General features: G+C 42.5%; 14 protein-coding genes across 20 annotated transcripts in view; 10 read left to right on the forward strand and 4 right to left on the reverse strand.

Annotated features, from left to right (window-relative positions):
• Positions 1 to 3546: 3546 nt before the first annotated feature.
• cog4 (component of oligomeric golgi complex 4) lies at positions 3547 to 17242 on the reverse strand. The gene is made up of 19 exons (XM_061814141.1): positions 16467 to 17242; positions 14992 to 15074; positions 14756 to 14870; positions 14366 to 14540; positions 13467 to 13660; positions 13280 to 13385; positions 11754 to 11911; positions 11625 to 11683; positions 11355 to 11479; positions 11147 to 11265; positions 9474 to 9640; positions 9217 to 9385; positions 7900 to 7962; positions 7716 to 7829; positions 7522 to 7614; positions 7351 to 7434; positions 6086 to 6187; positions 5659 to 5787; positions 3547 to 3832 (listed from the first exon to the last, which is right to left on the reverse strand). The coding sequence occupies exons 1-19, from the start codon at positions 16599 to 16601 to the stop codon at positions 3698 to 3700; spliced, it is 2325 nt and encodes a 774-aa protein (XP_061670125.1). The 5' UTR covers positions 16602 to 17242; the 3' UTR covers positions 3547 to 3697.
• Positions 17243 to 17774: 532 nt separating this feature from the next.
• On the reverse strand, positions 17775 to 27471 carry LOC133497891 (uncharacterized). Its single transcript, XM_061814142.1, has 3 exons — positions 27112 to 27471; positions 23995 to 24720; positions 17775 to 21188 (listed from the first exon to the last, which is right to left on the reverse strand). The coding sequence occupies exons 1-3, from the start codon at positions 27353 to 27355 to the stop codon at positions 20827 to 20829; spliced, it is 1332 nt and encodes a 443-aa protein (XP_061670126.1). The 5' UTR covers positions 27356 to 27471; the 3' UTR covers positions 17775 to 20826.
• gfod2 (glucose-fructose oxidoreductase domain containing 2) lies at positions 27150 to 36886 on the reverse strand. Of its 2 annotated transcripts, XM_061814143.1 has the most exons (4): positions 36787 to 36886; positions 34541 to 34911; positions 30384 to 32212; positions 27150 to 27278 (listed from the first exon to the last, which is right to left on the reverse strand). In XM_061814143.1, the coding sequence occupies exons 2-3, from the start codon at positions 34791 to 34793 to the stop codon at positions 31320 to 31322; spliced, it is 1146 nt and encodes a 381-aa protein (XP_061670127.1). In that variant the 5' UTR covers positions 34794 to 34911; positions 36787 to 36886; the 3' UTR covers positions 27150 to 27278; positions 30384 to 31319. The 2 variants fall into 2 exon arrangements, with proteins under 2 accessions (XP_061670127.1, XP_061670128.1); XM_061814144.1 differs by lacking the exon at positions 36787 to 36886 and having other exon boundaries at positions 30384 to 32156; positions 34541 to 34663.
• Positions 36887 to 39028: 2142 nt separating this feature from the next.
• On the forward strand, positions 39029 to 42143 carry thap11 (THAP domain containing 11). Its single transcript, XM_061815222.1, has one exon. It carries the CDS (start codon positions 39366 to 39368, stop codon positions 40197 to 40199), a length of 834 nt encoding a protein of 277 aa, XP_061671206.1. The 5' UTR covers positions 39029 to 39365; the 3' UTR covers positions 40200 to 42143.
• A 5402-nt stretch (positions 42144 to 47545) lies between these two features.
• Positions 47546 to 52694, forward strand: nrn1lb (neuritin 1-like b). The gene is made up of 3 exons (XM_061813388.1): positions 47546 to 47600; positions 51161 to 51308; positions 52391 to 52694. Exons 1-3 carry the CDS (start codon positions 47546 to 47548, stop codon positions 52692 to 52694), a joined length of 507 nt encoding a protein of 168 aa, XP_061669372.1.
• A 5083-nt stretch (positions 52695 to 57777) lies between these two features.
• Positions 57778 to 66612, forward strand: slc38a8b (solute carrier family 38 member 8b). The gene is made up of 10 exons (XM_061814452.1): positions 57778 to 57966; positions 60301 to 60499; positions 61852 to 62008; positions 62076 to 62180; positions 64209 to 64266; positions 64341 to 64455; positions 64540 to 64687; positions 64813 to 65015; positions 66021 to 66072; positions 66510 to 66612. Exons 1-10 carry the CDS (start codon positions 57778 to 57780, stop codon positions 66610 to 66612), a joined length of 1329 nt encoding a protein of 442 aa, XP_061670436.1.
• Positions 66613 to 73225: 6613 nt separating this feature from the next.
• Positions 73226 to 81562, forward strand: cmtr2 (cap methyltransferase 2). Of its 2 annotated transcripts, none has more exons than XM_061814554.1 (3): positions 73226 to 73321; positions 75248 to 76522; positions 77967 to 81562. In XM_061814554.1, exons 2-3 carry the CDS (start codon positions 75257 to 75259, stop codon positions 79002 to 79004), a joined length of 2304 nt encoding a protein of 767 aa, XP_061670538.1. In that variant the 5' UTR covers positions 73226 to 73321; positions 75248 to 75256; the 3' UTR covers positions 79005 to 81562. The 2 variants fall into 2 exon arrangements, with proteins under 2 accessions (XP_061670538.1, XP_061670539.1); XM_061814555.1 differs by lacking the exon at positions 73226 to 73321 and adding an exon at positions 73348 to 73974.
• On the forward strand, positions 81473 to 120559 carry LOC133498108 (calretinin-like). Its single transcript, XM_061814556.1, has 13 exons — positions 81473 to 81538; positions 98129 to 98301; positions 98474 to 98725; positions 110986 to 111062; positions 111844 to 111933; positions 112035 to 112115; positions 113523 to 113579; positions 114757 to 114834; positions 116884 to 116939; positions 117018 to 117057; positions 117858 to 117911; positions 119949 to 120020; positions 120105 to 120559. The coding sequence occupies exons 3-13, from the start codon at positions 98635 to 98637 to the stop codon at positions 120219 to 120221; spliced, it is 813 nt and encodes a 270-aa protein (XP_061670540.1). The 5' UTR covers positions 81473 to 81538; positions 98129 to 98301; positions 98474 to 98634; the 3' UTR covers positions 120222 to 120559.
• A 5197-nt stretch (positions 120560 to 125756) lies between these two features.
• On the forward strand, positions 125757 to 135706 carry LOC133498274 (aspartate aminotransferase, mitochondrial). The gene is made up of 10 exons (XM_061814902.1): positions 125757 to 125959; positions 128608 to 128764; positions 128877 to 129005; positions 129079 to 129138; positions 129236 to 129397; positions 131320 to 131424; positions 131545 to 131695; positions 132914 to 133079; positions 133162 to 133312; positions 134661 to 135706. The coding sequence occupies exons 1-10, from the start codon at positions 125877 to 125879 to the stop codon at positions 134781 to 134783; spliced, it is 1287 nt and encodes a 428-aa protein (XP_061670886.1). The 5' UTR covers positions 125757 to 125876; the 3' UTR covers positions 134784 to 135706.
• Positions 135707 to 136321: 615 nt separating this feature from the next.
• On the forward strand, positions 136322 to 150025 carry slc38a7 (solute carrier family 38 member 7). 3 transcript variants are annotated; one of them, XM_061814150.1, is made up of 13 exons: positions 136322 to 136435; positions 136686 to 136868; positions 137837 to 138283; positions 138379 to 138432; positions 141176 to 141320; positions 142804 to 142942; positions 144115 to 144213; positions 144805 to 144859; positions 144973 to 145087; positions 145170 to 145317; positions 147929 to 148128; positions 148222 to 148273; positions 149889 to 150025. In XM_061814150.1, exons 3-13 carry the CDS (start codon positions 138029 to 138031, stop codon positions 149989 to 149991), a joined length of 1365 nt encoding a protein of 454 aa, XP_061670134.1. In that variant the 5' UTR covers positions 136322 to 136435; positions 136686 to 136868; positions 137837 to 138028; the 3' UTR covers positions 149992 to 150025. The 3 variants fall into 3 exon arrangements, with proteins under 3 accessions (XP_061670134.1, XP_061670136.1, XP_061670135.1); XM_061814151.1 differs by having other exon boundaries at positions 136408 to 136531; XM_061814152.1 differs by lacking the exon at positions 136686 to 136868.
• A 1585-nt stretch (positions 150026 to 151610) lies between these two features.
• si:ch211-122f10.4 (cathepsin A-like) lies at positions 151611 to 164488 on the reverse strand. Its single transcript, XM_061814149.1, has 12 exons — positions 164396 to 164488; positions 157555 to 157761; positions 156163 to 156274; positions 155948 to 156085; positions 155716 to 155874; positions 155089 to 155180; positions 154643 to 154727; positions 154410 to 154556; positions 154193 to 154338; positions 152720 to 152882; positions 151821 to 151910; positions 151611 to 151750 (listed from the first exon to the last, which is right to left on the reverse strand). The coding sequence occupies exons 2-12, from the start codon at positions 157734 to 157736 to the stop codon at positions 151667 to 151669; spliced, it is 1398 nt and encodes a 465-aa protein (XP_061670133.1). The 5' UTR covers positions 157737 to 157761; positions 164396 to 164488; the 3' UTR covers positions 151611 to 151666.
• gas8 (growth arrest-specific 8) lies at positions 158468 to 167565 on the forward strand. Of its 3 annotated transcripts, none has more exons than XM_061814146.1 (11): positions 158468 to 160560; positions 160692 to 160790; positions 162134 to 162331; positions 162579 to 162779; positions 162902 to 162956; positions 165072 to 165277; positions 165654 to 165809; positions 165909 to 165989; positions 166057 to 166254; positions 166587 to 166652; positions 166725 to 167565. In XM_061814146.1, the coding sequence occupies exons 1-11, from the start codon at positions 160558 to 160560 to the stop codon at positions 166845 to 166847; spliced, it is 1386 nt and encodes a 461-aa protein (XP_061670130.1). In that variant the 5' UTR covers positions 158468 to 160557; the 3' UTR covers positions 166848 to 167565. The 3 variants fall into 3 exon arrangements, with proteins under 3 accessions (XP_061670130.1, XP_061670129.1, XP_061670132.1); XM_061814145.1 differs by having other exon boundaries at positions 158468 to 159084; XM_061814148.1 differs by lacking the exon at positions 160692 to 160790 and having other exon boundaries at positions 158468 to 159084.
• Positions 167566 to 171057: 3492 nt separating this feature from the next.
• LOC133497812 (stereocilin-like) lies at positions 171058 to 198350 on the forward strand. Its single transcript, XM_061813988.1, has 29 exons — positions 171058 to 171175; positions 171270 to 172388; positions 174152 to 174176; positions 174278 to 174818; positions 176453 to 177328; positions 177402 to 177464; positions 179409 to 179534; positions 179795 to 179961; positions 180043 to 180229; positions 181827 to 181942; positions 182230 to 182362; positions 182468 to 182650; positions 184422 to 184460; positions 184542 to 184718; positions 184902 to 185051; positions 186355 to 186413; positions 187266 to 187389; positions 187497 to 187579; positions 187676 to 187811; positions 188856 to 189061; positions 190821 to 190911; positions 191015 to 191186; positions 192159 to 192326; positions 194899 to 195053; positions 195132 to 195274; positions 195590 to 195738; positions 195958 to 196055; positions 197876 to 198023; positions 198200 to 198350. Exons 1-29 carry the CDS (start codon positions 171103 to 171105, stop codon positions 198286 to 198288), a joined length of 5796 nt encoding a protein of 1931 aa, XP_061669972.1. The 5' UTR covers positions 171058 to 171102; the 3' UTR covers positions 198289 to 198350.
• A 5248-nt stretch (positions 198351 to 203598) lies between these two features.
• The window catches only part of furina (furin (paired basic amino acid cleaving enzyme) a), a 63845-nt gene continuing 46340 nt past the window's right edge, over positions 203599 to 221103 (forward strand). The window contains exons 1-2 of the mRNA XM_061814153.1: positions 203599 to 203877; positions 210857 to 211183. Of these exons, the coding sequence (XP_061670137.1) occupies positions 210890 to 211183 (294 nt within the window). The 5' untranslated portion in view covers positions 203599 to 203877; positions 210857 to 210889. The remainder of the gene's footprint in view (positions 203878 to 210856; positions 211184 to 221103) is intronic.

Genomic DNA, 221103 nt, shown 5'->3' on the forward strand with positions numbered 1-221103 from the left:
CATCGCAGGCAGCTTCTGTCTGGGGAGGGAGAAACTTATCTTATTCCGAGCCTCCATCTTGAAACATTTCGCCCCCCCCCCCCCCATCTATCGTCATTCCAATTTCACACACGCGGAAGTACAGCTCTCCATTTTCACCTTGCGCACCTCATTCCTGTATCCACGCCTCCCCTCATATCACCACCTTAAAAGCACCGTATTGTATATAAATATATTACAATTATACCAGAATTTTTCTTTTTTTTACTGTGAATGTTTTTGTGCTGCACCCCCGCCCATCTTATTCTCTAGTTCATTGGTTGCTCTCATGTGGAATGTTTGTGCTGAGCCAATCGAATGTTGTGTTTACATTAAAGCTACACTTTTCCTAACTATTCCCCGTGTGTGTGTGTGTGTGTGTGTGTGATCATGCTCTTAAAGGGGAAATCCCGTCGTTTGCAATAAGAATGTATCCAATAGGTCATGTCATATGTACGCTATTTTGACAATGTCATGTTAAATCCTCTCTCATTTTGTAGTGTTTTGAGAAGATTTTCATCGACAATTACGAATTTTCAGGCGCGCTGGTATTTTCGCGAGTCACATGACCTACGTGGGCGTATGTGACGTGTTACGTGCCGCAACAAAGGCTCGATTACGTTGTGCCCAGCGCCGATTCCTCGGATTTATCCTCATGTGATGAAGAAATAGGAGTATCGGTTGATCAGGGAGACGGAGGAATACTTCCATACAGATTTCAACCTGTGGCTGTAATTAATATTGACTCATCGGATGGTTCTTCGGGCGGAATGACGCAGAGTCTGACTACTCGGAGGCCTACGCGCGACATAAGTGCGTAAACAAAGGCCCCGAGAGCTCCGGGGCGGCAGCCGCAAATGCTTTTTTGGACGCGGAGTCTTGACGAGCGAGCTCCGGCTGCGAGGCAAGTTTCCGTAAGCCCCGCGCGCTGAAGCTAGGCTAAAGGCCTCCGCCGCTGCCGAAGCTCGGCTTGCGGCCCGCCTTTGGTGGCGGCGGAGGCCTTTAGCCTAGCGTTGCCATCTGGGGCTAACTGCCTCTGGCACCACTGAAGCTCGGGTAAAGGGCCGTGCCGCTGCCAAAACTCAGCTAGCTAACGGCCTTCCCGGACGTCGAAGCTCTGCTTGCGGCCCGCCTTCGGTGGGGGCAGAGCCCTTTAGCCTAGCTTCGGCGTCCGGGGCTAAGGGCCTCCGCCGCGGCCGAAGCTCAGCTGACGGCCTCCCTGGACGTCGAAGCTCGGTTAGCGGCCCACCTTCGGCAGCGGTGGAGGCCTTTAGCCTAGCTTCTGCATCCAGGGCTAACGGCATCAGCCACCTGGAAGCTCGACTCGCCTTTGTTGCGGCACGGTACACGTCACATCCGGACACGTAGGTCATGTGATTCGTGAAAATTTTTGTCGATAAAAATCTTCTCAAAACGCTATTAAATGAGAGAGGAGTTAACATCACATTGTCAAAATCGCGTACGTGTTACATGACCTATTGGATACAGTGTTCCTGCAAAGAACTGGATTTCCCCCCTAAAATTGAAAGCGCGGGTCAATTTAGGTTAGGTCGCGAAATGAGGATGGACCGCCACGAATGTGGAGATTCGGAGCGCTCGCTCTTGCATGGCCGCGCTCGCTGGAACGTATTATCCAATCAGGATAAACGTGAAAAATGCGGCGCGGGCGAGCGCCTCCCGATTTATTAGGTTAAAAGTGTTCCGTCCTCACAGACGAGCGGGCCATTCATTTATTGAACGACTCCGCCGGATCAGCCGTCTGACCCACTTCTGTCACTTTAATGGCTGCGATGTTCATTACCGCGTTCGCCCGTGCGGCCTCCTTTCGCGCAATTACAGGTTAGCGGGTTGCCAATCCCACTGCGACGCCATTAATATACCTTTTAATTACACATTTAGGACTCTCCTCATATTTAACGACGGCGCTTAGTCACATTTAGGTCACAACCTGCACCAGACTGATATCCGCTTTTCAAATTATAGCGCCCAAGAGCACAAATACTTTTGTTACTGTTCTGACAACTTTCACTCCCGTTAATTTTCAAAATAAAATTTTACTTCTACTGTGCTTTATTTTCACAAAAGATCTTCATGAATTGTTACTGCAAAGTTAAATCACAATAAAGATATATATAATATATAGTACTGTAGGCTCCAGCACTCCTGCGACCCTTGTGAGGATAAGCGGCTAAGAAAATGGATGGATGGAGAGAAGGCCCCCGACTGACCCACATGTCGCTGATTGGCACTCACGCCACACACCCAGCAGCAGGTGACGACCAAAACGACTACAATGTTTGCGGTGTGAGGTCAAGCCCTTGCGGTGCGCCTTTGTCAACAGAGATGAGCTTTCATTTTAAAATGACAGGAAGTCGATCGCTCCGTAAGAGGAAATGGTAAACAAGGGAAGGAAATGAAGCAGACAAGCTGCTGTGCGAGTTCCTGGTTTATAAGGTAACTACTACTACTGGTAGTACAGTATTTGCTTTGACTAAATGTGCACATATTAATGTTCGCAGTATTCTAGTTATCTACTGAACAAGTAGCTGAACATGAAGATATGCTAACTTGTCAATGCTAAGTACCATGCGGCCTCTTTACAAACTAGTACTGTAATTTCCAGCCTATAAGCCGCAACTTTTTTTTCCCCGCACACGCTTTAAACCCTGCAGTTTATGCGGCAAATTTGTGCATTTTTTCTAACGGCCGCAAGGGGGAGCACAAGCGAGAGTGAGATCGGTGGAATACACGTGCCGGGGAAGTGACTTTTACCGGTCCAGCCCTGTTAGCGCTGCACTAGCATGTTACTGTCGTGTCGCAGTGTTTTTTACCGGTATTCCCTGTTACCGCGGCGTTAGCGTTAAACACTGTACCGTCTTTCTTTCTGTGTTTCAATGTGGGCGCTTGCGGCTTTTACACAGCTGCGGCGTAAGTATGTACCAAATGGTATTTCCTTTACAAATGTACTGCTCGAGGCTTATAACCAAGTGCGCTCTGTAGGCCGGGAATTACGGTAACCTATAGCTTAGCTTGTGCTGTTTACTTTCTTTTTTGCTTATGACATTGATACACAACATGCTGTGTGTGTGTGTGTGGAGGAATTTATTTGAACAACCCGAGTGTGTTTTGTGTATCAATTGCAAAACTTTCTTTAAATGTTTAACCTAATTTCAACGCTAGTGTGGAACAGTTAAAATAAACGTTTTCTGACTAACACAAATACAGTCCTGGCATACCAAAGGTTCCCATCCTACCTAAAGAAGCATACAAAACGTTTGTTAAATGAATTTATCTTAAACCAGCGAAGTCAAAATGTTGCCATTTTGTTTCGTTATCATGGCCTTGTGTAGGCATGTGGTCGACATGATGGCCGAGCAACGAGTGCGAAAGTTGCTCATTAGCCATGCAAAACTTCACTGAAATAGCAAAAACAAAACAAAAAAAAAAAAAACAAAAAAACACTTGCTTAAAAAAAATTAAACAATTCCAATAATTACATTTAATAGATTACTTTTGATACTTACCAATCATAGTTTTATTCAAGTAATATTCTATAGGGTGACTTGCAGGTGAGAGTCCTTCATTCTATAACACCCGAAAGTGCAACAAATGTCGAACAACAACAAGTTTGATCAGTAAACTTGTTTTTTTTTTTTTTGGACTGTCTTTGTAAAATTCATCACAGCCGCAGCCTCTTGATATCCTCGCTTCGAAAGTCAATGCGCAGAGCGAGAACCTGGCGCACCTCTGCCGGCGTCAAACGCCACGTCAGGGGGCCCGAGTTGGGGCCCCAGTAGTCCAAGATCTCCGTTACCTGCGGGACACAGGAAACAAGTAACGTTAGCGTTCTGGACCTACAGTGAAGAAAAGAAGTATTTGAACACCCTGCTATATTGCAAGTTCTCCCACTTAGATTTCATGGAGGGGTCTGAAATTTTCATCGTTTCAGGAGCAGAGATCATCTAAAAAGAAAAATCCAGAAATCACAATGTATGATTTTACTAATGACTTATTTGTGTGATACAACTGCAAATAAGTATTTGAACACCTGTTTATCATCTAGAATTCTGACCCTCAAAGACCTGTTAGTCCACCTTTAAAAGTCCACCTCCGCACCGTGTATGATCCTGAATCAGATGCACCTGTGTGAGGTCGTTAGCTGCATAAAGACACCTGTCCACCCTATACAATCGGTAAGACTCAAACTTGTAACATGGCCAAGACACCAGAGACAAAATTGTACAACTCCACACGGCTGGAAAGGGATACAGAGAAATTGCCAATAGAGGAGTCATGGGAGAAAGGTTTGTGGTCTGATGAGACCCAAATGGAACTTTTTTGGTCATAATTCCTCTAACCGTGTTTGGAGGTAGACGAATGATAAGTTCCATCCCTGGAACACCATCCCTACTGTGAAGCATGTGGGTGGTAGCATCATGTTTTGGGGGTGTTTTTCTGCACATGGGACAGGACGACTGCACTGTATTAAGGAGAGGATGAGAGCGGCCATGTATTGTGAGATTTTGGGGAACAACCTCTTTCCCTCAGTCAGAGCATTGAAGATGGGTGGTAGCTGTCGTCTTTCAACATGACAATGACCCGAAGCACACAGCCAGGAAAGCCAAGGAGTGGCTCCGTAAGAAGCATATCAAGGTTCTGGCGTGGCCTAGCCAGTCTCCAGACCCAAACCCAATAGAAAATCTTTGGAGGGAGCTGAAACTCCGTGTTTCTTAGTGACAGCCCAGAAACCTGTCTGATCTAGAGAAGATCTGCGTGGAGGAGTGGGCCAAAATCCCTCCTGCAGTGTGTGCAAACCTGGTGAACAACTACAGGAAACGTTTGACCTCTGTAATTGCAAACAAAGGCTACTGTACCAAATATTAATATTGCTTTTTTTCCCCGGGTGTTCAAATACTTATTTGCGACTCTTATCACACAAATAAATCAGACATTGTGATTTCTGGATTTTTCCTTTTTCGATTTTCTCTGCACCTACGATGAAAATTACAGACCCCTCCATGAGTTCTAAGTGACTTGCAATATAGCAGGGTGTTCAAATACTTATTTTCTTCACTGTACCTGCTATCCCTATCAAAGGAAGTATTTTAATCTCTCTTTGGATTATTTGAATTATTTAGTGGGGAATCACATTGAGAATGAATGCTTGCTATAATCCTTTAACATGGAAGATGTAAAATATGGTTCAATATGCTGTTGTACAATAGATTCACTGGACACTTAATTTGGCACAAAAACGTGTTTCAAAAATCGTGAACCTTGCCTTTGTACACTCAGTGGCAGGGCACACGTCGACAAACAACCATTCAAACTCCCATTTGCACCTATGGACAACTTTGTCTTCGAAAGAACCCGACATGATTGTTTTTCGAAAACGTGAGCGGACGCCGCGGTACCCGGCGAAAACCCACGCAACGCGCAAAAGGGAGCATGACTGCAAACCGTGTCGAGAGACCTCAGAGTGACGCAGCAGGCGCGCTTACCGCTAGCTGACGGCTCCGTGGGGCTCAATAAAAACGTGAACATTCATGAGGTTCGATTACATCACGCGCCTAAAGGGTTCCATTTTCCCCTCGCTAATGGAGCATTGCGTGCGCGCGCGTGTTACGGAACATCAATTACCCGCTCCAGGTTGAGGATGGTGGCCATCTGCGTGAGACGGGCGAACTTGTCCCTGATGGTCCACGTGGTCACGGTGGTGAGATATGCGACCAGGGAACGCAGTTCTTTATCAAACTGCAGCCCTCCCAGCTGCAGAGAAAAAAAAAAAAAAAAAAAATCAACACCCGTGCTATTTTTAGATAACATTTCCAGTCGTGCGCACTCCTCAGATGCTTCTAATTTTACCAACAATTTGCAGTGGGTTTTCTATTTATAGAATCAACAAACATATTGCCGGAAGTGGAGAGTCTTATCGCAGCAGAGGCCTTCTCCCCCCAGAGGAACTTTGTGAATTATTGCTTAGGGCTTTTCATCCCGTCCGCGTCGTCTTTCTCGTGACGGGGCAAAGTGCTCGCCGCCACCTTGTGGCCGAGCCGGGCTCGCTCACCCTGCTGAATGAGCACTTGAGGACGGTCTTCTCCATCTCGATGGAGATCAAACTGGTCATCAGGCTGGTCAGCGTGTCGTAGATAACCGGAGAGAGCGTTGTCTGGGGGACGGGATGGAGAGGAATCAGATTTAAAAAAAACAAAAAAAACAACATACAATTCGTCCGGAAAGTGCGTGTGAACGCTAAAAAGCTGACACAATTCATTAAAGCCAAAGTATTGTCATGAAAAATACACATAGAATTATTCACTTCAATCTCTATACGAAAAAATAAATATGCGCGGAGCGCGCGACATCCATGCGCAAAGCTGCGGAAGTGTCATTCTACGACATCCAAGTGGTCGCCATATTGGCTGCGTCCTCCGTCCGTGACGTCACCCTGGACATTCGCCGATGAAAACACGCGGTGCACCCTAACTATGGGAGACAAACGCGCCCCGTCTGACACGGAAGCTCTTTTCGAAAAGGAGAACGCCACACAACCGAGTGAAGTTACCGGGGCAATATTACCTGATCATTTCGAATCATATTTAGATGATATGTGGATCACGGCCAAACCACCTCCCAGCCCGATCCACCTCCGCCTCCACGTCCGCGGCTGAGATGAGCCGCCCCGACCAAAGCCGTGTCGACAAGGCCGGTGGTAATCCACAAGGCCTGCCTGCGGAGGCCGTCTTTCAGCGGCTGCTCCACGGAAGCCTTCCGACACATTTAGTACCCCTACTTACAGATCACACCCCCCACCCCAACTATTATTATTATTTTTTTTTTTTTAGTAGCTGTATACACACCTACCTGTCATTTGGAACCCATGAAGCTCTCGTCCTCTGCACCCGTGCAATCTATTTTTCACGACGAACCGGGTCTTTTGGAACAGTATGAAGAGCGAATCCATCCTCCCGAGCGTTCGAGCAATATCCAGCAATGCAACGAGCCGGCATTTTGGCTAACACGAAGGAAGAGCGAGCTACCTTCCCGCAGGTAAAACTCGTATAAACAGACGAGACCGCTTGAGTACTGCCCTTAACGCCCCTTCTCGATAACAAATCCCTCGAGAGGATTTTCATGGCGGGAGTCACAAAAAGCCGTATACATCAAAATTATGTTTTGTGTTGAAAAAAAACGCATGGGTTCATACCGGCTGCCATTTTTTCCCCCATCAATAACATACGGAAAAAGCCTCCATTTCATGACAGTGCACTTTTAAGCATCCCAAAGCAAACCACCCAACGACGAAGAAGCCTCGATTTTGAGTGCCGTCACCTTGAACTCGGCCATCAGCTGCTCCAAATTGACGATAAGCTGCTGCACCCACGGGTCGTTTGCTTCGTAGTCATTGAACTCCTCCTGGAAGGGACAGCGGCGGTTACGGGGGATGCTTCAAAGCAGGGATTGGAAACATCGGCGGTTGGGGGGAGCCATTGATTGTGCGACCTCCTCTATATTGTGCGAGATGGACAGGAAGCCGCTGATCCAGGGTTTGACCTGAGGCTTGATGGCTGTCGTGTTCAACTCCGTTAAGCCTTCCTAAGAAAGCAGAATCTAGCTTTAGAACATCTAAATATCTATGCGAACACACAAGAATATTAGTTATCGCCTCCGCCGGTATGCGTTTTTGTGTCTCCAACCTGCAAAAGGTCTTTAAACTTTGCAGATGTGTTGACAAGGTCTGACAAGCAGCTCTCGATCTTGGCCCTGTCACCGGAACTGGACCCCTGGCTAAACAGCTTGGCGCAGTCATTCTGCGCGTGGGATACAAAAATTAAGGAATTACAACGAAAATTTTGGCCCATTGTATGAATATTCAGTTACCTCGAGGTTCCTCTTCAAAGTTGAGATGTTCTCACTGCACACCTCGGCATTGTTGAGAGTCACCTGAAATCGACGTTTGTCACAGTCAGTCGATAAAGCTCCGGTCTTATTAAACACCACCTGTGCACTCATGAAAACATACATGGTCTATATGTCATATTAGAGAGGCGTGTCCATCACTGAATAACGAGTTAATGGGGAGGTTAACCCAAAATGGCAGCCACATCATCATTTTACGCAAAGCCGTGAGGGTTCCATAAACTGTAATATAGCCAATTCCACATAGGGACAAGGTGCAGCTCACCAATGAAATACATTATGTATATCAGGGGTGCCTAGACTTTTTTTTTTTTTTTTTTTTTACCCCAAGATCTACTTTCCAAACAGCCAGCCAAACCGTTTTAAGGTTAGTGTTATGTTGCCTCCTATATTTAAAATACAGAATTATCTTTCTGTGCACTGTATTGTCTGTGCTTTTATCCTGGAATTTTAAAATGACACACCATCTCATCCTGCACTTTCCACTTTGGCTTCAGACCAGACCTTTCCCACTCAGAAAAGAGAAAATCTCGTCCGGTTTCAACACTTTTTCTTTGATTATTCACATACTCCGTCAGTCATTGGATCTTAAAACAACAGCCTCTCTTTTTTTAACTTTCTCCCTTACCATCCAAAGTAAATACAAGCAGCATGTCTAGCTCGTCTTTGCTCTACGTTGCCCAGAATGTGTAAAGCAGCGGTGGTGGACGCTCTCATTATAAAACACATTGATGGGCTGCGTAAGTACCGAGTGTACGTCTTTAAGAGTGGGGGGAGGAGGGTGTAAGGTAAACTAGGAAAAAGAAAGGGTGGAGAGCAGCGGTCGTTGTTAGAGAAAGTTCCGTGTGCTGCCTAAAAGAAACCAGCGGCTTCTTCTTTTCATTTTTTACAGTACGTATGTGAATTGTGCCATTGGATGCAACAGCCAATCATCCCTCACTCATTGAATCACATTGCAAAAGGCCACAAACTGAATAGCTGGATGTTATACTTTCAATTTGCATTGGACTTTTTTTTTTTTGCGAGCAATGCAGAATATCTGCGAAGAGACTGCATCAGCGGTCACAATTGCGCATGCGTGCAGTGTAGAGGGAAAATTGGCTGACATTTTTTTCTTTTTTTGAGACGCTGTCCTGCGATCAACCAAGACTGCCTCGCGATCGACGCATTGAGCACCCCTGAAGTATATCTACAAACGAGATTATTTTTATTTCCAGACAGGGTGGAGCCTAATCAACCTTTTCGATCCATTATATACAAGTCGTGCATTGAGCTCACCAAAAAAGCAGCCTTGGCATTTTCGGCGCTCTCGATGCTGAACTCGGTGTTGAACTTTCCCTGCTGGAGGCTGCTCTGCATCAGGCTGACCGCGCTGCTGACGCCACGCTGGATGTCCTGCAGCGTGGTGGCCGGGAAGCCCTGCCGCAGCTTGTTGTACAACACTTCCCTGGCAGGCGAGGGCCGCAAGCGTGAGACCCCCTGACGGGTAAGATGACAAGCTGCTGTATGGTCAGAGCGCTTTCAAATATGCCTACCTAAAGTCGGATTCCAGCACGGAGTTGGCGTGGTTGATCATTGCGCAAAGGCAGTCGATGCTGGAGCTGGACAGAGCGCGGCTGATGCACTTCTTTACGATGTAGAAGCAGTCATCCACCATGCTGGACGTCAGCTGACTTTTTTCAAATGTGTCCATTGTAACCGCCTAATTAAAAAAAAAAAAAAATGGATACATAAACAGTAGCTCAAGTGTGGGTAATAAATGCAACAGTAATTATTTCCTAAAATTGTTACATCACCATGACAGGAAAATTATCATCAGTGCATCCATAGAACTGTAAAAAATAAAGTATACCAATGAACGTCTCCCTGTATGTTTTTTATTCACCTGCCAAAATATTGACTACAACTGGAAAATCCATCCATCCATCCATTTTCTGAACCGCTTATCCTCACAAGGGTCGCGGGAGTGCCGCTGTCTATCCCAGCTATCATCGGGCAGGAGGCGGGGTACACCCTGAACTGGTTACCAGCCAATTACAAGGCACGAATAAACAACCATTCACACTCACAATCACACCTATGGGCAATTTAGAGTCCTCGATTAATTCATGTGTTTTTAGGATGTGGGAGGAAACCGAAGCGCCCGGAGAAAACCCACACAGGCATGGGGAGAAGATGCAAACTCCAACTAAGCAGGTCCGGGATTTGGACCCGGGTCATCAGAACTGTGAGGCCAACGGTCTAACCAGTTGCACTACCGTGCCACCTTGGACATGGCGGCATGGTGACTCAGCTGGGAAAGCATTGGCCTCACAGTTCTGAAGTCCCAGGTCCAAATCCCGGACCTGCCTAGGTGGAGTTTGCATCTTCTCCCCATGCCTGTGTGGGTTTTCTCCGGGCTCATGTTAAGATGCAATTCGTTGCACTTTGTACCGTAATTCCTGGCCTACAGACAGTGCACCTGGTTAAAAGCCTCACTGAATACATTTGGAAAGGAAATACCATTTGGTACATACATACGCCGTAGCTGTGTAAAAGCCGCAAGTGCCCACATTGAGACACAAGATATTTACGAAAGACAGTACATAGAAAGATTTTAACGCTAGCGCTAATGCTAGTACTAACGTTAGCCAGCACTAACGCTAGGTCAATCCCTATTTTCTGGGAATAGCTGGGGGTGAGCGGCACAGTGGATCAGCTGGAAAGCTTTGGCCTCACAGTTCTGAGGTCTCGGGTTCAATCCCGGACCCGCCTGTGTGGAGTATGCATGTTCTCCCCGTGCCTGCGTGGTTTTCCTCCGGGCACTCCGGTTTCCTCTCACAACAACAACATTAATTGGACATTCTAAATTGCCCCCAAGTGTGATTGGTTGTTTGTCTCTATGTGCCCTGCGATTGGCTGGGTGTACCCCGCCTCCTGCCTGTTGACAGCTGGGATAGGCTCCAGCACTCCCCCGACCCTCGTGAGGATAAGCGGCAAAGAAAATGGATGGATGGATGGATAAAGTCAACCTCTCACCTATTTCCCCCCGTTGAATTATTTGGCTGTATTTTTGTCTTTATATAACTCTTTCTGAAATGCCTTCAAAGTCCACAAGATGCTCATCGTACTTGTAAAAGTCGATTTTTGGGAATACCTCAATCTCCTTACACCGTGCACATATACAGTGTGTGTAAATTACACATAAAAAAAACAAAGAGACGTGAACCTTGTTGACAGACTCGCGCATGTAGTACTCCTCCATTGGAATGTAGTAGCCAATCAGCTCCTGCATGTTCCTGCTCAGCACGCAATGTTTCAGCAGCTTCTCCACGTTCTGGTGATGTTCTGATTGGCAAACGCACGCTCAATTATTTCAATTAACTCCATTTTAAATGACAAACACACACACACACGGCGGCTCACGTATGACGTACCCGCCGTGATGCTCTGACCGTCGCCGACTTCGAAGTCGGCCATTATGCGTCGGCGCAGAAAGCGCAGGTAGAGCTCCGCCCTCGCGTTCATCAACGTGACTTCTGCCAATACCGGGTCGAGCTCTCTGTTCAAGGCAGACGCAATTACTAGACGCGGCCATTCTAATATTTTTGGCCTGTCATATAGTGAAATATTAGAAAATACCAGCAACAAATATCTCGTTCACTGTACTCAATATGGTGGCTGGCATGTGTACAGCTAAACAATACCTGGGCTCGATCCTCTCCCCGGGTACACTTTTCATCATGCTGCTCTGGACAATCTGAAACTGCAGCAGCCATTCACAAGGTGCCGTTATTTAACCCCTTCACGACCCTTCTCGTATGTCAGATACATACTTTGCCGAGGTAGCCTCTTTGCTGCATGAACTTGTCCACGATCTTCTGGGACTGTCGGTCACATTCCTGCTGCAGGTGAGTGATGAGCGTGTAGAGGTGGCCCGGACCGTAATACGTCTCCACGATAGGCTGATGGGTCTCGACGACACGAGCGATGCCTGCAAATGACCATGTTGGTTCAAAATAATATATAGCACTGGGTAAAACGCTCAAGGGAGATTCGGTTTGGTACTTTCACAACTATACATCACAATAACCGTACATAAATTGAATCCCACTCAAACGCAAAGTGAGAATATTTGTATTTAAATTGGTTTGCTAGTTATTGAGTTACAGTACAACCTCTGTTCTCCACCACAATCCGTTCCAGAAGGCGGTTTCAGAAGTGATTTGTTCAAAAACCAAATCCATATTTCCCATTACAATTCATTGAAAAACAAGTAATGCGTTCAAAGCCTAATTTTTTTTTTTTTTTTAGCTTTTCCTGATCATAAACTGCATAGTAGAAAAACATGTATGTAGTTGGAATACTTTAAATAAATAATTTAAGAAATATATTTACTTTTTGCTTAAAATGTATGCTTTAATAGTGGAGTAGGTTAGGCTGTGAGCGCAATGCCGTATCTGTAGCGACTTGGCCCCCAGTCTTGTCAACATTTTTTTATTCACAAAAGTGCAGAATAACTTTAAACAAGCAATAATAAGGGGAAAAAAAGAAAAAAAATTGTTGACAAAAAGTAATATACAAAAACAACTCGTAACTCGAGTTAACAAAATCTTTGAAACAGATCAAAAATGCAGAAATGCTAACGGAACAAAACATTATCAAAGTTCACAAGAAAAAAGCAATGCAAAGCTATCAACTACTGTATCAAATCTCTTCGGTGGGGGTGACTTGCCCCCTGGAAGTTCTTTTCTTAGGAAGAACAAACAGTCAGTAAATGTAGCGACCGGGACACGTCGGCGTACAGAGGCTGCGTTATAGACATTAACAACGCGCGTCGTGGGTCGAAGCTGATCGGGCTGCGCGCGTTGTTGTATTTGGTTTTCTGCGATTCAAAATATTGAATCATTAGTGAACGCAGTCAATTAAAAATGCTCTAGCTTTGGGATCGATGCATAATCACGACCAGCTGCATCCAAGCTATACCGAACCATTACAGTATATATGATAAATATGCTTATATTATCCATTTTTATCTGTGGCTAGCAAGCAAAGTGTAGACAGTGCTCTCAATAATCACTGACAATAACGAAAATATCGACTTTACTCCTTATTCACGCCCATTTCCTTGTATTGTGGCAATGAAAGAGCTTCTTCCTTGAAAATGGCACCATGTTTTTGTTGATCCAGATGCATCCCATGGGAAAACATGCATCAGCCACATGATTTGAACCTCAAAACTGTGAGGCAAACTCCCTAACCACAACAGTTGGCCACTGCCGCCCAGTCATTAGAACAACAAAGCTTAAATACCTTTCTAAACTGCAACAAAATATGGACGGTATCAATTCTGTATGCTCACCTTCTAGCAATAATGTCAGCGTATCAGCAAATATGAGTGGTGCTCTTTTTTCGCTCAAGTCTCCTCCTGTTGCCAAGACCAGGTTCTCTTCAGCTTTGGAGGCAAGCTACGGGTGAGAGTACGCGTATGCCAGTCAGCCACATTAAACACCCCCGGACCACACAATTCAATTTTCCCGATTCCTTACCTGACTGCAGAGATACTGTCCAAAGCGGGCCAGGCCTTGCTCGTGCAGGCCCAGCAAGGGGAAGATCTTGAAAAACCTCTCCACCTGTGCCAGGTCCACCGCTGCCACAGCTTCATCCAACTTGTCAGCTACGATGACCTTCAGTTTCTGCTCGGCCTCCTGCAGCAGCAGCAGACTGGCATCCACGGTGCTGCCTGAACAAGAACACGAGGGTTACAAGTACCGTAATTTCCGGCCTATAAGCCTCGACTTTTTCGACGCTGCGGTTTATGCGGTGATGCAGCTAATTTGTGCAATTTTTCTCACGGTCGTGAGGCGCCGCTTGACCGGAACAGGTAAGCGTGAGACCGGCGGAATACATGTGCCGAGGAAGTGACTTTTACCGGTCTGGCCCCGTTAGCGCTGCACTAGCATGTTAGTGCCATGTCGCAGTGATTTTTACCGTTTTTTTTTTTTTTTTTTTTTAAATCGGTCCTGTTAGCGCGGTGCTAGCGTTAGCATTAAACTCTGTGTGCCGTCTTGCTTTCTAAATATCTTGTGTTCCAATGTGGGCACTTGCGGCTTTTACACAGCTGCGGCATATGTATGTACCAAATGGTATTTCCTTTACAAATGTATTGGGTGAGGCTTATAAACAGGTGCGCTCTTTAGGCCGGGAATTACGGTACAGGAAAATAAGACAGCCCTGCATATTTCCAGTTTGGAAATCATTAAATGTTTTAAAATTATTGCCATGCCACATCTTGGTGCCAAAGAACTATGCTGAAGTGATTTGATTAGCTTCATCGAGACAAAGGTTGTGATTTGCTGCCATCTTTTGGTATCGTGATGCCGAGGAACTGCATCAACTAATCAAGCAGAACTCGACACTACTTCTTTAATAGACTTCATTTGCATACTTTCTTCTCCCTGCCTGCTCAGCTCAATGACTGACTGGTCCAGAGAAAGGTATCTGTGAACGTGCGCAGCGGCCTGCTCGTAATCTTCATTATGCAGAGCCGTCTGGACGCCGTCGGTGCAGAACTTCAGATCCAGGATGTCATCAGCACGCTGGATAACGTTGTACAGTCGTGTCTATAAAACCACAAATCAAAATTAGCAACCCATACAAAATTCTCGTACAGGACTGCACATTTTAGCAATTTGACAAAATCGTGTATTTATAATCAATTATCTTCAATACACATGCAGACTAAATGTGTGCAATTGTAAAGCGTCTTTGAATGCCTTGAAAAGTGGTGTATGTTATCATTATTAATACTTTTGCCCATGTGAGCAGAAGGGTGTACCTTGGCCAGGTCTAGCTGTCGGACTTTCCGGCTGACGTTCTCTGCTAGGCTGCAGGTAAACGTGATCATGCCGGACAGCTGGCTGGCATCTCCTCCGATCAACTGTAGGTTGGGCCTGGGTAGTGCACAAGCAATGCATGTCATGTCACCCCAGACTTTATTGAAAAGAAGTCATTGGGTAGTCTTAAGGTCTGCAGTGCAGGATCCTGAGGGGACGGACGGCTGAAAATTTTTACCCCATCCTCTGGAGTGCCAACATCTTAGTGTTAATGGTTCCCTCCTGTCCCACCAGTCGGTCGAGTTCAACCTCCACAGCTTTCTAAACCAAACCAAGCACAAACTAGATGTCAGCGCAAAAGATATATAAGGAGTCCTCGGGTTAGACGGCCTCGACTCAAGACGTTTCGACTTTACAACACCCGTCCGCCATTTTGTCTGGCTAATGCTTGTCCGTGTTTGTGCGCCGGGAGTATCTTCGCATTTTTCGTCCTCCTTTTTAAACATTATGCCCCCAAAGAAGAAAGCCGTGTCTTTTAGTAATGCTTCTGCAGCCAAAAGAATATCCATTACCGTGGAAATGAAGCTCAAGATCAGAAAAAGATTGGAGAAAGGAGAGACACCAACACCGCCAAGGCTTCAGTCGGTCGATCGTAGTGACAATTATTAAAGACAAAGCCCGTTTTTAGCGCATGTGAAGGGTTCCGTTCCTATGTCGGACACAATGATCACAAAACACAGTTCTTTGAGACTTGTCGAGATGGAGAGGATTGAGGACGAGGTTCTTTCGCCTTCACCATCCACCTCTCAGCAGTAATGCTAAGTACATCATCGTGTTTATTTCAATGTATTTGTTTTTTTTTAACACAAAGTATTTTGATGTAAATTCTGACTTTAATGGTGGAATCCTACTGAAGTCGAAATTCAAATTTAGTTGCTACTGTAGTAGTCGTAGACCGAGGACTCCCTGCTGTACTGTACACAGATGTAGTGAAGACTCATAAAGATATAGTGAAGAACACGGACACAAATGTTCAGTCAGGTGCAATGTCATTTTTTTTGTTTGCAGTGAATGAACGATACATGCAATATTGTCTGGCTACATGTGCTACTGCAACAATTGTGTTTAAATATCAGTTGTTAGCGTGCGTTTTCAGTGACGGGAAAAAGAAGGGAAGCAGCGCTCCATTCCCCTGGTCCTCAAATGTGAAACAAACACCTGAAATTGGCATAATCTGCCCTGAAAACCTTATTGCTGTTACTTTTTCATAAACACTTACTTGAAAACACGAGGTTTCCTTTTTTTACAAAGCTGGACTTTTCTGTGTGATGTTACTGTATCCTTTGCAAATGTTTTTTATGCGGCCCACTACATCTTTAAACGTAATTTTACTTAATCATGCCTAACGGGACAAGCCAAAAGAAACTTACTTACTCATCAATGTAGGATTTCAACCGTTGATTGACAAGTAGCTTGCAGACCTGACATTAGACCCGAGACGCCACACAACACAGCCGGACAGCCTTTATTCTGCATTTTCTCCAAACTATTAACATTTAACAACAAAAGGAATTGCTTCTGGTTTTCTTTCGGTGATATTGTGAGTAAGAATCTGCCTTCACAAACCGACATCCGTAAATTTACCTAGCACAGGTGACACGTCAAGCGGATGTATCGCCGTTTAAATGTCCCCAATTGTTATTTTATACCGACCTCTTCAACACAGAGCTGCTGATAAACTCTCTCCAGGTCGTCCAGCTCCGTCAGCGTCGAAATTGTGTCCATACTTATAGAAGATAGACTGCCAGAATCGCATCTTTTGCCTGGGACGGACACACTGTCAGCCATCTTGAAATACACTAGGAGCTACTCCGCGGTTGTTGTCTGTCAGGCGCGACGACTTCACGTCGCCGCCTCCAAGTACACAAATACTGTAGTACTTAAATGTCGTAGTAATTACTAAAATATCACTGGCTATAGAAGATAGACATTTAAACTGGTAACGATATTTTTATCGGGCAGCTTGTGCAGTTTTGCCTGTAAGTCACTAACGAGGGAAAACATAATTCACAACAGCGCATGCGAAGTATAGCTAAACAAATTTGACAGTGAACCATGTTGACACTTCATTTTCATTCCAAATCTTTGCGGTGAGTTCCACTTTTTAAACAGTAAAAGCGATCGTACTACATAACACAGTCAGTCTATAACAACAGAAACTTAACTCCGGATTGTTAACCTGCTTCATTTGTTTTAAAGCAGTGGTTACCCCATTTTTTTTAGCGCCCCCTTTGTGGAGATGAAAATTATTTTCGGCACCACCTTGCTCGCTCACACAATTTTTCTAGAAATATGCATTGGTTTGGCCTGGAATAAATCAATAATTACTGCAGTGGTCCCCTTTTTTAATTGAAAAATACACTGCCCAATTTATCGAACCACCAAGAATAACCCCAATAAAAAAAAAAACATCTTTTTTTTCTCCGCTAAAATTTAATGTTTTGTATTCCTGCAGCCATTCCAGTCACTGGTGTCGGCTTGTGTACTTGGTCGTAAAATTAACTCCATCTGCTGTGTGTAGCGCCCCCCCCCCACTCTCCGATTCGACGATATGATGTCTATAAAATTGTGTATGATATTGTTATAAGTACAGCTCTGCATAAGATTGTATCTTTATTAAAATTGAAGAAAACGACAAATAAATTTGAAATATAGTTCAACTTAAAACAAAGAACAACTATTAACAAATAATCAACGACAATAAATAATTAAAAAAATATCCTTGTTTAAACAATTTTGACCGATTTTTCCTGACAATGAGGAGCGCCACTGCCAACTACTGGAGTGGATGTGCAATTACACTTTATTCTAATAGTGCAAATATATATATATATATTTTTTAAAAATATTATTTATTTTATTTTATTATATTTTAACACGTTCTTCCGGGTCACCCCAATGCATAACACGCCCCCCCCCTTATTTAAGAAACATTGGTCTTAAAGTAACATATGGACAGAATTTGACCCCGAAAGCATCCATTTTTATTTCAAATCTTTGTTTGTACGAAAGCAAAATCAAGTTTTTCTGTTCACGAGTCAAAATTCCAAGTTAGTGTTTCTCATCTGTCCGTCTTTATGTTCGATTGCCGCCCACGCTGAGTTGCAGTCTGCCGTTCGCCTTCTGTCAGCTGACGTTGGGTGGAGCTCCCAGAAAGCTCGGGAAGGGATAAGCGCTATGGAAAAATTGATGGATGAAAAGGGGAGGAAAAAAAACAACCACCACCAACTGATAAAAAAAAAATGAGGTATGTATATGAAAAAAATAAAAAGGCATACGAATCACATTTGATTAAAAGCCAGGTTACAAAAAAGTTGGTAATACAATATTTGGTTTTTGGGCAAACATCCACTATAACTTTGACAGGTGACTTTAATTTGATGATGCGCACGTCCAACTATACAATGTTTGTTTGGCATCCTTTTTTTTTTTTTTTTTTTTTTTACTAAGGGGATCAACTTGTACTACTTTTTGTGACATTTTCAGGGCGGAACGGTGGCTGACCGGTTAGCACATCTGCATCACAGCTCAAAGTACAGGGATCAGTCATTGATGGCGTAGTGGTACACACGCCTGCCTTCGGCGTGAGATCGATTCCCGCTCAGTGATGGTGTTGGGATCTGCCCTGCGACCAGTTCAGGGTGTAGTCCGCCTTTCGCCTGAAGCTTTCCTGCAACCCTTGTGAGGATAAGCAGTTTGGATAATGACATAATATATACTGCATATATTATAGTGCAATGTTAAGACTCGACCCATCCAGTATGGCGTACACATCTCTACCCATGTCAGCCTCTTCAAATGCTGCAAATTGGGCCTCGGTGACATTATTCATACAGTCCCCTCCAAAAGTATTGGACGCGTGAGGTCAATTCCTTTGCTTTGCTTGTATATTGAAGACATTTGGTTTTCAGATCAAAAGCTGAATATGAGCCAACTCTGAATGACAGCTTTTATTTTGCGGTGTGTAAATTTCGATGTGTTCGACGACTCGGGACAGAGCACCTTTTGTTTGAACGGCGCGTTTTACCCCTTCCGGGCGGCCGAGGCCTTGGTCTTGCTCTTCTCTGACGCCAACCTGTGAGCTACCCGCGCCAAGCGGGTCCCCCTGTTTCGCAGCGACCTTATCCTGGCCAGATGCATCCATGGGGTTCCAAACCCCCCTGTGAGCAAGATGGCCACTGCACCGTTTTACATTTCATGTTGTTTGTAACAAGAGTTCTTGTTCCGACTGCATCGTTCCTTGGCCCCGCCCGCTTATTCTCAAGACCGCCAATCGGGTGTCTGTTAACATTTCAGGTGCAACCCAATTGACCCCTCCGTCGAAATTGCATCATCCGCGTCGCTAACCAATCAGAGGCCAGAGATCTGCATAAACCACGCCCCTTGCTGGGGTCCGCCATTACCTCTGACAAAGTCGCATGGTCCAATATAGCTTTTGTTAGCGTTTTATCACGTATTTGGGTTCCTTAACAATAGATATGATTAAGAGATGTAGTCACAGACTTTGTAATAGTGACGACAGGTATCCTGATAGGCTAGTTGGTGGAGTTCAATTCGTACCCTTTCCCAAACCGAAGACCGAGTACAAAAAATGTCTTCGATGGATCAAACTTTGTGGAAGATCGCATGATCAACTGAATCCATCTAAAATCAACCGGAAGAGATATGTTTGCACGAAGGTAAGCCCGATATTTGATTTTCAATACATGTCTCATATAAATGAATTAGCAGTTCTTCACTTGCATAACATAACTACGTGTGAATGATTGACACACTTGATCTGTGTTGAGCGATACGTTGCGAGGACCTGACTGCACAAATGTGTCTCTTTGTTGGCGGCTAGCGAGCTAAGCTAACCGGACTAGCGAGTCCTAAAAGCCTTCGACGTGCAGCGAGACACCAAGACTGAAGGAAGGATGTTTGAGGACACTAAAGTAGTGATTGTCGTACTCGGTCGGGACTTACGTAGGTTCGGCACTAATTCAAGAATAATTATTGAGGGGAGCGCGTGACGTTACACAAAGAAAACGAGAGAAACAACTCGTAAATCAAGCCTCGCCTTCTTCTTTTCCTTCATACGGCGGTTCACAAACGGCTATACAGATACACATACAGATTCTGCACACAAGTGTGAGATGTAACACGAAAATAGGAAACTGTCAATGACGAATTCGTCTTTGGGTTATCATATATTATATTATGTGGCTTCTCGGTCTTCCTCTGACTCCGGAAAGATCTCGCGCTAATATCGATGGTTTCTCCGTCGATACGTATGGAAATACCAATGAAATACCCCTCGCTGAAATACTTGAAGCCCTGCTGTCTGCTCTTCAACGCTATTTCACTCATCGGTAAGAATGCGAGTGAAAAATCAGCTGGTAAATCGGACAATTTCGCTCTCGTCTTTTCTTCCTGCGACGCCATTTTTTGCTAATTGTTTGTCTGACGTTAGCGCACGTGGCGTGACGTCACTTCAGGAGGCGTGGTTAAGTGCCCTGTACGGAGGTGTCAATTGTGTTATGCCTTATTTCACTTATGTACATGACTGCATTTAAGGATAATTCTGTAAATGTAACCCAAATTCGAAATATCACAACTTTTTGCGAATAGTGTATATTAATGCCCTTGGATGGTTGCATTGGTACACAATGGCACATTCATTCATCTTCCGTTTTGTTTTCTTTCCCTCACTCGGGCTGCGGGCGTGGTGGAGCCTAACCCAGCTACCTTCGGGCGAGAGTCACGGTACACCCCTGCAGAGGCCACCAGGCAAATTGAAGGGCAGACATAACTTTTCACACCCGCATTCATACCTGCAGGCAATTTAGAGTCTTCGATCAACCTGCCCTGCAAGTTTTTGAGGTGTGGGGAGGAATCCGGAACCCAGGCAAAGGCAAATCGTGCAAACTCCATGCAAACGGGGCCGGGATTTGAACAGAGATCGGCACAACTGCGAGTCAGATGTGCTAACTAAACGTGCACAGTTCCCACAACGTTACAATTAAAACAAAGATCATTCTTGCGAAACCAAGGCTGGAGCTGCCGGTTCATTGGACAGCAAGAAAAACTGTTTCTTTTCCTGCTCCAGCTCCTCCCATCTCTTCTTCTGCTCTGCCCTTTCCGTCTCCAGCTCTTCTCTCTGTCTCATTAAATCTTTGGCTTCCTCCTGCTGTGTCCTCCTGAGGGACTCAATCTGCTTCTTCTCTGCGGCGGCCTCCCTGGCGTTGACTGCCCGCAGGCTCTCGATCAGCTCCCGCTGATGCTCCAGGGCCTTCGCCTCCTCCCTCTGTGTCCTCCTTAGAGCGTCGATCAACTCCCGCTCCCTTTTGAAAATGCGCCTCTCCGACAGGTCCGCTTTTGAAACGTTTATCACATCTGAAATAAGAGAACCATCTTGGTAAAGAAGCAGCACACAGAACCTGCCCTACAGAGCCCCGTGCACCTACGTCATCAAATCACATCCCCCCCCCGGTAGTGACGATCAAAAAAAAAAAAAAAAAATTTTTCAATGCTAAGTCGGTTGGAGACGACGCAAAAATACATCTCATGGCAGAGTTTTGTCCGATACCGCTAAACATTTCGGTGATAATAAACGAAGATACGTGGAAAAATGAGAGACACTTGGCGTAGAGGACGTATATTTAACGCCAAAGTCGATGTTTCCGCCGATAAGGAAGTGGACTGTTAACCTGATTGCGCTTGTCTTGGACAACCAGATCTACACGTGTATCTGGTGAGTAAGTCGTCGAGATTTACACGGAAGAGTTTATTTTGAAAATGCGTACACAGAAAGCTTGCCTGCTAGTGTAGCCTGGTAAGCTTGACAAGTTTTGAGAAGCTCTTAAAGGGCTAATCCAGAGGACCTATGTTATTTATATATCACACAAACGTAGCTAATTTTTTACTTAAAAAAAAAATACTGAAAATAATTCTCAACACAACAGCCAACAAATAAATTAGCCCCAAAGTGCACATTTGTTTTTGTAATCCGAATACCTCCGATGGCTGCTTCAAACCGAGACTCAGTCGAAGCCGCTCCTGTGTGACGTCACATCTAGACAACCCCAGTAAAGACAACGGCTTTCGACACGGACAATCATACACGCTTCGAGAGGAGATAGACAGCAGTGATGGAGTTTTAACGGAATGCTCTGTGGAAGAGAGAGAGGAACTGAAGAGGAGGAATTTTCTTATTCTTTCCATGTTCGAAAAAAAATCCCATGCAGGTGTAATTCAAGCAAATGTGTTCGAACTGAAGTTGACGACTGTAACTCACAAGGACGGGATTCGGCGAGACCTGACGAAATTTACGTGGAACTTCGCACCCGAAACACAGACTGGTACGTGCCTCAAGAAATCTACGTACACCCTATTGACGAAATAATCTTATTCAAACACGTTTACATTTCTGATGCTGCTTGCACACAACAGTGAGTCGTTTGTTGTTGTTGTACTAGCGACTGAGTCAGCGTATAACAAAAATCCAAACCTTCGGTGTCGTTCTGCGTTTAACGATTTAGCCCATATTTTAAATAATTCACCTAACACTTGAGAGCACACACCGCCGTAGACGAATTTCACGAAGACCTCAGCGTCAACAGCACACTAACTTTATACAGTGTCCAAATTTCATCACCTCCTAAAATGAGGTAGATACTTGGCAATACTAAACAATTGAACACGTACGTACGTACTTGCTACCGACGCCAAGTGAACGCTGTACCGGGTTTTCACAGCAGTCCTCCGTGAAATGCTTAGAACATATTACCGTCCACTTTGATTTGTAAGTCCGATGCGCCCGCTTTGTCCTCACAAACCTGGTTCACAACCTGCCTATCCGTTCATTCTTCGGCCATTCATGTAAGCTAACTCCGTCAGCGTTTGACGCAGAACAGCCGTATGCAACACACTTCCTCACCATCTTTGCTAGCTTTTTCCACTCTCTGGCTAAATGTTGTCTTGCTATGATGTCACATTTCGGAGCGTACCGGAACTTGCCGAATCTAAGTGACATTTCGAACAAAATCTCGAGACTGACTTTGACGCTAATTTATTTCATTTCTGTTGTGTTGAGAATTTTAAAAATATTTTTTAATTCATTTTTTGCTACATTTGTAAGATAGACAAATAAAATTTCCTCTTGATTAGACCTTCAAGGCTTTTTTTTTTTTTTTTAACTCCATGAAGCCACCACGCTGATGTCATCTGCGGCTTTCGCTTACATAGTTTGCCTTTGCATTTGAACGCAACCCATGTGTGCAGTTTTGAAAATATGCGATACGTTCTTCAGGTCAGAGGTGTCACGATGGTTCATATTGTCTAGGATGACACAGTGTGAGATTTCTTAAGCACATTTTGGTCATTGCCAATAGCAGTTTTTACTTTCTTTTCTGTAACAAGGGACAAAGCAACAACAATGGCTACCGCGGAAGCGCATCTGCTTGAACAAATCTGGGACGTTGACACGCTTATCTCGTACCTTTTCTAAACGAAAAAGATTTTACATCTTGCACGACTTATAAGGAATAGTTCCTATAAATAGAAATGTCTCTTCTTCTTTGGTCTTGTTGCTTAACAGACTGAAAGAGAAAAAAATCCTCGTGTGTTTTTACACACTTGGCCAAATAAAGCTGATTCTGAAAAAGAAAAAAAAAAAAGTCTACACGCAGCAAAATCTAAATGGTAAATGTAAATTATTTGGATTATCTAGGTGACATAAAAATTGACAGCAGACCTGCTTTTTGTCTTCCAGACACGTTCAAACACCATTGGGTGAAATTTTTAAATGAAAGGCAAAGAATTTAGCTGAAAATCTTACACCACTCGTCACAAAACAAAAACAAAAAAATCCTTTAATGTGATCACATTAAAATAAACACGATTCATGGCGGCTGATTGGTGGACGGTTAAAGAACACAACTTACTGGTAAAAGTCTGCCTAATTCATTTACTGAATGTCTCATCCACTAAACAATTCTTGGAATATGTGTGGTGACTTGTGACATATTATGAAGAAAACATTATTTCCAAGTTGTGTGGCACTATGGAAAACTTTTTTGGGGGAAATAAATAACTTGTGCTGTCAGAAATATATATGAATATATGCTATGCTTCATTCACAGATTTTTATTTTAATGAGGTAACACATTGGAGCAATCTGACATCCGGGACATAAGCCTACCTGCCATTTCTCCCTCATCCGTTAACTCCACCGGACACGTCTCCTGAAGAAAACTGGAACTCTGTGAGGGCGAGCTGGGTTTCGTGAGCTTGGCTGCCTTGCCAGTTCGCTGATGCACCTGCGGGTGGGTCTTTGACATGTGTCGATGCAAGTTGCTCGTCTTGCCGTCGGGGCACTTCATCTTCTTTTTGCAGAGCAAACATTGAGCAACGTTCCAACTCCCCAAGGGCTCGAAAAATTTCCAGATTGAGCTGCGGCGGTGGCATTTACTCATTGAACCCAGCAGATTTTCAATCATGACTTTTCCTTCCGGTTTTTCTCCCACACGGTCTCCTTGGTCTGCTCCAACGACACTGTTCATTTCAGAATCGGCTTCACTCGCAGCTATGCCCGCTTGCGGGTTCACCTGCGAGTGGGTCTTTGACATGTGTCGGTACAAGTTGCTCGTCTTGCCCTCGGAGCACATGATCTTCTTCTTGCAAATCAAACATTGAGCGGCATTCAAACTGCCCAGAGGTTCAAAATGTTTCCAGATCAAGCTGCGGCGGTGGCATTTACCGCTTAACGCGGGTTCCTCTTGAACCACGGCTACTAATGCCTCTTTCGGAGTTTCTTTCACGGGCTCCCCTCCTTGTACAGCTACGAGGATCCCATTTATCGCAGAATCAATGTCATCTTCATTCGCAGCGGGAAGGTCTGAATATCCCTCCTCCAGTTCCACCTCCACTTTAGAACAAGAATGAAGAAGATAGTGAGATAGTTAGCAATGTACAATGGCCCGCGAGTAGTACTTGGAACAAATCCTGGTGGTCCAATTGCTTTTAGTAATATACCGTAATTTCCGGCCTAGGAGCCGCGACTTTTTTCCACACACTTTCAACCCTGCGGTTTATGCGGTGATGTGGCTAATTTGTGCATTTTTTCTAACGGCAGGAAGGGTGCGCTCGAGCGGAAAAGGTAAGATTGGGACCGGTGGAATATATGTGCCGAGGAAGTGACTTTTACTGGTCCGGCCCCGTTAGCGCTGCGCTAGCGTGTAACTAGCGGTGCCTCAGTGATTTTTATGTTTTTTTTTTTTTTTTTTAACCGGCCCTGTTACCACGGCGGCCCTAGCGTTAAACTCTCTGTGTACCGTCTTACTTTGTAAATATCTCGTGCTCCAATGTGGGCACTTGAGGCTTTTACACAGCTGCGGCGTATGCATGTACCAAATGGCATTTCCTTTACAAATGTACCGGGTGAGGCTTATAACCATGTGCGCTCCGTAGGCCGGGAATTATGGTAGTATATATTGTAGACTATCGCACGATTTGTCACTTAAAACTGCTTGTTTTGCACATTTGTCACTGCACTAGTCTATAAAGCTGACCCGTGAACGGGTAAGGGCACTCTACCAGCTTATCTTCCTCAAAGAAAGCCCAGCAAAGGATGTACTTCTTGCGGCTTCTGAGGAAGCACGGCCTGTCACAAGAGCTGCTGAGAAAGTTCTACACAGCGGTCATCCAATCAGTACTGTGTACCTGCATCAGTCTGGTTTGGGGACCCCACAAAAAGGACAAACTCCAGCTGCGATGGACAACAGCTTGTAGCCACCACTCTACCCACTATTGAAAACTTGCACGGAACGCGAACTGGGTCCAGAGCGGACAGGATCCTTTGGGACCATCCACATCCTGGCCACCAACTCTTCCAGCTCCTTCTGTCAGGAAAGCGCTACAGATCGATGCAAGTCAAAACTAGCAGGCATTTAAACAGTTTTTCCCCCCTCTGGCAATCAAGTCATTAAATTCTTGATCAGCGAACCTACGCTTTTTTTCTGCTTGGTGCCATTGTTGGCACACTCATATCATGGTGGTCCAATCAGTTATTAGAAATACATTTTTTAGTCTATCGCACGATTCATCATTTTAAACTACTCCCTTTGCACAATTGTCACTGCACTGTCTATAACGGGTGAGGGCACTCTGTACAAGCTTAACACAATGTGGGATGTTGACACACTCACATGTCTTACCTGTTCTAAAATTAGAAGACTTTATTTACATCTTGCACAGCTGTGACTCATATCAGGAATAACTCCTATAAATAGAAAAGTATTTTCTTCTTTGTTCTTGTTACTTTGTTGTTCTTTGAATTAATGCTGAATGTTGATGATGAAATAAAATAAATGAAGAAACTGCATCTTGCATAACTATGACTCTTGTAATGAATAGTTCCTATTAACTAAATGTCAATTCTTCTTTGTTCAGCGTTGTTACATACTTGGCCTGATTCCAATATTATTTTTGACTATCAAATATGAGTTTACACTATCATCACAGTGACCAAAATGATCAATAATATCCCTATATTCCCAACTGACACAAGAACCATTTTATTGATACAGGTTCAATTTGAAACAGAAAATTTGATGGTAGTTCCTGTACAAAAGAATACCGTTAAATTTTAAAAAAATATTTTGGGTCACTTTAGGAAAAGTTATCAAATGCATGTATTTCCTGCAATTAGTTCACGTGCCTAAGGAGTCAAAATAAAATAGCACATTTGATTTGTCATTTGGTAAAAATAAATAATGATAATCTTATTCACTTATAACTACACGTATCCCGTACACTATTGCTGATTAGTTCTATTAAAATTGATATATTTAGTACAGTGTTTAAAATTTTACTTTTCAAAATTTGTGTAAAAACTAGGAATCTGCAATTAATGTTATTCAGCAATAAAAACGTTTTTCCCCTTCTACAAACCAACTATTATACAAATCAATAATTATGTATTTTGTTTGTTCACAGGCTGTTCAGTTACGCGACGTGAATCTGAGCCGATTTAAAGTGGCTTTGATATAGTTCTGCTTGTTTTTAATTTGATTGCAGCTTATGGTAACCTTCATCCGACGCAAAAACATTGTACTCTTATCTCACATTTTTAAAATGTATTTTAGTCTTTGCAACTACTCAGCAAGCGTCGTCGTACGTAAACCTGAGAGATGAGTCATGAAATGAACGACGCAGCTGTGAGAGAATCTTTCGACCGAATCATTTTAATGAACCGATTCTGTGGATTCAGGGCGGCCCTAATAACAGCCGTTCCCCTCACGAATTTAGTGTACAATACCTTGTGCTTCGCTGCTTTCCATGGGCTGCATTCCGAAACCGGAGGCAACGGTGGTTCCCCGGCCTTGTTTTTTAGCCGCCATGGCCGCCGCCTCATTTGGATGTTGAGTCCGCAGATGTCTCAACATCCGCGTGGTGCTGCCTTGCTCGTGTTTAAACAGCGAAGTCCTACACAGGACGCACACGACCGAATCGGGGCACACGTCATTAAAATAATCCCAAACGCCACTTCTTTTACGGGTCATATTTCACGCACCGCCTAAATTTTATTTTACAATCAGCTCACATTTCTCAATGGCGGCTCTTCGTTATGACTGACTTGGCAACAAACTCCATTGACTTCTTCTGTTTTACTATACGAGCTGACAAATAACAATAAACGGCCTACACTGCTCCCTAGTGCCCAAGCAAATAACCACACGTGTTGGAACAAATGTTTTTCTAAAAATGGCGATCCATCTTTCATACCTCTGTGGATATTTTGAACCGCTCTTCCTTCCAGAATTATTTAACCTCAGAAAAAAATAAATTTTTCATACAAGGCAAAGTAACCTTTTTTTTTAACCTTAATATCATTTAAAAAGAACATTTCACTTGGGTTATTTGTCTGATATTTACATTTTTTTGATGATCTTAAAGTGGAAAAACTAGAAAAAACAAGACTGGCCATGCTAAGTTTATGTATTCATAATTGAATCACAAAAGATTATGACATTTCCTGGTTTAAACCACCCCAAGTGGGGAAGGAAAACTCCTTACTACGGGGGAAGAAAACTAAGATACCTTGAGAAGGGAATAAAGATAAAAAATCCAGTTTCATTCCATTAACTAGTACACCCTGTCCTCACTAGTAAACCAATTCTGCGCACTAGTAGGCTTTTCCACTACTCTCTTATAACATTTCTGCACACTACCAGGACAACTATGTACTGCAACTAGCAAGGCAAAACTACCTTTTCAGGATTTTCCTGCAAATAGTAGGGTCCAGGAGGGTACTAGTGCAATTGACACATGGAAACTAGTTGGGGTTATTAGAGCAGCAAAGCACTTTAGTTAGGTTTGCTTACTAGTAGTTAGTTGCAGTTGCTCTAGTAGTGCATCAGCGTCATATTCCAAACGTGTTGAATTGTATCAGTCGTGAGGATAAACAGTATACTAGTACTGTACTTGGAACTTAAAATGGATGTCAACAATATTAAATGATTATATATATATATATATATATATACATATATACACACATACATATATATCCTAAATAAAAGTGTTTACATGTCATCAGCACTCTTTAGCAACAGTCATGCATTTCAAAGGGTTCAACAAGGTATTAGCTTCACTTGACAAGAGCAAGAAGGGAACATGAAAATTAATACAACTGTATTTATTAAAGGAAATATCTGTCTGATGAGCATATTCCCCTGACCTAAACACAACACACTGTTCTCAAAAAAGCATGGTCTAAAACAAATAATAAATATTACAGCTCCGACAGAAATTCAGACTGTCAAAAGTGAACAGATGAATAAACACGAAATTATTTTCCACAGCAAAACATAAATAAACAATCTTCCTTGTCCAGACAAACAGAAGAGGAAGCGCGTTGTTTTGTTAAATAATTTTACATCCTCAGTGCAAAAAAAAAAAAAAAAAAAAAAAAAGGATAATACAAGCTCAATTACAATGTTTGGAATGTTTTGGGGAAATAGGATGTATACTATGATGAACACGTGGTGTAAACTTACATTTATAGTACAGTAATGCACTGCTGGAATTGGTAGGTGAAAAAATATGTTTTTGCAAAGCCTGAGTAGGTCTAAAAGGGGGCTTCCATAAAAAAAAAAAATCCTAAAATATTAAGGATATTGGCAAGTGACTACTGCAAGACCGTGATACCATCCTAATCGGAAATTTTATCCAGAGGTTCAAATATCAATGACTTAGCACTCTAGATTTTAGGGATAACTTAATATATTTTAGCAAAAAAAAAAAAAAAACACCCCAAAATCATCTCACAAATGGCGAACAAATGTAAACAAGTGAGTTTTACCTCCTTTGCTCTAAAACCAAACAGTTGGAGTAATAAAATGTCCCTCGTCGTACTCGACAAGCCACGTTTGTGATGGTGCAAGATTCAGTTTAAAGCCAATGAAATGTACAAAATGCTTCATTCAAACCTGCTTTTGGGTAAACAATACGTAACAGATGCAAAATACAAACGAACAAAAAAAATGTCGTGCTTGCTAAATGTGTAAATTTTTATTTTGCAACCAAATAGTTTCTCGTTATACCCCAATCTGACGGAATTAGCATATTTTCACGCGTGTGGTTGTTGCAGGGAAATTGCGATTTCCCCGCTATCGCCGAAACATCGGCCGCTTTGCGAGGGAGACCGCAAATTGCTTCCATCCTCTTTCGAACACAAACACAAATCTGCCCGTGACATCACTTTTCCAAAATAGCTTATTACACAGTCATTACTATTGCAGATATACATCCTAGTCTACCAATATGGCATCAACGTGTACTACTTCATCTATGTCCTATTGTGTTTGGGGACACGGGTGAGCTTGGATGACAAAATAAGAAGAATAACCTAAAGTTTTCTTACATGCATGTTTTGGGAATGTGGGAGAAAATCCCAGCAAGAAAGGGGAAAACCTCAACTCCACATGTGCCATCCAATGTGCCGCAAAAATCTTACAATTTCCATACTTGTTCGCCGCACATTCAAAACGCTCCGCACATCTGCGTTATTATTCTGCGAGTAAATGTTCCAAAAATGAAGAGCACCGTCAACGGAACGTCAGTAGAATTTTGCCAGTGTCACAAAAATCCAATTTTGTTAGTTGAATCACATCGTCGAGGCTTTCACAATAAGGTGCCGTTGGACTTGAATGTATGATAATATTTTTTTCAAATAAACAAAGTAATGTAAAAAAATCCCAAGTACTATTAATATGTATATAAAAATAAAAATGGCTCTCAATAGAGAAAACAAAGACCCTCATGCTTCTCAGGCCGAAAACATTCAATACAACAGGTGGCGAGAAAGCTTATAGTGTAGTAGTCATGTGGTGCAAACTGCAGCTGAAGTCAGAACATTCAGGCCCAGTTCCATCAGACTTGTTTAGTAGTAGCACATCTAAAATAACACTTCTGTAGTCACAAAACGTTAGGGATATGGTTTTGGGTGAAATTTCAAAGATGACCCCCCCCCCCGCCACCAAAAAACAAAAAATCCACTATAACCTTGACACGTGAACTTAATTTTACCTTCTAAACTTTTGAGTGTCATGTCCAGTTGATCAATGTTTCAGTCTGTTGTCGTTGTTCTGTCATAAGAAGCTCTAGTTTTATCTCCTTGTTGGGAAACGTTTAGTTATACGTCCTTTAATCACAAAGGAATACGACCATCTGGGCAGGGAGGGGGAAGAAAACAAAAAGAGATGTTGACAAGGGATAAAAGATCAAGGCATTCTCCTTCCAAGATATTTTACATAATTAGCAAGTATGCTACTAGTATGTATGGGGCCCTTGAAACTAGTTTCAGGTCCATTCACGAGTTCAGTATCTGTCCTCACTACGAAGACAATTCAGCACATTAGTAGGCTTTTTCCACTACTGTGTAACATTTCTGCACACTACTAGGTCAACTATGTACTCGTACGGTACTGCGAGCCGTTTGTGAATTTTGTCCCAGTCCATTGTGATGTGAAGTTGCTAGTTTGACTGCTAGGTTTTAGTTCCATGTTGTGTAGGTTGAAGCTCAGACAAGAGGGAACTCGTCACACTTCTAGGCAATGTTAAAGCCGCTTTTGCGCAATATAATATATTTAATTTTAAGTGATGCACTGAGGTGACTGTTCATTTATTTTAACAGAGTGAAGACAGTTTAGTTTGCTGCCACCGTTGGGCACAAGCACGTTTTCACGTTTGTTGTCTTTTGTTAGTTTCTTTTTTCAGGGTCAGTGGATTGTGCCCATCAAAACTTGGAAACAAATTTTTCCAAATTTGAACAATTCCGGGAGAACCGCGTCGCTTGGTGTGTTAGAACAGTTCAAAAAAGTCCTGATACATTGAACAGTTGAACAAGAGCATACAAAAGTTTAGAGAAGCTGAAATTGCGTTCACCTGTGAAGTTTTTAGTTCAACTTGAAATTTCACCCAAAAGATGAGTAACCCGAACTTTTTCCAAGTAGTGTTTGATGATTAGTTCTTATTTCTTTGCAGCGCTTCGCACAGGTTGTGGTTGGGATCGGGTTCTTTACTCATGACCTCCACACACTCCCACTCCCCGCTACAGCTGGACCGCTTTATGGCCTCCACCACCGTCTGGATGTACAAGCCGTCCTCGAAGGTGGGCGCCGTGGCGACCGGCCCGCGGGCCCATAACCTGCGCTCCTGGTGAGCCTGGAAGGACTGTCTCAAGGCCTTGACCATGGCCCCCAGCCCTCGGAGATGGGGCAAAGGTATGTCTTTCGCATCGGGTCCAGCCCAGTCGCCATCGCCTAGCAACAGCTCCTCGCTTTTGCTGTTGTTCCGCTGACCGTACAGTTCTGTCCCCCTGGCCACTAATCTCCCCGCGGATCCGACTACCATCACCTCATGTAAAAAAGACCCCGGCATGTTGAAGTTCAGGGTCACGGTGCAGCACACGCCGCTCGAGCACGGCCCCATCAACATTTGGAAAAAACAAAAGTCGTCGCTGGTGACCCGTCGGATGCCTCTGATGGTGTCATTTTGTTGTACGAAGGTGCGCAGCAGGCCGTGAACGCGTTGGGCCCGCGTCCCGGTCAGGTAACTTAAAAGGTCGATGATGGCCGAGCCGACTGTGTGCAGGCCCCCGCCTCCCATCAGGTCCTCACAGGTCCAGCCGTACGACTGGTCCAGGAGGCTGGGGCCGTACACGCGCACGTCGCATACCTGCACCTCGCCCACGTATCCCTCGACCAGCAGCTGCCGCATCGCCGCAAAAGTGGGCAGGAAACGGAGGGTGCTACCCATAATGCTGAGCAGCTGCGGGTAATATCTGGCGGCGTTCACCATCTGGAAAGAATCCACAGCAGTCGCAGCTTTCTCAGACACAACATTCTTGCCTATGCCTGCAGAGAGAAAAATGGGGAAAAAAAATTCCCATAATAATCATCATGTATTTTTTTCCTGCCCTTTCTCCTGTGGGGCAAAAAAAAAAAAAAAACACTTACATTGTTATTTGAAAGTACGTTAAGGTATTCCCGCTGAAATCGCATGACTGTTGCAATGGTAAAAGGGGGGATTATTATTATTTTTTTCTAAATCAAGAACTGCAATACAGGTTAATTCATTTCACCATATCATATTCCATGCAATCGTAAATAAAAAAGGTTTGCAATACAGTAAAACCTCATTTACCACAAAGGTTGCATTCCACACAACTCCCTTTATATAACAAATAAGGGAAGCGCCAACCATACATTTATTTTCACTTTTTTTTTCTAAAATACAGGTGGAACAGTGTTGCAACTGGTTTGGGGGGTTGGCCTCACAGTTCTGAGCACCAGGGTTCAAATCCTGGCCCCGCCTGTGTGGAGTTTGCATGTTTTCCCCATGCTTGCGTGGGTTTTCACTAGGCGCTCCAGTTTCTTCCCACATCCCAAAAACATGCATTAATTGGAGACCCCGAGGTGTGATTGTGAGTGCGACTGTTGTCTGTCTATGTGCCCTGCGATTGGCCGGCTGACTGCCGCGGAGGAAGCAAAAGAGAGTCTGTAAATAGGACGCCTGCTAGCGAGAATGCACCTTTATGTGCGTGTGATTGACGCATCTGCCACACCTGAATCAAGCGACGAGATGGACGATAGCCTGACATCTTTTTTTTTTGGCATGCCATCAAGCAATCAACCAAAACTGCGACACATTAACCCATTCGTGGGCAGCGTCCCATTTTTGAGACATCATGATTTTCACCCATTATATCCTTCAGTTTATCAAAATATTTAATTGTTTTAATCTGATTCTGGTTTTTGACATGATCTACTAAGAAATCCCAAGTACCCTCTTGCAGGTAGCGTCCCATTTTTGGGATGAGATTATAAATTAGTAAAGTTATCATATAACTTATCCATAAAGAAAAAAGACGTATTTCCTTGATTATGTCCTGTTAGGAGACTTTTATCTCAATTAGGCAAAAAAATTGCACCCCCTGCCCATAAATGGGTTAAGCACCCCTGGTTTACATCCACCCATCCATTCATTCATTTTTTTTGCTGCTTACCCCCAAGAGGGTCGGAGGGAGTGGTGGAGCCTATCCAAGCTGTCAATGGGCAGGAGGCGGGGTACACCCTGAACTGGTTGCCAGCCAATCGCAGAGCACATCGAGACAAACAGCCGCACTCACAACCACACCTAGGGGCAATTTAGAGTGTCCAATTAGTGTTGCGTGTTTTTGGGATGTGAGAGGAAACCGGAGTGCCCGGAGAAAACCCACGCAGGCACAGGGAGAACATTCAAACTCCACACAGGCGGGGCCAGGATTGAACCTGGGTACTCAGAACTGTGAGGGCGATGCTTTACAAGCCCCCTGGTTTACGTACCACTTCTAATTGAACAAGGAAATTGAACTTGTTGTTCATTCAGAAAAAAAAAAATTCCGACCAATCATAGCCTAACTGGCTTCCCCCCCCCCACCTCTGTAAGGTGCCGATGATGGATGGGGGTTTTTGACGTGACATCAGAGGCGTAATACGAGAGGCAGCAGCAAAGTGTGAGGTTTAGCATCCGAGACTCACTGTCCATGCCACACCCGTTTGTGTTTCAAGCAATTGGTGTTGCCCTGTTGACCTTCCCACGGATCTAATTTATGTGAGAAAGAGCAAGTACCGTGTAAACGCAACTGTGATGACTCGCTTTGGCAAGTTCTGTTTGAATGGGACAGGTGAATAATTTACACGGGTATGCAGCGTGAAAGTTGAGTTTTTTCCTCCATCAAGTTTGACTCCTACTTTGTCTTCTCACCGTTAACACGGTGACAGTACAATTCATCAGGGATACAATTATTTAGCCGAATCTTCAACTTCCTGCTACATGAGCTGGAACGCAGAGATGATCAGATTAAATACACAGACAGGCAAGGCTTCACGGTCTCGGACCACCGTGGAGGGTGGGACGCACACTGCCAGGAAGTTGCAATTGTAAGAGGAAGCTGAGGTCAACACTCAGGAATTCCATCAGAAATCTGGAGAGCTCTCCCTATTGTGCAAGCCGGTCATCTGGTCGGCTAGTCTATGTTTTTCTTTACCTTGAATGTATAATGACTCAAGTGCTACTGGATAGTTGGTGGGGGAGTAGATCTCCTACCACGTAACTGGATGACGACAATTCTAATTTGAGCACCTCAACTACGTTTGCCTTGCTGCTGTTCAGTAAAGTCGCGTGTGTTTCTGACCTCTTACCTAGTGCTTTGACAGCAATCTGGCGTGTCATTGAGGGTGGAATGTAGATGCAGACGAGGTCAACGTCTTGGTGGAGGAGGACGTCATCAGATCGACTCGTATGAAACTGGATACCGAGCTCCTTTGCCAGGCTGCATGCTTCCTCTTCGCTCTTCCCCCAGAGCGCATGGACCTCAAAGCCCTCGGCTTTTAACATGGGGACCAGCACGCGGGCTGTGCTTCCTGTCCCGAACACGCCGACTCCTGGCAGCATGACGGCGCCGCTCGGTCCAGCTTTTACGTCAAAGTCATGGTGGCGCTCACGTACATCCCGACTGCTAATTCATCAATCTGCTGGTATCCTCTCTATGTTGGGAAGTCAGATCGTCACACTGAAAAAATAAAAAGGCAGCTAAAATTAAAAACATTGATGACAGATGACACAATGGATGAGTTCACATTCACCTCTACTTGAATACTGTAAAACGTGCTACAGGGAGTCCTCAGGTTAAGACGGTCTCGACCTAAGACGTTTCGACTTTACAACGCCCGTCCCCGTCCGCCATTTTGTCTGGCCAATGCTTGTCCGTGTTTGTGCGCCGGGAGTATCTTTGCATTTTTTGCCCTCCTTTTTAGACATCATCGCCCAAAGAAAAAAGCTGTCTTTTAGCAATGCTTCTGCAGCCAAAAGAAAATCCATTACCATGGAAACGAAGCTCATGATCACAAAAAGATTGGAGAAAGGAGAGACAGCAACAGCACCAAGGCTTCGGTCGGTCGATCGTGGTGACAATTATTCAAGACAAAGGCCGTATTTTAGCGCATGTGATGAAGGGTTCCGTTCCTCTGTCGGATACAATGATCACAAAACAAGGTTCTTTGATACTTGTCGAGATGGAGAGTATTGAGGACCAGGTTCCTTCGCAATAGCTGAGCACAGCCTCCCACTTCTTCTTCACCATCCACCTCTCAGCAGTAATGCTAAGTACATCATCGTGTTTATTTCAATGTATTTGTTTTTTTAACACAAAGTATTTTGATGTAAATTCTGACTTTAATGGTGGAATCCGACTTAAGTTGAAATTCGAGTTAAGTCGCTACCATAGGAACGGATTTCAGCCGTAGACCGAGGACTCCCTGTATCCCTGTACGACAGACTATCGGACGACTCGTCACTTTAAACAGCATACACTCCTTAAACTGTGACACCCTTTGTCAGGGTAACATTTGATTGTCATTGCACCGGACTATCGCTCTAACGGGCATGCTAGAAGACTGCATCCTTGCACAACTTTGCACGACTGTCAGTTCTCAAAAGGAAAAAAGTTCACTGTCGATTGACTGTTTATTGTCCTTCATTCTTTGTTTGTTCTGTTCTTTGTACTCAACATGTATGTTGTGCTAGGGCGGCACCAGCTACTGAAGACAAATTCCTTGTGTGTTGTTGCATATTTAGCCAGTAAAACTGATTCTGATACACTGCTCTCTCCAAATGATTAAATAAAGCCCCCCACGCCAAAGTATGAGCAAATAAAGCCCAGTGATTTATTTGCATGCTCCATTTACTGTATATGGAGACCGAACGTCACAGGCAAATTTTGAGCACTTGATTTGAGTCAGTCTGAAAGCAATTTACTTCCTAGCGGATTTTTAACTTGCCACACCTCTCTCATGGCAACATCATTTGAACGTAAGCGGGAAGTGCATTAAATTTACATATTTATTTGAGATCCATTTTCCATTGTGCCTTCCTCTGAACAGTTTCAGGGGTACTTTTTATGGCCTGGTTCAATCTTGTCAACTATTTAGTCAACGTAAACCGTCATGAGCCGCATTTGGAATGTGGTAGGAGCACCTGCCAACAACAATATTCTTTGTGGGAGGCTTAACTGTTACCTTTAGCATAAACTGCCCAATCTTGGTTGTGTTCGAAGGATGGGGAAACCGGTTTCATCTTAAACTTTAAAAATGAGGAACGTTAGGGTAGCTCTATTTGAGCTCAGTCTTGTATAGACGAATAACTCCAAGTGAATGTGGCAAAACAAATTTAATGATTAACCACAGATAAGACAGACATCACCCATAGAAGAGTCAGCGAGCACTCTGAAAGGTTTGCTAGCAGGTTGGCAAGCTAACAAGCTAACCGCGACAAAGCCAAAATCAAACAGCCTACGCCAAATCTTGAAACCAAACTGTTAAAATTGCACACCCCTTTGCATATGCTAATCAAAAAAATGATACATAAACACGTAACGTTTGATACCTACTGTATTTTTTGCAGTCGAGTTCCTCAATCAAAATCATTGGCAAGTACCCAGCCAACGCCGCCAGACCGGGCGCTGCCCAGTTGCTAATGGTAACTTCAGCGTTGACGGCGGAAGTGAGTCGCTAGTGGGATTCCCACTTAGGTTCCAGGCTGGACACGCCCTACTCCAATATGACTGGCTGCAGCACGTGGCACACTGCACTGTGATTGGCTGCTGTGGGCGAACAGGACGCGCCCTACTGTTTCCTAAGAAAAGATATGCCTGAAATTGAGCGGCGTTATATGTTTCTCGCTAACTCTAACCTACACTAATCCGAACCTTAACCCATCCTACACAAAATTAAAACCCAATTCTTTCCATAAACCTAACTTCAGGAAATTTATTTGGTACAAATATCAAACTTCTTTCGGGCGTTCATCATGTGTGCGTTTGCGTCTTCAGCCCCTCCCCCTACGCAGGAGCCAATCACATTGAAGCAAGGCGTATCTTGCCTGGAAACCTGTGGGAATCCAAATAACGCGGAAGTGAGTAGTGAGCACAGATCTTTAAAAAACAGGATTGGATAGCGCATACACATCGAGTTGTATGTCGATTGGTTGAAGCCATCGGCCGCCATCTTGGTACTCCCAAAATGTGTGGAGGACATAGTTTACAGGTTGGATTATGGCGGGGTTTTTCCTCAAGGTTTGCCATGTAGAATTAAAACTGGTCGTGTGAGCTTGACATTTTTTCTGGTAACATGAAGGATTTTTAATTCGATTTGGTAAGCCAAAAAAGGCTAAGTGCAAAGAAAATAACACTGTGACTACCAAGAAACCTTGCATATTACCTCGGGCCCAATTTCCGTAACATGTTGATTTTTCCAAAAGCACTATCATCATAACATAGCAAAAAAAAAAAAAAAAACTTTTTTTTGTCATAAAACATTACATTTTAAGTCAATCAGTTAGATTAATTTTTGGGAAATAAGGACTCGCAATGGGTAAATACATGCTAAACGCATTGTTCATTCGTTGTCTCTGCGACGTCCCATTTCAGACAGAAATTTTAAACTTGTTTCCTCACATTTGAAAATCTAATTAAATTTGCAGAGTTCTGTATTATGAAATTAATCAAAAAATTCACAGAAAATGTGTTTTCTTGCTTATCCACTGATGAAGTTTGGAAAATATTGACATCGCTTTTTCGCGAAAAAACCTCGGCCTATAAAGGTGAAGCAGAGACTGAACAGTAAACAGCAACCGTAACCAAAACTTTGTTCAAGTCAATTAAGCTCATCAGAAAATAAAAAAATCCTTTACAAATAAACTTTAACAGCGTTAAAATAAATATTTTTAACTTACCTGTGGAATGTTTTCTCACAGCCATGAGTCTGGCGATTAACACGGTCGGCATGGTTGTTTTGGGAGTATCAAGACGGCGGATGGCGACTTCAGTTTTGGTGGTCAATGAGCCATCCGGTCTTTTTTTTTTTTTTAATAATAAGTGTTGGTGAACCATAATCGTTAAAAAGCGGAAGATGCTCACGCCGGAGGAAATACTATTGCCCTATATTTTAAAATCTCGATTATATTGTGATGTATGCATATAGACAAACATAATTCTATCTTTTTCCACCTGACATATTAAGTATCTTGTGTTTTTGAAACATATTGTAATCTCCATATGTACACCAATGCAAGAGTAAAAAAAAAAACAAAACGATATCAACAACAACAAAAAAGTTGGATGCAGCTCACAGAGAAGTGGTACAAAAAGACAGATGTTGAGCTTTCGAATGAAAATTCAGGATTAAGCTAAAATGCTCTAAGATTTATAACTTCATTTGGCCTTCTCTAGACCTTTTGATGAACTATTCAGTACTTTTTTTTGTTTCGTACTGTTTTTTTCCCCACAACTTGCTGTTCTCTAACAAAGAGTTGATGGGCTCGATTCACAAGAGGTGTTTGATAAATGAATGGACCGATACATTTCTGTGTTCAATTGGAATTAAGTCAAGGAAACTCCTAACAATCTATAAGCCAATACCTGGCCATTGAAAGGCTAAAAACGTTATGAGAAGGTCAAATTAAAGCCACCTCATAAGGTTGTGGTGCATTTTATTTTTGTCTCGAGAAATTTTGACCCAAAATCCAAATTCACGATCCAGTTAAAATGTCTGTAATACCCAAAGATGACCAGCGGGGGCGGTACCTCTCCAGTAGTGGTGCTCAGCGAGCGCAAGGCATTCTGGTACTTTTAGTCCGAAATGGTGGTCTGTTGTGCTGACACCCGAACGAAGAAAAAGAAACGTAGCGGGTACCGCATTCAACAAAACACCAGCCTCAAATAAATTACACGCGCGGGTTTTATTTCCGCTTAGTGTAGATAAAATGGTGTGGATTTAAGCGCCGGAGGAGCAAAAGATTGGCTGAGTTCGCTGGAAAATAAACAGGAAGTTGTTAGTAGTTGTGGGACGTGTAGTTCCGGCTACAGGCCGCTCCACAAGATCGCGCACACAATAAAGAAAAAGTCCAACTAAAAAGCGTCGTAAGTGGTCGTGCGGGTCGACTTTGAGGGCTGCGGGGGTCGGCGCGAACATGCCTGGATTCACTTGCTGCGTCCCCGGCTGCTACAGCAACTCGCATCGCGACCGAGACCTGCGCTTCTACACCTTTCCGAAGGACACCACGCTCAGGGAGCAGTGGCTGAGGAACATCTCCCGGGCCGGGGTCAGCGGCTGTTTCAGCACCTTCCAGCCCACCACGGGCCACCGGGTGTGCAGCGTGCACTTCGTCGGCGGCAGGAAGACGTACAGCATCCGAGTGCCGTCGCTCTTCCCCCTGAGAGGCGTGAACGAGCGCAGGAATCGGCGGGGCAGAGGTAAGAAGCTGTCGACGACGGCGGCCGCAGCCCCCGCCGGAGCCACGACCGGCGTCGTCATCAACACGGTGCTGGGGAACACCGCCGAGGTCGCCGAGGCCAACGCCGGCGGGGAGGCCATCGACGACAGCATCACGGTGGTGCAGATCGGCCAAAACGGGGAGTACCTGGGCACGGCGCGGCTGCCCGTGGCGACTGAGGCGCCGTTCACCGCGCCCGTCGGGGCTTCCGCCGAACTCGCCGCCGCCGCCGCCACGGCCGCGAGCGGGGAGGACTCCGCCGAGCAGTCGGTCGTGCAGTACGTCAGCGTGACCAGCAGCCCGCTGGACCACTCGTACTCGCTGACCACCGGCACTACGTCGGCCGAGCTGCTGCGCAAACTCAACGAGCAGCGGGACATCATCGCCCTCATGGAGGTGAAGATGAAGGAGATGAAGGCGACCATCCGCCAGCTGCGGGTGATGGAGGCCAAGCTGCAGGAGGAGGTGCGGGAGCGGGACAGGCTGCTGGGGGGCAACCCGGTGCCGCTCAACGTCAACAAGAAAATCTGATCAGACGCGAGAGGGTTCGGACGAACTCAGCCGGATCCAGCCTTTGTACAAAAATGTATTTTCACTAACTACAAAGCTGATTTTCCTAGCCCCCGATCATGTATGAAGATGTCTAGCTGTAGTTGTGTAACTGGTAGTGTCACTTTGAAAGCCATTCGAGCATTTACTCGATATCCAATTTGAGGCTCGTGTACTAGTATACACGTGCTCGTACGTGCTTTATTCTCAAAATTGTCAATGCAGCGCGCTACTCCAAGACTGTCTTATTAATTAAAAAAAAAAGTTCTGCACCCTCGTATACAACATGGAAAACATGTTGATAGTGAGTCAAAGCTGCACTAGTTGACATTTGTATGCTACGAGTACCAGTGCTAAATGTCAACTAATAGCTTTTACAATGTCACATACTGAGGTATTGAGCATTTATTGAATATCCTTGATATCCAGATAAAAGTCAAATTACTAGACAGTTCAACACTAGTAGAACTTTATCGGGAATGTTTTTTTTTCCCCCGCTACTTTGACATTTGTCCAGATTGCTGCGACAACTGTTACTAGTGAAGCAAATTGTGCACCAGTTGACATCCGCGCACTGTTAGTCCTACTACTGCTAAAGCGCACGCTGTTAACTTCGAGAATTTTATCATTTCAATAGAAGTACTACTAGCATATAGGTTGCTAGTGTTTGGCCTGCTTTCTAGAAAGCCTTTTGAGCATTTTTCTTTCATTTTTCTTTCTTGATGTCCACAATATCAGGCTTAAGGTCCATGTACTAGTATGCTATGTGTCCTCACTGATAAGACAATTATCTGGCTAGTGGAAAGATTATGCAGTAATGGCAACACATACATGTGAGCTAGTACAGTTTTTTTTTTCCTCACTATTAACATACCAATCATGTATTTATCCTAAAACAGTGGAAAAACTCTACTAGTACATGAACTAAGTCAGTTCAGTACACAATTGGAATGTCAAGGCACACTGGTAGAGCGACTGTCTCTTACTAGTAATATTTTCCACTACTTATGACATTATTGCAAAATAGCAGGGCAGGTTCAGCATACTAGTAGTGCAACTATATGTTAATATTGATTGAAAATTACCAGTGGGCATTTTGGTGCTACAAGTAGATTTCAGGAGGCTACTTGTGCTTGTGACATTTGCTCACCAGTTGCCCTTAGTAATGTTACTAGTGCAGCAAATTAGGTTGCTAGAACGGTTTGCAAGTTAGACCAAGTTAAATATTGATGAAATTTGTATTTTTTTGTCAATGATGTTCATTTTTTTGTGAGTCGAGATGCGTCTGTCAACAAATTGGAGAGAAAGCGTATTAGCTTTACACATTTGGAGGCATTTAGCCAAACTAATATGAAATGTGTTTTCTCCTCGGGACAATTACATCGATTATTGCCATAGTGTCGATATGGACGGTATATAAAGACTGATGTTAAAAGACACACACATTTCAAAAAAAACTGTGTGCCTGATCAATAAAATATCTTACTGTTTGTAATAACTATAGTCAACTCAATAAAAAAGTTTCCCGCAAACTATTTTAGGAAACAGTGCCTCAAAGCAGCGAACACATAATTGGAGCCCCGTATCATTTAATGTGTGTGTGTGGCGAAAAGGGGGCGGGGGTTTAATCAGTTTGATATTTGAACATGGAGAAAAAAAGTGCTTGAACAGGATGCCTGTTGCTTTAACAGTTTCCATTGTGGATCTCGAGACAACAACACAGAAAAGTTGCTACATGCTGCTTTTGTGTCATACGTGCTTGTTTTTGTTCGATAGACACATTTAAAACGTGTTTATGGCGAAGTGTTTCTTCAGCACCGTTTTGCTCGCGGCTGCATCACAATAAGGACTTAATGCACAGTATGTTGCATCCAGACTTTTCTGATCTTTGGACTGAGAACTGTCATTAAATGACATTTTGAAGTAGATCCGTTGTTTGACTTGTTTCAGCTAATCCCCAAGATATTAAGACAAGAAAATTAAGAAAATGCTCATTGTTGTGCTGTTGCTGTTTGTGCTTGTGCAGCTATAGTTTTGTTACCTTTGTAAATAAGGACCTGACCTCTATCGATGATAATTTCTTCCGGAATTTTTTTTTTTTTTTTTTTGTGAACTAGAATGGTGCCTTGAGATACAAGTAACCCTTCCAATGACTTGGTGGCAATGAACTGAAATTATTTCACAACAAGCAACAGTTTGGCAGATATGGTTCTTTAAAAAAAAACAGGTTTCATGCTGTTGCACATCCAGTTGTGTTTTAGTGTCAATTTAAACAAAGAGCATCACACGTATTTAAAACAATCAAATGTTACCTTAAAAATGGGAATTGATTAGCAACCAGTTCAGGGTATACCCTGCCTCCTGCCCATTGAAAGCTGGGATAGGCTCCAGAACTCCCCGCGACTCTAGTGAGGATAAGTGGTGAAGAAAATGGATGGATGGATGGAAAATGCCATTGACATGCTAACAATTACTACAGACATTCGCTGTTTTCAAAACCTTAAGGATATTCAACAAAATGTGGAGCACAAAAGTAAAAGTTGCCTATACTGTATTCTTTATCATCTAAATCATATATTTATCATATAAAAATTGTACTACTACTGCGTCTGACTGAGGATCATCTTCATGGAAGTCGGTATGTCTGAATTTTACTGCCCCCAGGTGACCAAAGTGCATACAGTTAAAGGAGGAAGCTCAATGAATTAATCATCCATCCATCCATTTTCTTTGCCGCTTATCATCACGAGGGTCGCGGGAGTGCTGGAGCCCATCCCACCTGTCAATAGGCAGGAGGTTGGGTACACCCTGAACTGGTCGCCAGCCAATCGCAGGGGACATGGAGGAAAAACAGCCACACCCACAATCACACCTTGGGGTAATTTAGAGTGTCCAATTAATGTTGCATGTTTTTAGGATGTGGGAGGAAACCCACCCGTGTACAGGGAGAACGTGTAAAGTCCACACAGGCGGGGCCGGGACCGAACCCAGGACCTCAGAACTGTGAGGCCAACACTTTACAGCTGATCCACTGTGCCACCTCTTTATATTCCGTTGAATTATTTATTTTCATGAGCGTAATCTCAGAACAAATGACTGTGAACTTGTTGCAGGACAGATCGATACCACAAGTTGCACTATAGTTTTCTCCCCCTAGATGGCACCTATGGAGGGACCTCACATATTGCTATTTGGGGGGCCCCTTTCTTTGATAGTTCTGATTTTTAATGCAAAATTATAAACCAGTTGCCCATTGTAGTATCCATATGTACATCTCTTAATAATGACTGACAACCAAAGCAATAATATAAATGTCAGGAGTTAGGTTGGGTAAAGGGATAGTGAGTATTCCACAGAGCGAGGACCCGGACTCTAATCTCATCAGGATTTTTTTTTTTCTTCTTCTGTGTTACATAATGCTTAAATCCAGTCCTGTCAATCAAACTTACACAACTCTATTCTTTTTCAAAGGTAGCCATGATTACAACAGAAACCTTTATGTCTTATGCCAATTCCCTTCTTGTGCAAAATGTTTCATATTTTGAAGGCCAGGTATATGGTAACGAATCTACTAAATACAGTGTGTCCCGAAACTCTATACACTTCTTTTTTCTATTTCATTTAAAGTATCATTTGGAGGGACATGACGCCATCAGCATGCGAAAGATCAGTTATTGTTGACATATCATATATTGGCACTGGCTTACCAAATGATGGAGCAGTGTGACAAAATTGCCTGGCAAAACGTTTTTTTTTCCACTCCCCAACTCAGCGCCAGTTTTGAGAAGTACAATTTACACGTTCACAGGCAACTTTTTTCAAAACAAGAACTGCACGCCAAGAAGAGCAACACATTGTCCATTGAAATGGAGCAAGAAATGTGTTAAAAACTGCTATTTTCACTCCGTATGTTTTCTTTACAGTATGATCTTCTAAAGTACAATATTTATCGAGTGCTGGAACTCATTTATAGCATTTTCATTCATCTCCATGAAGAAAGTTGTTTTAAGATGTTTATGTTCTTGACATGAGTCTCACAGAATTCTATATTTGCACCAAATATTGTGGCTGCGAAGTGTACATCCTGCATACCCTTACATTGAAGTTTAGACTGTCACACTATATGCTATGCTAATGCTTGATGATTCCATCCATCCTTCTGTCCGTCCATCTGTCCATCCATCCAGCCCTTCACTTTCTTTGCCTTTTATCCTCACAAGGGTTGCGGGAGTGCTGGAGCCTATCCCAGCTGTCAACGGGCAGGAGGCGGGGTACGCCCTGAATTCGTTGCCAGCTAATCAGAGGCACATAAAGACAAACAGTCGCACTCAAAATCTCACCGAGGGGCGATTTAGAGTGTCCAATTAATCTTGCATGTTTTTTGGGATGGCGGCACGTTGGACCAGCTGGTAAAGCGTTGGCTTCACAGTTCTGAGGACACGAGTTCAATCCCGGCCCCGCCTGTGTGGAATTTACATGTTCTCCCCGTACCTGCGTGGGTTTTCTCCGGGCACTCCGTTTTCTCCCACATCCCAAAAACATGCAACATTAATTGGACACTCTAAATTGCCCATAGGTGTGATTGTGAGTGCGGCTATTGTCTGTCTCCATGTGTCCTGCGATTGGATGGCAACCAGTTCAGGGTGTCCCCCGCCTCCTGCCTGTTGACGGCTGGGATAGGCTCCAGCACTCCCCGCGACCTCGTAAGGATAAGCGGCAAAGAAAATGGATGGATGGATGTTTTTGGGATGTGGGAGGAAACCGGAGTGCCCGGAGAAAACCCACGCAAGCACAGGGAGAACGTGCAAACTCCACACTGATGATTCCATTTCATTAAAAAAAAAAAAAAAGCTCAAATCCCTCATAATATAAATTGTCCAACACGTCAGTGAACTTCATTAATGTGTCTTCAGGGTGACAGGGTGAGACGGGTCTCCCAAACAAACAAAGAGCTGTCGCCAAAGTAGCTGCCGCGATGATGTATTGATTCAGGCCAGCGGCTTCAGACACAGACAGATTAGTCTTCAGTTAATGGTTGTATTAAGCCGCAGATTAACAACGTGTCGCCATTCCTCCTCTGTCAGTATACAGATGTGAACCAGGATTTACACTAATGCACAGCGCGAGCCATCTGCAGGAGGGTGTAGCGCATGATTCGGAGGCCGAGAGGTCGAGAGGAAGACGATTTCGAGGCAAGGTAAAGGAATATGGTTGTTCATTTTAAAGGCACTGTAAAGTGAATTTCGAGATTTATAAATGGATATGTTTCAAGGTGATTGCTTTAAAAATGCAGACTGACAACAATGTAGTACTCTATTGTGGAGTTACAGTGTTAAACAGTTTTTTTTCATTTCAGCGTTTCCTGGCCTTAAAACGAGGATCAGTGACACACTTTGGTACTGGCATGAGTCACCTCAGCCCCATTGTATCGGAACTTTACTGCTTTCTTTGGCATCAATAGTTGTACGGTGCAGTTGCGAAGTGGAGTTAACTTGCCAGCTAATCCTACAACGCGGGAATGCGTTTTCCCCACGGATAGAACGCCTACCTGATTTAGATCGCCTCGTTGTTGTCCAAAACTGCATGTGCATCATGCAGAGAGAGGTGGAAGAGTGAGGAGGGAGAAACAAGTAAAAAAAAAAATAAAGTAGTGTCGCTGCTTTAGAGTGCCTCGTTGTTGCCTGCATGTGTGAGCATGTCACACAGAGAAAGAAAGAAAATCGGGAGTCAGACTTGACTGATTTCACCACTTTAGAGCGCCCTGTTGTTGTGGTGTGGACAAGTCCTGCAGATACCCGGTGGGATATATTTCAGCCACCCGAGTCTTTTAGCAGATATAATTTTGCTATTCAAATGTAGTAGTATTGTGTAGGCATAAAAAATGCTGGAGAAAGTCAGGTTATAGTAATTCTAATTGATTGACACTTGGGTAGGTTGTAATTTCAGTGCATTCAGTGGGTACAGCCACAGCGTCTGTTCTTGTCGATTTTTTTTAATGATTCAAATTTGGCAGGCTTGTTCACAACACTGCACTTTGTGGTGTGTCGAATTTAGAAGTAGAAGTATTTTTTTTCCGCTTTAAATGGAACTTTAGGCGGCACGGTGGATCAGCGGGTAAAGTTCTGAGGACCCGGATTCAATCCTGGCCCCGCCTGTGTGGAGTTTACATGTTCTCGCCGGGCCTGTGTTGGTTTCCTCCGGGCACTCCGGTTTCCTCCCACATCCCAAAAACATGCAACACTAATTGGACACTCTAAATTGCCCCTAGGTGTGATTGCGAGTGCGGCTGTTTGTCTCGATGTGCTCTGCGATTGGCTGGCAACCAGTTCAGGGTGTACCCCGCCTCCTGCCCATTGACAGCTTGGATAGGCTCCACCACTCCCTCCGACCCTCTTGGGGGTAAGCAGCAAAAAAAAAAAATGAATGGATGGGTGGATGTAAACCAGGGGTGCTTAACCCATTTATGGGCAGGGGGTGCAATTTTTTTGCCTTATTGAGATAAAAGTCTCCTAACAGGCCATAATCAAGGAAATAACACGTCTTTTTTCTTTATGGATAAGTTATATGATAACTTTACTAATTCATAATCTCATCCCAAAAATGGGACGCTACCTGCAAGAGGGTACTTGGGATTTCTTAGTAGGAGGATAAGCGGCAAAAGAAAATGGATGGAACTTTAAAGTTGAGTGTCTCTTTTGTCCTCTTCAAAGAAAACGATCCACACACTCTTTGCATGACTCCCATGTGGATCGGCTGAACTCTCAAAGGATGCCCCGACATTGAAGTCTCAGGTGCATGTCTGCATTCTCTCATCTGCACTGGGATACCATCTGTTCACATGAAGCTGGGGGCGGGGGTTTGGATAGGACCTTACTTATAATCATATTTCCATTTTAGATCTCACCTGTCACATTTGTAAAAGCAGGATTCTGTTACAGGTCAATGATTGTTGGACATACGATTACAACGTCTCTCTCGCTGGATGTGTTCACGTGTGTGTCAATAAAGGTTCTAAATACTAAAGACCGGAAATTAGAATGCTTTAATCCAGTGTGCTGCGTTGGGATGTGAACTGCTCTGGTTCAACCCCCTCATGACGCAGACCACAAATACACACTCACACACATGCACGCACAAAAAACACACACACGCGCTAATCCAGCAGGCTTGTGCCGCTGTGCGTTCTGTACTTTTGCAATTCTCGTGAATCCCCGACGGATGGTGGCAGGGACGCTTCACATTTTGTGGATTTACATCCATCAGGAGCGTCACACCGGAGCCTCGACGTTGGAGGGACTCAGCTTCGCGGGACCCTGCTGATCCCAAAGATGAAATCCCGGGCAGGCGCCACAGCTCTACTGTTGCCCATCGCCTTCTCCATCAGTAAGATTCTTTCCGTTTGGTCCGCGTGAGTGGATGTGTGCTGTCAAGTTTCCTGAACTTTGGAGCAATTTTCAGGGTTTTGTCATGTGAGTCCTGTGTTCAGACTAGACATGAATGAAACACTGATCAGAAAACAGATCAAAATATATATGTATTTTTTGTATGTAACTACAGCCGTACAATTTGACATCATGAGTGTAAAAGTAATTGGTTAAAATGAAATTCATCTCCTGTAACTTTACAACGAATCATACAAAGTATGTAGACACTGCTGATTGTTTATGGTGTAGTACGAAATCACAAATTTGGGTATGTCAGTTAGATTGGAGACAATATTTGTGTTGCAATATGAATGTGACATAGACACGTTCAGAAGGGATTTCTCTGTCTGCTGTGACTACAGGAACCGATTCATGGGCTGTATTAAAATTTGGCCAACTGGAAGATAATAATGCTCACTTTTGTTTGAAAATCAGAGGTATTACTTCGTTCAATATGGGTGCTTAAGTGATTTTACTGTAGCAACAATCCAGAGAAATGGTCAGTGTGCTAAGTAAGTGAAGAAACGGGTCCAAGCGGGGTGGAACAGTTGGCGGAGGTGTCTGCTGTACTTTGTGACAGAAGAGTTTCCGCTAGGATGAAGGGCAAAGTTTATAAAACAATGGTGAGGCCGGCCATGATGTACGGATTAGAGACGGTGGCACTGAAGAGACAACAGGAAGTAGGACTGGAGGTGGCAGAAAGGAAGATGTTGAGGTTCTCGCTCGGAGTGAGCAGGTTGGATAGGATTAGAAATGAGCTCATCAATGACTGAGTGTGAACCCTGCCACAGTTACGAATTTGCCTATTTCGGGATTTTTTTTTTCTCTCATTTGTTGCAAAACTCAATTAAGTTTGATATAAATGTATTGCTTTTGCATCATCTTGTAGCAGCTTCGGGCCAGTGAAGTATGTTGAATTGAAGAGAGGAGCTTCATTTAGTTGGATTATGGCATTGTCTAATGGAGTGCATCTTGTAGCATCAATAGAAAATCGCAAACATTTTTTGGTGGTCACTTAACTTCAGGGCTCTATCTCCAGCCCCCGCAAATAATAGGGGATTACTGAATTATTATGGGCAGCACGGTGACTCAGATGGAAAGTGTTGGCCTCACAGTGCTGAGGTCCTGGGTTCGATCCCGGACGCAGCTGTGTGGAGTTTGCATGTTTTCCCCATGCCTGCGTGGGTTTTTTCCGGGAACTATGGTTTCCTCTCCCACATCCCAAAAACATGCAACATTTAATTGGACACTCTAAATTTAAGTGTGATTGTGAGTGTGGCTGTTTGTTTCTATGTGCCCTGCAATTGGCTGGTAACCAGTTCAGGGTGTACCCATTGACAGCTGGGATAGGCTCCAGCACTCCCAAGACCCTTGTGAGGATAAGCGGCAAAAAAAATTGATTGATGGATGAATTATTAGGATCTTTGTAAGGCGAAATGGTGGATAAAGATGTAATAATAGACAGATGTACAAAGTACCTAATGAGGTACTGCCCGTTTATAATACTGTATGAGCACACTGATATTTTCATCAGCAGCATTGTTCCAGCCTAGTAGCTACAAGAGGATATCAAACACTGTCAGTGATTGAGTGGAATAGTTTTGGACATTTTCGTTAAATTAATAGGATTACTGTAGTCTATTGACTGGCTCACAGCCTCGCAACGGTCCTTTCACCAGATCAAACGGGAGGGGATCTGTTTGCTGCTGAAACCTTGAGCAGGATGCTGGGTAGAAAGTTAAAGAAATGTGCTAGAATAGAATATCGTGGACAATATAAGGACCCTGTCAACCATGCAGGGTAGTAGCTCACTGTATCAAATTGGGTTTTACAAACAGAGGGTTACCATTTGAGAGCCACTGCAGAAACACACACACAGAAAATACCCAATTTACTAGTTTTTCAAAATACGAGTTGTGGTTCGGACAATTTTTTTGCTTTAACTTGCAAACAAAAACTCGAGGTACGAGTGCTGTAATGGCAGCAGTGACTCAACTCACGTGACAGCAGTCAACAGTTTTGGAGATAGAATTAGCAAACAATGCTTGAAAAAGAGGCTGCAAGCTGTTTGTTGCTACTCCAAGTTGGAGTTTGTTGCACAAAAAAATAAATAAATTAAAAAAGCAAACCAAAACAAAGACACTTTTATATTTAAACCCACATACTGTACATTAGCCTAGGTTAACTTAATGCTAACACATCATGGGAAATGCCACAGATAGGCTAACAAACAGCACCTATGTGGTAGTGATATAATTCTTTAAGCAATGGATATTTGAACACAAGTCGTGAAGCAAAACAACCAGATAATAGAACTAGACTTTGCGTCGATTTGATCAGCCTGATGGAATCGGCTGATAATTAGCATTTTTTGCTGATCGGCCAATTGGTTTTGATGTCATAATTTGTCAGTCGAATCAATGACGTCATTGATCGGCTCCAAGAAAGACATCTACTGTGCATCACCATCCTGCAAAGTATATCTGAGAGGGGGAGAGAGAGAGCGTTATGACGTCCGTAAATACCGTCAAGACATCGACGAAGACATCCCTACCGACACGGTGTACAACGATCTTCCGAGGGCCACAAGATCCAAACTATCGCAACTCTGCTCCGGACGAAGCCGCATGCTCAATGACTATGTGGCTCGTGTCGACAATGCTATTTGCCTGAAATGCGGACGGGGCCCTCGCGACAGGCACCACATCTTCAACTGCGCAGTGGCTCCCACTACGCTGACCGTAATGGACCTGTGGAAACGCCCGAAGGAAGTGGCTGCCTTCCTAGAACTAGAAGTCGACTAAACAATGCGATTTCCTGGCAACAAAAACAACAACAAAGAGAGAGAGAGAGAGAGAGAGAGAAACAATGACATCTACAATGGACTGAAAAGAATGAAAGAAACCGGGTCATTAAATACGCACTGATTGACAAAACAACCAAGAACACCTGGACAAGCCTGGACTAGCAGGAGTGAGCTGATTGGTCGACACAAGGGAGAGGGTGAACGCGAACAGGTAGAAACAATCAACTGAGAACTGGAGACGTGAAAAACACGGAACACTGGAAAACATGAACGAAAACCAAACAAACCAAAACAGACCACGACAAACCCAGTAGATGTGGAATTCACCCTCTTCGCGGGTCCTTGTCCTATCAGACAATAGTAGTAAATAGGACCAAAACCCACTAGGCAGGTAGCAAAATCTTGTGCCACTAAATCCTTCCAGACAGACAGAGGGTTGTGTTTTGTGTCTCATCAGCGCAGTTAGGCAATGCTTATGTAAGGCCACAGTGACCTAGGCTTTCACAATGTGTAATCCTTCCAGATGAATACAACACAACATATTTTTGCATCTATTTGATCCTTACAAGCATATGGACATTGCGTTTTGCTAAACTACATGAAATCCCTGCACCATCCATGTGAAGTGATATTGTTTTGACTCCATGTGAATAATGCGCATACGTTATTCGTATCATCGTATACTTTTATGACGACTTTTACCTTTTCTCCAGGCTTGGTCCAAGTATGCAATGGCGCTGCAATTGCTGTTTCATGTGGTTCCATCTACAAGAGCTTTGCACAGTGTTTGCTGACGCTCGGGGACAGTTTGGTGGAAACACAAAAAGATCAGGACACGCAGGACATCGACACGATCTGCAGGTGAGAATCAGCCTCTCGCCATAGAAACCATTCGCTTACTCTCAATAGTCACTTTGGAAATTTCTGAACTAAAGTCAACAGGTTCCAGCTCACCAGGTACCCTAAAGGGGGACACGATCAACAAAATGTGCAGACGAAAGCTGTAAAATTGGAGTGATGGCGTACACATACGAAGTTCACAGTTAATTTTTAGCTTTTGGCTATGAAGACCACACTACAATGGCTGCTGGAGACAAACATCCCTGTAACATTTAGAGTATTGTTGGGTTGCAAACACGTGATAATCGCCACCGTTTCTACGGACAAACTAGGCGTTGCAGACGACATCCCCGTGGCGACATCCACAGACCCATGTGTAAGCGGCGAGCGGTGGATGTTTTCTGCCTGCTAGATATGCACAGAAGATCAAACTGTGAACATATCGATCCGTATACTCTCCACGACGATGTACTTTCAAAGGATCGGAAAGACTTCCCTGAAGTAGAATATCTGGACACTAGAAATACACATGCTTACCGCTTACAAAATGATCAGAACTGACTTTCAAATAACCATTTGCCTCGTGTACTCCAGCTTCGTTCAGATCTGCACGTCGTATATTTTCAAGCCACTTTTGTTCCCGTTTTTTCGATAACTCCATTGTATCTTCTCCTTCATGCAATCTAATCTTTGGAACACGGAAAAATCGCTTCCCAGTGTCTCCGTTTCCGGGATTTCCACATCCGTAGATGCAACAAAAATCTGGCACGACGACGACGGACAGCTGACTGCTTGTCTGCAAATATGGCGGTCAAGTACACGGATGAACAAGCGTGATGTCACGTGCAACCTGGCCATAGTATATGGCTCCATAACTAGGTGGTTTCAACTGATTAGAGCGTTGGCCTCACATTTCTGAGGATTAGGGTTGAAATCCTACCCCGACCTGTCTAGAGTTTGCATGTTCTCCTTGTGTCTGCGTGGATTTTCTGCAGGTACTCCGGTTGGGTGTGTGTGTGTAGACTTTTTATATCAGCTGTACATGAAAATGTCTGATGGCTTCTTTCTGCACCCAATTTAATTCTATTTCTCATTCCTTCCAGATCCTGGAATGACTTCCATGCTTGCGCCAACACAGCCATGTCTGGCTGTCCCAGAGAAGCGGCAGCAGTTTGGGAGTCCCTAAGACAAGAGTCCAAGAAGGCCCAGTTCTCTGGAAACCTCTACAACATGTGCGCCAGCCTCACCACGCTGGCTCCCAGCACCGTGCCTCCCTTACTGACCCCTCCCACCTCGGAACAAACCAACCAGGAAACACTGAAGGGGAGAACGCACCAGTGGAGCCCCTCTCCCGCCGTAATGATCCTTCCAACATGTAGCACTTTGATAGCGCTGCTCAGGATCTAGCTTTATTATTTTAAACTGGAATCAAGCAGGTGAATTTACATTTTTTTTTTGTTACTGCAAAAAGAATGTATGGGATAGTACGTACATTGCATACAAGAGTGAGGCCGCCCAGGAACATCAATTACCCATAAGGCCTCTCTGCATTTAGGTGACCAGATCAAGAGAAGAATAATGCCATCTTTATTCTTCTAAATCACAATAACAGTCAGAGTTGAGTCGATCCAAACACATGAACACGGATCACAGGTCAGGAGCGTTCGTGATTAGGTCTCAATCTGAAAATCAGGATTTCAGAGAGCGAGTCAGAAGCACTCCTTGTTACTTTTGTTCCAGATTTAAAATGTATTTTAGCACGATCAGATTAAAGGCCTCGCTCTCTGAGAGAAAAGCCAACCTAATTGAAATATTTTTGGTCAAGACTGCAAACAGATGAGAGATATTGACTGAACTGGGCAATATGGGAAAAATGGAAAAAAAAAAAAAAAAAAAAGCCAGGACAAAAAAACATATATATTATTATTGAGAGATATCTCTTCAAAAATAACGTACGCAGTTTGGATTCATTATTTCTTTCCCCCAAAACGTCCACATTTTGAGTCATTTCTACTGCAAAGGCGCTATTTGTGTGTTGTAACATTTAAAGAAAACATTTGTGGTGGTAGTTGGAGCTGCTCTACTATGTCACCAGATAATCAGTTGACAGAATAGTTTTGAGTCACCATTGTGCAAAAGGTGCAGGGGCTGAAAGAAATTGATCCAGTTTAAACTGACTCGTACTACGATAATCTGTCGAGTCAATTGTGCAAATGGTGCAGATATTTCTCAAACACACGGTAGGCCAGTATTTATCAACAACAGATGTGGAGGCAGTGCAGAGTGGCGAGACTGCTAAAGCCAGTGCACGAATAATAATGCAAAAATTGGCAGCGTGTTAAAATGGAGTTGTAAGCTAACTGTTTAAGACGTTAATAGCAAAAGTGAAGAAGCTGAAGCTGAATGTCTGCTAGTTTTAGTTTGCATGGATCCGTAGCACCTAACTGAGGGAAGGTGCTGGAAGAGGAGCGAACAGAATGTGGAGAGTTCCAAAGGATTTTGCACGCTCTTGTCTTGATTTTTGTCATAAGCAAGGCTTGGCCACTGCCAAGAGGGGCGTGGCCAGGCCACTGCTCTGGGCGGTGACACCTGTCACCGGTCACAGCTGTTTCACATTCAGACTGTAATTAGGCAGGCATTTAAGTTGGAGTTTTTGTCACTGGCATTTGCCAGTGCGTTGCCTTGCTTTAGTGAGTTGCATTCACTGCCTGTGGGACTTTCCGCTTCTGCGCGTAAGTTAGAGTAACCCCAGTCAAGGTGATTCCCTTTTGTTTGATCCTGTCCTGGTGAGTTAGTTAGTTTGCTTCATAGTCATCGAACCCTTGCTGTATGTCTTTTGGATCCCACCTAGCCTAGCATTTCTGTGCCTCTGCCTTCTCGGACTGCTACACCGTGTATGACCCAGTTTCCGGAATAAACCACATTGAACATTATGCCTCCGCCTCGAAGTCCTGCATCTGGGTCCGCCGCCGCACCGGAGGTTTGTGACAGTTCTGGCAGCGTCCAAGTCCTCAAGGCTAGATTGGAGGGCATCGACAGTTTTTTTTTAGCAGTTTTGATAGGCCGTTGGCGTCGCAGTTTGCCCTTTATTGCGGCAGCACCAAACCATACTTTGATTGATGAACACAGGATTGTTCGATTCAGTGGAATGGCCCAAATACGGTAACTCTCAAACTCAAGAGACAAAATAATGAAAAAATAATCACATTAAATATATTTTTGATTGACCTGATTTTTAAACATGTTTCCTTTTAGGTTCAATGTTTTGCCAATTTACCAAGGTATTTTTCAACACCATTAATAAATATTTTCATGTTTCACAGATATGAAATGTAAAATTACAGTTCATTTTTATTTTTTATTGAGATTTTTTTTAATTGTTGCTTTTTCAGTTAGTGAATGGGAGAATATCTCTGGATGTGTGTGTGCGTGCGTGTGAGTGATCTTAATACTCTTAAACGGTTTCATAACAATCGTGGCGTGAGTATATTAATCTCGTCTGTCTTTATTCATTCGCTGTTTCGTTGCATCTACCGTGCACCTCCAACCAGCTTTCTAACAGTCTTAGAGGCCTGGGGCGCTGATATCATGTGATATAAAAAAAAAAAATAAACAAAGTCAGAGGTCAGATATGAATGCAGTATCGCTGCAGCACAATGAATATTAAGAAGCGGCAGCTAAGCCAACCATTGTGTTCTGTTATATAAAAGCTTAATGTATTAAGCTTATATTCAATTCAATTATTCTAATCATGTAATTTTATATACAATACTTTGAAACAGTTTATCAGCATAATTAAATGATTGAAGTGGACGTGAAACAAGCCTGACTCCATTTAAAAAAAAAAAAAAAAAAAAGTTTGTCTTTTGTTGAAAATAATGGGAACATGCATATGATGGTAGCCTATTTTCGGCATGCGTCTCCTGGATGTGAATATGTTCATCAATCTACGGGCCATTATTGTGGAACATTATCAGATGCAGTGATAAGAAAATATTCTTGTATTTCTTATTAAAACACAATTGATGAGTCTCCCAGAAAACTCTGCCTGTTATTTACTTTTTCCAATCATCATTTAACAGCATAACAAAAACTGTTATTGCATTATCTTTGCCAAGATTTGGTGCATTTGAAACCAGATGTTTATGTATTTATATATAAAGACACATCCTCTCTTTTTGTGCCACAGTCTGACATGAAACCAGACTACACTTTTCCAGTTTTGGATAAATTACAATTACCAAAATTATTTTCATTTGATAAATGCCCGAACATTGAGAGGATTATTTTTAAAAACAAGTTGCCATTACTTTCTTCAATATCAGAAGTTTGCTTCCAGTAAAATGTTTAAACAATTTGGTAAAACCCAGATGGTGATGATTTAATGTGTTTGGAAGCCTCTGATATATTTATTTCCAGTATTTGAGTTAATTAGAAGAGACACACCTGGAGATCTATTTGAAGGCACAGTTGAAATTCACTAATTCCTCGTGTAACACAAACGGGGAAATCTAAAGAAAGCAGTCAAGACATCAAGAAGTCAGTTGTAGACTTGCAGAAGTCCGGTTCGTCCTTGGGTGCAATTTCCAGATGCCTGAAGGGGTCATGTCCATCTGTTCAATTATACTCAACTATAAATCCATCATATTGCTGATGAAATGAAAAATTGAATTAGCGTATTTTCCGGACTATAAGGCGCACCACATTATAAGGCGCAGAGAATAGACCCTACACTTGAGGCTGGGGTTACATTATGTGTCCATTAGATGGAGCTGCCCTAAAGGCTCAATATTGATTCATATATAAGGCGCACCGGATTATAAAGCGCACTGTCGGCTTTTGAGAAAATTAAAGGCTTTTAGTTGCTACTTATAGTGCGGAAAATACGGTATTTGGCCATAATGAGCATTGTTACATTTGGGGAGAAACGGATGAAGCTTGCAAGTCTGAGAACACCATCCCTGCTTTGAAATATAGCAGTGGTGCATCATGTTTTTAAAAAAAAAAATATTGATTGATTTATTTATTGCTCAGGTGGTAGTGATGCAGTTCACAAATTAGATGGCATCACAAGGAAAGACCCTTATTTGGTAATACTAAACCAACATCTCAACACAGCCGATGAGAAGATCACAATTGGGCGCAATTGGTTCTTTTAAATGGACAAGGATCAGAAGCATACTGCTAAACTAGTTACAAATTATCCAAAGGACAAGAATGAAAAAAAACAAAGTCAATATTTTGGAGGCGCCACCGCAAAACCCAGATCTCAATCCTATTGAAAACCTGTTGGGAAACTTCATCACCAAGCCAACCACACACAAATAAAAAATTAATAGTTTGTATACTAGTAAAAATGCAGTCGCAAAAAATTACTGAAATGTGACGGAAAAACAAAACCCAAAACAGGGAGGAAAAAGGGCACTGGACAGCAACATTGTTGGAACCCCGAAACATAAATATTGACAATGTATGACAAAGTGAAAGTTTTTGAATACACTATATATATATATATATATATATATATATATGCTGGTAAAGGGTTGGCCTTACAGTTCTGAGGTCCCGGTCAATCCCGGCCCCGCCTGTTGTCCCTGTACCTGCGTGGGTTTTCACTCTGGTTTCCTCCCACATCCCAAAAACATGCAACATTAATTGGACACTCTAAATTGCTCCTAGGTGTGATAATGAGTACGACTGTTGTCTGTCTCATTGTGCCCTCCGATTGGCTGGCAACCAGTTCAGGGTGTACCCCGCCTCCTGCCTGTTGACAGGTGGGATAGGCTCCAGGACTCCCCGCCACCCTCGTGAGGATAAGCGGCAAAGAAAATGGATGGATGGATATATAGTCATGTGTGAATACAGTGGTGCCTTGAGATATGAGTTTAATCTGTTTCGTGGCCAAGATCGTAATGCAGAAAACTTTGAAATCATCTCTGCCCATTGAAAGCAACAGAAATGCTATTAATCGGTTACACCCACCCAAAAAAATAGTGTCATGGGTTTTTATATAACAAAAATGTTGTTCTGCAATATTGTACTTGATCAAAACATGTAGTGGTGAAAGCATGAAATACAACCAAATTTTTTTGTATGTTTTTTGGGAAAAATGGTTCACGATCTAACAAACTGCTCAATGACGTGGAAAGATGTTGATGCTTACAGAAGTAGAGATTCTGCGTATCTCTAATAAAGTCTGTCAAAATTCTGCTTCAGACTAACCTGAATGACAGGAAGAAGCCAAGCAGACGCCTAAGTGCCACATTTGTCACCTCAGAGTGAAACATTTAACGGTCCAAATGTCCAATTAGATCACGTGGCTGAAGTCGGTTGCAGGAGTATATATGTGCAAGCCCCCCCAAGTCCCCCCTCCCCTCTAGGATCACTTATAAAGCAGACCAGAATCACCCAGACCAGCCCAGTGTGGTGAAATTAGTTGAGCCGAGAGGAAGCGTGATTTTGGTTAGTCAGTGAGTGAGGATAGCGCATCATGGAGGAACTGGCCCGGGAGAGCATCAGCCTGCTGGCTCGGTCCGCTTCCCATTCGGATCCCCCGCGGCTGGGATCCTTCGGCGCCGTTTTCATCATGCTGAAGTCCGCGCTTGGAGCCGGACTGCTAAACTTCCCCTGGGCCTTCCAGAAAGCGGGGGGAGTGAGTACTGCTGTTAGTGTGGAGCTGGTAGGTCAACGCTCACTTCGCAAGAAAATCATAACTCCAAATTATTATTATTATTCATATTCATCTTAAAGAGGGATTATTGTCTTCGCTCTATTTTAAAAAAGTCTGTACAAGGCCTTTTATTGTAAGTAAATTGATGAGTAATTTTGTCTGAAAAGGTTTCTATTTGTCGATATTTGCCACAAGACGGCGGCAAAGGACTAGATGACACTTCTCAACTCAAACAGCAGTGCCTGACCGCACTCGTAACTCAAATCAACGCTCCCCATTGAAATGAATTGAAATGTCATTTATTTGTTACAGCCTCCACACAAAAAGTGTATTTTTATTACCAGTTTAACACGGAAAACTAACATGGTATTGTAAAATAGAAATGTAAAAACACAACCAGGCATGGGTGAGTATGACATTCTGAAGGAATTAAAAACATTAGCATAAATATTGTGGTTTCATGCTCTCGTGGTATAAATGTAATGCCTTTTTTGCTCTAAAACATATTATTTTGAAATCTTTGGATGGGTAAACCCCCCCACCCCCCTTTGTAAGTGCTCTGTAGGTACATCTGTAAATGTAGAAAGAAAATCATATCCATCCATCTATTTTCTTAGCCGCTTATCCTCACAAGGGTCGCGGGGAGTGCTGGAGCCTATCCCAGCTGTCAACGGGTAGGAGGCGGGACCCTGAACTGCTTGAGAAAACAATATATTTTTTCCAAATGAACTCTAAATATGAGAAAAGAGTGTCTGCGTTTCTTTCGGCTTGTCCCTTTCGGGATCACCACAGCGTGTCATCTCAGAATAACGCATATATATGTTTGGCATAATTTTTACGCCGGATGCCCTTCCTGACGCAACCCTTCTCAGGGAGTGGAGGCCCCACTTGGATACAAACCCACAACCCCTGGTTTACCAAACCAGTGCTCTAACCACTGAGCTACGGGGCCTAAAAATAGTTATTTATCATAAAATATCAACTATAATAAGTTATTTCTTTGCTTTTCTCAACTTTGTGACGCAACATCAGAGCATAAACAAGCTAATGTATGCCATGCTGGCTAGTTATGTGCTTCGTTTGTGAGTCTTTGGTGTTCTTTTCACCAGTTGTAGACAATTCTCGAGCTGGTAGACCAGTTATTGGCCCATGCCTAAACATAATGATAAATAAAAGTGATGGCTTATAGCTTGAAAAAAAAAAAAAATCACAAGTTGGAGCACTTGTAGGTTGATGTACCTTTGTAATTCCGTGGAACCAAGATGCCACTGGCACTGAAGCAATATTTTTATGATAAAACGCACCTTTGGGGTGGCCTCAAAAATGTGAATAACGGAGGGCAGACTATGAGTGCCCGCAAGTTGGTGAAGCGCAACTATGCGGGTGAACACTGTACACACTTAGGTCTTTGCCTCCTTGGTGCGAAAGAGGCTCTTGGTTTTCACGGGTGAGTTCTAATTGTCTGTCCCCGCACTGCTTCCACTGACCGTCTTGACATGCGTTTTCCAGGTAGATCGGGGCCCCTTATAGGCCTGGCTTTTGAGGTAAAGGTTTTCACATTTAGCCTGGGGTGCATACTTAGAAGTATTACCTTCATATTGTCATAGATGTGAGCGGCACGGTGGCTCAGCTGGTAAACCGTTGTCCTCACAGTTCTGAGTTCTTAGTTCAATCCCGGACGCGCCTGTGTGGAGTTTGCATGTTCTCCCCGTGCCTGTGTGGATTTCCTCCGGGCACTCCGGTTTCCTCCCACATCCCAAAAACACGCAACACTAATTGGACACTCCAAATTGCCCCAAGGTGTGATTGTGAGTGCAACTGTTTGTTTCAATGTGCCCTGCAATTGACTGGAAACCAGTTCAGGGTGTACCCTGCTTCCTGCCTGTTGACAGCTGGGAGCGGCTCCAGCACTCCCCGCAATCCTCGTGAGGATGAGCGGCAAAGAAAATGGATGGATGGATCTTTGAGTTCTATAGACAGCTTGGCAAGGTTTTAACTTCACCGCAGGCGCCGGTCAGAACCGTCAGAATACCCAAAACCTTTGTTGACCCATTAACACTGTCGGAAAAACCAAGCGATTTTCAACATTTCAGATTGGTCAATAATTGCAAGAACAAGCAAACTCCACACAGGTGGGGCCGGGATCGAACCTGTGTCCTCAGAACTGTGAAGCCAATGCTTTACCAGCTGATCCACTGTACCGCCCCCCTTTTTTTCTGTCTGTTTACATTGTGACAGCAAATTATAATGACTTGAGCAATGATGCTACTAAGCTAGCAACATTTAAATGATGAGTCGGCTGAGCGAATGGAGACTACAACGGAGTCTTGGCTGCCGGCGCAGGTATCTCTGGTGTTCCTGATCAGCGGGCTGGTCATCCTCGGCTACGCCTCGTCCGTCAGCAGACGAAAGACATACCAGGATGTGGTGCGAGACGTGTGCGGACGAGCCATCGGCCAACTCTGTGAGGTCTGTTTCTGCTTCAACCTCTTCATGATATGTGTGGCCTTCCTGGTGGTGGTGCAGGACCAACTGGAGAAGCGTGAGTCCATCCTCCACGAATCACAGATTTTTCTGAACAGGTCATATAATATCATTTTGAGTATGGTAGGGGTTAATAGAAGTGTGCGAGAAAGTTATTAAATCCGGGAAGAGTCATACATCTTTAAAATATGTGTAGATAATCGAAACAGTAAGAGGTCGCTACTTCCTGGATTTCACCTATTGTGGAGGTGGTCCTAACCCCAGTGATCAAAGAAGGATGACTGTAATTTACAAAAAAAGGCATAAAAGCGCTTAATGTTGGTCCCAGTTGACGTTTATTGTCAAATCTGCATAAAACGTGTATTTAAAACACCCGCACGCTTCCTTGGCATTCTCCGGTAGTTTAATAAAAACAGTGCAAAAAAGCATAAACAGCCCAACGAGTAGAATTGATAATTGTAGTGTTATAACCCTTTGAGCAGTGAAGATGTGAACTAAAACGGTGGTGCAATACATGCAGACAAGCAATAAAACAATATTATACAATTATACAGTATCATCTCATTCGTAGTAGTTGTGCTGAATTGGGGAAAAGTGAATGATTCTTTAGTTTTTGTGATTTTAGATTTTACATTGGATTTGTTTTCATTTATTTTTTTATTAGTAGTAGTCTATACGGCGGCACGGTGGGGCAACTGGTAAAGCATTGGCTTCACAGTTCTGTTGACCTGGGTTTGATCCCGGCCCCACCAGTGTGGAGCTCGCACGTTCTTCCCGTGCCTGCGTGGGTTTTCTCCGGGCACTCCGGTTTCCTCCCACATCCCGAAAACATGCAACATTAATTGGACCCTCTAAATTGCCCCTAGGTGTGATTGTTACTGCGGCTCTTTGTCTCTGTGTGCCCTGCGATTGGCTGGCAACCAGTTCAGGGTGTACCCTGGGTGTACCCCGCCTCCTGCCCGTTGACAGCTGGGATAGCCTCCAGCACTCCCCGCGACCCTCGTGAGGATAAGCGGCAAAGAAAATGGATGGATGGATAGTAGTTTATACTGTACATATGAGCTATAGCCCATATTGCAAGACAAATCGCTTTTGAACCACAAATCATCCGCACATTCGTTTTCATTCCGGTTACCGTGAAGTTAAACACGCTTGGAAGCATGAACGCAAACTGGTTTTCATTTTCCTATTTGTCATCTTTGCAACGTGACATGATTCTATTAATCCCTTAAAAGTTTTGCTTTTAAAATGAACATTTGAATGGATTTTCACAGGATCGCCCGACATCCGTTTGGGTCAGAAATGCTGCCGAGCAGCGCACATGGGCCCAAGCGTGTAACACGATTCCAAAACATATTTTCATATTTGTTGGCCACTGGTTTATCCTTCATCTAATTTTCTGTTCTCCAGTGTGCATTTCTTTGTACGAGACGGTGACCGGGTCAGGTGAAGGGGAAATGCCGTACCACTGGTACACCGACCAGCGCTTCGCCCTCTTCGTCATGTGCCTCGTAATCATCCTGCCGCTGTCCATCCCGAAAGAAATCGGCATCCAGAAATACACGAGGTTCGCGTCCGTGTACACGGGACTGATGTCCTCCTCTCGTCGATGAACGTTTTTCTCTTCACCGCAGTGTGCTGGGGACACTGGCTGGGACCTATCTGTGCGTGGCGGTGATTGCCAAGTACTACCTGATGGAGAACCACACGGCCATTCTCACTCCAGCGCACACTCAAGGGTCAGTCACACTACTTTGTGAAGTGTTTAAAAAGCTCTGAATTTCTAGGATCATCCCACGGCAAGCTTGGAGATTCCGAGAATCGATATTTCTCTAGTAACAGGTCAGAAACATTAAACATTTCGATAACATAAAATGCTGCCTTGAAATACAATATTTTTAAAGGTCAAGTGTCACGCCTATAAACATTCTAAAATAAATATTGTCATGAAAAATACATACAACATTATTCCCTTCCATGTCTACACGAAATAATAAATATGAGCGGCGAGCGCGTCATCCGTGTGCAAAGTTGCGGAAGTCTCATTCGACATTCAAGTGGGAGCCATATTGCCTGTAACGTCTGTTCATTACGTCACACCGCGACATTCGCCATTGAAAACACGCTGTGCCGCCTACTATGGGATACGGAAGCTCTTTTCAAAGAAGAGAACATCGCAAAATCAAGTGAAGTAACTGGGGCAATATTACCCTATCGTTTCGAGCCATATTTAGATGATATGCGGGTCACTTCTAACAAACAACAGACTCCCAGATAGTATGTATGAGCCGAAGCCATCCGCCACAGACACAATCGAGTGAAGTGACCGGGGCAATATTATCCTATCGTTTCGTTTCATTCCGAGCCATATTTAAATGATATGCGGATCACTTCTAACTAACAACAGACTCCCAGACAGTATGTATGAGCCACCCGGGTGGCGTCGTGATGAGCCACCTCGGCCGAAGCCGCTCACGGCGCAGACGAGTACATCGACACATTTAGCACCCCTGATTTACGTACGCGGGTCTTTTGTTACACTCAACTATTGTTTTTTTTTTTTTTTAGTAGCTGTATACACACCTACCTGTCATATGGAACCCACACAGCTCTCGTCGTTTGCACCCTTGCAATCCATTTTTTCATGACGAACCGGATCTTTTTGAAAAGTATGAAGAATGAATCCAACCTCCCAAGTGTTCGAATAATATCCAGCAATACAACGAGGCAGAATTTTGGCTAACATGAAGGAACAAAGAGCTACCTTGCAGCAGGTAAAACTAGTAGAAGTATACGAGACCGCATGAGTGGGCATCTTACTACTAACGTCACTTCCTGCTTCTTGTCGAAAACAAATCCCTCGAGAGGATTTTCATGGCGGGAGTGGCAAAAAGCCATATATGTCAAAATCATGTAGTGTGGTGAAAAAAACGCATGGGTCCATTTCTGCTGTTTTTTTTTTTTCATTAATAACATACTAAAAATCATACATTTCATGACAGTGGAGCTTTAAGTCGGTCAATGCCCGTACAAATAATTCAAAACACTCATTTCCCAAATGATTTTTTTTTCCCTATTGAAATGAATGAAAATGATCTTTTTGCATTTCAGACTCCCGTCGCACCCCAGAAATAAGAAAACTAGCATATTAATATTGTACTTTATAAAAAAAGATGCAAATAGAATATAAAGCAGTTTTGATGCTTCTTCTTCTTTCATGTGTTAACATCATGGTAGCAGGCTTTAAACCCAAAGTTGCAGTAGTTGGTTGTTTAAAATGCACAATGTGTAATGGTTGGTTTGATGTTTAGTTTGACAGTAAATGTCAAATGTTAACGGAAATAAATAAATTTTAAGTATAGTAAAGGCGGCACGGTGGATCAGCTGGTAAAGCGTAGGCCTCCCAGTTCTGAGGACCCGGGTTTGATCCCGGCACCGCCTGTGTGGAGTTTGCATTTTCTCCCCGTGCCTGCGTGGGTTTTCTCTGGGCACTCCGTTTTCCTCCCAAATCCCAAAAACATGCAACATCAATTGGACACTCTAAATTGCCCCTAGGTGTGATTGTGAGTGCGACTGTTTGTCTCCATGTGGCCTGCGATTGGCTGGCAAACAGTTCAGGGTGTACCCCGGATGAAATACTATATGACAGGACCCCAAAAATTAAACATGAAATCTGTCAATTCCCATGAATTCGCCTTCCCCTAAATTGACCCTTGGTGTTAGTCGCCTTTCATACTGTTCTTCAAGCGATGTCCATGTCTTTGCAGCGCGGCCTCGTGGGCGTCCATGTTCAGCGTTGTGCCCACCATCTGTTTCGGTTTCCAGGTAGGACGTTCTCGTCTTGTGCTCTCTGCGCGTCGGTCCGTGTGGTGTATTTCAGCGCCGGTTTGTGTTTGCAGTGCCACGAGGCCTGCATAGCGATCTACAGCAGCATGGAGAAGCAGAAAATCACGCACTGGGTGATCATCTCCGTCATCTCCATGCTCTTCTGTTTGCTCATCTACACGCTGACCGGTGAGTCGACCTCTAAAAAGTGTCACGCTCTTTGCATTCTGAGGTTAAAAACCCGCTGAGCGTGTCCATTTTGTGTCCCACCAGGAGTGTACGGCTTCATGACGTTCGGTCGAGAAGTCGCCTCCGACATCTTGATGTCTTATCCGGGGAATGACGTCGTCATGATTATTTCCAGATTGCTTTTCGGGATATCGATCATTACGATTTATCCGATTATTCTTCTTCTGGGGAGGTATGTAAGTAACACAAAAAAAAAAAAAAATGCTCATGTGCACGTGGAGCAAAGATTTTCGATTAGGTCAGCAAATTGTTTTTTTTTTTTTTACACCTGCAAAACAAAGTCTGCGCGTCTCACAGATCCGTCATCCTGAACCTGATGGTGCGGATCCAAAGGCGTCGTCTGGGTATCGTCACGAGCTCCTTCGAGAGTCGCTGCCGGGCGCTTCTCACCGTTATCTGGATCACCGTCACTCTTCTTATCGCCATGTTTGTCCCTGACATGAGTGAAGTCATCAGTGTCATTGGAGGAATCAGCGCTTTCTTTATATTTATCTTCCCTGGTACGTTTTTTTCCCTCTCCTTCTTCAATATACTCGAAGTACTTTGCAATACCTGTATACTGGCCACCACATTAGGTACACAAACAGCTGCACTCACAATCACACCTTGGGACAATTTAAAGTGTCCAAATAATGTTGCATGTTTTGGGGATGTGGGAGGAAACCGGAGTGCCTGGCAAAAAACCCACTCAGGCACAGGGAGAACATGGAAATTCCACACAGGAAGGGGTGCGATTGAACCCGGTCCTCAGAACTGTGAGGGCGATGCTTTCCAACTGCTCCACCGTGCCGCCAAAACGGACCATAAACCATCAAATTATTTGATTTGTCTTGCTCAAACATCGTGCATTTCATTAATAACGCAATATAATGTAATCATTGTTAGATATAGGCGACACGGTGGGGCAAATGGTTAGAGTGTTAGCCTCACAGTTCTGAAGACTAGGGTTCAAATCACGGGCTTGCGTTTATGTTGATGCACACAACTTTAATTTAAAACATATCTAATGAAACAAAATATTTCATGACAAGGAAGAGATTGCAAGAAAATAGCTTCAGAACTCATGTTATCATATTTGATAAGTAGAAGTGTCAGCAAGAGTGACTGACAATGGAAAAAGCTTTTTTTTTATGGGAGTAGTAAATTAACTATTCTGTATTTTAAATCACTTTTATGGCAGCCAACAGTTATATTTCGACACTATTACAATTACATTTTAGACAAGTGAATGATTCTATGCTTATAAACTGCCTCAACAATTCTTTCTTTACAAAGATAATACTAATCTTCACACTAATATTTGGCCCCTTATGGTTACTTAAAGTTACAGTTCAGTTAATCCAACACAATCATCAAAAAATGAATAACATCAACCAAAGCTGATCAGTATTGTCTACATCAGAATTTTTGTTACTTTTCTTTGTTCAAATTATGCATCATTGTTGAAATAATTGCAAAGGACTTTGAGAAGTGACACAGGGAGTCGTGTCCGTCTTGTGCTGCAGGTCTTTGCTTGGTGTTCATCATGCAAAATGAACCCGTGAACCCAAGACTCAGGTGCGTATGCCCCCACGTCAGTATTTGGACAATCATTTCTACATTGAAAAAGAAATACAAATAATGGAATGCAAACATTTCAGGCCATTTCCATGTATACAAAAGGCCCATTTATATCTAATATTGTTCACAAATTTGTCTAAATGTGCATTCATGAGTACTTTGGCAGGGGGGGTCAAACACATTTTTGTCATGGGCCAGATTGTAGCAAGCCGAAAAGCAATTTAAAACAATCAAATTACATCTTTTTCCAAGTATCCCTCCCAACCTCGGAGGCGGATGGATTATTTCGGCAAAGGCGAGAACAGATTCAGTCAGATATGTGAGCAATATTTGAGAGAAAGAGTTTATGTTTTTTTTCCCCAGTATATGTTGGGACACTGCACCAATAGCATAATGTCTATCAATTTTAATAGCAAACTCATCACATTTTGCAGAATCCTTCTGACAATTTGGGGTATAATAACCATTGTTGTTGGAGCCTTCATCTTCGGACAGAGCACGACGATTGCTGTCATGGAACTTCTCGACAAATTTTAAATGTCTGAACGATCATCGTCATCATCATCATCATGGTGCTTTACTGTGATTCCTGACCAATTTGGGGCACTTTTTAAAATGTTTTGCTCAAGTAAAAAAAAAAAAAAAAAAAAATATATATATATATATATATATTTTAAACTTGTGTCCATGATCCACATTTAGGTCATCCACAAACTTGATGTTTTATTGGTTTATTGAGTGTGAGCGTTATTGTTGTGTAATGTGTAATTTTAATGTAATACATACTATCTAAAATGATTTTTTTGTTGTATTTGATGATAAATGTTGACAAAAAAAATAAAAATGTGGTTGGAATTCATCTGAAATTACAGTACAGCCTCTCTTTCAATGCAAAAGGGGGCAGTATTACATCTTTTATGAATTATATATTTATTTGAGCACTGTACAAATGTAGTACTGGTACTGTTTGCATTTTTCGAATCTCTTTTCATGGCAAACATGATTTTTTGGACATCACCTTAAAGCCAGTCTTTTCGCAATGAGACTGAACATTCACTTCTCTGAACTGGTGAATTACCACGATCATTTCTTTCTCCAGGACAAATTATGCATTTTTCTGCATTCATTTTTTTTCCTGCCATACTGGTGTGTTGAATCATCCTATGGCTGATTTTAATCTTCACCTGTCACAAAGCCAAGACTGATTGCTGAGGTATGCTGAATATCAATGTCGTGCAAAATAACTCCACTAAACTAGAATCAGCAGCGTCCTTGTAAATGTGCCTGGATGCTGCTGATTATGAGCATCAACCCAGCTCACGGCAAAGAAAGACAAAAGAGCCCCCCCCGACCCCCCAGGCGCATATACTGTAGTTAATGAATTTAATTAGACTATAAACCATCAGGAAACAACACTTAATTTTCTGTAATGTTTTTGTCCCACCCGTCCAGTGCAGTTTGCAGCCTCCCGAGACTGCGATGCTGCGTGTGTTGAGCCCGTGGGAGATTATACCGTATTTCTTCAACCTGCTGGCCAAATGACTTAATCTCGTAACTGTGGGGGAAATAAAACCTTGAAAGTCACGGCAAGTTGCTGAGCTGCTTTTCTGTGAACTGCATACGAGAGAAACTGAAGTTTAGTGGCCTTTCACGAGTCGATTTGAAGTAAAACAGTCCCGGTAAAGTGAAATGTCTTCCAAATTTGACACGCCACAGAGAAGAAGAGTGTTGTTAGCAAACAAATGTTAATGATGTGAAAAAGTAGAGTACGGTATTTAAGATAAGGCTTCAAAATTGTGAAAAATCAAGCTATCGTTGTCGCTCTGACGCATCGCGAAAAATGGATGCTACGCTTTCCCAGGCTGCAACAACGAGGCTCTCTGAAAACACCACGGCCACCACACAGCCTGGTTCCTGGCTGTAAAGTTAGCTTTTTATTTTTTCCCTCGGCCTTCCACCTTCTCTCCCTGCGCACACTCATAGATAACAACGAAGCGCTCTAAAGGGTCATGAGCAAGACTTGGCCACGCCACTGGTCTGGGCGGTGACACCTGTCAGCAGTTTTACATTGGGACTGTAATTAGACGGGCATTTAAATTGCCGTTTTTGTCACTGGCATTTGCCAGTTCATTGCGCCGAGTTAGTGAGTTGTATTCACTGACAGTAGGAATCTCCACCACTGTGAATAGTGTAGTGTTGAGCTATCCTCGTCACAGCGTTTCTGTGCCACCACAGTTTAGTCCTGTCTTAGTTTATGGTTCATAGTCATAGTCAAGTCCGAGTTCATGTTTCCTAGTTTGTCTCCTAGTCATCAGACCTTCCGTCACGTTTTCAGATTCTGCCTTTGATTAGCATTTTGTGCCTCTGCCTTCTCGGACTGCTTACACCGTGTATGACCCATTTCCACGAATAAACCATGCCTAACATCATGCTCGCGTCTCGGAGTCCCGCATTTGGGTCCACCCCCGTACCAGAGGTTCACGACATAAAGCGGCAACGACAGCGCACTGGACCCACACCCTGGCTGTCATGTCTGACTTTTTCCCCTCTAAATCTTCAGCCTCTCCTTGATTTCTGCACACTCAAAGCTGACAACAAGGGGCTCTTAAGCTCTTTGAGTTGTTTTGATTGGCATCAGTGGAACAATCCATCCCCGAGAATCATAATAGCATCACACGTCTAGTCATCATTCTCCATGAACCAAGAACTAGCTAAGATGCATAACAACAAACAGATGGACCAACCAACACCAGTTCAGTCTTTGCAGACGTCCGCTATATGGTCGTTGCAAAGAATCACAACCACGGTTGACTTAGTGTACGTTACTGCATGTTGTCCGGGGCCATGAATATACCAGATAAATGAACATTAATCCAAGCCATTAAGACTCAACATCTAGTGACCAATCAAACATCTGTTGAGATACTTTAATCAAAACGGACTGACGGCGGGACGGACAGACAGACAGGCCATTAGCATCTCACAGCAACCGCTCAAAACTATCCTTCATTCCCTGCATTAGATTATTTTCCTTTGCAACATTCATTACTGCGCCGTCCCCCGTAGCTACTGAGTGATCGAGAAATTACTCGTAATGTCCGCCTCTTGCGGTGCTAATTTGTGGCGCCGTGTCTCTTAAATGTTTAATTGTTCCTGATAAGAATGTCAGAAATAGGGGCCGGATCGTAATTGATGTGGCTGCAGTTCCTTTACTACGTATGTGTTAGGAGGTGAAAAGCAAGTGGGGTTGATCAACCTTTCAGGGCTAGATGGAGCCGTGACATGTATGTTGTATGTATGACATTACTGCATACATGTATCAGCATGACCTTCTTAACTATGCATCAAGGTGATGATGGCCGGCAGATAGAGAACATCATGGATGGCGATAGCGAGCATCCATCACTAGGAGGCAGGCCTTCATTCGAGTGCTGAGTGACACGCCTTGCATGGCAATGACTGTCTTGAGTGTAAACTGCCTCCTGCCTGATGACAACTGGGATTGTCTCGGGGACTCCTGCGACCCTCGTGAGGATAAGCGGCTCAGAAAACGGATGGATGGATTTTAATCAGGGGCGGAACAGTGGGCTCAGCTGGTAAAGCGTTGGCCTCACAGTTCTGAGGACCCGGGTTCAATCTTATTCTCAGTGTGTACCCCGCCTCCTGCCTGTTGACAGCTGGGATAGGCTCCAGCACTCCCCGCGACCCTCATGAGGATAAGCGGCAAAGAAAATGGATGGATTTTAAACAGTCCCCCCCAGGGGGCAAGTCAGCAAGTTCACCAAGGAGAAAAAAAACTGCTGTAAAATGCCAAAGCCAATGAATATTCCGAGTTGTGCTGTTATAAGCTATTAGGTGACGGCTATTTGAAAACAAATGGTGGAGCAATGCGAGTAGATGGGCAATACTCGCTCACAATATTCATGGGGATGTATTCATAAGTTTCTTTCACCTTGTTCAGTTAGAGGTTGCCACAGCGTAACATCTCAGATGAACGCTCATAATTGTTTGGCACAGTTTTTACACTGGATGCCCTTCCTGACGCAACCCCTCTTGATGAGTAGAGACCCCAGTAAGATACGAACTCACGACCCCTGGTTTACCAAACCGATGTCAACTAATTCTAACCACTAAGCAATGGGGGCCTCATGGGAATATATTTATACTTTGCGAAAAATTTTCATGGGCAAAGTCTGGCCACTGCCGTGGGCGGCGCTTCCTGTGAGGGGCGTGGCCAGGCCACTGCTCTGGGCGGTGCCACCTCGGACAGCTGTCACAGCTGTGTCACATTTGGGACACTAATGAACTAAGTACTTAAGTGGTAAATGTGGCTTCGGCATTTGCCAGTTCGTTGCGCATGCTTCATTGCATTCTGGGATACTCCGCTACGGTGCGTAAGTTAGTATAGAGCAATCCTTTGTCACAGCGAGTCTGTGCCCTTTTAGTTTGATCGCGTCTTGTTAAGCTTCTCAGTTTGCCTCATAGTCGTCGGACCTTGGTTCACGATTTTTGGCTCTTACCTAGCCTAGGGTTTTGGTGCCTCTACCTCGTTTTGGACTGCCTTTTGGTATTGACCTGTTTTTGGAACAAAACCACTCTGAACATTATGCCTTTGCCTGGAAGTCCTGCATTTGGGTCCGCCCTCGTGCCACTGTTATATGACAAAAATGACTAATATTACTGCCGATGACTGAGTCAGTTGTCAAACATTGTCAAGGTGCACTCACCAGAAGGAGAAGCACACGGTGCATTGAATTGAAGCAAAAAATGTGACAAAACACTCTCAACATTCTTTTAATTTATGTCATTATTATTCGTTTTGATAATGTACAATAGTATCGAGTGTTTGCCTTATGGCGAGTCTGCCCGTGATTTATAAAATAACTTATCTTCAAAATAATGCACGCATTAATATTACAGGAGGTGCCAGTGGTTGAGCTGCAAATAGAATGACAAAATGTTTACAGCCACCATTTTGGAAATCCTAATTGCACCTGTATGTCCCAGAGGTCCATTATTTATGAATAAGGCTCCCTCTGTGGGTGTCCTGCTTTTGGTTTCAGCCCGCAAGTCCCTCATCTCTTATCAAAACCCAATTTACCCACATGCGCCATGCCGTATGTATACGTATCTATCGGAAAGAGCCCCGAAGCGGCGAGAATCAATACCCATAATGCCAAATTTCTGCTACGCTATATCGCAAAAGTCAGTCTGCATTATCTCACATTCCAGAAAACTCAAACGATGATATACAGATCGGTTTGTGGTCTGTTAAGATGTAATGGATCGTATGTATAATATATTAATTTAGAAATTTTCATAAAGACATCTTAAATACCACACAACATATTTGCCTGTCTGACATGTAAATAATGTGATTTGTCAAAGTGGCGTCACATCGCAGCGCATTCACGATTGATGTTAATGAAGCTCTAAACCGGCGAAGCTCTGAAGACAAATGTCTACGAGCATATTTAAATGGCTATAAGCAAGCAGATGTCTTATGATTCATTTGGTAATTGTGTGTAAAAGTCTTTGTCCGGAGCTGCTTCAATCAGCTTGATTGTATCTTGCAACTCAAATGTAACATTGACATGACGATATCAACTTTCATTACGGTATATATTTTTCTTTAAAATACACATCAGAGGGTTATACCATCTAAACTGCAATAAAATATTGGAAAAATTACTAATTGCATGTATTGCATACTGTATACCCCATTTCATGAACAACCTTGACCTTGTATTTGACATGTCTTGTGAGGACTTAAGATTTATCAATGATGTTCGAATAGGTAAATTAATAAATTAATCCTGTGCAAATTGACCCACATTTATCTATAGGGACTTGCCCTAATTGACCCCTCCGTACAGGGCACTTAACCACGCCTCCTGAAGTTACGTCACCCCACGTGTGCTAACCTCAGACAAACAATTAGCAAAAATGGCGGCGCAGGAAGAAAAGACGAGAGCGAAATTTTCCGATTTACCAGCTGATTTCTCACTCGCATTCTTAGCGAATAGGGAAATATCGTTGAAGAGCAGACAGCAGGGCTTCAAGTATTTCAGCGAGGGGTATTTCATTGGTATTTCCATACGTATCGACGGAGAAACCATCGATATTAGCGCGAGATCTTTCCGGAGTCAGAGGAAGACCGAGAAGCCACATAATATAATATATGATAACCCAAAGACGAATTCGTCATTGACAGTTTCCTATTTTCGTGTTACATCTCACACTTGTGTGCAGAATCTGTATGTGTATCTATATAGCCGTTTGTGAACCGCCGTATGAAGGAAAAGAAGAAGGCGAGGCTTGATTTACGAGTTGTTTCTCTCGTTTTCTTTGTGTAACGTCACGCGCTCCCCGCAATAATTATTCTTGAATTAGTGCCGAACCTACATAAGTCCCGACCGAGTACGACAATCACTACTTTATAGTGTCCTCAAACATCCTTCGTTCAGTCTTGGTGTCTCGGTGCACGTCGAAGGCTTTTAGGACTCGCTAGTCCGGTTTAGCTGAGCTCACCGCCAACAAAGAGGTCTAAGATGATGGCGGATGCCAAAAGGGGCGTGGTTTATGCAGCTCTCTGGCCTCTGATTGGTCAGTGACACGGATGACGCAATTTCGACGGAGGGGTCAATTAGGGTCACAGGTGAGCTGCACCCTATTCCAGCTAACTTTGGAAGAGGAAAGAATCCACACAAGCACAGAGAGAACAAATGAACTCTCCACAGGAAGGACAGAGCCTAGATCTGAATCAATAATCAATAAATGTCACTCCCAGTTAAAGTTAACTCTCAAACTAATTAAAAAAAAAGAGAATTACATGCTTTGATTATTTCTGTGATTGCACTAAAAGGTTGTAACTCATCCATCTGTTTATTTATTCATTTAATTTAATGGCTCTTCAATAAAAACGTTTTTGGGGACTTTTTTTTCCCCAACGTTTCCTGATTGCAACTCAAATGCGCACGTGTTGGCATTACTAAATAGTACATCTCATGTAAATCGGTTCAGAAATGAGCACATTATGACTTCATTTCAATGTCCATGTATTGGCTTGAATGGAACAGACGACCTTTCCAACATGGCCGCTCCATAGTCATGTCCATTACAATCGTTAAACGCGCTGACGTAAACACACCAGACACCTACAGTGGGCACGCACGCGCAGTGAAGGTCTCTTGCTCACGTGACTGCGTGTCTTCCGGGTCTGTACTGCGGATGGCGGATTAGTCGGGTGAGTTTTGAACACTTTGTGACTGTTTACATTGCTGTATGGTATACTTGTTGGGTATCCAACATTTCTTTATCTCAGACGGTTAGAATATCCCGAATCGATTGTTTATCATCTTTAAATACTTACTTTTACAACGCTGTCTCTTTTGTTTTTCCTCAAAAGACGACTAGTGATTGGTATCACCTGTCGTGAAAGTTTTTCGGTACAAACACTCTGAAGTTTAAACTAACATTCCCGGAGTGCTTCAACTTTTGTATCTTATTTATGGTGGTCACTTAACTTGCTCGCTGTAGTTAAGTGTTAAAATGACTGAGGTTTCATTTTGCCATGCACCATTGCATCACACATTGTTTGAAGAAAATGGGCAATAAACCAGTACTAATTTTCATTCATCGAGCTGAGCTGCCAACTATACACATTTCATAAGATGTTTTATTTCTAATTGATATTTTAGAGAATTTAGACCAACCCTAATTCATACACTCGGGCAACTATGAACATCTATGTAAAAAAATAGTGACTACGTCCTTTTAAAATTATCTATTTGGAACTGGTAGTGGTAGGACATGCTGGTGCCCTTTCGGCAAACGGTGTGGGTTTGATTCCTGATCGTTGCTCTAATTCCCAGCCAAATATGATGGTTCCAAGCTTGGGTGAGTTGTGCCAGGAAGGAACGGTGTCAAAACTATGCCAAACAAATTATGTGAGTGACTTGCTGTGGCGATCCCTGACAGGGAAATGCTGAAAGTCACTTTACATGAATACTCATTTGATTTGAGTATTTCTCTGATTTCACTAACAGGGGTTGTAAATCATCCGTTTATTTTCTGCACCGTGAATGTGGTGTGGATGTGCTGTTGCCTCAGTTGATGTTCAGAGTTTTGGCATCGGAGTACATGTTGGCCGTGTAAATTTAATTTAAAAAAAACAAAAACGACATCCTTTTTTCCCCTGCTACTAATAGAAACATTTTTGTGCTGAATATGTGAGCATTTACCTCATCTACCTATGATTAGAGCAATTAGCTTGATGTCATTCCTGCTCAGCCATGACTAACGTTTTGGTGACAGGGTTGCGGGACAATTTCAGAGCGGATAGTTTTTACATTTTTTCTGTGATTAAATGAAATGTTTTAACCTACAAGGAATATTTATCAAGAAAAGCCTACTAAAAATGAGCAAATTTGATAACATATATTATCTTTTGTAATTTCATATATAATGTAAATTGGTAGGCCTCACAGTTCTGAGGTCCCGGGTTCAATCCCGGCCCCACCTGTGTGGAGTTTGCATGTTCTCCCCGTGGCTGCGTGGGTTTTTCTCCGGGCACTCCGTTTTCCTCCTACATCCCAAAAACATGCAACATTAATTGGACACTCTAAATTTCCCCTAAGTGTAATTGTAAGTGTGGCTGTTTGTCTCCATGTGCCTTGCGATTGGCTGGCAACCAATTCAGGGTGTACCCCGGCTCCTGAATGTTGACAGCTGGGATAGGCTCCAGCACTCCCACAACCCTCGTGAATATAAGCAGCGAAGAAAATGGTTGGATGGATGTTAATTGGTCACCAAGAGGTCGGGACAAGTGATAAATATTTAGGAATATTTTCTACAACCACTCCACACCTTTTGTGTTAGCATAGCTATAATTTACACAACAACCATATTTATATTTTATGCCTCATAAAACAAATACACATTCTTCATACTTTTTTTTTTTTTTTTATTGTTTAAGAATTATATTGGACCTGACCCTTTGCTGTGCCGCAGTTGTATACGTAGGGTTGTGAAGGGGCGTGTCCAATTGTAAGGAATGTAACTACGGGACTGGTCTCTGTTTCATGTCACAAAAACCTAGCATTCGAACAGGGATGTGTAGACTTTTTATATCCACTGTCTGCCACTCTAACAAACACAATGTTCTAAGCAGGTGAGCAGGATGAACTCGATCACTGACACCAGGAAGAAAGTCCACAGGCAGCAGCAGCAACAGCACCAAGTGAACAGCTTTGCAGCTTGTGATCCAGACGCACTGACCGAGATTAAAGATCTATTCAGTAAATTGAGAACCTACATCAAGCCGTCCAATGATGAGTGGTGCAGCCCTGATGCGAATGTCGCTTTTATACATCATGCGAAAGTGCAAAACTGCCACCTTCAGGGACTGAAGGTGTCCCTCAACGCCGTGAAGAACCAACTAAGTGACAAGAACATCGAAGTGTGGCATGAGCACACCAACTCCACGAACCGGGCGGGGAAGGTCATCGCCACGGTGCGCTCCGCCGCCAATGCGGAAATCTGTACTCAGGCTTGGTGCAAGTTCTATGAGATCCTGGGAACCTTCAGGCTTCTTCCCGAGGAGGCGCTCGCCTCAGGCGAGCTCAACACGGTTCACCTGTGTGAAGCGCCCGGTGCTTTCATCAGCGCTCTGAACCACTACATCAAAACCAGCGAGCACACACGCTACTGCGACTGGAGCTGGGCCGCCAACACGCTCAACCCGTACCACGAGGCCAACGCGGGAGGCGCCACCATCGCGGATGATCGCTTAATCGCAAACACTCTGCCGTGGTGGTTTTTTGGGTCTGACAACACCGGCGACATCATGCTCCAAAAGCACCTGCTGGAGCTGCAGACGTTCGTGGCCAACATGCGTCGCGTCGATCTGGTGACGGCAGACGGGAGTTTCGACTGTCAGGAGAACCCAGATGAGCAGGAGGCGCTGGTGGCGCCGCTGCATTACTGTGAGGTGACTGCCGCGCTGCTGCTCCTGAGCCCCGGCGGCTCCTTCGTGCTCAAAATGTTCACGCTGTACGAGCACTCCTCCGTCTGTTTGCTGTACCTGCTCAATTGCTGCTTCCGCTCCGTCAGCGTCTTCAAACCCGCCACCAGCAAGGCTGGCAATTCCGAGGTTTACGTCGTGTGCCTCGGCTACGACCGCAAGGAGGCTGCGAGGCCTCTGCTCGCCAAGCTCATCCGGAATTACGGCGCGCATATGGCCGAGAGAGAGGCGCTTTTCCCAGAATCCTCGATCCCGCCCTCATTCCTCACGCAGCACGAGGAGATGTGCGCGTACTTTCACGCGCTGCAGGTGGAGACCATCACGGAAAACTTGAGATTGTTTGAAGGGACGAGTGCCGAGCAGAGGCAGAGGCTCGACTACGTCAGGGATGGCACGGCTCTGGAATACCTGCAACGTTTCAAGGTAGGAAAGCATATTATTTCACTTAATATCAGACGTCCTGTGTGTAGAGTAGCCAAAAATTTTACTCAAGTAATAGTACTGTTACTTTGAATAATATGACTCAAATGAAAGTTAAAAAATAGTCCTCCCAAAAAATTATTCAGTGGAAAAAAAAAAATAAATAAATATAATTGTAATTTCTGATTTATTTAGTTTTTAAATAGCTCATGAACCAAAAATAGACAAAATATAAAAGCCATCCATTTTCTGAACCACTTATCGTCACAAGGGTCGCGGGGAGTGCTGGATCCTATCCCAACTGTCAACGTGCAGGAGGCAGGACGCACCTTGAACTGGTCGCCAGCCAATTGGCGGGCATATAGAGACAAACAGCCACATTCACAATCACACCTAGGGGCAAAGTGTCCAATGAACGCATATTTTTGGGATGTGGGAGGAAAACGGAGTGCCGGGACAAAACCCATGCGGGCACGGGGAGAACATGTAGACTCCACACAGGTGGGAGCAGGAATTGAACCTCGGTCCTCAGAACTGTGAGGCCAATGCGCTAACCAGTTGCGGCACAGTGCTGCCTCCAAATATAAAATATCAATATTCCAAAATAAAGTAACATACAATTGCAAAGTCACCCACAACAATGGGTTTAAATGAACTTTCTTTGTTTACATATGGGCGACATGGTGGGATCAGCTGGTAAAGCGTTGGCCTCACAGTTCTGAGGTACCGAGTTCATTGGAGTTTGCGTGATCTCCCCGTGCCTGCGTGGGTTTTCTCCGGGCCCTCCGGTTAACTCCCACATCCCAGAAACGTACAACATTAATTGGAGAATCTAAATTGCCCCAAGGTGTGAATGTGAGTGTGGCTGTTTGTCTCTATGTGCCCTGCGATTGGCTGGTGAGCAGTTCAGGGTGTACCCTGCCTCCTGCCCATTGACAGCTGGGATAGGCTCCGGCACTCCCGGGACCCTTGTGAGGGTAAGCGGTTCAGAAAATGGATGGATGGATGTTTACATATGTGAAACAATATGGTCACAAATCACAGAGGGTGATCAAAACTATTCATAATTTGATAATATAAAGCTTCGACAGGTTGAGTCACTCATTTATTAACATTATTGACATCTGTTTCATTACTTTCTTACTTCAATTGTTTTCTGTTACGACCCCCCAGGAGAAAGAAAAACATTTGCGCCCCCCCCACCCCCCACCTGCAGTCCATCAGTATCCCTCTATATAACATTGTATATAAAGGATGATCTAATCTCATCCTTATAAACATTGAAGAAGGTACACAAGAAATAAACATTTTACAATAAAGAATGAATGTATTAACGTTAATCATGTTCTTCAGGGACACTCCCACCCCCCCGTCAACATCTATTGTTTGCCACACAGGAGGTGTCAAGGTTCACCCTCGCTGAGTGTCCAAGCGTCTCTGTGTTCAGGTAACGTTCCTCCCTCGGGGTCGATGGATCTCCCGCAACGCCGTCAGCCCCGCCTGCTGCCGCGTCTCGGCGGGCCGACCCCTGGGGTCGAAGAAGCAAGCGGCGGGCTCCTTCAATGAGCGCAGGGAGTTGCAGACCCTGAGCTGGAAGCGGCGCGTGGAGAGGGGTTGCCATGCCGACTGGATACAGCGGCACCGCTGCGAGGCTGACGAGACGGACTGCGTGCTGCAGGGACCCCTTTCCGGTTGCGACGTGGATTCCTGGTACGTTATCGTCGGCGCGGCGCTGCCCGCGGTTAGGAACTCTCCGTTCTGCGCTGGGGTCTTGTTAAACTACTTGACTGAAGCAGAGCTGGCCTCGGACTCGAATCAGGTGCCTCGCTGTGACTCTTGCCACGTTTTTAGTGCCGCCTCCATCTTGTCAGACGTGGCAGGTCTTTGCACTGACGGTAACGGGACGAAAAAGGCAAGGCAGTGTATGGTTTTTGGCAGCCGCTCGGAGTGGGAGCCCTGTGGGAGTGGAATAGAAGAGCTACTTCTCACGTTTCCTTCAGAGGGTTCAGATCTTCAAGGAGGCCACGACCTGCTGCACGACGCGGCGCCGTCGTACCAGCACCAGCTCGTCAGCCGGGTCGCGCTGTCCCTGCGGAGTTTGAGGTCCGGGGACGCACTGTTGCTGCCCGTACCCTCCGCGCTCACCCGCGTCTCGGCCGCGCTCGTGCTCTGCCTGCACGTTTGCTTCCGCTTGATCAAGTTCAGGTGCCCGCCGCCTTCGGGCGACTTCGGAGCGTTGCTCATATGCGCCGGCTTTTGCCCCGGCGCTGCGGCACGAATCCTCCCGGCCTTGGCGGAAGTCCAGAAGTGTATTGGTGAACTGCTAAAAGCAGAAGACGCAGGTAAATGTCAGTCGCCGTGTGACAGACAGGTTCTCCAATTCGTGCCCATGGAGGAACTGCTCAACGGAGGACTGACGGACTTCCTGCGGACCGTGAACTCGGAAATTATGAGACACAAACTGCATTTGCTCATGCAGGCATAGAACAGGCGAGGCAATGCCATCTTTTATTTGTACCGAAGAAGATTTTTGAGCATTTTTATTTTTTTACATTGCTCGCTATTTTTATTTATTTATATTTTAGGGCGTGGGGGCTATCATGCTGCTCGTTTGCCAATTTTTTTAATTTTTTTTTTATTTCACAGTCCACATACAGTGGAACCTCCAAAGTCGACCGGAATCCATTATAGCAGTGGTCCCGAAGTAGTACCCTGCTATACTAAATATTTTGATGGTCCAGCGTAGAATCAAATAAAAATGGATGATTGAAAACACTACTCATCATTAAATTGATAAGTAAAAAGTGGGAGCCTTGGCCCCGTTTCTGTCAACCAGCCAATCCCATTTTGGGGTAATTTCAAAAAAACCTCAGTTATGTCTTTTGATGGCTGGTGCTTGGTCCCAATGTGCTTTTGATGGCTGCCTCGTTTGCTAGCATGTCGCCACTTATTATTGAAAATAAATCCAATTCACTTATCCCAATAAACCTCTTTCTTAAAGGGAGAGTTTTTGTTAGGGAAAAAAACATTTTATCATCCGTTAAAACCGTATAAAGCTGAAACTAGTACATTAGTAAAATGACCTGTGGGAAAAAAAAAATACTTTTAAGAAACCACTAATCCGAGAAAATGCAGGTCGCTCGTTTGCTGTACACCGGCGGGCACTTGCACATTTGGTCCTGAGCACACCCCTTGGCGCCTTTTCCCCCTCCAGCTCGCTCTCGTGTAAGTTTCGCAAACTTTTATTTTTCCCCCTGAATCAAGTGACCCTGACTAGCATTTTGACAGAGGCACGGGCAGTAGCGCCTGATATTCACAAACATTTTTAGCCTCTGATCAATGGTATCTTTTGGATCAGTCTCTCTCTGCGACCCAATGATAGCGACCATGGTCCTAAATTGAACTCTACTTATTGTGTAATAGCATTTAAACATGCTTAGTCTTTTCATGTTTGTGCTTTTACAAATGTAAAGCATATCTATGCTAATGCTGGAGGCTCACTACTTTAAGTTTACTTAACTTCCACAAAAACTAAAGGAAATAGAACGTGCAATGTTTTCGTTTTTGTGAAAGTATAGTGATATTTCATCTGGCGTCATTTGTGGGGGTTAATTTTTTTTTTTTTTTATTTCTTGTTTTGCCAGAAGCTCTGCTCAAGTTCCAAAGTGTCCAACCTCAGTGGCGTTCGACTTTAGAGGTTCTTCTGTATTGCGAAATATTGGGTGTTCCAAAAATTTTGCTGTATTCGAAAGCCGAATATCTGAGTAACTGCATGCCTTATTTTTTTTTTTACGATATCTTCAGATACCGGTCATAGTCCAGATTCTTTTTCCCTACAAAGAAAACTTCCTCTTGGAATTTTTTTTCCCCTGTTCATTTTCCAAATCTGCTTCTCAGTTGGTATATTTGGATTGGTATTGACACTGGAAATGGTTTTTTGATATATTCTCACATTCACAAAATTTGTATTCTTCACCGTCTCGTTAAATAATTGATCGTGGGAGCGAGGATTGGCTGTTATTAGAATATGAAATGGTGTCACAACATTTTGTGGACTATATTTTCATTTGTTTCGATTCATTTGGAGACAGCACGTGCACATCAGTTAAATAAAACAAATGCTAACAAATCAGTTTCACAATTGTGTAGACATGATCAATTTTCAGTCCAATTTTTTTTTAGTATTTAAAACGGATCATTTATATTTTTTGTAAAAAGCTGAAGGAAACGTAAATGATAGATCTCAGGTGAATAATAACAGACATTTCCAAAAAAGGGTAAACACAATGCACGTTATGGTCATTGTTTTTGAAAATATCTCGTGCAGGACTCAAATTGTTTGGGAAAATATGTTTCTTAAAAAAATGGGAAAACAAAGCATTCTTTTTGGAAATATTTAAAAAAAAAAAACTTACAGCTTGTTCATCTCGAACCTTAATAAACAAACGCGTTGTGGCACATTAGTTTTAGTAAAGGGGTCAATAATAAAGCCCTTTAAATCTTTCAGAGAACCTTCGTGTTTCCTGAGTTATTTTTTTTCTTGTACAGGTTTTGTTTTGTTTTGCAAGAGCTGCTTCACGTGGACAAAAAAAGATAAAAATGTGACGAGGCAATCCCTTCCCATGCATGTGTCCCAGTATTAAAGACTATGACAAACCCAGCGACCGACCGGCGCATAACTGATTAATTTACACAAGTGAATAATTGAAGTTGCTTTTAGTAGAACTCCCGCATAGCTGCATTCACTAAGGATTTTTAGGGGGCGAGTCGAACAAACAAAAAGTCCCCGATTTTGAGCGCCGAGCCTCCTGTCGGTCACAGATGGTTAGCGAGCAACTGCAGCCTGGAGTGCTGCCGTCTTCAGCAATGCATTATTTGTCCCACGACGTGCCGGAGTTTTTTGTCTTGAAGCCATCGTACTGCTAACCAATTTATTCCTTTATTTCCTGGACAGTGATGAAGAAAACTGAAGAAATTATGAAAAAAAAGAGACCAGCGTGGTTCCATTGTTGAGATCAAGTGGGTATAAAAAGTCTACACTTCCCTACTTTTATGCCATGTTTTTGTGACCCCAAAAAAATCATTCAACCATTTTCCAAGCCGCTCATCCTCACGAAAACCGCAGCAGTGCTGGAGCCTAAATCAGGACGAGATATATTTGAAAACATTTTCCACTGTTAATGTAACTTGTACAATTCAATTTGTTTTAACTAAGATAGGCTAACTACTGTTTTCCCACATACCGTAATTCCCGTCCTACAGAGCGCACCTGGTTATAAGCCTCACCCAGTACATTTGTAAGGGAAATACCATTTGGTACATACATATGCCGCAGCTGTGTAAAAGCCGCAAGTGCCCACATTAAAACATGAGATATTTACAAAGAAAGACGGTACAAAGAGAGTTTAATGTTAGCACTGCTGCGCTAATACTAACACTCACGCCATGCTATCCCTGCGCTAACAGGGCCAGTTAAAAAAAAACAAAAAAACATACCGGTAAAAATCACTGAGAGACAGCAGTAAAACGCGAGCGTAGCGTGAACAGGGCCTCTGCACATATATTCCACCGGTCTCACTCTTACCTTTTCCACTCGAGGGCCCCTTTGCGGCCTTTAGGAAAAAAAATGCACAAGTTAGCCACATCACTGCATAAACCGCAGGGTTGAAAGCGTGTGTCGTTTATCTAAACGTATTCTATAGCGTTGAGGCCAGGATTGTGCAGGCCAGTCAAGTTCATCCACATCACATACACATCAGTGTGTAACCTCACAAATGTGCTTTTGGACAAAATGATCATAAACCCACCCCTGAACCTTGTGGAAAACCTTCCCCGAAGAGTTTAAGGTGTCATTACTGCAGAAGGTGGAGCGATTTCATATTAAACCCTATGGATTAAGAATGGGATGTCACTTAAATTCATATCTGAGTCAAGCCAAGTGAGTGAATGTTCCATGAAATTGTTTTAATTTTTTCCCAACTGTCTTGTCTCATCATTTCATAGCGTTTTTCTTGGCCACTCCTGGCGTATTTTTGTTCAAACAGATTTAGCTTCTATCTCAAATTTACTGTAATTCTGGGCCTACAGAGCTCACCTGGTTACAAGCCTCATCGAGTACATTTGTAAAGGAAATACCATTTGGTACATACATATGCCACAGCTGTGTAAAAGGCGCTAGTGCCCACATTGAAACACGAGATATTTACAAAGATGGCACACAGAAAGAGTTTAACGCTAGCGCTAACGCTAACAGGGCCATTTCAAATAAAACTTACCGGTAAATATCACTGAGACACGCCAGTAACACAGCAGCAACACGCTAGCACAGTGCTAACATGGCTGGTAAAAGCCACTTCCTCGGCACATGTATTCCACCGGTCTCACTCTTACCTTTTCCGCTCGAGCGCCCCTCTGCGGCCGTTCGGAAAAAAATGCACAAGTTAGCCGCAAGTTTGTCGTTTCTGTATATCAAAGGCCCCCAACCTTACACACTTGTATCAAATTCTCCACGGAGGACTGGGTCTTTAATTAATTTGTCAGTGGAATACCGCCGGGATCTTTACTCTTTTCGACATTATGACTTAGACGTGAAAATTGGATCTCAGTGTGGCGGAGGGAGGGGAAAAAAAAAAAAAAAAAAAAAAGTGAATCAATCATCACTAAGCTGACACCCGCACCATCCACCCAAACAAACCACTCAGATTAATTCAAATGGTTTAGGAGCTTTAGCTTTATTCAAGCTAAAAAAAAAATAAATAAATCATTGTTTACGATGTGCGTACTGACAGGAGAGATTTGATTTTAGTCTGTTCCGGACAGCAGATTTAATCATTCCTCTATGTAATATTCTTCCCACTCCTGCATCATATTCATTGCACATTAGCATGTTGATGTTAGTATTTAGCTTAGCACAGCCTGACGGCTCCACAGTGACAGTGAGCTATTAGAAAATCATCATAATAAGCACAATATTGAGGTGAAACTGCTTTATATGTGTGTAGTGGTGAAGGGATTTCCCAACAATGTCATTGGCGGGGAAAAGACAAGGATTACCTTGTATGAAACGATAAGAAAATGCAATTTTGGAAGATTGCAGGAAATCCGTCTCAGTGAACCGGACATAAAATGGCAACTGGTTTTCCGCATTTAGTTGCATACCTACATTAGTACAATACTGAAAAAAATTGAAATTCTACAAAAATAAAGTACTAAAATGGATAAAAGTCTAAAATTGGGTCCCTCATAATTCTCAAAGCAATTAACCATAATTTTGTACCCATATATGCAGAAGGGATAAAAGAGCTGCTTTTTTTTTTTTTTTTTTTTTTTAGGAAAGATGACAGTTTTGATAAGAAAGTAATCTGTAATTAGCAAGAATCTTTTTCCAATACAGGGAGTCCTCTGTCTACAACTGAGATCCGTTCCAAGAGTAGCGACTTAACTCGAATTTCGACTGAAGTCGTATTCCGCCATTAAAGTCAGAATTTACATCGAAATACTTTGTATAAAAAAAAAACAAATACATTGAAATTAACAAGATGATGTACTTTGCATTACTGCTGAGAAGTGGACGGAGGAGAAGAAGAAGGGGATGTCTAAAAAGGAGGGCGAAAAATGCAAAGATACTCCCGGCGCACAAACAACGGACAGGCATTAGCCGGACAAAATGGTGGACGGGGGACGGGCGTTGTAAAGTTTTAGGTTGAGACTGTCTTAACCCGAGGACTCCCTGTACAAAGTTATATTATGATAATGGTGGAGATACAGTAGAGAATAACATCGTACTTGAAGAAGTGAATTCCTAAAATACTGAACGATATCTTTGAATGATCCTTATCCTTAAAAATGCCTTCATGTGCTCTGGACCACAAAAAGGATTAACCGGCTGGAACTGCGTTGGTGGGATAAGTAAGGGCTGAACGAGAGCAGTTTATTAGATGCATATTGATTATGAACTGCTCAAGATGATGTGCACGGCACAGTTGCGTGCCGTACTGTTGCCGGGTTTCCTTAATTGTGACGGGAATTCGAGGTGGCCTAAGTCCCCACTGAAGCCCCAAATACCGACTGCACAGCTCCTCGCTGTCTGAAACGGCAGCGAGGAGAATAATCGCGGTGAGATGCGACCAGGGAGTTGAGGGGCGGCGGTGCTGTTGGGTCAGAGACAAACAAAAGTTCAAAGTAAACTGTTTTTAATCTCGGGACGTGGCAGGGTGAATGTTTTTATGACATTTACCGTACGTATTAACGGTGACATAATGGCACGCAGTGCAGCGAGCGCTCCGCTGAGCAATCCCGAGCCACCGTCCGCTATCTGTCACGGTGACACGAAGCCCGGCGACGAGCCACCCCCCCCCCCCCCTCGCTCCTCGTGCAGATGTTGTCTGACAAAAACTCTTTGTTTCATCGACGAAAAATGGATCGTTCAACCGGAGCGACGGGGGATCAATCATATTAGGCCCGTCCCATCTGGCGTGGGAGATGCGCACAATACATTAACATTAAAAGCAGGGGTATAAATTAAATCAACGGCTATATTTTAATTTGTGTTTGCAGGCTCACAAGAGGGGCTGCTGATACAGTTTCCGTTTAAGCCGCAGCAGGGAACATTTATTTGCTCCAAGGCTTCTTTTACAGTTATCAAAAGCAGTTTTCAACAATGCGTGTGACTATTCGCATAGGATCGGTCGCAACGTAAGTGTTTTGGTTTTGCCTCCCATCTGCGCGGGCTTCATCACTTCATACTCGTAGGATACATAAAACTGCTCTATCGTGAGTGGCGGTGTGGAAACCCAACTGTTAAATCCTCCAAGTGGAAGCGAACCTCGAATACAGGAGTGTCGCTCTATTGGGATGCAAAATGGCTGTCCTTAAAGACTGCAAAGTGAATTCTGAAACTTTTCCCCCCAAAACACATTAGAAATGATTGAAGATTATTGCTGAAAAGAACTGTGGTAATAGACTGAAACTATTTTCCTGATTCTTGGCGCAAGCGCGGGTAAAACGGGGCCCAGTCATAGATTTTGGAGTCTGTCATGAGTTGCCCCCCTCCCACTGTAGAAGAATTTGAGCACCTTGGCAGCACTAGTAGTTATCCAGCATAATATTGATGTGCAATCATGCTGAAAATGCACCTTCTTTTTGGATGGGACGCTGCTTTAGAGTGCCTCGTTGTAGACCCCGGGTGTGTGCAAGGAAAGGAAAATTGGGAAGCCGATTTTGTATTTTTAAACTATTCATCTCAAAGGAAACAAAGCAAATACAAATCTCACTCTCAAACTTTCACTATCATAAAATCTTTAACCATTTAGCCACTTTTTACACAACATAAACTTTGTTTCTGTTATACAGAAGAAAACCCAAGTTTAGCGTTCCTTTTTTTTGCAAACTCAGCGCAAATTGACCATGAGAGTGTCTGGATCACATGTTTTCGGCAAGTGCGCAGACCTCGCCTAGATTCCCATGTCGTTGGAAAATATTATCAACAACGATGTAATATTATTCAAAGGTAAAATGATTTCACATTTCTACTTTAAGGTTATCTGATGAAGCTTAGCCATTTTCTGCTGTGTTGTGAGAAATGCAAAAATAGAAGACACCAAGGCCCCTTGAAAGCCATAATCCAAGGAACAGTAATATCGTGCCGCTGCATCATCTGTGCGAATACAGTTCTGCATATAAACTTGCAGGAAATGTCACACTTGACATTATCATACGAATCGCTAAGGCTAGCATAAAAAAAAAACAAGTACATGATGGTTGTTCAATGCAGTTCAACTCGTTCAAATGTCATATGTACAAAAAGAGCATAATTCCTAGAATCTTGAGCCTGTGGCTACAATTTAGTGTAGGCAGGGAATAAAAAAAAAAAACCTCACCCAAGGGGGAAATGAGAATTTAAAGTCACGAGTATATTAATATGTAGCACGTATTTTCTCATCATAAACAACAGCAAGCAATTAACCACTGACACCTAACCTGTCGATGTTAGTGTCGATTGGCAGAGACATTGCACTTAAGTTCTTGTTTTAACGACGAGCTTTATGCCTGCTGTGTGTAAATCTTTTTTGGATGATTCCAGATTTATTGCAACGGTTTCTGGGTTTGTGTTCAAATGTTTAACTCCTGTAATTTCCAGCCCACAAGCCGGGACTTTTTTCACACGCTTTCAACCATGCGGTTTATCTGGTGATGCGTCTAATTTGTGCATTTTTTTTCTAATGGCCGTGAGGGGGCACTCGAGCGGGAAAGGTAACAGTGAGACTGGAATATATGTGCCGAGGAAGGGACTTTTACCGGCCATGTTAGTGCTGCGCTAGCGTTACGGCCACGCTCGCGTTAGTGACGTGCTAGTGTAAAACTCTTTCTGTGTACCATTTATCTTTGTAAATATGTGTTTCAATGTGGGCACTTGCGGCTTTTACACAGCTGCGGCATATGCATGTACCAAATGGTAATTCCTTTACAAATGTACTGGATAAAGCTTATAACCAGGTGAGCGCTGTAGGCCGGGAATTACGTTAATCTCTCCTCAGACCTTCCTGCTTGACACGGAAAGGCATGTCATGAAACATTTTGTATGCATTGGTTTAATTTATTATACAGTTAACCTCAAAACGGATTGAGGATTGGATGACAGGGCATGAAAGAACTTGCACAGTACCCTGACTTGAACCCCATCAAAAACATTTGATAAACTTGTAACCAGGTGCGCTCTTTAGGCCGGGAATTACAGTATGTGGGAAGACAGTGGTTAGCCTATGTTAGTTAAAACAAATTGAATTGTACTAGTTCCATGAGCGGTGGAGAATGTTTTCAAATATATCGTGATTAAGGCTCCAGTACTCCTGTGACTTTCGTGAGGATAAGCGGTTTGGAAAATGGTTGGATGATTTTTTTGGGTCACGAAAACGTGGCATAAAAATAGGGACACAAGGACTTTTTCCTCAGCATTTCTCGAGTGGAAAAGGTAAGCTTGAGACCAGAAATTATGTACCGAGGAAGCGACTTTTACCGGCCATGTTAGCGCCACGCTAGCGTTAGCCCTGTTTTAGCGTTAGCATTAGCGCCACTCTTGCGTTAGCGTTGGGCTACCGTTAAACTCTTTGTGTGTACCATCTTTCTTTGTAAATATCTCGTGTTTTAATCTAGGCACTTGCGGCTATTACACAGTTGCGGCATATGTGTGTACCAAATGGTATTTCCTTTACAAATGTACTGTGTGAGGCTTATAACCAAGTGGGCTCTGTAGGCTGGGAATTATGGTAGTCTCTCCTCAGGCCTTCTTGCTTGACACGAAAAGGCGTGTCATGAAACAAACATTTTGTATGCATTGGTTTTAATTGATTATATATATATATTGTAATTTTTTTATACAGTTAACCTCAAAACGGATTGAGGATTGGATGATATGGTATGGAAGAACTTGCACAGAACCCTGACTTGAACCCGATCAAAAACATTTGATAACCCACAACCAAGATTGACCCAATTAGAAAACTCCCACTTTGATTTTACACTTGTTACCCCTGTACTGGTAGGGGAGTACTAGTATCCTAACCGTGTATTTAGTGTAATTTGCCTTTTGCCGCAGTGAGAAAATGGCTGTCAAGACTTTTCCTTTGTGTTGGGTCACATGGTAGCTCTTTAGATGGCTCCAACATTGGTTTTCTTTTCATTTGATTAACTTATGTCTCCATTTCTAACCAGAGCGACCGATTCCACTGACAGCACTTTCTTTTCGTACTCTATTGCGAAGCGGGCAGATCAATAGCTGATAGATGAACTCTTTACGTCAGTATTTTTCCCCGCGTTCTCCTCTCAGGCACGTCAGCGGAGTTGAGATCCGCCGCTGTATTGACGCGGGGCCGATTGCTTGGACGGAGGCGCACAATAGGAGACAAATCAGGCTACCGGGCCGTTTATTGTTGCCATTCAATTTGCAGACACACGTACAGATGACTACTATACACCGCAAGTACAAGTTTAGTGTATTTTATGTGTGTGCTATGCATCTGTGTGTGTGTATTCACGGTTGAACTTGTGAGATGGAGGATCATGGGACATCTTCCATTATGTAAATGTACCCACTGGCATCTTCGCATTGACTGAATGCAGTATTGTCACACGAATTATGTTTTTTTTTTTTTCTTTTTCTGTCAGTGTGTAAGAAAAGCCTTCAACGACTCTCCTGTAAAAAAGTTAATTGTACCTTCTGCTAATCTAGTGGAACAGCATATAATTTTTATGCCTGGAATTCATATACAGTGAGCTTTCCCTGGAAACATCAATGCAGAGTTCGTTTGTGTCTGTGAACCAGGAAGTGGCCCGCTAACAGTTTGGTGCACGCAGAGTACAATGATTGATTGAATTATACGAGTCAGAGACACCCATGTTTTTGGGGCAGGATGTGTTCTTTTGCAGGGGCAGAGGTCAAGGAGGGGACCATTTGTTCCACACAACGGACCTTTCCGACCTGTCAATCACTCGTACAGTAATAGCCAATCAGATAGCTGCATTGTCTTAACCCCTGGCTTGACACGCCCCTCTTGCCGTATTGTCCCACAAGTAATGCTGGTTGTTAGTAGTGTGCGCTTGGAAAAGTTAATGTTACGAAGAAAATGGTCCTCAGATGTGCAATTCTGATGAAAGATATCCTGCTAGTTTACAAGGGGCCCGCTTGATTCATTTTGCAAAGCCGAAAATACAGTTGACAAAGTGTCTACGATGGATTAAGGCTCGCGGAAGAGCGCACGTACAACTAAATGTGGACAATATCAACAAACACAAGGCTGTATGTTCGAAGGTAAGTGAGGGAGAAGTATCTTCTCTGAGTTTGATTGACTATCTAAAGACTACAATGATATTACTTGTGAACTTTCCAAGTAAAAAGTACTCACCCTGCTTTACATGCACAGTATGATTCAACTAGTTTATGCTTTTGGATTTCAATATGCAGTTTGTGATCTGTCAAACTTTTTTTGATTGATCGCCAACATTTCGCTGGAACTCTGACATTGAGTCCTGCTCTATCCAAAATCTTAATTCTGTGTACATGTCCTTGCTTGAAATAGTTGAGACCTCTCTGTAGAACTCTCTTGGGCAAGTCTGACGCATTTGGCAAAAAAACATACCCCAACATTATCTGGAATGCGCGATAGAGAATCGACTTCAAACATGTTACGCTCAATCTCCATTTGAAAGCTTGTGGGACATGGCTGGAGGGCGGAGCTCAAGGTCGCCATCGTAACGATCCATTACAGGAATTGAGGCCATCCCAGACCTATAAGTAGAAGAGTCCGACATTTTCTTCACATGCTGAAAACTGCTTGGGTGGGACTGTAACTTTTGCAATACCTTTTTATTTTTGGGAATTGTTATATTCATCAATAAATCAAGGACCTCGTATCACAGGTCTAAATGGACTCGGTGGGCGCCCGTCTGCCTTTTCTGATTTAACGAATTAGTTACCCCTGTTTCTAGCCAACGACAGTGCCTACAGTAACGTTGACCGAGCTTTTAGATTTCTCTCTGTCATATTGTTGCCTTACTGTCTGATAGAAGCCAAGGTTGCATCACGACGACAAATAATCACGAGTTGTCTCAGGTGACATTGTTACTCGGGGTGGGTTTGTTTTTGCGTGTCAGAGATGTGCACTCTGGAGGTCCAGCGTCTTAATTGTTCCCTGCAGAGGGATGGGGCGTAGGACAAGGATTGTGCCTGCAGGGAATTACATTCCGAGTGTAATGCTCAACACACGCGACGATGCATTTTTGTCTGCACACTGGCAAAAAAATCTTGTGCAGATCTTGAGGTTGAGTCAATTGTATGCCAGTTGTACGATAGTATTCAGAAAATGAAGAGTTAAATGAACTCATTTTAAATGATTGTGTTCCAGTGGGGAGGTTGAGGGGAATAGAATAATATACCGTCAAATATTATAATTGAGACTGGATCGAAAATAGTATTTCGCTTTATCAGTTTACAGCATTCCGTCTGTGTCAAACTACTTATCAGGCCGCGTTGTGCCGCTGATAAAATGGCCGATTACTGCAATGAGGCAATCTGTCACTCTCGCTTGCACAAATCGTACACTCCCACTCTGATTGCTGCTCCGGCGCATTAATGCCGGCGCAAATGTCTCTGGCAGTCAAGCCCACAAAGCCTAATTTGATCTGCGTGCACACTTCCACACAAATAAACCCACTCTGGGATTTTCTTTTCTCCCCAACAATATGCACATCGGGGGTATTTATCGGCTATCCGAGCGTGTAATTATGCACTTGTAGATGGTGTGCGCCAGACAAGAAGACCGCGGTCTGCGTTTGTTATTGTAGTGATGCTTCTCAGCTGAGTTTCCCGATATATCTGCGTGATGAGACGCGTGTGAGGAAGTGAAAGAAGGCTTTAAAGGCCTCCTGGTAATTAGCAAGCGCATTAACTTGAACTACTCTGGAGTAAAAGATGTCTGGCGGGTGAACCAAGCAAGCCCTCGGGCCACATTACGGCTTGATTGGACGTCATCCTGGCCGTCCAGAAGACGGATCGTCTGTCGGATAGAACGTGCCTTTATGGGCCCTGAACATGAATGTTTTAAATAGCAGGCAGAGGCATGTTCTAAGTACTTAGCGTCTGAACTTTGCTTCTGTTTTGTGCTGTATGCTCTCCTGCATTTTTCTTGATCAGTTCATCTAACAGTGTTGCTTATTCTGGATGAGGTCCGGTGCTTTGCGTACCATGATGAAAGCATGAAACGTTCCTTTTAGCCACGTTTGGTAAGCCTGCGCAATCTCATAAGCTCCAATGCAAGTGTAACGTAATTCCCGGCCTACAGAGCGCACCTGGTTATAAGCCTAACCCAGTACATTTGTAAAGGAAATACCATTTGGTACGTACATACGCTGCGGCTGCGTAAAAGCCGCAAGTGCCCACATTGAAACATGAGATATTTACAAAAACTGTACACGGATAATTTAACGCTCGCGCTGCCCCGCTAACGCTGTGCGAGCGCCTCCGCTCCAACGCTAAAAATATACCAGTAAAAGTCACTGAGACACGGCAGTAACACGCTAGCGCAGGGTCGGACCGGTAAAAGTCACTTCCTCGGCACATATATTCCACCGGTCTCCGCTCGAGTGCCCTCTTGCGGCCATTAGAGAAAAATGCACAAATTAGCCACATCACCTCATAAACTGCAGGGTTGAAAAAGTGTTAAAAATGTTGCGACTTATAGACCGGAAATTATGATGATTTCCCCCAAAATCTGAATTTGGAAAGATAAATGTTCCATTTCTTTTTGGCCATGTACAAATGCATATTCACTAAATAATCTTTATTTATTTACAGTGGTTTAGACATGCACTGGTTGTTATGTAATAACTGCTGAATAATTAAAGCAGACGTGAGCTTTGTGGTCTCAGAGTGTCACGATCAAGATTGCTTATTGTTTGATGAGGGGAAATGCTGACTTGTTACGGAAATAAGTCAGAGATAAACGTGGTAGTATTGTAAGTATTCATCTGAAATTAATTCCTCTCCCAGCATAAGTTTTTGGTTTTTTTTTTGTTCTGACACATCTGTTTTTAAACCCACAGTTAATTTGCAGTGCAGCATCCAAGAAAATTAATCAAACTTGTGAAAGCAGAGGCTTGTTTTTGATGCGAAATATTTATGTAGCTGTGCACTGTGTCCCAAAAGGCAAGTGCAAAATGGCTACCTGTCAACCTGTTTTGTTTTTTTTCTGTGCCCAACCCTTTTTTTGGAAGCTCTGTTTGTCACAATGCTCCAACGTGCAGTACGATTGACTTCGGGTTATTGAGCATCATAATCTTGAAGTCTATGAACAACGTGAAGTGGAAACGTATACTGTAATTCGCGGCCTGCAGAGCGCACCTGGTTATAAGCCTCAGCCAGTACATTTGTAAAGGAAATACCATTTGGTACATGGGCCTCAGCCGTGTAAAAGCCGCAAGTGCCCACATTGAAACCGACATTGAAACACGAGATATTTACCAAGACTGTACACAGAGAGTTTAACGCTAGTGCCGCCGCGCTAATGCCGCTAGGCTAATGTTAACCCTAGTGCTGCCGAGCTAACAGGGCCGGTTAATAAAAAAAAACAACACACTGGTAAAAATCACTGAGACACGGCAGTAACATGCTAGCAAAGCGCTAACAGGGCAAAAGTCACTTCCTCGACACATGTATTCAGTCTCACTCTTTTTCCGCTCGAGTGCCCCCTTGCGCGCCTTAGAAAAAATGCACAAATTAGCCGCATCGCCGTATAAACCGCAGGGTTGAAAGTGTGTGAAAAAAGTTGCGGCTTATAGGACGAAAATTACCGTACATCTGAATTGCTCTTTGAAGCTAATTTGAGTTTATCTTGAGGCTGCGTTCCTGCAGCCCTCCGGATGGACTATCCGCGGTTTTGCAAAAAGGCCTGCTCTCGGGTGTTCACCGTCTTCAGCAGTAGTGATGCTAGCAGGGCTTTTGCCGTGTGGGTTATGACGAAGATCCTGTTTTCAGAAACTTGCCATAGAAGGTGATAAAAGTAACAATTATTGGATCTTTATTTTTTCTCCAGTCTTTCAATTTCCTTTAATGCTGAAAGTGGAGTTTTTGAAATTCCTTTGGGATTTCTTAGTATTTTAATTGTTGATTGAGGATTACAGTGGATCAGATGAACAGAATTTCTAGAGGGATAAAAGAGACAAAGACAAAGCGCTAACTGTCAATACATTCAGAAAAGTAAATGTGGATTATTGTTGTACTCTTATGGTTTTCCTACATCTTGCATGATTGAGCCATCCATTGATTGCATAGTTAGCACGGTCAGCATAGGTCTGGACCTTTTAAAGCTTCAACTTTACAAAACATTCTCATATTAGTCTTTTTGTGCTCATCCACTTGTCTTTCCCGCCGGCAACGCGTGAGCGTGATTTGCGTCTTCAGGTTTTTACGCAAAGGCCAAGTGCAGCACAGCCAAGGGAATCATACGGACATCCAACTGACAGTGTGCAAATCGGGTTAGCATCGGGAGGCACTGCGCAATTAATTGCATCCATCCATCCATCCATCCATCCATTTTTTAAACGGGGTGATATGACGTTTAGCCCAACTGCTTTTGACCATTCACGCTCACACCTAAGGACAATTTAGAGACTTCATTGAAAATGATGTGCATGTTTTGGTCGTGTTTTGGAGGGAATCTGGAGTACCCAGAAAAACCCAGACAAGCACAGGGAGAATATGAAAATATCACGCAAGAAGGCCGCAACCGGGATTCTGATCACCAGTCTCAGAACTGGGAGGCGGCTGCATTACCTGACTTCAATTGAGATCAGTGAAACAGGATCAATGCCCAAATAATCTTAGAGTAGATTAGATAGCTGCGCAAAGATCAGAAAAAGCAAGCTTTGTCATCCAACTTTGTTTCCTATGTAAACTGTCCGTCTGCTAAATGAAAATTAGATTAATTAAATTGTCTTGTTTGTTTTGACAAATCATGTTTGTCTTGTGATCTGTTTAATTAGGCAATGTGTGGTTCCCAGTCTTTTATTCGACATAAAAATCTGCTGAAATCCGTTGTGTAGTGTCTTTTCAAAATCGTGAAAGATGGGGGCGGGGGATGCCTCGCGTCCCCGATGTTACATCTCAACTTTCCCGCTAGTAGTGATAATGCTTTTGTTTTGTACACACAAAAAAAGAGACCCAGGTCAGATAAATATCACACAACGTCCCAGAAACAAAATGAAAAGAAACCAGAAAACAGCCGATGGCGACGTCGGTTTTATTTTTTGGACAGTTTTAAAAAGTTGCTTGGATTTGATTACACATCAGCAAAAAAAAAAAAATTTAGGCTCATCCTCGGAGGCCCTGGTACAGGATAGCAAAATCATGTTTTTAGATGCAAAGAAAACACAGGCATTTCATAAATCATTTAAAAAAACGGATGCTCTAGGATGGTTTATATATTATTATATTATTATTATGTTAGCCGTTGGTCAGCTAATTTTTTTCTGCTTTGACTTGCAAGCGCAAACTTGAGATACAAGCACCGTATGGTGGCAGGGAACTCAACTGAACTGTGAACACACTTTACAATAAGGAGTTTTTTGACAGTTAACAATTCGTCCAAATAAAAAAAATGAGGCTTCCAGCAGTATAACCCCAATCCCAGTTGAAGTTTACTGTCAAAGTAAACATAAAAGAGGGAGTGTGTTTCTAAAACAACCGAACAACTGCCTAAAGAAAGGCCTTGCTAGCTTAACACTTACATACAACAGAACTCACCACTGACATGTTAACATTTAGCATTGATAGTGGCAGTTTTGAAGACCTTCACGCAATGGATATTTGAGCACAAAAAGTGTAGCAACTTATGTAGACAGAAAATTTCAGGATACAAGCATATATTCTTTCCTCTGTGGGGAAAAAAATTAATATCACTCTAGCTTATTGAGTCAATGAGAGAGGACCACATATATATTTATTTCCGGCAGAAAGATTAATATACCAGTTTTTGGTGAGCACACCATAAGCAAAGCAGAATAAATGAAAGGAATTGAAGTAGTGAATCATGGACTACTGCTTATTGCTTTTAATTCCTACTGAGTTATCTTATTACTGTTTTTATCAATTGAAATATTGCAGCACATTGGTTTCCTTATTAAAAACATTCCTTTTTTTTATGGGGTCGGGTGCTGTAACACATTAATGGCATTTCCATTCATTTCAATGTTTTTGAGTGTTTTGCATTATGAGTTTGGTCACGGGGCAAATTAAGATCATATCTCAAGGCACCGCTATCGTCGCATTTTATCAATATGCTTATTCCCATCAAGCTCATTAAAGCGCTCATGTACATTTATATGCATTCATTTCACATTGTACAATTAGATTCCGCCTAATTCTACGTAATCCCAACAACATTTCCTCTTTTAATTTCCGTGTTAATTCTGCGTATTCCGTCGCGTGGGCTCATCTTGATTTTAATCAAGCATTAACACGACTGGCTAGTTCGCCGCGGTCACTGACCCCCACCCTGTGGAGCGACTGCCGCACAATACTGACTGCGGGCCGCCTCGAATTTAAACTGTATCCATGCATGTGCACATAGCGTACATGCATGACGACGTCCGCCCATGTGTGCAAAGTTTCATGTATTTTTCCAGTTTTCCCATTCTGCTGTCATGGATAGAAGCTTCCAGGGCGTAGCACGGGGGCTAACGCCGCATGCGCTCGGGTAATGTTAGCGTTGATAATCACATGATCAGGCCCCCCCACCCCCACGTCCCGCACCACTCCAGGATTGATCCCGTCGCCACCCCTCCGTCATTACAATGAAAGCAATCAGGCCTCGGCAAACATTCCGTAATTATTATTCATCCTTTTTTTTTTTTAAATGCTGCTAGCGCCTATAAATATCGCCCACTTCCACTTTATTGCTGTTCTTTGGTCCCCCCCAACCCCTCACCAACCTCGCACACAAACATACACGCACATCGAGAATTATAAAGGCACGCGCCGGCCTCGCCAATCATCCCGGTTTTTGTTTTCTTCATTTCTCTGATAGCAGCGCCCGGCCCGGAGGGAGAAGATAAAGTATCTTCTTCTCCTGCTTCTGCAGATTCCCCCCCACGCGCTTCACACCAGCTTCCAGGGACCAAACCGCGGAGCGTGATGCGCCACGACTCCGAGGAAGGAGATTAGGAAAAGATCGTAGATAGGGCGCACACGGCAAACGGAACAAAGGCGCGTTGGTGATTTAGGAGATGTGCAAAAGCGCGGCTGTTGGGATTGACGACCCTGATTGGGTTCGATTGAGCGCGGAGAACGAGGCTCTCCGACCTCTGCGGGGCCAGGAAGAGGGCGAGAAGAGGCTCGAAGGAGGCTGGAAAGCAGCAGCGGCGACACGGGGGAGGAGCGTCGTCCCATCTGTGTGACAGTTCAAATCAAAACTCAGCAGAGGAGAGAAGCAAGTCAAGTGGAAGACAATGGGGCTATAAATGGAACGAGGCGACGCATCAAACGCAGAAGGGAATCTTGTAGCTTGTGCTCCCCGCACGTTTGGGCCCCTCGGGTGGCTGAGGGCCACTTTTGAAGGCCATTCGCTTTCACAAAAGAAGGAGATCATGAGAGCTACCCTTTGGCTACTGATTCATCCGTGGGGTTGCCACTTCCATTTTTTTCACTTTCAGAAATTCCAGAATTTCAGTGGCGATGTTCGCAGTATGCGTGAGGTTGCTTAATTATACAAGGTAACTTGCGTCACGACCGCACATGGAACTCAAAGGAAACCAACTTTCCTCTTTCAATTGAATGGAAAAGCCATTAGCTGGCACGACGGAGCATCTGGTGAAGTGTTGGCCTCACAGTTATGAGAACCCGGGTTCAATCCCAGCCCTCCCTGTGTGGAGTGTGCATGTTGTCCCCGTGCCTGCGTGGGTTTTCTCTGGGCGCTCCGGTTTCCTCCCACATCCCAAAAACATGCAACGTCGATTGGACACTCTAAATTGCCCCTAGGTGTGATTGTGAGGGCGGCTGTTTGTCTCGTTGTGCCCTGCGATTGGCTGGCAACCAGTTCAGGGTGTCCCCCGCCTCCTGTCCCTTGATAGCTGGGATCGGCTCCAGCACTCCCGTGATCCCTGTGAGGATAAGCGGCTAAGAAAATGGATGGATGAATGAAAAAGCCATTAGTCGACTCCAGTCTTGCCCACAAAAACATTTTTAAAATGATCGTAGCACTCTATAATATTGTATTTCATTAAAAAGAAAAACATTAACAATTAGGGCGGCACGGTGCATCAGCTGGTAAAGTGTTGGCCTCACAGTTCTGAGAACCCGGGTTCGATCCCAGCCCTCCCTTTGTAGAGTTTGCATGTTCTCCCCACGCCTGCGTGGGTTTTCTCCGGGCCCTCCGGTTTCCTCCCACATCCCAAAAACATGCAACATTAATTGGACACTCTAAATTGCCCCGAGGTGTGATTGTGAGTGCGGCTGTTTGTCTCGTTGTGCTCTGCTGTTGCCTGCCAACCAGTTCAGGGTCTACCACACCTCCTGGCCGTTAACAACTGGGATACGCGCCAGCACTCCCATGACCCTTATGAGGATAAGCGGCTAAGAAAATGGCTGGATGGATGGATGGATGGAAAAGCCATTAGTCGGGTCCAGTCTTCCCCCAAAAACATTTGTTTTTTTTATGATAATAGCACTCTATAATATTTAATTATATTAAAGAAATACACTAACATTATTAAATGAAAGGGAAAGAAATCAATGATCTGCACATCTTGATTAAATCACTGTAGCTCCTGCTGGTGTGACCGGATTTGAGATAATGGGGCCATGCAGACACAAATTAATGTTTAACAACTACTGAAAGTGACTCAGAAACTTATAATAATGTATATTTTTTTGCTGAGGTTAAAGAATATACATGCCCATCAGTGTTATTGTCTGTCTTTGTGTGTTGCACCACCATTTGTGCTGAAATATCTGTTCCCCAATGAGTGATAACACCACCACTATTGATGCTATTGCTGTAGTTTTTGTATCATGTGTTAGCATTAAGTTGTGCGGTTGTTTTAAAATTCTCTTTATGTTTACAGTAAACTTCAATTAGGAGTGGCAGTAAACACAGTCAAGCCCGTGATGCGAAGATTTGTTCGCTATCTGTCAAAGTGCCGCTTGTTGTGAAGCAAAGTTGAGTTCACCTCCTCCTTAGAGAGGAGCGAGGAACCGAAGAGGCGCCCTTGGTCGACACGAGGAGCAAAGTTTTACGGTGCGTCGTCACAGCAGCAGCAGCAGCAGCATCATTTCATGGCAACTCATATGCAATGCCCAGGAGAGTCCTCCTCACCCTTTCCCCCCTACAGCTAAAGTGCTCCCTGTGTGTGTGTGTGTGTGTGTGTGTGTGTTGGGGGGGGGGGAGCGGGTGTTTCTTCACGGGCAAGGCGCTCCCTAATGGCGGGCAGAAGAAGTGCGACCGCCGCGGGGGGCTTAAAAGCAGAGAGTGAGGAGGAGCGGCGAGCAATAGCGGGGAGGATCTACGCGCGGAAAAGTTGATCTTTCATCCAGCATCTTGCATCCGTTCGTTGGAAGGAGGGCAGACGAGATGGCAGCCCAGACTCAGCAACCCCACCTGCACCTGGCCGAGCTCACCGCAGCCCAGTTCATCGACATCTGGAAACATTTCGATGCGGACGGTCAGTGACTTTTCTTCTCCCATTTTCTCACCCGGTAAAAGTTCCTTGCATTGAGAGGGGGGGAAAAAATGTGAAAAAGATAACAACTAATAAGTCACTTTACATTTTATGCATTTAAGATGAAATGAATTAAATTTAATTATGGGAATATTCAAAGAATATATTTTGCACACCTGCTGAAATAAATGACGTTTTAGTTTTATTTTTTGGTGTGGTTCCAGTTAAAAATGCATTATTTAATTTTGCATTTTCATATATATCATGATCACATTGAAATATGTATTGCCTAGGTATACAGTATTTATATTTTTAAAACACACGCCACTTCATCCTTATAAAAGTTGTATATCATGGTTTTTTGCTCCCCATTTTCTTTGCATTTGTTATTTTGAGTCTTAACTGCTGTCTGCTGGTTTAACACCTGAATTTCACCCGCAATTGTTAAATTATTTTATTTTATTATTTTGTAGAGATGTGATGTGTGGGGTTTTGTACACTATTTATAAAGAAGCAGAGTGAAGAAGGAGTGAAGAGAAAAGTGGCGCGAGTACAGAGGGGTGGCGGTTCTTAACCAAGATGGGGTGGGGGTGGGTGGGGTGTGGGGCGACTCTCATATAAACGGATGAAAAATGCAAAGGATTTAAATGAAAGGGACATGAGAGGATGATGATGGGTGGAACCAAGCGATGGCGACTGTAAAAATCTCCAAAATAATTACACAAATACAATAAATATCTTTTCATCCACCGTACGAAATGAAAACATCTTTGACTGTTAACTAATTATGACTACTGTAATTTTAATTTCTATATTGGGCTGGGTTAAAATGACAAAAGCGCATCCTATCTTGATGCATATTGTTTTGTGTAAAAATCAGATAAGAGTCAAATCAAATTTCTAATCTGTAAATATTTATATAAACAACCCGTGAGGTAAACAAACAACGTGTGCTGAAATATGTCAGCAAGCTGAATATTAGCCGACTGTTCTTGCCACGCTTTCCATTTTTATGTTCCGGCGTTGAAGGATTACCTTCTCCTGCCTTTCAAAAATCCCTGTGACCTCTGACCTGTGTTGTTAAACCAAACAATCGCCTAATTCTGAGGTAGTTTTAAAGCGCACCGATCCAGCTTTATCTCAAAGCAACCGATTGCTTGCATTTACGGATGCTTAATGTCGGAGGGGGGCGGGGCAAGGGACCGAAGGACACGCTAAACCTACCGCTAATTTTAGCACTCTTTGCGAATCTGATGCGTCTTTTGCAAATTTGGTCACGTCGACATGCCTTTAGATCAAAAATGAGTTGACTCGAGAGCTAATGAACATGTAGTGGATTCATTAAATCAGTTTTAATCCCTCATACGGAGAAGATCAAAAGAATTTATAGTATATCGTGAAGCTAGCGCCAGCCAACATTATAGGAGAGACGTTAAAGCTTTTGGCAGTGCACTTTCGAAATGTAGTTGGCTACAATTACAAGTTACCCTGATGAAAATGTAACAGCAATGCAACTATTTCAATCACTTTATCAAAACGATAAAACGAATTACACATCAAGGTCCCGTTTGAGACGACTGCAGAATGGCACATGACCAGAGAGAGCCAATCACAAGCATCGGATTTAGAAGGAGGACGTGATATGGAAAAAAATAAATAAATAGCATTTCCATCGTAACGAGAATTTTCATGGAAATGTTCAAAAGAAACTAAATTGCACATTTACTCCCAGCAATGTTATGGATTACAATTGCATACCATAATTCCCGGACGACAGAGCGCACCTGGTTTTATGCCTCAAGCAGTACATTTGGAAAGGAAATACCATTTGGTACATACATTAGCTGCAGCCGTGTAAATGCCGGAAGTGCAGTGCTAACAGGGCGGGACCGGTAAAAGTCACTTCCTCGGGACATATATTCCACCGGTCTCACTCTTACCTTTTCCGTTCGAGTGCCCCCTTGTGGCCGTTAGAAAAAAATGCACAAATTATGCGCATCACCGCGTGAACTGTAGGGTTGAAAGCATGTGAAAAAAGTCACGACTTGTAGGTCGGTAATTATGATATTTTTTATAATGAAATGACATGCTCTAGTTACATATAATTAGTTACTCCCCAACACTGTTGGTAGTGTAGCGCTTCACATAGCTGACTTTTTTGTACCCCTTGCGTGGTATCAGTTGCCACTCTCCTAACAACAAACTAATAAATATTAAGTTATTTTTTTTAAACAAATGACACATTAAATGGAAAAAAAGCGAGCAAAAATACAGTTAACATTCTTTTTTCTTTATTTTTACGAACAATGGAGAATTATAAGAAAATGGTTCTGCATGTTAGCAGATTGGCCAAACGCATCAACAGAACCAAATACACCTTGACTTATGAGTCACCTGACTTTAAGATATGAGGTGTTGCTTGGCCAATATATATGTATATATATATATATATATATTTATATATATATATATATATATATTTATATACAAAATATTTTTTTTGCTTTGATTTACACAACAAAAAGTTTAGATACTTGTTCACAACAAGTAGCATTTTGAAAACTATTGTATTTAGAACTAAGTAAACAACGTTCACTCAAGAAAATTTAATGCACAATGCAAAATGCCAAAGACGAGCGAACAAAACTGGCAACAATTTTGCAGTTATGACTAGGGCTGCAACTAACAATTGCTTTAATAATCAATCTGTCATTTTTTACAATAAATTGATGATTCAAATAAAAAAAAATCCATTGTTTTTTTTTCCAAAAACAAACATGAATGGATTTTTAATAAGTTCCTTGTTTTAATGTGTCAGGAAATGTTTACATTGTACTCAAAAGTAAAATCTTCTCAAATGTCTAATTTGACAGAAAAAAAAACCACACACAAAGATAAACACAAAGTTGGCTTAATCACAAAAAAATGAAATTATTAATAGTTACTGTTGAGATACAGAAATTAGAGGATTTGGCTGATTTTAAGTAAAAAATGATTCTCAGTAAAAACTCTAAATGCTTGTTTATGGAAAATCATTGTCAATTAATTTGGTAATTGATTAATTATCCCAACTCTATAAGCCTTTAACCATTGGTTATTTGAACACAAGCTGTTCAGCAACACATGTAGACAGACAAAATAACTACAACTAACTACTTGTGTATATGCCCTTTATACTCAGTGAAAAATGACCAATATTACTGCATCTTACTGAGCACCAGATGCACTATGAATTAATATTGATGCAAAAAGTGTTAACATTCTACAGTCCATCTACATCCTCATTGGTGGAGAAATATGAATGTTAAAAGGTTACTCACTGGTGGAGTGCAGGTTGCTGCAAATCAAAGCAAACTAGATTGATCATAAATCAACTACGGTGCTTTCGACTCACTTGTCACTGGATTACAGATTCATTACTGGGGCAATTTATTTTCGATAAAGTAGAGGCACGTGTGCAGCATTGTACAATAGAATTGCAACTGGCAACTTTCACGTTGAGCCTTTGGACCGTTTTGGTCTTTGGGGGATTGTTTGGTGATGGACCAGAGCCGCCATTAGTTCAGTTTGAAAGATTATCACCATCACAGCTGTGACCCAGACAACACTGAACTGGACCGCGAAAGCAAACTGGGACAAAAAGAACAAGAGTTTGGACGACAATTTGTCGACATTTTACCCACAGACGAAGAACTCCTTATTGAGGTGGAATCATCAAATTTGCTCGTCAGCCATTCTGAGACAAGTTATGTAACCAAGAGGGTTGCATTTGGACTCACAAGTGCTGTGTGCTGAGGCGCATTTGGAATGCAACTAACACGTCATACGGTACTTGAGATGGGACAGTACTCGGTAGCCTCTACACGGGACCGTGTGCCCCTATGGACCACAGTTTCTCAGTTTTTCCCATGGGCTCTATTTTTGTAGATGCCACATCAAACTGATGTATCCTGTTTGCCAATCCTTGGGTTGCAATCACGTGATAATCGCCGCCATTTCTACAGACAAGCTAGGCGTTGCAGACGACATCACCACGGCGACGTACGCAGACCTACGTGTAAGTGGCGACCGGCGGATGTTTTCTGCCTACTTTAGTTCACTGGATGATGTCGCCAAAGCTAGATATGCACAGAAGATCAAACTCTGAAGATATCGATCTGTATATTCTCCACGACGACGTATTTTCAAAGGATCTGAAAGACTGCAATCTAGTCTATGGAACACGGAAAAAAATCGCTTCCCAGTGTCTCCGTTTCCACGATTTCCACATCCGTAAGCGCAACAAAAATTTGGCATGACGACGACGGACAGCTAACTGCTTGTCTGCAAGAATGGCGGTCAAGTATCAGGGTGAACAAGCGCGACGTCACGTGCAACCCAACAATTTGGCAGAGAGCGCCTAGCGGAGTGAGAATTTGGTTGTAGAAAGTCAGTCTAAACTTATACGTGCTCGGAACCCATCTAAATAGTGGTACAGCTGGTCAAATGCAGTTTTGCTGAATTTGATCGGGGCAGGCTCCACAGACGTGTGGTGGATGTGAGAGGTATTTCGTTGCCAAATATGGAAGCAAGGAGCATGAAACCCTTGGACTCATTGTGAGGAAGTCAATTCAATGAAGGCTTCTTCTTCTTTTTTTCCTTTCGGCTTCTTCCTTCATCTTTTTCAGTCTTAGCCCATCTTGCACATCTTCCTCTCGAACACCCACAGTCCTCATGTCTTCCCTCACAACATCCATCAACCTTTTCTTTGGTCTTCCTTTCGCTCTTTTGCCTGACAGCTCCATCCTCAGCAACCTTCCACCAATATACTCCCTCTCTTGTCTCTGGACATGTCCAAACTATCGAAGTCTGCTCTCTCAAACCTTTGTCTCCAAAACATCCAACTTTGGCTGTCCCTCTAATGAGCTCATTTCTAATCCTATCCAACCTGCTCACTCCGAGCAAGAACCTCAACATCTTCATTTCTGCCACCTCCAGTTCAGCTTCCTGTTGTTTCTTCAGTGCCACCATCTCTAATCCGTACTTCATGGCCAGCCTCACCACCATTTTTATAAACTTTACCCTTCATCCTAGCGGAGACTCTTCTGTCACATAACACACCAGACAACTTCCGCCAACTGTTCCACCCCGCTTGGACCCGTTTCTTCACTTCCTTCCCACACTCACCATTTCTCTGGCTTGTTGACCGCCAGTATTTGAAGCCGTCCACCCTGGCGATCTCTTCTCCCTGGAGCTTCACTCTTCCCCCACCGCGCCTCTCATTCACGCACATACTGTATATTCTCTTTTACTTCGGCTAATCTTCATTCCTCTCCTGTCCAGTGCGTGTCTCCATCTTTCTAATTGTTCCTCTGCATGCTCCCTGCTTTCACTGCATGTCACAATATCATCTGCGAACATCATGGTCCCAGGGGATTCCAGTCTAACCTCATCTATCAGCCTATTCATTAACACTGCAAACAGGAAGGGGCTCAGAGCTGATCCCTGATGCAGTCCCACCTCCACCTTAAATTCCTCTGTCACACCTAAGGCACACCTCACCATTGTTCTCCTGCCCTCATACATGTCCTGTACTATTTTAACATACTTCTCTGGCACACTGGACTTGCGCATGCAGTACCACAGTTCCTCTCGTGGTACTCTGACATAGGCTTTCTCTAGATCCACAAAGACACAATGTAGCTCCTTCTGATCTTCTCTGTACTTTTCCACGAGCGTCCTCAAGGCAAATAGTGCATCTGTGGTACTCTTTCTAGGCATGAAACCATACTGTTGCTCACAGATACTGACTTCCGACCAGAATCTAGCCTCTACTACTCTTTCCCATAACTTCATTATGTGGCTCATCAACCTTATTCCTCTATAGTTGCCACGGCTATTCAAGTCCTCTTTGTTCTTAAAAATCGGAACTAGCGCCCTTTTCCCTCCATTCTTCTGGCATCTTCTCTCCCGCTAGTATTCTATTGAATAAGTTGGTCAAAAACTCCACAGCCGCCTCACCAAATTGCTTCTATACCTCCACTGGTATGTTGTCGGGACCAACTGTCTTTCCATTTTTCATTCTGTTGTTCATTGGAGGCATTACGGTAAAAATAGTTATTACAACAATGGGGGGTGGGGCTAGATACATGATATCCATAAACATATTTCAGTTGCCAGTGAGTTTCACCAGCTCAGTCTGTAATTAGTAAGGGTACCCGTCACATTGTCTGATGGCACATCGGCCAAGAGCAATGACAATGCGCGGATCGCTGCAAAACCGCATCGTCCTCTTCCGTACAAAGATGTCTCCGTGAGACTCATTGCTCCCCATTGAAAGGGAATGAGAGGAGCCACTACGATTGGATATGTTCCAAATCAGCTGCGTGAACTCCTGCGGGGGCGCCGACCTTTTAAATATGCTGGTTTACGAAATTACTAACACCCGGCCGGCCTAAAGGGCCTTATGCTGCCAGCTACGGCGAATTATCTTTATATTAATCGTTTGATTTGGCCACGTGAGAGTGTCAACTATTAAAAACTGCTCTCCGCATGTCGCAGTGCAGTTATACAGTGGGAACAACAAACCACAATGTCAAATAAATACAGCATCAAATTTATAGTGCCCTGACATAATTCAAAATGTACTACTGTTATTCTGTACACTTTTTTAATACACACATTGAATTGGCTCCCTCTCTACCCTGTGAGCGTTTCATTTTCCCCCGTGTCTGTATGTGTGTGTGTGTGTGTGGGGGAGAATAGAGCACAAATCCGAGATGAATCCTGGCCAGGGATTATAAGGGCCCTCGTACTGCCTTCTAAATCGTACAAAGAAGATGAAAAATGGGCATTGTCCTTCACTTCTTCCCACCTCCCATATGGATACCAAACTGAGTTATCTCAGATGATCTTCCAGTCTCACTTCACTGGATCCATCTGCAAAGTGTGCTAATGAGCCCCTCAGGGGTCACAAGGTATAAAAACTTCATGGTACCGTCCCCCCCCCCCCCCCACAACTGTTTTGATTAGCTAGTCAATTCCCATGCAAACGCAATGTAGTACAATTAACAGCTGCTACACTAAGTTATTTAATATCTTTGAGAGTACTGTAATATTCTGCACTTGCAAGACACTTCATTACGTGCACTTACATAATCTAGCTCTCTGGTTGTTCAACTTTTTACATCAAGTACCGCCTTAAAAAATGCAGCGCTTTCCAAGTCCCTCCGTAAAGAGCAACAAAGAGGAAGAAAATAAAAGTACCATCAAAACAGCATACATTAAAAGAAATATTTAAAAATAGAAGTGCTCTAAAAACTTGGTCTTGAAAACATTGGTACTTGGGGCTGACGTCACCTGAGCTGGCAACTTTTTCCATTTGTGTTTAGCACGTGAGCTAAATGCTGCTTCACCATGTCTCCTTTAGCCTCTTCTCGACTTGACCTGAGTCTCTAGATCTCAGGGCCAAACAGTGTTTATATGCCATTAGCAATTTCTTCATGTATTCAGCGCCTAAACCTTTTAGTGATTTAAGACCGGTAGCAACACTTTAAAATCTATTCTAAAGATGACTGGAAGCCAGTGTAAAGACTTTAGAATTGGAGTTATATGCTCTGACCGCTTTGTTCTGGTCACAACTCAAGCCGTAGCATTCTGAATGAGTTGCAGCTGTTTAATCCTCTTTTTGGGGAGTCCCGTCAGAAGACCATTACAATAGTCAAGTCTACTTGAGATAAAACATGGATGAGCTTTTCCTGATCTGGTTGACACATGCAAGCCTTCACTCTAGATATGTTCTTCAGATGGTAGGTAGAAGGCAGTTTTAGTAATTGATCTGATATGACTGTCGAAAGCCAGGTAGGAATCTATCAATCTATCTGCCAAGAGGGGCGTGGCCATACCACTGCTCTCGGCGGTGACACCTCTCACCGCTCACAGCTGATTCACATTGGGACTGTAAGTTTCAGGCATTTAAATTGGAGTGTTTGTCACTGGTGTTTGCCAGTTCGTTGCTTTTGTTAATGAGTTTGCACTATGTTACCATGCGTGGACACTATTACTGAAATAAAACCCACTGGACATTATGCCTTTGCCTCGGAGTCCTGCATTCGGGTCGTCCTCCGCACCGATGGCTCGTGACAATAGTCATCTGGAGACACTGCTTGACATAACTGTGTATCATCTGATAGTCAAAATTATATTTCTGAAATTTTCAATCAATGGGTAGCATATACAGACAAAACAGAAGTGGTCCAAGAATTGACCCTTGAGGTGCTTACCTCATTAAAAAAAAAGACGTTACGAAAATGTTTTTTTTTTTTTTACTACTGTCTAATTTATTACTTGAGACTTAAAAGTGGTGAAAAATAACAGCGATGCAAGAGATGACGGCATAGCACTCATAAAGAAATTGAAAAAACTGGTGAATTTCATCTCCATCCCATCTTGTTAATATACATATTTTTTGTCTGCACTGTTCCAGCAATGATTTGTTGACGCCTGAAAGCACAGATGGTGACACGGGCCACCTATGACATAGTATGCAGCTGACGGAGGGGGAATGAGGGGGGAAAGGGGGGAGGCGAAGGGGCGAATGATCGCAAAGGAATTGAGATCAGATTAAGAGATGAAGGGAGAGTGGGCGTGGCTACATCTTTACATTATATTCCTCGCATTTTAATGAGTCTCACGCTCGTTTTTTTCACGTTTGTTACTCGCGGGCAAGCCAGAGTGGCTAAATGATGTATGAGCCTCGGTCATGTGACTCACCCTCATAACAATGTCGAAAAAGACAGAATGCTCCAATAAGCATCAATCGCGCTGCCCACTTTCACTCTCTTAGTCAAGAAAACACTAATTACACACTCCAACTGCTCCCAAGTGCTGGGATTCGTTTCTTCCGCTAGAGCAAAACTCGCGGCGGAAAAATGCCACTTTGGCATGAAATATCAGATTTGAAAAACATGACACTCTCAAGACTCTCTTCATATTCTCGTTATTATTCAGCATTTCGTGACTGAGCCTTCAGCGGGAACTCAGCCGACTTAGCTCACTTCTTAATAATCTCTCCTGTTACGTCTCATTTTTTGTAACCATCATGACAAACAAAAAAAGGCAATATAATGGCACGCAATGGTGCCACATCCATTTTTTAAATATAATATTGTGACAAATACATACAAAATGTAAATAAAACCAGATATCTGGATTATTCAAATGTATTAATGTTTGCATGTTTTGCTAGTGCAACATGGGAAATTTGTCCAAGAAATAGTCCCATTGTTAATATAACACTTTAGACATGAGTTTAATATGTCCTATAACCGCGATTGTATCACATGACATATCTTAAAACATTGTTCACCTTTGAAATTGATGGAAATTCACCTATTCCGTTCCAGCCCCCCCCCCCCCAAAATACACAAAAACCTGTGTTGTTTTGTCTTTCTGTGGGCGTTTGAGGCGCACTCGTATCTCAAATGTGTGCTCATAACTCAAGAGAAATGATTTGATCAAGCAACAGGAAGTTTGTAAAAAAAAACAAAAAACTTGTAAGTCAAGGCACTCGTATTGTATTAATACACCACTGCATGGGTTAGCACGACTGATTCTGAAGCCTCTGATTCAAATTGACGTGGTGTCAAACTCAAGGCCCGTGGGCCAGATCTGGCCCATTACATAAATCAATTTGGCTTGCGAAAGCAAATCACGAGTGTTTATCTCATGTTCTTCTACACCAAAATTGCAAATGGAGATATACCATTATGATTTTATGAAAAATAAAATGATTTCAAAACTAACTATCCAACAGTTTGTTGTTCATTACATAGTAATATAATGAGGCTTACGTTTATATGGTTCCAAAGGTCATAACGGCCCTCTGATTAAAAAAAAAAAAAAGGAACTACAATGTCGGCTGCAACAAAATACCGTAATTTCCGGCCTATAAGCCGTGAATTTTTTTTCACACGCTTTCAACCCTGCGGCTAATGCAGTGATGCGGCTAATATCTGCATTTTTTTCTAACAGCCGCAAGGGGGCACTCGAGCGGAAAAGCTAAGAATGAGACCGGTGAAATGTATGTGCCGAGGAAGTGACTTTTACCGGCCCTGTTAGCGCTGTGCTAGCGTGATGCTGGTGTATTACTGGTGTGTGTCAGTGATATTTACCGGTAAGTTTTATTTTAATCGCCCTTGTTAGCATTAGGGCTAGCTTTAGTGCGGCGCTACCATTAGCACTACCTTTGCGCTAGCGTTAAACTCTTTATGTACCGTCTTTCTTTGCAAATATCTCGTGTTTCAATGTGGCCACTTGCAGCTTTTACACAGCTGCGGCGTATGTATGTACCAAATGGTATTTCCTGTACAAATGTACTCGGTAAGGCTTGTAACCAGGTGCGCTCCGTAGGCCGGTATTTACGGTTAATTTGATACCCCTGAGATAGAAGCTAAATCTGTTTGGACAAAAAACGAAAGCCAGGAGAGGCCAAGAGAAACGTTATGAAATGATCAGACTATACAGTTGGGAATAAATTAAAACCATTTAACGGAACATTAACTCACCTGCCTTGACTCAGATATGAATTTAAGTGACGTCCCATTCTTAATCCATAGGGTTTAATATGAAATCGCTCCACCCTCTGCAGTAATGACACCTTAAACTCTTCGGGTAAGGTTTTCAACAAGGTTCGGGGTTGTGTTTATGGGAATTTATGATCATTTTGTCCAGAAGCAGATTTGAGAGGTTACACACTGATGTGTACGTGATGTGGATGAACTTGACTGACCTGCACAACCCTGACCTCAACCCTATAGAACACCTCGTCAAACATTCGTGTGTGGCCCTGTCCAAATGTGTTTCTGGACGAAAGATCAAAAACTTCTCACTACTTGTTGAACGTCTTCCCACAAGAGTCGAAGCTGTAATAGCCGCGACTTATCAGTTTCGAGTGGGATATCGATTAAAATCATATGTAAGCAAGGCAGGCGAGCGAATACTTTTGGCAATACTGCACAGTTGAGTGTATGTTAGAATTTCGGTGAGTTGTAAATGTTGGACTGTGCTTTTGATGGTGTTTAGGGGCTTGGAGACCCTGACCTGCCACTACTGCTACAAATAGCAAATAGAATGTGTAAATTATCTTCCTTGGTGATTTAGACATGAATACTAATATGCGAGGAGACAAATTACCATAAGTATGCATTACCATTGCATACTCAATGATGTACTTTATACTGTCTACTCTGATAGACAGCCGTGCCTCAATTAGTCACCATGAAGGTGTGGCGTTTACTTAAAATTGATGCCTTGGGTTTTTCTTTTTCCATCAGGAAGGAAAAAAAAAAAAAACAGTTGGTGCCAGGTGGTGTGTACTAGCACAGGAAGCTCGAGGTTTTAGGGGAAAAAACTATCGAAAACACCCCCTTAAAAAAAAAAAAAAAATCAACAATTATTTCCGCTTCCAACTACACTGCGTTATTGGAGCCGAGAATAAAAGTGCACATGAATAGAAATTGCTCATGTGGACCAGTTCCTCGTTCCATTCCCGCCGTAGTATTGCATCTAAACATCACTCATTCATTTTCTTCAGGGTAACGTCGTGAGATGAGTTTGAAATGATATTAAAATGCTTGGGGAGGGATCATCATTTGTAGTATATTTATGATTTAAATCAAGGGTGTCAAACTCATTTTTTTTTTGTGGTGGGCCACACTGTAGTTACGGTTTCCCTCACTTTGGCTGTGAAAGCATCAAAATCTTTTGCCTCATCATATTTACACGGGAAATTTATGAAATCGTTTTGGAATCTGAAATCAAGGGTAATCGATTCTTTGCTGGCACAAAAAAAGCTCAACGTTATCATTCATGAGATGACAATTTGAAATTTTGGTACAGATTTGAAAAAGAGTCATGGAAGCTGATCACATGATTTGCCTCCGCGGGGCACATGAAATCACGCGGCGGGCCGGATCTGGCCCCCGGGCCTTGAGTTTGACACCTGTGATTAAAATAATTATTGGCAGCACGGGTAATCATAAACCTTTTCGGGAGGGCGTCCGTCACTCTTTCTTTTCCTCTGTTTGCAGAAAGCTATGGTCCTTAAACCCCACGAATAGCAAGGCTTTACTGTACTTTGCATAAAATATGAACCATAATCCGTTCTGCTTGCTTATAAATAGCTGGGCTTTGGGCGTTCCGGCGCACAAAGAAAAAAATAAAGTGAGTCGTTGCTGCAAACGTTTCAAACAAACGTTTCATCAGACTTGGCTTGTGTTGTGCAGGAAATGGCTACATCGAAGGGAAGGAGCTGGAAAACTTCATTCGAGAATTGGAGTCGGCGAGACGGGGAGCAGGCGTGGTGAGTGCCGAGGCTGCATTTCCCCCCCAAAAAGTAGCTCAACATCAAGGTTTTTGCAGTAAATATTACAAGCCTAGAACCATTTTGTATTATTTAAACAAAGATACGACCGTTTATAACACAGGTGTCAAACTCAAGACCCGGGGGCCTGATCTGGCCCACCACATGATTTTGTGTGCCCCGCGGAGGCAAATCATGTGTAACAACTTCCATGTTTTTGCTCAAATCTGCACCACAATTTCCCATTGTCATATCCTAAATGATATTGAGATATCCATCCATCCATTTTCTTTGCCGCTTATCCTCACAAGGGTCGCCGGGAGTGCTGGAGCCTATCCCAGCTGTCAACGGGCACGAGGCGGGGTACAGCCTAAACTGGTTGCCAGCCAATCGATGGGCACATTGAGACAAACAGTTGCAGTCACAATCGCACCTAGGGGCAATTTAGAGTGTCCAATTGATGCTGCATGCTTTTGGGATGTGGGAGGAAAGGCGTTCTGAGGACCCAGGTTCAATGCCAGACCCGCCTGTGTGGAGTTTGCGTGGGTTTCCTCGCACACCCCAAAAACATGCAACATGAATTGGACACTCTAAATTGCCCCTAGGTGTGATTATGAGTGCGTCTGTTTGTCTGTCTCCAGGTGCCCTGCGGTTGGCTGGCAACCAGTCCAGCGTGTCCCCCGGCTCCTGCCCGCGACCCTCGTGAGGATAAGCGGCTCAGAAACCGGATGGATGGATTTGAACCCCGAGAACGTGATATTTGATGTCATCACTTTTGCAGGATCCTTCACATGCTGCGTTCAAGGAGAAGATGAGGGAGTTCATGGCCAGTTTCGACAAGAATTCTGATGGGAGGATTGAGATGACGGAGGTGAAGACCACTATGGAACATGAAGGAAACAACACTCGCACCCCCCCCCCACAAAAAAAAATATTATCTGTATCTTATTTTCTCTCTTTTTTCCTCTTCAGTTGGCCCAACTTCTTCCCACAGAAGAAAACTTCCTGCTCTGTTTCAGAGAGTTTGTGGGCTCCAGCACTGAATTCATGGCCGTACGTTTGCATCCATCGAGATTAACGGCATTTCCGTATATTATTCGATGGGGAAAGACGCTTGCAGATTGAGCGTTTCAAGTTACGAGTGTGGTCACAGAAAAAAATTAAAGTCGTATCTAAAGGCACTGCTGTATTTTAAGGCATGGGTGTCAAACTTGTGGCCTGGGGCCAGATCCAGACCACCAGATGATTTTATGTGGCCTGGAAAGGCAATTCGTATGTGTCAAGCTCCGTGATTCTTGTTCAAATCTGGACCACAATTTCCAATTGTCATATCATAAATGATAACGTTGACGACACAGGTGTCAAACTCGTGGTCCGGCGGCCAGATCTGGCCCGCCAGATAATTTTATGTGGCTGGCAAAGGCAAATTGTATGCATCAACCTTCATGATTCTTTTTCAAATCTAGACCAAAATTTAAAATTGTCATATCATTAATGATAATGTTGATGGCGCAGGTGTCAAGCTCGCAGCCCGGGGGCCAGATCCGGCCCGCCAGATGATTTTATGGGGTCCGCAAAGGCAAATCATATGCGTCAACCTCCATGATTCTTGTTCAAAACTGGACCACAATTTCCAATTGTCATATGATTAATGATAATGTTGACGGCACAGGTGTCAAATTTGCTGCCAGGGGGCCAGATCCGCCCCGCCAGATGATTTTATGTGGCCCGCAAAGACAAATTGTATGCGTCAACCTCCATGATTCTTGTTCAAATCGGGACCAAAATTTCAAATTGTCATATCATAAATGAAAACGTTGAGCTATCACTGTGATTTTTGTGTTACCAAACATCAACAATAGTTGAAAAACGCATGACCATTTATGTCTGATTCCAAACTTGGTCATAAATTTCAAGTGTATATATGATGAAGCGATTAAAAGTTTTTATGGTTTCACAGTCATAACGCCCCGATGGGGGAAACGGGAACTCCAATGTGGCCCGTGACAAAAATGGGTTTGACACCCCTGTTTTAGGGAAATGCGTGACCGTTTGAGTTTCGAGCGTTGGATCATGTTGGCAAGTCGGTTTTCTTGCAGCTGTTTGTCGCGCTGACTCGCCCGAATGTGTCTGAAAGATACAAGTTGTTTTTTCGAACGTCGAGTCCCAGGTAAGGTCTGCTTCCAAAGCGGGTGGTTCGATGTTCTGGCCGCTCGCAGCGTTCGAGCCTATTCTGAGACGAGCATACATTATGGATGGGGCGCAGCCTTCAGCAGAGGGAAGGCATTTAGCGGAGGCGTTTTTAACATCCATCTGGCTAGAATTCTATATTTACACAATATCTGACGGCCAGCAACTTTTTCTCTTACAAGTTAGCTACGTTTGAAGTGTGTTTTGGTGTCTGTTGTATGTTGTCATGTTTCCAGGTTGTGGTACTTCACATTTTTATCCTCCCAACAGGCTTGGCGGAGGTATGACACCGATCGTAGTGGGTACATCGAGTCGAATGAACTGAAGGTAAATGAACATCGCAAAAACCGGACCATGTTTTTCTTTACACTACGACATAAAATATGAGGTCGTGCTAAACAGGCCGTTTGCATTTAAAGTAGAGTACAACCTCGGTTCTCGAACGTCTCCGTTCTCGAACAAATCAGTTTTCGAATGAAAATTTTGATATATATTTTTTTTTTGCTTCTGTTTTCGAACAAAAATCAGTACTTGAACGCCCCCGACAAAACCTTGAAATAACGAAGCGCGTGCGGCCCGACCAGTTGACCCACGACGCGCATTGTTATTGTGTGTAACGCAGCCTCTGTACGCAGACTTGTCCTGGTAGCTAAATTTACTGACTGTTTTTTCTTCCTATTGAGGACTATTAACCCCCAATCACGGCTCCAAAGAAGTGACACTAGATAAGTTCTTTGGGAAAAGAAAACAACTTCCAGGGGGCGAGTCACCCCCACTGAAGAAATTTGATACAGTAGTTGATAGTTTTGCATTGCTTTTTTCTTGTGAACTTTTAATAATGCTCTGTTCCATGAGCATTTCTGCATTTTTTTGTTTTGTTTCAACGATTTTGTTAACTCCAGTTACGAGTTCATGTTTTTGTTACTTTTGGTAAAAATTAATATATTTTTGCTTTGTTTTTTCACAATTATTGCTTGTTTAAAGTTATTCTACACTTTTGTTAATTAAAAAAAAAGTTTACATGGCTCCCAGCCTACCCTACTCTACTTCTAAAGCATACATTTCAAGCAAAAAGTAAATATATTTCTTTAATCATTTTATTATATAAAGTATTTCAACTATACATGTATTTCTACTATTCAGTTTATTATCAGGAAAAGCTAAAAAAAATGCATTAAAAAGACATTTTTTTTTAGGCTTGGAACGCATTATTTCTTTTTCCATTCATTGTAATGGGAAATATCGATTTGGTTTTCGAACAAATCTGTTCTCGAACTGCCTTCTGGAATGGATTATGGTCGCGAACAGAGGTTGTACTGTATTTGACGCGCAAATGTAGCCTGCGATGGGGATGATCTTGTTTCTAACCATTCGTACAGTAATAACTGATGATTAAAAACCAAACACTGTTAATAATACATTTTTCTTTCGCTTTTCTGTGATCTGTTGATTGCGCTAATATATACAGTATAACATTATGTATTTGTTTACGTCGCCTCGTCAGGGCTTCCTGACAGACCTGCTGAAGAAAGCCAACACAAGCTATGATGATAAGAAGCTCAACGAGTACACACAGACAATTGTGAGTATTATTTGGCAAGCGCGTGTTTTTTTTTTTCACCCTTTCTGCTTTTGGGAAAATAAGATAGCAAATTCTTCCAAAGTAAACATTTACATGCACCGTTTAATATAATATAATTTCCTGTTTATTCAAGTTTAAAGCAAACACAAACTTTGAATGACATTGCATTGGATCCAGAGGACGTTTTCTCTGCTGCATTTAAACTTACTTGAATTTGTGAAAATTGGGGCTCAGACTCGCCCTCTAAATCCCCAATCGTGAAGGGCGGGTTCATTTGTGAGTCTGGAGGGATGGCTGCTTGGTGTGGGGGCTTCCCTCTCAGACCCCCATGACTACTTTCCCGGGTGGCCCCCTTATCGTTCCCTTGTCGGGCGCCCCATCTGCCCTCCTTTCTGCCAAACACTGACACTGTCTTGCCCTCCGGGTTTGCGGGGACAGACTAGATTATGAGCCCTGCGGACTGGTGCGAGGCGTCTCTCCTCAAGGGTCAAGGTTGGCTTGGGGTGGTGGATGGCGTTGGACTCCACCGGGCCGCTCTCGGGTGGGCTCCTGGGCCTGACCCCGCCTACTGATTGGATGTGTTGGGGTCCTCGGGCAGAGCAATTACAGGACTCTTTGGTTCCGGTCCATGCACAATGGTGTCAATTCACTCGGATTCCCCCCCACCCTGGGACTTATTCCCTGCGTGTGGGGCTGCTTACTCATTACAACATTCATCCATCCATTTTCTTTGCCGCTTATCCTCACGAGGAGTGCTGGAGCCCATCCCAGCTGTCAATGGGCAGGAGTCGCAGGGCACATGGAGACAAACAGCAGCACTCAAAATCACACCTAGGGGCAATTGAGACTCTCCCATTAATGGTGCACGTTTTGGGATGTGGGAGGAAACCGGAGTGCCCGGAGAAAACCCACGCAGGCACGGGGAGAACATGCAAACTCCACACAGCCGGGGTCATCAGAACTGTGAGGCCAACCCCTTATTGCAACAAATAACTGCGAAGGTCTTGTTAATGTTTACAATTTACTTAGTCACTCCCAACACACTTCCGCTGTTCAACCCAGTTCACGACGCTTGTCTTGCAAGCTTCCATTCCTGTCCTGTCCTGTCCTTTCCAGTCCTGGCTAGTCCTGTCCTGTCCTGTCCTATCTTGTCCTGTCCTTCCCTCACAAGGTGTGCCACTACTCTCCCTTACATCACTCGATTCTAATGAGTCATGGTACCAGGGATATAATGATTTAGTTTCCTCATCTTTTTTTCCAGGTGTCTTTTGTTGTCTTCTTTCCCCATTTTATTTTGGTACCTTTTCACACTTTCCTCTTTGTTGTTTTTCCCCACTCCTTTAAAAACATTATTCTATTTGACTGAATGCCTGTAATTCTCAATAAACATCCATCACAATGCAAACAAACCACATCTTAAAAAGTCCAGTGTGGCATAATAAAACAGCATAAAAGGGATACAGATCCTCCTTTTTGCTTGACCTTATAGTCGAAGACGACAAAAAAAAAAAAAGAGTGACCAGTGTGAGTCTTCATTTAGGTTAAACCTGAGAGTTTTTGGGGTGTGAGGTTTTTTTTTTTTTTTTTTTATGAAACTGTGAGAAGTTTTCTGGGCAGGTGAGGTTTATTTTGTGCTCTGTGTGATGCTTTTTTTGTGTGTGTGTTTGTAAGAAAGTGGTAAACGTCATTTTTGGCCTCTATGGTGCTTCAAACTCTCCAGCGCCCTCATGATTTTCATCAAAAACAAGAACCAAATCAAAAATATAAAAACAAACTGAATATTTGTCATTGCGGTTGTAGTCGACAATAACGTGCAACTGCACTGTGTCATACTGAGAGCTACTGTAATATTGTGCCTATTGCGTTATCGTTATTTTATCTTTTATTATTTTATTATTTATTATATTATTATTTTATTTTATTTGTCGGCTTCATTCGGCTACCAATGCGGACGTATAACAAACGCGTGCTTGTTTAGTGCACCGTGATACTCGAAGCTCCTGCTGTTTTTTTCTCATGAAATTTCCCGTTAATCCTCTTCCTCTTCAGCTAAGGATGTTTGATCTGAACGGCGACGGGAAGCTCGGCCTCTCTGAAATGGCGAGGTTTGTCTCAAATGTATAAATATTCTGCAATATCCCCCGCCTTGAAGGCTACAACATTAAAACTTTGTGTCGTCGCAGGCTCTTGCCCGTACAGGAGAATTTCTTGATGAAGTTCCAGGTTAGTAATACACACTTTGTAATCCTTAAAAGTGAATTTTGATACATATTTATGAATGTGCATGTTTTGAGTCACGCGGGTGACGTTCTGAACCACAGCAGTTTCTGCAATACTGGACTCACGGCACAAGAGGATTATATGACCTTAATGTGTTGAATGAACATATGGCACATTGACGCAAATGCATGGTTGCTTTAAGTCCCGTAAAAATCATGTTTCATAATTTGAGGGAGGTGTTGTACATCTCTTGGTTACTGGGATGATGGAATAGTAATTTTCACTCTTTTACATGCTTTTTTTTGTAAAAAGCTAGATTCAACTTCCAAATTCCGAGGCAAAAAGTGACGTTTTTTCCCCGTTTCATCAACATTTTGACACATTTTAAAATGTTACTTTGGTGGTTTTTCCCCGCACGTTTTTGACACAATGCATAATTTATATAGGTAGACAGTGATAAGGCAGAGGTGGAGAGGCCTATTAGGCATCACCACGACAACAAAACAAAACTGTAAATTGTATAAAATTTGTAGCAGGGATACACTATGAATCAAACCTAAATGGCGAGGACACGTGCTGTATATTCTCATTTATGCAGCGGCGCTTGTGAAAAGAGATCAACAATTCCTTTTTGGCAGAGGGCGAGCTGGTCTGGTCAGGATTAATTCAACGCTAGTCCCAGTTATCATAATCTGCATGGATTAATATCAGATGTGGCTGTGCTGTTGTTTTTTTTTTAACTGGTCTCTAGAATTGTCCCACGCCTTCTAACAATTTTTTTCCCCCTCCTATTATGCGCACAGGGCATCAGGCTCACAGTCAAGGAATTTGACTCCCTCTTCACACTCTATGATAAGGTGACAAAACACTTGAGCGCTTAACGTATGTCTTTGTTGTATTACATTTTTTGGGTTGAATCTATTTACTGTAAGCCGCATTTGTTTTTTACACTTTCAGGTATTGATAGAAATGAGTGTTTATATTTGACTCTTGACTAGCAATACTAATCTAGCATTAGCACTGTAAACAAGATGACGTTGCCACGGCTGCAGCATTGGTAGTATGATTTGTTCGTAATGGAGTGTGACTATAACACACAAGTGGTATAGGTTCGAAACTCTATTTATATTTTTTGGAATATGCAATGAATTAAGAATGAAAAACTGTCATTCTTGCCTTGTTGCTAATTTTCCACTGCTTCTACCTAACCTGAGGTCCGTTAACTCTTCTTATTTTTACCCTGATGCCCAATTGTTGGCAAATGAGGAAAGGGCATTTTTTTTCAATTTTTATTTTACGGAGGTGAATATTGTCCTGTAGTTTCCGCAAAGCTCCTGAAGCCCAGGGAAACACATCAGTGCAAGCCTGCACAGCAAATGATTGACACCTCATCAGTGACTTCAGAGGGTATCCAGTAGCAGTTACTTCATAACTTCAGGGACACATAATATATTTAATGTTCACCAATTATGAAAACAGAATGTACATGATCAAAATGACTTTTTTTAAAAGTCAAATAACTTATTCATATTATTTAAAAAAAACACTTATTACATATGCACAGTACAAACAGGACTTGGGGTCAACATCCAGAGCAATGGTGAGTGTGGTAAGGAAGTGAAGAAACAGGTCCAAGCGGGGTGGAACAGTTTCCGCAAGGTGTTTGGTGTTCTATTTGACAGAAGACTATCTGCGAGGATGAAGGGCAAAGTCTATAAAACAGTGGTGAGGCCGGCCATGATGAACAGATTAGAGACGGGGGCACTGAAGAAACAACAGGAAGCAGAACTGGAGGTGGCAGAAATGAAGATGTTGAGGTTCTCGCGAGGAGTGAGCAGGTTGGATAGGATTAGAAATGAGCTCATTAGAGGAACAGCCAAAGTTGGATGTTTTGGAGACAAAAGGTTCGAGAGAGCAGACTTTGATGGTTTGGACATGTTCAGAGACAAGCGAGAGAGTGAGTATATTTGTAGAAGGGTGCTGAAGATGGAGCTCCCAGGCAAAAGAGCGAGAGGAAGACCAAAGAAAAGGTTGATGGATGTTGTGAGGGAGGACATGAGGACAGTGGGTGTTAGAGAGGAAGATGCACGAGATGGAAAAAGATGACACGCTGGGCAACCCCTAACGGGACAAGCCGAAAGGAGAAGAAGAAGAAGAAGAAGACATCCCCAGTATAAACTATTGCAGTATGGATGCCAAAATGTTATGCATCCAATGAAAAACCATTGTATAATTGAAGAAAACACATTTTAAGACATTTTTCATTGTGTGCGCAAATGTTTCGCAACATAGTTCCTATGTTTCATTATTCTACTACATTTTTATGATAATTACAATGCGAACAACCAGGGCACTTTATTGTGATAACTACCCGACGAACGTGAAATCCTGCAACATGGCAACTGTTAGGTTCAAACCCAACCACTGGAGGAGTTATGCAAACGAAGGGACGAAAAAGCTCTTCGATTTAGCCCGGGGAGACTTTGGGTTTGGCTGACCAGCTGCAACTCCAACACCGATTCTGAGTCGGCCTTACCGGTGTCCCCCTTTTTATTAGTTTCTCAAACCAAAGGGTCACAAGATTACAAAACAAATGGAGGAAAAGATGGATATACCAACACAAAGACAAATATGAAAGTAAATATTACTTCAAAGCTGCAGCATTGTCCTAATAATCGCGCTAGAGATCAGCAGGTTTCATATTTACAGCATGTTTATGGTGTTGAGGAGCATCTGCTTTGGGAGCATCACTCCTCAAGGTGTCGCCGGGTCACACGCTGGGTCGCAAAGCCGTTCGCAAAGGGAAGGATTCGGGCACGGATGATATAAACAAATGCATGATAAAAAAAAAACAAATCTAAACGCAACCCTCCCCACGTATTCTCACTTCTCAGGATGGTAACGGCTACATTGACGAACAGGAACTGGACGCCTTGCTCAAGGACCTCTCTGAGAAGAACAAAATGGTAATAATGATATTGAGAAGGAAGATGTATCGGCGAAATGTACAAAGATACTTTTTGACCTACAAAATGCGTGTTGGCATGCAGGATATGGAAGTCACCGGACTTTCGGGGTACAAGAAGAGCATCATGGCTCTGTCAGACGGAGGGAAACTATTTCGCACCGAGCTGGAGATTGTCCTCTGCCGGGACTCTGAGCTGTGAGACCACCCCCAACCCCCACATACCACGGTCACCCACCCCCTCTGCCACCCAACTGCCTCCTTCCTACCTCCTGTTGTAACCTAGTGCATGTACAACTTACTTAAAATGCTAGAGAGAAAACTAAAAGTGCTCCTAAAAGCACACAAGCCAACTATTATTATTTTTTTCCACACTTTGCTCCATGGTGAAATAGCTCCAGCAATTAAATATATGATGTGATCAACTTTTTTTTTTATTTTTATTTCCTATTTTAATATGCATTTGCAGTTTTGCATCAATCCGTTTATGAACCCCCCACCCACCACTAACGTAACACTTCAATTCATGTATGCTATTTATTTTTGTCAAATTCAACTCGCTCTTGTTAATTTCATGAAGCTTGTACCGTTCTATTAAATATATTACAGAGAGAATGAATAAATATAACATAAGACTCTTGCTCCAGTTATTCCCTCCACATTAAAGAAATCTCTCCCCAAACAGCGAGGCTGGGGGGAGATTATTTCACCTTGCAACAATGCAATGTTGAGAGGGAATAATTTCATCCCGCCGGAGCGGAGCCGAAGATTACACTTCGGGCGCCGAAAGGTAACTGCGGCGGCAGGAGTGATGCGACTTCCCTGTCCAATCTCCCGCTGACAGAACGCGCCATGTCGGACCGGGACCTCCTCCATTTTTCATGCGGCGAAGGCTTTTGTGGCGCTTTTAGATAAAAATGAGTCGAGTGGGCAAAAAAAAAAAAAAAAAAATAAAAATGGGAGGAGGATTTTCTCACAGCTCACTCCGACTGCATAAATACAAGCAAAGTCGCAAGAAAATCTAAGGAAACAACTGTCATTTTTTACGTCTGCTTATAAAAACTGTTAAACATCAAAAAATGCATTGTACCCTATACAACTAAACTCATTGAAGGGTTTCACTATTAACATTTTATGGAATTTAGCACAGAGCAATCACTATATTTTTTTTTATCCCCAATGTTCATAATTTCAAGAAGCAACCCTTATACATACTGTAACATTCGACTTCCATCAATTAATCATCAGCGCTGTCATCTTTAATTAAGCCCGCCATCTTTGAAGCCGACGTCGTCGCACACCCTCACGCTTATCCCAAAGACAAGAGAGCAGAAAATGTTCCGCGTTGTACTAAGGCACATAAACGCGGATACACAGGGGGGTGGGATGGGAAGGGGGGCGCTGGGTGACACGAGACGGCGTACAGTCGAAGCTGTTAACTGCTGACAACGAGGAAAGAGAGTTATATCCGCTCTGATTCCTTCACACACATCAGACACTTGCAGTGAGGGAGATGAGACGAGGGAGGCAAACAAATGAAATTCCCTCTGTGATTAGCCCCCCCCCCCCATCCCACAAACGCCCCCACCCTACACACATTGACATATAGAGGCGGACTTACTGGGCCAGACCAAGAGTGGATGTAATTGCTGTGAATGTTCAAGTATGCGCTGCTGATTCCTGAAGTGCTCCAATTGTGGCTGCTTCTGTAAAATGAAGTACTGGACTGTACATACAGAATGTAAATGCACGTCATACGTCCATCATCACTTGATCCTTTAATCATTTATAAGGAAAACTCACTAATACGCAAATACGTAGTAATACAATAAACTCGAGTAAGTCAGCTGGAAAGTGTTGGCCTCACAGTTTTGAGGTCCCAGGTTCAATCCCGGACCCGCTTGTGCGGAGTTTGCATGTTCTCACCGTGCCTGCGTGGGTTTTTTCCGGGTACTCCGGTTTCCTCCCTCATCCCAAAAACATGCAACATTAATTGGACACTCTAAATTGCCCCTTGTGAGTGCGGCTGTTTGTCTCTATGTGCCCTGCGATTGGCTGGCGACCAGTTCAGGGTGCACCCCGCCTCCTGCCCGTTGACGGCTGGGATAGGCTCCAGTACTCCTGCAACCCTTGTTAGGACAAGCGGCTAAGAAAATGGATGGATACTGTACTGTTTGGGTGTTTTGACATTACATTTGATACCCAAAATGTCATTTTTCTAAAGTGACTCAAAGTACACCAAAATAAAACGATAACTGCTGTGCTTTGAGATACGAGTAAAAGGCTTGTACTCAAAATACTTTGTTCCAATGAAATGAATGGGAATGCCACTAATCTGTTCCACCTTACTACTCTATACACAACAGAACCCCCCAATATATAGCCATCCAACTTCTTTGTCGCTTATCCCCACGAGGGTCGCAGGGAGTGCTGGAGCCTATCCCAGCTGTCAATGTGCAGGAGGCGGGGTACACCTTGAACTGGTTGCCAGCCAATCGCAGGGTACATGGAGACAGACAACATTCGCGCTCACAATCACACCTAGGGGCAACTTGGAGTATCCAATTAATGTTGCATGTTTTTGGGAGCGCCCGGAAGAAACCCACGCAGGCACTGGGACAACATGCAAACTCCACACAGGCAGGTCCAGGATCGAACCCGGGACCACAGGACTGTGAGGCCAACGCTTTTACCAGCTGATACACCGTGCCGCCTGTTATAGTGAGAAATGGCAAAATTAAATACAATTTCAGATATACAGCACAGCACATGGCAACATCAAAACCGAGATCAGTATGGTACAATAATATTCGTAGTTCTTCGTAGAGAATAAGAAATACACTGTATATTGCCTGTCTACATGTGTTGCTCTGCACTGTTGGTCTTCACTGACACTACTCTCAAAGAAAACAAACAAATCAGTATCATGAGTGGACGTGAGATGTAATAATTATAAATTGCATCTTTTCATTGTCAAAGCTGTATGCTGTCGCTACAGCTATTATACTTTGCATTTGGAGTAATATCGCAGTCGTAGTGTTGAGAAACTCCATTTATTACATCTTAATTTGAGTGTTGTGGCTGAAATCCGTCATTTTCATATAAAGAAAATGCTACTTAGTGTTTTTCGTAACACATACGCACACATGCACACATAAGCATTAAATCAGGTTTTAAAGAAGTCTAAGTTGAGAAACATCCCCTGGCATTAGCCAGTACCACTTCTCCCTTATCAGTTTGTCCTCATTTATTTTTCCCCAGCACTTTCATTTTCCTGCTTGTCAGCTCTGCTTCACAAGATCCGTTTTTTTTTTTTTTTTTTGGCCAAAACTATTCCCAATTTGTAGTTGCGCAGGAAGACGTTCACGCATAAGTACCTTTGATCAAAGATTCTGTTCGTATTAATGTTGACTAAGCTTACGCTCGGCCTAAGCTATATTAATGTACATTCAACCTCCGTAGCCTTAATGGCGGAGCAAGAAACTTCTCCAAACGGCAGAGCGTTAAAGAATAAAACTGCTGGATGCATTGAAGATGTTTGCAGTTTTCTGAACAGAGGAAGTGGAGTATAGAGGACAACATCTGTGCTCTCCAGGCCGCCTGAGGAGTGAAAAATCACCCCAGAAACCTCTCCGTGATCCCGAGTCCCAGACCCCGGCTTCAGACACTTAATCAGTCTAGTCGCACTTCAAAAAGACCACCTCAAAACGCGCTGTTGTCTGGGTCATAACGTAAACTGCGAAAAGCTCACAACCTCAGGATTCTGCTGGGGAAGATTTAGATTGAATTAAACATTTTGGGAGGGGGCGCTTCTAAAGTAATATTGTCGTCTACTTTTGTGAGACCTCAGCAAATGAGGCATCTACATGCAAATCTGTAAACAAAGTGAAAAATAATACCATGACTTTAAATAGTACTGATGGAAAATTACACAAAGAGCGTCTGCATCACAGGGTTCCAAACCCGGCCTAGTACAGTATACATATTTTGCAACCTGTTCATGCACTGCACGTTTTTCCAGGTATCATTACCCGAGTATCCACTTTTTATGACACAATTTCACTTTTACTCCCTACATTTGAAAGATATCGGTACTGTTTACTCAGGCACCAGGAGATGATGAAGGGGGAAACAATTACCTCTGGAAAGACATTTACAGAGTCTGAATACGTTCACCACCTCCACTTAATAGTGCAAGTGTTTAAAGGCCAAGTGTCATCCCTATAAACATTCGAAAATAGATATTGTAGTGAAAAATACATGTAACATTATTCACTTCAATGTGTATACGAAAAAATAAATATGAGCGGAGAGGGCGTCATGCATAGGCAAAGTTGCGGAAGTCTCATTCGACATCCAAGTGGTATCCTTATTACCTGCAACGTCATCAGCAGACCTCACACACTGGGACGTTCGCCATTGAAAACAGAATTGTCACCTGGTATGGATCACGGAAGCTCTTTTTGAAGAAGAGAACATCTCACAATCGAGTGAAGTGACTGGGGGATTACTACGCTATCATTTTGAGCCACATTTAGATGATATGCGGATCACTTCTAACTAACAACAGACTCCCCGACAGTATGTATGAGCCACTCTGGCCGAAGCCGTCGGCGGCGGATACGGCGCCGCCGAAGCTGTCCTCTGCGTAGCAGAAGCCACGTTCTGAGGGGATTATGTGTGCCCCCCCCCCCCCAACCGTTGTTGTTTTTTTGTAGCACACACCTGTAATACAGCTGCCTGTCATGTGGAACCCACAAAGCTCTCGTCCTTTGCATCTGTGAAGTCCATTTTCACCACAAACCGGGTCTTTCGGAAAAGTATGAAGGGTAAATCCATTCTCCCGAGTGTTCGAACAGAATCCAGCAATACAACGAGCCGGCATTTTGGCTAACACGAAGGAACAAAGAGCTACCTTCCCGCAGGTAAAACCGTTTTAAACACAATGAGACTGCCTGAGTGGTGCTCCTGCTGACAACGTCACTTCCTGCTTCTTGTCCAAAACAAATCCCTCGAGAGGATTTTCATGGCGGGAGTTACAAAAAGCCATATACGTCAAAATCATGTTGTGTGGTGAAAAAACGGAAGGGCCCATGCTGGCTGCCTTTTTAAAAAAAATTAAAAACATAATAAAAATCATGCCTTTCGTGTCAGTGGGGCTTTAAACAACACACACACGCACACAGACACATATGCACACACAAATCTGATAAATTACAATTAATAACGTTCAGACCATCACAGTCAACAGTAGCACTAGCGATTGTCCAAATGTTGCACGCGGGCTCCCTCTGTGGGTGTGCAAAAGAATCACTGCATGAGTACAGTTCAGTTATATAAACTATTATGTCGAATACATTTGCATTTCAAATTTTAGAACGGCTTTGTCTGAGAGATGTTTTCATTTAGGTACATTTTATTTTATTTTTTCATTGCAACATATTTCAATCGAATCATTATCTATGTACGGCTTTTGTTTGTTTGTTTTTTGCTATATTGACGTGCTAGGTTAATGTTGAAACTGTGCATTATTGTTTCAGCGGTTTACAATGATACTACGTCACACTGTATTGCAATGGTGATGATGTACTGTAGTTTAGAGCGCCAATGTTTTTTTTTTCGGGGTAGTTTGTGTTTAGATTGGAGAACAAAAATGTATATTGAGGTTGCGACCTCTAGAGGCCAAAATTTGTCAGGGCAGAAAAAGGTGGCAAAAAAAAAAACTCCTTCACGTGACCATTCTCGCGTGTTTGCGTGGGAAGTGACGTCATCGCGCACATCCAGCGTCTGGCCGTAGCCGTGAGTGCCCTTCATCCGTCTCCATCCTGCCAGGTTTGACTCCCAAAAGCACGCAGAAATGGCCCTGCTCAAGTCCAACAAAGTGTTCGTCTCTTTGGGAAACATTACCCCGTCCCTCGGCGTGTTGTCCGCCCGCAACAGGTAAATAGCGGCATTCCGTTGAAATATTCGCGACGGCTCCATGCTTTACGAAAGTACTTGTTCATGCTATGTGGCTTGGCTACAATCGACTCCATTCTCAGTGGCAAAATACGGAAGCTTTCTTAGCCGGAGGTGAGCTAATGTTAGCCCGCAAACGCGGTCAGGGGTCATTGGGTGACAGCAGGCCTTTGGCGTCGGAATTGTCATCTTATTTGCGGCTAAGGCGTTTGACAGTCGTTCCAAGACTCGCCTGAATTACACTCATTGTGCCACTTTGACATTTGAGGAGACCAAGGTTGATCATTAATGTCACGTTGGTAACTAGTGTTGCTTCCCGAAAGCCGATACGCAGGGATTAGGAGCGGTTTAGCGGTGTTTTATACATAATATATTACTGGAAAATGTGTGTGGGGTAATGCAAAACACGGCCTTTATACCATTTCTAGGCCTTCGAAATCCTTTCAATATTATATAAACCGGATTTTTTGTGGGGAATATTCTCGATGTCAAATTCCACGTTTGGTTTGAGCTAAACGGCTTGCCGTTGTAGGTAAACGCGCGACGTGATTGGCCGCCACGGGTCACTTTTTGTCGCTGATTGGTTCAATTCTTGAGGCGTTGTTCACGCAGGTTTTGCTGCGCTTTAGCGTAAAAAAATGGTCACGTTGCCGAGGGTATGTAAAATTATTGGATGTGTAAATGTAAACTTATATCTATCGAATGTGTATAGTTTCTGTATAGGTGATATTGTATTTGTGTTGTGATTGCACATGCATTTAACATAACGCCATCCTGTGTTTTGAGTGTGTTTCTCTGTTTTAAATCTCGTTGTCTTTGAATATAAAATTAATATATTTCAAAAGATGTTTATTTTTATTAATAGGTCTAAGACATGTTTTGTTTTGTTTTTTTTAAAGATGGATGATTGTTCCAAGAGATATGACCCAGTGGTGGCCTTTGGTCTATTGATCCCTGATAACCGTCTGTTTATAAATTGAAGTTCAGACGTTCAAAGGTGCATGGAAAATATAATCCAGCACTTGCATTATATTATCTATTTAGCGCCAAGAATCCTAAAAAACCGCAATGACAAAATATTCCATGGTTGTGAAGAGGAGTGCTTTGTTGGTGCAGTAAAAGGGAGTTTGCAATTGTAGCCCCACGCCAGAAAAAAACACTTTTTGTCAGATATGATAAAGCTGCCAGTACGTATAATTTAACAGTAGCACTTGAGTGATATGATGTGTGAATGTTTCAACTGTCTCCAGCTCCATCCTGTATCACACATATGATTTTTAAGAAGCCACCACGCCTGAAGAAAAACAATTACGGAGAGAAGGTGTGCCATCATTTGTTGTGCACTCGCAGCCCTATGCCAAAAGTAATAATTACAATTTAACACTGTTTACATTTATTGTTAAAGTCCACTACGGATAATGTGGATTTATGGTGTCACAGGTTGGCAGGTCAGTGTACGTTTGTATGAACATGAATATATTGTTGGTTCTTAGAGACCATTGCCCTTTGCAGAGATTTTTTTTCAATCCTAATTTTAGCTGCAAAGTCAATGGCAAATAGCAAAGCAGAAGAAAGGTGAGACCGTTGTTAGCCTCACCCATTTTAACACACAACTGTTCATCTTTCACTGAGTCACTTTTGGATTAATCCGATTTTGTTTTTGTTTTTTGGTTTTTTTCCGAATCGTATCAAAGCCATTTTTAATTTTCATCCATTTATTTTAAAACATGGCATTATTTCTGATTTACAGGACAAATAATCCACAAATGTACTGTAAATTGATTATTCAGTTACTTGTTTGGTCTGTAAATGGGCAAAAATGTTGGTCGTTCTTTTCCAAAGTAAAAGCAGGTGTTTGTAAATATTTGAATGTGATGAAACAGAAATATAATCATTCTGCTTTCGTGGAGGAAAACAGGAATCTGAAAAAAATAACTAAGAGGCTGAAATTTTGAGGCTTTGGACAAATTTAGATTTCAGTTAAACAAGGTCTCGATTGCCCGATTTATATTCAACTAGTTACCCATTCCATCCATCCATTTTCTTTTGCCGCTTATCCTCACGAGGGTGGCGGGGAGTGCTGGAGCCTATCCCAGCTGTCAACAGGCAGAAGGCAGGGTACACCCTGAACTGGTTGGCAGCCAATAGCAGAGCACAACGAGACAAACAGCCGCACTCACAATCACACCTAGGGGCAATTTAGTGTCCACTTAATGTTGCATGTTTTTGGGATGTGGGAAGAAACCGGAGTGCCCGGAGAAAACCCACGCAGGCACGGGGGGAGAACATGCGAACTCCACACCTCTAATTTGTTGCACTGGATTCGAACAAATTAGATTATTTCAGTTGTATTATATCAATATTATGTCTTATAGGATGAAAATAAATAGAACTGTTAATAGCGATCCAGTGATGTTGTGCCCATTACTCACATGTTGTTCATGTGCTTCTAGGTTAGCGTGGCCTCCTTAGTTCCATTGATTTGTTAATCTCAAGTATAACAGGTCACGGTGGTATTAGATTAGCATGACTATTGTGACGTAAGGCCCTCAAATACTTGCATTTGGACCTTGTCCGCTTGCATTAATGGCGCTGTTTCACAGAGGATGTTTTGTCGTGTGTCTTTGCAGCTCATGGTGGGGCGGAGTGCAGATGGGTCCCCCTGATCCTATCTTGGGTGTGACCGAAGCCTTCAAGAAGGACAGCAACCCCAAGAAGATGAACCTGGGGGTGGGAGCTTACAGGGATGACCAGGGCAAGCCCTTTGTCCTCAGTTGTGTGCGCAAGGTAGAACTGCACACAAAATGTTTGGAATCGGCTCCGAAGCACACCAGAGGGTGTGTGCATTTGTTTTGGATTTATGTACTCTATGTAAGCCACGGTCTCTCATGTCTTTCAGGCAGAGGCTTTGATTGCAGCAAAACAGCTGGATAAGGAATATCTTCCCATTGGGGGGTTGGGAGATTTCACGAAGGCTTGCGCCCAGCTTGCTCTCGGAGCTGATAATGAGGTCCTGAAGAGTGGCAGGGTAAGTTAGTGTCTGTGCCTGTCAAATTCACCACAGAGACGCTTCAAGTTGCAAACGAGTCATCTCCCAACAGAACATTACTGTCCAGACCATCTCAGGAACTGGATCTCTTCGCATTGGAGCCAACTTTTTGGTAATTTACTCTTTTATAGTAGATCCATTAGCCCGTATGCACAATAAGGCAACGCCCAGTTTTCTCACGTTTTATTATTTTTTTTTTCTTTGTCCAGTCTCGGTTCCACGGAGGACCTCGTGATGTGTATCTGCCCAAGCCCTCCTGGGGTAACCACACACCCATCTTCAGGGATGCTGGCATGCAGCTCAAAGCGTACCGCTACTACGACCCCTCCACATGTGGCTTTGATTTTAAGGGTGCGCTGGAGGACATCTCTGTAAGACATGGTCTTGTTTGGGTGTTTCTTTTTTTTTTTTTTTTTTTTAAGAGAAGAACATTTCTTAAGTCGATCATGATATGGGACACCCCTTACTGTGGATTTTCTTTTTAAATGTTTTGTTTAAGGATATACTAAGACCAGTAAAAATGCACACTAATACGACTTCACTAGCCTGGCATATGTACAGTAAAGAAAATAAGTATTTGAACACTCTGCTATATTGCAAGTTCTCCCACTTAGAAATCATGGAGGGATCTGAAATTTTCATTCTAGGTGCATGTCCACTGTGAGACACATAATCTAAAAAGAAAAAAAAACAGAAATCACAATGTATGATTTTTTTTTTTTTAACGATTTCTGTGATACAGCTGAAAATAAGTATCTGAACACCTGTCTATCAGCTACAGTTCTGACCATCAAAGACCTCTTAGTCCGCCTTTAAAAGTCCACCTCCACTCCGTGTATGATCCTGAATCAGATGCACCTATGTGAGTCCGTGAGCTGCATAACTACATCTGTCCCCAGCCCATACAGTCTGCAAGACTCAAACTTGTAACATGGCCAAGACCAAATAGCTGTCCAAAGACACCAGAGACAAAATTGTACAACTCCACACGGCTGGAAAGGGCTACGGAGAAATTGCCAAGCAGCTTGATGAAAAAAGGTCCACTGTTGGAGCAATCATTAGAAAATGGAAGAAGCTAAACATGACGGAGTGGGGCCCCATGCAAGATGTCACCTTGAGGGGTCTCAATGAGCCTTAAAAAGGTGAGGAATCAGCCCAGGACTACACGACAGGACTTTGTCAATCACCTGAAAAGAGCTGGGACCACAGTTTCCAAGGTGACTGTTGGTAATGCACTAAGATGTCATGGTTTGAAATCAGCCAGTCTCCAGACCTAAACCCAATAGAAAATCTTTGGAGGGAGATGAAACTGTGTTTCTCAGCGACAGCCCAGAAACCTGTCTGATCTGGAGATCTCTGTTGAGGAGTGGGCCAAAATCCCTCCTGCAGTGTGTGCAATCCTGGTGAAAAACTTCAGGAAACGCTTGACGTCTGTAATTGCTAACAGAGGCTACTGTACCAAATATTACTGGTTTTCTCAGCTGTATCACGAAAAAATCGTTAAAACATACATTGTGATTTCTAGATTTTTCTTTTTAGATTATCTCTCTCCCAGTGGACGTGCACCTACAATGAAAATTTCAGACTCCTACATGATTTCTAAGTGGGAGAACTTGCAACATAGCAGGGTGTTCAAATACTTGTTTTCTTCACTGTATAACTTGCAGACAGGCTGAATTGAAGCCATGTTGGCCACGTGGAACTACGTTAAGATAGCATGGATGGAATGCTTTATTACCCGACTTCAAATTATGCCCTGAAAAATCCGCCCTCCTGTCGCAAAGCCTCTCGTGCGGCATGTTCACTAAACAAAGATGAGTAAAGGATGGTGTGATAAACTCACTTCAGTTGACCTGTAATTTTTTTAAAATCTTTATATATATATATATATATATATATATATATATATATATATATATATATATATATTGCCTTTCATTTCTTTTGACCTCCCTTTATTTTGTAGTGACACAGAGAGGCAACACGGTATCCATATTTGTAGCGGTACTTGTATATCCACCTCCTAGTGTTCAGGCTGAGACACAACAGAACTCAAATGCCTTGTTATAGGCGACATTTCAGTGTAATGTGTGACACGCCTTAGAAAAACATACAGTTGGATCTAAAATGTCAGCAATGACAAGTTATCAGTCATTCATGCAACATTCACAAATCAAGTCGTTCATGTTAGACGTGTTTAGCTCTTTACAGTCAAAAGTGAGCAGCAGTGCCACATGATCTAGTTAAAGTGTGACCATGTAATCTAAAGTGGTTCGTTGTGTTTTTTTAACAGAAAATCCCAGAGCAGAGTGTGATCTTGTTGCATGCTTGTGCCCACAACCCCACCGGTGTTGACCCCAGGCCTGAGCAGTGGAAGGAGATCGCTGACATCGTGAAGGTGGGTCTTCATTCTCTCCGTAAATGTCCACGCATGCTCCGCAATCAGCATTTGTGGTGCTTCCAATAGTGTACATAAACACAATGTTCACCTTTTATTCCTTTCTCTCTTGCCATACAGAAGCGTAACTTGCTGGTGTTCTTCGACATGGCGTACCAGGGCTTCGCGAGCGGAGACATCGATCGTGACGCCTGGGCTGTGCGCTACTTCGTCGAGCAGGGCCACAACATTGTTCTGTCCCAGTCTTATGCTAAGAACATGGGTCTCTACGGTCAGTGTCAAGTACAGAAGTGCCTTGAGATCAGTTTTAATTGCTTCGGTCCCGGCGCTACAAAACCCATCTAAAACCACAAAACATTGTTGTAATTTGTTTTTAATAAGAAAATAGTACTTTATTGTATTGTATTGTTTGTGTGTTCTCCCAGTGCCTGCGTGGGTTTTCTCCGGGCACTCTGGTTTCCTCTCACATCCCCAAAACATACAACATTAATTGGACACTCCAAATTGCCCCTAGGTGATATTGTGAGTGCGGCTGTTTGTCTCGTTGTGCTCTGCTATTGGCTGGCAACCAGTTCAGGGTGTACCCCGCCTTCTGCCCGTTGACAGCTGGGATAGGCTCCAGCACTCCCTGCGACCCTCGTGAGGATAAGCGGCAAAAGGAAATAGATGGATGGGATAAGGCGGAACAGTGTAGCAACTGGCGAGAGCGTCATCCTCGCAGTTCTGAGGACTAGTGTTCAAATCCGGCCCTGCCTGTGTAGAGTTTGCATGTTCTCCCCGTGCCTGTGAGGGTTTTCCTCCGGGCACTCCGTTTTCCTCCCACATCCCCAAAACATGCAACATTAATGAGACACTCTAAATTGCCCCAAGGTGTGAGTGTGACTGTTGTCTGTCTCTGTGTGCCTTGTGATTGGCTGGCAACCAGTTCAGGGTGTACCCTGCCTTCTGCCCGTTAACAGCTGGGATAGGCTCCAGCACTCCCCGCGTCCTCCGTGAGGATGAGCAGCTCAGAAAATGGGTGGATGTGATACAGTAATTAGTGAACTGTAGTGCCTTTGCTTTTTTGAGTTTACTGCCCTCACATAGCACTCGTATGTGAAATTTTAATTTGTATCTCAACAACTGTAACTTTAACTTAATGTTGAAAGTTGACATTAAATATCATTTTAGATCTGATTCAACAGAAAACAACAATGGCTGACTCTGAATGTATGCCTTTGTTTTACTACCCTCTAGTGGTGAAATCTACCAGAACATATTTTTTAATCCCATGCATTCTTGTTCAAATACTTCTTGTGGTCTTACAGTTATCTGCAATGGTATTTTGAAGCCTTGTTGAGAAATTGAAATGTCAAACTAAAGTTCATAAAAGCACTTCACACAGGCTGCTAAATGTCTTTTCAATGGCCATTATGACGCAAGAATGCTGGAGCACCGGCAAGTGTAGCTTCAAAATGGAGCTGATGGTGTGTTTTTGTTGTGTTGACAGGTGAGCGTGTGGGAGGCTTCACTGTGGTGTGTAAAGACAGCGAGGAGGCCAAGAGGGTGGAGTCCCAACTGAAGATTCTCATCAGGCCCATTTACTCCAACCCGCCAATGAATGGAGCAAGAATCGCTACGACTATTCTCAACACGCCAGATCTGCGTGCACTTTGGTGAAAATCGTCGGTCTGTCGATGGTGTTTCCTCAACTTGAACCGCCATTAAATGCTGCTGTCCCTAATGCACGCGGGGTAGGCTGGAGGAGGTCCACGGGATGGCCAATCGCATCATCAGGATGAGAGAGCAGCTGGCGGCCGGGCTGAAAAAGAACGGCTCCACCCACAACTGGCAGCACGTCACCGACCAGATCGGCATGTTCTGCTTCACGGGCCTCAAACCGGAACAGGTACGCGTGCGCAAATGGGGATTTAATTGTAAAATAATGCAGATCTTCAAAAAGAAAAAGTACTGATGAAAGATGTATATCCTTTCTCTCTAAATGGCAATTGGTCAACAAACCTGATATTTAATAATTACGTCCATGAAAATGGTTGGAGACTGAATTGAGTCCTTGTGGTCTACCCGGTATTGATCAACTAGGGTTTGAAATTTTTAAAGGTTTACCTTCTCACTTCTACGTAAATTGAAGTGGAGTAATGAGTAAGATTAAATTGAAGTAAAATAAACTTCTACACATAAATTCAAATAGTTCAATGAACCCCAGCTATTTGCAGGGCCTGGGGGACCGAGATATGTGCCGTACATTAATAAAAAGCAAAAATGTGCGAGTAATTGAAGCCTACGTAAGAAATTTTCAATTGCCTGTAGATGCCACCAAATGGCAGCAAAGCTAAATTTTAATATTGGACAACACTGAGAAATTTGGTCAATGTAAATCAGTAGATATTTTTCTATTTTGCAGTGTCAACTTTTAAGTAACAAAATTGGATTTTGACTTCGTTGAATTTGTTCTGTTGACCATGCTATTAACGCAAACCACTTTCTCAAATCACGTTCCCCAGATTTTTTAAAATGAATGGAAAGGCCATAAATATCGTCATGGGCATCCCAGGGGTGCCTATGTTTTGGGCCATAAAACAAATGAAGGACAAAAAAATATCATTAAAAAAAAATGCAGTGAATTAACAAAATAAAACCACACACTGTTTAATTTGTTTAGATATAAAAGAGAATGAAGAGCAAATGGCTAGTTGTACACACTGTTCAGTTCACATTCACCCAAAAATATGAGTACGTTTTTAAACTCTTTCATTTAATTCATACACGAAACTGGGAATTGCAAAAAAAAAAAAAAAAGCTTAAAGCAAGCACATGACATTTTTTTTTTTTTTTTTTAAATTGGTTACAATTTACCAAAATGACAGCTTGCCACCATAAGTACCGTTTGTAAAACATTTTGCTTGCAACTCAAGACGCACAAATCACAAATCGGGTCACTAATAAGTTCAAGTACCTTTGTGTATTGAAAATCCAAGATTAAGAGCACAAATCATATTCAAATCATTCATGAATTTAGCCTTATCTGTATTTGACCCTTTTTGCCTCCATCTTAAATTAATGCAGGTGTTTATTGATAGTTTTTGTTGTCACATTTAATAGGTTTGACTTATAGGACAATTTCTTGAAATTGTGTTGCTTCAAATGTTTTGTTGTTGTAACTCCATGTTTTTTAGGTTAACGTCATTTATTCAACGACCTACTATGACCGACCACCCCAAATCTTCTCTCCACAGGTTGAACGCATAACGAAAGAATTTTCCGTGTACATGACCAAGGATGGCAGAATCTCCATGGCCGGCGTGTCCTCCGGGAACGTGGAATACCTGGCGGAGGCGATCCACGCCGTCTCAAAGTAGAGCGGATCCCGCCGAGGGAGACTAACATCACCCGAGCGGCGAGGTGGAAGAGATTTGACACGTCGCCCGCTCTCCTCCTTTCATTTCTTATACACAGTTGCATTTTCTTGGACTTCATCAGCCTACTGTCCAACTTGTTGCTGTTGAATGGTTTACTTTTTGTTTTGTTTTGTTTTTTTCTCCAAAAAGCACGTCATTAAATAACGGATTCCCCTGCGAAATTGTTCATGGTGTTCACTTTGAGCTGACTGAGAAATATACTGTCATCTTTTTTTTTATTTATTGCTCGGAACAAACCTGGCGACTGTTCTTCTGCTTTTGACTCACTCAATTTAAACCGTTAGGGTTCATATTTAGATGGTAGTTTCAAGTACAAGTGAAGATTTGTGGAAGCATGTGAAATTGTCTCTTGCCCCCCACCCTCCCCCGCACTTTATTATTTTATTCAAAGGAAAGCACTGGGACTTTTGGGATTATGCTGGGACTCTTTTGTCAGCGGTTTAAAAAAAAAAAAGTCTGCTTGTCACACTTTTCAGTCTTATGTCGTACTTTTCACTCATCAAAAATTAACTTTGCAAAGCAGCAGTTTCTCAGTCAGTCGTGTCATTTTATCCATTAAAACAAAGAGTCGCGGAAGACAAACAATGACTTATTGAGATCTGTAAGGAAGTGGGCGGTGATGAGTTTCACCGCAGAGATGCTGTATTTCATTCATATATATTTTTTTTTTAGATTTTGATCATAGTTTTGCATTCAATATTGGTACGGTACAGATGTCTGAGTGTGGGGGCGTTAAGAGGCAAAGTGTCTGTAAGATGTGAGCATTGAGGGCATTTGAATGTGAAATGCGACCATTTGCCTCTACTCTGCATATACGATATTGGTCATTGCATTATGGAACTATAATAAATCATTTAAGAGTATCTGCGCATGTGATTTTCTTGGTTCTACAATGAAATGTGATCAGGTAAATGTGACCTCATCATAGTTGCTCGTTATGTGAAGCGTAGCAGTTCTGTACATACAGTACAGTGGGCTGGATGAATGTTCAGATCATTTTCATTACTTTTCAGTCACTAATATACCACTTTTGTAGAACTTTTCACGTTTTCGAACGGGGGCTCCAGATTGTCTCAGTAATACCCGGGTTCGATCCCGGCCCCGCCTGTGTGGAGTTTGTGTGTTCTCCCCGCGCCTGTGTGGGTTTCCTCCCACATCCCAAAAACATGGACAATTAATTGGACACTAAATTGCCCCGAGGTGTGATTGTGAGTGCGGCTGTTTGTCTCAACCAGTTCAGGGTGCACCCCGCCTCCTGCCCGCTGACAGCTGTGACAGGCTCCAGCACTCCCTGTGATCCTTGTGAGGATAGGCGGCATAAAAATGGATTGATGGATAAATTTTCTTTTGTTTTAAATTAGACGGTGTGGACATCCTGTTACCTTATAAATTTAAAAAATCAGATTTTCACAAGATTTTCTTTTGTGTAGAACTGCCACTATCCTAGTAATTTTTTTTCACAATCCATACTTCATTTCCCAGAATCCTCCAGTCACGTGACAAGGCGTCACGTGCCCCCGAGTTTTGTGTGGAGGTTCCGAAATCAGTCCATCTGTCTAATTGGGTCCAGTTGACGCTCCGGGGTGGCGAAGGTATTATTTCATAATTCTTCAGCTCTTGTCGACGGGCTAATGGAGAGGGTCGGAATTTAGACGTGGCAGCAATTGTTTTAGGTTTTTGTTTTCCAGGTAAATTCGGACGTACCGGTAAATTGTGAAAGCTACTTCTTGGTTAGCTAACACGAGTGCTGATTAACAAACAAACCAAAAAAAAAAAAAAGGTCGAGTGCATTGACAGTCGTGCATTGTTAGTGGATGTTAACGACATTACGTTTCATTACAGGACTGTGCTTTGTTGACACGCTGATCGAATCACTTAACTGCTATTTAATGGTACAAGTGTAAACGACAGCACTCGGAATAAAACAGAATCTACTGTTGGAGGTTCTCGTTCCCGGTGTAACGATCCCTTCACTTCCACAGCGTCTGCAGACGTCATTGATTGGATAGCCACTAGTTTGTGGAGGTAATATTATTTTCTTTTTTTGGCATAATAATAGCATAATGATATACAACTCTTGGGGGGAAAAATAAGACAGCAATGAAAATTGATGAAAGTTCTCATTACAGACAACATAAATCAAAGTTCCCTTTACTGAGAACATAATTTCCAAATAGAAACACAATTTAGTGTTTATTTGCAGAAAATGAACAATGGTTGAAATACTAAAATAGTTCCTCTGGTTTTGATTCAACTCCGATCTGTATTCCTGACCCCTAAAAAAACATGATTAAATGTGTAACGTTTAAAAAAAAATGTTTTTTGTAATTTTACAAAAAACTTTTATGTAGTTTAATAATATTTGTATTTTATTTACAATAAATCAATTATTCCACATTTACTGGCAGCTGTACCCCCCCTGTTTTGCCATTTATTATTATTATTTTTTTTGCCAATTTCATTTTAGTGCACTTTGATTGATCTTTCAAGATCCAAATATTGTTCCAATCACAAAACAAGACCCAAAACTTCCATTAGAAAGAGTTGTCAAACCAGAATACTTTTTGAGTTTATTTAGTAACCAGCAGAAGAACATGGGTTGGTTTCACAAAAAAAAAAAAAAACTGTTTCAAACAGCATAGAAAACTGAATTTCTTTTTGACATATCAAGCTATAAAAACAACAAAAACAAGATTGATACATGACTTTTGAGGCAAAATAATAATATATTGACCAATATAACACTCAATCACATATAGAGAGACTGACAACAATTCATGCTTCATTGAGTGCAAATATATTAAAACAGTGACATGAATATAATTTATGTAACTAATTTAAGGGGAAAAAAACGGGAACAGATATTGTATTGTTGATTCATCATGCTTTATTTTTGGGGGGGAATGAAGTTATGTTTCAGTATTACTTCAAAATGTGACATTTTGCTTGGATAAATGGATGGAATTGTCACTGCAAACTGTGTTTAATTCCAGATTAGCAAATGGATCCCCCAACTCACTAATATTCATTTCATCCAACCTTTGGCTTCCTCCTCCCCATTGTGGAAAACATTCAAGATTTGTTTGTGCTCTCGCCGGACCAATCAACATTGATTATTTTCCAAATCTGGATTTGGAGAGTTGGAGACTCGTCCGCGCAACCCCCGAGCGCCTGCCAATTAGCTCATGGCCATTAATACTGCCACGGAGGACTGGGGAGGAGTTGGCAGCAATGACTCGGGAGAGCGAGCGTGGCTCTTGCAGAGCCCCAGCGTGGACTCGGCGCAGCATCTCGAGTCGGAGACGAGGCCGAGCGGCAGCGTGTCGTCCTTGGGGGCCGTGTTCATCGTGGTGAACGCGGCGTTGGGAGCCGGTCTGCTCAACTTCCCGGCGGCCTTTAATATGGCAGGCGGAGTGACGGCGGGGGTGATGCTTCAAATGGTAAAGCGGCTAAGAAAAAGATTTCCAGTGATTTTTGACAACAGAATCTTGCTCAGTGAAATAGGATGTGATGTTCCCTTTTCTTTATTTTTCAGTTCATGTTGGTCTTCATTATCAGCGGTCTGGTGATTTTGGGCTACTGCTGTCAGGTTTGTGTCATCAGAGCCTCTCCACGGTCTTTTTGTTCACTCTTTCTTTCTTGTAGCTCTATCTGCAAGTACAGTGATGCCTCAGTTCTCGACCACAATCTGTTCCAGAAAACGGTTTAAAAAGTGAATTGTTCGAAAACCGAATCGATGTTTCCCATTACAATTAATGAAAAAAAAAAAATGCGTTCCAAGCCTAAAAAATTTGGCTTTTTTTTTTTTTTTTAGCTTTTCCTGATAATAAACTGCATAGTAGAAATATATGTATAGTTTAAATACATAATATAAAAAATAATTTCAGAAATATATTTATTTTTTGCTTAAAATGTATGCTTTAGTAGAGTACGCTAGGCTGGGAGTGCACTGCCGTATCTATAGCGAATTCACCCCCAGACTTATAAACTTTTTTTTATTAACAAAAGTGCAGAATAACTTAATCAAACAACAATGATGGGGGGGGGGAGCATTTCTTTGGAACCGTGATTGGAGGTTAATATGAGATGATGAGAAAGAGATGAGAAGAAAAACAACAGTCACTACGGGGCACTTTTGTGTACAGAGGCTGCGTTATACAGAATAACAAAAGTGCGTTGGTTGCGATGTGCGCATTATGTCATTTCCGGGTTTTTTCGAGGAGGGTTTGAATAGACAATAACAAAGCGCGTCGTGGGTGGGTCAGCTGCTTGCGCCGTGAGCATTATGTTATTTCCATTTTTTTTTCGGCAGGGTGGGAATTCACAACAAAACGCGTCGTGGGTCAGCTGGTCTGGCCACTCGCAATATGTTATTTCGGGGTTCTGTAGGGGGCATTCGAGTACCAATTTTCATTCGAAAACACAAGCAAAAAAAGTCTACATTTTCGTTGAAAAACCAATTTGTTTGAAGATGGGGACGTTCGAAAACCGAGGTACTGTACAGAATTCTGTATACCCTCGGTTTGGAACCCACAGTTTCAACTATAGATAACTTTTTTTTTCTCTCTCCTTTTTTTTCCATGTTTTTTCTTTTCATTTTTCTTTTTTGTACAAAATGCTTTTTTTGCAATTTATTGATTTTTTTTTTTTTTTTTTTTGTCTTAAAAATGATTTTTCAATCATGTTATATTACACGTCAATTATTGGGTCATTTTTGCTATTTGCAGTTTTGCCTGGTCCTTCTCTCCCGTGAAAAGTGGGGGTCCACTGTACATCATTTAACTTTTTTTTTTTTTTTTTTTTTTAACTAGACTTAGTAATGATTCTATAGTGAAATGCTTAGCCCAGCATTTTGCCCACAGACTTTCACTTCCTGAATGGCACATTGACTTAGATGATCACGTTTTAGTTTCTTTGTCTGGGCCGACTTACGCAAAAGCCATATCAGCATTTTAAAAATGCATTGCAGTTGATATTTTGCTAAAATTGCGAATGGCTTGCTGACATGGTAAATGCACTCACCACCCACTACATGACCGTAATTCTCGGCCTACAGCGCGCACCTGCTTACAAGCTTCTCCGAGTACATTTGTAAAGGAAATACCATTTGGTACATACATACGCCGCAGCTGTGTAAAAAGCTGCAAGTGCCCACATTGAAACACAAAATATTTACAAAGAAAGACGGTACATAGAGAATTCAACGCTAGCGCCGCCGCGCTAATGCTAACATTAGTGGTGCGCTAACGCCAGCGCCGCACTAACAGTGCTGGTTAAAAACAAACATACGGGTAATAATCACTGGAGTAACATGCAAGCGCAGCGCTAACAAGGCCGGACCAGTAAAAGTCACTTCCACGGCACATATTCCACCGGTCTCACTCTCAGCTTTTCCGCTTGAGTGCCCCCTTGCGGCCGCGAGAAAAAAATGCACAAATTATCCGCATCACCACATAAACCCCAGGGTTGAAAGCGTGTGGAAAAAAGTCGCGGCTTATAGGCTGGAAATTACGGTCGTTGCACTTTCAAAATTTAACAATCCATCTCTTTTTTCTGTGGTGCTTGTCCTTCACACTCATATTTGGACAATTTAGTGTTTGAGAAAACTAATATAAATCTTTTTGTAATGTGTGCAAAACCAGGGAGAACATGTAGACTCCCCACAAGAAGGCTGTAGATGAGATTTGAACCCCAAAACGCAGATGTGTGTCATACGTCACAAATTAACTATGCTGCCCCTACTAAATTTTATGAAGTATAATACATTTGTCATAACACAAAGTCCACATGAGTACAAGCTGTGACCAAAATAGTGGACATACTGTATAGTGGTGCCTTCATCTACAAGTTTTACGATGCTTATACTTCATGACACTCATACTGTATGTCAAATCACATTTTCTTGTTGAAAATAAATGGAAAAGCCATCAATATATTCCAGCAATTGTGCTTCTTTTGGTACGCACATCTTTGCCACTGAAGTATAGAGAATATATACACAAAAAAAGCGTTTTATAGTAAGCTGTAGTAATATTAGCCATTTTTTGCTGTGACTAATGAATGTCTGTATTATGTCTACATGTGTTGCTGCGTCCTTTGTGTTCAAATATAAATTGCTTAGAATGATATAACACCGGCACATGGATTTTAATCGTTTGCCCATGTATGGCATTTTGCAAAGCGCATAAGCATAAGGCCCAGTGATAAGGTTGTTTTTCATACACAATGTGAAATTCTTTTGCAGTTCATATTTTGATATTAAACTCAAAACCCAGCTTCAAGGCTCTTTTTATGAAGAATATGTGCCAAGCTGACTGACCCCATCTCATCAGGTCAGCAACGAGGGCACCTATCAGGAGGTCGTCCGAGCCACTTGCGGAAAAGTCACGGGGATCCTGTGCGAGGTCGCCATCGCCGTCTATACCTTCGGCACTTGCATCGCTTTCTTCATCGTCATCGGAGACCAGCTGGACCGCTGTGAGTAGACTCGCTCGCTTATGGGACGACTCTCACATCTGCCGCCGCTACGATTCATTTTTGGAGAGTGCCGTGAACGCGCCGGCAAAACTGGCCCGAACAGAAAACGTGATAGCTGATCTGGTCACGTGACTAAACATACCTCTGTATTGATGACAAATGGACGAGCGCATGTGTGAACTCTACCAGGACCCTGTTACAGTCCCGTCACCCGGGTCTGCCTGGTTTCGCTCTTGACGGAGAAAAATTCCTTGTGTGTTTTTACACACTTGGCTGATTCTGATTTTGCAAACTCAAGAGTTTCAATGGAAAGCCGTTTGAGCATTTATTTGATATTCTTGATTTTCAGCATGAACCCTACGTACGCTATTTGCCCTCACTATTAGAAAATTCAGCGCACTAGAAGAGTGACTAGGAAGCTTGATTAGAATGAATTAATCTTTTAACTTTTTTCCACCACTGTATGACATTTGTAGTAGGACGATTAGTGACTCAAAGCCAAGAGTATGCATGTGGATTCTACAAATAGGATACTAGTGCGTGACACAGCCTTCCTAGTTAGGCCTTGTGGTGTTAATCGGGCAGCACAGTAGGATCCTAGTAATAAGGAAATAAGACATTGATACAACAAGAGCGCCTTCATCATACTAGTCCAGTAAATCGAAGTACTGGTGCGGACAAATAGCGTACTACTCATGGATCTTAAGATGAATATTGTAATCTGCATCCTAAAAAGCATACTGTATGCATCCCTACTAATTTTTCTACATCTCAAATGCGGGACACTCATGAATTAGTTAAAGAACTATCGTTATCTGTAAAATAAATATCAGTATTATGACTACAGGCAGCGGCACGGTGGATGAGCTGGTAAAGCGTTCGCAGTTCTAAGCTCCCGGGTTCAGTCCTGGACCTGCCTATATGGAGTTAGCATGTTCTCCCCGTGCCTGTGTGGGTTTTTGTTTGGGCACTCGGGTTTCCTCCCACATCCCAAAAACATGCAACATTAATTGGACACTCTAAATTGCCCCTAGGTGTGAATCTGAGTGCGACTGTGTCTATGTGCCTTGCGATTGGCTGGCGGCCAATTAAGGGTGTACCCTGCCTCCTGCCCGTTGACAGCTGGGATGGGCTCCAGCACTCCCCGCGACCTCCGTGACTATAAGCGGCAAAGAAAATGGATGGATGGAGTACTACAGGCATATTTCAAGTGTCTTGTAGCTTTATTAGTATTGAAAACCGCTGGCCAAAGTGTGGCACTTTTGCTGATGAAGGCAAAAGGTGCAAATGATGTCCGACGCGTCCCTCACGTGACCCCGTCATGCGACGCTGCGTCCAAACATGCTGACAGCGACTAAATTTGTCTCCCGCTCACGTCTGAAATTAGACTCTGGCCCTTTGTGGCCTCTCCTGCTGCTCGTGACTTTATACCTGCTCATCCTTGGGAAATAACTTTTATTTTTTTTTTTTTTAATTTTCACAGTGATTGCGGTGGCGTCACACGACGGCTCCCTCAGCGGCTTCTGGTACACAGACCGCAAGTTTACCATCGTGGTCACTGCAGTTTTGGTCATTCTGCCTTTGTCCATTCCCAAAGAGATTGGCTTCCAAAAATATGCCAGGTATTGCACTTTTTCATGAACGGGTTTCCTTGGCCGACGAGTCGACATGCTTGTCACCTTGCTTACTAATTTTGGACAAAACTTTGGGGCGGAAGAACACTTTTGTCACATTTCAGCTCTGATCAGTAATTTTGACTTTTGTTAACAAAAATAAAGTGCCAAACCATCCTAAAGTTGTCATACTTTATTTTGATGCAGACAGATAAAATTGTGAAATTTTCGAAGATATCTTAAAATTGTGTAAGACATTCCACAAAAAAAAAACAAAAACAAAAAAAAATATATAAATATATATATATATATTACATAATTGTTTAAAAATATGTTGCGGTTCAAAAGATTTATGAGTAAATCATTTCAGATTTTGTGACATGTTAAAAAAACATTTGCTGAAATCTTCAAATGAAACATGCATGAAAATTAACCAAACACAGAAGATTCAAAAGATTGTGAAATTTTCTTTTCCTATAAAAAAGTTTAATATCCTGAAATTGTGTAGAATTGGTGATTAAAAAAATCAAAATACATTTTCATTCAAAAGACTTAAAAAAAAATCTGAATCCTCAGGACTTTAGTCAATATTTTCAAAATATTTTCCTTCCTTTGAGTGAAGTGTGCATAAATATTTGCAAATTTCCCAAATTTGAGACTAATAAAGTTTATCTTATGCTTTTAAAAATCATATGTTTGAAAAAGATTGAAAGTATTTTGAAATGGTTGAAAGGTTTGAATGTTTCGTATATTTTTCCAAATCTTTAGTGTAGAAAAAAGTTCAACAATTAAAAAAAACATTTTGAAAATTAAGTAATTTTTGGAGATTTCCAAAAATAGTTTCCTAAATTTCCAAGTGAAGCATACATTAAAATTTCAGTAAGTATGTTCCAAAGATTCAAAATATTCTGAAATTGTGTATAATTTTTCATGAAAATATTCGTCAAAATATCCTAAAATTGTGTACATTTTTCACTTAACGATAAAACATTTCATTATATAGAATGGAAATGAAAATTTGGGAAGTTATAAATATATATATATATATATATTTTTTTTTTTTTCGGAAATTTCCAAGTGAAGCCTCCATGAAAATGAAGCAAGTACCACTACATTCGCGACTGAGTTGCCATCAGCTAGTATGGGTGTGTGTGTGTGTGTGTGTGTCTTTCTTTTTGCAGTGCTCTGAGTGTGATGGGTACCTGGTATGTTACTGTTGTGGTGATTGTGAAATACATCTGGCCTGATGCAGAAGTCATGCCCGGGGTTCTTCCCAGCAGGTGAGGACGCCTGCCACATGGTAGCACATCAAGTAAACTGCAGTCACTGTGATTTGACGGGCGAGTAAAATTTGTTACGAGTAGAAATGCATAGATATTGGAAGACGTCGCTTATTTTGTGTACTCTTGACCAATGTTCCCTCTAAGCTGCGCAATTGCGCACTTGTCACACACTCTCAGCGCACATGAAAACCGATCCATCGCAGTAAACCATAGCCTGACTTCTTTTTTTTTTTAAACACGGAAGCACACGGCCTCTAACAAGCTGCTGCTCAGCCGACTTCTACTTCCTAGTTTACCTGACACCGCCCCCCTCCGCTCTTAAAGCGGTACACTCATGATTACAAACAAAACACACACCTGCAACTTTATATCTGCGGGCATGACTGACCACACCCGTACATTTTTCAAATGTGAGTGACTGAAACTATGCTGTTACACATGATAGACCCACCCACGATTGGTGAAAGTACTCGCCATAGAAAGACCATTAAAAGAAAGCAAAAAAAACCAAAACAAAACACACTTTTGGAAACGTGTTACCGCAATGTAACTGGTGGTTCCCTTTTATTTTCATTGTCTTTGTTACAGTTCTACCTGGACTGCAGTTTTCAATGCGATGCCAACTATATGCTTTGGTTTCCAGGTATTGATTCTGCTGTCATCTAAGCTAATCGAAACGCTATTCTGTATTTCTGGACTCACCGAATCTGAGTGGAAAATGAATCGTTGGTCTTTTTTTTTTTTTTTTCGTCACAGTGCCACGTCAGTTGTGTGCCGGTGTTCGACAGCATGAGCAAGAAGGCGCTCAAACCCTGGGGGCTGGTTGTCACCCTCAGCATGATAATCTGCCTCTTTGTTTACACAGGGACAGGTACGAGTGTACACTATTTGTTCATCATTATGATAAGCAGTATGAATAAGCGAGCGACCCGGTATTCTCCACATTTGATCAGGCGTCTGCGGGTTCCTGACCTTTGGTTCCAATGTCAGCCAGGATGTGCTGATGTCATATCCTTCTGACGACATCGCCGTGGCCATCGCCAGAGCGTTCATTGTCGTCTGTGTGGTCACCTCCTACCCGATTTTACATTTCTGTGGCAGGTAAAAACATAGCCCGTTTTAATTATCCATCCATCCATTTTCTTTGCCGCTTATCCTCACGTTCGGCCTCTTTTGGGAAAGCGCCAACTTGAGATAGGAGCGCTGTATGGGTTACAGTGCCTGAAGTCACTCCAAAAGCAAATATAGAAATACATGTGTATTTATGTATAAAACCGTGTAACTTTCCCTTAAAATCTACTAGATTAATGCTAATACAGAATGGGAAATGAGCTGACTAATAAATATCATTCATGTTGTGGCATTTGAACATAAACAGTGCAACAGCAAATGTAGACAAACAATATTCACAGGCATATTTACATATCGCCTGCAAAAGTTGACTATTGCTGTCCCGTGGACCCCCGTTATTTGCCGAACAGCAAAACTCTGCAGATAATTGATGCCCATTATAATTGTATCGGGGCAACAAATATTCTCTTATTTAAACCCTTAAATACTTTGAGTTGCAAAACAGAAATAATCATTTTTGGTGTTGGTCCTTCCCCTCTAAAAAAAGAAAATAAAAGGTAATTTAATCAAGTAGTACACTGTACTACGAAACTGAGACAGGTTCTCTCTAAATCTTTCTTGTACTGCCCCCAGGTGGCCAAGACGCACTAAGCATGAGGCCCAGTACTATGGCAATTGAACTGAAGCAAAAAGTGTGGCCTTTCACTTTATTTTCATTACATTGTTATTGTGTTTTTATACAGTGTATGATTATAGCGTGCCATTTTTCTCATTACAATCAAAACTGATCTTTTTTGCTGGGGGGAGGGTCACTTGAATGTATTAATGGCATGTCCTTTCACTTCAGTGGGGACATATAATTTGAGTGGCGGTGGCACGGTGAAGCAGCTGTAGAGCATTGGCCTCACAGTTCTGAGGTCCCAGGTTCAATCCCAGACCCGCCTGTGTGGAGTTTGCATGTCCTCCCCGTGCCTGTGTGGGTTTTTGTTTGGGCACTCGGGTTTCCTCCCACATCCCAAAAACACGCAACATTAATTGCACACTCTAAATTGCCCCGAGGTGTGGTTGTGAGTGCGATTGTTGTTCGTCTCGATGTCCACTGCGATTGGCTGGCAACCAGTTCAGGGTGCACCCCAAATCCTGCCCAATGAAAGCTGGGATAGACCCCAGCACCTCCACAACCCTGGTGAGGATAAGCGACTCAGAAACCGGATGGATGGATATTTTGAGTGGTGAGCACATGAATTCAACTCATATCTCAAGCCAATGCTGTAGATGGCAGAAAACATTTTTTTAATTCATTTATTATTATCATTATTTTTTACATCTCATGAAGCTTTGTTGGCATAAACTCACAATTTTTTTCCAGAGCTTTTTTTTTTTTTTTTTTTTTAAATCCAACAATTGAACCTGCAGAATCTAAAGCGCCACCATAAGAGAAGTACCCAAAGGTTAATAATGCTCAGCAGTGATTAACGCTGCCAGAGAGCATAATTAAGAATAATTTTCATTGTTGATCTTGCGTTGGTGGACAGCTACACTGAATAAACTTTCACCTGTTTTAAATATTTTAATATGTATTCTAATTAATATAAATATTTACTGGTTAGGGTTAGGTTATTGTTTTGAAACAGCTCATTTTTTTTTTTTTGTTGTTGTTTTTTTTTAAATATTTTGTTGACCTAGCTAATGATTGTTTTCAGTGAGTCCAAGTTGTGGTATTAACTAGTAGTTATGCAATGATGCGGAGAAAACTATTTACGGAACCGAAGAAGATGCAGAAATGCCATGCCTAGGATCATCACATGTTTTGCTGTGACCAAACATCCATCCATTTTCTGAACCACTTATCCTCACAAGGGTCGTGGGAGTGCTGTAGCCAATCCCAGCAGTCATCGGGCAGGAGGCGGGGTACACCCTGAATTGGTCACCAGTCAATCGCAGGACACATGGACAAACAACCATCGCACTCACAATCACACCTACCGACAATTTTGAGTCTCCAATTAATGTTGCATGTTTTTGGGATGTGGGAGGAAGCCGGGGTGTCCCGAGGAAACCCGCGCAGGCACGGGGAGAACATGCAAACTCCACACAGGTGGGGGCCAGGATTTGAAACCCGGCCCTTAGAATTGTGACGACAATGCTGTACAGTTGCACCACCGTGCCGCCTTCTGACTAAACAATAAAGTACAATATTGTAGAATTTATCCTTTATTTCAGTACCCATGCATTATATAAATTTATTAAACACTTTTCAGAGGGGAAAATCCTGCCCAATTTCCTCATTCAAAATCATTTTCAATGCTTCTTGATGATGTAATGTTCTTGTTTTTAGAGCTAATAATTGAAAATATGTCAATATTTATACTCCGGGTGTGTTTAGTTCATTTTTATGAAGAGTTTCACTTTTCAAATTGCGCTACTTATGGTAACTAACTGTCCTTTTGACACTATCGTAATTCTATGAAATTTACCTGTGGATGGCATTTACACGATCAGATGAAAGTCCATCTGATATGATTTCATCATATTAACCCTCCGGGGGGTTAATCCTGTAGTCCCCTGGCACCAGCCTTTTAATCAAAAAATCAAAACCGACGGAACCGGTCCACATCCTCGTCATTTTTGTGGTTTCCAGGGCCGTTATCGAGGGTCTGTGGCTGCGCTGGCAAGGCGAGCAGGTGGAGGTGTGCGTGCGGCGCGAGCGGCGGCGGAGGATCGTGCAGACGCTGCTGTGGTTCGCCGTCACCCTGGTCCTGGCGCTCTTCACCCCGGACATCGGACGCGTCATCTCGCTCATCGGAGGGCTGGCGGCCTGCTTTATTTTCGTCTTTCCAGGTACCGCCCGCTCCTCGTGTGCTTGTGCAGCTGTTGTGCAATTTAGAACCGCGCGGTAACGTCTGCGGGTCGTCTCTCGTTTTCGTTCTGAAGGTTTGTGTTTGATCCAAGCCAAACTGTTGGAGACAGACAGTCGATCGGCCAGGTAAGAACTTTTTTCTATTATGAATCCATGAACCTGCTGGTTGCTAATAAATTGATCACCTTTTGTAATAGCTACTGCTGATTTATTTTTTTCTGTTTATGTAAGTCTGAGTTCATCAAGCATTTTCTAACATTGCACACTACAAAATAAGCACGTCTGCTTATCGCTGATATTGGAAAATTTATTTAAATATTGCGGTGAAATAAGGTAAGCCAATTACGTCTTCTTACCTTAGCTTTGGACACGCCATCGTCACAAATCTGACGACATTGCATGTTTATTTACATTTTTTTTCAAGCTAACACATAGTACGCAGGATCACTTTTTTAGTTTTAAAGCCTTAAACACTCTGCTTTATAACACTGTAATAAAATGCTCATTGGAGACCTGTGGTTGATAATGACAAAGATAAACAACTTATGTCACAGTAATTGATTTAATTGGACATATAATAACACTGATTTCGTTCATAACCTTTATGGACAGAATCAGAGGTGTAGAGTGCGTCCGGTTTGGTGGCCTCACCGTCGCATCGCCGCTCTAAGCAGATGATGTGGTTCTGTTGGCTTCATCAAGCCGTGATCTCAAACCCTCACTGGAGCGGTCCGCGGCTGAGATGAGGATTCAGCACCTCTAAATCTGAGACCGTGGTCCTCAGTCGGAAAAGGGTGGCGTGTCCTCTCCGGGTCGGGTTGAGATCCTTCCCCAAGTGGGTGAGTTCAAGTATTTTGGGGTGTGAGGAAAGAATGGAGCGGGAGATCGACAGACTGATCGGTGCAGCGTCTGCAGTGATGCGGACTTTGTACCGGTCAGTTGTGGTAAAGAAGGATTTAAGTCGAAAGGCGACGCTCTCAATTTACCAGTCCATCTACGTTCCTACCCTCACCAACGGGGACGAGCTTGGGGTCGTGACCTAAAGAACAAGATACGAGCGACCGAAATGAGTTTCCTCCGCAGGGTGTCCGGGCTCTCCCTTAAGAGATGGGGTGAGCTGCTCGGTCATCCGGGAGGGGCTCCGTGTCGAGCCGCTGCTCCTCCGCATTGAGAGGAACCAGATGAGGTGGTTGGGGCATCTGATTCAGATGCCTCCCTGGTGAGTCGTCCCACTGGAAAGAGACCCCGAGGACGACCCAGGACACGCTGGAGAGACTACGTCTCTCGGCTGGCTTGGGAACGCCTCGGGATCCCTGCGGAAGAACTGGAAGAAGCGGCTGGGGAAAGGGAAGTCTGGGTATCCCTGCTGAAGCTACTTACGCCGCGACCCAACCCGGAAAAGCAGTAGTAGTGGATGGATGGATGTTTTAATGGCTATAAAAGTGTGTAGATGAACAAGGACCAATTTGGAAGTACATTTCGATGGATTTTTGGCTAGCTGTCCTGATCGAACACAACAAATAGAAGACAATTGTGAATACCTTTTCAATGTGGGCACTTGTGGCTTTTACACAGCTGCAGCATGTGTATGTACCAAATGGTATTTCGTGTACAAATGTACTCAGTGAAGCTTGTAACCAGGTGCACTCTGTAGGCCGGAAATTATGGTATATAGCTGATAAAGAGAAGATAAAGATTTAAGTGTACTGAAATGAAAGCTTAATGGCATTTTCATTCCCAGCTGGCACGGACTGGTGGTCTTTGGGATCGTCATGGTCATCCTCGGAGCGTTTATCTTCGGCCTGACCACGACTAATTCCATCTATCAAGACGTCATCAACTAAAGGGAAAATTTCTGTCGCAGCTTGTGGACATTTGGGAGTTCTACCAGGAAATAAGATGGAGAAGCTTCTTGTGCCAACTCATGGAATCAATCCTTATCTCCACTTAGTTCTGCATCTATACCACAAAACCAGGAGTAAAGTGAAGGCAGACCAAGTTAACCAACCTCTGACACTTTAAGGTTCTTTCTTTAAGATTTGATACTAAAATTGCATGTTTTTGCATTGTTTTTCTTTATTTCATTGCTTTTAAATCCATAGCTAAAAGCAGTTTGACTCTTGCCAGTCCACAACTGCCAATCCTGTGAGCATCTACAGATTACACATTCCTGTTTACTTTGAATAGACAAGACCACACAATGAATTTTTTTTGGGCAAAGGAATCGTTAATTAAGATTTCAAATTATGTGGTGGTGGAGTAAATGTTAATCATTGAGGAACAAGTACGGCGGTTCACAGGTTCACCTGATCAAAGTCCAGGTCTGGGACACTTTGGAATGCTAAATTGAAATTGAATAGATTTACATAATGAGTTTTAAATTAGTAACTCTTTGGTGTGCGTCTAAATTTTACATCACAGGTGTCAACTTTAAGGCCTGGGGGCTATATCTGGCCCGTGAAAGTAAATTGCGTGTCAATTTACAGAATTCTAAAATCTGAATCTCTAAAATATTCCTATGTAATTGTTACCATATTGCATGCATTTTTTCCCACCAAAAATGTTATAGTAACTTGAATAGATGACCAAAAAAAAAAAAAAATAGAAAAAATGATTTGTCTTGATGGGCCTCTGAAGGAAATCGTACCCACCATGCAGCCCGTGACCAAGAATTCAGTTTTACAAAACTAAATAATGTACAGGACTGCTAACCAGCTGGGTGTGTGTGTTTTTTTTTTTATTTGAATATTGTATTGTATATGCAAAAAGTTAGCATTTACGAAGCCATTACAAAGTGTGTACTAGCTACCACTTTATCGCACAATTTAAGTTGGTATAAAACAGGTGCATAAATGTATACAAATGTCATTTTTGATAGACCAAAGCTTGGAATTTGCCTCATCTTTGGCTCCTGCGGCAAAACACTACAAAGAACAGCCGGGGTTCTATTTCTCAATGCAATATTTTACGTTTTATCTACGGTGTCAAAAGGGATTAATTTATGTGAGGTTGAACTCTAGCATTTGTATCAAATGTTTTGCTTATGATTTTATCTTTAGTGCAGCTGTTCATTGAATAAAATGAATACTCAGATTGTTTGCAGACAAATGTTCATGTCTTCCCTGGATTTTGTGAATAAACCTAATGATTTCATACCGTTCAATAATCTTTATTAAAAATTCCATTTTAACGCATCATTGACAAGTTGCCTTGCATGACTGAAAAGTGCAAATTGGCATTGCGGCGCGTTCCAGATTTAGTTTCAGCAAACCATGCAGTCGTGTCATTGAGACACTTTTTCTTTGCGCTGTGCTTAAACTGACCCTGGGGGGGGGGGGGGGGGGAGTGTATTTTGTTTTTGATGAAGCTGAAATACTGCAGTGTTCTCTGTAAAGGATGAGTAAAATGATTGGAATGAACTCCCAACAGTTTTTTTTTCCCCCTCCAAAAATTCCCTAGGGAAAAAAAAAAAAAAAAAAAAAAGTCCACATTGAACAATGCACAGTTGGCATAAAAAGATCAGTAGGAGCTGTTTGTTATGAAGGACTGGAACATGTGAAGAGCTGGACCTGGAGCCCACTGTGGAACCATGTGACCTGCACCCTGTGAAACCACAAGTCATCAGTCAGGATTTCAGGTGCCCCACTAATATACAAGATCTAGTTTGGCTTACTTTAACTGTCAGGAAAGTGACATTTCCATATTGCTGATAGAAACCTGCGACCTGATCGTCAAGGCGCCAGGGCTGGTACCTCGTAGTGGCCTGGGAACGACATTTCAAACGTTAAAGACTTTGCTATTCCTGGATCACATGGTATGTATTTACATCAACAGTTCAGCAAATACTAGTGACGCGCCTCATGTCAAGGTGCTTGGTTTGTATTCACAATTTTAACTACTGAATATGTTTATCTAACATTTGGTGATGACTGTACATTCTAAATGTGATGTCATTGTGATGCTCAATGTTTTACTGCTATATTTTGGCAAACAGACACTTATTTACACGTTGTTAGTGCTAGGTCCCAATCCCCAATGTACAGACGCAAGATTTTTTTTTTTAAGTCTTGATATTAAACTAGGCAGGACGGCGTCTCAGCTGTAGAGCGTTGGCCTCACAGTTCTGAGGACTCAGGTTCAAACCCAGCCCTCCCTGTGTGAAGTTTGCATGTTCTCCCCATGCCTGCGTGGGGTTTTCTTTGGGCACTCCGATTTCCTCCCACATCCCAAAAACTTGCAACACTAATTGGATACTCTAAATTGCCCCTAGGTGTCATTGTGAGTGCGGCTGTTTTGTCTCCATGTGCCCTGCGATTGGCTGGCAACCAGTTCAGGGTGTACCCTGCCTCCTGTCCAATAACAGCTGGGATAGGCTCCAGCACTCCCGCAACCCTTGTGAGGATAACCGGCTTAAATAAAAAAAAAAAAAAAAAAAAAGGGGGGGGGGGTTTAAATGTAAAACCCATGAATTGTACGAGAATGTGAAGGGTCTGTTTGTTTAAAAACTACATGAATCTGAGGAAAATTTAAAAGAAAACAAGCAAGGGTTAAAGTTAAATAGAAGGTCGCTACCTCTATGCCGAGCTCTTCCACAAACCACTGATCCCCCAGAAAGTTGCAGGCCATGTCTGTGTCCCCGTTGTAGACGAGCGCCCGGAGGCCAAAAGAGAGCAGCTTGAGATAGACGTCCTTCACCGTCGCGTACAGGTTGGTGTAACCTTTGCCGACAATGTCACTAAAGACAACATAAGAAACGTTATCAATTACCGATACGAGACTCCTTAGCCAAAAGGTCCGTGCAGTGTATGTGTACATACAGTACATCTATTAAATGTCAGCTGGTCACAAGATGAATCTTCACTGATGCATGCAAGAGTTGCAATAAAGCAACTATGGCAGAAAATATACCCTTACAACAGTACTTTTCACAAGGGCCCTATTATTACTCGCCATCAAGTACGAAAGCTCAAAAGTTTGATAACCAACAATACATTTGAAAAAAAGAGGGTAGAAACTGTTGGGACAATTTGACAGCACAAAAATATGCATCTGGAAAAAACATGGTATCTAATACTACGTTTTTGGAATTGGATGTCAATGAAGTAATCTTGGCTGGAAACAGTAGTACTGGGCAACAACCAGCAGGTGGCACCATTTAACAGTGGCATTGTAGTACTGTCTTTACAAAGATTAGTGTAGTTTTATAGAAATATGTATAACAATATAGCTACTTCTCAAACAAGACCATATAATTTCAGTAGTACAATTAAAAAGGAAACATTTTCAAAGTTCAGCAATAACCCCCCCCAAACAATTTTGATTCAAGCTTAGTTTAACGAAAACCCGATATTCATTCACCAAGAAACTCAACTTCCATGGATTACGTAAACATCTACATTATTTTTAATCCACAAATAGGCCTCCTGAAAAATGTTTTCCTATACAGTTCATGATTTTATATACTACACCCAGTAATATAAATTTTATAATATTTTGATTTATTGAGCGGCATGGTGCCTCACATGGAAAGCGTTGGCCTCACAGTTCTGAGGTCCCGGGTTCAATCCCGGCCCTCCATCTGTGGATATTGCATGGTCTCCTGTGCCTGCAAATTAATTGGACACTCTAAATTGCCCCTGGGTGTGATTGGCTGTTTGTCTCAATGCGCCCTGTGATTGGCTGGCAACCAGTTCAGTGTGTACCCCACCTCCTGCCTGATGACAGCTTGGATAGGCTCCAGCACTCCTATGACCCTCATGAGGATAAGCAGATAAAATGGATGGATGATTTGAGACTCATCCATTTATACATACAGCACAAAATGGGTATCGACAAATAGGGAGGCTCCCATCTTTGCATGTTGAGAAATGAACACAACCAAAATTCAATTAGCTAAAATTCATTTTGCTAAAGTTCAGAGCAGTTATTTATCCCATTCAATGAAAGATCCTATCTTGGGAACTTAACATGTAATTGATCAAATAAATGGTTGCAATCACTCAATAAAAACCCCATTTGGAACTTTGTTGCTATGACCTGCAGTACCTGCAAAGGTCCCATGGCGGCAGCGTGTCAGGAATATGCAACGCCTTCCTCACGTCGCCCCTGTTGAGCCAGCTGGCTTGCGCAGTGCTATTAATGCAGGGGGGGACCTCGCTCAGGGAGATGACGAATGACTGTCTGTCTGAAAGCTTAGACCAAACATTTGCGTCACGATCCAATTTGATTCCACGAATGAGAGGACGGGTGCGCTCGCGCTCACCTCGTTGCTGCGTTTGCGGTAGTTCTTGAACAAGTGACTCATGGCCCACCCGTAGCCCGGGTGAAACCCACCCCGACCCTCGCAATTCAGGTAAAGCGCGTACTCATTAAGGCCGCTGTTGTACACGATATTAAATGCCACACTGACCTGCGGTGAGATTAGAACAGGAGGAAAATCAGCCTTCAGCAGCAGTGAGATGAACATTTTTTTTGATAAAGCGCACACGTACGTACCAGCGTCTGGCATTTCTGGGAAGTGGAGTTGGAAAAGTCGCATCTTTGCTTGTCGCAGCAATATGTGTTGAGATCACGCCACAAGCTGCACATGAAAGAACAACGTTTCAATAACCGCCGCGGCAGCAAATGGCCTCACTGCTTGTGGAATCGATCAACCTTGAACCAAGCGTGACCCGACTTTCGAGTGCAAGATACGAGCAGTCACTTGGATGATTTGTATTACAATAGCACAAACAAACAAAAAACATATCACAGTATGGTGCCAGTCAATGCAACCAGTTTCACAAGCGCAGTTTGACATTTCAAAAGTCATCTTGCAGCCAAGACAACAACAAAAAAAAAATAGAACTTTTTACTGAGAGTTGTACATCACTTTGTTCGATTAATTCCTCTCTGACTAAACATTTTTGTGAAGACAGAATCTTTGATCGAAGCAAACTTACTCTTCTCCAAAGAGGCCGTGGTAGTAGCCAAAATATATTAAAGTCTGGTCATTGAGTGCAAAGCTGCTGAGACCATTTCCCACAGCAAACCCCTGGAGAGAGAAAAAAACTAAACAAAAGAAAACACAATTGACAAGCATGCTTCTAGTGCACACGCACACCTTTTGGGGCCTTTTATTTTTGCTTGGCATGCCATGAAACCTTTGTAAATACACCTTGACATTCTTCATAGAAGAGTATCCATCCATCCATCCTTCCATTTTCTTGGCCGCTTAACCTCACGAGGGTCGTGGGAGTGCTGGAGCCTATCCCAGCTGTCAATGGGCAGGAGGCGGGGTACACCCTGAACTAGTTCCCAGCCAATCGCAGGGCACATAGAGAAACAGCCACACTCACAATCACACCTACGGGCAATTTAGAGTGACCAATTAATGTTGCATGTTTTTGGGATGTGGAAGGAAACCAGAGTGCCCGGAGAAAACCACGCAGGCACGCGGCGAACGTGCAAACTCCACACAGGTGGGTCCGGGATTCAACCCGGGACCTCAGAACTGTGAGGCCAACCCGCCGCCTAGAATAGCATCAACACTTCTATGATGAAACTGCATTCCAGCTGAAGAATCTCACCTTAAATTTGATGTTGTCATTTCCTGTAATGACGCGCAAGCTGAGGGTCGGTACATAAATACCGCCGTAACTTTCTCCGAAGATGAAGAAGTCGTTCCGGGTGAAACTTGGAAATTTGGCAAAAAAACTCTGCAGGGCTCGGTAATTGTCCTCGGCCACCTAAAACGGCAGATGTAAAAGGTTGCGCCTGAGCTTTTACACAGTAGGTCAATCAATGAGTGACTAAATTCACCTGATCGTCATCTGTGGCGTAGTCGCCGTCGTTGGAGTAGGAGTAGCCGACTCCTGCGGGAGATTCTAAATAAAGTACGTTGGCGAGCCGGTTCCAGCTGAAAGGGTTCTCGTACAAGGTGGCCCCGTCGTCTCTTACCTGAGGGAAAACGAACAACCAAAGTAACGTTAACGGCGCGCGTCTGTGCCACTTTTGCACAGTGTCGGAACGCTCACGTGGAACGGTCCGTTCTCAGAAAGGAATCCGTCTAGAGAGCTGCAGCCCGGTCCTCCGTTGAGCCACAACACCAGGGGATCTGTGACCGGGTCCCTCTGAGATGTCACAAACCTGCACGAGACCCAAAGCACAGATTAACTTAATGTTAATGTGCCTCGCCAGGAAAAGCTTCCATGTCAAAATTAAGCAGCAATTGGGTTGAAACTTAAAAGGAAAACTACAATAAGTACATAAATGTAGAGGCCCTGATTCAACTCCTTTGCTTAATATCGGTTTAAAAAAAACAAAAAACTCTTGGGTACAAAAGGTAAAAAAATGAATTTTTACTGTCAATTACACACACCATTGTCAAAAAATGTGGTACACAGGCTCCTTCTAATATTACACGAGTTCACTTGGATTTAACTTAAAACTCAGTTCGTCAGCATTTCATATGTATGCAAGTATAGTATGCAAGTGTTTTTAAGCATTTATTCATGTACCATTTTGAGACTTTTGTGTGCAACACGTAAATTCAAACAGTATTTATGTACAGTTTTTCCTTATTTAACAATCATTTTGTAGAATGTTAGAGACACTATTAAAAATACACCTATACTACAGTATTTTATTATTTACTTACTCATGGTGGAGGTACTTGGGAGTATTTAAGGCCGTACTATGTGCAAATACTTAAGAGAACTACTACTATACATAATAACAGTTTTGATAACTTGGCGATACGGGGGAAGGGAGGGGTGTACACAAAATAGATTACCTAGTTTTTTCCTAGCCAAAAAAAATACTCATTCCCATAACTGAACTGACTGCCCCAAAAATAAATTAACTAAAGCTAACTAATAAAAAAAACATAAAATACTGTACATCATGTGTATGGTTTTTTTCCAGGATGGTACAACACAATCTAATTTTGACAAAGGGAAGCAGAACTGAGCGCTTCAAGTTTTTGCAGAAAGTACCCTTTAACAGGCAAAATTAAAATACAGTAACATAGTCGCTTTAAGCTTTCCCCCAAAAAATTCAAGTCTAAGCCACTGTAGCATTATGTGAAGTATGAACATTAACACCAAATACCATAAACATAAAAAATGATTCACAAACGTATCGCACCGAAGATGAATTCAAAAATGTATTTGCATGTTTCTAAAACAACATTTATTGTAATAAAGAGTGAAATGAAACTTTTAAAATGTCTTGCACTTGACTAGTTCAGCATTAAAAGAAAACAAAACGAAATACAGTACGTACTTCAATACATAGAACTAAAAACGCTACTTAAGTACAGCGACGTTTTAGTTTTTTTTAAATGTATACTTTGTTCACACCGTTGAGAAAAACGGACAGGAAACCGATCTCAAGTGTGTCCTTTTGCGTTTTGAGTTGCTTCTCACCAATAATGGAGAAACTTGCCGGGTCTGGCCTGGACGTGTCCCGACCATTGACGGTAGTTGGGTTTGAACGTCATGCCGGGAAGATGCGTCACCTCGTCGGGGGCATAATGCGCCCGAGAGGCGAGCTGGAACACGGCTAACGCGGACACCAACAAGGCCCACAGACGATCGCCGGCATACATCGTCCTACCTCGCCGACGAGGGTTACTAAAGGAAGTAAACGCGGAGGCAGAAAAGGTCCTTTTATACCCTTAGCGCGTGACTTCCTGGTAAAACAAGTCACATGATAGCTGGTCACGTGAATTATCCATAGTAAAGTAGCGTTCTCGTTGCTAGCTTTAGCAACTTTTGTGACCACCCTCGCTACTTCCCTTGTGGCCGCTCAAAAGGATAAAACATACTCATTTCCCTCTCTAAATGACACTCGTTGATTTAATTTTCTGTCACATTTGCACATTTATTATCAAAACTGTGTGACTTTAAGCATGGAATGTTATGTCTACTGAAAAAAGTTACCACAGCATTATTAGACATTTTATTTGCAATGCTAATTACTACATTTTCCCTTTGTGATTATGTTTTTATTTTTACTCCGTGCTTTAAAAATGCTCGAACAAAATACAGATACTTAATCTACAGTAACTAAGTACTGGTATTTATACTCGCATAAGTTAACAATCATATGTTAAAAAAAACAGGCGAAACCCAAACATATATTGAACCAAATATATGTGATAAGATTTAAAAAAAAAAAGAGTCAAACCAAATTGTTGCGTTTAAAAGCGAATAAAATATATCATAGATCTAAAAAATACATGAAAAAATAAAGTACAAACGTGATGTGCAAAGTGGTAGTAAATACACGGAGTAAGTTGATGAGCCATACAATGAAAACTTCGGAAAAGCGGTGCAAAGTGGTAGTAAATACACGGAGTAAGTTGATGAGCCATACAATGAAAACTTCGGAAAAGCGTAGTGGAGGCCAGAGACGCAGAGCCTTGGCCGTAACAAAACAAACTTTTTTGGGAAAAAAAAAAAAAAAACAAGTCGCATGTCATGATTTACATTGCTGAGAACTTTGGACCCGACAGTTATTATTTTACTTTTGTTCATCCTACTGAGAATGATCTAATAGGCTGTGTTTGTTTCTTTCAGGTCAAAGTTTAGCTTGCAGTATTTTTCAGAGAGTAATACATGCTGTACATGTGATGTTTTTTTTTTTTTTTTGTATGTTTTGGCAACACTTGGTTGGCAGTATTCGCTCCTTCAAGCACACAGATTTATGTGTTTCACCACTGGATCGTCTTCCAAATTCCCTTCATTCAAATGTGATGCTATCTATAAATGTATGCACTTTTTTTTTAGGTCCAAAACAACCTGCCAGAGTATCCGATCCATCTGAAAAGTATCAACGGGTCCATAGATGCTGTATTCCTCTTAACAAAAACCTCAAATCTGCTCAAGTCCCTGTCATGCTGCCTTTCCCACCGCATGATGACATTTTACACATATCCACGGTGTGCACTTCAGGTGGGATAAACAAAATGTACGCATGCTCTTCGACCACATAATATCGTCCCTCATATTTTCAGTGCAAGGAGCATCAAAAGCAGGTTAAGGTTAATACTTTTTATTAATGCTCTCCATATATATTGACTTAATTTCCCTCAAATCCAAGCGACTCTTATAATGCAAGCAAACAACCATTCACACTCAAATTCACACCTATGGGCAATTTAGAGTCTTCAATTAACCTAGCATGGATGTTTTTGAGATGTGGGAGGAAACAGAAATACCCCGAGAAAACCCACACAGGCACACGGAGAACATGCAAAATCCTCATAGGCGAGGCCAGATTCGAACGCTCGAACCTTAGAACTGATGATGACATGTGCTAACCTGTCTTCCACTGTGCTGCTGCTCTTTCTTGGATGGATTCTAACTGAGTGTATTTGTTGAATGTTTATCGCGTCTTTATCCCAAAGATTGAACTGCTTTCTCATCTGGATGGGAGGCTCGTCTGACATCTTTGTCTGTACACCTTTGAAAAATTGGGTCAAGTCTCTGACCACTTTTCACATGAGATTTGAAGTGTTTATTTATTTGACAGAACAAATAAATTGGTTTCTATTGGTTCAGCATATCAAAATTCTTGTTTGAACAGTCTGACAGGTGGGATGACTCTCTCTCTCTCTCTCTCTCTCTCTCTCTCTCTCTCTCTCTCCCCCTTTTTCTTTAGCTCTCACTCACACACTCAACCTGTTAATGCCACATTTTATACAATCATTTATTGCTTAACTTGTAATTTTTAAAATGAGAAATTTCAGACTGAATTGATCTTTTTATATGCAAATTTGTACTTTCTCATTAATATTCTCTGAGAATCAGAAATTAATCAAGCACAATATTTAATGACTAAAACATTTTTGGTTTGCTTTGGAATCCTAGTAAATTAATTTTAAAACTTGAGAAATTCACGTTTTTCTATATCTCTATATTAAAAAAAAAGTAAATTATGCATCAATTATAACTTTTTGCATTGGAAATTTAATTTGGTAAGAGAACGTCTAGTATAGAAAAAATATTTGGGAATGACCAATTATGTTAATTTTGGGCGGATGAATAATATGTACAATATACTTAATAAGAGATAGCCACGGTTAGCTATCACGCTACTAATTTGATCATATTCCCCACCCCCAAAAAAGGTGAATCATTATATAATGTTGCAGAGGGCAGTCAAGTGTTTTAATATTATTATAGAAATACTTTTGGCCATTCTGGATAGTATAACAACTCTCCAGGACCTTGTTCACCTACAGGCCAAATAATTATTTGCACTCGATGTCGTTCAACTTTTTCCCAGTTGAGCATCTACTGCCCTCTATTGGCCAGTTTTCCAACCAGTGAAACCCGTATGTTGCCATAGCAACACCTGTTTGGACCACCACCGCTCCGTTTCCGAATATCCGCAAACGACATTCAGTACTGTTTATAAAAATCATGGTGAGCCAAAGTTTGTTTGTTCCTTGTTTTTCCATGAATTACAATGAGCTAGATTAATGTGCTCTACCACCTTGACCGTGGAGTTTTTTTTTTTTTTCAATATATTTTGCTAACATGCTAACTTTGTCCAGCCCCTGAAAAAGAAGGGCACGGGTAAAAAGTCAGCCAAGGTGAAGAAGTCTGCAGCACTTCTAGATGGACTCACCAAGGACGAGCTGTCCAAGGAGCAGGTCAGAAGCAAAACTATGCCAAAATGAAATCATCTGAATGCTTTCATCATTTCGCATCAACTCGACTGCTTGGCAGTCAAGCCAGGGCCGCCTTTTCCTCATAAGTCAACCGCAATCATGAAACAATGAAGTTGTAAATAATATACAGTATTTATTTAGGAAAAAAAAATATTCAAAGTTTGCCAGCTCATATATTAAAAAGTGTTTCAATACTGCCACGACTGCATGACATTTACGCACAGGAGTAGCAGCCATAAGAGTACATATTACAAGTGAAGCAAAATTGTACACTTGTCGTCATCTCCATGCTACTAGTACTAGAACTGCAGGGGTAGGTTTACTTGGAATGTATATAATATTTACTCCCCAACTGCTACATGATATTTCTGACCACGAGTAGAACAACTCTGGCATACTCGTAAGGTCAACTACGTCACTAGTAATGCAAAATTACTAATGGGCACGTGTTGCTACTAGTAGTGTCAAGAAGGCAGCTAGTACATGACACATGCCTACCACTAGGGTTCAGCAGTGTTAAAGTCAGCAACAGCAGTTTTTACTTGTAAGATTGTGTTGTGTACTAGGAGGCGCCAAAAGTAGCACTCTGTCTTTTCGGGAAAAAAAGTGTAAAACCCAATCAACATTTCTATTAATACACTATTGTCATTTTATTATTGCAATGAAAGAACATACTAGTAAATAGACTGTAAGTATTACAATATTTTTTTTTAAATCAAATTAATGCTCATATAGCTTTCTACATATTAAAAATAATATATAACATGTATGTGCATTGGGCGGAAAGGTGGTAAGGTAAAGTGTTGGCCTCACAGTTCTGAGGTCCCGGGTTCAATCCCGGACCCGCCTGTCTGGATTTCACATGTTCTCCCCGTGCCTGCGTGGGTTTCCTCGGCACTCAAGTTTCCTCCAACATCCCAAAAACATGCAGCATTAATTGGACACTCTAAATTGCCCCTAGGTGTGATTGTGTGTGGTAGTGTTTGTCTCTATGTGTCCTGCGATTGGCTGGCAACCAGTTCAGCGTGTACCCCGCCTCCTGCCCGTTGACAACTGGGATAGGCTCCACCCCTGCCCGCGACCCTCGTGAGGATAAGCGGCCAAGGAAATGGATGGATGGATGGATATATGTGCATTGATTGTCATTGAGACTCAAACGACAACCGCAATAGTCAACACTTTGTCAACTTAATACCTGTCTGACAATGTCCACCGACTTGAGGATTACTTGGAGAGGCGCAGCTGGTGTATGCAAAGAAGCGGCCGGTGAGTTCATGCGACGTGAGATACGCAACTACGTTGATTTCTGTTTTTCTGAAATCCAGATGATTGATCACATTGTGATGCTGCGAGAGGAGCTGGACAGAGAGCGGGAAGAGAGGAACTACTTCCAGCTGGAGAGGGATCAGGTCCGCACCTTTTGGGACGTGACCAAGGAGCACCTGGAGGAGGCCGTGGCCCAACTCAGAAACGAAGAGAAGAAGATTGAGGAAGACGAGGGGCGCCACCTTCTTGAGATTAAAGTAGGCATCGTTTTAATCTTTTTCCATCCATCCATTTTTTTATCCTTCTGCTTCTTATCCTGTGCGGGGTCACAGATGAGCTGCAATCTATCCCAGCTGACTTTAGGCGAAAGGCAGACTCGGGCGCTTTTCTACCTTAACTTCTCATGGAAATTGACTGTAACCTTCCTCCTTTTGCCACGCCGCAAAACGCAGCCACACTAACAAACACGTTTTAAAATTAATAACTATCTTTCTATGACATCAGGTGTATAAGCAGAAAATGAAGCACCTGCTGTGTGAGCACCAAAACACTATCGCCGAGCTGCAAGCAGATCGTGTAGCGACCGCTGAGGCCATGCGTAAAGAGCAAGCCCAGCTGGAGAGGGAGCTTCTAGACAAGATGGCGGCCATCAGGACCGCCGCGCAACAGTTTGACATTGAAAACCTCGTCAGTGAGCTGGAGCAGGTGAGGACGAGATCAATTTCATTTTTTTGAGGCGAGTGTTTTCAACTCAACTCGAGTACGGATGTCATTGAGTCCACCCTCGTTCTGTGAAATGTTGATTGGTTTTATTCATTTGTCAACAGAGACACAACGAAGAAATGGCCAAAACAAAGAAAAGCTGTGAGGATCAACTAGCAGGTAAACCTTTAAGGTGTCAAAAGGATTTCTTAAAAACTTGTACAGTGTCTCCCGTATAGGCACCGACCCCTGCCGTGAAGTGCGAAAACCCACAAATAACTACCCGTCACCTTTATCAGGGATGAAAATTTTCCGGGTATTTTTCATCTAAAAATGTCATTTTTGTGAAACGTGTAAGTCCATTGAGAAAATTTTTTTTGGGGGGGGGTCAAAGCTGTGATAGTAGAAAACGGGATTGCTATCTGTTTGCATTAAATTTGGCGTTTATAATAACGACAACATTCCGATTTCCGGCAGCATTTTGGCGGTATTTCGTCTGTATTTTCACTCTGATGTTAACATTTCCTAGAGAAGCATTTCGTTTACTACAGCATAGTTACAACTTATAGACATACGTACGCATGTTATCGAGCGGTCTGCACGTTTGCCAGTACGGCGAAAGTCTTGGAGTGAAAAGACGAAGATTGTGCCAGGGAAATTAATAAAAACCACGGGGTAAAAAACTGTTTTGGATGGGCATGGCTTGAAAAAAGTGCCATCATGCAGATAGGAATGAAAACTGTATCAACGTGTCTAACCGAACACTGAAAAAGGGGACATTCCCGCCAAAGTGCGGCATACTCTTGTGTTCCGATAGGACCAAAAAATATCCAGAAGAATATCCAAACCAGGAAACACAAAGGGAAGTTGGACAGAAATTTCTCAAATATTATATAATTGACAACTGTTAATACAATTAGGCCTATCTGTAGCACTGGCCCGTAGATCACGCATTTTATTACTCACTTTTATATTTCATGCTCTCTCTCGCTCTATCTCTCATATAAAAAAAAAATATATATATATATATATATATATATATTTAAACAAATTACTTGTGTACTTATTTCTGAAATATAACTTGTAAGTGCTGTAGCCTATTTGATATAAATTTCACTCCCGTCTACATTTTTATGTCTGACGTTTGGCAAAATTATTTTGGTTGTTTGGACTCATATCTTGAGTTTTCAAAATATTATGATTGCCCTCTATTTACACTGTTAGAAGTAACCAGGTCACCATTTAACTGTGTTTTATAAAACATTTTCGTGCCCAAAGAGGGGTGCACCCCACTTCGAACCCCCCCAGGCAGACATTTTCAGTATTTTTCAAAATTGGTTATTCTCATCCCTGCTTTATAATTGCATATAGATGCCACGAGATGACAACAAAGCACTTGGAATGGAAACAATAAAGCGTGTAAGGTAGCTGTTTTGCAGCTCAGTCAACAGGCAAGCGACATGCAGTCCCCATGTGCAGACAAAGAAAAACAAAGTACAAATGAACACAATTACATAAAGATAAATGATGGGGAAGCATTCCATTATCTTTTTTCATCAATACAAGAAGCTGCCTCGTTCCGCTTGCAGAGGGCGTTAATGTAAAATACAAGCTCTTACCATTGTTTCTGCTTTGTGTGCTTTCGATGCTCTTGTCTTGAAATTCTCGTCTTTTATGTCCTAAAGCTCGTAATGACCATCACGGGGCTTTTACCTTGTTTCTATGTGACATCATCTGAAATAGGTTTGCTACTAAAGCTTTGTTAAATTATTGAAGGACATCTCTTTGACAGTTGACATGTCATATAAACATTGACCCACCCCCATAAGTTCAGCTACGTACACTGACAAACCATCAAGAACATACAACATATTATTATTATTAATATAATACACACTTCCCATGTACACAATCATGAACCCATCAACCCGTTTAAGGCAGACACAGCCCTGCACTCGTCTATAACAGGGCACATGTTGAGACAAACAAACTTTTAGTCTGACTTTTTGCTGTGCAACGTGTATTCATGGACTGCTAACAAAATAATAATAATAAAAAAAACTAGCAATGAATTTAAATCCAACAACAATGCCAAGATTCCACCTAATGGTCCCAAAGTCATAAATTGTTTTTTGCTTAAGCACCAAAACAGCAAATAGCTGAGATTTTCTGTAAATAACAGGCTGTAGGTTCCTTCAGTGTCCCAAAAAAAACAGTCGACATGCAAATTGAGAAGGCCGAAACGTGAATATACGAGAGTTCACTTGATGTCATTTTCTGCATGCGTTTGAGTAGAAACGGAGGCCCGGTACAAGGAAAAGCTGGAGGTGTCCCAACGGGAGCTGGACAACCTGAGAAAAACGGAAATCATCGAATGGGAGGATCAATGGAACAGTCACATCAGCGCTCTGACCAAAGACCACCACGAAATTTATGACGCCGCACTTGCGCTCCTCAATCAAACCATGGAACGAGATTTGCATCGCAATGATTCATTGAAGGCAAGCGAGCACGCTCGTCAGACACTGTCTCAAAATATCGCTTCAATCATTTTAGAAAGTAATTAATTCAAGAGTTACATTAAAAATTGTTGTGTAGCCACAATATGGGATCTTGGTATGGTGTACCGCGGTTCTACAATGCTGCAAAACAAGAAGGGCAATACTAGAAAAGTAGAGCATTATTATTTGTATAAAGGCAGATTTTTTTTAATCAGTTCTTGTATTGGATCCTATTGGATTGTGCAGGTATACCTAATATAGTGGCTAATGATTGCATAAATATTCATTCATCTGCCTTTAAATTTCATCATGGTTCACAAATAAACAAACGAGAATATTTCCTACGTGTTGATGGTCATGCCGTTGTGTCTCGTAGAAACAAATAGAAGAATCAAAGATGAAACAAATCGAGAAGAAAAAGAGTCTGGCTCGTATTCTACCGGAAAACGAGCGGCTCAGCAAGCTTCTCCTCGACGTCCAGGAGAAAACTGCTGAACTTCAGAGAAAGATGAAGCATCCCATACGAAAAGAGGTTCTTTTTCTCAGATATTTTGCTCAGTGTGTGTGGATATTTGACATTGTACGGGCTATAGATGTTCCAACCAGGGGTTTGAGCTTGAGCTCTCAACAGGATGCTATTGAAAGGATGAAAGAGAAGAAGCTCAGCGACGAGAAACGGAAACTAGAGAAACTGAAGCAGAAATTCAGCGAGGTATTAAAAAAAAAAAAGAAGTGTCGCATTGAGGCCGCCTCTGATGATCACACGAATGTGACGCTAGCTTCAGCGGGAACGCGACGAGCTACGTGCGACCTTCAGTCGGGACGTTGAGAATGCTCAGCGAGAAGAGGATGAAAAGAACGCCAAGCTTGAAGAGAAAGTGAAGGACATGACGGACAGCTTGGAGGCGACGGAGGCCAAGATCTCTGATGCGCTTTCGGCGTCCGACGTGGACCAAACTGCACTGAAAAGTGTCGAGGTACCAACTTACTTTCAAGGGCTTACGCGGCTATCGATATGTCTTCCTTCACTTTGCTGAACTGGCTTTTAAAAATATAGAAATGTGGCCGTCCGCCATTGGCACTCAGGCTGAGGAGCGTTGACAACCACGTGTGATTTCCTTTCCACTTCTTGTCAGTCTATCAAATGAATCCCAAATAAAATACGGTTAGATTTGCGGTTGTGACGTGACAAAATCTGGAAAAATTATTATGACTGTTTTTGCAAGTCACTGTGGATGGATGGATAATTAGTGGTGACAGGTATATTTTTGTTTCATTATTTTTCACATTTTTCTCTTCTCTCTCACAGGAAATGATCGACTCCAGCAATAAATCTATTAGAGATCTACAACACAAAATAGCACAGATTTCCAAGGTTAGTTGACCTTTTGCTTGTAGCCAAATGAGGAATGTTTTCTATGTTTATGTTGCTTTGTTCCTCCTGCAGGCCCGTCAGGATTTACTGTTCAGATTTGAGGAAAAGCAAAGAGCACTCTGTGTCCCTGTGGAGCAACTTTGTGTGACATATTCCACATTTGGGAATAAATATTGGGTATATAATGAGTTTTAAATCAAACGATCCCACCAGTAAGTCTGCTTTTGGTCGACTCGGTGAATTGAACTGCATTCAATACGATTGAATATTCAAAATATTATTATTCATATTCTAAATATTTACCGTCATTACCGGCCTATAAGCCGTGAATTTTTCACACACTTTCAACCCTGCGGTTTATGCAGTGATGCGGCTAATTTGTGTATTTTTTCCTAATGGCCGCAAGGGGGCATTCGAGCAGAAAAGGTAACAGTGAGACCGGTGAACTATATGTGCCGAGGAAGTGACTTTTGCCGGTACGGCCCTGTTAGCGCTATCCTAGCGTGTTGCTGCCGTGTCTCAGTGATTTTTACCAGAATGGTTTTTTTTTAACCGGCCCTGTTAGCATGGCGGCGTTAGCATTAGCACATCGGCATTATAGCGTTAGTGTTACCGCTGCGGCGCTTGCGTTAAACTCTCTGTACCGTCTCTCTTTGTAAATATCTCGTGTTTCAACGTGAGTTTCAATATGGGCACTTGCGGCTTTTACACGGGTGCAGTCTATGAATGTACCAAATGGTATTTCCTTTACAAATATACTGGGTGAGGCTTATAACCAGGTGCGATCTGTAGGCCGGGAATTACGGTATATATTTTGTCAGCCCAATTTTTATGAATAGGGAAAATATTTTCACTCACCAGATGGTTTATCACCACAGGCATCGATGGATGGATGTTGTAAAGGAATAAATATTCCCACAGCAATTATGTGAAATCTGATCATTTTCCGCTGCACATTATCTTGGAATCACTGGTCTGAATTAATCCCTGATTGATTCATTCAGCGTTTAAGAAGTGTATTTTATAACAGTTTGCTTTAGACTGGAATTCCCTTGGACTATGATATTGTGATCTGCAGTGAAAGGAGGGAGCAGGCGGGGGAACAATTAGAAAGTTGGAGGTACGCACTGGAAAGGAGAGGAATGAGGATTAGCCGAAGTAAAACAGAATATATGTGCGTGAATGAGAGGGGAGGAGGGGGATGAGTAAAGCTCCAGGGAGAAGAGACAGCGAGGGTGGATGTCAACAATCCAGAGCAATGGTCAGTGTGGTAAGGAAGTGAAGAAACGGGTCCAAGCAGGCTGGGACAGTTGGTGGAAGGTGTCTGGTGTTCTATGTGATTGAAGAGTCTCCGCTAGGATGAAGGGCAAAGTTTATAAAATGATCGTGAGGCCGGCCATAATGTACGGATTAGAAACGGTGGCTCTGAAGAGACAACAGGAAGCAGAACTGGAGGTGGCAGAAATGAAGATGTTGAGGTTCTCGCTTGGAGTGAGCAGGTTGGACAGGATTAGAAATGAGCTCATTAGAGGGACAGCCAAACAGACAGACTTAGATGGTTTGGACATGTTCTGAGGCGAGAGAGTGAGTATGTTGGTGGAAGGGTGCTGAGGATGGAGCTGCCAGGCAAAAGAGCGAGAGAGAGGAAGACCAAAGAAAAGGTTGATGGATGTTGTGAGGGAGGACATGAGGACAGCGGGTGTTCGAGAGGAGGATGCACGAGATAGGCAAGATGGAAAAAGATGTCATGCTGTGGCGACCCCGAACGGGACAAGCCGAAAAGAAAAGAAGAAGATTTTCTCACAGTTTGCTTCATCAACTGTAAATAAGAATGATGACGGTTGTTTTTGACTGCAGGTCACCAGCATCCAGCTTTCTAAATCTACAGAGCCTTGATGGCTTTCAGATTTCGCCTCATTTCACCCCAGTAGATGACACCATGTTTTAGGAAAATCTTGTTTCCCGGTATTCAACAGTCGAGTCTCGTTTTAATCTCCATGGAACTAGTACACATTTGTCCTTTGAAGATACATCTATTCGTAGTGCGTCATCCAGACCGTGATGGTTAGGTTGACATCGCTGGGACTTAAGACCTTGAAATGAACCCGACTATTGCAATCTCAACATCTAGTTGCCAGCGGAGCGCCGTGTGGGGCGGATCCAGTTGATCATTGTATACTCCTGCGGTGAAATGAGCACTGTGCATCAAGTGATTGCTGTTCCTTTTAGTATTAATAATACAGGAGGATGTTATTGTCCCAGTGAAACACAGTATCGTGCTACGACAGCAAGCAGAGTGTGGGGTCCCTCTAAGGTTTCAGGGCCTTGCAGACTTTAGGACTCGAGGGAGACAGCTGCTCTTAACTTTGCTCAATTGCAACGCTGATAACAGCCCAAGCGGTGACAACCTGCTGAGTCCGCGTGACCTGTACCACTTCAGTCAACACCGCACACCCAGGAAAGCCAAATCCGATGATGATCCCCCGCAGAGAGACCGGTCAATGGGGACGAATTAACGGACAGGGACCGGGGTCCTGGATGTGATTGACTACATCCAGATTTTCACTCATTCGGCGATGACCTCGTAATCTGTTGGGAACGGGGGACACCTAAATTGTTCTTCGTTAAGTAATCTAACAATGGCACCGGTATCGGTCCGTACGCCATGCCATAGGTACACGTAAATACCGGTACCAAGTAGGAGGGTTCAAGGAAAGTGAAAGCTAAGTAAGAGCGTCCGTTGATACCACCACGTTGACTCACTTGAGACTTCAACGACTTGGAGTCACAGGTGAGTTTTTTAAAATTTCTTTTCCATTATCGCAAACATTTTAACACAGACCTATTCGTTGCTATCATTGTAATTCTGTGATAAGGAAAATGTTTTTGACCAGTGATTGTTAAAAGGCACTTCAGCAATAATTCAACATAGTGACATTCTAAAATATAATTGTATGCATTAGGTGAACAAGTACATGGTTATTATTGCCATCATAGAAAGTATTTTTTTTTTTTAAGTAAAACAAACCTTGTTTGTTGAAGATGTTTTCTCCTTTAATCCAAAAGACTTCAGACTCCACGTCTAAAATTTAGAACTGAATAAGCCTTTTATTTGAAAGCCGAAAACATCAACAAACAAGAAAAGTCCATTTGTCTCAACTCGACCTTTGCAGGTAACCATGACTGACAATCTACAGGGGAAGATTTGAATCAAGCCAATTTCCATGTCTACATTATCAACATTGACACAATTTTCTGCATTGGTTTGGAATGTTTTTAAAACGGAATTCAGACATTTGTTATGTTGTAAAATGCTTACTCAAAACTATTATCTCCTACTGAATTGTGGCACTACAGAGTGAAAATGTTTTCACCATTCTAGTTTTCCTGATACAGAAAACTTCATTTGAGGGGAGTGGGGTTAAAATACCTCCGTATGATACACTTTGGAGACAATCAAGAAAAAAAAAAAAAACTCTGACATGACAGGCAGTGTCTGAACTGGCTTTGGCCAGGCAAGGCTGCCTTAGAGTGCCTCGTTGTTGGCTGTCAGTGCACGCACGTCATGAAGAGAAGATGAAAGTGTGAGGGGCTGAAAAAAATAATAATGCTGATGTTATAATTAACATTTGGACTGGATCTTTGCAGTGGTATGGCCGGATTTGAGTGCCTCATTGTCAGGAAATGGAAAATAATCATAATAATCCACTCAATGGAGTCTTTAAGATGATACATGTTAACAACTCAAACATGTAGTTATGAATGACCTTTCAAAAAATCTTAAATGAAGTAACATCCATTTTTACAGGTTGTACCAATAGTATTTGATTGACAGTTGATGGGTGGGAGGGATGCGGGTTCAATGGTCCATTCAGCAGAAATTACTAAAAAAAAAGTTCAAGAGCCGAGAGAAGGTCTTGATTTTTCCCACTTTTAAAGCCTCTTTTATATACTTTGTAATATTTTTACTCATTCCGATTGGGCAGGGTTGATAGTAACACTTTAAATTTTCAGCATTCACCATTTACAGTAAGTGCAGTAGTTAAGAGTAGCCTGGCTGACGTGTACTCAAGTCAAATTTTATTTGGACGTTTGTTCAATGTTACACAATTTGTGTCAGCGAGCAGCACACAACACATCCTGCACTAGCTCGATGAAAGAAACTTTCAATAGATCATGTGTCAAAATAGTGTTCATTTTGTATCCAAATAATTACAGTTTTGCTGTATGTGGTGCATACACCATCTACATCTTGAAATTATAGTCAGATTGCTGTGCTTGTGGCAACCGGTCATTAAAGTTTAATCTCCCTCTCCTTTACTCTCAGGTTAATCATATCAGTAAAAATAAATTGAATTACTTTGTTTTCCAACATCAGTAGGAAAACCATCATCAGGAGGGATTTGTTCCCCATGGGAATGAATTGAAGACTGCACACAAAAGGCCGGCCATGGCTACTTTTCGATTTACGAGCATTTTAGTTTGTACTGTTTTACTAGGACAAGGATCCTTTGAGAAAACAGGTTAGTGCGTCGTCAATAAAACGCAAATGTTTTATCGCCACTTTTATCTACTAAACGGTCCTTTTTCTTGCCGTTTTAAACGGCCATTATTCAGCCAGAGGCAGAGACCAACAAAGAGATCACATTCTCAAGGAGCTCCTGTCAAAAGTGAATCAAGAAGGTGTCCGGAATCCACAAAAGAGCTCACGGGAAACAAGCGAGGATGTACTTCTGCACCCTTGGGTGAATAGTATCCTCGGGGGCCTTCAAACACTGAGGGGGCTACTTCCTGGAGAGAACCTGGCTTCATTAAACCAGCCGATTGACCGACGTCGTCTCTCTGGCTTCCTGCACAACATCTCCCAGTACCTTCAAGATATGAGTGCGGGACTAGAGGAGGCGCCTTTGGATTCGTATGATGAAGCGCTGTGGGAGAAGGTGCTCAATGTTTTTCTCCAATCTGAAGGGAACACTCCACAGAGCCAGTGGAACGGCCGCGTACCGCCTCGACCCAGCATCCAAGTGAAGGACTGGTTTCTGTCCCTGAGGGGCAGCCCCCACTGGGACTGGCTGCTGGGGATGCTGCAGAGCCTCACGACCCTCCTGCACCGCCATAATCACAAGTCCATTTTGACTTTGTTGTCTCAGAACTGGAGGACGGTGAGCGCTGTGCTGGACGCTGCCTTTCAGGCGCTGATCAGTGGGACGTACGGGCAGGCCAGCGCCGGCCTGCAGAGCTTCATTTGCACTCTGAAAGGTCACACGGACTGCCCGTTCGGCCTCGGGTGGCTTCAGTATGTGCATCGCTTCATGGAAACGCTCAACTGGAAGCCTGTGGTCAGTTTGCATTCGGCGGAGGAAGACGCTGAACACAGCAGAGGCTGGAGTGGACGTATCAAGCCCTTCATCTTGCCCCCTGAAGCCACGAAGCAGGACACCTTGCTCGAAAATACTTTCCTGGATGACGCAAGCGCAACCGAGGATGATCCGGATTCTATCCGACACCTATTCCTGCAAGCGCTGATGCGCTCAAGTGGAGAAAACTTGGCACAGGAAAATCTTGCTCTTGTGCAAAGGTTGGATCGACTGAGGAAGGGGCTGCTGCACAGATTGGGCAGTTCTGTTTATGGTAACCTGAGGAAGAAAGTGTCACGAGTGACCATGGCAATGCTCGACGATGTCAGCAATGCGGTGGACGTGTCCCAGCCTAGTACGAAGGGACAATGCTCAGTTGGTGAGTGTGCAGGGCAGGGCAGTTGAGATTATAGATGAGGATGTTTACACAATGTCCTTTATTTAATTTCATTGAGAAATACAATAGGCACTCCCCAAAAAATATTAGAGAATAGTGAGTTTCCTGGAATATCTCATTACCAAATCTGTTGTGTTGCATACGACATTACAAAATACAAGCAAAACTGTCGTTGGCTGCACATGAGATTGAAAATATCAACAAATCCGTTTAATTTTGGAAGGTTTAAAGGGGAATTCCAGTGGTTTTGGATTAACAATCTATAGGTCATGTCATATGTACTGTATCTTGAAAATGTGATGTTAATCCTCTCTCATTTAATAGTGTTTTGAGAAGATTTTTATCGGCAATTACAAATTTTCATGGGCGCCGCCATTTTGGCGGGTCACATGACCTACGTGTGCAGATGTGGCGTAATAGGTGCGCAAACAAAGGCTCGATTAGGATGGGACACACTCATGGCCAGCGCTGATTTCTCAGATTTATCCTCATCTGATGAAGAAATAGCAATGTCGGTTGATCAGGAAGATAAAGGAATACATCTGTACAGATTTGAACCTGGGTCTGTAAATAATGTTGAATTTTCAGATGGTTCTTTGGACAAACAAATGCCCCTGGAGCTCGCTCGAGGCACACCACTAGAGCTCAATCGTGGCTGGCCGCCGGAGCTCATGAGCTTGCTCGCGGCCCACCGCCGGAGCTTGCTCGTGGCCGGTCACCGGCCGCTAGAGCTCGCTCGGCAGACTCTGCGTCATTCCCGTCCAAAGAACTCCAGGTTCAAATCTGTATGGCATTATTCTTCCGTCTTCCCAATCAACCGATACTGCTATTTCTTCATCAGATGAGGATAAATCCGAGAAATCAACACTGGGCATAAATGCGTCCCATCCTTATCGAGCCTTTGTTGGCGCGCCTATTACGTCACATCTGCGCATGTAGGTCATGTGACTCGCCAAAATGGTGGCGCCCATGAAAAATTCGTAATTGCCGATAAAAATCCAAAACACCATTGAATGAGAGAGGACTAACATCACATTTTCAAGATACAGTAAATATGACATGACCTGTTTGATACATTCTTAATCCAAATCACCGGAATTCCCCTTTAAAGGTTAAGTTAAAAAAAAACTAAATCACAAGAGATCAACCCCACGTTAGTCTGCAATCATCAAAATTGTCACTCGTCTCGATCACTAATCTCCACCTGGTTGGTTTGACCAATTTTGCATAAATTGTGTTCATTTACAACACGTGTCCACAACTACAACGGCAAACGGTGCAGTACATTCTATTTTGGTATACCGCTGATCCTCACTAGGGTGGCAGGCGTGTTGGAGCCTACCCCAGGTATCTATGGGTGCACGCTGAACTGGTCGTCAGCCAGTCGCAGGGCACATACTGAATAAGCCAATAACCATTTCCACTCACGTTCATCTCTCTTTCTCTCTCTGCCGCTCTCTTTCGCTCTCTTTCTCTCTCTCTCTGTCTCTCTCTCTCTCTTGTACCCGCACTGCTTTAGGTCAATCTGGTCACTTGAGTAACATTTGTGGAATTAGCTAATCTCTTTGCCCTTTCTTTGTTATCAGTAATATATTGAGGGATTTGTGGTGTTTGCCGGTGGATTTGTTGTGTTGCATCAGGTATTACTATGTGTGTGTGTGTGTGTGTGTGTATTGTGGGTGTCTAGTTGCTTTTTCCAACCCGCACTCATGATATTTGTTTTCATGTCTGTCTACCTCTCTAAGGCGACCTGAGGCAGTTAATCTTATGGTAAGATCCTTGAAACGGTACACTGTATTTCCTACGGGCAGCAACTTCTCAGTAAAACAGAGTGAGATAACTGATGGCTCTTACTTTTTGTGCAAATCTAGGGGTATAAGACATAATGTGACCTGGAACACTCGAGCTTTGGGTGTCAGCACCGAGGGTCTCCCGAGTTCACTGCCATTTCTGTCCTGCCCCGCCAATGATGGAAACCGTTTCCGACAAACACCTCCGCACTTAACTCCCGAATCCTCACCGTCCCATCAAATCAATCCCAAAAGCCTTCATGATCACCGCAATCAGCGACAACCGGTAAGAGAGGGTGACCTACAAAAAGAGATGGAGAACTCAATCACTGCAGAAATTCTGGAGGCGGCGTGCAATGAATCCATTCCAGGACTGAGCGGTGTCTCCAACTTCACGGTCTTCCTCTATTGTAAACTTTTCAAATGGGAAAACGGGTCAGTGAGTCCTGTAATGGATAAAATGGGCATGGACCTCCATTCCATATGCTCAGATGTGGCTTGGTACTTGTCTGTGGCCGAGGAGGACTTCATGTGGGTTTACGTGTGCAGTGAGTTCTTTGCAAACGAATTCAACAGCACCATCTGTGCCAACTCCTCTTTTTGGCTGCAAAGTGCACATCAGGTGAGGCTGACACTCACCGGTCACAACATCGGTACTGTATAATAACAATGCATCATAAGAAAAGTTGTTTTTCATCAGTGATTCTGAACCAGAAACATAATAGACCTCAAGAAATAACTTGTAGAAAGTACAAAAGAAAGAAAATGAGTCCCCTCGCCCCCTCCTGGCTGTAGATTAATTTAAAAAAAACAACAACATTATTTCCAGCCTGGAGAGCGCACCGGATTATAAACCTCACCTAGTACATTTGTAAAGGAAATACCATTTGGGACATACTTAAGACCTGCACCTGTGTAAAAGCCCCAAATGCCCACATTGGAACATGAGATATTTACAAAGAAAGACGGTACACAGAAAGAGTTTCCAAAGTTTTAATACAATAGCTTCACTTAACTCAACATAGCAACAACACGGTAGCACGAACAGGGCTGGTAAAAAAAAAAAAAAAAAAAAAAACATACCGGTAAAAAAAAAAAAAAACAGCCACGGCAGCTATACGGTAGCAATTCAGTTGCACAGCACTAACAGAGCCGGTTAAAAAAAACATACCTAAACCACTGAGACGCGACAGAAACACGCTAGCGTGGCACTAACGCTAGCGTGGCACTAACAGGGCTGGTTAAAAAAAAAAAACAGCCATGGCTGCTACACAATAGCAACACAGTAGCACAGAACTAAAAAAGCCGGTTAAAAAAAAAAAAGATACCTAAATCACTGAGACGCGACAGAAACACGCTAGCGTGGCACTAACAGGCCTGGTTAAAAAAAAAAAAACAACATACCAGTAAAACTTCACTTCCTCGGCAAATATATTCCACTGGTATCACTCTTATCTTTTCGAAGATGGAAAAAGATGACACGCTGTGGCGACCCCTAACGGGACAAGCCGGAAGGAAAAGAAGAAGAAGATCACTCTCATCTTTTCCGCTCGAGTGCCCACTTGCGGCCTTTTAAAAAATGCACAAATTAGTCGCAGGGTTGAAAGCATGTGAAAAAAGTAAAAAATTACGGTAAAAGCAATGTTAAATCTCTATTTAACCACTTCATTAATCATATTTCTTTCACACCGATTCAGTATGTAAAGATAGTTTTAGTTATTAGTTATTGAGTAATTGGATTTACATTTCTTTAGGGAGGGCCCCATTTCTATCACCTGCAAATTGCAAAGGGGGCATTCATTCATTCACTGCGATTGGCTGGTGACCAGCAGGGCACATAAACACAACCATTCACACTCATATTCCAACCTAGAGGGAATTTAGTCTTCACTGACACTATCGTGCCTGTTTTTTGGATGTGGGCGGAAACCAGAGTCCTCAGAGAAAACCCAGGCAGGGATGGGGAGAACATGCAAATTCTACACGGGCGAGGCCCGATTTGAACCCGGGTCCTCAGAACTGCGAGGTAGTCGCCCACCGTGCCGCTCCAGGCGAACAGTGTATAGCATTTTCTGGCTAAAAATAGCACTTTCAGCACAGCACGTCTGCCATGTTTTTGTTCTGTGTCGCTGTGGGGAATTTGTGAACACAGTACAAACACGCGGAGTGCGTGGGCGTAGCAATGCTCATTTTAGGGGCATTTTTTTTTTTTCCAAAATAAAATGACAAACGACATTATTTCTTCCTCACTGACAGGCTACCAGGACACACGACTATAATGCACTCAACCGCACAGGTCTAAAGCATCTGTGTGCGCACCTGTCGAGCGGTACGACAGCAAGCTCGGCAAGTGAGGGAGGCTGTCTGGCCGAGTTCGGCAGCGGGTTGGTGAGTGCCCAGGCATTCCGGCATTGTTTCTTGCCCAACAGTTCAACTCTTATCTCAGTTTTATGTGGGAGAGACCCCCCAGATTCCCAGCACGGCTTCCCAGAGGGCAGCTGGGCTGCGGCGTACTGCTTTCGACAACAAAACCTCTCTCGGGTTGAGACTTGTAAGTACAAGGAGTGGGCCGTGCAGACCTTCCTCAATGGTACCACGCTGGAACTGTGTGGGCAGACCCACGGACTCAGAGAGCACATGTGCCTTAACGCGTCGCTCTACCGTCAGCTGCTGAAATCAATGCCCCGCGTGTCGGACTTTTGCGCTGATCTTCAAGCGGAGGTAGAAGACAGCAAGTGCTTACTTCAGAGGTTTTTTGACATGCTCCCAGCTCAATACGAGTTTGACACATCCCAGCTGTGCGTGAACCCGGCCCCTTTGATGCTGGATGTCTTAAACAAGCTGAGTGCGTGCCAGGTAGAAGGAGAGGAGAATCAGTGGTTTTTTGTGACACTCGGTTATGCGTTAAGAGTGCTGGACTTCTTAGTCGGCCTCTCTTCGGGTCTGGATGAGGGGGAGGTGGAAGCAAGGCAAGGTTTGGGTCAGGCCATCCTCCTCTCCAGTCTCCTTGACAACGCATCCTGGAGCACGATACACCCGGAGGCCTCCACCAGCGTCCTTCACACTGTGGGAGTCTTCCTCCGCCGGGAGCAGAATGCAACCCTGAAAGAGGACCTGCTGAGTTGTTTCAGTGTAAGACAACACTCACATGCTCACAATATCTGCAAGGTGGCCTCATTAACTCAGTTTTGATTTTTCTCATCAGCCCGTCTTGTGGGACCTCATTGAGCAGGACAATAACTCATCTGCTCTGAGGCTTCTGTTGCAGGTATATAAAGTCTATGTACAAGTACATGGTATAAGACAGTCTTCCGAGTGAGATCTCTGGGTGGACTTTGAGGAGAAAAAAAAAAACAGTTTCACTTGATTGGTCCGAAAATGGTTCGTTACTACACTTTCTTCATCTATCATTGGCGACAACATTTATTGACAGACAAAACAAGTCATCTTTGGCAAGATGGCAAAAGATATAATTAACTTGTTTAGCCATGAGTAACCATTCATACAACACTAAATTATGATTTTCTGAGTATATCAACTATGTGTGTAATCTAAACAGAGCCACATTTCACACCTGAGATTAAATCATCATTAATCTGGTGCCTTGAGAAATAAGTGACACGTTTTTCAAGGTACAAGCTTTATTTTCTTTGCTTTGACTTGAGCAAAACGTTGAGATCTGACTGCTGGCTGGAGGCAGTGAGCCTAACTCACTTTACAGCAAGGAGAAGTTTTCCCGATAGCGAATATTTCTTCAAAAATGAAGCTTTGGGCTGTTTGATGTCACTCCCAGTTGAAGTTTGCTGTCAAACTAAACATCAGACAAAGGGAGTTACACATTTAAAACAACCATATAGCTTTGCCTTGCCTTCTTCTTTGCTTAATGGTAACCAATACTACAAAATGCCATACAAGGCCCAACAAATACAATCAACATTACAACATTTTTTTTTTTTTTTTTTTTTAAAGACCTTATTACGGTATAATTTTCTTCTTTTAAATTGTTGGACTTCCATGCGCAGGCTGGAACCAATTTTCACTCCCTTTTGTTTCAGTGGGGAAAAAGGGTTGAAAATATATGTTTTGAGTTACAAGTGTTGTCATGAAAACCATTCAACTCCTGTCTCAAGGCACCAGAGTACAGTAACATTCTGCCAGTAAACTGATGGTTAAAAGTGCAATTTGTCTTTAATAGCACAAGGTGGCAGTAAAGGACTACATGAAAATGAAAAATGAAACTCATCAGCTCACATCAACATACATTCTTGACACCAAGATACCACCTGATGGTGCTTAAAGGAATACTCTCCCGAAAATTAATATGTACAATAAACCCTCCAATGTGAAGTAATATTATTATGACATATATTTTGGACATTAATTGAAAAAAAAAATGAAAATAAAGAACATTTTTGAAATCCAAGCACAATCTGGATATGTGCCAGACTCGGAAGAAGCATCCTTGACCCCGCCCCTGATGTCGCAGGTGCTTATCATTACAGACCATTCGTTTTAGCTAAGTCAAGATTCCGACGTGTTGCGCAACAAAACTGAGCAAACGCACCCAAATTTCTCCTTCCTTGACCTCTTGTGGGGTCAACCTGACAGGGTCAAGCTGTAGCTGTCACAGTTGAGGCTCATTACTGGTTATTAGCCGTTTAGTTATAGCCTCTCGTGCTGGGAATGTATAAGCAACAACATACTTTATGAGGCGGGCACAAAATGATAGATAGTGGATGTTCTGTGTTCGGTGAAATGTATCCGCGAGCAATGGGGGTCAGAACTGGAAGCACTGCAGGCGTGGCAAACGCTGATTGTTCTGTCAGTTTTTCAGCCCGGCTCATTGGAATGTCGGAGCGAGAGAGGAATTTCGATCATACTTTTCCAATTTAGAGATCTTTCTTGGTGAAATCTGTGGACAACACTGGAATTAAAAGAAATACCGAACCCTCATCTACAAACTTTTAACGTGTGCTCCCATTCCTATTAGTTTGGACAAGGTGTTCCTTTAAGCAATACTCTAATTACTTTGGCCTGAGCACAAAAAAAAAAGTGGCAAATAGGATGGATTCCAAATGTGACATTTTAGTTTGGTTGTGTGTTAGTAGATTTTACATGCAATATTTGTACCTGTATAGGTTGGGAAACGGTGTTATAAACAAACCATCTAGTCACTGAACTTTAGATTTTGATTTATTGCTCTGCTTTCCAGGAATATCTCCAAATGCCGGAAGAGAGCATTCGCACTCTCGTGATGTCCGCTGAGAAAGACGCCGTCAAGCGGTTCCTCTCTCGTGTGCATCAAAGCTGGGATCACCTTCATGTTGAAACCAGCCGGGTTTGTTTGAACGCTTCAGTTACACCACTAAAAGATCTTTTTTTTTTTTCCCACCGATGCAAAATTTAAATGTTTTATTCTGTGGTGGTGAGGGGGTGGCAGGAGGTGGCCATTGCGTTGATGGGAGAATTACAGTTGCATTTGACATATATAGCAGATGCTGTCATGTGTAATGCACAATCAGTTTTGAATATATAACAGATGCTCTGTTGGAACCAACATCTGTTTTTTTCCCCGGTTATTCTTTTCCCCAATGTCAGGCTTCCCAAAAAGAGCTCCAGGCAATGGAAACAATGACTGCTGCTTTTATTCATAAATTCCCCCGAGTGACCCCAGAACTCTTTGTGGACCTGTCCCAGTTCATCCCATTCATGTCTGTCTCCGACATCATGAGCTTCCCGGCTTCCGTCATCGTAAATGACAGTGTGTGAGTAGTTGACAAGCGACGGATAAAATGCGGGCGACAGTGTCCTGACGCTAGATTTTTTTGGGGGGGTTTTGTGCGAAGATTGGCAGCCATCCGTGACCACAGCTCTGAGATGAAGTTGCCGCAGAAAAAGGCGTTTGTGAAAAGTCTCCTGCAGTCAAGTGTGGTGGGTGACGTCCCCACCTGGCCACCGTACTTCCTCATCTCCATCCTCCCGCTACTGCCTTACCTTCCTGTCAGTCATTTTCAGCAACTGACTTCACAACAGGTAGCAGCAAATGTTTTCCATAGTCATTGAATATATTAAATCCCTGTCATTTCACTGTGGATTGGGAGTGAACACTGACAAAATTTGCAAGGTTTGCAATTGCCTATAGATGCCACAAGATGGGGGTAAAGTACATTGTCTCTATACGGCCTGCTCGCTACACACAGGCTGAGCGTAGCTGAAGTGGACCACGACAAAACTATCACACTTGGTGACTCTTCACTGTACACCAAGTTGGGCACTGCACATGTACCGATGTACCGCAAAAGAAAAACTGAAACCCTGATTTGGGTTTTGAATCTCCGAGTACAATACACTATGCTGTCACTATACTGTACTATACCATACTATACTGTACGGTGAATACTCTGTTCTCGAACGTCCCCGTTCTTGAACAAATCGGTTTTCGAGCAAAAATTTAGAGATTCTTTTTTCGAATGAAAATCGGTACTCGAATGTCCTCGACAAAACCCGAATATAACATAACGCGCGCGGCCAGACCAGCTGTCCCACAACGCGCTTTGTTGTGAATTCCCACGCCGCCAAAAAAACACGGAAATAACATATAGCGCACAGCCCGAAGTATTTAAACTATACATGTATTTCTACTATGCAGTTCTTATCAAGAAAAGCTAAAAAAAAAAAAAAAAAAAAGCTTTAAAAAGCCCAATTTTTTAGGCTTGGAACGCATAATTTCTTTTTCCATTCATTGTAATGGGAAATATCAAATCACTTCCCGAACCGCCTTCTGGAACGGATTGGGGTTGAGAATCAAGGCTGTACTGTACTGTACTGTACTATACTATACGATACAGTGAATACTCTGTTCTCGAACGTCCCCGTTCTCAAACAAATCGGTTTTCGAATGAAAATTTTGAGAATTTTTTTCCGTCTGTTTTGGAACGAAAATCAGTACTCGAACGCTCCCAACAAAACTCGGAAATAACATAACACACGCAGCCAGAAGTATTCAAACTATACATGTATTTCTGCTATGCCGTTTATTATCGGGAAAAGCTTAAAAAAATACTCGGTTCTCGAACGTCCCCGTTCTCACACAAATCGGTTTTCGAATGAAAATTTCGAGAATTTTTTTCCGTCTGTTATCGAATGAAAATCTGTACTCGAACGCCCCCAACAAAACCCAGAAATAACATCATGCGCGCAGTCTGAAGTATTTAAACTACACATATTTCTACTATGCTGTTTATTATCAGGAAAAGCTGAAAAAATGCTTTAAAAAGCCACATTTTTTAGGCTTGGAACACATAATTTCTTTTTCCATTCATTGTAAAGGGAAATATCAATTCACTTTTCGAACAAATCACTTCTCGAACCTCCTTCTGGAATGGATTGTGGTCGAGAACCAAGACTGTACTATACGATATTATTCTATACTATACTATACTATACTATACTATACTGTCAGGGAAGAAGCGGGTGACCTCAAAGAGAGGAAATGAGCTACTGTAAAAAAATAAATAGACAAATGTACTAACATCTAACCGTGAACTGTGCTGAGGTTCATTTATTTTTATTTAATCATCTTAATCACTTCATGCTAAATAATATACTAACGGACTTTTTCGCCATTTAGCTCACCCCCCTTGTGGAGTCGCTCGGCAATAGCAGCCTGGACAGTGTGAGAGGACGCCATGTTGTTCGAACTATTTTCACCAAGAGTAACAATGTCACCGTTGATAACATATCGAGGTGGGACACTTACCGTAAATCTTTGTGTGTTTTAATGCTTACAGAACCAATTAATGGAAGTTCATTATTTTTATTTCATGCCCTAACCCTTCATAAAAAAAAAAAGTACACCTTTGTGCCATATTTTCTCGTTTTGTTCAAATAGTTATATGAGTGCAGTCAGTACAGGTGACTGCAGAGGGTACTTTGAGTGGCAGAAATGGATCGCAAGGATCTTGAATAAATACCATCTTATCTTGTCATATAGCTTCATGATGATAGTCGAGCGCTCCAACGTTGTTTTGCAGGCTCGGTGTCCTTGCGTGTTACTTGGATCCACTCGACCTGCGTTCATTTCTTCTGGACTCAGCTCTGTCGTCCATGCTTCAGAGGCAGTTGGTTTGGTGTGCATCCAAGGGATTCATTAGTCCTAGTGGCAGGGTGAGACAAACACATCCATATCATAAAACCACCCAACAACTGTTCTCGCCTTCTTTTATTGTGTGTGTTTTTTTTTAAAATTGACCAACTGTTTTACCTGGACAGCTGTCATCCTGGTTGATCCCAGCATTGCGGACGTTGGATGCCAGCAGCATGGCTCCCGCAGAGCTAACTGGCCTCGGCGCGCTCCTCCCGCAGTTAGGATCATCCTTCTTACGATCAATTCCTTCCCAGCAGCTCCTGGAGCTCCTGTCCCAACCAGGAATTGGCGGCTTTTCTCCAGCGCAGGTCAGTAGGAAGGGTGTTTATTCCCCACATGGCTCAACCCACTGTCACTTTGTTTGCCACTTTTATGGTGATATAACTGCATAAAAATTACCTGGATGCAATGTTCCCTGTAATTTTTTACGTGTCTGAGCAAACCCACTGAGGCCGTGAGCGCTCCTTTTGACCACTGTGAGCAACATCAGACGTATGCACTGTGGTCAATCAGTGTCATCCATAGAAGTAATATAGCTCATTAAAAGGTTCAGATGACATTCCCATCAAAACATTTTTAAGAATAATTTTGTGATTTTGCAAACTTACATTGAAAATGTCGACAAACAAAAAAATAAATGACAATATCAATACATACCAAGCCATTTATTAAATATACATTTTAAATGCCGCTTCCAACTTTGTTTCATTTTTTTTTAACCCACAATGATATCCCCGTCGTTTTCTTGGTGTAAAACTGAATTATTGCTTACAGAATATCTTTCGCAATGCATGTTGAAAAATGAATGATGCTCCCAAACAGTTTTAAGCTTAATGTTATGTTGCCTCCTATATTTAAAATACAGAATTAACTTTTTGGGCAATGTATCGTCTGTGCTTTCATCCTCAATTAGGGTGTGCCAAGGTGGAATTTTAACATTGCACACCATTTCATCCTTCACGTTCTACTTTGGCTTCAGACCAGACCTTTTTTTACTCAAAAAAGAGAAAATCTTGTCCTGTTTCACCACTTTTTTTCCCTGTTATCCACATACCCTGGTGTTTGTAATTATGAGTGTGCCCCTTTAAAATGGAGGGGGGGTGGTGTCAGGTAAACTAGGAACAGTGGCTCTTTGTGAGATGCAGTGTGCTGCCATGTTAAAAAAAAAAAAAAAAAAGACGTCAGCCTGTAGTTCACTGCGCTGGATCTGTCTTCCTCTGTGCTGAGATTGTGCGACAAGTGCGCGAATACGCAGTTGCGCAGCTGAGAGGGAACATTGCCTGGATGTATAAAAATAATACTGTCTGTCAACCTAGAGAATTATTATTGAACCATATATTTGAGATTAAGGTGGCACGGTGGCGCAGTTGTAGAGTGTTAGCCTCACAGTTCTTAGGACCGAGGTTCAATCCCGGCCTCCCCTGTGTGGAGTTTGCATGTTTTCCCTGTGCCTGCGTGGCTTTTCTCCGGGCACTCCGGTTTTCCTCCCACATCCCAAAAACATGCATTAATTGGACACTCTAAATTTCCCCTAGGTGTGATTGTGAGTGCGGCTGTTCGTCTCGATGTGCCCTGCGATTGGCTGGCAACCAGTTCAGGGTGTACGATGATCACAAAAATGAGCCCCTGAGAACTAAAGTGAGCTCTATCTCTCATTTTGCATGACTGATGTACAATTTCAGGACAGCGATAAAATCTGTATACATATCGGTGTTTTATTCTGGATAATGGTTCTAGAAATAGTGGTTTTCCTCAGATTTTAATCGATACCAGACCTCGATAAATAACATTCTGATCCGCCAACATCCAATCGAAAGAGCTACTTAGTTTCTGAGTCTTCCATCAATCTCTGAGCGTCATTGTCTGGGAAGTTTGTATGGGAGGTGAAGCCTCGTTTCAAGAGCGTGGCAATTTTGGAAATTGGAATTTAATTTGATTTAGACCTGTGTTCTTTTGAAAAAATATGCCTTTTCTTTATTCTTTTCTCCATTTTACAAATTGGAGAGGGTCCACTCTCATTGTGAGTGTCTCAAGTTTGTTTCTTTCCCACTTAACTTACAATTTTTTTTTTCTTTGCAGGCTTTTCAAATGTTGTCCAGGATTTCAAAAGACACCCACGTAAGTTCAAGTTCGCAACAATATTTCTACTGAATACGGGTCAGCCTCAACCTCCCCGCAACGTGTGTGTCTTCCTGGCAGTTCACGGTGGAAAAACTGTGCAGGCTGAAGCCATTACACTCCGGCCTCTCCCCCGCTGCGCTGAGCAACCTCCACTGGTCTGAGATGAATCAAACTGCCCACTGCCGGTGTTGGAGAAGCATGCTGACAGAGTTGAAGCCTGGCCATAAAGCGATGCTATACAATGCAATGCAGGAGGTGATGTGGATACCGACTAGCCTAGGATTACATACATAATGTACCTACCCACATTTGCTTAAATATTTATCTTTACTCTTCTTTGCACACTTGAAGCAGTAGATGCACTTGCCGAGACTGAGCTACCAAAATGAGGAAAACCGCCGACGACTTTCAATCGTGTTTCTCGTTATGTATCGCTAGGCTTTACACAGAGACTCGCTCAACGTCACTCATCAAGTCAACTGTCTCCTGCCATTAATCCCGCTCAGAAAGCTTACCGAGGCCCTGAAGAGCGAAGGCCTCCCGAGAGACGTGAGCTCGTACCGACGCATCCGCTGGTCACCGCAGCAGGTGTGCATTTGACTTCACCGACATTTTTTTCCCCCGTTAGCGTGACCACAATTGGTTCTCAGGAATTGCACAAATGAATAAAAAGCCCGAAAAAAAAAAAAATACAACCGTTCAGCATCATTGCTTCCCTCCCATTAATCTGCTAAATCACTGGATATGCTTCAAATGAGCCTTTCAGAATATTAATGCGCCGTTCGTGCCAGCCTCCATCACGCTAATTAGTTTGGTTCTGGCGTAGCAGTGGGGAGGAATGTCGTGTAAATTATTAATAGGTACACTAAAGGGCTTTTGTCACACCCAGGAGTCTTTTAAGTTGCCTCCAACATGCAGAAAGGCCGACAAGCGGCAGGAGAGTCTTCAGATCAATGTCAACCAACTGGTCCTATACTATACTACACATAAAATATAATAATTATATGTCTAACAACACTAAAAGTGACACCATCTTGTGTCACGCTGTGTAACTGCAATATTGCGCATGCGTGTTCATATTATCATATCAAAGGCGTTTTTGTTGCCTGTGTAATTTTGTCAATGTTGAGCATGACACCCGTGTGTAGGGTTTAAATCAAAGCCCACATTAGATTTTTACAAATTGATATACAGAATGGGGCAGGCCATTTGCAGGTGACATAGTTAAAATGTGTGTAAAAATTTCATTAATTTTTAGAAATTGGGTTATCTGAAAACATTCAATATTTTAACAATATTCTTACTGTATTATTACAATAAATCAATTAACCAATTATTTAATACTATTACGCGGCACGGTGGGGCAATTGGCTACAGCGTCTGGCTCACAGTTCTGAGGTCCGGGGTTCAAATCCCAGCCCCGCTTGTGTTGAGTTTGCATGTTCTCCCTGTGCCCGTGTGGGTTTTTTCTGGGTACTCGGGTTTCTTCACACATTCCAAAAACACGTGTTGTAGTTGAATCAAGAAGTCTAAATTCCCCCTATGCGTAAATGTGAGTGCAAGTGTGTGTTTTTTTTTTTTTTTTGTGCCATGCGATTGGCTGGCAACCAGTTCTCCGCCAGATTCATCTGAGACAGGCCCAGCACGCGCCCCTAGTGAGGATAAGCGGTACGGAAATTGGATCGATGGAAATTAATGAGTAGGTATACAGTAAAGTATTTAAATAATCCAAGTTTAGGGAAATATACAACACTTAAACTGTAAATGCTGTGTGAGCCAGATTAAAGGATGGCCCATGGAAGATTTGCCCACCACTTGTCCCTACGCATCCATAATTTGTATAATTTGTGTACTGTATTTGGATAATAGACATTTGTTTATGTCTTTACAGGCTCAGCTCTTGTTTAAGTGGATGCACGACTCTAAAAACATTACCAGCAAGATGGTCCGGTAAGTCGAATATGTTATAACAGAAAAGTTGGGAAATACATACAATCACTATTATTAATAATACTATTACTTATTAATACAATTCTTGCACAATCTAAGATGTAGGAATTCAAGTACAGCAGCAGAATTGTACTGCAGTACAGTGGTGGCTTAAGATTTATTTCTTTATGTATGGTATCTTAAATAATCTTTACACATTGAAATGAATGGAAATGCCATTAATCTGTTCCAGCCTCCAAAATAACATATGACATTGCACTCAATTCATACTTGACAAACATACAATAATGACATAATTAAATGTAAATAATTGAACAGTTTTCTCCACATTTTGCTTAAATTTAGGGGAAAATATACTGCTCCACTTACAATTCATTTATATCTTGCGTTTTAAGTTAAACCACAGTAATATTAGTTGTTCTTTACAGAGGATAAACTACCTCTGCCTACCAGTTTGTTACACACTTTGTAAAGAATAATTTGCTCAAATTACCTTTAACAATTTTGTTATTAATAATTGGATTAGGGTTAGGGCATGACCTGTCGGGCATGATTTCCAACAATAATTGCAAACAATGTAGTTGGGAAGCAGAACAGCAACAATTCCGCAAGTGCTTACATTTTCACACGAGTTCTACAATTAATTTTACAACATGCTAGCAGGTGATGGCCACCATGTTGGCAAGCCCCGGTGTCGACAGAAGCTGGTTTTCAAGCGTCCAGAGTTTAATTTGGTTAATATAAATATAAAGAAATATATATATATATATATATATATTATATATATATATATATAATATATATATATACACACACACACACACCTTATATACATGACTTGTGTGCTTGTAGAGACCTCGGCCAGGTTGCGGTTGGAATGACATGTGACTTTTTGAGGCTTTGGAGCAATGAGAGTGATTTTGTAGAGTTGCTTCACTTTGTCACCACGTTACCAGGAAACCTGAGACCTGCTCTGGTGAGAAGTTTACGCCCCAAAAAGTGCCGATGCTTTCTGTTTATGAGTTCAACTCCTGTAAAAAATTATCTTTATTGCTAACTCTTTTTTTGTGTGTGTTAAACTAGCGGAAATGTATCATACAGGAAGTCAGAAAACATCCTCACCTTGACGTCAGTGGTTTAAGCCCTCGCTTTTCTGCAACATTACCGCAAGTATCTCCTTTTTTTGTCATGTAAATGGCGTGTTTACATAAATCATTTACAGTTCCGAGAAAAACATATACTTGTGCTCTGTTCTCTCTCAGAGTGACACTGTTGGACGGCCTTTCCAACACATCGCTCAAGGCTATTTTGGATCATGTTCAGGCACATTTTCCTGATTTTCTCCAACTACCGCATTACAAGCAGACAAGCATGGCCATGAAGGCTCTAACTGAAGTGGTAATAAACTTATTATTAATAGTCATTCAAGCATCTTTATCTTTTTTTGAAACTGCTTTTGTAATGTATCTCATTAGATTGTTCCGATGTTTCAAATGTTAGGATCAAGCCAGCTTTTGCTGTACATTGTAGATCAAACGAGAGCCAAAAGCTGCTGTATCAAGAATTCACCGTTCTCGTATCATAAAATATAGTCAAAGGTGGAAAAATGATTCACTTTCTGTGCTCAAGTAGAAGTACAGAGACTTGTGTCGAAAAAGTAGAAAGTTAGAGTGGACGTACTGATTTAGCTCTCTTACATATGGCAATGTTGAAACTGATAGCAATATTTGAATATAGCCTTGCTTCACAAATCGCTGCCCCAGCATGCTATGTCCAACCAAAACTTGGCACGTGAAATATGAAAGTGTGTAGTCGTGACAAATAGTCACAGGGGACGCATATCCAGCTTCAACAAAATATCTGTGGTATCAATTACAACGCTAGCATTAGCACTATAAACAAGCCATCATTAGCCGTGGTTGCTACGTTTTTAGCAGTGAGTTATTCACAATGGATCGTTACGATTACACTAAATATTATCAGTTTAAAATGTTATTTTTCAGTATAAAGAATGAATTAAAAATCGAAAAGAGGCAATAGACCTAGCTGTTGAGCAGAAACGTTGCTAATTCTGAGTTGGTTCTCAATCCTCTGCCGCTGCCTTTGGTCCCTCCATCTCTGCTCACCCATGTTTTGTCTGTCCAATATGAGTGTTTTGAATTGTAAGCATGTCGCGGACCAAATTAAATGCAAATCTCAAAGCATTACTAATTCTATTGAGTTGTTTATTACATTATCATAAAGTATTACATGCGGCAGGAAATAAAAATGAGCTGCTTAATTTGCAGCACAAATAGGACCTGCGAGTGGAAACTCAAGTGATGATGAGATGATTGGGAACTCCCTACGTGTGTTGAATTTTACAGCATTATGACTCATTGCAAGATTGGAGATGATAATATTGACAATAATGGTTGTATATGAGCATTTGGTGGTCTGCAGGGTTCCTCTGCCCATAATGTGGGTGAGATTGATGGCCCCACTCTGGACTTCCTGGGCCCTCTTCTTCCTTTCCTGGATAGAGACAGTTTGGCTCTGGTGGACAGAGGTGCTCTGGCTTTGCGGCTGGAGGAGATGCAGAGCTTCTGTCTTCCCGAAGAAGCCCTGAGAGACATCAGCAGCCTACTCACACAGAAAGATTTCATGGGGTAAATGAAGCTTTAAAAAGTCAAATTTATGATATGTCAAGAGATCATTTTTAAAGAAATGCAACCACTGTAAAAAGATAATGCAACCATTTGTTATTGACTGGAAAATAAATGAAAACATTCATAAAGGCAAGACTTGCTCATGGGGGATTGTCAGCTAATCACACATACAGTATTGTTACTGATCCCCCCTCCAAATCAATATTTCTTAAATGGTGTGCTGCTTTTGGGTTTAACGTTTATATTGCAGAATAATGTACTGCAAAGATGTTGAATATCAAAATTGATCATGAAAAAAAAGTGTGATTTTTAGATTTTTCCCATTTCCTCAGCGAGACGCGGTGCTTAAAATCCTTCCTGACAGTTATCTCATAAGGGAATCAAAGCAATTGCTGTAATTCAGGGGTGTCAAACTGTTTTTCCGCTTTCCCTCAAAGGGGCGTTATGCCTGTGGAACAAAAATATTTAATCATTTCTTCATATTTTCATCATCAATTTACGAACTGGTTTTGGAACCGGAAATCAAGGGTAATGTGTTTTTCAACTATTCACGTTTGGTAACACAAAAATGCTTGTAATATCACAACTTTATCATTGATGGTATATGACAATTTGGAATTTTGGTACAGATTTTTACAAGAATCATGGAAATTGACACACTGGATTTGGATTCGCGGGCCACATAAAATCATGTTGTGGGCCAGATCTGGCCCCTGAGCCTTGAGTTTGACACCTGTGCTGTAATTGATGGGAACGTGAATCAACATTTGATATAATTTCCTATTTCTGCCACTTTTAACGTCACACCTTGATGAAAAATGTCGCTCCTGTAACTCTCCACTTAATCCTGCTGGCCTCCTCTTCGACTAACACCGACAGCAGCGCTACTACAACTGGCAAGAGCATCCGGCGCTTGTTGTTGTCGGTTACGTACATTTGATATCACTGTGAAAAAGGTTGAAAGTTGGTCGTTTTGACAACAACAAAAAAAAGATGTTTTCCTCTCATCTCGTCCTCTGGTCTGCTGGCATAGCTTTGCTTAGTTTTCCTCACAACGCACTAACAAATTTGCGATATTGTTTTGCTCAATCTTCCTGAATCAAGTCTGCACATACCCAATGAGGAGACGGAATAGTCCATTGCATGAGAAGGGGGTGGGCACTTAAAACATTCATGATACTGTATTATTATTGCTGAATTAAGACAAAAACAATAGTAATTTCTTGAAGGCAAAGAAACATTTCTTCATTTGGTTTTATGCAACGTTCGGTAGGCCGCTGGAAATCTTTGTCCGGAAATTAATGCTTGTATTACCCAAATGTTAACGCCACCCGTTCTTGTAACATTCAGCTTTCAGCTGTGTTTATTGTTAAGTTAGCCAAAGTGATTTAGCAACATTAGTTACTCACCCAGTCCCAATCACGTAGTTCTCAAAACCTGAGAAAGTCGCAGTGCTCTAGAAATACATCATCAGACGTCATTACGCAACTAGATATTATGAGGCGTATGCGGGAAAATACCAGGGAGATGAGACAGAGGACTTGGCCACATATTTCGTTCTAAGATGTCACTTCATAAGAAACGCTGACAAGATTAGATTAGTTGTGTATATTTTTAATACTAAAAACCCTTTTTTTGTGGAATATTTGATGCAGCATAGACTGACTCACAATCTATTTCCAGTAGCCCTCAGATGAGTGGCATTTGAGACTCCTGATTTAATGTAACGTTGACCAAAATAATATGACTTCATTTTTAGGGAGCCGTCCAAGTGGAAATCTGGAGGTGTTGAACATTTGGGAAGGTTGATATTCTCCCTGTCAACAAAAGAGATTAACTCCATCCCCCTGGTGAGGACTCGTCATCACAGAACCGGTAGAATACCCACATTTTGTCACAACTGTCTAAGATGAGTGTATTACATATCGCCACCTGCTTTTTTTTTTTTTTTAGAAAGTGTTGAATAAAGACACAGTGGAACAGATTCTTCTGGGTCAAAAGCGCTGGGAGGGCAGTCCGGTGGGTGTGGTCTGTTTGAAGTGGCGCATGGACCAACATCATCAAAGAGAGAAGACACAGAGCTTAACTCGAGGGATTGTAAAAGTCCAAGGCACCGGCAAAAAAAGTTCAGTACTGTATTTTATTCTATACTTTTTGGATCTTGAACTTGTATGATTATACTGTGTACAATCCATCTACTCCCAAACTCTCACTGAAGCAGTTTGCAGCATAGTTTGAAGCACTTGGGAAGAAAACGAGGACCGGCAAGTCGGTCAGAAAAAGGGTGGAGCCCCTCTCCAGACTGGGGTTGAGATCCTGCCCTAAGTGGAGGAGTTCAAGTGTCTTGTTGGGGTCTTGTTCACGACTGAGGGAAGAATGGAATGAAAGATCGACAGGCGAATTGGTGCATCTGCAGTAATATGGACTTTGTATGGGTCCGTTTGTCGGAGAAGGATCGAAGCCAAAAGGCAAAACTCTCAATATACTGGTTGATATACATTCCTACCTTCACCTATGGTCAAGAACTGTGGGTAGTGACCAGAAGAACAAGATTCCAGATACAAGTGAAATGAATTTCATCCGCATTGTGTCCGGGCTCTCCCTGAGAAACAGGTTGAGAAGTGCCATTATCCAGGAGGGGCTTAGAGTAGAGCCGCTGCTCCTCCGCATTGAGAGGAGGCAGTGAGGTGGCTCGGGTATCTGATCGGGATGCCTCTTAGATTCCAACCTGGTGAGGTGTTCTGGACATGATTGACTGGGTGGAAACGCTGGGGTCGACCCAGGACACGCTGGAGAGACTATGTCTCCCGGCTGGCCTGGGAACACCTCGAGATCCGCCCGAAAGAGCTGGATGAAGTGGCTGGGGACAGGAAAGTCTGGGGTTCCCTGCTAAATGTCGACATCGATACAGTACGTACCCTGCTGCCGATTGGCTACTAGTGCAGGGCATACTTTGCCTCTTACCCGTCAGCTGGGATCGGTTCCAGCTCACCCTTGACCCTAATCAGGACAAAATCTATGAAAAAGGCCTTGACCATGTGTTTGGGAAACTCTGTTCGGGATTGATTAAAAAATACTTTTGTTCTTCCCGGACCAGTCCCCAGCTGTGCAGACATCAGAGGAACTCTCCCGTCCGCATGGACATCAGCTCAGTTGAGCCGCATGTCACAAGTCGACCTGGAAGAGTGCGTGGAAGTCTTCAGCCGGGATACTTCGCTGAGCTCTGAGCAGCGCCGGGCACTCTGGGTCAGACTGAGGCAGGTCAGTAGTGACAAGAATGGCCAAAGCGGCATGGGGAGTTCTTTCTGTGCTCGTGTGATTTTAATTTGGGTCTGTGGTGGAGTGTTTTTGGGGAAGGATAATAAATCTGCCTGAACTGAACTCAACCTCTTGCTCCCAATAAAAGTGATACAATGCTTGACTTTAGGTCTTCAACCTATTATGTCCAGTCACTGAGGTATATTGCGCAAGTTAACGAGCGCCAGGACAAGACCGAGTTTCAAAATTATGCCTGCACAACGATAGCAAGGTTCAGTTATGATTACGACTATATTAATATCGTTGGAGCTCATAGTGGTATAAATGTGCACATCACCCTAGTCATTTGTAGCCTTTTAGGTCAGGAATCGTTTTGAGTAATTTAAAACCTAAATCTGCGGTTTTACTCAGCCAAGCACCATGTACTATGTAATGTAATAATTATGTATGTAAAGTTATGATTATACACACATGCACAATGGTGCAGTATTATCCATCCATCCATTTTCATCACCGCTTATCCTCACGAGGGTTGCGGGAGCCTAGCCCAGCTGTCAATGAGCAAGAGGCTTTGTACACCCTGAAGTGGTTGCCAGCCAATCGCAGGGAACATAGAGACAAACAGCCGCACTCACAATCACACCTATGGGCAATTTAGAATGTCCAATTAATGTTGCATGTTTTTGGAATGTGGGAGGAAACCAGAGTGCCCGGAGAAAACCCACGCAGGCACGGGGAGAACATGCAAACTCCACACAGAGAGGGCTGGGATTGAATCCGGGTCCTCAGAACTGTGAGGCCAACGGTTTACCATCTGATCCACTGTGCCGCCTGGACAGTATTATAATAAAAATATTGAGACAATTACAATTTTTGGTAGGTTAGCAAAGTAAAAGATATTGTAACTGTATTTATCCAAAACTACCTCGAATATGAATTATATACTGTAATTATTACAACTCTGGGGGTTACATATTTTAATTCCAAATCATATTAAGTCAGGCCTTGCTATATTGGCGTTCAGTGTATTGCAGATTTTCAAATTGTGCATATCTTTTTTTTTTTTTTTTTTCAACATGGTAAGATTTTGCTGTGATAATTTTTCCACACAGCCTCGCGTAGCAAGAAGCGTAAGCCTGGAGGAAAGAGTCTATAAATAGCACAGAATATCCAAAGTTAGGGATCATTTGACACTGAGAAGAATGAAGTGCAGCGTGTTTACCGCAAAGCTGTGCTACTTTATTTCCATATCCAATTTCCATACTGCTTATCCTCACCAGGATCGCAGGTGTGCCGGAGGGTATCCCAGCTGACTCTGGCCGAGAGTTGGGGTACACCCTGAACTGGTTGCCAGCCGATCGCAAGGCACATGGAAACAATCTGCCGTTCACACACACATTCACTCGTCTAGACAATTTAGAGTCCTCAATAAACCTCCCATGCATGTTTTTGGAATGTGGGAGGAAACCCGAGTACCCGAAGAAAACCCACACAAGCGCAGAGAGAACATACAAATTCTGCACAGGCGAGGCTAGATTTGAACCTGGGTCGTCAGAACCCAGTAGCAGACATGCTGACCTGTCGCCCACCGTGCCGCCCCGGTTAATATCTAATAGCAAATTTAATATAACCTACCACTGCTAGATAGAACCAATTGTAATCACTCCACTAGTGGTCAAGGGTAGCCACCGTCGCACTTCATTGAACAAACGGTAACAAAATAAATTTCCATCCTATATGCCGCGACTTTTTTCACACGTTTTCAACCCTGCGCCTAATGTGGTGATGCGGCTAATTTGTGCATTTTTTCTAATGGCCACAAGGGGCACTCGAGCGGAAAAGGTAAGAGAGAGACCGGTGGAATATATGTGCCAGGGAAGTGACTTTTACTGGTATGTATTTTTTTAACCGACCCTGTTAGTGCTGTGCTAGCGTGTTGCTGCTGTATTACTGCTGCATCTCAGTTATTTAGCTACTGTGGACCTCCCGCGTCTCAGTTATTTAGGTATGATTTTTTTTTTTTACCAGGCCTGTTCGTGCTACCATGTTGTTGCTATATTAAGCTAAGCTAAAATATTAAAACTTTGAAAACTTTGTGTACCGTCTTTCTTTGTAAATATCTCGTGTTTCAATGTGTTTCATCTTTACACAGGTGCGGCTTATGTATGTACCATATGGTATTTCCTTTACAAATGTTCTGGGTGAGGCTTATAATCAGGTGCGCTCTGTAGGCTGAAAATTACGGTATATACAAGGGCGACTCTAGGATCAGAAATTTAGGGGTGCTGGAATTCAATTTAGGGGCGTTTCACACCTGAAAAATGTGCCAGAAATACTTATGGTTGTTATTATTATTATTATTATATACAGCTATGTGACGGAGACAGTCAAAACTAGCCCTAGTATTCGATCTCATTACATTTTGCACGCGTACCTTCCGATGTGCCCAGTCTGTGTGGCAGTCTACTCAGTCACCATCACTAACAGCCAAAAACTGTTCATGGTTTCAGACAGGGAGGGGTGCGATTATCAATACCTGTGTGTGATTGAACTATATTGCTGTTGTCTGTCCACTCCAGGCATTCAGTCCAGTGAGTACCTCAGGACAGATGAGGTTCTGGCTCTTGGATCTCTGGTGACTGAAATGACAGTCAGAGAACTGAATGACGCCTCTTTGAACGATCCGGCTGTTTTGGCCCATCTCGGGACACTGTCACCGTGGAGCACGAAGAAGGTCAATTCAATTTAAACTTGAAGTTGACCAACAGTATAACATACGGAATGTGCTGAGTACTCAGTTTGAATTTTCCAGATGAGAGCGGTCGTTTCCGGGGTGATGCGCAAGAGCAACGTGAAAATGGAGCAGTTATCTGCCGTCGATTTGGCGACATTCGGCCATCTGATCTGTGGTCTGTATCCCTCAGAGATGAAAAGAATGAGCCCCTTCAACCTCAGGTAAGTCAATTAACCAGTGTAACCTTTTAAAGCGGAAAGTTTTTGGTCTGCATAGCTACAAAAAAATTATTTTTTTTTATCCACGGTTGCGGTATATACAGTAGAAAAATGAAAGTACAGTCAGAATAAGGATGGTGGCAGGGGGGAAGTGGTTCGCTTATAAAATCCAAATGTGTCCAAATATGTGCGAGTTGCTCAATTGCCAAAAAACTCGCTGGCTATCAGATGTACACTACTAGAAGTGAGTGCGCACACGTAAACATTTTGCATATGCTCAGAGGAGTTAAGCCCGAACCTTTCTTCTTGAAACGGCAGCATGGCGGTCCGATTCCTGCGGGAAATGTCCTTGCCGTGCACGGAACAGCAGATGGAGGCTTTGACAAGTCGTTTGTCCGGACCCGAGGCCTTTGGTCCAGTCAGTGCTTGGGGACCTGAAGTTTTCACGGAAATTGGGACACTGGCAGGTACAGACAAACGTAATATCCCAAAGGATGTTTTTTCTTTCCAACCCTTTATTTCGCCTCATCCAGACTGAGGAAGAACAATTCTTGATGGATTGGAACCATTTAAAAAAAAAATCTCCTCTGGGTTTGAGAGTAGAACTTGAAAAGTTGAGAATAGCTTTATTTTTGAGCTACATTAATCATCTGACTGCAATGTTTGTGGAACTTCTGTATGCTCAGCGGGGCTGGAAGACATTGTTTTGTCAGCTCTGACACGAGAACAAGTGGAAGGAATCACCAGTGAAGCAATCAGCCTGCTGCCACCTAAAAAGATGGCAGTAAGTTCCGCCTTAGATTTCGTGGCAAGAAGTAGTCGAGAAGCAATTTGTGTCAAGCAGACTGCACTGCATCTCAAAGCTGTCTTTTTTTTTTTTTTAAACTGTATAAAAATATTCCATTATAGGTCCATAGTGGAACAATTCATATTGGTGACACAATATCAGGTGGAGATTCACATCATAATTGATTTCGGAGCTAATTAATGGAGCCAGTAACAATAAGGAATCATGCCATAGAACCGATGAGGAAAAAAAAAAAAAAAAAACTCCTCATATTTTCATATCCGTGTGTGTGGGTCATTTCACGGCACTGCGACGATTGGTCCTGGGCAGTTTTTCAGTTGTGCTGTTCCAAATTTGAAACAAAATGTTATGCAAAATGAACAGACGCTGTACACTCAGTTGCTACACACAAGGGGGCGAGTTAAATCTAACCAAGCACGATTTTTATGTGGTTACCGGTGTGACGGTCTTAGCGCTCTACCATGCTGAAAAGTCTCCTTGTGATTAATGTGCATGCGTAGTAGACACTTACTGGGAAATCCCCCGGTCTCATAGTTCCCCTTCTTCTACATAGAGGGAGCTAACGTACGTTGTACGTGAAGTTGATAAAAAGATATACACATATATGTATATGTTCGCTGCGTTCGTCTTTCTGAGACCTCCATAGCGAGCGTGAACACTCAGCGACAAGTTGCCTAATGGCACGTGTTGAAGCATGGATGGGGTTAGGTTCAGCTTCAGACTAGCCGGAAGTTTACAAAATATACGCGCGTGCACCTTAATTACAAGGAGACTTTTCAGCACCAGGAGCGCTCAGATCGTCATACTGGCATCACCAAAAATAACTACTTACAAAATAGAAGAAATCTCCACGAACACTTCCAATTCCATCACTTCAAACTTCATTTCACAATTATGGCATCGCTTCCAAATGTGCTACGGCGAAAACCACCAGAGCTGCCTGAAGGCAAAACTTTATTTTTTTTAAATACAGGCATCGCCGCCATTTTTACACCTGTTGCTAACAGCACGCATGTTACTAACTGAATGCCTAATTTAGCACCTGATATATAAGGCCTTAGTAGAGTACATCAGGCCCTAAATCTTAACTTAGTCATGAAGAAGGTGACACACATAACACTTTTTAACATTTTTAATTCACATCCATCCATTTTCTTAGCCGCTTATCCTCACAAAGGTCGCGGGGAGTGCTGGAGCCTATCCCAGCTGTCAACGGGCAGTAGGCGGGGTACACCCCGAACTGGTCGCCAGCCAATCGCAGGGCACATCGAGACAAACAGTCGCACTCACAATCACACGCAGGCAGGGGAGAACATTGCATACTCCACACAGGCGGGGCCGGGATTGAAACTGAGTCCTCAGAACTGTGAGGCCAACGCTTTACCAGCTGATTCACTGTGCCGCCTACATTCCTAATTGTCACACAAATTTAAAATGAAGTTTATCACTAATTATGAAGAAACCCCAACAAAAATCAGTTTGCATTAACACCAGGGAATATTTAACTAAATTTGAAGTAACAGATTAAGGACAGGGCAACAGGATGAAATTGAAGTAAGCATGCATGCCTCACCAGCGAGAGGTTCTAGATTTGATTCTGAAAATGTCAAGAAAATGTATTGACGGATGTAACCCTTGTGAGGATAAGCGTTTTGGAAAATGTAATCGATGGATTCTGTACACCGAAATCGTGCTTATCTCCGTTAGTGCCTGTTTCTGTTTTGTATTCATGCTGCGCTTCCCAAAGAACCTCCTTAGGTTCCACTTTGGCTTTGTGTTGGATGCGTGCTCGCCAGGTGGTGTTCGGTGCCGTTCGGTTGTCCTGGCTGAGTGCTGAGCAAGCCTGGGCCATCACTGAGGAGCAGTGGACCGAGCTGGACAATGAGCAGAAACACGCCATCAGACTTGCTCGCTACGAAGGAGATTTACTGCCAGAGCTGAGAGGTGGGGACCGACACAACAGTAGCCATAATTTCATCCTGTCGTACTACGCGTCTTTCCGTTAATCCAATGTTTCATATTTTTTTTTGCGACATTTAATATGGTAATGTTTGTTTCTAAGCAACACCTGTGATTTTTATGGTGCGAAGCCAGCTCTCATTAATGTTCTGCATCCACAGGGAGAAACTCGGCAGTCACAGCCCAGAACACAGATTGCTTCGCTTTAAGCTTTGTGGCAGCAGGTCTCTGGTTATGGCATCTCACTTAAAATGCTTCATCTTTTTTAATTAGCATTTGACTTCCCCTGTCATCCACCCATTTGTACATAAAATAAATACTGCATTACAAACCAATTTGCCGCGCCTGTGTTGCTTCCGTTAGTTAGCTATGCGCATGATTTAGTTGTTTCAAAGAATGTAAATGATTCAAAGTTAGTCTTTTCTTGACCATTTACTATTCTGAAAAATGTTGTAAATGTGGTTGTTAAAGGGCCATTGACAGGAAAAGCATCATTTTAGGTATGTTCTTAATAAAATTTAAAAAATGGCAGCCAGATTGGACCCAGCTGTTTTTTCACCCCAAAACATGATTATGACGTGTTTGGCTTTTTGTAACTGCCTCTAGAGGGATTTCTTTTGGAGAAGAAGCATGAAGTGACGTTATCAGCAGAACCCCACTCAGGCAGGCTCGTGTGTTTATACCAGTTTCACCTGACCTCTTTGTTCCTTCGTGTTAGCCAAAATGCCGGCTCGTTGTATTGCTGGATATTGCTCGAACACTCGAGAGGATGAATTTTCTCTTCATACTTTTCCAAAAGACCCGGTTCGTCGTGAAAAATGGATTGCACGTGTGCAAAGGACGAGAGCTTTGTGGGTTCCAAATAACAGGTAGGTGTGTATAGAGCTACTAAAAAAATGAATAGTTGGTGGGGGGATGTAATCCTCTCAGAACGTAAGAAAAGATCCACATACGTAACTCAAGGGTGCTAAATGTGTCGATGTGTATGTCGGCGCACCGCGTCCGTCGATCACTGCTTCGGCCGGGGTGGCTCATCGCGGCGCCGAGCCGGGCCACTTTACGGCGTTGTCGTCGCTCGCTTCTGAGTACGCTTCATACTGTCGGGGAGTCTGTTGTTCGTTAGAAGTGAGCCACATATCATCTAAATATGGCTCGAAACGATAGGGTAATATTGCCCCGGTCACTTCACTTGATTGTGAGATGTTCTCTTCTTCGAAAAAAAGCTTCCGTGTCAGAAAAATCCGAAAATCTCTGTTGTTCCTCTCCCATAGCAGGTGCCACTACATGTTTTCAATGGCGGATGTCCCAGTGTGACGTTGCAGGCAATATGGCTACCACTTGGATGTCGAGTGAGACTTCCGCAACTTTGCGCATGGATGACGCGCTCTCCGCTCATATTTATTTTTTCGTATAGACATTGTAGTGAATAATGTTATATGTATTTTTCTTGACAATATCTATTTTAGAATGTTTATAGGCATGACAGTGGCCCTTTAAATAAATATGACCTTATGTGTTTTGAGGACGAAATATAAATCTCAAGCTTTACCAGTTACTCTCCGCTTTAACACCGTTTCCAGTGAGACTACTAGACAGCAGTTATTAATGGTATAAAACGTCTACACACTCTTCTTCAAATACCATTTTTTGACATAAAAAGGGGACCAAGATAGCCCCTCTTATTACTGGCTGTGTTGAAAACGAACAAATAACATTCAAATTCCTTTTTAATAGGATCTAGCACATATGGGGCACAATTTAAGGTGCGTCTGGTTAACCCTAAATAAATTTCAGATTTTCTAGTTGGTTTTCGCTAACATTTTTCCATCACAGCAGAAGCCAGAGAGTTTTGTGCTCCCATGGATCCATCCATCCATTTGCCTTGCCGCTTATCCTCACGAGGGTCGCGGGGAGTGCTGGAGCTTATCCCAGCTGAAGGCCTCCAATTAATGTTGCATGTTTTTGGGATGTGGGAGGAAACCGGAGTGCCCGGAGAAAACCCACGCAGGCACGGGGAGAACATGCAAACTCCACATAGGCGGGGCCGGGATCGAATCTGGGTCCTCAGAACTGTGAGGCCAACACTTTCTAGCTGACCCACTGTGCCGCTGCCCCAGTTCCAAGAAAAAAAAAAACAACCACCAAAGGGATAATCACGCCACCACCAAGCTGCACCGGTGGTGAGCAGTGTTGTCAAACTTGGTTTCATCAAACCAAAACAAATTCTCCGAAATGTGTGGAAAAATGTGCAGTGTGTGATTAAACCAAGGTTACATTTTTGGGCATAAATAATTGAGAATTTTATGACCAGTTTGAAATAGCCGTCTCTGTTAGCACAAAGGCTTCAAGCTTCGCTTTGTGGTTACTCATGTGGCGCTCAGTTGCTCTCAACGTGTAAGGAGGGTGATTCTCGACCTGCTCCATTTATAAAGTGCCTTGAGACTTCTGTAGTCAATCGCTACTGTATAAATACTTTTCGGTTCACTTTTTCTGTTTGAAGCATACCGCCTGATACATTTTGTCGAATTTGTATTTGTGAGTCACGACTGTTACTTCCTCTCTGAGCACACATATGATTACGCACGTGATCCTTTTTTAAGTCCTGCACCGTAGCTTCGTTTGGCTAACAACGGCACTTTGTAAGAATCATTTAAAAGTACATTTGACCCGCTGCACTGTACATACTTTGCGCGGCGCCCACTGTGGGGGTAGGGTGCGAGAACCATAGTGGCACGGCGCAACCTTGGCCGTGTGCACTGGTTGCTCGGCAACTGAACAGGAAGGGGCCTAGTGGCCGTTCCTGCTGTTTTGAACCGAAACGAACCAAACTCCGCAATCCGCGTTTGACATTGTTGCGAGGCAAAGATCTGGAGGAACATAACCCAGGGTGAATGCTGGCGATGATGCAACACATCTGGCAACGCGAGACATTATGTACCCGTCCGTGGCCTTCTATAAGGAAACAGTTTGAATTTGTCTGCTCCAACAAAGACTGCATTCTTTTTGTACTCTGCAGATTACAAATCACCAGCTTCTGATGTTCAAAAAATTCTCCGTCTAATCTGCAAAGACAGATGGGCCCCCCAGTTAATTTGTATATAAATATATATATATATATTTCTGGTTATCATAAGACAGTTTCGCTGATATAAGGCAATTAAAAGGCGCTCCTGCAGGACTTTTCATCTGTTTGGTCCTGAATTTCCTGTCAGAATTTAGCTTGCAGCAAAGCTGTGTCCAGTGGCATCTTGTTCTTAGTACGAGCACTGTGCAAGTTAATGAAAGCAGCACGTTATTTTGTCTGTGGATACGTTTTAGGACGGCACGGTGGGTCAGCTGGAAAGCTTTGGCATCACGGCTCTGAGGTACCGGGTTCAATCCCGGACCTCGCCTGTGTGGAGTTCGCATGTTCTGCCCATGCCTGCGTGGGTTTTCTCCCGGCACTCTGGTTTCCTCCCACATCCCAAAAACATGCAACATTAATTGGACACTCTAAATTGCTCCAAGGTGTTATTGTGAGTGTGGCTGTTTGTCTCTATGTACCATGGAATTGGCTGGCAACAGGTTCAGGGTGTACCCCACTTCTTGCCCGTTGACAGCTGAGATAGGCACTCCCGGCAACTCTTGTGAGGATAAGCGGCTAAGAAAACGGATGGGTAGATATTGTATGTAAGTACATTTCAGTCGATTCTTTTTTGCTTTTACTTTAATGCATTTCCTGAATTAGTACAGAGTATAAGTACTTTTACCACCTTTGTTAATTGTGTACAGGTAGGCCAAAAGTAGGTTAGTGCCACTAGTAGTGAAAAAAATAACTGTTACTAGTAAGACAGTCGTTTTACTAGTGCAGTGAATTGTGTGATCAATAAATGCACCTTAAACTGGCTATGCTTTCCAAAAAAAAGTATTTTATAATATTGCTGACAGCGTAAATGTCAAAAGTATCGACACTCTGTAGATAAGTAAAAATACAGACATGTACTGCATGTTAAAAAAAAGAGTGGTAAAGGTAGAAGACTATAGAGTTTTTTTCAAATGGAGGGACTAAACATAAAATGTCATCAGAAAGCAAATACAGGTACTTCACAAATCTACCTGAGGAGCAATGGGTACTTCACAAATCTACCTGAGGAGCAATGTACTTTTTGACTTCCCACCACTGGTCTGTGTTCAACTAACAATTCAACTTATGAGTTCAAAGTTTTTTTCAATTAACACGTTTTTTTTCGTTTGTTTGTTTTTTCCCCCCTGTGTGCTTATTTGAGACATGGTTTCAAAGTTGTTTGATATCGAAAAAATTGTGTTTGAGTGGTATCTATATCCAAGTTTGTGTCCTAAGCATAATTTTGAGGTATTTACACCATTTGAGCAGTATTATTTTTTAGCGTAAAATATCGGTGCTTGTTGTTATTGAGTACAGATGCCACCATTGATTCCTGATGCCAAAACCTGTGCACTATTACACCATTTTTTTTTTTGAGCTGAGAATATTGTTTGTGTACCTCCATTACTACAACCTTGAGGACCTTTGCCCACAATACAGAGCCAGCCAGGGAGGCATATGGAAAAGGTACGAGAGCTAGCGATAAGGTGAAGTGAAGTGAGAAAAAGAACTCAGGTCTAAATTTGACATGAGATTTGAAACGTTCCTCGCAATCGGATGAACAAACGGTTGTGAGAAAATTGCAGTTGTTTGTTTATAGTCAAACTTCAGCATTCACGCCACGTGACGGACGTCATGCATGCTCTGATTGTAAATGATTTGAGGTGACTGATGCATTTGAGGCACGGTGGCTAAAGCATTGGCCTCACAGTTCTGAGGTCCCGGGTTCAGTCCCAGACCCGCCTGTGTGGAGTTTGCATGATCTCCCCGTGCCTGCGTAGGTTTTCTCCGGGCACTATTACTTCCTCCCACATCCCAAAAACATGCAACAATAATTGGACACTTTAAATTTCCCTTAGGTGTGATTGTGATTGCGGCTGTTTGTCTCGATGTGCCCTGCGATTGGCTGGCAACCAGTTCAGGTTGTACCTCGCCTACTGCCCGTTGACAGCTGGGATAGGCTCCAGCACTCCTCGCGACCCTTGTGAGGATAAGCGGCAAAGAAAATGGATAGATGGATGGATGGATGATGCATTTGACTCTTGCTTCGTGATTCTCCCAAGGAAAGTTTTATAAAAGTGCTCTCTTTCTTCATTATCTAGTTGGACTTATATTTGCACAGATGATCTTTTTTTTAGTGCCAAAATGTAACTTTTCCAAATTAAGAGATTTAAGAAACAAGATACTCTGTATAGAGAATGGATGGGTTCACAATGATATGAAGTGTACCATTTAGGACTAAAAAGCGTATTTAATGTTGGACCTGATGTGGTATTTGGTGGGTTAAGTATTTTGTTTGGGTTGTACTTGGTGTAAAACGTTCAAGATCTACTGATATATACCCATTGGTAGTGAAAGCAGTTGTCCCAAAAGCAATAAAAAGCGTCATTTTCCTCACGACATATGAAAACTTTATATTTAAAAGGCACCGTGACCTCAGAATAAAAGATCGGGGCTGGTTACGCCACTCGTGACCGAGAGGTGGTGCTATCGCAGCGCTCTACTGGGGTGCGTGCCTCCGGAACGTCCCTTGTCCGTCCACGGCCCGTGACGTATTTCCTGGGGCTTGTGTAGATCTCTCCGGCGCCTCACCGCAGAGGGCTACCATGACTATTTATAACCAGCAATTGTGTCTTATCAAATGTTCTGTGGTTTTTCCGCGCCGTCGTCGTTCCTAGCACCGCTCGGTGGGAGACAACAACCACGCCGGCTCGAGCAGCATGCAAACCGAAGCTGGTAAGTTGAGCCCTTCGTATTCGTAAGTTTGCCGTTAGCTCTGACACACGACATTCGGACTTGTTTTGGTGAATGTTCGGCTTGTGGATAGCCCGGTACCGAGGAGGGGTCAGCGAGCCCGGGAGTGATACCGTGGGCTTGCGGAGCCAGCTGGCTGTCAGTGGTTCCGGACTCGGGCTCTCACACACGCCGAGGTGACGTCGACCGCGTCGGGTTTGATTGGGTGACGACCCGCGGCTTTCCTCCATTTGTACAATGTGACACCCTTTAGTGAGGGAATCGAACAATTTAAATAAAAAGAACAAAACAAACAAAAAAAAAAAGGGGTGGGGTGGGGGCATCATTAAGTCAAGAGTGCGGCGTCAACGTCCGGCGAAGGCAAGTTTTGCGGTCCACTTTCTGGTGAAATTCGTCAGGCAGACGGACGAAGCTGCCAGATGACGATGACTACGTGGTGGTGTCACGGGCTTGACGTGTGAGCTGAGACCGAAAACACGCGCCTGTCGGCGGATCGCTCGGAAGCGTATCACTCGAGGTATTTTTGAACTTTAAAAGCCGGAGATCTTTCATCCCAAACATACTGCTTAGTAGTTGAAACCGCTAACGCAACAAGAAACGTCAGTATTTGTGCTTTTATAGCATAATTATGTGTCTTTAATATCCGTAAATGACAAACTATCGCTGTTGCACTATTTAAGCTTGTATCTAGAAATCCAGTGTTCTTCAGGTTTATCCTCACTCGGGTCGTGGTCGTGCTCGGGTTTATCGCAGATAATTTCGGGCGAGAAGCGTGGTACACCCTGAACTGGTCGCCGGCCAGTTGGGGGCACATTGAAACAACCAGTCGCACTCACATTTACACCTACGGGACAATTTAGAGTTTTCAATTAACCTACCATGCATGTTTTTGTTTTTTTTTTTGTTTTTTGTTTTTTTTTTGGGAGTCTGTGTGTGTGTGTGTGGGGGGGGGGGGGGGGGGGGGTGGGAGGAAACCAGAGCAGGCACAGGGAGAACATACAAACCTCACAAGGGTGAGTCCAGATTTGAACCTGGATCCTCAGAACCTTCTGGGAGATGTGTTTACCTGTCTCTTTCCTTGTAAATATAATTAAATCTGATGTTGTTTATACACAACGTGTCCAAATCCGATCAGCAAATTTATCTTTTTTTTTTGCAAATCTAAAATGTAGAAAAATGGCTTTTCTCTTTGATAATGCATCGTGAATCGCTCAAAAACTTGACGTTTTTTTTTTTTCTCTCCCGAAAACTAATATTGTGAGGATTCTTCCCAACGTCAGCTCCATGTTTAATTTCTGACTATCCACCAACAACTAGGCGCGGGCAGTACAGGTAACCCTCAGTTTTCAGGCCGCAGCCACATTTTTGCTCCGTGTTTCGTGCATGAAGAAAACAACTTCTTTCTTTCCAAACGATCTCCTTATTTTGCTTTTCAACAAATTTATTTATAAATGATCTAACTTATTTCAGGTCAAATGTTATTCAAGTACAACTCTTTGTTGTGTACATGTGACATGACTGTTTAGTAATAGTGTAAGATCTGTATAACAAATGTAAAAAAAAAAATAAACGAGAAACACTACTTATATAAATTTGAATTGAGGCACTTGCTCATATATGTTCCCCACTCTGCAGGATTGACCAGCCCTTAATCCAACGCTGCATTTGCACACTAGTCACAGGGGATAAGAATTAAAAGTTAACTCACGGCACAACATGATGCGCATCAAGGATTTTTGTTAAGTGACTGAGCGCACATCTTGACAACAGAAAAGAGCAGCAAATTTTAACCAATAAATACTCCTGCATGCAGCAGCACGGTGGATCAGATGGAAAGCGTTGGCCTCACAGTTCTCAGGTCCCGGGTGCAATCCCGGACCTCGCCTGTGTGGAGTTTGCATGTTCCCCCCGTGCCTGTGTGAGTGTTCTCCGGGCACTCCAGTTTCCTCCCACATCCCAAAATCAAGCAACATTAATTGGACACCGTAAATTGCCCCTAGGTCTGATTGTGAGAGCGGCTGTTTGTCTCTATATGCCCTATATGCAGGGTGTACTCTGCCTCCTGCCCGTTGACAGCTGGGATAGGCTCTAGCGCTCCCTACGATCCTTGTGAGGATAAGCGGCCAAGAAACTGGAGGGATGAATACTACTGCATGCGTTATTTTCTTGTGTTTGGCATGCTAGCTATGTTCAAGTATTTGTAAAACAAAGCTTTATTGTAATCTGCAAAGGTTGAATCGAGCCAACTCAATTTTCTTTGTTCGCTAAATTTGTTGCCCCCCCAAAATAACTTTGGCAATTGTGTTATTAGGCTAACAATTTTTTTTTTTTTTTTTATCGCACCTTCACTATCATGAAAATTGTTGATTACTAAAGTTCTGGATTCATGTAGTCGCTAGTATTTGTGATGATTGCGTCAATGTGACAAGATCTGGCTGCTGACCAGTTTTGGGTGTCCCCCACTTTATGCCCAATGTTAGCTGGGATAGGCTTCAGCTTACCTGCGACCCTGGTGAGGATAACCAGTAGAAAAAATGCATTGCTGGCTGGCTGACGTTTTGTAAAACAGAACCCTCCATCATAACCATATTAAGCCGCAACAGAAATTACTGCTGCAAATTGTGATATTTTTCAATGATTTGGGGGTGTGAGAAGCCAAACTTGTCTCATGATTTATTTTTTTATGCTTATAGTACACCTAAATTTTCCCTATTTACTAAATCTGGTTTAAACAAGATTGTTTAACATGAAGCATCACTTTGAAGGAAAGAATGTGGATGGCTTGTGAGTTATTCAATTTCAGGTCAGACAAAATTTTGGAAATAAATTAATCTGAGATTTTGCATAATTGATTGTAGAGTTTGAGCTTTTCCATTTCGTTGGTGTTTTCATTTTTAATCTCAAACACACCTTAAAGTGTGTTGGATAGCAAGAGTTGCAATATGTTTTTTTTTGAGCTGCAATGATAAATCAAATAACTGAAAACATTCAATTAACGAAGCCTCTCAACAATTCGGCTGTGCCTACAAATTCTGTCTGAGGTTAATGAACAGAACTGATGAAAAAGGGCAGCCTTGCTGGCGTCCCAATCCTCACTGGAAATGTATTCAACGTACTGGCGGCAATGCGGATCAAACGCTGACACAGATACTCCAGGGCCAGAACATCCCATATCAAGGGGTCCTAATCCTTAGGGAACCCCATCAAACACCTTCTCCAAGTCCAAAATGCATGTAGACTGGTTGGGCAAACTCAACCAACTTTTTTCTAAATGGGAAATATGAATTAAAACGATCCATCCATTCCTGAGTACTAGATCTTTTTATGCCGAGAGGGCTGAAATCAGGTCGTTCGAGTTTCTTGAGCCGATCTACGTCACTAGTGAAATTTTTGCGTCTACCTCTCCACTCACAAGCCGGCGCTGTTAACCTAAAAAGCCCGTTTCGTCTCACACGTGGCTCTTCCACACGGAGGCAACCAATCAGAGGAGAGGCAGACATCTTCTCCAAATATGGACAAAGCGGATCACTCAGTATTAAGCTCGTGCACGTGACGTCACCATTTTCACGCCATATTGCCGGTCAAACAGAGCTGTTGTGTTGGGAGAATCGCAGAAGAATATTTGCAATACCCAAGACCTGTTTCGCTGTTGGTTGTTGCAACAGACGAGACAGATATTCAAAGAGGTCAATCTATGGAATACCAGCTGAAAATACCAGAAAATATCGATGGATTTCAGCAATTAAACATGATGGATGGTGCCGAACAAAATACACACACGCCTGTGTAGCGATTGCTTCATTTCAGGTAGGAATTTTTCTTCTCAATCTCAAATTACCAAAAAGTATTTATAATGCCAAGTTGGCTGATTTGAGAAGAATGTGTGTTCAAAAAAAAAAAAAAATCTGTCACAGAGGTTTACGGAGGTTAAGTGTGACCGCAATCGCTTCCATGTACGTTCCATGGAGACGACGATGGTCTCTCTCTTTTTTTTTTTTTTTTCAATCATAGTTAATGAATGCGAGTTTGTGTAAAACCACGGGTGATTTATTTAAATATTGGTATTTCCGTGTAAATCTCGACGACTTACTCACCAGATCCATGTGTAGATCCAGTTGTCCGAGACAAGCGGAAGTGAATTAATAGTCCAATTTCTTATCGGGGAAAACATTGATTTCGTCATTAAATGTGGGTCCTCTATGCCAAGTTTATCTAATTTTTCCACATACCGTCGTTTATTTTCACCCAACTATCGGTATCGGACAAGACTCTGGGTGTCGTGCTACAAGACATATTTCCGTCTCATCTCCAACCGACTTAGCATTGAGCAATCCTTAGCTTGACCGGCAATATGGCAAGGTAAAGAAAAATCATGTGATTTTATGACGTAGGTGCACGAGCTGTATTGGTGGTGGTAAGCTACTAGTGTAGCCACAGCTGCCCTGGAGCAGTCTGATGGAGGCCTGGCTGTCATCCTGCGCATACGACCCATCCAATCACCACCAAACATCCGACCACATTCATTCGTAGGCAATATGTGTTAAATGACCACATGCACTTGGGCGGGGGTACGAATTGGCGACCCTCCGGTTGCAGGGTGTCCTCTTCCCTCAGTGCCATGCCATCCACAATTTAGTAATACTGTCTCCAGAGCTGTTTATTTTTTGCAAGCTCTATCATACAAGTTTTACGATCTTTTAAGAAATGACAAACAAGCGGCTTGATTTACTGAACTCTCATTAAAACTCTGGACTTAATAGCTCTTTGGTGCTTTTTGTTTAGTCGAAAATAATTTGATATTAATGCCAGCATAGATTTGTGCCGGTACATTGTTTGTCTTCTTTAAGTAAAGGTCAGGGAAACAGTTTAATTGTGTGTTTGTACTTTTAAATGTAAATGTTTACCCAATGAGGAAACTTGGAAATGTCCCAATTTTCACAAGGTTAATGTTATTCTCGTTTAATGAGACTAATCAGGATTCGCTGCATTTCCTCAACTGACATGTTGTCCATGTGGTATCATTTACCGAGACCACTCAACAATGAGACGGTGGGGTTTGCCTCATGTCTCTGATTAATGGCAAAAAATACTTCGTGTATGTGTGTGTGCTTTTTAAGCCCGCTGTTAGGCAACTCAGAGGTTGATCTTGTAGGTGAGGTCACAGACATCTGTATTTGAAGTCAGCGCGTACTAACCTCAAAACAGGTTTGGAAATCTGTTTACTCGTTGCACCGAAGGATCGAGGACAAAGTCAAGTAAGTTTTGCTCCAAATGTCTTTTTTTTTTAAGTGTTTTTAATTTAATGTAGTTATTTCCTCTTACTCCGGCTTCTGGTTTCACTGAGACATTTAACTTAGATATGCAGTATTCACAAAAATTGGCAAAAGACTTACATTTTTGGCTTTGTTTTATCATGCAAGTTCTTTGAGGAAATAAAAAGATAGATTTCTGATAAAATATTTTATTCATTTCACTATGGACATAGCAGCACTACACTGTTTTAAAGTAAATGATTAACTCTTGAAGTCTCCATTGATCTTTTGATAACACTTTCACTTTATGCAGGTTGAATTTAAGTAGCAGGTCAGTAAAATGGCTAAGGACAACCTTATATTCATTTAACATGACTTGTACAATTCCCTCAGCCCAACGTATGCGAGATGATTTTTAAACTTCCCCGTTTTACCCAGTTCGATAATAAATGATTCAGACTCTGTAAAGGAGGACAAAAAATACTGAAAAACATTCCCCTGATCAGATCATTTTTCCCAATTCATCTTCATCAGTTTTTGTCATTGAAATGGAGTAAAATATTTAAAGTATTGAAAAAAAAACCCACTAGTTTCAATAAAAATAAAGTGATTTTTAGGTACTGTTCTGTAGAATTATTTGAGCAAGATATCACTCAGTTGTCGAAAGAACCATGCAACCACTTAATTTTTGCCCTGTAATAACAGTGGTCTCAAAGCAAAGGTGTACTTACGGACTGTCTGATGTTTACGAACTTCCCACAGTAAAAACCTCGAGTGTACACAGGGCTAAAACTTTACTCCAAAAAAACTCCTGACGTTAGGAAGTCTAAATACTGATATGTCCAGTTAGCAACTTCGTGTACTTCCACATATCCATAAATAAATATGCAAGTCGTCCAAACCGTTTTTTTTGTATTTTTTTTAACACGTCTCGACAACGACAAAGACCCGAGATGCACATTGAATGCGTCGCGGTGGCATAAAGAAAAGCCACCATGTAATTCGCTGGGCGGGCCGTCCCCGGATACAGAACCATTGTATGAAGACTGTGATATGTTACCGCAGATGAGAAGACTGGAACAAGGTAAACACGTTTGACCACTTCAAGCAGGAAGGAGAGAATTTCAGCAGTTCTATTGAAAGCATGGGAATCAACCTGGTCTGAAATACAGACACGTGATGCACTTCAAAAAATGCAGCTGGCAAGCAAAAGGTGCTTTTCAATTCACTGCGGCATCAGAGTGTTTGAGTCGACCGCAGCATCCTGCATATTGTTACTAAAACTGGTTTTTATTTGAGTATCTGGTAATTTATTCCTCTTTAGCGATATGTGCTTTTGCGTGTTCTTTCAAGCGCATCTGCTGGGTGTCTCAAAACAATATTGGATTTTGTCTTGAGTGTTATTTTCATTAAATTTCTCAAATCTCGCTCCCTCTTACGAAGGCTGGTAAAAGACGTTACTGTTCTGCCTTGTCGCAATATAGACGGATGTTTCAAAATGAAAAGTTCATCCGCTAAAGCTACCTGAAACCACAGGAGGGAAACAGCAAGTGAAATAAAGCCCCTGGTATTAATTTGGCCTCAATTTTTCCAACTACACTTTCCGGATATGACTTTTTTTTTTTTTTTTTTAACTGTGGTACTCTTCAAACCTTGCAGTTCTGCAAATTTGTATTTATTATTCCCATTTCTCTTGTGTTTTCCATCAGGTAAGCTGTGACATTCCGGTTCTTTGTCCCTCCATGCATCCGCAAGTACCGGGGGAAGCCCTGGCCTGGCGGAAAGGCGCAACACTCAGAGACTGTCCTGGTTCCGGAGACGCCATGGCCGCCGGCCCGCCAGCTCCCTCTGTGAGCAGCCGTAGGCTCACTCTGGTAGAGCTGACGATATGGTTTCTGTTGATCTTGCTGGTTTTTGGGCTGGAACCAGTAACTGGTCAGAAGATCTACACCAATACGTGGGCTGTGCACATACCTGGTGGTCAGGAGGAAGCGGAACAAGTTTCCCTTAAACATGGTTTCATCAACTACGGCCATGTAAGTTCTGCATTTTTATGGTTTACATGTGTTGGATACAGTAGTAGTGTAAAAACACAAAATGGTTCAATGTGGTGATTCGACTTCTACTGAATTATTATGGTTTTGCACCTTATGTAATTAAGTGGAACTAAAGAGAATTTAGTTTCCATCTGTTCCTGGCTGGCTCAGTATCAGCTATGCGCACTAATTGGCAAATCATGATATATTCGTGCGTGCGTCCTCTGGGTTCAGTTTAATCAGATTAACACGTCGTTTTATAGTGCATCTGCGTCTGCCTGTTCAGAAAGCCCGACTCGACTTTCGAGGCAGCGTACTGTAAATCTGAACATGTGGGGAAGAGTGAGACTATTTGTTCTTCAGTAACGTCTGCACTATCTGGAAAATGTGGACTTGATTCTATATTAAATGGTGATGATCACCTTTAAGTGTACATGGTACTGTTCAGCAGCGCCATAGATCTCAGACCTCCAATATACCCCTAACAAAATCTCGTCTTGGGGGGCTCCTGTGGTTTCACAATATAAAAAGATACAGAATGACGTCTCCTAAAAGAATTAGCTCGTGTTTTTTATCACGATATATTTTCAAGAGGCAACTCGACAACCCTAGAATCGGACTTGTATGAGTTCCGTGAGAGATGACGTTAAGACGTGATCTAGTCTTAATGACCCAGGAAATAATCTACATGCAACATTCATGTTTTTTGGTTATTGCCACTGATAAGTGTGTTTTACTGTCACCGCCTATGCTTGCAGTAATGTTGTGCAGCATCTTGATTACAGTCTAGAACATTACTGCTCTTTGACTGAGACTGAGCCTTTTTTTTCCAGCATTGAACAAACATTGGAAACCTTTGCTTTTGGTGACTGTGGTTTGTGAGCTATGTGTGGTCAGGCGTAACCTTTTATGCGTCTGTGACTGCTGTTATGTGCATGTGATGAAATTAGGAAGGAAGTCTGGAGTCTTTTAGGGTGATAAAAAAATTGTAGGAGACTGTTTTTTTATCGGTCAGATCAGGTTGTCTACAAATACAGATAACCCCACATATCCTATTTATCATAATATAGTGGGGAAGTGAAGTGAATACTTAATACCAACTCAAGTGATTAGTACACCTTTTCTTAATTAAAGGCATGTGATTTTTTTTTTTTTTTTTTTTTTTTTTTTCATTTATCGGCGGAATTCTCCCTTTTTACCCTTTCCGGGCAGGGGTTGCAAATTTGCAAGAGGTTTACTATAATCGAAAATTTTAAGTCCAGAGTATCATTTTCTGAAAGTATCAGATTTTTCTCTCTGCAGAAAAACATTTTTTTTTAATCTATGCAATTTAAAACCCCTCTCTGGACCAAATAAAATTTTGCAATGTTCCAACTGTAATCCGTGCCAGAGTCCACACTCGTTCATTTTCCGATCCGATTTTTGCAAGCGGGGTGGAAAATTTGATACGCGTCTGATTGGTCGAATGTTTTCCTCCTGACCAATGAAAAAAATTTGTTGTATACAAGGCAGTTTATGGCGCCGTTTGCAAGTGAACACAGCGGTGCTCGAGAGGAAAGACACCTCTCGAGTGAAAGAAATTGATAGATGTGTCAAAAATAAGCTCCGATGGGATTGGATGGAACGAGAAATCGTCGATACAGTTGGAAAGAAGGGAGTTACCACTCTGTTAAGCCACTTCAATCGCAAAATTGATCGACCTGGTAAAGCACTGAGCACGTGGTGTCCGGATACTATTGACTATGGATCAAGAGGTTTCAAAGGCATCGGAAGGTCAGGTGAAACAATAAAAACACGTCAAACCACTGGAAGGAAGGAAAATGAACTCTTCCATAGCTGGTACAATCGCATGGCAATCCAAGGCCAGCAAACCACCCACCAAGGCTCCCCCCTGCACCCCTGGCTATTTTTCATTCTTTTTTTAATTCAGTCAAATATACATGCCTGTAATTAGTATTTATGTGAGCTCCTCAAATTTTCAAATGATTTTGTTTCAGGCTCAAACGCGTTTCAAATTGACAGTCATATTGAATTAACATTAAAAAATGCCATATGGAAAGGGTCCCCTATCAGACGTCCCTCAACAGAAGCCTTTTATGATGGGCCCGACAGTGAAACCAGAGTATCGCTTCTTGAAGATTGCAGTGGCATTCCGTGACTAAAAGGTTTGTCTAATCAATCAATGTAGGCTATATACTCTTTGTAAAACACTTTTATGCCAGAGAGAAAACCGTTGTTTAACAAGTCATAATGTCCTGAATGCATTGATTAGGCTGTGCGTCTTATCTGTCAAATGCCGACAGTGACGTCTTTATCATCCCATTTGCCATTTCTCCGTTGGCGGTATAAAGTTAGACACACAAAAAAGCAATATTAATGTTCTTCAAGAACTTTGGGACTTTATATTGCCTCCATGGCGGACTCAAGAGGACCACTCAAAGAAAGCCTTATAACTGATTGCACTTTCAAAGGATAGGTCCATTTTGGAACAGGGGAATAATTAAAAGAAACTTTAAAAAGTCATTCAATTAAGAAGTTGGCCGACTCACACAGTTTGTGTTGGGATTAACTGCCACCTTGCTTCTCCAAATGGTTGCTTTACATTTCAAAGCCTTTTTCTTGCCCCCATCATGAAACTTGCTCTGCTTCTCAAATGAAAAGAAGATCTGGTTGAGTCGCAGTTCCATTTTTTTAGTGGTCATAATGCGGGGTTTAAAGCATAGGTGTCAAACTCAAGGCCCCGGGGCCAGATCCAGGCTGCCACATGAATTTATGTGGCCTCCAAAGCCAAATCATGTGTGTCAACTTCCATGATTCTTGTTAAAATATCAACAGAATTTTCAAAATATCCAATAATAAATGAAAACAATGAGTTATTGCAAGCATTTTTGTCCTACTAAACATCAACAATAGTTGAATAACCCATTAGCCTTGAGTTCTGATTCCAAAACTAGTTCATCAATTTGATGTGCAAATATGATGATCTGATTACAGATTTTTATAGTTTTAGTCATAGCGGCCCGCTGAGGGAAACCATAACCACAATGTGGCGCGAGACAAAAAAGAGTTTGACACCCTTCAATTAGAGTATACTTTGACACCAGCAAGAGGTGCTGAGAATGACACGTTTAATTAGTGAAGATACTTAATTAGTGAAGAAAAACATCTATTGATGTATGAGAATAGGATCAAAGTCGACACGGGGATGAAACGTGTAAAACCGGGGAAAAGCATTAGCTTTTCGGAAAAGTAGAAAAGTGATTTTTTTTTTTTCCTGTAATCTGTTGAGATTGACTTCTTGTTAAAGACCCCAGATTTCTTGCATATTTGAGGCCACTCGTTCTTCCTTGTACTGGCCAGAGACCCCCCCCCCCCCCCGCTCACGCCCACCCCCGCTTCTTTTCAACCAACTATTCAATCTTTTACATAGCTCACGAGTCTTCTGTGGTCAAGGAAGTGTCACTATTTAAAATGCTGTATTGCAGCATTAAGATGTGGTTTGACTTCATACCTTGGCAATTTAATGGTTTAAGAGTACATTTGACAGCATTTTTTTCCCCAGGAAAATGTCAAATATTATGACCTTGAAAAACAAATAATGTGAATATTTTAAAATGATTAGTGTTAGGATTTTACTTATTGGTTGAATCTGCATCAAGCTTGTGGCACATGAATGCTCTTGTATGAAGCTAAGAATAACTTCACAACCCTTCATGACAAAATGATCCAAGTTGCTTGGGAACTCGTTTCTGTTCTACTTAATGCCTATTTTTAATTGTCTATTTACCTTTTAAAAAAGCAGCAATACCACACTCACACCATAGCAGCCATGCCTCTGTGTTTTGTTGCTGATGAAGGACAAAAATAAAAAATACAGAAAAAGAAATTTAAATCTTGATGGCCACAGGCTGTTCTAGTTTGGTAAACGTGTTTTACATGTAGGAGAGAATTGTGTTTGGTCATTTCTAACAAAGCAACTATGCTTTTGGTGTCATCTGTTTCTAGTTAGGTGCTGAGTTTGTGTGTTTTTCCAGTTCATTAATGTCTTTTCAGCAAGGAATTGGCATCTCTGTCCAGAACCATGAATAAAAGTACCAAAAATAATGGGCTTTACGCGATTAAGATATGCGTGCATTAATTGGAGAGTCTAAATTGCCCTTTGGTGTAAATGTGAGTGCAACTGGTTGGTTGTTTCTAGTGAAGGAAAAAAAGTATTTGAACACCTTGCTATAATGCAAGTTCTTTTACTAGGAAATCATGGAGGGGTCTGAAATATTCATCGGAGGTGCATGTCCACTGTGAGAGAGATAATCTAAAAAGAAAAATCCAGAAATCACAATGTATGATTTTTGTGTGATACAGCTGCAAATAAGTATTTGAACACCTGAGAAAACCAATGTTAATGTTTGGTACAGTAGCCTTTCTTTGCAATTACAGAGGTCAAACGGTTCCTGTAGTTGTTCACCAGGTTGGCACACACTGCAGATTGGTGTAAAGTCACAAAATAGATCATTGGTGGTGTTGAAATTCATGAACTCTGTTCATTTTTGAAGATGTATTGTTAAGGAAAGAGCTTGAGCTTCTTGGCTTAGCAGCAATATATAATAGTTATAATAATAATAGACCTCATTTGTAGTCACTAACTGGTTTTAACCTTGCTCACCATGATCCACTTTTTTATTTTGTTTCCTTCTGGCACTGACACCTATTGTTAACAATTTTTCAATTATCACAATATCACATGGTTCAAGAACTTGGTTGTAGTAGAGAGACCTGCTTCAAGATGTATCATGAAAGAGACAAGATCATTCTTGGTAACGGATAAATAAATAACAGGACAGTTGTCTTATGACAAAGCATCTACTTTCAGACCATGAAACTAATTATCTTGATAAATTAAATTGTAGTTGTTGAAAGCCCAATTTTGTCCGGGTTGTAATTATGTGAGGATGGACTGCAGAGTGACTTAAAAAAAAAAAAAAAAAAAAAAGCGGTCCCCCAATTTAGTTGTACTGTGATATAATACATATATCTATACTGGCTACAAACAGCATGTTTCCAAAGGGACTGACAGGAAGAAACGCCTAATTGGACTCTGGAGAGCTAAAGCTACGACCTGAGGGAAATATGTGGTGTTTGAGGGGAAAAACAAAAATCACTGCAAAGACATCAAACACGACTGGAGCAGAGATGAGTCCTGCAAGGAGGCACTCTGCACCATACACACAGGTGTTTCCTTTCTTCTACTGCATTGGTACCGAATGCAGTTCATTTAATTGAAAAGAAAGACCACCTTGAGAAAATACATTTTGAGATTACATCTGTATGAATTTGACTTGTTCAGTATGCCCTAAAGATCTTCTAGAATAAGGAATTAGCATTAAAAAAGTTCTTCGATTGACTGAAGAAGAATAAAAATCTTTCACAAGTCTATAATAATAGTAGTATAGTAATAATCATAATTTAAAAATGTGTTTTAAAGTAAGTGTAACTTTAGTTTTGACGCAAATGCTGCATGAAGCGGTGCAAAGTATCCTTCTAGTTGGATTTAATGAGCAGCTTGGTTGCAGCTGAATTCATGCACACGTGTTGTCCCATTTTTTGTTAACTTGCAGACTTCCACAAGTCAACCGCATCACTTGTCACCAGCTATAGATTTCCACCTTTAAATATTTACTAGAGCATAAAGTGTTTTGTAAGTGTATTTACTCGTGCAGTGTCATTAATCTTTGATGCACCACTCTGTATTAAACCTTCTCCAGCCCACTTGAACCAAAGGGACAGCGCAGTTATGCATAAGCAATGCAGTTTGTGTGTTGTTGGAGGTGCGGCTGCAAACTGACTTCATATCCAAAGTGTTGGGTCCAGTCCTTTTACTCTTTTAGAGCTCCCCTTAGACCACAGCATCATTGATCAGCAGCTATGTCTACACTGTCTTTGGACCAAGGGTCACTGTGAGAGAGCTGGCTTTTATTTTGCACTTTGGCCTCTCAGGAAGCAAGCATGCATTTCGGTGCAGCTGCTCTTTGAAAGTTAATGAACTGCAGAGATTGACTGATCCGGTCTTCTCCTGCAGAGACGTCCGTGACGAGAACATGGCGCTAATACACCTGAATTAATGTACCTAAACCGTAGTGGCCATAAAACAAGCGAATGGATTGTACGGCTGATTCATTTTATTAAGCTAAAGTATAGACGTGAGAATGCAAATTGATTGTATTTATTCATACAAAAGCGTATGTATAACTGGAAACTATTACAGTTGCAATAAAACCTTCCTCCATGCCTACCTAGCTGATATATATAAATTGCTGGCAGTAAACGGTTGGATTCCAGTTGACGAATTATAAAGTCAACGCCGGTCAAATGAGTTAAGAGCAAGCCTTGTAAAAGTAAATGCGGGTCATTGCGACCCAAATATGCAGTACAACCCAACGTGAACTTCAATGATAACGTATTGCCATGTTCCTTATTTCATTGTAATGGCATTTTAGTTACTTGAGCCAGAAGGGATTTTCTCAAACAGAAAAGACACTATAATTTGGAATAAAGGGTGAATTTATTTTTCATTAGCATCATTCTTTGTAAACCATACAAAAACAAAATCAACCCAGATGAACAGATCCAAAGAGGACATCTAAAAGATTACTTTAAATTGTATCCATTTTACTGCAGTTTCTTCTAATCATAGGGTATTTAAGCTCTTAGCATGTGCCAATGGAATCTTTCTTCATTCCACTAATTTTTCATACAGAAGTGGCCTTAAATTACCGCTACCGGTGACTGCACTGCGTTTCTTCATCTTTATATTTCCAAGAATTCACTGATCTGAAAGTACAATAGATCAATGCTTGAATACCTGAAATCTTTTTGATAGTTGGCAGCGCTTCTTTGAAGGATTTATTCTTTTTCACCTTTACTCAAACCAATATTTCTCCACAGCTCCCTGCCAGCAGTATAATTTTAATCACAAACAACCCAGAAGAAAATGCTTATCTATGTTAATGATGCACATTATAGTTGATTCAGATGTTGAGGACTGAGGCTATTTTATTGATTAATTGATTTATAAATTGATGTCTCAAAGAAATGGTAAAGGGAATACACCACTTGGCTCCAAACAGTTGCTCTCAATTCTTTTTCAACTACTGTAATTTCCGGCCTACGGAGCGCACCGGATTATAAACCTCACCCAGTACATTTGGAAAGGAAATACCATTTGGTACGTACATATGCTGCCCACATTGAAACAGGAGATATTTATAAAAAAAGAAGGTACACGGAGTTTTCAAAGTTTTAATACCTTAGCTTAGCTTAGCTTAACATAGCAACAACACGGTAGCTCGAACAGAGCTGGTTTAAAAAAAATAAAAACAAAAACATACCGGTAAAAAAAAAAAAACAGCTGCAGTAGCAACACGGTAGCACAGCACTAACAGAACCGGTTAAAAAAAACATACTTAAATCAATGAGACGCGGCAGAAACACACTGGTGCGGAGCTAACGCTAGTGTGGAACTAACAGGGCCGGTTAAAAAAAAAATACTGGTAAAAATCACTGAGAAGCGGCAATAACACAGCAGCAACACGCTAGTACAGCGCTAACGCTAGCACAACGCTAACAGGGCCGGTTAAAAAAAAAAACATACCGGTAAAAATCACTGAGACATGGCAGTAACACAGCAGCAGCACGCAAGCACAGCGCCTACAGTAGCGCAGCGCTAACAGGGCTGGTTAAAAAAAAAAAAAAACATACCTCTAAAAGTCATTTCCTTGGCACATATATTCCACTGGTCTCACGCTTACCTTTTCCACTCAGTGCCCCCTTGCGACCGTTCGAAAAAATGCTGAAATTAGCTGCATCACCGCATAAGCTGCAGGGTTGAAAGCGTGTGGGAAAAAAAGTCGCGACTTGTAGGCCGGAAATTACGGTAGTTGATTCAGCATTTTTCTACTCAGTACAACGTTGACATGAAAACGATCATTCAGAGAGAGGTTCTCCCATACCTTGATTGTAACTTTAGACCCTGACAGTGGATGTATAGAATTAATTTGCACGGGCAGTCTTTCTGGTGATTTGTGTACTGATGTTGACAGACTCACAGGACAACGATTGTATCTGAATGGGGGAAAAAAAAATCACATATTTGTCAAATGTCCTTCACTAATTTATGCTCATACCAGCCATAAACATTCATTTTGGTAAAAAACAACTGAACGACAGATGAACAAAAAAACAAAACACAAGCTCATCTGCAGCAGACTGTCTCCTAGGAAGAGCAAGGAAGTAAACACCCATATTGCCCGGGGTCCTGGGAACGGCAAAGGCACTCAGTCATTACTCAGCTCTCCCAACACGCGGTGATGGGGGTGCTGGGATAGAACAGACCCACGCACAGGTCACGCCGCCATAATAAGAGCCAGATGTGCTGAGGGGGACACGGAAATACATGGACCGGCACCTCTCCTAGCTCTCAAGAATGTGCATGTACGCACAAGCGCAGCGTAGCTCGAGGTATTTGCGGAATTTCTCTGGGAATGTAAAATAGGTTAGCTTTTTCCTTTAAGCTCCAAAATAATGGTTATGTGGATCGTAATAATACATAACAACTTTACAAAATATTTTTTTTCTATTGCTGGGGAAATAAGGCAAAGGCTGTCAATATTCTTCTTAAAAATGCAGTACGTATTCTGATATTTCCCATGACCTCTCAGTATCTGATAGCATTTGCCGATGAGATCGTTAAAGTCAATGATTTCAAACAAAAACAATGGGGGAAAAAAAAATCATCATGAATGACATTTGTCTACTGAAATGGAATGTTAATTTCCTTGGTATTTTTCCTCCCGGGTGTTTCTAGTCAACCTTCAGAAGGTCCTGAATGTGAACCCTGAGTAAAAGCATAAATCAGGGTGGAGGTAACAAACTCATCACTTTGAGGAAGGAAGCAAATTCACTGGGCTGAGGCGAACTGACGCAAGTGCTCAAGTGGCTGTGAGATAAGACTGTTGTTAGGGAACCTCTTAATGCTAATGAGTTTTTTTTTTTTAATCGCTGTGGAAGAGTTTGGCCTTTGCTGACTTTCTTCCTCACTGACCCAAGTAGAAAAGGAATGCGGTTAACATGAACTTAAATTCATAAAATGCTGCTTCTTTGCTTGTAGCACCTGATATGGAAGCTTGTAATAACCCGGGCGCTCTCTCTTGCACGCAAGCACATCAACAGTCCTCTCGTTGGGGAGGCGGGGCAGTCGTTTAAGGTGCAATTTGAACAGGGCCTGCATCTGATAAGCTTTTTACTTAATGAAAACAATAAAGTGAATGTTGAAAATCCGGTGTGAAGCAGCCTTTAAGGAGGAATGCAGCATTTGGGTGGAGCATTTTATGACGGCTGGAAATGGTTTTCGGCCCCTATGTAACAGGAATCCACAATTGTAACACTGTTGAAGTTGTTGTACAGTGTAAAGAGAGATTTCAATTTCATGTCAGGTGTGGTAGTCACTTTAACTCAGATGTTTTGCGGTTTGTGGGGAAAAATAGGTCCACGTCGCATCTAATCATTTAAATTTTTGCACCATATCACGATGTGGTAAAAAGTGTCATTTGGTTTTCGTGGGGCGCCATGTTCCCGAAAGCTTCTGTGATAACTGACAGCTTACAAACGCAAACAGCACATGCATCTATGAAAAGTTGAAATGGAATGTGTTGTTTTTTTTTTTTTAATAAAAATCAGGCATTCATACATGTTCCTTTTTTTTTTTTTTTTTTTTTTCTTCAATCAAGCTCCACTTTGTTACACCTTGAATGAATATTTTTGCTTCTATTCATGTCAAACATTGCACAAGGCTGTTCTCTCTTCCCGGAAGAATGGGTGCCTATTTTGTTTTTTTTGAATGTTTCCAGTAATGTCTCTGGCAACTT

This window comes from Syngnathoides biaculeatus, chromosome 3, assembly GCF_019802595.1.
Source record: "Syngnathoides biaculeatus isolate LvHL_M chromosome 3, ASM1980259v1, whole genome shotgun sequence".
NCBI classification, from domain to species: Eukaryota; Metazoa; Chordata; class Actinopteri; order Syngnathiformes; family Syngnathidae; genus Syngnathoides; species Syngnathoides biaculeatus.

What these genes read in the sequence shown, in the direction of transcription:
- cog4 (XM_061814141.1), bottom strand. Translation starts at nt 16,601, where the DNA reads ATGGCTGACAGTGTGTCCGTCCCAGGCAAAAGATGCGATTCTGGCAGT. An exon ending in CGGTCAGAGCATCACGGCGG is followed by an intron (nt 11,266 to 11,354) that starts GTACGTCATACG and finishes TTTGCCAATCAG; the next exon opens with AACATCACCAGAACGTGGAG. An exon ending in TCAAGTGCTCATTCAGCAGG is followed by an intron (nt 5,788 to 6,085) that starts GTGAGCGAGCCC and finishes TTTTCTCTGCAG; the next exon opens with CTGGGAGGGCTGCAGTTTGA.
- LOC133497891 (XM_061814142.1), bottom strand. Translation starts at nt 27,355, where the DNA reads ATGACCCGTAAAAGAAGTGGCGTTTGGGATTATTTTAATGACGTGTGC. An exon ending in GGAAAGCAGCGAAGCACAAG is followed by an intron (nt 24,721 to 27,111) that starts GTATTGTACACT and finishes CTTGTTCTAAAG; the next exon opens with TGGAGGTGGAACTGGAGGAG. An exon ending in GGATGAGGGAGAAATGGCAG is followed by an intron (nt 21,189 to 23,994) that starts GTAGGCTTATGT and finishes CTCTTATTTCAG; the next exon opens with ATGTGATAAACGTTTCAAAA.
- gfod2 (XM_061814143.1), bottom strand. Translation starts at nt 34,793, where the DNA reads ATGCTGCCAGGAGTCGGCGTGTTCGGGACAGGAAGCACAGCCCGCGTG. An exon ending in GATTGCTGTCAAAGCACTAG is followed by an intron (nt 32,213 to 34,540) that starts GTAAGAGGTCAG and finishes TTCTCTCTGCAG; the next exon opens with GCATAGGCAAGAATGTTGTG.
- thap11 (XM_061815222.1), top strand. Translation starts at nt 39,366, where the DNA reads ATGCCTGGATTCACTTGCTGCGTCCCCGGCTGCTACAGCAACTCGCAT.
- nrn1lb (XM_061813388.1), top strand. Translation starts at nt 47,546, where the DNA reads ATGAAATCCCGGGCAGGCGCCACAGCTCTACTGTTGCCCATCGCCTTC. An exon ending in GCCCATCGCCTTCTCCATCA is followed by an intron (nt 47,601 to 51,160) that starts GTAAGATTCTTT and finishes CCTTTTCTCCAG; the next exon opens with GCTTGGTCCAAGTATGCAAT. An exon ending in GACATCGACACGATCTGCAG is followed by an intron (nt 51,309 to 52,390) that starts GTGAGAATCAGC and finishes CATTCCTTCCAG; the next exon opens with ATCCTGGAATGACTTCCATG.
- slc38a8b (XM_061814452.1), top strand. Translation starts at nt 57,778, where the DNA reads ATGGAGGAACTGGCCCGGGAGAGCATCAGCCTGCTGGCTCGGTCCGCT. An exon ending in GGCATCCAGAAATACACGAG is followed by an intron (nt 62,009 to 62,075) that starts GTTCGCGTCCGT and finishes TCTTCACCGCAG; the next exon opens with TGTGCTGGGGACACTGGCTG. An exon ending in ACTCCAGCGCACACTCAAGG is followed by an intron (nt 62,181 to 64,208) that starts GTCAGTCACACT and finishes ATGTCTTTGCAG; the next exon opens with CGCGGCCTCGTGGGCGTCCA.
- cmtr2 (XM_061814554.1), top strand. Translation starts at nt 75,257, where the DNA reads ATGAACTCGATCACTGACACCAGGAAGAAAGTCCACAGGCAGCAGCAG. An exon ending in AATACCTGCAACGTTTCAAG is followed by an intron (nt 76,523 to 77,966) that starts GTAGGAAAGCAT and finishes CTCTGTGTTCAG; the next exon opens with GTAACGTTCCTCCCTCGGGG.
- LOC133498108 (XM_061814556.1), top strand. Translation starts at nt 98,635, where the DNA reads ATGGCAGCCCAGACTCAGCAACCCCACCTGCACCTGGCCGAGCTCACC. An exon ending in GGAGGATTGAGATGACGGAG is followed by an intron (nt 111,934 to 112,034) that starts GTGAAGACCACT and finishes TTTCCTCTTCAG; the next exon opens with TTGGCCCAACTTCTTCCCAC. An exon ending in TCTTCACACTCTATGATAAG is followed by an intron (nt 117,912 to 119,948) that starts GTGACAAAACAC and finishes CTCACTTCTCAG; the next exon opens with GATGGTAACGGCTACATTGA.
- LOC133498274 (XM_061814902.1), top strand. Translation starts at nt 125,877, where the DNA reads ATGGCCCTGCTCAAGTCCAACAAAGTGTTCGTCTCTTTGGGAAACATT. An exon ending in TCCTCAGTTGTGTGCGCAAG is followed by an intron (nt 128,765 to 128,876) that starts GTAGAACTGCAC and finishes CATGTCTTTCAG; the next exon opens with GCAGAGGCTTTGATTGCAGC. An exon ending in CGGGCCTCAAACCGGAACAG is followed by an intron (nt 133,313 to 134,660) that starts GTACGCGTGCGC and finishes TTCTCTCCACAG; the next exon opens with GTTGAACGCATAACGAAAGA.
- slc38a7 (XM_061814150.1), top strand. Translation starts at nt 138,029, where the DNA reads ATGGCCATTAATACTGCCACGGAGGACTGGGGAGGAGTTGGCAGCAAT. An exon ending in ATTTTACATTTCTGTGGCAG is followed by an intron (nt 145,318 to 147,928) that starts GTAAAAACATAG and finishes TGTGGTTTCCAG; the next exon opens with GGCCGTTATCGAGGGTCTGT. An exon ending in ACAGACAGTCGATCGGCCAG is followed by an intron (nt 148,274 to 149,888) that starts GTAAGAACTTTT and finishes TTTCATTCCCAG; the next exon opens with CTGGCACGGACTGGTGGTCT.
- si:ch211-122f10.4 (XM_061814149.1), bottom strand. Translation starts at nt 157,736, where the DNA reads ATGTATGCCGGCGATCGTCTGTGGGCCTTGTTGGTGTCCGCGTTAGCC. An exon ending in ACGCCACAGATGACGATCAG is followed by an intron (nt 155,875 to 155,947) that starts GTGAATTTAGTC and finishes CTGCCGTTTTAG; the next exon opens with GTGGCCGAGGACAATTACCG. An exon ending in CACGGCCTCTTTGGAGAAGA is followed by an intron (nt 154,728 to 155,088) that starts GTAAGTTTGCTT and finishes TTTCATGTGCAG; the next exon opens with CTTGTGGCGTGATCTCAACA.
- gas8 (XM_061814145.1), top strand. Translation starts at nt 159,046, where the DNA reads ATGATGACATTTTACACATATCCACGGTGTGCACTTCAG. An exon ending in TCGTCAGTGAGCTGGAGCAG is followed by an intron (nt 162,780 to 162,901) that starts GTGAGGACGAGA and finishes ATTTGTCAACAG; the next exon opens with AGACACAACGAAGAAATGGC. An exon ending in TGAAGCAGAAATTCAGCGAG is followed by an intron (nt 165,990 to 166,056) that starts GTATTAAAAAAA and finishes ATGTGACGCTAG; the next exon opens with CTTCAGCGGGAACGCGACGA.
- LOC133497812 (XM_061813988.1), top strand. Translation starts at nt 171,103, where the DNA reads ATGGCTACTTTTCGATTTACGAGCATTTTAGTTTGTACTGTTTTACTA. An exon ending in TTCATGTTGAAACCAGCCGG is followed by an intron (nt 179,535 to 179,794) that starts GTTTGTTTGAAC and finishes CCCCAATGTCAG; the next exon opens with GCTTCCCAAAAAGAGCTCCA. An exon ending in TGAAGGCTCTAACTGAAGTG is followed by an intron (nt 187,812 to 188,855) that starts GTAATAAACTTA and finishes GGTGGTCTGCAG; the next exon opens with GGTTCCTCTGCCCATAATGT.